The sequence below is a fragment of the Vidua macroura genome, chromosome 1, assembly GCF_024509145.1.
Source record: "Vidua macroura isolate BioBank_ID:100142 chromosome 1, ASM2450914v1, whole genome shotgun sequence".
Classification (NCBI taxonomy): domain Eukaryota; kingdom Metazoa; phylum Chordata; class Aves; order Passeriformes; family Viduidae; genus Vidua; species Vidua macroura.
The window spans coordinates 144777160-145065517 of NC_071571.1; the positions used below are offsets into that span (position 1 = coordinate 144777160).

The following is a 288358-nucleotide window of genomic DNA, read 5'->3' on the forward strand; positions in this document are numbered from 1 at the left end:
GCTTGGTCACTGCACAGTAAAGAAGTTCTTCCTTATTTTCATGTGGAACTTCCTGGGCATCAGTTTCTGCCCACTGCCTCTTGTCCTATCACTGGGCACCACTGAGCAGAGCCTGGTCCATCCTCTGACACCTCCCTACAGACACTGATGAGGTCCCCTCTCAGTTTTCTCTTTCTGAGGCTGAACAGGCCCAGCTCCCCCAGCCTTTCCTTGTGAGAGAGATGTTCCAGTCCCTGGACCCACTCCACGAGCTCCATGTCTGCCTTGTCCTGAGGAGGTCAGAACTGCAGGTGAAGTTGCACAGGTCTGAGTAGAGGGGCAGGATCACTTCCCTGACCTGCTGGCAGTGCTCCTCCTAATACACCCCAGGACACCACTGGCCTTGGCCCTCAGGGCACTGCTGGCCCATGAGCGGCTGCTCTCCCCCAGGTCCTTCTCCACAGAGCTGCTTTCCAGCAGGTCAGTCCCCAGCTGGGCTGGTGCCTGGGGTTGTTCCTCCCCAGGTACAGGACACTGCATTTGCCTTTGCTGAATTTCAGACAGTTCCTCTCCAACCTTCCAAGGTCCTTTGGAAGGGCTGTAATTTTTTCCCTTCAATCCCTTCCCTCCCAAAAGAGCTTTAATTTCTTCACCAACCTATGTAAGACTTGTTGCTATAAATTGTTTCCCTAAGAAGGAACATTATTTAGTATGCTGTGATTATTCAGATTTTACACAGTACAAATACCTATATCCATTAGGGTACACAGCAGTACAGAGCAAGGGGAGTTCATCTCTCCACCACTGGTGTGGAGAGAGCCCAATGTGCAGTAATTTCTGATGGCTGTATGAGGAGGCAGCATGGGTAGCCCAGACACAGGTTCTTCAGCAATGTCCACTAGGATCTATATGGATTGCACCAAGTTGCCCACCACAAACCCTGAGTAATAATTCTCAGGGAGAGGGAAGCAGCACAAAGTGGAGAGCAAGAACCCTAAAACAACCAGGCTTAAATCAGTGGCTTAGGCAACTGGTTACTGGTAATGAAACAGCAGAGTTTTCACTATATAAAATTTATAAATTTATTTTTTTGTAAAAATCCAAAGAGCACGAAGACATCTCACTCAAAATACTGGTAAATCAAACCACACTTAGAAAAATGAAAGCTGATTTTATTATCTTATCCACAGCCAATCATTTGACATGAACATGCATACGTAATTTTGCTACGCACACACCACAGTTTAACGTTCGTTATTAAAGGTTAAACATACAACATACATCCTTACAAAAATGAGTCAAAATGCAAACGTAACTTTTAAACAAAACAGTTTTTACTCATTTAAAAAAACTTTTGTGTTGGGTACCATTTTGTACAAACACAGTTAATTTAAACAAATCTGCTTTTAGTTTCCTTATGGCTGCACATGAAAATAAGCTGCAATAGAAAATGAAGTCATCAGGGATTTTTAAATAGCAGAAGTAGGCAGTCTTGCCATGCAGAAGAAGCAATATTAAATATTAGTTTTTCAAAAAAAGAAAAAAACCACAAGTTTAAAAATATTTAGTTCAAGTCACAAATCTTTCCCCAGTACAGAGAAATCCAAATGCAACGTATAATTAGCTGCCACTTAGGATGGCTATTCTGAAAAGTAGAAATACTTTCCAGAATTGATAATTTTCATTGATTTGGCACAGAAAAGAAGTCTGAGCTTACTTAGGTACAAGAAAGTGATTAAAAAAAGAGTAAACAGGAAGAGAGAAAATAAAAAGCAAGAATGAACGAGATAGTAGTTGCAATCACTAAAAAAAAAAAAATCTGTGCATCTCAGTCATTGCAGAATACTGTCTACAGCAGGTGCGAATTCCAGGTAATTGTTATTGCAACATGGATTTAATTTGCTTGGAGGTAGTCTCATCATTCAAATGCTTTGTTGTGTACCTAAACACAGAAATAAAGTCAAGGTGAACATAAATGCTATTGCACTTTAGCTTTCAAATGTGTAATTTCTTTGTTTATGGCTCAACCTGACTGTACTAGAGCAAAACCCTCAGCCATGGATCATCACCCACTCCATGGTCACCAAGAAGACAAGTCAGACATTCTGATCACAAAATTATATTGCCAACCAGAACTAGAATCTAGCAGCCTTGCACCAAGGGGAGCTCAAAACAAGCCCCAGCTGGACATTGGCTTTCACAGTAAGCTCACAGTACCACTTGTGACAGATAATTAATTATCCATCTGACTAACTCTGAGGGCCCTGCTCACAGGAAAAATCTTCAAATAAGACAGCTTGAGAAACTCTTCTTCAAAATTTCCAGTAACCAAACCTTCCTAGGATCCCTCAATGACAATGGATTTAATAACTTTTCAGCCTAATTTCCTGCTTAGTTAAGTGACTGTGCTGCTAAAACTGAAGAGCATATACATGTGCTTATTTCAGCTCCTTCTCCTTTCAAAATTCTCTAGGATAACAGCACATTTTTAAAATCACTATAAAAAACCTAGATATCTCTATTTTTAAAAGATATCCTCATTGCAAACTTTCTGTATAATTAATTTCCCTGATTTTTCTTCCTAACTAATCTAAAAGCAAATAAAACTTACTTTATAATTTAAATTTAACATGTTAAATTACCACTTCCATTGTTACCCACAACTGCAGTACTATTTACTTGTTCACTTGATAAATATATAATTACTTTTTAGTTTAGAAGTTAATAATACTGTAGATTTCAGCACTTTTTGGTAATTTATACTTTCAACAAACAAGCATCCAAAGGTTTTCTGAAATCCTGAGAAGTTATTGCACTTGGTATTCTGCCCATGTGAAAAAGCTGAACATGATTACAATACTCAGATGAATTTGAAATTACAAAGAGCTGATCTTCCTCCAAAATCCTGTACCACCTTCCATCTGTTTTTGAAACACATTATCAGTCTCTCGGGAAAACACAATGACTTCTCACTCCTTCAGAATCAAAGACTTAGATTTGGACTTAATTTCTCACAATGACATCTTGAATCTGTTTTCATCACACGAGCACACAGCAGCTCACCCCTGCATCTCTTCCTAACAATTCCAAACATGGTTTAGAAAAGATTTAAATTTCCTACCCAGAGAGTAATCAAATGTACAAAACCAGGACTGTTACAGCATCCATGCATGGAAAGGGTTAGAGCAGGGAAAGCACAGCTTGAGAGCATGGACTGGATTTATACCACTAACCACAAAGTTAATTGTGTAATTAACCAAAAGTTAATGTCACTGTTTAGTGCAGTGAGCACCTGAACTACACCTTCCATGTACTTTCATAGTGTCAGCAATGATGGGAAAAATGGGCTATTAGCAAAGACTGGTGATCATGGCAGCTACAATCACAATAAACTAGTCAGAAATAAATGCTAATGCAGCATTTTCCCTCTGGAAGCCCCTGGTTTTACTGATCACCATCTCAAAGACTAATCATGTTATGGAGTTCAGAGATGAACATGATTTTAGCATGGAAATAATCACATGAAGTTTCAAATTAGGCATGGATTTTTTAAATTTTAACTAATAATCTGAACCAACTTTGCAAAAGAGCCCACCTACAATACCACACTATTTAACTCCTTACCACATCATGATACAAAAAAATAAAGAGGGCAAATGAAATTAAAGCAGCTTCACTACAGATAAGGAAAACAAATCACAACTGCACAGTTTCAGACAAGACAAACTAAAGCTTCCATATTCCAAGCAAGCCCGTGAGTAAGAACACCCAGTTACAGTTATTTGTTACCAACGTAATGATACTTTTCCAAACAAGGACAAGAACACAGACTTCATCTGCCTATCACATTTTTGCACTGTTTGCCACTTTTCCCATGCTGGACGCCCACACAACAAACATGTGACTGACTATGGATACAGCTTTACAACCCAAATTAGCAGGTTTTGGTTTAATATACTGAACTATGAATTTTTCTTTAATTCTCCAATTAACATCGCAAATTCTTGTCTCATCTATTTTACAGCAGAGACTCATGCCTTTAGTTCTTTCTGAAAAGAAACAATTTCTAGTTACTTACCATGCCATACTGACTCATTCTTAACCTGCATGCATGGAAAAGGTTATCTTAGAATGAACAACTGCAAATTCATGATCTTGTTAAAACACAGAGGCTTCTTCACACATCCTCGTCTCAAGACACATTATAAGAAAAGCCTGCAATAATTACATTCACCTTTCCCCATAAGAGTCACTGAATACTTTGCTGTGAAGAAAATGCCCTGGACAATTCATGAAAACTCACATTAAAACATTAAAAAACCCCAAGAAACAAAAAGGAGTACCTGAGAGCATTTAGAAGGCCTTCTACACTGTTAGGAGGCTGGTCTTTAAGAACTTTGATGCATCCTTTCATCTAGGAGTTTAAAAAAATTACAGTTTTTTCCATGCTAATACCTTCTGAGTTTACAGGAATGTTTTATATTCAGTACGTAAAAGGTCAAAAATTAGTATTTTAAAATAGCAGCAGTGTAAAGACATTTTCTGGATATTAGGAAGGAATTAAGCTTTCAGTATTACATCTTTCTATTACAGACTGGCTTAGCTACTTAAAAAGCTGCATCAAGTGCATCCTCAGCAACTTTACTGATGACACCAAGCTGAGTGGTGAGGCTGACAGTCTGGAGGGGAGGGAAGGCATCCAGAGGGACCTGGACAGGCTGGAGAGGTAGGACCTGTGAACTTCATGAAGCTCAACAACTGCAAGTGCAAGGTCCTGCAACTCCATCCCAAGCACAAACACAGGCCTTGTTTGTATATCTCACTACTTAAATATATATTTTTGCTCACAGCTACGTGTTTAACACCAACCCAGTGTATACAATCTGCTACTAGAATCTGCAAGACACACAATTTAAATACTCAGGAGATTATTTAGCAACAGTAAACTTACATCAATTTTCGAAGTTTTGGCAAAAGCGCCCACTGGATGCACGTGGTCATAGAGTATGATGACACCCACCATTACCCTCAGACAGAATGATACTGTTTCCTCATTTGTAAACCTGCTTCTATATTCACTGGAATTTAAAAACACAGCTTATTATCTATGAAACACAAGGTAACAGCAAATACTAGTAACACCCAAATTAAGATTAAAGAGAAAAATTCTATTATAAATCCTCAGAGAAAAAACAAATCAACCCAACCAAATCCACCAACCCCAAACTTCTGAGAGTTTTCTTTATTCCTTTCAATAACCTGCCAAAAGTCAGATGATTGTTTAGAAAATTACTTGAAGATTAATAAAAAGTCTCAAACCTAAACCAATCCAGTTCTTTAATTAAAAAAAAAAATTAAAACAGTACATACTAACTTTATCTCCAGTGCTTCCTACACTTTTCCCTAATATTGTGATCTTCTAATACACATCTGAAATTCTGACTTAGAAAAAAAAAAAAGGGCAGGCGACTGGACAACCTTTAACTGCTTTTTTAATTGGAATAGTCCATTCCTCAGAAGAGTAAAAGTATAAATGCTTGAAGCTCTTAGTATACTCCAAAACAGATGTCCTGTGGTATTTGGACAGAAACTTATTTAAAAAGACATGGCTCATGCTCCAGTAATTTTACCAATAGAAAACTATTTAGAATACAGAAGAAACAGATTTAAAAAAAATAACCAAAGATTAGTGTGACTTTGGTCATACTCCCAGTGCTTCTTAAATAAACAGAAGACAACTAACTGCCTTAATGCCTAGAAGTTGTCTCTTAATTCCCCTGAGAAGAACACTGTCATTTTGTTGGAGGAATCAGCCAGGCCAGTCAGCAAGGACAAAACACCCAGAGCATTGCCCACAGCCCCTCTTTCAGGAGACCCTAGGCAATCGTGCTCAAATAGCCTATTTCTCTGAATAATACATGAGAAAACCACTTATAAAGAGTGCCAAGAGGTTGTCTAGCTTCCATAGCCATTCTATTTTTAAATATTAATATGTTCAGAAAAGTAGACCGCATGATTTCCATGGCTGGCAAAATGAAATAAGGTGGTTTCATGTCAGTGTAAACAACTAGGCTGGTAAAAAGGAAACATCACAGTTCCTAATTACTCCAATTATATTTCTTTCATGCATCAGAAGTCAGGTCTGAAACAGAGAGGTGACTCGCACCCAACCCAAGCAGTGTTGGTACTCACGGGGTTTCCAGCATGACCCTGCACACACTGGCCATGGTGCTTAAGCAATCTGTTGTATTCTCTATTGGTAAATTTTTATTCTGCAAAAGAAGGTGAACAGTTTCCACAATTCAATTACTGTGAAATATTATACTACAAAACCCAAGTCAAATCAGTTATCTGCTGGCATAGCAGTGTGGAGCAATTAAAACCATCAACACAACTATGGTAAATCAGGTAGTCTTGCAATGTTTTCTTTAAATGTTATCATACAGATTAGCAATTTACAGAGCAAAGGCTACCACATGGGTTTTGCCTGCTTGTTTGTAGCCAAGGAACTACACCCTTGACATGACTGATTTTTGGAAAGTTTTGAAGGAATCATCATCTAACCTGCTCCTTCAAAGACAAAAATTTCTATAGCCAAATATATTCATCTGCTGTAATAGCGAAACTTAAAATTGTGGCAGACAACCATAACAAATAAATATAAGATAAGACAGTTTTCTTAAGGCATTTCAAGCACAAAGCAGAACTCAGAGAAAAAAAAACATTAAAAGACAGATGTAACTTTGTATGTAATCATGTAATGTAAAATTATTTTCTACTAAGAAATAGTGAGCATTCTTTGTACATAAGCCAAAAATCATCACAGTTACCAGAAGGCAAGGGCAGTACTTGCAGGGATTGGATTTTACAACCAATATTTATTTAGGTAGTCAAGGATAAATAGGGATGATTTCAATCAACATGCTGAAATACTTTTCCAATTCAGGTTCCTTCTCCCTTTTGCAATAATGTAGTATACTTGACTTTACACAGTGTAACAAGAGTCTTGGGAAGGAGAAGAGGAAGCTACATTTCAATTCCATCCAAGCAGAGAGAATCAAGCTGTTTCCCTTTCAATTTTCTGAAATTTCTGCTCTAAACCACCACCACAGTGCAGGCAAAATACCTGTCCCAGCTTGAGGAAAGCCATCACTGCTGATATGACATTATCCATTAAATTTTGGGGATGCATACACCTGGCTGGCCTGGCTGGAGTCCCTAACTCTACAGCATCTGGGAAAGACACGTTATATTTTTTGAGGCTCCAAAGCCCAAGTTTTATTTCTAGATGCCAGATTAGGCATGGTCAAGGTTGTGTTGCCCATTATGTCTGTCCCTGCAGTGCTGTGAAGCACATTATCCGAGCCATAAATTTATACTCTTACCTCTGACACAAACTTTGTTGTGGCATCACTTAAGGTTTTCAACATTGGCGTCGCTTCAGCGTAAAATAAAGACATTCTGTTTGCCAACTCATTATTTACTTCATTTTCTCCCTCTGCCTAAAAAACAGAAGAAAGGGTTTAGTTGTTCTGTACATGGAGAAGAGAGGTGGTAGAAGAAGACTACATTTCATCTTATCCAAGGGTTACCTACTGGGACATTGTTAATCCTCATACGGCTCAGAGTTCTTCTATAGTAGCTGAAGTCATTCTGTATAGCAGGATTTGTCATCTACGTAGATATGGAAGTAAGACAGTTGGGACAAATTCAAAAGAAGTAAGGACAAGTCTTCATAAAATATAATACACCCAACAAGAAAATATTCAACTTCCTGAAGTGAAGCAAAAAGGCCTGTGACATGTTTGGAACTGGTAAGCACAACATAAAGCTTTCTGTTTCCCAGATTCAGAACAAGCTCTAGCAGGAATGAGAAAAGGAACAATCTCCTAAATACAAGTTGGAAATTAGTAGGCTGAAAAAAATTGCTTTGCTAATTTGACTCCAAGGATCAGACCAGCAAATTAATTATCATTTCAGCTTAGTTCTTTGTACATAGCAAGAAAATAGCTGGACTATGACTGCACACAAGCTGAAAGCAGAAGCATTATCCCAAGAGATATGCCGAATTTGGGTGAAGAAATATGATTAATGTGAGCTGAAATACAAGTGCCTAAAGCTAATATGATATTTCATCTGCTTTCCAGTTTAATCTAACTCTAGGTCACGAGAGCAAGCCAAGCATATTGGATATTTGAGTATCCACTGCACATTCTATTCCAGAACAGAACACAACCCAGATTGCTTCAGTAAACACACTTTTTTTTCCAGCCCTTCTGATTACAAGCTCTTACCTTGAGCTCATCAAATCGGAGTGTGAAGTGAAGAATTTCTGCAAACTGCTTAGCAAGAGCCTGCTCTCGCTCCAGGTGCTGTGTTGGGGAATACGGAGTGCTCGTCAGGGCTCCCAGCAGGCCCCGCAGTCCCGCCTCTGCAACCACACGAGAGGAGTTTGCAACACACAACTGCACCTGCTTCTTGGATCAGTATTGGCTGCTATTCTGCATGCTAGACTTTAAATACACAGCTGCCAAAATACATGGTGGTTAATAATAAAGGGACTTGATGAATTGCTAATCTATGTGTCAACTGCTGTCATATTTACATACAAATTGCTGTACAGACCAGGACTCATCAGCACTGACAGCCACAAAAAAGAACTTCTTGGAAAGTTCTACTCAAGCTTTGTCTGCAACATTTGTGTAGAACATATTTCAATAACCTGTGTTAGCAGACTTCAGCCTTCAGGAGAACACAGAATTCAAGAGGCACATAGCTGTAAGCAGAAGTCATACCTTATTTAAGATAAATTTATAATCCAGCTTCCTGTTCATCTTGAGAAAAATATCTCACCCATCTTAAAAAGCAGAACTTGCCTGCAACAAGTTTCCATGTTTTAAATACATTTTTTTTACAAACTATGCTAATAAACTTGATTAGAAGTGAGATAACAACAGAAAGCTGGTGAAAAACAAGTCTCATAGGTTTTATCAGCATAGCCATCACATCAGTGAGTTTCAGAAGAGGCATGAAGCACCATCTCAAGTATTGCATGTGTATGAACCAAGATCAGGCATTTCCACACGGCAAATTATTTCTGGTGTTTAGGGAGGAATAATACAGTCTCTTTTAAATAGTCTTGGTATCAGAAACACTGACAGAATTAATTCCTGATTATTTAGTTCATTAATTTCCAGTCAAACAGCTGGTTACTGCTTTCCTGAGTTACTAAAGGAGTAGAGGAAGAGTAACAAGGATGATCCCATTCTCTCTCCCCTCTCAGATACCCACTGAAGCAAGATTGCTGTCATCCAGTGTATGGAGGAATCTGTGCAATATGAGCTCTTTTCCACAAAGGAGTTGACCTAGATGTGATCACATCTGAATACGCCAAATATACTAATTAAGACAAAAAATCCCCAAGTTATCACCTTTCCACTTACCTAGTCTTTGAGAAAATTCATAGAATTTCTTTAGTTTGCCTACTAGTGGAACAACTGCACCCCATGCCTTCTCTTGCAGCTTCTCATCATTTGGATGCTGTATTGCCTTAAATTAGATAAAGAGAAAAGTATGCTTGGATTGGGAATAACTGATGCACTGCTGATAAAACAACCCCAAATAACAAAATACAAAAAACCAAAACACCTATGCAAGACAATTGTTTGAAGAGCTAATAATTAAAAATCTACCTACTAAGAAGTTTTCAGTTGAGAGACAAGCATGTACTAACCCATGTCTGTTCCAAAAAGGTCTAAAAATTTGTGTTGAAAGTAAGCATCCTGAACAGGAAAACAACTTGGAGAGAGTATAAAGAAATGGTTAAAAATCAAATTACTCAGATAAGAAAAATTACATAACCAGACCTAGTTAATTAAAATTAACAGCTTAACTGTGCTTACTCCAAGGAAAAAAAAAAAAATAGTGATCAAAGCCTCATCTTAATGTTGGTATCTATCACTAATTCCCAAATTTGCAAAGAAAAAAAATTGCTGTGAAATTCAGGCTAACTATTACAGCAGGAACATTTAAGTATAATCAACAACATAAAGCACCACCAGTACACAGCATATACCACAGCTTTGAAGGATATATTTATAGACTTTGTCTTCACAGTACACTTTCCAGACATATAATACCTTAAATTCAACCTCTCCAGTCAGCAACTGAAAATATACTAAGAAAACAGAAATAAAAATGCTCATAACTCTCCTGCAGCATTTTCACTGTCAACCTCTTGATTTCAAGAACTGTTTCAGTCAACTGTGGGCTGTGGCTTACAGCACACTCATCTCTGGTCCTAGAGAGTTTCCTTCTTGCCATGTCTACCTCCTTTCAGAGGAGTATCTCTCATTTCTCCATGGCATCTGCACACACACATTCCTGCCTGATCCTACAGCCTGTCCCTAGTGTAACACACTCCTTCCTTGAAGAACAAGTAAGGCATCATCCCTCCTAAGGGTTGTGTGTGACACAGTCACCCTTCTTAAACCTACCTTAGCGATTCCATGGAGAGAAAAACTCTCAAAGCTGAATGGCTTTGAGTATCTCAAATTGCTATGGAGTGAATAGAGACTCCTCCTATCTAATACTATTTTTTAAGAATATCTTACAGTGAGTAACTCCTTCCTTCATGAGCAAAGCAGCCCCCATTGCTGCATGTGAGGAAGAAAGAGGGTTGGGTGAATATTTATTCCACCCTTTATTAAACAAAGGAAAGATGGAGTGACATTCTGTACAGGAACTTTGCTTCTGTTCCAAACATCTACTTTAGTAAATAAAAGCCAATTAAAAGGGATTGAAAATGAGATGCTTTTTGTGTTTTACCAAACCAGGCTTCTCCAGTTACTATATAAGAGGATGTCAACATTACTCAGTATTGCACTGTAGTCACACCACAGTCTTTCCAAATTCACTATTAACTCAAGACGAGCTTATGTGGGAACACAAAAAAAAATCAGTATTAATAATACCCCAAAAACTCTGAGAAGCATAATTTGCTATTACATATGTGGATTAATATGATTGAAACAAGCAACATCTGTTTTGCTGTTAAAAAGAAACATTCCAGAGCAGAAATTCAAGACAGTGATTTTAAAAGACAACATGCTCTGCCAAAACAGCTTCTGCAAGCAAAGTTAAACCCCAGCAGTATTTGGTTAGGATCAGACAATGAACAACCACAGGCTGTGCACAATTGTAACGCTCTAGCTCACCTCTCGTATTTCATGGCCAGCTCCTCTATATGACTGCAAGTCTTCCAGTATTCCTTCTGCATCCTTTAACACTACATTCACCTGATTATAAATTTCCTTTTCAGATTCTGTAGGTTGGGCATCTAAACAGCAGAACATGTTAAATGTATATATATTTATTTTTAACAACAGCATGGAATTCAATAGGCACACCATCACCTACAGGACAAATTCTTCATGCAGCAACTCATCAAGAATTTTCATTCTCTGAAGAGCTACTACAATTTATAAGGAACTCCAAGAGACTAATTGTATTCATTTTAGTAGTCTCTTCATTTGCCATCCCAAAAATTCACCTGGATTCTATCTTCTTGACTTATTTAAAACAGAGTTCAGAGAAGAAATCCTGATGAGTTGTCTTTATCATATAATCTCACCTTGGGGTGCAGTAGAGGCTCACTGGAAGAAACTTAGATAATCACTCAAAAGACATGCTCACTGCAGATAGCAAAGGAGGTATCCATGTCTATTTTAATCTAGAAACACTGCATCAGATTACTTTCTATCTTGTCTGCCTCATCTTTAACTGCTTGGAAAAGGAGCCATATATTTTACTTCTAAATATATTTAATTCTTAAAACATATTCTTTACTGTACTCATCGCACAATCAGAGCTGAGAACAAAAAGATCTAGTGTGAGCTTGTGAAGGGCTTTTTCTTTTTTTGTCCCCTGTCTTTAAATGTCTGTTTTCCATTTTCTTCTAATTAGCTAAGGGCTTCCCAAAAGTATACTGGGTCATAATTTTAAAAAGCTACATGTACATTTTTAAAGCAATGTGATTCTGTAAAAAGAATGTTTTGAGAAGAATCAACAAAAGGTTTTAACCTTTAAAAACAATCACCTAGGACAAGTATCTCAGACATGGTTTACCTGAAATAAATTTTTTTCTTTTAAAATGCTGATGGAAGCTATAAGGTTAGTTCCTTTAAGACTCATTAAAAAAAAAAAAAAAAAAAAAAAAAAAGTTGTTAGTTACTAAAGCTCTTGTAAAAAAAAAAAAACACTTCTCTGTTAACATGGGCGAAATATGTTATGGAAGAAATATCACTGCATTTTAGTCCATTATTTCCAATGCCAAAAATGAGGGTATTAACAATAGATTATTTTTTATAGTGACAGACAGAAACTATCTAAGGACAATATATCCTCATGACTTTGTGCAGTTTGAAGAGTCTGGAAAATGTCTTTTTAGAAGTGCTTCCCACGGAAGTTAGGTACATCTTTACATATGAAACAAAACTCCCACAGTATCTTAGTGTTACACACTAGAAGAACACAAGAGAAAACGAAGTTTGTATTAGGAGAAAATAAATTTCATATACATTGCCTGTCTGGTTTTTGCGGTAATTTTTTCATAACACCTCTTATTTTCATAGTTTAGTGCATAAAGAATGGGCATTATTAGCAAATATGCCTATATATAGACCTTGCAACAGTTTAACTGGTATTTTGAGAAACATCAAGAATTAGCACAGGTTAAAAAGAACCTGGTCACTCCTTTGAAAATAAATAAATAAAAGAGCACCACATTGATTAGGCATCGAGTAAAAGTGGCCAGTGCTTTTCAGATCATCACAAAGGTCACATAATTTTGAAAGCTGCTGAAGACTGCTGTAAGAAATGAAGACAAAAAATGAGGGAAAAGAGCAGACAGGAAAGCACCAGCTGACTGGCAGCAGTTCATGCACAAACATGAAATGTTACAGTGAAATACAGACTAAGACGTGAAGCTCTGTAGCATTCCAGATTGTGCTGTTAAATAATGCAATCAAGACTTGTCACTTGGATAGTCTCACACTGAGAACATCTCCTGCCTATTTAATTTTTCATGCCATTTTTTTCTTTACCCTGTGTAGTAAGGAGAGTTCATTTTTCAAGACTGGGAGGGGCAGAGCAGAAGGGACCAAAAGAATTCCTGCTCCTCGTTTCAAAACCCACCAACAAGCAGAACAGCTGCAGTACTATGACCCTCCATGTTTAGAAATGAAAATCATCTCCTAGATACAAATTTAGTGGTTTTCACTGGACAGCTGGCTAGGCAAATCAACACCATCATCACCTCTCTTAGTGGAGGATGTAAACAGCCAACTACTGTATTTCATTTCCTTAAAATGTTCCAGGTAACTTAAACCAATAGTTGATATTTAATTTGTTGGGGTGGTGGGGTTTTTAGTTTGTTTCGATTATTACAAACTGCAAAACATCAATCTGTTTGAAAACCAAGTAGGTACTGAGTTATTTCTTTTAGTATGTATTTCATTTTTGGTCAATCTAGTCCTCTCCAATAAAAGACATCCATAAACCTGATTTGTCCCAACTCATTTCCTCTGCCATCTCTAAAAAAGAGGTCAAATTTAAAAAGCAAATTTAAATTATTTTATAATCCCTTCACAAAACATTTAAGATGTTATTAGAATAGGGTTAAAAGGCATGATATAAAAAATCTTCAGGGACTAATGCTGGCTGACACAGAGCAAAATTGATTTGTTTCCCAGTGCTGGTCAGGGCATTGTATTCTGGAAGCCCATCACAGGGAAAAAAGAGGGAGAGGTCCCTTTTCCTAGGCACTGTTTTCATCTTGAACAGATGGAGGCAGCATTCCCATACTATGGGAATAGCACCCCTCAGTATGTACCTGAGGGCTCAAGCTACAGGACCTTCACTTGAGAATCACCAATTGTGGAACTCCTTTTCCCCAAGGTGGAGTGCACAGAGCAGGAAAGGGAGTTGCACTTCTGGAGTTACTCTTGACAGCTAAGAAAAAGCAGGCAGCAGTGCCAGGCATCCAAACAGAAGGATGAAGGAGATATACAATTCCATGGATTTCCCTTCTCCCCAGTCCATTTAAGCTCCTGCTACAAGGTTACAACAAGGCTGTGCCTTGATCAGCAATGCTTTCCATAGAAAGAACAAATCCAGTAAGCACATCACAGCTCACCCAGATGTTCTGAGGTTTGATATTGTGGCCACAGGAGCTGAGCCCTGGTTATTCAGGGCAACTTTACTATTTTTAATGCAATAGTAAGAAAAGACTGAGGTTCTGCAAGTAAATTGGAGTCCATCTTTAAATTAATTTGTGTTTAATCACAATGTTACTGCACTAGATGCAATATAGAGTTCAGAACGCTCACACAGTAATGTATTAGAGACAGAAGAGGAGACTTGAAACAATATACAAACGCTGTTATGTGAACTGAATACTACAGAAGTGTGACAACATATTGCATGCGGGGAACACACACATTTAGTGACTATTAAAATAATATTTGGCTAGCCTACAGAACTAGTAGGGAGAGAAATTTGGGGTTAAAAGTTTATACTATACAGGAAACTATTTAAGCTGAGATTTTTCCCAGGGAAGAACACATCAAGTCATCTGAAACTGTCTGGGACAAAACCCACAAACAAGGGGGGAAAAATGCCAGACTGCTGGAGATGAAATAATTTATTCATCTCTGTTGGCATTACTATGGAGAATGCTGTCTCTGTGGCTCCTCTGAAACCTGGCCAAGTCCTCTGGAGATAATGCAAGATACTGTCAGTGCTAGCTTGATATCACCATCTCAAAGTACACTGTATTTTAGCTACTATTCAGATCAGAAAATTTGGAAAGGATTTGTAACTGTGACAGTAATGACACCAATGTAAAAGCTGAGCTGTAAGTTTCCCACATTTTAGGTGGCTGTTTTATGCAAACAATATTGACCTGTGCACTTTGCTCATGTTCTAATGGCACTGCACAAACTTTAAAAAGAACACTCAAGACAACTATTTGTTTCAAACAGGTAAGGTGAACGACCAAAGAAAGCATAAGCTTAACCAGTGCAGAGGCTAGGAAAAGCCTACAGCTCATCATATTTTTTACATAGATTCTGATAATCACACCAATCACTGGCATCTAGCACCAAGATAAACATCTGGCGGAAAAATAATGGTTAGAAGTCTAAAATTTGAAGTTTCTAGCACTACAAAGCTTTATGAACCTTAGGTTTTAGTTCTTTATGGTACTATGTAAGAAACATTGGAGCCTGCTCACATACATGGATTTAAGATAAAAAAAACCTCCAAACTGCCTATTATTGAGTCAGGCATAACACAGAATTGGCAAATTTGTTTTTAATACAGAGCTTACTTGTCCTTCCACACAAAACCACAACATTAAGTATCACAAGATTAAGTGCCAAGTCTTGAAGAAAGATCTTGGCTGTGTCAAAGCCAAGATCCTGTCAATGCAAGCTATCTGAAACAGAGGAGAAAGAAGCATGGATACACAGTATAGCAGCAGAAACAAATGCAGAACAGGGTCCAAAATGAACAAAGAACAGTCTAACAATTCAGCCATAATATAAGTCACCTAATTTGACTGCATATGAAAGCATTTAATGTCAGCAACCTGCTTACTCTCATGCCAAATCCTGTTCATGCTCAAAACATGCATTTTAAAACAAAACTGATAGCTAAAGAATCTGTATTTAGAAAGAAAAAATAAGCAATTTTTATTGCAATTTATTTTAGAACTATGCCTCTTCTATCTACCTAACGTGAATTTCATTTACTCCAATTAAATTTTCAATATTTGCAGATTAAGCTGGAGCTTCACAAGTCCAATGGCCTCATACATGATTTCTCCCACTTGACTAAATTTTACCTAATATGACAATATGCGAGATTGGTCTTGGCAAATTTTACTTTCTGATTTTTGAACACAGGCCTTGATAATCTTCCCTTTATGAATAATTTGTATGGCTAGCATCTTCCAATAACAATATATTCAGAAGAGACAAGTAATAAAAATTAACACAACAGGGTAAGAATTTAGAGAAGCTGTAACTTCAAGTGTCATTGAAGCAAAATCATATTTCTTCCAGCATTTGCTTCCATATTATAACTAATATAAAAAACTGCTACTGTTTCATCAAACAAATGAAAAGCAATTCAGGGGAAAAAAAGATTTAATGCACCTCAAATTATACATATCATAATACTTCATCAATTTTTTTTTTCATGTCATTCCATTGTACTCTATTACATGGTCAAAATGTACTTAAACATTAATCTTCTTATTTTATGCTTGCTGATGTACAGGTGGCTAAAGAAAGAGCACATCTCAAAATAAAGTAATTAAACATGCATAGCAGAAGCCAGCAACACTTACCTGCCATTCTTAGACTATACTGTATCATGCAACAAAAACCAAAAACAGAAATACTGACATATGTGAACCTTCTAGAACACCTGGCACTGATCAGACAAGCTACATGTCTCCTCTTTTCAAAATCAATTTCATCTCTATACACGTTGAGACTCCCTTTTAAGAAGGCATGAGGTTAAATTTCAGTGCCAGATCCAGTAAGGTTCACATAAACCTTTAACATGATGATGCCGGAGCTATGAATAGCTGTTGTGAGCCAGTCTGTGCACGCAGCATTATTAAGTCACATCAGAAGTGATGAGAATCAGGTTTCATTTTCAGTTCTTCCTTTAAGGAGCATGGGACAAAACTCACAAATTTGAGTAAGTCAGTTGCAACTTCAGTAAGTCTCCAAATAATTACAACTATTCTTAACATTTTGATTAAAAGTAGGCAAAATTTTGGTTTAAAAAACAAGAACCAAATCAGGTTTCAACAGTCAAATTTAATTTGAAAGCCCTTCCTGAAATAAAGATTTTACATTTTAGGACCTGAGGATATTTTAGAACAGGTTATTGCTTTCTACCAAAATTTGCTGAACAATTATCCATAGCTCAGGCATGCAAAGCAGTTAGAAGGATGGCAAAATGAAAACATACATTTAGTACAAGACAAATGCAGTCTACTGCAGGCAAAGAGTAATAGATATATAAAATCATCTTCTCACTTTCAAAATCAAGGAAAAAATTTGGCCCCTGCTCAAGGTCTGTGCATGTCAAAACTTTTAGAAGGTTCCCCATGTTAAGGTACCTGCCAAGACAAGAATGAGAGAAAAGAAAATTTTCTTTTTATAAGAAAGAACAGCCCAAATGTAGTTGATTGAAGCAGTGGGAAAAGAAGACCAGAGAGTTCCATCAGGTACAAACCCGTCCTTCAGGCTGGGTGAAGGGACATCCCCACCTTGAGGAGGCACAGCTGGTGACCCCAGCAGTGCAGCTTTCCTGTAAGAAGTGACCGTGTCACCAACATCCTCAGAGCTCCCCCTTTGGGAAAGGGGCAGAATCCAACCGAAGGCTTTGTCAGGGACTGTTCTGTCCCAGTACACCCTAGCACCAGTGTCCTGAGCAGGAGTACTGCCTTGAGGGCCAAGTACCAGACTTGAAAGCATTAGCCATGCTAGATTTTAACCTGATGGGACAACAGAAGGAAAGAGCTTTAATTTTGTCAGCCCTTATAATTGTGTCAGAAGGCCATCATAGAAAACCATATCATGATACATCATTTCAGTATGCAGAAAATGCTAACAGAGATATGCCACATATCTTTTATACAAGGTGTTTAAAACATCTGTGAAACTCAGACAGTTTCACTTCAGACTTTCGGATGCAAAAAAAAAAAAATCACATTAATGGCACGATGAATGACCAAAGCAGGATCAGGAATGATTTAGCACTCATTCTTGTGTATGAGAGGATCACAGTGAACAACTGCTCAGCACAGATTACTATGGCATACTGACAGAATTTTTCATTTCATGATCATTTGATTTGCAGGCAGATGGATGGACATCACTGACCACAGAGACCCAAAATGACTAAGCACATGGAAAGAAAATTTACACAGCAGCATGATGGTGGCTTGGCTACTACTGGAGGGGGGGAAAAAGGAAAAAAAAAAAGAACAGAAAAACCACATGCAACTCTTTCAAATTCCAATTTTGCAATTGAGTCCCCTGGCCTTCACTGCAGCAGGTATAAGCAACCCTACTGTTACCATTTGAAATGCACCAGCTGTGAAGGGCTGAGAGACTTACTTTCAAAATCCAAGAAAAAATGTGCTGCATTGTGGTCTATGTCCCTGGTTAGCACCTTAATGAGATTACCCATGCCAGCAAACCTAAAAATAAAAATGGCAAAATAATTTAGTTCCAATAACCATTTCCTATTTTAAGTACACGCCTGGGTCTCACTGGAGCAGGGCTCCCATTGCGTTTTGCACTCTGGATTCACTTCTGGTAGGGAGCATAACCTGTGCACTGTACAGTGCATTTCCACATCCCTTCTTCTTAGAGAGCAGCGATTGTTGAAAAACTGGAAAAGTTATAATCTTTGACAAAAACAAAGATGTGAATTACTGGCTCTTTTTCATCTCTGTTTAATACATATAAGGAACATGTGACCTATGATGACTGAGAAATTGTTTTGCGTAACTGCAGCACTCAGTGCCAGACAAACCCATTATTGTCTAGGACAAAAGGAACCTCAAATGGAACTGGTGTCATCATAGCACTTTTTTACTACCTCATTGTAATCCAAAACAGATTTCAGAAAGCCTCTCAGCAGTAGTCATCTGTGGCCAATGAACAGTTTTCCCATTAAATCATAGAGCTACAAGCAAAACAAAAGCTAGGCTTTTCCAAAACCAGGAGAAATATCAAGTTTCAACAGTTCTTCTTATGTTTGCTGTCACATCCCAGCTAAAAGAAATGAAAAGTGGAAGAAAAATTAAATAGTTGTTAGATGACTTGAGATCAGAGAAATTATCAAAACAGTTTCAAATGTTACCACAATTTCAGAAATCAATACCTGCAGGAGTATGAAAACTGCACTTCATAACAAAGCAGCCATTTCATTAACCTTCCCATGTTTATCAGAGGTTGAAAATATACCTACTAACCACTATTCTGAAATGCCAAGAGCTCACTAGAGTGCTGCTGCAAGACAAGCAAGACACACCCAAAAATCTCAACACAAACAATAAAAAAATCCCAATTTTCAAATTAGTCTAACTATACCAGCAAACAAGTATATGCTCTATTTTTTCCTGATTTTTTTCTTTTACTGAAGAATCATGTTTACCTGGAGGTAAGATAGTATGACACCAAGAATCATTATTAAGAGTCAAGGAAACTGAAACAATGAGAACTCAAAACAAATTATTTGGCAAAACAAATTTTCAGAACCTGTGCTGACAGAATTTCTTGGTCAAACTAAGAACAGCATACGATTTATTTTGTGGGATCTGCAAGATTCAGCAACCAGACAAAGCTTGAGAAGGAAGGGGCAATTAATCCCAAATTGCTGAAAATAACCCAAGTGTTTGCTCTAACAACTTCTACAGAATGACCAAATGACTGTTAAGAATCTAGACTTTTAGCGCTGTGACTTGGAGTGTAACCCAGGTGACCACAGGGGACTCTGCACACAGCATGTCATCAGGAGGTGTGCACTGGCTTTTTCATGTGTTCATTCTTGAAACTCAAGGAAATGCAAGACCTGCTTCCTAACAATGAACTTATTTCCTAGAAATTCAGATCAGACTTCTCAGCCTGTGAGAAGCATCTATTAAGTCAAGGAATTTTTAAATTAGGGTGTCCAGCTGAGACTCTTCTTGAAAACTAATCCATTAAAACATGGTTCTTCAAAGAGGCAGCTTTTCCAGGACTTCCTATCCCATAGCATGGCAAACTCTTTTAAAGCTACAACTGCACCGATGCTGTGTAAACACACAACAATAGAAAGCAGAGAAAATACTTTTTCATATCTCTCAAGTGTGTTCTGTAACACAGGACTGAATAAGCCACTTTGTATTTCAGAGTTTTCCAGATTATGAATGTTCTTCTTGTTGGGGAGCAGACAGAGGCATCCTTAAACAAATATTTTCAACAGGGCCAATAAAAAAACAGAAGTAAAAGCCGCATAACGGTGACCCAGTTTATAGATTCAGATTTAAAAACCAAACCTCAATCTCAGAACAGCATATTACATATTTCAATTCCAACATTAACATCAAGCAGCAAACACATGGCAGTGAATAGTGATAATGGCCTAAAGAGAATTCCTATACCTGCAGTTACTGCTGTGCTTCAGCTGCACCATCCCCTCCTCCAACAAAATATTCTCCATATCTCAAAAAAATGTCTCTGTGTAGATTTTGCCTTTGTTTTTTTTTTTTTTTTATATTAACCAGACTCCAAAGAGTTTACAGGCTTATACACATGGCTTAAATATTGGATAACATTACTTGTGAAGGTCAGAGAAGGGGCATGCTTATAGGGTTGAAATATTTTGAAGCTAGGTTCACAGAAGAGCATGAAGGCACTGCAGAACAGATTGTTTCACTGAGCACCTACCACCTCCTAATACGAGTAGGGAGTTGGGGACTTGGTTTTGCAATACAAATACCTTCATCCCTCGGGAAAGTTTGCCAGGAAGAATACATGGTTTCTTTTCCAGGAGTTAAGTTTAACTTTACTTAATAATAAAAGTTTTGGCACTACAATGGAACAGTCAATGTGATATTCAAGTATAAGATGCAACTGATCTAAAGGTAACATCTCAGTGAAGAGCCTCCCAGAGCAAAGGAAAGAAATTGATGATAATAGATTAATTCAACTATGATAGCAGCAAGATGACAAGATGTGCTATAGGAATGTATTTCAATTTACATGAACACAAAGCTGCTTAAACACTTTTTCATAAATAAGTTCACAACAAACTTCTCACTTTGTGTGTTCATTATACTGAAAAAATCTTGATAAATTTTAGTCACATCAGAGTTTTGCACACAAGACGTGCAATCATATTTGCTTTCTTAACATCAACACAGTCACTGTATATTCAAGTTTTATGGAGTGCATGGAAATCTAGCTGAAACTGGACTAACCCAGTATTTCTGAAATTTGAATCAAGAGGGACTGTAACATTTAATCAAGGATCTCAAGCATCCTCAAAACTGGAAAACCTCCTGTGGTTTAAGAACTGTAAAAACAACCATTTCTCTGAGCTGCAATCCAAAAAGACTTTAAGCCACGAAGAGCTTGAAAACTCAATTTAGATAGATATTGAGAAGATATAATTTCTCAAGCACTTTTTTGGAGGATGCTTTCTCTCAGCTTAGCATTCCAGGTAATGAATGCAAGAGCCGAAAGGTCAGAATCTACTCTTCTGGCAAAGCTAAGCACTTCCTTCTTGAGCTCTGAAATGACCTTTTAGAAACAAGGTCATGGTGCTCTCTGTGGAACTTCCCAGATTCATGGAAGCAGCTGCAGGTCAATATGCCACAGCGAAGGTTAGACGGCCATCACTTTTGTACATTGTTTTCCTTCAGAAAGCATAGGTGAGCAGCAGGAAGAGCTGACCTGTTGCACTCAGAGGGAACACTGCAGAGAGGAAAATGAAATCTGACCTTTGAGAAGGTGCTGTGTAAGCAGAATACCTGGACCAATCTAGAGTAAAGCAACCTAGCTCAGAGATGCAACAGGCCCCAGACAGATTAAAAAAAAAGATTTACCAGAGATTCTTGTTTTGTTCAAGATGGCCTATCATTTGCAATTTTCTGGGCCCAAAACATATGAAAGAACTAAACATATGAAAGACTAGAGCGCTACTGGATCTAATACTAAAGATGATGACAATTTACACATAGCATGAGAAGCTGTCTACAAATCCAGCTATTAACATTTAGCTTCAGTGACCTCTTCTGTTATTTGATGCCCTGTAAAAGCATCACCAGCAGGAAGATTTTGGTAGTTCTGTGAATTACCTTGGTAATTAACCACATAGTGGCATGCCCAGCCAGTATTAATTTACCAAGCTCTCTTACAGTTTCCTTGCAAGTCCACAACTTCATCTGAAGTAAGTAAAATTACTAATTTAGAAAGTCAGATGTGGCCCTAGTTAGGTAACCCTGACCCTGAGCTTCCATTGACAGTGAAGAACATCTCCCAGCATGCACTGCAGCCTTCTTGAGCACGTTGCCACATCAATCAGCTCTAGTTCAAGAAAGTCATAAGCCTGTATGAAGACCAAAGCCATCAGCAAGCCCTTCTGTTGATTTTGATGTCCTGTAGCTGGGGTTTGTTTTGGAGCTGAGTAGCTGATTCAGAGCACTGACTGGAGGTGACCTCTGGGGTGCTAAACCACCTTTTCATCCACAACTCTTCCAGCACAAATGGAAAAAAATGCACACTAAAGTTGTAATCCTTCCCAAGAAGAATTCTGCATATTGCAATCACTAACATCAAAATATTCACATGTCCAGCCTGAAGTAAACTTTAGGTCACTACCTATTTGCTTTTCCACAGCTTCAGAGCATCAACCTCTATCCAATTTTTATTTGGCATTCTCATTCAGGACACAGTACACTTCAAAACTTGCAAGCCAATTTCTCTCCCAGAGGTACTACTGATTTTAAAAATGTATAGTGCAGTGTCCAGAGGCAACTCATTAGGTAAACTAACAGCCTATGACTCAGTAAAAGCACACATTTAAGCCACTGAAGTTTCCTCCTGCCACAAATGTAACATCAGGAGATTACAGCAGAACAAAACCACTAGTTTCTGTCCAAAAACTGACTGCCCCTCTGAGGCTGCTCAGAATCCCTGCTGGCATGCTCTGCACTCCAGCACAATAAACTGAGCCACGTGGAGCAGGTTATGGGAAATGGGAGCACAAGCCAGGAACATGACTTAAACTTGACCTACTTTCAGAGGAAGACATATGGAATGCCACATTGGATTAGGATGATTTGGCCCATTACAGCCTTATGGGGTTGTATGATGCTGCGTGCAGGGTCCTGATCAGACAAGCGGAAAGCAAAGGCATATTTTCCAAACAAGCCTTGCACGCATGCCCTGCCTGTGGAAAACATCCCCGACACATTTCAGTGCCCCCCCGCCCCCAGGCTAAGCCCAGGGAAAATGGAATAGAAATACTCAATGCAAGTAAATTCATCTGAGCACCAAAGAAATTTCCCCTCTCACACCTGGGAAGAAAAACTGTATTAACAAAGATGTTGCTTTCTGGTGAACTTTCATTATAGGTAAACCACTACAAAGGTGTTCATAAGTGATATTTTCTATTTTTTTTTTGTCCTATTGTAAGAATAATACACTTTCAAACTAGTTTAAAAAAACAGTTAAATAAATAGATTAAAAAATTTGTTTGTGATCCCTGAAGAAAATCTGCTTTAAGAGAACATCAGCTTACCTTTTGGACATTTATAGACTATTCCCAGTACTAAAATACACAATATGAAAACTGTACTCCCTGAAAATCTCATATGTAGTTAAGCACAACACTATATGGAAAGCACATCTAATGAAGCCACAAAGATTTTGTTCCTGGGATTTGAGTTTTACATTTTCATTTTGTTATGAAAGTGTGGCATAAACCTCCAATTCAGAGATATTTTTGGCAAAATATTAAGTAAAAAACATGCACAGCAATAGAAGTGTAGCATTATAGTGGAATACCACCATGTTAGAACACTTGCAGTGTTACTACATAAACGAAACACTTACTGAATGTCTCCCTATACTGTTTTTCTAGAAGGATAATCCTATCAGCCCGTTTCAAGGCTTATTGAACAGTATCTAGCCATGAACAGGGAGAAGGAAAAAAAAAAAAAAGAGAAAAGCAAAAAATAAATGAGGCAGCGGATAGGTGTCTGCTCACATCAGCTGAATCCAAGGCAGCCCTTAGCAACACATGGCATCACAGCCTGGCAGCCTATGGGAGCCCGCGTGGCCTTCTCTGCCAATGAAGCAGCAAAGCTTCACAACCAGTGAGAGCATTTCTGCCCTCAGCCTGAAATGCTAGAGACTGCTGCAGAGATGGAAACAGGTCGGTGAAATGCACTGCAAGAATCACTCTATTCTGATGGTTGCAACATTCTCCCTGGATACAAACATGGTTTTGCCAGACTAATACATGTTTATTTCTCTTCCGAATAGTGCTTGAGCAGCAGAGATGTATTCTGACACAGTCTAATTTCATCTATTGATTTTAGTGCTTTTTTTAAAGTAATAAAGATCTGCCATGATACAAAATCCCAAAGTAATATCATACACACTAGAAAATAACTAATTAGACTCAATATTTAAAAAATAGTAGCTATCACTCATTATGACTATTAGATTTAGGAAGGAGAAGCTTGGTGCCATTAGCTTGAAGCAAGTTATATTTTGGACAAGCTGGTTTCATATTCAGGATTCATCATAGCTCTAGTAACATCATTAATATTAAAGGCAACAGCTCAAATTGTGTCACTTGTGTAAATCTGAATCAAACACATGAGTGACGTGCCAGAGCCACCCCCAGTTCTGCACAAAGCACACAGTTTTCCTTCATTGATGGACAAGTTTTTCAAGCAAGCATTAAGATTTCAGCCGTTTTTACAGACACTTTTGGGACAGAGCTCCCAGTCCAAACCCATGCCCAGACCTGCACACGGTTCTGCACTGCTGACACCCAGTGGCCACAAACCATGGACTGAAAACCAACCACAATAAGAGTAAAATATATGCAGGCTAAAAATTCCCCTCCAAATCCCCTAAAACAGCCTATATCACTGAATTACTGGAGCTTCAATCATTAGCATCTGAAAACAAATTATACAGTCAGATAGGAAATGTTTTGTACAGGAAAGTAAGTATTCAGACTACTGAAAAGCTGTTTGAAGCTGCCTCTGATGTCCATTCATTTGGCTAAACTGACTTTGATACAATAACCTGTTTTAGCTGAATTTTTTTTGGGTTTTTCTTTTTGGTTTTTTTTGGGATCACACATCATCAATAAAGTCTCCTTTAGAACAAAACTGAATTCAAAACTTGTCATATCAGGAGATGGAGGTCTGCCAGGGAAAACAGACTAGTGAATAGACCCACATTCCTCAAAACCAGAATTGTAAAGTATGGTCAGAGGAGTGTTTATTCAGTCCATTTTTTCTCTTAGAGGAAATCAAGGGAATGGCACTGAAGAACACACAGTTTCTTTAGAAGTAGTCTTAGAGCCTTGTTAATTTGGGAACATTTTAGTGGTACAGCTGACACTGAATAATGTATTTGACAGGGGCTACAATAAAATAACTAAGCATGCTTACACAAGTCTGGAATAAACCCAATTTGTCTGGAAGAATTACGCTTGTTTTTAAAACAGAACTTGTATTGAATAGGGCAGAGACTATGCTCCAGAATCTGCTCTGATTTACTCTTCAACAAGTAACTGCACAATTTTTCCAGGCATGAATCTGGGGTTAAAAAATAATTCATTACGTTTTCCTTTTTCAAAAGGACACAAGTCCAACATGCTTTAACTTAATTCTGCAAAATGCTCTTTTAAATTCCATTACATGGCAGCCATCGGGAAAACGCACCGCTTTCATTCACTTCAGGGACATTTCCACTGGAGGGCAATTCACACTCTGCTCTCTCCTTTAGCGCCGGAGACGCGCAGAGCCGCCTGCAGCGCGGCGGTTCCCCAGCAGAGGGCGCCGCCCTACCGCTGGATCTGCCGGGCCAGCGCGCCCGAGGGAGCCCAGCCCGGCAGCCGGACCGGAGCGGCCGCGTCCCGCCGCCCGAACACCGCTCCAGTGCTGCCATTATCCTGGGAACTCTGCCTGATTCGAGTCTGCCTTTTCTCAAAGGAAACTGGGGGCGTTTTCATCAGGTACATAAAGATAGAAAAAAATCCGTTTAGTAAGAGCTGTGGCAGATTTACACTTTTTATATTCTTTTAGACAAAAGCTGCTCACTCTATGAAAGATGCCATGCCTTTAGAACTGTGCTATACTACCACATCACTAAGAAAGTTTCATATTTCCAGGATGTCAGCCTATAATTTAAGAACCCTCAAGCTCTCATCTCCAAAAAAAACCAAACCCAACAATAATATGTATGGTAAAGTTCTTTTTCTGCCAATCACCTCTGTATAAAGAAAAAAAGCAAAACCCCAACCAAAAATAAAAGAAGTCCAAAAACCCCAAAACCAAATCTGCAAGTTTTATCTAAATGCTAAAAAAAGAAGTATATTTTCTGTTCCTAATTTCTTAACTAGTCCAGTTGATGTGCAAATGGTTTTCTTTCGGAGGAGCTGAGTTCCCATCTATCAGACTGCCACATGTGTCAGTATCAGATCTGGGTGAACCTGCACTGAGGATCCCACAGCCTTGGCAGTGCTGCCATCTAATGCACCGGGACAAGGAGTACAAGCACCCACATCGCTCTGCAACACTGAGGTAAAATGTTTTAGCATTTCAGTTCCAAAATGTTGCATTCCTTCAGTGCCTTGGCTTGCAATCTGCACTAACGATGTCATGACAAATTACCTCATCATCAAGCTGATGGATATAAATAGCCATTAACATATTCCACCTCAAGGGACTTCTACTGGAATGTCACAGTGCTAAACCACAAACCTTGTGTGTATGAACCTGACACTGACTGTCCATCTGAGAATTCACTTCAGTGACACAGCAACTCTGAAGTATCAAGGAGGAAAGGAAGGCCTGTGGCCTTCCAAATCATGGAGCTGGAAGGACAGGTTTCCATATTTCGGGACAGCTTTCTGATTATTCTGTGGACTTTCCTTTTTCTGAGACACCAGTCAGACAACAGTATGTTTGCAGGATAAAGAAGGCTAATGAAGCACATCAAGATGATGATGGTACAACAGAGGATGAGTAGCAGGATGATGCTCCTTCGCATCCCATCTGTTTTCAGAAACAGTAACAAATAGATAGGCGTTAGGCAGGGCAAAGGGATAAAATTGGTCTCTACACGGTTATTTATTTAAAGTTTCAAATGCAACTAATTTCAAGATCAAGGACCTACAGCCATTTTTGTTACATCCAGTTACTTCTTCAGATCCCCTCAAAAGATCACCAACTACTTTTACTGAACCTGGATAGTTTTTCTTGTTGGAAAGCAAGTGTTAAAAACCTCCCAACTAAATTAAAAAAAAAACCACCTGACCTGACTGGTCCAGATTTCTCTAGCTGTGCAAATATGATCATTTTTTATCCCATTTTCCATTTCTCCCATCATCTCAAATTTTATTTTAACCTTAAAATCAAGCTAAAGGTACCCAGTAAGGCTAAGATATTATAAGAAAATTAATTCTTATCTTCCTGTTGGAAATATGGAGAAACATTTGCTATTCTTCAGTGATATCATACACTGAAATCCATTAAGATCAGTAACAAATATACAGAATATCATGCAGAGTTATGATTTTCTGCAGTGGTCCATCTGTGAACTCTACAGGTCCAATTCATCTCATAAGAAGTTTGCAGCAGTTCCTGGAGAAAACCAGGTACACAGGCAGAATGGAAAGACATTAAGAATACTGAACACCTTTAATAATCACACGTGGCTCTAAAAAATACTCCATCTGAAAATACATACTACAAGAACCACAAATGCATGGTATCCCTGTTCCTACTATTCCTTAAGCAGCTGCTCACACAAAGGTTTAGGTTTTACTGAGTAAGGTTTTAACGTATTCAACAGCAAAATCTAGTTCAGTTTGTCCTGTTCTTTAAAACTTAACCAAACTTTTCCAGTCCTCAGTTCTTTACTTTACATGTTGCTTGGGTAGGGTTTGTCAGTCCCTCCCAACTCTGAACACTGGTGATTTCCTGATGGTTTATGATGCTGTCAAGCATCTGGCAGCTACCTTTGTCTTGGCATATCTGGTTAAGTTGAAAGCATCAGGAGTCTGACACCTCAGCTTCTGCTGAGTGGACACCACCACCTTGACTTATGAACATTCTCCTTTCAATACCTGAAACACTGTTGGTTCCAAGTTTTTTCAAAGAAAACAGAAGTTATTTGCCATGTGCTGTAGTCATTTGTTGGAGAGTATTCTCCCTGCAGGCAGTATCATTCCCAGCAATGCAATCCGAGTGCAACTAGGTTTTCTGGATGACTCTCACCTTCCTAAGCAGAAGCAACACTGCTCTAGTAGAGGAATAAGTGGAGGTTGTGGAAGGATGTGCAAAATCAAGGGCACAAATGCAGAGGGAAGAAAGATGATGATCCTGGAGCCTGGACTTGACTACATGGACCCATGGTCTGACTCACTTTAGTGACTTTTATAATGTTTAATTTGTAAATTAAATTGTAAATGCTGTAAATTAAAAGTCTGCACTAGTTCCAACTGCAGCTTTGACAATACCCTCAAGGACTTTGTAAGTAAAAGTTAAAGAAAAAAGGTACTACTGCTACTCCCACAGGGCCTGTGGAGGAGCCTGCACCAGAGCAGGTGGATGCCCAAAGGAGGCTGTGACCCTGTGGGAAGCCCATGGTGGACCCATGGGCCTCCTGGAAGGACCTGTGGCCCTGTGGGGGACCCACACTGGAGCAGCCTGTTCCTGCAGAGCTGCACCCCATGGAAGGGACCAACTGGAGCAATTTGTGAAGAACTGTAGCCCTTGGGAAGGACTCATGTTGGAAAAGTTTCTGGAGGACTGTGTCCTGTGGGAGGGACATCCCACACTGGAACAGGGAAGGGTTCCTCTCCCAGAGGAGGAAGCAGTAGCAGCAACCTGTGATGACCTGACTGTAACCCCCATTCCCCACCTCCCCTGACTGAGCAGGGAGGGGTGAGGTAAAGAACTGGGGATAAAGTTAAGCCTAGTAAGGAAGGAGGGGTGGGGGGAAGGTGCTCTAAATCAAATGGTAATAAATTCAACTAATTTTCCTAAGCTGCATCTGTTTTGCCCGTGACAGTGACTGCTGAAGGATCTCCCCCACCCTTATCTCAATCCATGAGCTTCTTGTTGTATTTTATCTCCCTTCTCCAACTCAGAAGGGAGTGACAAAGTGACTTTGGTGGGCACCTGGTATCTAGCCTGGATTAAACCTCAACACAAATCCATTTAACCAGCTCCCCAGAATTCAATGGCTTTTTGATGATTAATCAAAAACAGAAGAAAAATAAATCCTACCTCACGTTTGGTACCATTACCTTCCCAATGTGACAGAAGATTAATAGCTGTGCTGGCAAAGCACAGTAAACACGAAGTATAACACAGACACTCTATGCAGTAGCTTAGATGACAAACAGCTGGTTATAAAACTAAGAGCTAAAACCTTCACATGAGCATGTGCTACTTCTTCAGTCTCACAAGCTGGTTCAGAGTACTGTTTCTGGAATAAGAGATCTAGCTCAGCTACACAGTAGCTTTACTAAAAAGACAGAGAAAAACCAGCAAAACATTTCCTCCTCATTCAAATAGTTCAAGAAGTTGCACGGTCATCTAGGGTAAGTTCACACAAGTGGCCAAACCACTTTGTGTATAATGGAAATGCCTTTTTTGAAGTAATGAGACTTCACATCACTCTGGTGAAAAGTTTTCAAAATCAGCCTCGCCAGGCTCTGTGGTGAGGCCCTGTGGAAGCAAAAACCAAATCCCTGCAGCCTGGTTTAGCCTCTTTAAACAGAGAGACATAAATTCAGCCAGGGATCAGGACTCCCAGAGAACACCACAAATTTCAAAGAGTTCTTGAAGGAAAAGAGGGAAAACAAGTTCTGGAAGGGAAAATTACTAATATTGAAAGTGTCCCACTTTCTGTCTTTTAACATACTACAATATTGCTTATTTGTCAGCAGTTTTCAAGCAGGTTAAGTTTCAATTCTTACCTACAGCCAGTGCTGCACTCTGTTCTTGGCCCCCAGTCTGTTTTAAAAGAAAAAAAGAGATTATGGAAATTAATTTTTTTACACCAAAAGTCTTAAATGCGATGCAAGGTGACCTTGGAAAAGCAAACACACATCTGTTCCAGACATACTGTTCTTGTATATCTACTTCATAAACATGGTACTGGATCCATATGCCACTGGGACTTTAAGAAGTATGCCAAGAAAATGTAATTCAGACCTGTGTTTTATCTCTAAGCATACAAATAAATAGGGAATGCCATTATTTGGCAATGAGTGTGCTTCCAGAGAAGAATGCTGCCATATTAGACAATGCATAAACACACATATTCCAAAATAAATTTAATAACTAAAGAGTCAAAGCTGCAATAAAATACCAGTGGCAAACTGTTCCTCTTGCATTTCACATTGCTTTAACAAGAAAATCACACAAGATTCTAATCCAACCACACAAATGTCCATTTGAAAAAATTTAAGGCTTGCATGCTGACCTCCAGAGAAGGCATTTGCAAGTCACCACTGAGAACCATTTGCTTAACAAAGAAAACTAGTGTTCTTGGACAGCCTCAGTGTGCGGCACACATCATTACCACCATCCTAACATGGTGAAATAATTATGTTAATAGTACAGTTTAAAGGAGAAGATATGGAGTATTACAGTAACTCAAAGCTTCACAGGAAATAATAGTGTAACATTAGCCAGGGAAGGCTCTGCAGATATACAGCAGCACAGGCAAGAAGCAGAGTGGAGACTACAGTGAGAATGACTCTTCACAAACCAGAGAACTGAACATAAGCAAAAACATGACCATCAGACATAGTTCCAACTGTAGAAATTTAACTCTCCATTCTTTCCAGTGCATGCATCTCTCTCAAAGAAGCTTTCCCCTTGACCAGGCTTAAGTATGGGTAGCAGCTGCTTTTGCCTTTGCCCACTGACTTCAGCTTCCCCTTACTTTCTCAGAAATAAGCAACAGCCAGTACTTCAGGACAAAAACATGGTTAACAGCACTGTCTTTGTAGGAGCTGCTGCAATTGCCTAAAATGCACCCACTTTCATTAGGCATATTTTAAATATAGGGTTTTTTTTTCCCTTCTCATGACTTCACCCTGCTCAATTTGTGCTTTGAGACAGCACAACAGAAATAAAACTCTGGAAATTACTAGTCCCCTGCAGGTCAGGGCTGAACACAACTGGCATTGCAAAGAGAAACTGAAACCAAAGTGCGACCCTACACTACTGTAAGAAGCTAATTTCCTGACAAAGAGTGAAAGAAAAGTCAGATAGGACTGAGCTATAAACAAAAACAAGAATCCTAAATTCATTAGAATGAGCAGACTATAGAAATAAATTTGAAAAAGAAAGAAAAAAAGCCAACTGTAGCAGCTAGCTTAGGGACTTGGAAAAAATAATGTCCTCTAATGGTACTAATTCATTTCTATAGAAAAACACTTATTTCCAACTGATAGAATTATTAAGGAAAAAAAATGAGGTCAGGTCTTTCCATCTTTCTATACACAATGCTGCACACACAGAGAGCACTTACCACCTGCAAGAACAACGTGCTGATGCTCAGGTGACTTGTCCTGAAGGCTTCAATGAATGAGTGGAAGTTAATAATTAACAAAGCCTTCTAGGAGTCCTGTGGTAATGAAGGCAGGTGGAGAACAGCAAAGCCATAAGGCAGAAGGGAAGCAGCCAGGAAAGTTGAGAATTATAGGTCAGTTGGACTATCATCAATAACAGGCAGAGGGATGTTAGCACAGGAATCCATTAACTGGTTTCCTGTCTTTTAGTACCTATGAACAAGCCTTTGTGCAAAACAGCTCACACTGAGCACCGCTGATGCTGTCGCTTGGTTTATACTGGCAAGCTGATAGGTATTTGATTTTTTTGCATAGTGTGATTTCACATCACAGTACTTTAAATTTAGAGGTTAGCACTGAGCAATATAATAAAGAACTGCCTAAATTGACTTGATCTCTAATCAAGGAAAAACCCCAGCAAAGATGCATTAAAAATAGACAGATGTGAAATGATTGGTGTAATGGATTTTTTATAGAATTAATTTTTGCACTTTGGATACACCTTAATTTAGACTAAAGAGTTTCTAAATGAAGAACTCTTTCAGGCTCAACATGAACTATTTGGGTTTTCATGCTGGGATAGAGGATTTGCAAAACCTCTGAGCTTCCTTCTGACTTATCCTCAAGGTTTAGATCAGCAGATTATTATAGAAATACCACAAACAGGCACAAGATGAGACATGTAAACTATACAACTTAATAGGTAGTGAAAATTGAATAATTCAGACCCAGAATTTTTCAATTCCTTGTGATTCTGAGGTAGTCAGATATTTAATGTTACATTACAGTGAAAAAAAGTTCTGGGCAGGAAAATTAACTTTACTCAATAGGTTACAGCTTATGAAGTCAAACAGCAGAAAGATTAATGCATCCCATCTCAGGGATCTCATTAAGACACAAAACTCCTTCCCTTGAACTGCAGCCTAACTTCACCACAGCAGAAATAGGCCAAAGCATATGCCAATATCTCAGGCCAACTACAAGAGAAATTCAAAAAACTGTCACAACAGTTGAAGAACCAAAATGGAAAACTGTCCAGAGCCATCAGAGAGCGACAGTGAATCATCTAAAATGTAGCACAACAGAAACAAAACCAAGCATCGTTCAGTTTGTCAGAGCAAAAGCCTGTAGCTGACAAGTCAAATGGTACCCAGATGAAATAGATGCAGTAAGTAAACTTTCATCACAGATGCAGATGCAGTTTCATCATTGTGAATGATTGTGAATTAATCAGTTTTCATTGAGGTTTTTTTCTCCAGTTTCCTCATTGTGAATGATGAAAGTGGAGAAAAAAGCCTCTATGAAAACTGGCTAACCACTGAGTAAGCCCTGTGCTTTGGGCACCCACCTCATATTGAACTGATGCTGCTTAACTCAGCAATACGTGAAAAGAGATTTCACATGGGAACAGTGAACCACTAACTTCCAGTATGAAACCACTGTCTTCTGTCCAACTCTGGCGGAACTAATTAAGGAGCTTCTACACTCAGGCACAGACTTGTCAGTGGCTGTCAATCATGATTTCCTACAAGGATGATGATTTTTCAGGCTTTCCAACACTCAGGTTCTGAAAACACTGAGTGCTAAGAAATAACAATCAACAACTTTGCACCAAGAATCTAAATTACTTTTTGTCTACTCAACTGGTATCTCAGCTCATCAGGGAACTTCAGAAGGTATTAACTTCTAAAAGCTTACAATACTTACTAGCAAAAGCTTGCATGGGATTCATGTACTCTACATGAAATACTGGGCACCCAGACTAAAGCTGTTTTCAAAACAGAATAGACTGCTACTTTGACAGAGCAAATGTTTCAATTCCTAGTTTGCAGTTCAAGCTTGCACTAGGATTCCTCTTGGTAAGCATCACCAAACTGAAATCCATGTGAACCAGCTGTGGACTATGGCACAGATGTTCTCAGTTCATTCATCTTAATGGCCCTTGGATACAGAAGAGAACAGCATCTAGCTCAAAGACTACCTGCCCTGGCAATTTTTAGATGTTCCTGATCTCTTGGTTCAGTTTCAGACTTGAAATAGTTTGTGGAAACAGCTCTAGAAAACCTGTTACCCTTAGAAGCACACACTAAAACATAAAAACCAAGCCCAGTCCAAAACAGAACCGCAAATCAAATACATCCCACATCTTGTGGGTAATAAAAAGAGAAAACTCAGATATGTTTAGTAATAAAATTTGATTTTTATTTCAGTAACAATAACAGATGTCTAAGCTATAAAAAATAATTCATTGCCAAGATCGTGTTTCAAAGGGAGTTTCAGGGCATCTGCAGATGAACCCATGGTTCAATGCTAAAAGGATGTGAACTCTGGTGTTTAACATCAGTGATTGCAGACAAAGATTCTTCTATATCTGTATGGCAAATGTAGATGACACTAAGATTAGCAAAGCAGGCTACCACTACTGCAAAGTGACCTCAGTTCTTCACAAAGAGCAAATGTACTGGTTGCTTGCTATAAAACCATTTTTTTGACTTCTGATTGTAAAGCTTCAGCTCAAACCTTTCTTCTCCATTCATTTTCATTTATCTTGGTGAGGCAAAATTGCATCTTAGAAGCCCACATGTTATATTAAATCTTTCATTATCCTGTGTAATTTCTCAGTGCTGCCACAGTACCTACTATTACTTGCTACACTCAAACCCATGTTTTAAATTTGTAATTTAATGATAGAAATGGACTGTGAATGTATCAGAGGGTCTGTTCCATTATAATTTTTCAAGCTTATATCATTTTCCCTATTATACTTTCACAGGATACATTACCTCTAAGCTGTTACTGTTGCACAGCAGCTTCAATTCATATGACCTTAATTCCAGGGTTTATTTTTTTCAACACCTTTTGTAGTTTATGTATCACATTATATTGTTGTGGACTTGGCAGTGGTGGGTAATGGTTAGACATGATCTTGCATGCCTGTTCCAACCTAAAAGATTCCTTGAAAGCTTTCAGAAAAGTTTAGATGCTGCATTGTAGACCAATAGGAGGGACAAAAAGTTTTATACATACACTCCTTTCAACAACTTCAGAAAAGAAAAAGGAAAAACTAAAAGATACTTGAGAAGCTTGTATGGCAGAAGAGGATATTCACACCAAACTAGTATTCAGCATGAAAATTTATATTTTCATCCACTTACACATAATGGTTTCTTTCCACAACAAACCATTACTTTGGCTTAGTGGAAACAGTAAAATAAACTATCATAATCTTCATTTTTGCATCTCAAATCTCTACACAGAAAAAAACCCTGCAAGATGAACATCAACTACAAGGGATTTTTTTAACCAGATCAAAAAGTTAAATATTGCCAAATATTTAACTTATTGCCAAATAAACTTCTTCACTTATAGAAATAAGTATAATAGAAATAGTAAAATAGAAATAGTATAAATAGAAATAAGTTGAGACAAATAAATGTTGGGTAACCAGAAGATGAATAAGAAATTTAGTAAAGAAGAGATGAGACTTCTTTAGCTGTTTAATTTAGAGCTGTGTTTTAGTTTGTGTTTGGTTGCTTTTTTTGGTAGTGGAGTAGTGAGTAGAGCTGTGGTACTTTAGTCCAAGCGACACAGCTTCTGGTTTTACCTCAAAAAAAGGAAAAAAAAAAAAAAAATCTGCAAGAATTATTAAAGCAAGTTCTGTGTCTAATAGTCAATTACTCAAACAACTGAACTTTTTACTTTTGGTAACATTATCTCCTGTATTTCTTTTGAACTTTCATAAATCCAAACCCTGAAGTGATTTAGTACTGGATATAAAACACAAGCAGAATTTTTAAGAACTCTCTAGAATTCAGGTTTTCACTCCTTAAAAAAACTACTGAAATATTCCTAAGGTAGGAAGAGATATGGCATATCATTCCTACACCTTTAAATGCCATTGGCATTTGCTATCCATTGCATGTTTAACTTCCCCATGACTGTTTTGCCACAGTAGATGCTTCCTTTATTTTTATGCTGTTAACACCCAGTTGTGAAGTGTTCCTGAATACCACCCAAGTGATTCAACAGCTTATTTATCTAAGATATACAGATGATATAATTTATTAGGAATATGACAGAGTTTAACAGAGAGTTCTGGCTCAATATCATCAAAACAGAAATGAAACCATGTCCTGTCCCAGGAAGTTTTGCAGCAGTGTTCATCCACTTGCACAACACAAACAGTAAGACAAGGAAAGGTCAGCAGGGCTTTTCCGTTCACATTATTAGTGGTGTAGGAGCAGTTCTGAGCAATGCCAAGACCCACAGCCCTACTCCCTAATGCTTGAACAGAGGAGTCCTTATTCCTTATAATCTAGATTTCTACTCTGAGGGTAAAAAACAAACAAAAACCAAAGCAAAACACCAAAAACAAAAAAATACCCAAAAACAAACAAACAAACAAACAAAAAAACAACCAACAAAAAAAACACCCCCAAACACTTTCCTCAGGAAAAAACCCCAGCCACAGAAGAGTTACAGTCACTTACCACCTAAAATATCTTTTTCCTGGTTTTAGTCAGTTCTAACCATCAACTGTTCATCAACAGGATCAAAAATTGAGAGCTGAAGCCCTAGTTACACCTCTGATAAGTAAAACTCAAAGATGAACTTAGACCTAAGCTGATTATGCTACAGCTATGAAAGGTTCCCACACAGCATCTCTGCTGCTCAAAGACAATGGATGTGTTTATTTCAGATTGCTAAGAACACAGTTTAGATTTTTAAAAGCCTGAAAAGCCCTTCCTATGGACACCAGCAGTAGTAAGTTTTGTCACATGCTCAGGGCTGAGCAGTTTCTAGGTGACAGTCAAGCAGTTCACTTTAAGTCCTTCCCCCAGGGTCCCCAGGGCTGCCCCACTATGCAAACCTCAGCAGAGGCAGTTCCTTCCAGTTGTAACTCATCCACAAAAGGGGGCAGGACTTTCCAAAGGGTGACTCCATGAGAGCCTTGGGACAAGCAGCAGTTTCTGTCAAGGAGGACAGAAGAGCTCTGATCCTGTCAGAGGAACTGTCACAGAACACTGAGACTGTTGAAAGTGCCTCCAGCTTGTCCAGGAGCTCTGTGACCTCCACCTACACAAATATTTGCAATAACTGTTGCAGCTGCAATTAAAAAATAGAAGAGGACAGGGTATGAAGAAGCTTTTCCAATCAGCTTTACATTGCAGTAACACAGTTTTGAAATTATTCTGGTAAAAACATGGATGATTAGAATACTAAATGCAATTCTATCAATCATTAGCTGTCCAGGAAGGAAAAAATCTAACATGATATTTTAACCTGGGATCTCAAATGTTTATTGGGTAGCATGTGATGTGGAAAAACATACAAAAATTACAGAATACAGGGTAACAAACACGAGAGAGATAACATGGGAATGTCCAGGTTCAGCTCCTAGGGACTGTTGTGTGTATTCAACAGCTTTGTCCAACAGGCAGGAAAGTAAACCAAAGAACAGGAGCCATACAACAAGGTCTTAATTGCTGCATTGTAATTTAATGGCACTGAGTCTCAACAGCTGCACACTATTTCTTTTCAATAATTTCTCTAATTCCATGATGACCTAAAGGGAGACAAGCTGCATCAGAGGAAGTTCAGATGGGACATTTAGGAAAGCTTCTTCACTGAGGGAGTGTCTGGTCACTGGAACAGGCTCCCCAGGGAAGTGGTCATGGCACCAAGCCTGACAGAGCTCAAGAAGCATCTGGACAGCTCACTTAAGTCATATGATTCAGTGGTAGCGAGTCCTGTAAGGAGCAGAGAGCTGAACTTTAAGATCTGTGTGGGTTCTTTCCAACTTGAGACATTTTATGATTCTAAATAATAAAACTGCAGTTATGTAGTCAAGCAGTAAGATGAACATTAACAAGAACTAAAGGACTGTATGTCTATAGTTCAAGTGCTTAAAGAGTTAAAAAAAACCAACAACCTTCCCTCCACAAAACCTAGAATTACCCTTTAACAAGTATTTTAGAGTTCTTCTCTAAGTCAGGAAGTGAAATAAGCAACATCTGACATTAACCTAATGGAACAGACCACATAAAACTGAATATGAACCTCCAGTCACCTGTCTCAACAAGCACAGCTTTTCAGGTCAGATGTCTTTCTGATGAGAAAAGTTTACATATTTTGCTGCCATGTTTAAAAATGACTTTTCAAAAAGTCAAAACAACCCTTAAATTAATGCCTTTGATTTGAAGGCTCATTGGACAAACAGAAATAAACAGTTCATGTTGTCCTGAGCAACAATTTACAGGTAAAGAAAAATAGCCGCTTTACCTTCATAAACAAATCAGCATGGCTGAAGTCTCAAGCAGAGCACAGTTTACTAAATAAGCCTTTAAACCAAATTCAAAACTCACTTATTTTTAAACTATTCTATTAACTGTTGCAGCAGGACTACTACATGTAAAGGAAAGATATTCTGGAAGAGCTTAACACTGAATTCCACTTGATTACAGTAAAAAAATCTTGTCACTTATAATTTGCAGATTACTATGATCTTCATTCAAGGTTTAACTTATTTTACATCTACTGTGGGAAAAAAGACACCACATTATGTTTCCTCAGCATAGGCAGATTATTCACATTGATAATATATACTATTAAACTTTAAAGAACACAGCATTGCATAAAAGCTTCAAACACCTCAATCTATTCCTGTGCTATTGCAGTGAGGCACATTAAACAAGCCCCAAGATGAAAAATACAGCAACTAAGTACAAGACAGCTCAGTTCAGCCTAAAACAAGTCAGCTATTCCTCTTTTTTTGCCTTAGACACCACCATTAATGCAAAATAAATGCATGCTGGTAGAATATCACTATCATGATCAGAATTTCTACCACATTATCTTGAGTGTCAAAATCACAACAAGTACTTAACCTCCACGTACTAAGAGCCATTTACACAAACCCACTTTCACACGGATGAGAAATCAATTCAAGAGGCTCTGCTGAATTTACAGAAAATCCTACGACAATATATTCGGTTTCAGTTGTCAGAAAGGCAATTTTTCTTAACATATTTGCATTCTATACCATCACTGTGGCAGATTATTCTTTTACTCCTGATGTTCCCACATCACCCTGCTGTCGGTATCTGGTGGGCTTTGCACTGAAAGCTTTAAGAAGTATTTGTAATGTCACCACTTTCTGTGTTGGTTACATAGGTTTCCTCAAACAAACAAACAAACCCTTCTGAAAGCAGCCATTAAAAGCTACACATTTATAAAACCTATTTCCTTGTTTAATAGAGGAAACATTTAGCACTGAGCAAAACAAAACAGAACCTAGCTTTATATTTCTTGCAGCATGTTTGATTTCATACAAATTTTCCCACCAGCCAAAATCAAACAGAATTCTGTTAACACATGGAATAGGGCCTTACTCAAATACAGTATCTCTTCTGCATGAGATCCTTCACTTCAAACCTTTTTTAGGCACACAGGTACGAGGACAACAAATTTTCCTGCTCTTTTTAAGTTTAACACATATTAAGGGATTTGCACGAAGAGACTCACATTGTTACAGGAGAAGTTTTACAGATTCTTCACAGGAGGAAGCAAAACATTTAAAGATGTGTCAGCCAGACAAATGTTACTTTCATAAGAGCTATACAAGCCACAACAAAGAGCTCTAAAAATTAATATGAAAATGGCAGGTATGCATTTGCTTTCACTTTGTAAATGTAATACTGAAGGTGTTTTCATATTTATTAAAATTAGCATAAATGCAAAACCTGTTAATCCACCCACAATATCAAAGCAATATCAGTACTGGAACACAGACTTCACAACATGCTAATCAGTTTGTTCAAAACATCTCGCCATCATCACTACAGGGAAACAATTCTAAGTTGCATGGAAGGATTTTTAAATCTTCAAGCATGCAGACAAGTTCAAGCTGCATATAAGAGATAACACTACAATGAGAATGAATAATTATCAGAGATTATATGTGGAAGCAGAAGACAATTATCAAGATCTTTTCTGAACAACTGATACTCTGAAAAATAATTCCATACAAGTTAGCATAATGAAAAAAAACCAGCTAATACAAGAAAAATAGGGCAAACACTGAAATGTTACCCATCCTTCAGTGTCTGTGATAATGGACAGTTGAAATATCATAAGCAAAAGAAAATCACCACCTGGATAAAATGGGCATGCACATTCTACAACCATTTGGGCTAGTTTGCACCACATCAAGGACCAGCTGGGTTAGAATTTTTATCTTGGCACCAGTCATGCAAGACTCACACAGACACGCTCTGCCCCAAGGGATGGAGCACCCACATGTCACATTCTCTTTTCAGCACGGTCCCAGAGCTGGGGGCCTGTGCTGAGAACCTGGGTCAGGTCTAAAACACAGCAGAGCTCAGCAGGCTCTCAGCTCCTGTCGTCCCAAAGGAAAGTTACTGCTGGAAACAGCGAAACCAAGTTTGTGCAGCACTACCCCAAACTAAAAAAGACTTACTGATCCTAAAGGAAATACTGAATTAAGACAAATACTTTACCACAGCTGCACACAAAGAACTACTTCATAGAACTACCCAGTTTCACTCAGCATGACCATCCTGTTAAACTTCTCTGTCCAAGAGAGATGGGGAGATGATGGGCTGGAAAAGGAAGCCAAAGTAGGGAAAAAGAAGACTTCAATTCTAGACTAATGAGCTTTTCAGTCTTCTGTACAGGGCAAGCTATGCACCCAAATTTAGTGAAACAGGCATTACTTATTCACATCATACACAATCGGAGTAAGTCAAAGTATTATCCTAAAAGTTACTATCAGATAATGATAATGTGGTTCAAAACTTATGTTTGGCAGTACAGTGCATCTCAAACGGTGGCACACTACATGCCAGAGGCTTTTTCTCCTGTAAGCTGAAGGTCATACACTTTCAAACCCAGTATTTAGGAATGAGTCTCATATGTATTTTAGCTTCAGGAACTACAATTTTACAGGCAACAGAACTCTTGAAATTATCGCTCAGAAATAGCTGTACTATGAAAGTCATCTTTATATTAAAAAAAAAAAAAAGACTAAAAACGTCAAACTTTGTTTTTACTGTCATTCTGACAGTTGCACATTGCTGACTACTATAAGCTTTCAAAACTTTCCTATCATTAATGTAGGTGTGGCAGAGAAACCAAACCAAGTGTTTTAATATTCTCTGCAACAGCTACACAAAAGAACTTTATAAAGTTATCCTTGACTGCTTATAAAATTTAGGCAAATTAACTGGCAAGTGAAGATTAATAAAGCATCTGTAAATGCTTAAGTCATGAAAGCTTAATGTTTTCTTATTGGCTAGGATGTGCTTCTTTCCATGTTTGTCCTTTAACCCAGCCACATCACCCCATTTGGGCAAAGAACCTTCTCTTGACACAAGTTTAATGAGCCCTGCAGCTCAAGTGGCAGCAGTAAACAGAAAGGTGAGATCCAAGCTTTATGGAAGGTGTATAGTAAGGTATAATTACAGAGGAAAACTGCTATTTCATCTACAATATTAAGTATTTGAGAAGTGAGATGTAAATCTGGTACCCACTATCAATGTGCATATAATTTACCTATGTCAAGATATTCAAATGTCCTAAATTCTCAGGTTTCCTTGTGATTGCTATGTAATACTGTAGCTCAACATCTTCTTAACTTATGGGCTGGCAAACTGCTATTAAGTGGTCATAGCTCTTCACTGATGAGCCTATTATTGTTCTGTACCTAAAAGCAGCCTGCACATGACTTGGTGTGTCCGGGAATCACAAGATATCCTTAGTTTTATTATCATACATTATTCTCAGTGAATATTAGGCCTCAACAAACACCCATTGAATAATTACAAACATATTAATGGCAACTTCCAAAGCATCTGGACTTCTCTTAAGGCTTCCTTTTTTCTCTCTCCAGACTCTGAAGCAGTATATTTGAAGTTTCACTGTTTGCACTATCACACTTCAAATAATATTTATATAGAACACAGACACATTGTATTTGTCTCAGCTAAAAAGGCAAACAGACTGTGTCTAACATGTCATTACAGGAAAAAAAACCAGTCTTTTTTCTTCTACTGAGAGAGCAGGAATTCAATCAATTTGTATTCCAATTTAAATACCCACTTGCTATCCACTGCTACTGAGTCTTTTGTCTGGTGAGTTACAGACAGTTAGAAAGAAAAAAATATTGCATGAACTACTCGCTTTCAACAGATCAAAATACTTTGTACTCCTTGGCCTAAAATATTATGGAAAACAAAGAAATATTCTATAAGCAAAGAAACCCAAGCAAGTGTTTACCAGTTAGTAGTATCTTCTTGCAGTCTTAACAGAGAACTCCCTTCTTCAGATTCTTGATGCAGCAGCTCGTCCTCACAATCTGAAAGAACAGAAGAACCCCATTAAACATAAACAATACATGGTATTTCAATCACATAAACCAGTGCCAGGGGTAAATCAAAGTTAATCCTGCAGTGCCAAGGAACCTACAAAATCCTTTAGGAATGCAAATGAGACATGCTGATTTCAAAAACACTCGGTGATTTTATGGAAGTGACATTACAAGCAAACAGAGAAGCATCCTTACAAACTCTTCTGTGAGTCAGTAAGGCTATTAGCTAGCCATGATCACAAGCATCAGAAATAGAGCATTGCATCTCAGCATTACCGAGTTAAGTTACATATAGTTACAGCAGAAAAAATAGAGCATTACATCTCTGCATTACGGAGCCGAGTTACACATAATTGCAGCAGAAAAAAGTAGGTCTCAGTTCAAGCTTTATTTACAGTGCCACATATACTGCACACAGGGAAAAGCACTTCACTGCTACAGTTTTCATCAGTTAAAGAAAATGCCACCAGTCGAAGTTTTTACCTATCTGAACTTCTCTAGGATTATTAGGATTTTCTGCTTCAAAGCTAAGTTTCTGGATTAGAAAAATCAGTATTTGTATGGTCAGACAAAACAGCATTTCCTATGGAAATGCAGCACTGAGATTTCCATTGCAAGCACTTGGAAGGTATTCCAGCTCACTTGGAGTAGATTTATATAGCAAGCAGCCTACCTTTTTTTAGTACAGTAACTGGATTATGAACTCCCCAGAAATGGTACCTTTCTGTTGTGGTGAAAGGTTCATAAGTTTTTTCCCTTTGGGATTTTGTAGGCTGCTTCTCCTTCAAGGATTTCAACTAATTTAAATACTTGAGTGTTGTCACTTAAACTGTTTCCAGTAAAACCACTGCTGCTCCTGCTTCAGGTATTCCTGGCACCAGAATCCTTCTTTTTAGTATCTCACATCTCAAAGTTTCTTTTAAAGAGTGATCTTCCCATTTTGTCCTCCAGTTCTCTTTCTGCATCTTAAAGCAAAGTCAAGCATATTCTGCAACACGTCTGTTTTTAGCACAAACTTGGTTTAGAAATATAAAATCTGTCATGTCATTTCAAATCCAGCTGAAGAGGCGTGAAATATTCAGCGTTAATTTGTATTTAATCAGCTATCAGCAGTTCCTCTTACATCAGGTAACCCTGATTAATGGGCATTTAACAAAAATATGTTGCTTTGCAGTTAAATTTATAATCACAAACACCTTAACATTACTGATTTGTCCCAGCTTGGAGGGAAGAGGAAGAGTTATAAAGTATTGAGGCTGGGGAATGATTTTAGTCACCGTGAAAACTACCATCAAAAGATGCCACCCATTGCTTCCTGCCCTCTCTGCAAAGGAAAAACTTGCAACCTGAGGAGCACAGCTAGGAGAAAAGGAGGCAAGGACTCTGAGATACTATGCCAAATATAATGGCCAAATAAAACTAAGGGATCCTATTCACAGCTACATTGAAGCAATAATTGCAACAGAGAGGTGAAAAACAAAACAAAAGAAAATTAATATTAACTAATGATAACTTTTGCCAATTTGTGTTAAGGCAGTACCTAAGATAAGCAACTGCCTGTAACTGCCTGTCAAGTTAATGTGCTAGTGTTTTGGTTTTTTTTTTTTCCCTACAAATGTTGTAAGAAGCACTATTTCTCTTTTTTGCAGAAGGGGAAATCTAAAAAAACCCAAAACACATTCACTCCATTAATGCATAGGCTTTGTTTAAACAATTGTTCCACCGCCGTATTCGGTCCCATGGACCTCTTGCCAGACAACTGTATAGGTTAACAATTATCTTATAAACTGAATGGAAGCCATAAGATCCTTTCATTCATGCTGCTTGGCAAGAGCTGAGCAGAGCTGTTCTATCACTGCCTACAGTACATAAGAGGATTGAAAGTCTTGCTGCTTGAGTGATCATTTAAGAAACTCAACAAGTTCCTTCAATACACTCAATCAAAAACACTTCCTTCTACCCTGCAGTATGAAAAGCTTCTTACTCAGTACCAAAAATGGATTTTTTTTCAAGCATGATTGATCATTTCATTAAACAGAAAAATTGTTATATTTCCGCTGTTCCACTGTCAGGATGCATAGCATCACGTTGACAAATTCAAATGATTAAATCTCCTTGTAACTACTGAAATCACAAGCAGGATTTTGGTTTACTGAAAGGAATATCTAAGCTCACTGGAGACTCTTCTATCCTCTCCAGTCCTTCACTGCTCCTGCTCCTGGATGCTCAGCATTTCCTGTGCTGTAGTTCCTCCTCCCTGACAACCCATTCCTGCAGGTGAAAAAGGGAAGCCAGTGCCAGCAGCAATAGCTTTGGGGCAATTCTGGATGGGAGAATCCCACCTGGCAGTGGATAGAAGAGATGATGGAAGCATCCAGAGAAGCACTGGAAGCACATCACCTGCCAGCATGGGGCAAAGAATTAAGCCTGGTGTGACAGGAGGAACTGGAGAGGAAAGAGGCTGCTGCACAGGAGCACTGGGCAGTACTGCACACAGAAAGGACGGGGTGCTGAAGTGGGAGCACATGCAGAAAAAGCGGCAGATAACGTGGCCCCTTTAGAAGATCTCTACAGCTCTCAAGGCAACAATTCCTTATATATAATCTAGATTAATCCCATTCAGTTCATAAAACCTGTCAAGAGAGATTTCTTTTCTTTTTAAATAACTGATCCCCAAACTGTAATCTGTGGTATAAATAGCAGAGCTGAGAAAAAAACAAGTTAGCTGCCATCTTAGTTTACAGACAAGATTTGTTCACAAACTATTTTTTTTTAATTCAATAGACCTTTGTGGAGTAAATTAACACTGTTTCTTTGACAGGCTAATGAGAATAGCAGGTGAACAACAAAAGAATAAACTCATTCCCAGGAGATATCCTTGCCTGCCCTCCACACACTGTGTTGGCATAGCTTTGTAGGACGACGAATTCAAAAGAAGGAAGCAGACAATAAACCTACTTGTTCCTGCTAAATTAGGGACACTTCACCTCTTGATGTAAGCGACCATCCCTTACTTCATTAGTTTTGTCACTTAAGGGGAAGGTGGAATTAGCACAGCACCTGATTAAATCTTGTTCTCCATACAAAATTCATGCTCAAGAAAACTATTAACCATAAAGATGCAAAAAAGCCTTCTGTGAATCGCACAGTGTTTGCTTTTCCCTAGAGTACATGTTTCAGCAGGCAGAGGCACAGCAAATGCTTCTCAAGCCTCCAAGTTTCACACTCATTTGAGCTAGAGGAAGAAAACTTCTGAGAAATTTATTAATGGCTATGTCCTCAGGAGTAAAGGGTAAAGCCACTAACACAGGGCTTAATTAGTTTTACTGAGGGATTCAGGGTACTCCATTCAAGACAGTTTGCTGAAATACTGAGGCAAAACATGCAGTTATTGTCAGATATAGCAGTGTCCACATAGAACTTCAAGTTAAATAATTTTGCAGTCTTTGCCACCATTAAAGCAAGACTGACACTTACAGCCCAGAAAAGGCCCGTGTCAGAACTGGCTACATGTCTTCACAAGCAGGTAACAGGAATGACTCAGGGCTGAGATGTAGAGGTCAGTCTGTCCTTAAATTCTGTCCAAACCTTCAACTGCTGACCCAACAGCCCACACTCCAATTCTCTGCCTTGCTCCAGTCAGACAATGGCATCCCAAGGGCACTACTGAAGTGACCATCTGGGGTGGCCTGAGATGCCATTTCATTTCCTCTTTATTTGGTAATGTACACAGCATCTTCAAAAGCCCAGACAAATGTAGATTTCACAACTTAACATACAGGCTATTTCAACTCAAAAGCTTTGCCTGAATTCCATTTAGGAGTAATTCCACCTAGCCTGTATACCTAACACTGTTGTACAGACATGAACCACATTGCACACATCATCTTTGCCTGTGCTTGATGTTGCTTAGTCCAAAACAGAAAGCACAGGAGAGACAGTAATGTGGATTTAAGGTGATGTATCCTCCCTAACACAAATCACAACAGACTGCTAGACACAACAGCCCGTCCTAAGACATATCTGAAATGCAGAGTATACAAAATGAGCTGAAGAAAAAAATAAGCCATAAAGATCCATAAAGATAACTAAGTGTCAGAAGGCTTATGGTAGCTTACAAACAATTCTGGTGTCAGACTAAGACAGCACACACATTGAGCAGTCAAAATAACCCCTGCAGAGCTTCTGGCAGGCTACTCTTCATAGTAAATAGCTATGCAAAAAAGAGGCAGAAAGCAACACAATCAGTGTCCTACAAAAACAGGAAAACATAAAAATACTAGAATTCACTAATAGGTCCACAGCAAGAATTGAGAATTTTATACCCCACTAAAATGATACAGACTACTTTTCCCCCTATTGTAAAATGTAGGTGAACCCAGTGGGAAGAAATGATGATGTTTAACTTTAGTTTACAAGGCTGAATGATTTCTTTATTATAACTATGCTGTAATATATTAATATAGTATATAAAGGAAGATACTAAAATTACATACTTATTTTTCTAACTACTATATTTAACTAACTCAAAACTCGTGACCTTCTTTTGAGAGTCTAGACACCGGTGGATTTGATTGGCCATCAGGCTTAAACAATTCTCACCACAATCTAATTAAGCAATCACTCTAAGCAAACAATTCTCTAAACACATTCTACATAGGAAAAACAAGGAGCAGAAATAGGAATTGTTTTCTTTCTCTCTGTGCAACTCTACAAAAATTTTTGAGGAAAAAAAGAAATCTGCTTACCACATCCCCCTTATGAACATATTTTGCTAAAACTTTAATTTTCAGTTGAAAGAGGAAGTTCTCCTGTGATTTGAGGAATTGGTAGTCTTAGAACTATTCAAAAATCCCCAGTTATTTACTTCTGCACAGCTAAGTAAGCTGTCATTCCTTTATTTCCAGGACAGAAATGAAACCAAGTGTTTAAGATCAAATAATTACACTAAAACTCAATAGTTTGAGCTTCAACTGTACATCATGCAGTTAATAAAACTGATGCAAAGACACATTCCAAGGATAAAACTATTTGCCTCCAGAAACCTGTAGCTCTGCTTCTATGTAACACTGGAGCACTCTAGTGACACCCTGACTATTTTCAACACCAAAAGTATTCCTTTTCTTTCATTCATCAGAACAGCATGAGTTACAGACTTAAGCATGTTAGTCCTTACAGGTTTGAGCCGCAAAACCACTAACTATGGTTAAAAATGTACCTCCAGTATTTATTCATGTACTAGAAGCTAATTTTGTGAGTAAATTAGGATCATCCAGTTAACTAAGAGTTGTAAAGACAGAGATGGAAGACACACATAATCTTCCCTTGTCCCACAGCAAACATTTGGCAGAGGTTTAAAGTATTATCAGCCCAACACAATGTATTCTCTGAAGTGTAATTTACCAAACAGAACACTGACCAGCTTTTCCTCCAACAATTTCTCCAAAGTCATATAAAGGATTTCCAATTGTGAACACTTTCTCCTGTCTGCTGTATTGCAGCTTTCAAACACTGGATTTGGTATTTCAAGCTCAGTACTGTGGCACAATTTAGCAACTTCCCTTAAAAACACATGTTTTCAAAATAACTAAGTATTACAGAAGGACTGATTTTTAGTAGATGACTACCCTTATCACTTTTTGTTTTATTATTTATTAATTACAATTGGAAATAGTGTATGCTCCAATTCCAGTAGACTTTGCTCACACAGCAGCTAAACTGAAACTGCTAAATACTTATTCCATTTAGCCATATGATAAGCATATGCCTCTGTTTCAAAGACAAATGTGGAAGCAGTAAATATGCCAATCATTCGAATACTCTTATATTAGACAGGATTAAAGTTTAACTGTGAGCAGAGAAGAATACATTTGATGCCAGACTTGAAGTAACACGTTGAGTATTTCTCCAGTTCCCTTTTGAAATGGAACTACTCTTCTGAGAGTGACTCAAGTCCTTAGAGTGACTCAACTCAGAGATGAAGAGGCAGGACACCGATGACATGTTCTCCAGATTAGTAATGGAGCAGGTTTCCATAGCAGGGTGAAAAGGGCAAGTATGTACAGATAGACTGAGACAGGACTAATCTTTTCCTATTTCTAATGAGAGGATGTTCTTGATAAATACAAAGGAGGACAATTAATTTCTTATCATATAACTTATAGAAACTTGGTCAGAAGTGCAGAGTCCTTGCAGAAAGTCTGATAATTCTTATAATGAATGTCAGGAGCAGTTCTTTTGTCTTAAAACATTTTTGCCATACAGAGAAACAGGCACAAAACACAACCTGGAATATTTCTTCATTGTCAAGTACAGATGCTATGAATTTTTTGACCTCAGATCTCAGTTAGTGTATGTTTTCTCCGTGGATACACAACAGCCAGCCAAGGCACTGAATAACATTACAGAAACCAGGAATTAACACATGGACTGATTGTGAGATCAGTCCTGTTTCTTCTACTACCTACAGAAGCACAATGAAAGAAGATCCTCATGTGAGCAGAGCCAGTGGACCAGTTCTGCTTTCTAAGAGTTTTAACTGTTACAGTTATGAGCAAGCTACACAAACTCTTCAATAAGTTAAGACTTGTAATTATAGGATAGAAGTTGCATATCTTAACTGCAAGATCAGTTTAATTAAGATCTCCCTTGGAAAGAGATCTGTCCTAAGCAAAGACTAAACACAAAAGACTTTCCCACTCTATAAAAATTCCTTCTCAACAGGCTCTGTTGTGCTTAGTCATTCCTGGATACACACCTGAAGCCCCTATTCATAACATGTCCCAGATTCAGTGTCCTTCATATTCTTACTTAGAAAGTGTCCCAGCTTCAGCTGGGAGGGAGGCAAGAGCCTGCCTCTCAGGTACACAATCAATTCAAGACTCCTTAAATAGAGCGTAGAGTCAGGTGTCCCTTCTACTCATCACTATGCCAACAAGTCTGTAATTTAAAAATTCTGAAGGGTGAAGACAGCCTAGGAAAGATGCTACAAAGCCCTTGCTCTGGGCAGTTGGTCAATATATCCTTCCTCCCCTATTTTATTATCAGCTGGATTTAGACAAGCTTGTTATCTAGTCCACAGAGAGGCAGGCATTAGTTCCAGCTCTTAGTGATGTTTACAGTACCTAACTTTATCTGATGAGTAAATAGTTTAAGCTCTTAGCTTAAGCAGTCTGAATGATCTTTTTAGGATCCAATATTTATTAAAAAAAAAAAAATAAATTGCAAAGCTTATGTTTGAGACCTTGAGTAGAAAGTCTCACCCTGAGAAGGTTGTCTACCGACTCTCAGATTTTACATCTGCTTACCAAGACATTAAAGGCAACTGGACTCCTCTATTTCTGCACAGGAAATCTGATGAATTTTCAAGCCATTCTTACACTCCCACATCCTCTCATTTAAGAATGCACTGATCTCAGTGCACAAGATCTTTGTTCAAAGGATACTTGTAGATGCCATCATCTCCAGAGGCATTTTTCCAACTTTTAATGTACAATGCAAGTTACAATCTCAGTCAAAACAGGAGCACAACAATTTTTTTCTATATTACCCTGTATTTGGAGTAACAAAGGAAGCATTTAAGAACAGGTTTTTTCTGCTTAAGGAAAATTACAGACTCCAATGTTTAAATATTCACACACATGCTCTAGAGATTGCAGCAAGGCAGTTAATTTATGCTTTGAAATCAAACTTTACCCTGGAACAGAAGTCAAATAATAATAAGAAAACACCAAAAAAAACCCCACCAAAAAACCCCTAATTTTTTATTTAGAGATGTGTCACACTACAAAGCTTTTCTGCTCTTCTGAGGCTAGAAAGACTTACCTAAGACTAAGAGATTCTGGAGAAACACTTTCCATGAAGAAATACAGCTACAAAACCCAACTTAAATACACACATGAAGAAAAGCAAGTGTATTACACAAAACTGTGGAATCATGGCCAGCATAATTCTGGTAGACACAGAGTTGCTGTATTTAAGTAAAACTCCAACAACAAACATGCATAGGTAGCAGCTTCCCTTCATCCTATTACCACTAATTTCAGGCAAATGCTGGTACATTCAACAAGAATATCATCAGTACAAGCACTTCAAGCATCCTGAAAAAAGTCCTCGGACCACCAACTTCAAGAGTATCACTGAAAACCAGGGATAAATTGTACTAGTATGTGTAACCAGACTTGAAATTACAGTGCCTGGCTCCTACAATCTCCAAATTTGGATCAAGGACTCCATCAAACCATGTGATAAGAGAGCTGCTCTACAGGCAGAGCGTGCTTTAGGCTGCTCTTCCATGAGAAACCCACAGGGCCCTTTATTGCACCGTTCAACCGGAGCACAGGAGTGCCACACACGAGGTTAATGTTCAACCAAACAAAAGGCAGAGGCTCCTGAGCTCCTCAGAAACGCGGTTTTGGGAAGAGCGTGACAGGAATTGTGTGCTGGAAGCCCAGCACAAGCTTGGAGAGAGGTACAAAGGGAAGCGTGTGCACGCTCACCATCGAAGTGTAACTTCCAGCAAGGAGCTGGATCCATCACGTGGTGCTGCAGTACTCATCTGTCCAAGGACTATGATTCAGTGCCTACAGGGTATGTTGGATTTAGTACAGATGCAAAAATTAATTGCAAACCATATATGTGTCTGGCTGCTGACAGAAGAAGGCTACACACATACACAATTAGGAGCACTCAGAAAAGTTAAATCATCTGCTCTAACAGAACTGACTGAGCCTTGTTGGCCTCGCTCAGTGCAACTACAGAAAGCTCCCATATCTCTCTCAGAAGTAGTCTCAGAATAAGTAAAGCTAGTTAACTTTCACAATGTTTAGTTTGAGGGTCACCATGCCTAGCATGGGCTAAAACAAACATTACCTACTATGGAATTCTTTGTATTGCCATTCATGAACTCACACAATTTATCAGGGACATCTCATGTGGCAAAGACACTGCCAAAGAACTGGATGATTTATGGGTGTTCTTATAGCAGAAATCTCTTATAGAAGGACCTTTCCAACAACAGACATTTTCCAGCAATCTCTGAATACTGGAATGTGACAAAAACAAGAGAGAGGAAGTAAGAAGACTTACATAATGATAAATCTTGTTAATAAAGATATGTTATCACTGTGGCTGAACTAGAAAATTTCTTTTGCCTAATGGTGTTGTCATAAGCACCAAAGAAAGCTCACTAACAAAAGGAGGGCTAACTTCACAAAGAGCAGTGCAAAACCCCTTTGCATGAACAAGAGACTTCCAGTAGCTTCCTTGTCTTTAAATAAAAAATAATCTGGTTTTCAATAATTTAGTAACAAGACAAATATTAACTTATTCATTGCCGTATCATTCAAATCTAGAAATGGATGTTGGCCTTCTGGACCTCCATCTAATTTTTGTGCAAATTGTTATTTTCTTAAAAATACAAGTATCAGCAACAACAGTATTAAAAACAAAGCCACCAACAATGACTAAGATCTTCCAAGTTTGAAAGTACGAAAAGGTTTCACTTGGATGTATTTTCAGTTAATGTATCACTGCAGAGAAACTAAAGGAGTCCCATATCCTATTACTAACTTTGCTTCTATTGTATAAACATGTTTTATGAGGAGTCATTCAGCTACGGAAACTCAGTGCAGTTGCTGCAGTAACTAGAGAAGCATGCATTTGATCCCTGTTTTTTACTACGACTTCCTATTTGCTTCCAGGTAATTAACACTGCCATACCTCGGTTCCTTATCTTATCTTCCTTCATGATAAGGCCAAACATTCAATACTAAGAAGAGAAGGACTTTAGCCAGGTGTGTTGCCTTTGAATTCTGCTGCAGCAGGAGCTAGTAAGGGCAGCAATGGATAAAGGCAAAAAGCTTAGAAGAGGCTGTTCAGTGACTCTCCAGGCAGCCAGTGAAGATACTCTGCGTGAAGCACACATGCAGAATACCTCCAAAATCTCTGCACTACATCACGTTACACACAGAAGTTGCTGAAGCAGTACAGACTCCAAAAATCAGATACTGCATTCCTATCCAGCAAAGATATTAATGTTAAACTCTCATCCATCAGCCTCAAAAATAATGGAAAGTTAGTGTTTTACTGCTGAAAACTTGAGCTTCTTAAGCCTTTAAGTTAAGGCCCTACAGACAATAAGAAGTTAACTAATCATTTGAGACAGCCCAGTCTAATCCTGGACATAAACAGTAACTTCACTTCAAATATGCATGCTATAGTTCAAAAAAATCTTTTATTAAGACTATTTTCAATTATAAAATCATTCAAGCATTCCAAACTGCTGATCACAAAAATAATTAAAAAAAAAAAAAAAGGAAAAGATGCACATGTCAAACAACATGCTTGAGGGGAAAAAAGTTCCATCCAGATCAATCAACTGGCTACTGCTGGATTATCAGAGAGCAATGTCATAAGATGTCCTGTAGTTAGAACACACTTCTTAAAAAAACAATACTGAACCTACACTGGGACAATTTCCTAAGATGAAAAATGAGTGTAAATGTACAATTTGCATTTTAGTATGTGCATTTAATTTACAGAATAAGCTGCTCCCATGGAAGAAGCCTTCGAGCAAAAGAAATTTTGCTCAGACCATTAACAAGATCCACAAATTCTATCCTCTCTCATACAACAAGAGTCTATAACAAGTCTATAGAACAAGTGAAGAATAAACCACACCTGGAAATTAAAACTAGCTTTTTGTTTTGCTAGTCAGCCAGACTATCCTCCATGATCATGAACACCATGCTTATGACAAGACAGAGAAGCCATTAAGCAGTTCATGAGACCATGAAAAATGTTCTCAAGAACAAGGAAACAATGATAGTTCAGAAAGGTGGCATCTCTAACTCTGGTTCCGTGTCACATTCCTAACAGATAGCAGAGGGCATGAGCCGCTACACTTCCTCTACCTAGCTTGAAACCAGCAAATACAACATATCACAAGAGAAGATACAAAACCTGTAACTTCAGGCACACAGACCTTGCCTTAAAAGGTATCACATCCTGTTAATACCGGAATACAACAATAACAAGAACTAATTCACTGAGAAACCTCGTATTTGAGGCAGTTTCTGGAGCCTCATGTGCTGCCTTTGTGCGCACACATGGCACCACAAGAACAACATTTGGTAGGAAATTAAACTCTCTGGAAATGTCTTCCTTACCTTAAACTCTTGTACACACTAGCAAAATTTTGATTATCATAAGGAATTATCCAACAGTATTTTACAGACTTTTAGTGTCTTCCACCAAGCACTCTGCCTGGAGTGGGAAAGAGCTGCTTCAGCACTCACTTATGTCAAGGATCACTGTTCCAAAAAGGTACATTGGGGTAGTGCCAAGCCACTGAAGCAGATTTATTTCAGAAAACAGAGCTATAACTTTTCTACTAGACAATAAAAGCTACTGCTTAAAGGCAGTGATTCTCAACCTCCTTCCAACTGCAGCTCTTTCTACTTTTTGTCATAATAAGCCCTAACTCTGCCAGCCCAAAGGCAGAACACTGACTTTACTTCCTCTGAGATGCGTCACTGCAAGAGCAGGGGAACGGCAAACAAGATCATTCCTCAGCACACAAACTCAAGCAGAATTACATCACACACAGAGTGACATGGAAGTTCAAAAGATACCCAAGGTGAAAAGAATTCTACTTAAGACCAGGTAGGGACAAAAAAGAAGTGGGGGACAGAAAAAGAGACACAGCCAGAAACCAGCCCACAGATGGCTACACCCGTTCCATTCTACTCTTCAGAATGCTGCTGTTAATGGGAACTTTTCACTATAGTCACTGCACTCTGGGTTTCCACAAAGCTGCTGTCTTGCACCCACAAAAGAAGGACAGCTCTAGAATTTCTGGTTTAAATTAATATTTCATACCATCAATTTTATGACTGTCAAAGCTTTCCATTGCAAGTCCTAGTAAGTAAATAAAATGCTTAAAGACAGGATATACATTTCACATCTTAAACTACTATTTTTTACACTACTTCTGCTTACAATGGGAAAATATGTGAGGCAAAGAACCCTAAACATCATGCACTCTTTACATAAAAACTGCTCTAAATTACACTCAGCCACATCAGTACCCTTCCTAAGTTAACACAGAGAAACATGCTCTACAGAGAGCAACATAACAGTCTATAGTGTTTTAACCCAAATCTATTGTTACCTTTCATCAGAGCTTCACAAAAGTTTTCTTAACTATGAAATCTTCTGAAAGCTTGAGTATTAATACTGCTTTAATACATTCTATCACCTATGTGACTGTTCATGACTTTGGATCTGCCATCAAGCTGCCTGCTCCCTCACCCTCAACAGGCTTCTCTGTTGTGCAAGCATTGTTATCAGGCACATTCAAATCAGTAAAGCACTCAAGTGTTGCAACACAGTTTAAAGTCAACACCATAAACACCATTCCCAACATGCAAATTCATAGCTTTCAGCCTTCTCCTTAGTGTGCTGAAGAATAAAAAACTTACTTTTGGCCTGTTTACTCTTTAAAAATGCCTAGCTGGATATTGAATACAAAATGAGCACTTCTGAAATGACCGACTCTTAAGACTTTGCTTCCGCTTTCAAAAATTCTAACCAAGTCTACTTTTCCCTATTCATAGAATTGATACTCAGAAGCTAAAATTAAAGAGCAAGCTACTCCAGATCCACAGCTTAGTTAAGAAAGACAAAGAAAAAGGTCCTTCTCCTATTTGAGGAGAAGAGACCAGGCCAAATAGAAAAAGCCTGGGAGAAATCTCTGCATATGGAAGCAAGTCCCTGGGCAAATTATTCAAATATGAATAAACTTTGCACTTACCTGAAGGGAAAATGAAGAAGTATCTGCAGCTACCAGCCTTATTCTTATAAATCTCTTAACTCGCAACTACTCCAAACATTAATTTTTCCACCTGCAGTGTATCACTGTTAAGAGCAAGCAGGCTTTAAGCCTACCTCTGTTACTTGACTAAAAGGGGAAGTTAAGCAAATCCTAATATCTGTTCAGTCTAGATTAATGTACTGTTAAAGATTCTTTAATTTACACTGTCTCTAGATAGCTATAATTACAAAGAAGTGCAGAAGAGTATTTTTAATTGGCACAGAAGTCTTGGCAGTTTGTTCTTTTCCATGGCAGAAAAGAGATAAAAATCAAGGTATGCCATTACTGGATGCTTTCAGTGAGGAGATAGCATACAAACTGTTAAGGCAATTTTGTGGTACATATATGAACAGGCAAAGAAAAAGGATGAATTTAATAAATACCTCCTTGTAGGTGAAGGGAGTCTCCCATTATATTCTAAAGTACACGCAGAAGTAATATTAAACTGGCACAACTGTACAGAATTCAAAGACAGGCATCAGGGCAATCAATCTCATGTTACCCCTGAATCACTCTGACAGTGAAGATTACTTGAGACAAAGATTACAGGATTAAATTTATCTCCAAATTTTTATTTAAAGCATTTGTCTTCACAACTGTGATGGGAGGATATCCTACAAAAGGTATTTGCAAGACAGTAAGTGGCTTCTACCTTGAAGATCTGTTCTGTCAACACACCTGAAAATGCCCACTTCTTCTCTCAACAAAAATAAGGTCAGCTGGCCTGAAAAACCAGCTTTTTCTTTCTTTGAAAAAACATCTAAAAGCAGGAAGGATAGTAGAATTTCTTAGGACAGTTACAGACATAACGCATTCAGGTCCCCACAAGTAACTTGTCACTGACAACCATTTACTGAAATTGGATTAGTAAGAATTATTGTTACTTCTTTACAAGCCTGATACTGTCAGAGGAAAAGCCTTGAGATAGAAGGTTTTGAGACTAAAAACCACTGACATTGAAAATGGACATAATGAACTATAAACTCTCAACAGAACTAATACAGATTTATTTAAGCTTAGAAGGAGCAAGTGGACAGAGGTAGTGGTAGGAAGCAATATTAACCACTTTATCACCAGCCCCCATTATCTCCCAGGGGAGAAAGGAAGACATGTTTTTAATTGCTGTACTGCACAGAAAGGTAAGCTCTGAGAAAGCAGGAAATTAAAAAAAAAATATATAAAGATCAGGAGGGGGGAAGGCTGTCATGCCAGAAACACAGTTAAAGCCATGCTGTAAATGATGTAACTGGTTCCAAGAAAGCAGCTGTAGTTATGGGTTATGTAGCAGCCTGTCTTTACACCAAAGTCAAAATTCCATCAATGTCTGTGTTACAACAGAGGAGTTCTGCCTGTCAAGTACTTGCAGGATTTAATATCTGTATACACTTACACCTTTCCACCACCTAACCATTAAAAACAATCTCAACTTTCTTGTTTACAGATTAGAGTTAAAACTGTAACTTTTATCAACCACCTTTAATTCCAAAGGCATTGCCATTCACACCAATGCTTCAGCCTAACTCCAATCCCAAGCACACACAGCCCTTGACACAAAAAGCATGACAGTCAGTCAACATGCTACAGTTACATACTCAAACAGATTTCAGTTTTACTTTTCATGATTATTCAACACAATTCCTCCCAACTCCTAAGAATAAATCAAGGTTTCTTTCCCATTGACTTTACTCTTTGAAGACTACAACACCACAGAGACTGCCAGGTACTCAGAAATTCCCCACAGAACTCAGCTCTGTCACCATGAACACTTACATAGTGAGACTGTCTTATCTTCTGAGTTTACACACCAGAGATTTATTATCAGTTGAGTTTTAGTTTGGTTTCTCTTCTCTTTTTTCTAACCTTCATATCTATCTAACCTATCTATTTTCTAACCTATCTTTCATATAGTTGAGCCTAGACCTCCTACTTATCATCACTTCAAGCTGTATCATGGGAAGAAAAATACAGCCCATTCTCATGAGATAGTTTTATATGTGGATGTCTAAAGTAAGTTCTAACCAAGTGGTGCTTAATGGATACTGAGATAAAAAGAAGGAAAAAGTATTTTTTCCTTGTACAACATAGAAAACAGCAAAAAGAATTTGCTGATATTTGTAATTTTTTTTTTTTCATTTCCCCAGACACCTTTTGCAGGACTGTGCCAGTTAATTCAACAGTAGCCAGAAAAATGTGCTGCTGTGCAATTGGGACAGCCATAATTTTCTGCTCATCTTTACACACGTGCACAAAAAGCTGCTACTCAGCAATCAAAATCCATGTAAGTTAAAAAAAAGTCACATAAAAATACTGCCAAATTACTGTTTCAGTTACATGCACAATTTATATCAGTTTTATACTAAGATACAGTTTAGAGTTTGTGTTTCTTTGTGAATATGACACAACTACAAAGACTGTGATTCCTAATTTTATTTAAACAGAACAGTCTGTCAGCACTATCTGGGAGAACAGTACTTAACACAAATTTGCTGTGAGACAACAGGATAGTAAACCAAGGTCTTAAATAATGGCTACAGTGCAGAGACATGGCACATTTGGAACAGATTTCTGAAAGGATCAGAAGTACAGCATTGGTTTGAAAGAAATCTGATCCTGGAAGGATGTCCTGCTTAACTTCTTGGTAGAACTTATGTTTAACATGAAATGCAAATCAACAAAATCTTGGATCTTTAGGATATTCCACAACTGCCAGCATTACATATGCCTACAGTTTCCCAGGCTACTTTCCCTGGCAGCACAGAGAATATATAAAGCATAATGAGTATGAGTTAAACTCTAGCTTTCCTTGACAACATGCTATTGACTGCCTCTGATGGACTTCAGATTAGGCCAAACTGTTCATCATTTTTAGCTGCAGAAAAGTTCATTTCAAATCTCTCAGTTGAGAAGATTAAACTATGTGTTTATGCAACTACTGCTTCTTTCCTAATTGCAAAGGAGGGCAAAAGCTACACAACAGATCAAAATATTCACAAGTCCAAAAATTAACTTGCTTTAAGTTGTTTTTCTGATTCTGAACTACTCAACAGAACCAGAACAGACCAGAACTCAGACCATAAATGCATAATGCAAAATCAACACATATTACCAGATCAGAGAAACATCTCAAAACAGATTTTCCCAATGCATCACTTCTGCCAAGAAGCACAGAATCAGAATGGCTTGGGTTAGAACAGACTTTTAAATGTCATCTAGTCCAACACCCTATCATGGGCAGGAACATCTTCAACTCAATCAGCTTGTTCAGATCTGGCCCCAAATGCTACCAGGGATGGGGCATTTACTGCCTTTACTCCCTGGGCAACCTGTACTGGTGTTTCATTATTCCCATTGCAAAACATTTCTCCCTTAGTCCATATCTGGCATCTTCTAGTTTAAAACCATTGCCTCTTGTGCTAGTGCAACAAGCCCATGTTGAAAGTCTGGCCCCATCTGTCTCACAAGTTCTCTTTGGGTGCTGGAAGGTGCTCTAAGGTCTCCTCAGGGCCTTCTCTTCTCCAGGCTGAACAACCCCAGCTCTTTCCCCTGCCTTTAAAGAAAAAGTGTTTCATCCCTCTGGTTGTTTTTGTGGGCCTCTTCTGGACTCACTCCAACAGGTCCATGTCTTTGCCATGCTGAGGACTCCTGAGCTGGAGACAGTATTCCACATGAGGTCTCACAAGAACAGAGTAGAGGGACATAATCGCCTCCCTTGACCTGGTGGCCCTGCTGTTGGGGATGCAGCCCAGGACACTTGGCTCCGGGATGCAGGTGTACTTTGATGTCAAGCTTCTCATCCAGCAACACCCCCAAGTCTTTCTCCTCAGGGCTGCTTTGAACCCCTCCATCTCCCAACCTGCATTGATACCAGGGCTTGCCTGGACTCAGGCTCCAGACCTTGCATTTGTAATTGTTGAACCTCACACTGCTCTGGCCAGTAACATACTCAGCCACTGTGCTGCCCTCCACATCCAAGCTACTGGGAACCCAGCAGGAGACCTTCTACTGCCTGATGAGATGTACTGGATTCTTCTTGGTCAGCCAGGTCCAAGGAATGGTCCAAGGAATGTCCCCATAGGACTGGCTCTGGCAGAGGCATCCCCCACTAACTGCCTGGCTTGCTCTAACTGCCCAGAGCTGCTCACTGCTGGCTACAGCATCTCTGACACCTCCCACACTGACCTGACCCTCAAGCAATTCAATACCATGAGGACAGGACCCCAGGAGATGTGAGGGATGTAGAGACAGCCTTGTCACTGACCCAGCCTGGCAGCCGGAGAAGTGTGTGGGGGGGAAAGCATAAAACACCTTTCCAAAAGCACACAGGAAGTGCAGGGCTCCCTCAGTCAGGACTAGGGTGGGGGAATCAAACCCACAGCAGCAGTAAGGTGGAGCATGGGGGGCTGGAGGTGGGTAGGAAGCTGTGGTGTAGTGGGAAGTTGGTTGTGTTATATTATTTAAGTTTTTGCTGCACCTTTACTCTTCATTTTTTCATGTAGCATGTTGAACTACATGAAGGCTTATTATAAACATCAGAAAAAAAGCAAAGCCACCAAAATAGCTATAAAAAATCAGTTTACACAATACTTTAAATACAAACAGGAATCACTATAACTAAAAACCCTGAACTAATCTGGTAGCAGAAAAATCCCACTTTCATGCAGCAAATACCCATCAAGCTCCATTTCATGCAGATAAGGATCAACAATTCAGTTTTTATAGTATTCTCACAAAATAAAGAAAACACTACTGGCACGATAAAGTAACCACACAATAAACACAACACTATCTTTACACAGAATTGTACAATTCCATACTAAACAATACTAACAGGGTAAGTGCAGCTCTGTTTGAAAATTACATTAGCTGTTAATCAAGTATTTTCTTCCTACCCTTCTCTCCCCCCACTTTTAGCACTGTTAGCGTCATACAAACAAAAGAGGGAGAACTTGTTTCTTTTCCATTCAGCAGGTTAACCTGCTCCTCCTGCTGTACACAGTAGCAAAAAAAAAAACAAAAACCTCCAATTGAAGCTTAACCCAGTCACAAAATTTGGATTTGCAGAGCAGAAATGCCAACAAGGTGACTGATACCTGTATGCAGGTAATGAGGGGTTTGATTAGAGCCCCACATCAGCAGCTTTAGAAAATCACCTTCCACCCTGAAAAGTGATACATGAATAATCATTCAGCATCTTTTATAATGAAGACTACCACAGGAATGATATGAGATCCTCACTTAGGGCTATTTCAGAAACAGCTCTCGAGGTAAAGGATTTTGTATCTAGTGGTCTTTCATAACAAAAGGTGATTGGCTTCCCTCACTCTCTATTCTTCAGTCTCAAAAAAATCTTCACAGTCAGTATCACAACAGCACTACCACTAGCTTTAAATACATTGATTTTCATCACTGATACAAGAATAAGTACAGACATCTTCCTATTTTTACACAAGTTATAAACTCAAGCATTACTTAAATCTGAATATCCTCATTGTAATGTGATTTTTTCATGGAATATCCTTTCTTTGTCTCTAAGACAAGCCCTGAGTTTTCTCTTTAAATGTTAAAGGACTTTGACACTGAGCACAGACTATTACCCATTACAGTCACATGTAATAAATGCAAATGGGTGTTTTTTACAATGTATGAACAGTCAAAATGATTCACAGACGTGCTCACCTAGTCCAACAGCAGGTATTTAGGGAAATATCCCTGGGACCACTTCAGAGGTAATGCAGAGACTGCCTGAACTACAAGTTACCCCTGCACATTTGATATGAACATCTTCAGCCTCTCCAACCAATAGTGCCAGCAAGTGCCACAGTCCAGTCAGATACTTTATGAAGGGAGGGGGAAAAAACAGCCCGATTTATTTTACAGATATTGCCTGATAACTGGGTACCAACTTCCAGTATTGTGAAAAAAGGTTCCTGATTCTGTCAGCCAGTGCTATATCATTTATTTAATATACCTTTACCACATTGCCTTTCAATTTCCTTAAAATAAAGGTCTACGGTATTCAGTTTAGTAAACTACATTTACATTCTAAGATTTCCAATCACCTTACATGTTAGCTGGGTCTATAACCAGCTTTTACAAAAAGTAGATATATATGTTAGTTTGCTAGCCAAGAAACTAGGTCAACCTTTTACTGAAATCCATGCAGACTCAATCTCTGCAAACAAGCAGAAAAAGGCAGTGCTGGTATGGTAGGGTTTTGTTTGGTTCATTTGGACTCTTCAACCTTTATTAGAACAAGGCTGATCTACAGGAGCTTTAAGGAATTTCTTTAATTTATTCCAAATGCCCTGGACGACTGTACTTTTTTAAATGGCATCTGAACAGATCATTAATCCAACACTGAGCCCACAATGTTGCAGCTTTAACAAAGTTCATCTTCTGCCACCCATTCTCCTTTCATCTCTACTTCCCTGAAGGTCTCCCCTTTTTCACTTATCCTATAGCTCCAGTTGGAACGCAACAGATTAAAAGCAAGTATGTACTGCAGAAGTCCTGGATAAGTCATCAATCAGGTCTCAGCCATCTCCCAAAATTTTGTTTGTACTACCAAAGTACTGGGAATCGCCACTTGCCTCAGCTGCCACGAGAAACTGCTTGTATGGTTATGCCAGTCTCTCCCCTGGCTCAGAGGTACCACCAGTTATGATTTGTGCTGACTTTTTGAAGTTTTTGGTTTTTTTTTTCTTGATTTTTAACTTATTATAAAACTTTACTTCAGTACATTGTCCATCCCCCAGTCAGGGGAAAACAAAACCAGCTACAGTAACACCATGAAGAAGGTATCTTTCCTGGGACTGTGGACAATATTAGAAAAAGTGGAATAAAGAAAGACATCTTCTGTTCCTTAGCTAGCATACTATTTTTAGACAAAGAATACTACCATAAACCAAGAAGTTTAATATTTATGATTGCCACTTCAGTTTCTAAATTTGTATTGAATACAAATTTATTTTGGAACAACAGATGACAGGGATGATCATATTCAGACCTCTTAAGTGACAAAATGATTAAAGTATCTATAAAAATGGAGAACCAGTAGTATTATCATCCTCCTATCCACACTCCTCGTGTTTGCACACCAGTGTCAGCAAACCTGAATCCACCACCTCAAACTCTCCTCTCATACCAGCAAGGATACAAAGCATTTTGTTCCCACAACCAAAAAACATGGGGAATGAAGAATGGGATTTGATACTCCTGTGGACTGAAATTATTTGAATGAGAGGGTAGGTTACTTTTGTTGTAGTGACACACCAAGATGTCATTACATGCAGTGTCTTTTCCATACAGCCAGAACACTCACATTGCCGAGCTCTCCCTGCCTGTCATGCACAGTACAGCAGTTCTACACTTCTACAACAATACAGAGCCCTCTGCAAAGGTCTGCTGTAAGTTCAGAAGAGGAGAGCAGACTACATTTCATGTTTCCTTCCTTCTGCAAGGTTGAGTCACATCCTTAGGTCTCCTTTTAGAAAGCTAAAAACCATGGTAAAAGCAAAAAAAAAAAAAAAAAAACCAAACCTTTAACAGAAAATTCTTGCGTTCAGGGGAAGATACAGAACTGCCAAAGGCCACAGTTCAGTTTTTTGGCTCATCTTCTGCTGTGTCAGACAAGAGAACTGCACACCTTTTTTCCTCTTAGAAGCAAAACCTGATGCTCCTCACAGCCAGACAACTTTCTCAAAGGATTTCCAAGATAAATGAAAGGCGTTAACATTTATGAGTGAATAATACAGACAAATTCCTCATTTGGAATACAAATTACTCTATTTACTGCATAAAAAAAAAAAAAAAAAAAAAAAAAAAAAAAAAAAAAAAAAACCAAAACAACCAAACCCAACCACTCTCACATAGGAGAAAGCAGACAATTCAACTACCTATAAAGACAAAGCTTTTTTACACAGCAAGTTTAAAGGTATAAAATTAAGATCTATATTTATTTCCTTTGGTCTCTCTAGCACTTTAAATAAAATATTTTAAGCCATGACTGCCAGAGATTAAACAGTTCTTGCCTTACTTCCTCTGCTCTACCAACAGCAACACCACTGGGCTAACCTGGGTAAGTTCACTGGTTAAAACTACTACAAGCCCACAAGTTGTTTGTTTGAAGTCTGGACCCATTTCACAAGCCTGTTTTGTGTGGCCCAACCAGTACACAGGCTGGGGCAAGCAGAACTGTGAACTTAAGTAAGTCCAAGCTTTAGATGACTACTTCTATTTATGCAACAGACAACTACCGTTCTTTTCATCACACTGAAATAGATGGACCTTTTCAAATCACCTACCCTGCACACCTGTATGACAGAAAAATTAAGCAACTTGGATTAGAGCATCTCACTCAACAAAAAAAATTAAATCATATCTCTGCTCATCTAGTACAGCTGTTTCTACTGCATACTCCATCTACTGAATTATGAAAAAATTATTTGCATATCCCATAGTATTTAATATCATGTGTTTAAATATATGTTTTATATTGATGTATTATAAATAGTATGTTTACAAGTATTATGCTATAGAATATGCATTTCTATCCAAGCCTTCCAGTGAATCAGAAGCTAGTCCATGAGACAAATGCAAAAATAATAATTTTCTTATAAATATGATAAGCAGATAGAACAGATCCCCTATTACCAGGCAAACAGACTAGATAACACATTTCCATCCCTTCTGTTCTGGGTAGAGTCAGAGGTACAGATATTACTGTTTCAATCTTTATATGAGCTGTAGTTTTCTATAAACACAGGTTAGATAACATACATGTAAGTCAATAGTAAGAGTTGCAAGTCTCATTAAGATGGGATAGTTCTGGGGCTGAAACTTCACAAGTGTTTTCCAAAATAATTTCTTTGAAGTGTAGCTAGCTATGAAAACAACAATGCAGCATGTTTAAAAACCATGACCATACTATTTCTATTTAAAGATTAAATCAGTCCCACTTCATAAGGTACAGAGAGTCAACTACTTGTCACAGGTACTACAGGCAAAGAAAGAACTAATCACTAAGTTTCCAGGCTGAGGACAGGGCTCCTGTGTCAGAGACAAACTTTGCCTACAGGCTTCTTATTGTAAGCAACCTAGAAAATTTGGAGGAGGAAGGATATTGACTCCACCTGTCTAAGAAAAAAAAAAAAAAACCTTTTTCAAACTTGTTAAAGAAAAAAGACAAAAGCCAAGAGAGATTTTTAGAATTACTGCCATGTAACTGAGAAATGCATAAATGTATTCCACTGTAAAGTCTCAGACAGTAGATGCTGAATTTAGCTCTTCTCAAATGATATTAGAAAAGTTTGAAGTAATGACCTTGAAGATCAGTTTCACAGCAAAAGCAAGAATTTCTTTTTTTTTTTTTTTTTTTTTCCTGGAAGCATTGCTTTGGAAAAGGATAGTGTCTCATGGCTCCTCACAAAGAAGAAAAGTTTGCTTCTGCACTATAAACTTTACCCAGACCCAAAAGCAGTACTTGTCAGAAATGCAAACCAGACTACAGTCTGCCCCAATTACAAGTACTGAGAAACTCTGAGAACTAGCATAAAGGAAGAAAGAAAAAAAAAAAAAAAAGAAAGGAAGCCGTGTCCTATTCCACAAGCCATCCCCAATTCCAAATCACAGTTCAAAGAAAACCTCTCTAGACTCCTGGCCTGACTGGCCCCGAATTCACAACTGATAAACAGGTTCTCCATCAGGAGCAGGGGGCTTGGCACTAGGTGATCGTTACGGTCCTTGCCAACCCAAACCATTCTATGATTCTATGAAAAATTCAAATAACTTCCTTTTCAGGCAGTTCTAGCCTCAGCTTTGCAGAGATGATTACAAATATTAATCATGCTAAATGAAAGAAGCAGTAGGATAACAACCAGACCTACTGTACTACTCAATTAAACTCTACTAGTAGCTCTTTTTAGTTACTCTCAACTTTCTGGTCTAGGAGCATTCAGGGGAAGCATAAAGAAAAGTATGGCTGGTAAGAGCAAAAGAAAACACAAAGAATGCTCTCTATGTCAGCTATTTCCTGAAGCACAAGCAAGAAGAGCCTTTTATGTAAGTGCTGAATAAAAGATGATAAGGAAGGACAGAGCAGTGAGAGGGAAACTATCTGAGCAGACGTAAAACAAGAGCATGAACCCCACCTTCCAGTTACTTCTATTACAGCACTGCAGGCAGGACACAGCCTCCACATTTCCGCTACGAGCCAGTCCTGTAAGAGCAGCCTCAGCAATTCCTGCAGCAGAGCACAGCTGACAGCAGTAAGGCAGAGATGATGTTACACACAATAACCGCCTGATAAGAGAGAAAATACTTTTACGAGGTGCCCTCCTTCAGTGAAGGGCAGCAGATGAAGTGTGGAAATTCATACTCTGGGACTGCCTAAGGCAAGGGGAAAAAAATACCTTATATAAACCAGCTTTAAATCAAGAAAAAAATTACACACAAGCACTTCAAAGAATTAGGGTATTTATAAAGCCCTATGATGACTGCTCAGACATATCTAACAAGGCTTTCACTCATTGTCTTCAATTTTCTTCTGTCTCAGGACTTTCAAAAAGTTGTAGCATAAGATAGAACACTGTCCTTGAAAAGAGATACGCTCAAGTACCAACATAAAAGAGTCTTTCTCATGATTAAGTTATGAAGAAGTATCTTGAACTGTGAAATTAAATTTGTGCTCAATTACAACACATGACAAAAACAAAACACCAATCCTTTTGCAGAGAACAACATTTTACCAAGTAAATACATTTGGTTGAGGTTTTTTTGTTGGGCTTTTTCTTTTCAAACACTGATTCAGAAGCAGGAAATAGGCCATTCCTAAGCACAACAATTGTACTTTTCATTTCAAAGAAAGCATTTGACTTTCAACTTTTTCTTTTAACATGCTAAAATACTAAGACCAAAGATGACATGTTCTCTGAGGAAGTAAAAGCAATGTAACTGTGGAAGCTAAACACAAATTACTGGAACTTAGTATGTGATTTTTAGTTCCTTCACTGAAGCTATGGCATATACATCAAAACCACAAAATTATGCAGTACTGAACCATTCTGAGAGTGTTGCAAATCCAACACATTGTGAGAAATCGAACTTTATTGTACACAGCATTTTTTATTTCCTGGCAACTGTCAGCAAACAAAGTGCTCTAATGAGGGAGTGTGTGCATGCCTGTCCCCTGGCAGGGAGGACCTGCCCTCAAAAGATGGAACATGGGCATAAGCAAAGGCTGTATCACTTGTACACTAAAATAGGGACTTAAAAATCACTGAAGTATTTTCACCAGCAATTAAAATATTAGGTTCCTAAAAGTATATGTGGGTTCTACATAAGCTCAAATTTGCTGTAGATATAAACTGCCCTGCTTGAGTAGTGTCTTGAGACACAATCCAGCTGACTAGCTGCACAGTGTGCAGACAGACCAAGCACATGGGTACACGTGTGGTGTTACAGATTTATACACACATGGAGAGTAACCAAGATACAAACTATATCACTTTATTGCATTTCATCCTCTGGAGACAGATGGCTTTTGACTTGGTTTTTTTTTCATTAGGTTGGTTGCTTTTTTCCCTTTTTAAATAAAGTTTTATCCTGACTGTACTTCCTTTTCCTTTTAGTGCTGCTACTCCAGCTCTCTCCTGACTCACCCACACGTAGCTGTGCTTCAGCATGTTGCAGTTGGTGTTCTTTTATAAAGTGTCACTACAATTCTTCCTTGAACTGAAGGGATTTAAATTTAATAAATCCACCCACAGAGGTAAAGGTGGGCAGAGCTGACAGATCACATACTAAACACACAAAAAGCCTACATAAGGCCAGAAACAGCACCTGGGGCTCTAATTGTTTAAAATCTTTGTTTATGTGTCCTTTTCCAAATGAAAGTACCTCAGGTTTGAAGACCAATGTTTGTCACATTCCCAGTATCACATCAGAAGCCAGCTGTGCTTCTAAGAAACCCAGACTGACTCTTGAGATCAAAAGTACTCCCATGATCATTCCCTTCTCTAACTTAAGACTGAAGAGATTTGCTACCAATGAATGCCACACTTTCAAGAGAGAGCAAGTTTCCACTAAAATTATTCTATAGCAGAAGTATTTCTAGTCCTCCAAGCTGAAAAGCTGGTCAGCCAAATATTAACTGAACATAAGCCAACATAAGGAAAGGCAAAACACCACAGCTTTACCAGCAGAGGCTACTGCTCTTTCCTTTATCTAGGAATAAACACTTTTTCCTTTTTTTTTTAAACTATATAGTTTTCTAACCAGAATGAACTTAATTCTTCTTTAAAAAAGAAGCTTCCAAGAAAAACTGAGTGATGAGCATGATTCACAATAAAAATAAATTAAAAATATTTTAAAAACCCACACAAACAAACCATCAAAAACCCCAAGAGGGTAGCAAAAGCTTTTTTTACCACTCCTACTAAGAAGGAAGGAGAAGAAACAGCAGCTTTATACTTCTTACCTTGGTTGATACAGTTTCATTTCTATAAAGAAACTCAAGAAGCCACAAGGGTCTCCAAAACAGAAAGAACTTATGGGTGCAGTGGTGACAGCAGGACAGAACTGTCTGTCAAATTAAACCAATAACCTGAGCAATGTGGACAACTGAGAGACACCCACCTGAAGAGGAAAAAACAGCTCATCCCTCCTTCCCTCACCATGAAGCAGTGAAAGGAATTCATTGCCCACAATTCTGTTAATAAGGCTGCAACAGCACTTCAGTTTCTCCACAACACTTAAACACCAAGTAGGTGTCTTTTCACAACATGTGCCAGTTTGGCCCTAAAGCTGTGTGAATATAGCACAGAGAAGGAATGCATCAATACCAAATGCTTCAAGGAGATACTAACACCAGAGTACAAGTTCCCCAGAGTCACACAATGCCGGAATTAACACTTCCTCATTTCTCTGAGCAAGCAACATAGTTACAAAAGAAGAAGCTAGAAACAACTCTGCCATTCTGAATGGACATGTCCTGCTGCTGCAATGACCAGCACAACCTGGAGCACTGCCTTGCTCTCGGGATTCGATTAGGGCAGCTACATGCCCAAAGAGACTACAAACACAAGAAATAAGCAGGACTTTAGAATTCATTATTAAAAGGGAATCATAGTAAGAGGAAAGTAACAAGTTCTATGGGGATGTGGCTGCAACATGTAAAGCAGTCAAAAAAGTCAGGTTACAGTCATTTCTAACCATGCAAAACGAACTGAACTTCTCTATGCCTTCACGCATCGTGTAAAATAGGAAGCACACTACTTCCTCATCTCACTAGACCATTCTGATAATAAATAACTTTACAGAAAGCAGCACCACTGTCCATGAGGAAATTATCTGCTTCTCTGGAGCAATCTAGGAAGAGCATGGTCCAGTCTAAAGCAATGAAGACATACTGAAGAACACTGTGTTGACAGCACTAGACTTCATCCACTTAGGGGATGAAGCAAGGTACTAATGGAAGAAATGGCCTACAAATATGTATTCATGGCTGTTTGCTCTCTGCAACTTCTGGACTTTTGAGCACTGTTTTGCAGCCAAACAGTATAAATTCTTAACCAGGAGATGAGCCCAGACAATTCATCCTTGTAGTTACATAGCTTATGAGTAGAATCAGAACAATTTGCTCACAACACCAATTTTTACCACTCAGAGATACATATTAAGCTAAAGTGGTGAAGACACATTGGCTACTAACGGCAATGGACAAAACTGTATTTATTTCACTGTAGTCCCTTCCTCTAGTAGATCTAGTAGATTTTTTAACTCTACTTTTACCTTCGCAACTTCCTTGTCCAACAGACCTCTCTGCCTTCTTTACAAAATCCTAGCTTCTACCCCTTCTACTCTGCCTTTCTCTGCCCATCAGCTCTCTTTGACATATTTTCTTTGTCCAGCGAGTCCTCATTTTCTTTGATGTCCCCAAGATGCTGGGTGAGAGGCAGCATCATTCCTACACACTCCCTCAGTACTGACCACACAGCCAGAGAGCTTACAACCCAACCTCTCTCTGCTAGTTTATCATCAACCTGGGCCTAACTCAGTCCCAGATTCTAATTAATATTCTTCCCTGCTTTCAACCCAAAGCAAGTTGCTCCTCCTCCTAGTTAATTGCCATCTCTCCTCACCTCAGCTGTGCTCTTCATCCAAACCCATTTCTTCTTCCATGCTGCCTGCCTGGATACATGGTTATTAGAGCATGAGTTTTCATAGGACTGTAATGGGGTCAAACTGAGGCCCATTCTGGACTAGGGACAGGGAGAAAAGCAAAGCTAGAGGCATGAGCCCTGCAAAAACACTCTGCTCTAAAGCAGAGACACAGTAGAGTTATTTGAAGAGCTGTCAAATTTTAAGACTTCCATTACAACATCTGTTCCTAAGCTTCACTTTTGGCAGTTACTGAAGCAGTTTGACTGAAATTCCTTTGAAAACCTGACACAATATTATTATCAATATTATGTCACATTCAAAATATTAGGTCTTAATCAATAGTCTCTGACACTGCCATTTACTAGACTCTACTGCCAGTCACAACTACAGCGAGTTTCCTACCAGGACACAATTCTACCCCATGTCAATTCAGAAGCCAGAGTTACAGAATAATGGTGAGTTTCCCCATAAAAACTTTAAACACTGCTAGAACTATAAACTTCAGAAGAGATAAGAAAACAACTTGGGCTTTGTTGAAAGTTCTTGTAGGATTGCCCTCCAAACTTCAAGGTTGGAGATATCAACTAGATTATGCTATTCTGTTACTCCTGCTAAGGAATTAATTCTGAATTAATTAGTTCTGAAATCCGAGATGCAAAGGTAAGAACAGATAAAGCATTTACTATTTTAATGCTTAGGAGAACATGACTTTAGTCAGTTATAAATGGGAACAAGCAAAGTAGCCATAGCAAGAAATTTCAAAACCATCATTGCAATTCAATTGCCTGTTCAGCTGACAAATCCACATCTCCCCACACAGAAGCAGGAAATCTAAACTCTGAATCAATTAATTGCTTCCATAAGCAATCCTTACACAATGCTCTCTCTTGTATGTATGATCTTCATTTATGTAAAAGGTCAGCAATTTTATCTTTAAAATTAAGCCTCATGAAGTCTAGTGGTTACTTATTTCACTTCCACCTTTGAAGGAAACAGTTTCAAGTAAGTCTGTCTCAGCACATAAAAGCTGCAAATACAAGAAATGAACTGCCTTTTCATGCCCAGAATGCACTTTGCCTAAGAATTTTCACTATGCCTAAGAATTTTCACTTTCAAGGACACTAAACAGGAAGGTTCTGTTTAAACAACAACAAAAAAACAGACAAAAAAATAATAAAAAAAAAACACCCACAAGATAACAAAAAACTCTGCTATGATTGTATTTCTTATTAATTCTTACAGCTTTTTTTTTTCCCCCAGAATAACAGCGCAAGAATTCAGAAGACTGTCTGGTTTTTGTTGGGTTTTTTTTTTTTTTTTTTAATTCAGTAGAGGGTAAAACTGATTTGTACATCAGAGGCTGAAACAAACACCTCTGTTGTGCTACACAGAAAGGCAAGAAATCCATTTCCCTGAGGATGTTACCCTCAAGACTGCTGTAAAAAAAAGGAGAATGAGCCATCATCCAGTGCCACACCTGACGAGGAGAATACGCAATTAGATATAACTTTTGAAGTTATTCAACTGCTACAGCCACTAGACACAGAAACGGGGCTTTCCAGTCATCTAATTTACAACTAGGGCTCCTAGGAACTCATCTATTACCTTGTGTAGTACACCAGAAAAAGTTACTCACGCTAACACTCCATTTAATTTAATCATCTAGTAGTGAAGGAGAACCAGAATTGCCTCATGGCTGAATTTAAGAGTCTTTTGAACTACGCCTGTTAAACAGAATTTGCTCACAGAACTGCCTCCTGCTACCAGGGAACATTTAAGCCCTGTAGTCTGAAGTAAAAAGTGCTTTTAAAAATGTATCTAGGACAGTGTTCTGCTGCGCTTTCTTATATATAAAGTGATTACCAATATAATTTTCTTTTTTTTTTGCCTGGTGGACACCGATTTCAGGTAAAGCATTTGCTGATGGAATCAGCCTCCCAGATAAACATATTAACTGCCTACAGGATCAAGCTTTAGGTTTTGGTGTGGGTGGCAGACAGAAGGCCTGTTTTGCAAGGCATGCTATTCTTGTAGCTACAGCCACACCAAACTGAACACACTCAAATCTCACAAGCTAAGCTGTCCCAGACCCAGTCACACTATTTGCACAGGGACCACCTGGGAAATCCCAAGTGCTGCAGATATAAGCCAGAGACTCAGTCCAACAGTTAGTAATCAAGACCACAAACCATAGAGCATTTTCACTGAACAGGAGTAGAAGAATAAAAATATCTCCTCCCATACAAACATTATTACAGAAAACTAGTTTTATACACTTGAAGACTGTACATAAGTACAATCTCTATATTTCAGAGATATTTAGTCCCCAATTTTTCCTACAGTCCTAAAATGATTCCATGTAGTAGAAAAAAAAAAAAAAAAAAAGGCAGGTTTGGACAGTCAGATACCACTCCCCAAATGCAGCATCAGAACTTTAGATTAGTGCAAAGAAGGCAAACAACAGCCTTTCCCAAGACACACAAATTAGTCAATACTTGTTTACGTACTAGAATCAAAATTCTTTTTCTAGGTGCTAAAAAAACAGTCCTAAAGAACATTCAAAGATAATAAGTTTGGAACCAAAAATGCTTTTACGAATCAATTACATGAACAGCATGTAATTGATTGTCAGAGTTACATTGTCAGAGTTAACAAGAAATAAATTACTAAACATTTCATCAACATCACCATATTCAAGAGCAACAGTAAATGAAGAGGGCAGCATAACCAGACAACAAAGGTTGTAACAACAGATTTGAGTTCATAAACCACATAAACATACTGAGCAGTGTCAGCCCTTACCTCACAACCATGACTGTCCTACAATTATCCTGAAATTCAAATGATCATGAGTGAAAGGCCAAAGAATGAATCATTTTCCCTACACCTTTCAATCATGCTTTGCTTGTAACTAGTTTCACTGTTTCCACAGTGAAGGTATTCTCTGTTCATCAGGCTTTCACGTGACAGGGAGGACAAAATGCCATTTCTAAAAAGCAGAATGCAATTAAAAGCACAGGGGATGGGGAATACAGCAGAAAGTGCTGCAGCTAAAAATACTTTCAGCTTTACCTAGTCAATTCTAAAACTGCTCATTGTTTGTCATTAGTTTCTGTTAAGCTCTGCTGTTTATATGATTGCAATACATGTACCCCCAGTAAGCACTGGAACTGCAAATGTAAAACACTGCCTATGTAAGAGCCTATTACTCTCAGCAAATTTTAGACAGTTGGAAACACTCTGCCAGCTGCAGCAGCCAACTTGTGGCACTCGAGAGAACATTCCTGAATCACAGACGGGGGAAACTGAGGTGATTTTATAAGAGACCCTTAAGTCAAAGGCAATCAAGTAAGTCCCCGTCTTTGTAAACATGAAGAGAAATGCAGATTTCTTACATTGGGTAGAGGTGTTAAATTTTCCATGATAACAAGGACGAAAATACTGATAATGCTAAGTAAAGTTTATGTGGCCATAGAGTAATAACAAAGGAAAACTTAAGAGGTGTGCAAGAGGACCATCCATTTACTTAAAAGTGCTCTTGATATATATGCAAACAAATGGGAGTAGAAAAGACAGCAAATGGCACAAGTGGCCAACACTAACTGCTGGAAAATTATTTGAAATAATTCTTACCCTGCCTAACTGATGCATGTATTTCAGGTGCCACAGCTAGTAAGCAGTGCCAATGCTTCAGGGTCCAATCCAAGCAGAGTTGCCTTCATATCCCCAGTCCCGCCACTCTCATCACCTCTGAAGTTTTGTTGACAGACTGGAGGGATTCAGTTGGACCAAAATGACTACCAGGATGACTCTCTGCATCCTGGTTCTAAGCAAAGGAGTTGGCACTGACATTCAAGCCTTGTGTGGATTCAGCACATATATTCACATGAGCTGCATGCCTTGCCTGTAGCACATTTGCTTAACAGCTGATAATCCACGAGATGCAATTTGACAACACGCAAAATATTTCAGCTTTGAAGATGTATTTTCAAACATTTTTACGATGAATGTGTCTCATAAAATTGATTTGTAATGTACTTCAGGGTAGTTAACATTACGTTAAAGAACAGGAGTCATTCTTCTCAACTTATGCCCATCTACATCAACAACAGAAACTCTTGGTATCATTAATAAGAACAAGCAAAGGTGACAGCCTTGACTTACACTAGTGCCATCATTTCCTAAAAACCACCAACCAAATGAACTACAACAGCCACACACAAACCTGCTTTAAAAACAAATCTAACTCCTTGCACATAAGCTTTAATTTTGCCTGTCTCCACTATGTCAAGATATGCATTGGTTCCATCTATGCCCCCAGCTGGCAGGCAGGAACAAGAAAAAAGAGGACTGCAGGCTGTTTGTGCGTTTGTATTCTCCAAGATACACAGCGAGAGGAAAAAAATCTGCATTTATGTTCACCATGCCAAAGCAGCTGCAGAAATCCAAAGTGGCCCCTACATATGCTTTTCCAAATGACAGATACAATTTCTGTTACTGTATTACTCAATAATTCAGTAGTTTGCAATACAAATATTCCCCACCCTTCTGTCTCTTTAAAGTATTAATTCCAAGTGTTTAGTAAACACAGTTAGAGGTCTGGTGACAGACACCTTAAGGTGCCCCCATAAGTGTCTTTAAACTACTGCATTCAATTGATTTAACAATTAATTATTTTGGAAATATATATAACTACTGATAGACACAATAAAAAATTGATTCCTTTTTTCTCTTTATCAAGAGATTAATACTCACACAAAACCCAGATAAAGGTACAGGATAGTTGTGCATGCAAGAAAAGAACTGGCTGACACCAGGTTTCCACAGCCAATACAGGGAAGGTTTCACAGGAAGAGGCAGAGACTTTCAGAAGACAAACTCTTCTACAATCTGTCCCCTCAGGTGGCCCCAGCTAAACTGCAAACAAGGAAGAAAATCTAGAACACCTGATGACAAATGGAAGTTGTATAACAGATGGGATCAAATTCATTCCTTACTTTCATATAATCATGGTACTTCTTGACAAGGATATTTTAAAACAATCCTGGGATCACTTCTTTCCTCAGCCCCTGCTCTCAGACAGCTAATATATGCAATAACAAATCTGACAGTCTGACTGGGATAAAAAGCTATCTTCTCTCCTACTCAAAGCTTCTGTTTCAACAATAGAATACTCCCTGTATGCCAGGCAAGAAACAATCCAACTTAATGTAACAGCAGTATCTTATTCATGTGGTTTAGGATTTTGCTGTTAAGCTTGCCACACAGAACCAAAGACATATTCTGCAAAACAACACACCTTGCTGAACAAAGATTTTTGTAAGGGGGAAGCTTTTAAGTTTGAATCCATGTTCCATCCTTGACAACACTAATCTCAGGCTATTTACCGCCCAACACCCAAATCTGCCACAACCTATAACAGAAAATGCTGATTAACTAAAAGTTGTATTTAAAGTCCAAGCAGATCACAAAGAATGAAAATTCTATGTCAATGAGGGGAGAGAGAATTTGAGCAAAAGAGACTTTGCAATTTTTACCACTAGAAACAGTAATAAGGAAGAACCCAGATTATCAGATCAATCCAGAATATGTTTTACTAGTTTGAAGATTAACATACGTGCTAATGTACACTTGTATTTCCATATTATGTTACCAGAAACTCAGAATGACAGATTTTAACTGTTAGTAAGACTCCACTATCACAGCAGTATGACAGCTGTCACACTGTTGCAGACATTTGAATCCAGGATGCTGATGCTATGGAACAGACAGAGAATAAAAACTTCAAAAACCTTCATAACACACAGTCTCTTGATTTCTTCAGGGTCTCAAATGTTTCTGTGAAGAAACTTCTTGTATTTTTTTACCAAGTGAGATATGACACCAGATTAATAAGCAACAAAAAATTAAGTTGCAGGCGTCGTTATTGTTGAATTACATGGGAGAAAATTACAATGGAAATAAAGTTTGATTTTATCAGCTATATAATGAATAACACTCTCTTGCTACAGACCCCAAATTCACCTTAACCCTACCTGGAATTACAGCCCCAGCATCACAGCGCTGCACACAAACCTGCAGGATACACCCTAACCATGACAAATTTGCGATGATCCCTGTATTCTGCTTAACCCGCTGCATGTTCAGCCACACTCCGAAGGACTGCAGATGTCCCTTCAGGAGCTCTCCCCTCCCGTTATCCATTAACACTGCCACTCCATCCCACATCCCGCGGCACTACCTGCATCCCGGGGAGCCGCCCGCACTCGCACCGGGCGCAAACCAGACCCCGCGCCGGCGACGGGGGGAAGGAGCCGCCAGAGCGCCGGGGAAGCCCAGGGCAGGACGGCCGGTCCCCGGTGACCCGCGTGGTTCCCCGGCGAGGGAGCAGCGGCCGCCGCTTCCCCTGCGCCCCGGGGCCCCTCCTCGGCGTGCGGAGGGAAGCGGCGGCGGGACGGGAGAAGTTGCGAAGCGCTGAGGGAGCGGGGAGAGCAACAGCTGGAGCCGGGCGGGGAAACGCGGGCCCCGCGGGAACGGGGCGGGGGTCGCGCCGCCGGCGCCGAGGGAACGCGGGGGATGCAGCGGCGAGCGCCCCGCCCGGCCCCTCCCGCCCTCCTGGCACTCACCGAGCCGCCCCGCGCGCGGCGATGTGGGACCGGGATCCGGAGCGGGACCGGGATCGGGAGCGGAGCCGGAGCCGCCGCCTCCCCCGCTCGGCCGGAGCAGCGACGGAGCGGCGCGCGCGGGTGGCGGGAGCGCGCAGGGAGCGCGCGCGGGCGGCGGGAGCGCGCGCGGGGAGGGGGGAGCGGGGGGGGGGGGGGAGCGGCCGCACAGCACCGCGGGCACCGGCCGTGCGGGCGGGCGTGCGCTGACCCGGATGTACCGGGGGGGGGGGGACGCGGCCAGCAGCAGGTGACTGCGCAAGCGCGTCCGGCCGCCAGCGCACTGCGCATGCACCTGCTTCGACTCCCAGTGTCTCGGGCACGGGCGGGGGAGCGAAAGAGAGGCGGGCGGGCGAGGCGGCGAGTGGGGCAACCCCTTAAAGGCGCCGGCGTCTTCCCGCAGCCCCCCCGGAGCAGCTCCTTAACGCCACTGAGTCAGCGCTGCTGATCGGCCCTTGAGCCAGCTGCGTGCTTCTGGCGCTTTTTTTAAGGCCTGGATCGGGGGTTTGAAGTGTCTGCATTTGGAAAAGCCAGGTTGGGAAGGGAGATGGGGTGCTCCTTATCTGGGAAAAGCGGAGCTGCTGGGTTAAAGCCGTTCAGAAATGTCTTCCCAGGTGGATCAAAGCACAAATAAATAAATAATTATTTTAAAATTGTGGAAAGTTCCATCCCTCAGTGAGCACTGCCAGAACCCCATACCATTGCACTTTGGCTGTTCCTGGAATGCTTTCCACCTCCATCTCCGCAAAAACGCAAAAGACATGCAAAACGTGTTTAAAAATCACAAAAATCCCCACATGGGGTTATGGGGTTATTTACCCTGGGGAAAAGGAGCCTCAGGGGTACCTTATGGCTTTCTACAGCTCCCTGACAGGAGGCTGTAGCCAGGTGGGGGTCAGTCTCTTCTCCCAAGAGACAGGACAAGAGGAAATGGCCTCAAGTTGCACCAGGGAAGGTTTAGATATTAGGGAAAAAATTCCTCTTAGAAAGGATTGTCAAGCGTTGGAATAGGCTGCCCATAAAAATGGTGGAGTCACCATCACTGGAGGAGTTTAATATACATGTAAATATGGCACTTGGGGTTGTGGTTTAGTGGTGACTTTGCCATGGGTTTATGAATGGGCTCAATGATCTGAAAGGTCTTCTCCAGCATAAATGATTCTAAATGACTCCAAACACCAAAACACATTTTAAGAACATCCCATGGACTTAATTATGGGCTTTCTGTGCAGGGCCAGGATTTGGACTCAATCTTCCTTGTGGGTCTCTTCCAACTCAGCATATTCTGTGATTCTCTGATTTTATGAAGGTCTCGCCTACCGTATCACAACTCAGATTTTGGTATCTTCACACAGGGACAGAGCACACCCTGAACTGCTTCTCCTGCTGTGGATAAATTTGCCAAAGCAGAGAGATTGCACAAATACCTTGTTTCAGGGCTTGCTGCTTTAGTAAAATTCCACATAGACCTACTTAGAAAGAAAACAATTAAAAGTTCTTATGTTTTAGTTTTGCTTTTGTTTTGTTTTGTTTTGTTTTTCTTAAAGTAACCTGGAATCTAGACAATGCTTTTCTAAATTTTGCCATTAAGTCTCCCCTGGCCTTCCCACTGAGCTGTTCTTACACCAAGGGAAGTTCACAGGTCGTTCAGTGAGGCTGCACCGGGAGGGTTCAGAGACAGAGCAGGACAGCCAGGCAGTACAAAACCTGCACCCTCGAATAGTAAAACATTATCATTAGAGCTCTAATCAAAGGGTATTTCTCAATCTGAAAGAGACAAACCTCACAGTCCAACCACTTCTACTAGTTCCTCTTCAGAAGCCTGATAGCAGTTTGCTAAGTGCCAAATATTAGTGAATATCAGGTACACCCAAGCCCACTGAGAAAGCAAAAAAAATGGAAAATAGCTCAGAAATTTATTTATATGTCAATATATTTCTCTTTTTGTTATCATACCTACATATGTGTTGACTTAATCTGATAAACTTAGTTTGTCTTTAATTTATTAAAATTCAAGACATATGGATTGACTATAGTAACTTTAAAGTATTCTAGCTAAAAGAGTATCCTGGGATATGAAGGAAACCATTTGTGAATATAGTTAGCTGCAAAACCTGTTTGGTGAACTCAAAGGAAATCACCACACTTGAGTTTTGGTCCTTGGGTAGCAGTCAGGCAAGACCAGGGTTGGTGCACCACATACCTGCCCACTGCTCTCACCTAAGCAGGGAAAAGGGAGTGCTCAGACAACCTCTGGAGGCTCTGAGAGGTTGCAAACAGAGCAAACAGAGGAGATGTTGAAGAAGATATGAAGAAAGGTTTTCACAGACGTACCTTCAGCAAAATGACGGCAGTTCCAGCTCTGCCTGTGTGTGATTTGTGGAAGTGACTGAACAAATGCTTGACAGGGCTTTTCACTTCTGCCACAGAAAGGATTTTTTTGCAGTGGACACAAATTTTGAGGTGTGAATTGATGCACGCTCCTTCCTGAGATGAGGCAGGTTATCACCACATCCTCATCTTCTCTAAAGTCTACAGGGCTTTACAAGTCTGCTTGCAGGAGGTGATCCAGGTTCCATTGAACTGAATTCAAGGGAAGCAGGATTGTGCTCTGAGTTAATGTTGGACTCGTTACCGTTAGGGCTTAATAGAAACCAGGGGTCTCACCTGTCATGCTATAGAACTTTGTCCTTCTACACAGAACTAAAGAGCTACACACAACCAGCCTCAGGGATGAACAGTTGTTGTTGCTCATAACATTATAAAGCACTCAGGGCTTGGCAGGGTGGGGTTAGCCAAAGAAAATTTCCTACTGAAACCATGAGGTTTCAGCAGGTTTATCATAATATATAGTCTTTTGTGTTCTCCAAAATTGTAAGATACCTTTGATTTGGATCTCACATCTTTCACAAGTACAAGGATGCCCAGACGCTGAGCATCACTGATGCTTTAACAGCATTTGCACACTAAGACATCCTCATCCCACATAATAATTGAAGCATAAAAAATTTTTGAACACTGTGGAAAATGCTGCATGACTAAAAAACACAGCGATTTCCTATTAGTTCTGACTTCACTTTTAATTTCTTAATTGCTTCTTTTGAATGCAAAATTATTTTACCAGGCTATCACTGCAATAAATATTAGAACTCTTCCCAAAAAAAACAAGCCTCCAAAACAACAACAATAAAACATAATTAAAGACTCTATTTTTCAGTTAGTATCATAGAATAAAAGAGTGGTAACAGAACATAACTGTTCCTATGCTGCTAAATGCCTGAGGATTTTGTTAGTTGGTGCCAGGTAGGTATATCTGACAGGAAAGAAAACAGGTCAGAGCATTTTCATTAAGAAGGGATTAATAAGCTCTGAAGGTACTCTTGGATGTATATGTATTGCATATATGTGTGCATATACCAGTGACAAAAGATGACTTGACTTTATACATGGATGGCCAGATGGATAAATAAAGCCACAGGAGCAAAGCTGCCCTTAGGTGCCATGCACTGTTGGAATACTTGGGTTGCTTTTCAACCTAATGGTAGCCTAGGGGAGAGAGTCCAAAGGGAAGAAGAAGTGACCATCGCCCTGTGCCATGTGGACTCGGCAGGGACAACAGAGCGCCCTGACCACTGACAGCAGCCGCGTTTGTTCTGGGGGGGGAGAACAGCAACAGCTCTTCCATTACATGGATGAAAATAGAAAATAAACATCCTATGGATAAAGATTATTCTTTTAAAGAAATAGTTAAAGAGATGAAGTTTCTTATGGAAAATGTCAAGAATGGAAGAAATGCAGCTTTGCAAAGTTCCCTTGTTACACTGTTGTGGCTCATAGCACCTTTCAGTTCAGATAAAACTAACGTCGGGTTTTGCCCTCCCCTGCCCAGATTTCCCCACATTCTCAAGTGCCACGGTAGTAGACGAGAGAGTGCAGAGGCAGTCACATTTATACCACAGAGTCCTCTAGGGCTTTCATTTAGATAGTACAAATTCTCTGATATGAATGTCGCTCTTCAGAATATAAACAGTTGTAACAAAATGTGAATGATCTACATAAATTTCCAGAAATGCAGACAAAACAAAAAGCCAAGGTCAAATCACTTCATAAGGATCCCTGAAGTGCTTCCAGATACTGTCATGCCAAACAGTTAGAATGTTTTATACTTGCATGGAGACAGGCATTCACAATCTCAGAATGCCTTCCTCCCCCCCTCACAAAAAAAAAAGGTCATTTTGATATTTAGGTGGCAAGTGGGAAAACTGAGATGCTTCTGGAGTTCAATCTTTTTACCCTGACATACCTGGTGAAATCCTGTCATCTCCCCAGTCACTTCACATGACTAATTGCATCAGTCATCTCCTCTTCTGCCATTACAAAGTCCAAGATTATTTCAGAGTTTGCTCATCTGGTGATCCCGACAAATGATCAGCAGGCCCCTTCGTGTGGGGAGCCTCAGCTAAAACACACAGCATGCTCCCAACTAATGAACACTTCTTTAAGTCAAATATCACAAAAAGGTTCAGTGCCATGTCAGTTGGACCGTGATCAAGAATAATGAAGATTTTACAAAATAAAGCTCTTTTTTTTTCACATTTTCACATTTTGCTGCCTTACCTCAAAAATACAGCTCATCTATATGAGACAGGGAAGAAAAAGGAAGAAAGAGAAAATGTCAGGTGTTAAGCCTGCATTAGAAGAAGATTACAGACCAGTAGGCATAGAGGAAGGTGGAAAGAGGAACTGCAGCTATTTTAATCATGTTTTATCTCTACTGGAAAATAGAAGATAAATTAGAGTAGTAGACCTGCTACAGAATAGAGCAGAACACAGTATTAGACTCTGAGATCTTTAAGCTGCTTATAAAAGTTTGTGAAATACAGAATTTCTTCAGTGATCGCTGCATGGACTCCATTGCACTGACAAGTACTTTAAGTAGTTGCAGTGGTGAATCTATGCTGGTAGCAAACTGGCAAGGGAAGAGGCCTGCTAAGCAACTGAGATAATCCAGCATCACCAAGTTTAGGAGGTCATGGCCACAGACTGCGCTTCTGAACTTAACGGCACTCAGTGGAGGAAAAGCCCCAGATGCACCTGTGTCTGTGCTTGGGGAAGTGCTGTGATCACCTCAGCAGGTGCTGGGCCATCATCACCTTTGCTCGTTTGAGACATGTCTTTCTCCAGCAAAACGCCTAAATGTCACTGTAAACTCCTAAATACCACTGTATTTATTCACTCTGAGTAGCAGTCAGTGCCTTTAAGTGAGGGCTTCACCAGGTCAGAGGAGGCTGCAAATCGGGTGACCCAGAGTGGCAGAGTTTCACTTGACCTCCCATTAGCTCCAGTCAAGCCAGTTTATTAAACAAAGTAAACCCCCAGGATCACAGGAGGAAATAAAAATATATATATCTGAACTGGAACTTTCTCACAAACATTGTATTTTCTTTTTCTTCTCTTCCCCACAAAATTTTTCAGATCAGCAGCATAATAGTATTCCAGTTAATGGACAGAATCAATGTTTCAGAGAACAGGGAAGACAATGTCCCAGAGAGTTACACTGTCTCATGACTCTCTGGAAGAGAACCCAGCTTTTTGTTTTGGTTTGATTTGGGTTTTTTGACACAGTTGTGCTGCCCTGATGGGAACAAATATTCATTGATTTCATTGAGATTTCTGCCTACCTCAGGAGCATGAGACCGGTATTTTACTTTGATCACATCCTTTGTCATGATGTAATCATTGCAGGGTTTTTGTTTATTAGTGGGTTGTTTTTTGTTTGGTTGGTTGGTTTTTTTTTTCCCAAACTGCTTAATTTATTTGTTATTAGAAGCCCTCAGAACAGCATTTGGCTCATAAGTGATTTTTGGGCTGTGTCTAGGTGTTACCAAGGGACATTGTCAAGAGACCATTTCACTTTGCCTCAGCTGTTTCCTCTGCTACAGCTGTTCTTAGTTTCCTCTTCACATCACAAGGGCAGTTGCTATCTTCTGTGGCGGAAATAGGTAACTTAATGAAAGCACCTCAGGGAAGGGCTCTGCAGAGCATCAGTCTCGGGACGATTGCAAAATTCAGTGAGTAAGCATGGACTTCATGGAACAACAGGGTTAGGCACCTCTGAGCAAGAGACAAGCAAGGACAGCATCTTGCATCCCATAGGATGTGTTCCTTGAGCTCCAGTAGTGCAACCACGAGCTGAAGGTGGTTGCACTACCAACACAGGACTGAAGTGTCACTGTTGTCGCTGTTCTGCCCTTGCACCACTATTTCAGTTTGAAAGGACCTGATTGCTTGGTCCCATCTGAAAACTAGAATTCAATTTAGTAAATCAAAACCTCAACTGGTTCTGTAGCATTCACTTGAACTTCTATAAACCAAATTTATCTTTGTGTGTGATCTATGTGATATTGAGTACAAGGCTACTGAGTAATGAGAAAAAAAATAGACTATGATTTAGTTATTAGCTCACCAACTACATCTACCTCTTTAAAATTACACTGTTTTGATGCAGTCATCTGTTGCATACCTTTATACTACTGCCTTCTTGCAATGCTATCAATATGCTCCAAAGAGCAGCAGACATTAAAATCATTGTAGTGTATCAAATTGCTGAATGTGAAGAACTTTGAAGAAACCCTTTCCTCATCAATAGACACATTTACTTGTAGGTTCTCCCATGACCTCATATGCAGTGGGTTAGGTAACACTCTTTTCCTGTGGGATAGGAAATTCCCAGTCACCTATCACCTTCATGGTAGGCATGTTTGGATTATGAAGCAGAATCTTTGAGCACAATCATTTTAAGATGCCTGGGTAGCTCAAGGGACAGAAATAGAGTCCTTACTGGTCCCACAAGTACAAGTCCCTCTAGTTGCAAGGAAAAGTTTGCTAGCAGAGGAAATGGAAAGCCAGGACTTTCCTGTGCTGTAATCTGTGAGACACAGACTGGCTGCAGATGAACACTTCCATGAAACAAAGCATTTAGGCAGGCACTTAAACACTTCCTCTGCTGAGGAACTGTAACACTGCACACCAGACGTCTTTCTCTTCCTTTTTCCTGAGCAGGAATATGGCACCTAGGGCTAAATATAGCACCAGATACAGCTGTTTAATATTCAGTCAGCAAGAAAAGAGAGTAAAGCTGGTATTGCACATTGTAATTGCTTAAACTTATTCTGAGTTTTCCCAATTGATTAAAAGATAATATTTTTTATGTCCAGCTGATAAACCCCACGCATGAGCTGGGAAACATTCTGTGCCTGTTTATAGCAATCTGGATCCAGTCCCATCTGAGACATCTGGGTTCCTGGAGTCACAGCTTAGGTACCTATTATGTTAATGATCCGACTAGACAGCTTTTCCCCATGACCACACCGCCTCTGCAGGATTGCATCACAAACCAGCGGGACCTTTTAAATACATGCTCATATTCTCCTGATTCTCAATTATTCCTGTCTCAGGCAGTGAACAAGCTAAAAACCTGAAAGAAGCAAAATGGTCTTCTCTTGTGAGGCTGTAACTCTGAAGCTTAGACCTTATTTCTGAACTCAGACTTCTTGTATGACATTAAGCAAGAAAGCTACGAAGCCTGGCAGTGGTACCTCCCATTCTGAAAACTTTTAAGTGCCTGAACGATGCCATTAAACTTCAGTAATTTCATATGCAAAAAGCTAAATTGGAAATATCAGTACAATGCCTTAAAAAAACACTGGTGCAATTCCTGCTCTTAGCAGCTTACAGACTAAGCTGTAGGTGAGAGGAAAACACAAATGCTGAGATCCACTGTACACATTGGCTTTCTACAACTAATCCTAAACCAACAAACCTGGGCACAAAAGCTGGAGTAGCACAGTGTCTCTACTCTGTGTTATGCAGTGAAGCTGGTCACTCGGAGTAGTTTTCCAGCTTGCCTGTGAGCCCTTGGCCTGTGCCAGGTAGCCATTCTTCCTGTCCCAGGACACACAGCCTGCACTCCCCTGGAAATCAGGTTTGTGGTGCTGGACACCCAACAGCATGTGTATACTGCCCAGTCAACCTGCTTGGGTCATCTTCTGCCTATCTGGCAAGATGTAAGAGAGAGACTGGGGGAGCTGTAGTGGAAGCACTGGGAACATAAGCAGGGAATGAGGGAACTGGAAACAGGGAGGAGCCCAGAAGTTTTGCACTGAAAGAGATACAGTGGGAAATGCAGGGCACACAGAATGCAAATCAGGAGAAAATTACAATTCATTAGTTGCACTGTTCACAGGACTCTATTTTTCAATTATATTTTCTTCTCTTCTACAAAAAGACAAATGGTACCTGCTCCTTCATGCTCCCATTCTGTTGCCATTATTATTTTAATCTTAATCGTTTATCAGTTGAATTTTACTTTAAAAGGCGTGTAGGGGCAGATGTAGAGAATACAACATTTCTGTGGTTCGCTGAAAGAAGACCAGCTTAAGCAGCGATGTGAGAGGGCCTGGGGAACCATGTGAGAGCAAGGAGAGGCATAAGGGCAGTGAGCCAGTCATAAGTGTGCACGCTTCTAAATGGTTTTAATGGGGTCACTTCTGTCCTAAGGCACAGCACGCTGCTGCTCGGATGACAGACTCTGCCCCTGAGCTTGTGAAAGGTTTTGCAGCTGAGTGTGACAAGCTTGGGTTTAGTGCAGAGGGGGCTGCACTTAGGTCTTGAATGTGGCCAGATGGCAAAGAGGGGCACGTGTGCCTACTGGAAGACTGAATGGCTACCAAGAAATAAGGCAGACAGTAGGAGACCACGGTGCAGAAAAAGACCTCATGTCATATTGAGACTTGAACAAAGGTTTCAGATGAGGTGGATGGTTTGGGAAAGGCTGCAAAGGGACAACATTACAATATAATGGCTGTCAGTGAGAAGGAATGGCTGCAGGTTTATTCTGTGATAAACATTTAAATTGTTCAATGCAGAATGTTTTAAAACCTTCCTCATCAGTACAGCTAATTACCCAGTGATTCTGTTTTCTCTTTTCCATGTCATGTTCTTCTGTTGTTGCAGAGAAATAGAAAATATACTTTTAAATTAAGAAATTGTAGTTGGGTAGGCAATAAACAACATGGGGTGGTCCAAACACATAGCAGTTTAGAACTCTCCTCATTTAGAGCCTTTCTTACAAAAGTGTTTGTCCAATACTGTTCCCTCTACACTCCTGTCCATCCCTGCCATGAGAATATCGCAAGCAGATGTAGGAGGATTTTGTCAGAATTAATCACTGATCACCTTCTTGTAAGGGCTTTATTTTATTCTAAAAGGGAGTGAGGAAAAAGCACACACATACATATAACCACCCAGAGCTTTAGGATAAAAGAAGTAAAAATATTGGTCATATGAGCTTCTCCCTCAGAAAGAAAAAAAAATACAGGCATTTACTGATCAAAAAAGGGTATTTTTTTTAAATTTTTGTTTGTTTGTTTGCTTTCACTAATCTTTAAAAATGATTAATACATTGCTTGTGGGCTTCATGTTTCACTTTAATGCAGCATTAACCCTTGAAATTCATTAATTGACTTTATGTTGCATTAAATGCTGCAATCAATTCAGTCTCAATATTCTACACTTTTATCTCTGCTATAAAAAAAAGCTCTATTAGCTTTACTTGGCTCAAAACCAATACAGTGAACTACCCTTAATTATTAATAATCTGTTTCCCCTTCAATAAAACTTTTTGGACCTTTACTACAGTAGGATGATATATTTATTTGGTGTGTAGGGTTCAGAGCAATACAGTGCACTCTCTCTGGGAAAGAATCCAAAAATAACTATCTACTTGATATCAACCCAAGGGATTTCCTAAGGGAATGGGAGAATCATTTCAGGGCAGATCATCAGTGGTTTAGGGGAATTAGACAAATTTGTGTCTGGGGAACAGATGCCTCAGGGTTTGTAAATGTGTGAGAGAACCTTTCCCCTCTCGGTCACCAGTTCAGGTCCATCCAGCACAGCAGTGCCTGGAAGCTATTAAACATCTAATGAGCTTCTGGGGCCTCCTGAAGCAGGGAGTGGGATTCCTAACAGACACTTGCTAACATCTTGGAGCCGCTCCTACCCAAGCTGCAGCCTCAACAGCAATATATAGACACAGAAACTGGGAATAAGCATGATGGAGTGAAGAAAATTTCATCTGCTAAATGCAGTAAGCAGGCTGCTTCTGGGCTGGCAATCCAGCTTTCGATTTACTGCTGGCACTTTCTTGTTCTTTAAAAGAAAAAAATTATGTATTATAAAGCACTGTGTTATGTAACCTTTCCTCACAAATGCCATCAGAAGGGCCCAGAAGCCTTACAAACCCACACTTGCAATGTCTCAGGCCTTGGAGAAGATAAAGGAGTAAAGAAAGATTTGTTTTCATACTTAGAGGCCAGTTCTGGGAGTCCTGGGACTCTTGAACTGCTACATGCTGCACATCCAGCTTTTGGGCAGGTCTGCTAGGAGAAAGAGGAGACAAATGCTGAGCATTACAACCACAAACCACAGCTGTTGATGGGAATTGGCAGGAGACCAGGGAATGCCGGGAAGCATAGATGGCCTGCAGCAGAAGGTAGGGCTGAGCAGGGCTCTCTGGCACTTGAAGCTTCTTTATTCGTCTCCTGGTGCTTTTCCATCCTGGCATCTGGTTTCCGTGACAGCGCAAGGGAGGGACAGTATGGTGCAATTTTATGGTATGTTCTCCTGGGCTGTGTTGGCACTTCCTCGGGTAAGCATGCCTCACCTCAGGCTCAGCTTCGCTGGGCCCCTGGGTTCAGATTATTTGCAGTGCTTTAGTTTGCCAATAGCTCTGTCCAGTTGTCTCCATATTTCATTTGAGAAGGAGGGGGTCGAGATCTGCCAACTGTCCTCCTGCTCCCTCAGAACAGAGCCATGGTGAGGGCAGAGATGAACTGTGGCAAAGCCCTGTCCATCAGGAGAGCTGCCACCAGGAGAGCATGTGATGGGGCTCATAGCTCTGTGTTCCAGCTGGAGCCAGGCTTTGTGCCACAAGACCTTGGATGTACCCTGGTGCTCTCATTTCTTTGCACCCTTTTGAGGGGTCTCAGGGGTCTCTTTATCCGCTCATATGTTACATTACTAAACTGTACTCAAATTCAAGCACAGGCTTCTGAATAGTGCGGTAATTTAGGTTGCAAAGAGCATGCAAGTTTAAATGTCTGAAAAAGGAGGAGGAAAAAAAAAGAGAAAGGTTTCTGTAATGGGATCTGCTGCTTACCCGTTTTTGTTACCAGCATGTGCAAATCTTGCTATTCCAGTCCATTATATTCAACAATCTTATACTCAGTGGCAGGTGAAATGTCATACCTCGGGGTAAACTTTCACTGCAGTAGGCAGAGAATTTGTCCTTTAAACACCCTTAGTATTAATGGGACATTGATACAGCAATTTAAACTCCGAGAGATACAAATGTCTCATGCAGGACCATTTTCAAATGTGTTGACATGTTGATTCACAAAATAAGATACTTTTAGAAACAAATGCAAATTCATTTCATTCTAGATTTGAGGTCAACTGGATATTGGAAGAGAAATGTGCAATGAATGTTTAGTATGCTCATCAACTATCTTTTAATCTCTGTACACTCAAGGGATAAAAATGACATCAGAGAGAGTAAGGACAATTTCTAAAGTTCTCTGTATTAACTAGTGTACGTTCTCATGGTGCTGGAACCTAAATTCACCTACTGCACTTGCAATATTAGTGTCTAGGGCAAAAGGAGGCTCTGGAACAAGGGACCATATTTCAGTGACCTCTGAAAAGATGTCTTTCACACAATCTGATATGCTTTCTTCTCCACAGAGTTCTTATCCTGCTGAGATCCACTGGGGAAATTGTCAGTGCTTTATTGATGTCAGTGAAATTCACAGGATTGGAGCCAAACAAAATAGTGCAGGAAAGAAAACAAAACAAAGGAAAAACATACCAAGAGGGGGTAGCTTAATTTGTTCCCAGGCCAATGCTCTGCCTGCTCTTCCAGCTCAAAAACTATTCAGCACATATGAGAAGGATGATCTAAACAAATATTTAGAACACACCCACAACTGGATGACAGAGAGTGAGTAGGTCAAACCTTGAGGGAACACAGCAAAGCCTGAATGTTGGTTTGGGCTCTGCAGGCATCCTGCAGAAGAGGGTAAAGCAGATATAGAGCAACTTTGGAGGAAGACCAGCTTGGCAAGTTGTTGGGTCTGAATTGGGTGTGAGATACCACCACCTGCCCTTGGACCATGGCTTGGGGGACACTGCCATGGCTGCAGGCAGGGCACTGGGGGCAGAAACATGGCTCACTTCCCTCCTGTCCCCCTGGACTTGAGCAGGTGGTGCAGCTCCCATCAGAGGGGAGTGAAAGGGGATCTGCTCCCTGTGCTGAACCCAGCAGGCAGGGCCAGCAGAGGCTGGCTCTGATTTCCCTCAGAAGCAAGGATACCTCTAACTGCCCCCCAGAACTCTCCCAGCAGCAGGGCTGTGAGAGGCTGAGGCATGCTGGACACATGGGTAGTAGTGTGGGTGGGGTGTGTGCTATTATTCCACAGGGGATTTCACAGGAATCCCATGGCTCCTCTCGAGTGGACATGAGCATCCCCTGTTGCAGAAACCCCAGCTGGTGAATGTCACCTGACAGGGAACATGAGGACTCAGATCATCTCATGCATGAGGAACTAGGGGAGGAGAGCAAACGCAGGGGAAGTTCCTCACCAAAGTCCCCCTGCAGAGCAGCCTCTGCTCTTCCCCTTCCCCAGCAGGGCTGGTGCAGACAGGGTTGCAGTTCTGGGAGCCACTGCCCAGGGGAAGTTACACCAACTTGGGCACTGACAGAGAACACAACTTCCCTTGCAGACACTTGTATAGCAGTGCCCAACAGAGCTGAGAGGAAGAGGAAAAGCCCAGACACTGTGCAACATGTGAATAACTATATTCAAGTCTATGAAAACTTCCCAGGAACAGCTCCAAACATGTGCAGCACTGGGCAATATGCTGATAGGACATGATCTGTTTGGTGGCCTTGGATCAGATGGTCCTCTCCGAGGGCTCTGGATAAGTGCTCCAGCCTGCCAGCGGGCTCAGCGGGCACTCAAGGTTGTCAGGATCAATCCTTTTCTACGTGCTCACTTGAACGTAGTATTGTCCTTCTGGGCCCCTACTCTCCTTTCTTGCTTCCTCAAAATGACTGGCGTCTGCAGGAGTCTGTGGGAGAAAGAATTTACTGCTCCTGTGCCAGCTATGTGATCTCCTGGGAGCCCTGTGCAAAAGCACAAGTGACACAGTCCCCACACAGGTGGCCTTTTCCCACAGAACAAGAGTTCTGAGTACATCCACCAAGTGCTTCCCACATCCGGTAGTTTAGTTTTTAAAAAGAAGATGGCAGACCAAACAGAACCTCAACACGTTTAAAAGATCTTTTGTTTTTTGGTATGAACAGCAACTTCAGGTCCTGGGCGCATTTATATCTCAATGCATAAATGTATTTTAGAGGTGTTGTGATTCATGTCATGTCCAGGCATACAGGGGATAGCAGCAGATCTAGAATGGGTGCAAGTGGACCTAAAGCAGGTTTTGCTCGTAAATGCAATTATAGTAACACCAGTAACCAGGATGTATCAGCTGTGGATCCTTGGCACAAGAAGTCCTGGTATAAGATTTGGAGGCACTCCTAAAACCAACTTGGAGGCACTCCTAAAACCATCTCCTTTCAAGGCAGTAATCCTGGAAAAGAAACATGGTCCCAGTCCTTAAATAGAGATGGGAGTGGCTTCTTCATTCACATTTGAGGGATTGCTGTAGGCCATTGCCAGTGATATCTGTGATACTCAGAGTGCACTAACAAGAGAACACTAACATGTACAGTAAATATTTCTTAATGCTTCATTGTAAGCACGGTGCCTGACAGACCCACTAAAGCACAGAAGATGGTATTTAGTCATCAGCAAGTCCTTCAGTGAGAGTTAGGATTCACAGGCAGGAGCATCTGCTCTCCTCAGTTCTGGGATTGCCAGAAGAGTCCTGGGAATCAGGCTCCTAGTTTTTATCTATGAGTTTTGTTGACTGATCCAGACAAACCACCATGGAAGCCCAAATCATCCCTAGAGCTTGCAGACCACAGAGGTGCTCCCCATCACACTCTGTCCCTGTGTCTCTGTCAGGACACGGAGTTGGTGGAACATAAATCATCCATCATGTAACTGCCCTGATGCCAGCAGCTGTCCACTGCCAGCAGCACACTGCTGGATTAGGCCTGCAGACACAGCTTCCAGTTGTCCTTCCATGGGATAGTTCAGAGGAGGTGCAACCCAGGGAAACAAGCCAACTCCAGGTCTTCTGTGGCTTTTCCCATTTGGGGATGGTCCCTGTCCCTTGCCTGAAGCAGCCTGGGCACTTCACAAGCCTCCACTACAACCCCTGCCAGAGGTTTCTGGGCAGCAACGTGCCTGATGCAGTCCAGCCCTCCCTGGTTTTGCACTGTGCATGCTCTGGTTGGGAGCATGGTGCAAGGAGTGTGAATCCAGCCCTGCCACCCAGGGTGAAGCTCAGCAGCCACCCCTGGCCACTGAGAGCCAAACCAGAGCCCTCTCTGATGCTGTTATGAGAGGGAGGTCACCAGTTTCACTGCACTGGAGCAACACCAGCCCTTTGAGTAAACTTTTCAAAGCTGCACTAAGGCATTGTTTAATTTTGATTTCCAAGTAATTTCTGATTCCTCTGGATATGCTAGGGGTGGAAGAACATTCACTCCCAGGAGTTAGACTAAGGCAGTGGGCACAGGGCCTAGCATGGCAGTTCCCAGGGAAGATGGGGGAGAGGTGAAGGCTCTTGCTGTTCTCCCTCCCTCAAACACATCACCCCACCAGTCTGCTGCACACTTTAGCTTGCACCAATAAACCTGTTTGTATGGGTCATGCTGCAAATGAAAACGACACCAGGGTGTGAGATAAAAAATAGTCTGCAAAGAACCAAACCACCCGAGAGTTATTCTAGTGAGGTAAATAATTCAGCAACTGGTTTTTACTGCAGCCCTGTTAACAGAAACACAATTACAGAAGAGGAAAGTAAACCACATCTGGGAAGAGAAAACAAGTGTCTTGGGGGCTCCTATCTCACTGAGGAAATGGTGGGTGGATTTGGGCCCCAGCATGGGACTCAGGCCACATCCAGGGCTCTGAAAACAAGTGACCTTAGCATGATGCATCCAAAGCTGCACTCACAGCAGTTGAGCAAAGAAATGAAAGGAGTGTGGTAAAAATGCTCTGGCTGTTACTAACACTTCACAGTGCTGAAAGCAGCACTCAGTATTGGCACAAGGTTAGTGGTATGTGCACAGTTTTCTGCTAACTGGTTACTGAGCCCTGCAGGGAAGCGAAGCTGCAAGGACAGGAGTGGGACAAGGCGAAGGAAGTGTGAGCTGCAAACCTCTGCTTGCCTTGCTCAGCATCAGATGAATGTTAATTCTCTGCTGGTTTGCACAGACACAAACAGGCCTGTTCCTACTAATTTTGGCCCTTACCTAATTTAAAACTACAGACATGTTATTTTCATCATGTTATTTTTTTCCTCTTTTTAACAGGTTGTTAGCTGCCAGATGCACTCCTTGTGGTTGAGAAATTGGTGCTGTCCAAGGGGAGGTGAAAAACCTTTTGTTAAAAATAAAAGGCAGACAGAACAAAATTGCACATTAAACCTTGGAGCTATCACAAGTGCCACCTCAGCTGCCTGTGCTTTGTTGAGGGCCTCTGGCTGGCTGCACTGTGGTCTGGAGATGCACCTTCCTCAAACCTCAGAGGTGCCAGCCCAGCATGCCCGGCTGTCTCCCAGCCGTGCACACACAGAGGTTGTGCTGTGCCCCATCATGAGCACACACATAAAACCACCTGCACTCTCTACCTTCACTCCCTGCACCCATACACCCACCCTGCTTACATGCCTGTCATCCAGCTGCCCAAAAATACACCTGCACCCAGACCTCCTCTCCCTGCCACTGCACTTTTCCCCTTACATGGGCAAGCACCTTCTCCTCCCTCTGCTCCTCCCCTCACACCTGGATCTGTCGCCCATCTCCCGCAGAGGTGAATGGTAGATGAAGTGCTGAGGTAGATGAAGTGCTGAGCCTGCCCGCAGTGGGAGGCAACCCTGTGCTAGAAATGGGTGTGAAAAAGTGGTGAAATGAGGAAACATTTGTGAGAGGAAGTGAGTGGGTGGAGGGAAAAGTCTGGAGTGAACAAAAATCAACAAATAACACATTGAAACCTGAGCTCTGAGTGCTCAGGGTGGGAAAAAGTACACCAAAAAAAAAAAAAACCAAAAAAAAACCAAAAAAACAAACAAACAAAAAAAAACAAAAACACAAAAAAAAAAAAAAAAAAAAAAAAAAAAAAAAAAAAACAAAAAAAAAAAAACACAAATTACTAAATTACTACCGGAATGCAAGTATTCTATGCTAACATACACCTAATGTATGCTAGGGAACAAAGCACTGAAAATAAAGAGAAGGCTCAAAATAAAGAAGATGTCTTAAAATCTAATGCCTTAACAGCAGTACAGGTAGCTCCAGTGAGGGCGAGAGAGGCAGCAGATCATGCACATGTATCTTACAGGATCTAGGTTACTGGATCTCAAAGTCTAAATGGATTGATGGTCTCACTAACCAGACATGGATTTTAGCAGTTGCCAACAGACTGCCTGCCCCTGTAAATTTTAATTTAGTACTTTCAAGTAAAGCATTTGAAGGATAATATTAAAAAAAAAAAAAAATCAAACAGCTATTTCTAGAACAAAATGGAAGCCCAGCTCTGTTGTTTCTGATACAGCAGTAGTTTCTTAGTTAAGATTTTTCCCTGACAGATGCAGCAGTGCAGGGACCTAGGAGTACAGTTCCCAGTTTTTCAGCCTATTACATGTGCATTCCTGACCTGTAAACCTTTCCTTCCTTCTCTAGTCTTGCAGAGCAAGATTGACAGTGCTCTGTTTTCAGCAATACACCAAAAAAGATCTTGTTTTTTCTCCTTAAAGGACAACATACTTGGCCCAAAGGGGCTGTACCAGAAGCCAGCCAGTTTTGCCCTGTGAGAATCAGCCCACGCAGCCACAGCTCCCACTGGTGAGAAGTTATTCAAACAAGTCCCTCCCTCTAACCACTCACCCAGTGAGTTGGTTTCATCCAAGCTGCTGCCATGGTCATAGAAAATGAACAGACAGGTAAACAGCTATTATGGCATGCACAGAAAACTGTCCAGTTTTGGTTGCATCTCATTCCTTCCCACGTTTCAAACCAGCCTGTTCCACAGAGATCCTCCAAAGAGGTTCCCTTCACACGTAGTAAGACTGCCCATTCATTTCCATATTTAAAAGAATAACAAAAGTGACCTGAGAGTTGTATTATTCCCAGATTTGTCAGTGGAGGAGCCCAAATGTACTCACTCGGCCTGACACTGCTCCTCTGGGGCTACAGCGAGCGAGCACTCTTGGAAAGCCGGCAGTGCATCCGTGCCATGCGTTACGATGATTCCTACTGACAGGTTCTTCATGGTATCACAACAAATTAGGTCACAGATTAGATTTTCATAGCACAGATTACAACTTGTGTCTACATCTTTTTCTTAAATAGAGAGGGTTGTGGCCAGGAGATTTGACCTCGAGATTGGGAACAAGGCAGATGCTTGGGATTGTGGGGGGGGGGGTCCTGTTTCTCAGTTGAGACAAAGACTGTCTTAGCGAGACTCAGATACACTGCCTATTTTTCTGCTGTAGTCAGAAGACTTGGGTTTTTTTCCCTTTCTATCCAGCAAGCCTTTGAGAAATGAGTTTGTCCACTAGATACCCTGGGATAGATCAATCATAGAGCATTGTTTCAAAACAGATAGTAAACCCACCTCTAGAAAAAAATTTTAGGAAAAATAAATTTTTATGATAGAAAAGCAGCTTGCACCACCTGAAAAACTGCTGGGAATGGAAACCAAAGCTACCTATTAGACTTATCCCACCTATTTCCATAAGGTCATGTATATACTCTGTTTGAGCATATCTAGTACAGAAAGACCTCAAGGGAATAAATTCATGTGTGTATTTGTTTTCAAATATACCCAGCAAAGACAGTAATAGAAGTCAAGCACCCAAAAAAAAAAAAAAATTCCAAGCTATATCAAGCTCCACACAGAGCAGCACAGAACAAAGGTTTCCAACAGCTGAGTAACTGCAGACACTGTGCAAAGTGCTTCCTACCCACTGCGAGATACAGCCCTGTTGCAGATTTGAAAACCAGCTCCGGCAATTGTGTTCCAGCAGACTGTCAGGGCTGTGTTCTGCTCCCAACCACCTCCTCCCTCAGAGCTGAGCTGCTGCAGGGGAGAGAAGGCTCCTGGGAGCTAGCGAGCTGGATTCAGCTCCCTGTGGAACCATGCAGGTCTGCATGGGGGCAGTGATTCAGCTGATAAGCAGGCTCGCAGCCATGATAAGCACTAAATGAAAACCTAAACCAGATGATCAGGAGGACGGGTCTTGGACTGAACTAACCTCAGAGACAAGTCTTTCTAAGTCAGGGTAGAGAGAGCAATGCAGGAATGACCTTCAGCTTACAGAAGCAGTCCTGATACCACAATGGAATCACCTTTGTGCTTGGGTAGCCCTGAGACCGACACTGGCTCTCTATGAAGCCTCTGGAGCATGTACTTACTCAACCACAGCGGGTCTGCTTATACCTGCTGGCAGACCAAACTCTAGTCCCTAGTCAAGCCCCTGAGGCTGTCTGCAGCCAGAGGACACAGCCTGTCTTCCTGTTCCCAGAGCAGCAAGAGGAGCACATGAGGCTGTGCCTGTGCCCTATCTGCAGGTTTAGACAAGCTGGTGCTCAGCACCCTCCCCTCGGCCCCACACCAGCCCAGCTGCCAGCACTGCTGGCCTGAATCATCGCCTGTGCCTCCAGCTCTGAAACAATCTCACACGTCACTTCAGCAGTTTTCACAGGAAATATGCTTTTACTTTCAAAATACTCTGGGCCTTGCTCTCCTCTAACAAGAACAGGAAGTATCTCAAATACCAGTCTTTATTTTTGTGAGCCCCTGTGTATCCTCTGATACCTTTGAGTACAAAGAAATAAATAGCAGTTGAGAGTGGCTGCGCCCTTCCATGCTCAGAGGCAGCATTAACATTTTTTAACTCCCCTCAGTGCATCAGTCTCTCCCAGTGCTCTTGCTGGGCACACTCACATTTAGAGGCACGGAGTGAGGCCTAATCATTTTTTCCTCAAGCCTGAGCTGTACTGTGCTGTGCTGATTATTGAAAATCCATCGCACATGCTCTTTGCTGAGCCGTCTGAACTATTGATCTCAGTTAGAGAAAAGGATGCTCTGGACTTTATTGGAATTGTCTTTAAAAGTTCTGTTGGTACAACTGTTCTACTGGATGCTGAGTGCTTCCTAGTCTCCCTGCAGAGCACTGCCTCAGACCTGCTCTGAAGCTCCTTCATGCCAGGGGCTCCTGCTGAGCCATGGAGGAAACTGCATCACTGACCCTGGGAAAGCAAGCGGTGACAACTGTCAGAGAATGCACTGATGAGGCCTCTGGCCTGAGCAGTGCTCCCAGAGAGCAAGAACGAGCAGCAGGTAGGGACTGCTGTCTGTAACTGCAGCTGGAGAGCATCCTGCAGCCTGGACAGGCACAGGCTGAGCAGGGAACCCAGGAGGAGCCGTGCAGCAAATGCTGCCTCTCTCTAAGGCAAGATGACCCTGAGCAGAGCCAAGCACTGAAATGACCCAGGGTGTCTGTGTGCACCCAAGAGAGTCCTTCAGAGCACATGTAGGCACCATGAACACTCCCCAACTCCTCATAGCATCAGTTCTGTCCTCTCCAACATTAAACAGGCAGCAGCCATTGCCAACCTCGTTTTCAGTCAAGCTCTGAAATGAAGAAGATATTAAACTTCCACCAAAATCCCACATCTCTTCAAAGCACTTCTTAGTCTGGGGTGCAGATGCAGGGTTTTGTTTGTTTGAATTTAAAAAAAAGGGCATTTCTATTGTTTTAATCACATACCTAACAAAACAATGAATAAGCATCATCCTTCATGGCTTTTTGGGTCTTAAATTAAAGAATGCACACATTTTTACGTAAATTAAAAATGGTTATTAGAATTCATTTTTAAATGGCAGAAGGGTAACTCTGCTCCAAACCACAGAGACAGGTAATCTTCACTGTTTAGGGGCTGCTCTGTGCTATTCTGTTTCAGCACTAACCCTTTTGAAACTCTACAGCTTGCTCAAGAGAGGGGTATTTTTCACACAGAGTCATGATCACAACCACACCACCGTTCCTGCCCAGATGAGGAAGTACCAGATCCCCCAAAGCAGAAGTGCTCACCCTCTCACCAGCCAGTCCAGCACATTTCTGCCAGCTGGGCTGAACTTTTAGGCACAAGATTTGCATGAACGAGGACGAATAATAAGTCTTCGGCCTGGCACCCAGCATCTGCACAAAAGGCCTCCATCTAACACGGTCACTGCTGCTGCCAGCCCAGGACGGCCCACACACAGCACCCACGGCACCCAGGACCAAGCCATGGCTTCCTCCCGAGGCCGGCCAGCCCAGCGTGCTGCTGCTCGGCTTCAACCCGGCAGTGACTGGAGATGGTGTGGGTTGGTGTGAGGGCTGTCACACCGCTCGCTGGATCTGCCACGTCCGTGCCCGGGCCCAGGGCACAAAGGACCTCCCGTGCCCGGCCTGTCACCCCCTCACAGCCAGGAGCGGATCCGCCTCGGCCCCTCTCGGCCCGGGCGGCCTCGCAGTCCCCGTGCCCCGGGGGAAGCAGAGCTCGGCCAGAGCTACCTCCGGCCGCCCTGGTGCTCTCTCCGCGTCCCCACAGACCACCCGGCGCCGCGGGAGCCGGCCGGGAAGGCGCGGGGCTGCCCGGGCAGTGCTGAGCATCCTCTGCGGGGGCTGCGCCTTCCCGCCCGGGGATGGGGGACAGCGGGGCGGGAGCTGCCCCGGGTCCTTCCCGGTTCCTCTCCGCCCCGCGGCTCCCCACGGGCGCCCACCACACGGCTCCGTTCAGGCTCCTCCCGGCTCCTTAGGCGATCCCCATCTCCCTCTCGCTCCCGCTGAGCCGCCCCTCGCCGCTGCCTCCGCGCCCCGCTCCGCCCGCCCGGGGGCCGCGGGCAGCCCTTACCTGGGCACGGGGCGCAGCCTCGTCCCTCCGGCTGCCGGCGGCGTCACGGCCGCAGGTTGTGGCTGCGGGCGGCGGTGCCGCATCGATATAAAAGGAAGCGGCGCGGGGGGAGGGAGAGGCGGCCCCGGCACCTTCGCCGCGCCCGGCTCCGATCCCCGGGCCCCTCACAAGCTCCCTCCCCGCCACCCCCGGGACAGCGGCTGCGGCTGCCCTGGGCAGCCCCCGCGGGCCTGCGGCACTCGCGGGGTGCTCACCCCGCCGGGCCGGGGGTAAAGGATGGGGGCCAGGTCAAAGCCTTCGCATCAACCCCCACATCCATCCCGGGGGGCCAGGAGAGACCCTTCGTGATGAGCCAGATACGGCCCTGCCCTCACGGGCTGCTCTGAGCAAGCACGCACGAAGCGCACACAGCACAGCAGAGCACGGGCGAGGCTCTGCAGCCACATGCCGGAGCACCTTGCAGGCTTCAAATATGTGCAACAAAACCCAGTCATCTTCACCAGTCTCTGGCTGCAGGCTCTGCTGGAGCTGCCCTGGCCCTAGCAGCATCTGGGGCTGCAGGGAAGGAGGGACATCCTGGGACAGGGCTGTTGGCAGCTCCAAATGCAGGTGTTGGTCCCTGCTATGGTCAAGGCCTGGTTATCCAGCCTGGCAGCCAAGCCACTTCAGTGAGACATTGTCTGTTAGACTAGCTTTGGAGGATCAAAGAAAAAACTCATCAAGGCCTAATTTCTCCTTCAAGCTCCAAGAGCTCCTTCCATCTCTAGAGCTACACACAGAGTCCAGATAAGTTGTAACATCTCTGAGGCACCTTGTTCTGTTTCTTCTTCATCTTCTCCATCCTGTTGACAGCTGATGACATCTTGGTTGCAGGAGGAGTGAGGGTCCCCCCAGTACATGGCCTCTCCATCTGCTCCTCAGGAAGCTCTCCCTCCAGCAACAGATGCTGTTGTTCTCCTGCACCATCAATCCCTTTCAGGAAGGGACAGGGATTAGGTGTGAGTAACACATCTTAAGATAATTTCTCTAAATGGCACTCTGCTTCCCAGGTTTACTCTCAGTCACTGGTGGGAGGCTGTGATGCTTCAGTTCACTCTGCAGCCCCCAAGGCCCAGGTCTTACCACAATGGCTATAAGTTTTGTCTTTTGCCCAAAGCAGATGGAGACCTGGGCAGCAGTGAGGCTGGGGTGCAGAGAAGTGCTGTAGGTATTGGGACCCCTGTGCAGAAGTACTTCATTTGGTGCCTTTGTTTACATTCCACCAGGCAAGCAGCTAAAGCTGGGGATCATGGACAGAGCAGGCACCTGCTCCACAGACAGAGGGAAGCGATGAGCCCTGGTAGTCCCCATCTAAATAAACATTACCAGGGGTTACATTTTGCATGAAAAACATTTAGATGGAACACTGCCATGGGCAAATGACAGGAACAAGTCCTGCTCTCAAGGGTTTTAAAGTAGAGAGGGATTTTCCACCTCCAAATTTCTTGGGTTTTCTGTTTTGTTTTGTTGGGTTTTTTTGGGTTTGTTTTGTTTGTTTTTTTTTTTTTTCCTCTCAAATTTCTCTACATCCCAGCAGGGAAGGGGGAACAGAAGGAGCTTTTCTGCTGGAACCAGCAGCATCTCATCCAGACAGACCTGGCTGGGAACATAAGTGCCAAGTTAAAGGATCATCTGTCCCTAAGCAAGGTGACTGTCCCAGATCTGCTCCAAGGAGGAAGTGGGAGTGCCAGAACCACATCTAAGGGTGGGTCTGGGTCCTGTGTGAGGCTACAGCCAGAGATTGCTCTGGCAGGGCAGCAGCACCTCCTTGCTTACAGCCAAATGTGGAGGAACAGGCCCTGCTGCTCCTTCCCAGGGCCCAGCAATTACAGCAGCTACTTGCATAATGCTGACCAGATGGTCTCACTGGCCTGCTGCCCTCCCACCCCAAGTGTTGTTTACTAAGATCTTGATGCTTCTCCTGGTCAAGGAACCTTCATTTCACAGGAGTTTGCATTACCTTGACCTCTCAGGTGAGTATATGGCCAGCCCAGAGGCAGTGCTCACAGGAGAGCTGCTGACTCCTTATGACTGATCTTCACATCAACAATGGAGTAATTTACACTTTTTCAAAGGTGTCCCAGGTGTCCACCAAGCTGTGGTTTGTGATGGCTTCCATCCCCTGCTCTTCTCACATCTCTACCTTGTAGCACATGTAGAGCTCAGATTTGTTTCTATACTCTGCCAAAGTCTTGGAATTCCCTATCTTCCAGCATCACTTGGTGTCAGTTCACTTCAGATGAAGATGTTTCCTGCTCTCCAGATGTCCAGACTGCCAAACTTCCCTTTTAAGCAGCTCTGTGCACCCTATCAAGGCAGGTTTAGCACTTGTTCTCCTGTTTCTTTCTGCAAAGCTTGACCCAGTTCCTGTAGGGAGGACAGAGTAAGGAGTATCCTGGATCACAAATCTGCCTTTCATCCCCACACTTCTATCCAGAAAGGTCAGAATTACTGCAGTGGTCCTGAAATTGCTCCACAAGGCTTTCTCTTTTTTCCAGCTCCTGGGTGGGTTTCCACACAATAAAAAAGTCTCAGCTGAACTGAGAGCATGTGGCTGGCTGCAGCTCTCTTACTGGTCAGCTGCCTGGGGCTCTTGCTTTCCTGCCTACAGTTGTTAAAGTAGGGCTACAGCTCTGAATTCAAACCCTACAGTGAATAAAGGGAAGGCATTTGGATATGTAGATCTCGAGCCAAGGATGGGAATAGATGCCAAATAGACAAGTGATTACAGGCAGTAGAACCTTTACTTATTTGAAAAAAAGTCTGCTTTGTCTTTGAGGTGTCTAAAGCAGCAAGTGGCCACTGGTGTCAGCTCATTAAGGAAATCTGCAGGCTCCAACAGAAAACCACAATAAACCCCTGCTTAATCACCAAACAGCTGTTGACCTCTTCTGTGCACATTCAGCTCAAGGTGCCTTGTCTTTCCTTCAGTCTGAAGTTCAGGAGCACATTTCAGTCCTTTCTGATATGTAAGTTTTTGAATTTTATTTAAAGACTAAGAACCCCATCTCAGAGGAACTATTGACACCTACTGTAGCTGGAATGTGAGAGCAGAGAGAGATGAAAAACATTACCAAAATAGGTTTAAGAGCAACTTAAGCTTGTAAGTTTGCAGGCAGAGGTAGTAAGTTATTCCTGGAGCATTCCCTGAGAAAAAGACTGGAAAAAATCAATTAGTTATCAAAGAACAAAGCCTAATGCTACTGTTTTGAAGTGAACAAAGTTAAATACAAGAAACAACCTCTAATACAGCCATTCTAGAGCAGTTGTGTTTGACTGCCCAGGGTTGATTCATACTCTCAATGGGACTGCAAGAGAGAAATCAGATTCATAATTTCTGGTGGTAGCTGAGGCACAAAAATATCTTCAAGCCTTGGGGGAAAAAAAAAAAAAAACCAAAAAAAAAAAAACAAAAAAAAAAAACCAAAAAAAAACCACATGGAAATGGACCTAGTCCCGCACAGCTTTTCAGAGAAGAGCAAAAAGCACAAGGGGAAGGGATTTTTCTGATCAGACACTACAAGAACCGAGGTCAAACTGGTAGGAACAGCATTAATAGAGTCAGCACTGGATTTAAAGTTCCAGGTAAGCTGGAAAACATTCTTTAGGTGGTGCAGAAAATGACCGATCAGCTTCCCCTCTGCTCTGACAGCTTAGCAGATGTGACAGCTGTCACAAACTTTCCTCCCTGCCCCCACCATTACAAAAGGACTGGAGCAGACATCCGCCTTGCTGCAGCCGGGAGGATCTGTTCTGTAATTTACAGAGGAACAAGGCAGAGCCTGTACCATGACACACTATCGGTTTTACTGTTCCCGAGCAGCAGCTGACCAGAACCAGCCAAGACGTGCAGGTTTTGTGCCCGCTGCAGTCGGGGGAGGGCGGGGGTGTCAGCTTAAGCACGAGTTGACAAACAGCACTTAGCTTATCTCAAGAAGAAACCCGAGCACTCCCTCAGCAGATGACAGAGCTGTAAATCTTGTTATGTATAGCCCTAAAAGTATCATTAAGACAATTTAGAATAGTTAGTTTGTATTAGATAAGGAAAATGTTGTCTTGCAGCTATGCAGAGGAAAGCATCTTACAGCTGTGTGTGCAATTTGCATCCACCTGTAAAGCCTCCAGCTGTTTCAGAAGGGATAAAGGGTCTAATAAAAGCATCCCTGAGAGCCTTAAATTCTTAAGGTAAGAAGCTCTCTGTAAGAATGTAAGGCCTGAAGCTGAACTTTATTTACTTATGGACATTTGCTCCTCCGTCTAGTTCTGGTTTCATAGCACAGAAGGGTTCCCAGTCCAGAGTGTGAGTGGCATGAAACTATGTAACAATGTGGGGCATGGGAAAATTAAGTTGTTTTCTATTCATACTCAGGTGAATTATCACATAGAACTAGAGAGTTCTGGGGAGGGGAAGCATCTGAAACCAAATCAGATTTATATGGCTGAACTGTTTGTTTTCTGTTGTGCAGTGGGGAGCTATTTTGAGTTTCATTCTTTGGTATTTAATATTTGCACTACTTTCACAGGTGTAGACTGCCAATTTTCTGTTTAACTATGAGCTTAAGGTTTGCCAGGGGAAGAGTAAGGAGACTGAAAATTTGAACAACAAGGGAGTTCTCTGGGCATGCATTTGTCTTGTTCTCTGCTGCTCCAAACAGTATATGAGATATCCACCTCAATTTTGACTTAGGAAAAGAAATCAATACATGTCACTGAAGAACACATAATACAAGTTGGACAGAGAACGGAGGCTCTTGGAATCAATGTCTCTCTGAAAGCTGTTATCTGAAATATTGTGACACAGTAGAAACTGAGAAAGAGCATAGTATTTAACCAGACTGATTCTCCTGCCCCATATCCATATTTACCCCCTCCAGCCCCGCCATGTTGAGCCTATGTAGATTTAAAAGCTCCAAACAAAGCAAGCAGGATGTTCTGTGATGGTGGGACATCACACCAGTGCCACAATCCAGTCTGAAGAAGCTCTCACCACAGCAGTCTCCTGAGCCCTGTGCTGTGGCAGCTACTATTCTTGATACAAACCAGATCTGATAGCTCCACACTCCAGCTTTTCCTCTGGCTAAAGGCTGTTCTCGTTGCTTTCTAGCAATTTCAAGTGACTTGTTCATTTTGGAGCAGCTTTGACAGGAATGGATCTTAAATGAGAAACATCCAAGAACTGAGTCAGGGATGGGGGAAAGATAACCTCTGCAAGCTGGGTCAGGACTGAAATTCTCAGCAACGAAGTCACTCCATCCAGGAAAGATTAGTACTGCTCTAGTTGGTGTGAGAGCTGCTGTCAGGCTGGGAGATCCTGCCCACAGACAGAGTTTGTGAACGGTTCCTTCAGCCCCACGGGCTGCTGTGGAAACAACACAGAGGGGGCTGGGAGCCCACAGAGCCTGCTGAGGCCAGAGAGAAAGCAATCGAAACTCATGGACAAAACAAATGGTTTGATGCTAACTTTAGTAAGTAAAGTTTTCCAGATAAAGGCAATTGCATCCATATTTAACAGCTGTTAAAGAGATACACATTTAATTGCATTATATAACGAATGCTTGATATTCAAAACATTTCAAATGTCTTAGTTCTACCTGTTTGGAATCCAGACTTTCTCCCTAGAAGATATTCCGGTTGACAAAAAGGGCCTCGTTCAGATATCTGGGATCAACTGAATACATTTATTTAAAAGCAATTTTAAATATTAAAAAAGTAGAAATTAACACATACAGTACTCAAAAACTGTCACATTAAATACATGTGAATAGACATGTGTACTGATGTTTTACCTTAACATTCAATGAGAAGTCAAGATTTTAACTAGTGGCATGACCAGATCTGATTTCTGTACATGTTGATGTACTATGTAATAAAAAAATAAATAGCAACTGTTGTTCAACAGTAAATAAGACATCATCTGCAGAGCAAACTTCCCCCTCTGGGGGCACCTTCCCCTACCCCTCCCCCCAACCCTTTATCAGCTAATTTTCCATAAAGATTTAGACTTTCCAAATACTATGTCATATACAAAATTGCAGACAGCGGCTCATTGAGTTCAAATATAATACTGTACTTAAACTCAATCAATATCATACATTTTCAGATTTCTTATGACCCACAATAAGCCAGAATAAACAGAACTATTGTTCCTTATGGAACTAATTTAATTTTATAAAATGCATATGTATACTATTTTAAAGAGCGTAGAAAAGAATAGACATTTGACTCTACATAATTTTACATGCCTAGGTTTTCTTTATATGATTTGCATTTATCAGTTTATTTCAAGATCACTTAAAAATACAATTGACCACAAAAGTGAATAGGTTTTGTTCTTTAATGCAACTTAAAACATTGTAGTAATGGATAAAATGGAATGCTAAATAAATGTTAAACCTGACTTCCTTTCCATAAAAACAGAATAAGAAAAGTCTGAAATACTGGAGCTGGTAATACTGAAGATTAAATGCCAGCAGGCCCTCTCACTCATTGCATATTTTTTTGGAATTAATTTTTTAAAATAAATGATAAAATCATTAATAGTTGATAAATATTTTGCTTTTTTTTTTCATGTGGGATTTAGACAAATATTTGTTTCTAAGTTAACCACAAACAGAATTAAATATTCACTGACTACAGTCCTGTAAAACTGTATTAGAAATGAAAGTCCTCAGAAAGTCTGAGATATGATTTTATGAAATGAAAATCTTTCCATGCAGCCAAGACAATCTGCTTTGAAATAGCAGCACTAGGTACTGAAGCCAAAATAACATTTAAAGCAAGTAATACAAAACTATATATGAAAGTTATGGAACCTGCTACAGACAAACCATGGGAAAAACATAACTGCACGATGTTTCAAAGGATTAAAAATTATGTTGAAAGTGACACAGGAAATTAAAGTTTCCAGTAATACATTGAAGTGTTTTCTGGCAATGTAACTTTATACCAACTTTCAAGAAACCTCAGGTCAAATGCAGCCTTCCAAAGATTTTCTTAAAAATTAGTTTTTTGTGACCATATGTCTGTTACTTCGTGCTTTGGGTTACAACCATTACACATTATAGCTTGGTGAACTCCATGAAAACCAGCCTTATCCTTGTGATCTGAGACCTATCATTACCAGCCTGATCAAATGCATGAGAGGTCATCTTAGCTTCCACTTTTTAGAGCATTAAAAATAATTTAAATTTATCCTTATATCACCACTTTAAAAAATTATTTTAGGTAACTAACTTTTAGCAAGGTTGAAGACAGAGGAAAAATAATCCACAAAATCATTTTTCAAAGAGCCAATTTAGCTATAAACAAATACTGCTGCAAGCTCACATTAACCTGAATAGCAATTAAGTTAAAATGTTCTTTTCCTCAAATGTAGCTATATGACTACAGTACTACTTTTGTACAAAGGCAGGTTTCAAGTAAGCGTCTAAATGCATGCACAATGTCAACAGTTAACATTTGCTAGAAGTCCTTGGTTACTAAGAATTCAGTGAAAGAAACCAGCAAATTTCACACATATCTACTAAAGAACAACATGACTAATTTTCATTAAAGTAAGTTTTTCAAATGAAATAAATTTGTAACTTTTTATAGTGAGGTAATATCACAGGGGAACTGCAATCACAGTTTGGCATAGGTCCACATAATATAAACATGAAATGCTGTATGCACACTGTAAAACATTACTGTTATCTGTAAAGTCAGTGAATATTTGTCTTCATAATTACACTTAACTGAGCACTATATTAAATAAATATCGAAGTGGGTTTCATAGCTGTAAACTGCATACACTTATGAACTGCAGACTGATCTTTAAATTGTCCAAAACCATTCATTCATTCTAACTTTCTGCTAATTGTATATTGAGAATACCAGGTTATTAGGAACAGTCATTTCTGTACAGTTACGTGGGTGACAGAGACCACCTATGTTGGAAAGCTGGCAGTCCACACGTGTGGGACAGCAAGGACAGAGATGGAAGTGCTAAATGCCCAGGATGGCTTCAACAAACCCGATAAGGCGTGCCAGGTTCCAAGGCTACCATAATACTGGCAAAGGCAGAATAACACAGTATATTTACAATACATATAATTCAACCTCATGAGGTGAAACTTAAATGAATTCTTAATTTGTAACAGCAGCTATATTTACAATTGTGCACAGGATTACAGGGAGGCAGCAGCGTTCGCTTTTGCTAAAAAGCCCGTCTTGCATGAAGAATGTGCAATGCTCAAGTTTAGGATTTGTTTGTTTTGACTAGTCTGACAGAATGTGCACAAAGGACACTGGAAAGACCCCTTTCCTCTCTGGCTGTCCTTCGATGTGGCCAATCTGCAACACAGGAGAAGAAGGTACATATATACATATACATGTGCATTGTACACACAGACTGCATTCATTCAAACGCAGCAGAACTGCTCACAGAGCCTCTACCACGTCTGGACAGTCTGAAGCAGACATTAGTTAACACTTGAATTTGTGTAAAGGAACAAAATGAAATTGCACAAGCATGTTATAAATAAGACAATAATGAAGCCAATTAAATCTATAGAGAACAAAACTCAATTTTTTTTAGGAAACTTACAAACATCACTGAATTTCAAGATTTCATCAAAACAGAAGTTTCTTCTGTCTGATAGGCATATTTTCAGTAATATCTCTGCAAACCACTTATCTTAGTTTAGTGAATAAATCCTGAACGTCTCACTGAAGGGTATTGTCTGCTATATTTGTAAAGTTACTTACGATAATCTGCATGTTTCACTAAAGGTGATAAAAGCCCAGCTGTTTTCTCATTGAATTAGCATGATACCTAATGATTTAGGTGCATACTAGTGTTTATAACAAATCACAGTGTGGTCTGATTAAGTTTCCTTCAGCTACAACTACCTACATCTTTTGCATAATGGTTATTTATAAAGAACTAGCTAATAAACATATTCAAAAAGATTAAAAAAGAATGGAATATTTTATATGAACTTTCCATGCTTAAAATCCATAATTAGAAACAGCTGTTGAATAGCACTGGAGCAGCAGCCATGACTGACCACATAACCATCTTCTCACCCTGCTACAGTGCTGCTCACTACTTTCAGAATAATGGTTTACCTTCCTTCCTCTTCCACAAGCTTACAAAATGGGAAGGGGAAACATATAGGGCTGGCCATTTCCTCTTGGAGAGCCAAAGTTTTGAAGCATATGAGTCAACAGCCCTTGTTTCCCTTCTCAGAAACACTCAGACTGAGGTGCTTCATGGAACTTGCTGGCCATGTCCCCAAGAGGCTTAAAAAGCCACTTCAGAAAACAGATAGAGCAGGGAATGCAGCAGTAATCAGGGACTAGGTGATATGCGCAACAGAGACGCTTTTCACTGGGCACTGCTCTTTTGATATCAGCTTTTCAGTTGAAAATCTTCCACACTTAAATGATGAGTGAGAGGAAAACATAGCTGGAAACAAAACAGCAAAGGTTGTGCTGCACTTAGATTAGGATATCACAGGTAGCATTGCAGTTAGAATTTGTTTTAGTCAAATGAATCTGTCTCCTTATCCCCAGTAATAATTCTTTGGCAGGGAAATATGATGTAGATGGGCTTTAGGGACATGAGCTGTAAGAAAGGCTGGAGCCTTCACATGGGATTGAGAAAAACCTGGTGTTAGCACTTGAACAATATGCACTCCATAATAGGGGGAGTATGGTATGAAACAGAGACATAAGAGGGAAGAAAGGAAACAAAATGTTATCTGCCTCTCATTTAAGAAGAAAATCACCAGCTTATAGCATCAATTGTAAACTATTTTTTAGATTTTCAGCAACCTCTGCGGGTATAACAACATTTGGATGAACTGAAGATAGTTACACATCTCATTTTCATGGACAGTATAGGTTTGTTACATGGAGTAAGAATCACCACTTCTTTACTTAATGATAGGCTGTGTGCATTACAGAGAGGGACAGGTGTAAATATGTGCTGTACGAGTCAGCAATAAAGCTGAACCTAGTGCAGCTGGTTCTAACAGATTCTCCCTCCCAGATAAAAGGGGTTTTCTCAAATGGAAGTTTAATGGCTGTTAACTCAGGCAAAAAGAAACCGAACAAAAATCAAAGCAAAACAAAAACAAATCCCACCACCTACAAACAAAATAAAAATAAATATAAATCCTCCATATTTGGAAAAAGAGGCTTTCCTATAGAAATCATAAAGAAGTTATGTAGAACTGTAAAAGGGAAAGATACATACCCACCACTCTTGGTCCTCTTCACCAGTTACAATAATTACTTCTCCTTCAACAAATGTGAGTTCATCGTCATTATCTGCCTGACAGTCATAAATGGTCTTCACTCGCCTAACTTTGTTTTTCCCCTAAAAACAGAATGAAGTTTGAGATGAAGGACATGAGAAACAGAGAAAAAATATATATTATATGAATTTTGCCTTTTGGTTGTGGGGTTGTTTTTTCTTTTTTTTTTTTTTTTACAACAAAGTGAAGACTATCAATTACTTTCCTTGCAACTGGGAATATAGAAATCCAAAAACTCTGCTTCAATAAGGATATTAAAAAAATAAAATAAAAAGTTACCTACACAGGTGTAGGTTTTTTGCCTTAAGATTTGGAACTCCAAGCAGAACGTAATGTGTAGTGCTTAATATGTAGTCCTTAAGAGGGCTTAAGTAACCTCTGTTTCCTCTGGTGAAGAAAGTTTAACTAATGTCTTTACCTTGCTCTAGTCTGCAAACACCTTCTTTCTCCTTTAATACATGCTTCATCAATAAACCTACCATGAACAGAAAATTAAGTCCAGTCTCCTCTAAATGTTCCAAGAGAGGTAAGGACTGAGAAAAATGCTGCATTGGAATCCCAGTATTCCTTACAGTTTTGGTTTTGGATCTAGTGCAAAAACACAGGATTCTTTGATTTCAAATCTGCTTACAGGACTGAAAATTATTTTTTTAGAGATTTTTTCCATCTAAACGTTAGCAATTACTTACTAAAATTACCTTTATGTCAGATGGCAGTACTATTTTCTGACGATAATTCACACTAGATATTCTCACAGCTCTACCATTCTGAGTCCAAGTATTTTCTAGGTCATACTTTGCTGCATAGTGCTAATTCATATGAAAAAAGTCTCAGCCATGGACTCCTCCCCAAACACATGTTTCTTATGGCAGGGAAGATGACTTAAATTATATCTAAATAGAGTAAGTAAGCAATATTCACAACAAAACACTCTTGCTACTTTATATTCTTGTATTTTCATACCCACACCTCTTCAAAACCTACAGTTACTTCTTTTAACAGAAGTAATCAGATAACAAGAATGCAAAAACCCAAGAACAGAAGGAGATGAGAAGCAGAAGGGCTATGAAGGGAAAAGTCAGCAGGTTTAGAGGAATTTGAGCCAAAACTAACTTCACAGAGGAAATTTCCTAGGGAGTCTTCTCTTTGCTGTTACCTACCCACTTGAAATTCCTCCATGTTTTGGCAAAAAAAAAAATCCCCGCAGCTCAATAGCAGAACAGATACACTCAAAAAAGCACTCCCACTAAACTTAAGGTACAGAAAAATAATAATTACAGGGGGATTTAAGGGAGAAAGCAGTTAACACAACATAAAACTAAAAAAAACCCAAAAACCCATACCCAAGACAAATGAAGAGAACTGCCGGAAGATCATATGAGATCAAGGGTTTTTTCTACAGCAAAGGTTTGCTGCAGTGAGAAGTCACTTCAAAGAATGCTTCCTCTTTTCTTAAAAATATATTCATATAATTTAAACAAAAATTTCATCTAGCACTAGGGACTGGAATTCAATAGGAATGGGTGCTTGGGGACAGTCTCAGCTTTCAGCTCCAGAGAACCTTTACAAACCAAGAGTGCTCCCTCCCAATCAATCCTCCAGTGATGAAGGGAAGCAACTACTTCTGCAAGGTAAAAATTGTCTTGTTCAATAAAAGGAATAAAGAAATTCACATTCCTCTAAACCTAGAAAACTGTATGGAACTCAGCTTGTAAAAGCACATGAGAAATGATGGTAATTACTCTGGTTTCATCAGATTTTAGCATTTTATTCCTTTCACAGAGAGCAGCAAAAAGCAGCATTCAAGCTCAAGGTCTATTTAATCAGGTATAAAAAAGAATGGATATGTAGTGAGCACATATGTTCCAGAACATATTTTGTTCATGTTCCAGAACAGTTTGTGGCATTGTTGTGTGAAGAAATGGAAACAATTCCAGGAAATGTAATCTGTGACTAAAAAACAAATACCCACCACCGACTGATTCCCTGTACCCAACAAATGCTTATTAACAAGAGATTTTATGCTTAAAACTGAACAGTAATGAGATGTTGTGATCATTAATAATCCAACCATGCTCTTATTTACATTCAACACTTTTTTTTTTTTTCTTTAAAAGTGAGTATTTTGTCTCCTTTATAGAAACCACCACACACACACAAAAGAACGTTCAAGTGCTCAGTGTGATTTCAGGAGCACTCAGTGCAAGTTTTGTTTCTCTAGAAATATCCTTTCAAATCTTTATAAATTGTCAGCACTGGAATTTTTAAATTACATTTCTGAACAATTAATTTTCTAAAACTACCAATAAAAAAACCCCTATGCTTCTCTGTTTAGTGGCTAAATAGTCAAGCCCAAGAGAGAGGTGCCCATGAGTACTGCGGCTGCTGGCATGGGTCTCACTGCTCACTGGGATGAAGCACTTCACCAGCCAGGGGATGAAAATGGAGACAAGATACATTCCACAGGATTTCTTGCACGTTATCACTCGAGCAAAAAAGTTTGCACAGAACACGAAGAGATACAAGTGTGCATGCAAAGATGTGCAAAAACCTGGTGATACATACATACATATATATATATATGTTTACTGGGAAGATATAGAATAGCTTCTATCACTGCACAACAGTGGACTATTTAATTTTCTGCACATATGAAAATGCCTGAGTTTAGAGAGCAAAGAACCTTTCCTCAGATTTTTTGTGTATACAGTAGGGTGACAGTTAAAAAAAAGCCAAAAGTAACCAAACTAAACAGGTAATCCATTATTTGCTTTCTTTTCTTCTTTAATAAAGTGGCAAGTAGCTGAGAATGACCAGCATCATTTGTCTGCTTATATTTAAAAGTACATAAGTAAACAAACATCTTTTGATCTGATCCCTGTAATTTTTAAATTCCAGAATACTCAGGAAGCCCAAGCAACAACTCTGTTGTCCTCAGTTGAGACAGGAGCTTACAGGCAAGTCCATGCCAGAAGCCAAGCAGAATGATGGCTCCACAGGGCTCTTCCTCACACAAGCACAAGGCAGAAACTCACCCTCTGCTTTCACTATTTCACTAGGATGAAGTCTCATTTCATTTTTACATAAGTGTTTTGCATAGCCAATTTGGCAAACAAAGCCATCTCCCTTTTGATGTATTCTTCACGATGAAAATCTTAAGAGAGCTCTGGAGTTCCATCGTTATCTCAATCTACATATGCATTAAGAATCCTCTGTTGGAAATTGTACTGGTCAGAAAGATGAACAGCAAGATAAATTGGGGGCTGGAATCAAGTTAAAGTTCCAGATCTACTACTACACACCATGCAGCAATGTCAATTTTACCACTTCATCAATACATCTGAACCTACACCTCAACCATTAAGTACATCAACATTAAATACTCACAACAGGGACATTTACTATTTTTTCACAGTTGACTTTACTTTAAATTTTGCATCTACCAACAACAGGTGCTAACATCCCTTCTTAAAGCTTACTAAGTAAAATATGTAAATATTCTACCAATCCAAGGCACACAGACCCATGAGCAAAGGCAACAGAGAAAACCATCAATTCATTCAGAGTTGTGATTGGCATAGATATAATAAATACATAAATCCCAATAAATCTAAATACATTGTCATGCTTCCAAGGTTATTGTTTTATGTTGCAAGTATTTCTTTGAGTATGCAGGAGGCCTTGAAAACCCCCAGCATTTGCTGAAGTTGCTTTAGGGCACAAAAAGAGCCCCTCATTCCCCACCCCAGCCCATAGCTTTATGTTGCCTTGAGTGCATAGCTCAAGGGTGCACAGAAAGTCCTACAGTAACTTCAAAGCCTTCCATGGATGCTTCCAAGGAGCTGGAGTAATACCTACCATATTTATTTTCCTGGGAAGTGGCACAGGGGTTTCTGGCAGGGTGTGTGTTATGTCATTAGACTCTTCAGATGCTTGCCTTTGGACGGTATCTCTGGATTGTACGTTTGGAGAAAGATCTATGGAGTGAGATTTTTGATTTGCCTCTGAGGGCTGAGGCTTTGGTGCTGCTTCTCCACCTTGAGTTTTAGCCAACAGCTCTCCTAGCTGAGGTTTTGGAGGAAGGTCCTTCACTTGTGGCTTTGGAGGTAAGTCTCCAAGCTGTGGTTTTGGTGGCAGGTCTCCTAGCTGAGGCTTTGGGGGCAGTTCTCCAGGCTTTGGGGGTAAATCTCCCACTTGAGGTTTCTGAGTTAATTCCAGAGGCAGAGGCTTTGGGGGCAAGTCTCCAGGCTGTGGTTTCTGTGGTATATCAATGGACAGTGAGGGCTTCTGAAACATTTCCATGTGCTGATGGGATTTATCTATTGAAAGATGATGACTGGTTTCTATTTTTCTTAGTGCCACTAAAATAAAAAAGCAAAATTATGTTTTTCACAATCTTAATATTTTAATATTAAAGAAGTTAGGCATATATAAAAACTGCAGTTGGTCAATGACCAACATGGTCACTGAGCCCCATAACTGCCCATAAGTCTTCCTAGTCTATGACAAAAGCAAGATAATACAACTTTACATAACCCTTGTTCACTTAATTGCTCCTCCTGGAGGCCAGCAGTGCTCATTCCAACAGCTATTACATGTCAATTCACAGACTGTTTACTTCAAATGAAATAAAGTGAATCACTTTTTGGACCTAAACCAAAAAGTATAAAATATAATGAAAGACTTTGCAAAACCACCTATAGATCAATTGACATGACTGTAACAAAATGTCTTTTTAATGACAATTAATTGAATTGTTGAATTCTATACAAAACACCACCTGACTCTCAGGATTAGTACCTGTCAAATCTTTCAGAAGAGAGAGAGTGAGCACATATATCTATCTATGCACTGTATAGAACATACTGTACCATAGACATTCACACTAAAACTAAGAAAAAATGTATTATTGTATATATTTACAATTTAGTAAAGATGGTAAGTTTTAAAATGTGTATTTTGAAGATTTCACTGAAGGAAATTGAAACTAGATTTTCATATAGCTCTTTTTCCCAGTGTCATCTATTGATTTTACTGCTAAGCTCCCTAAGAAAACTCAACTGAAATCTACCTCAAAAAACAAAACCATTAGTACACACAAAAAATCCCCAACCCACAACCTGCTAAATCAAATAGCCCTAATGTTAAAACAGCTGAAGGGGAACAAGAGAGGAAAAAATTTACAACTTGTGATTAAAGCAACACATTTCAACACATTTTATCTAGAAGGAACAATTTCCTATTGTGTTCAGCACTGCTTTAGTATAATCAGCCAAAAAAGTGGCCTCTCTCCCTTTGGATATCACCCACTTCAATAACACTTCCATTATATATTTATGGTTAATTATACAAAAATAAAAAAAAACAAAAAACAAAACAAAACAAAAAAAAAACCAAAAAAAACCCAAAAAAAACCAAACAAAAAAAAAAAAAAAAAAAAACAAACCACAAAACCCCCCCAAAAAAACCAAAACTAAACCATTAAAAAAAAAACCCACCACCAAAAAAAAAAAAAAAAAAAAATCCAAAAAAAAACCAAAAAAAAAGAGCCTTACCAACAAAACACCCCAAAGCAAACCCATTTGAATAGTTTCCATGAAAGAAATGGTATAATTACTATCAGATGTCTCGTTTTAAAAAAATGTCTGTGTTGATCCCTGTATATGGCTGTGCCCTTGGCTGACCATGCAGCAAATGCACACACACTGATCATCCACAGGGGTTTGAGATGTAAGTAAATTATATGAAAAACCCTGATAGCAGCCCTTATCAAAGTGCTTTGATTTGGCCCTTAGATTTTCACCTAAATCATTTTAAATCAAGGAAGTGTTGACTTCCTTCACAGTGTCACCCTAATGGTGTCTCTTTCAAAAGATAACATGGCAGAATAATTGTAATTTAACAAAGTTAAAAATTAACATTTGCTTTTTATGTTAAAAAATGTTTTGCACTCTCAGTTTCAGACAGCTGGCTTAAGAATTTTGGACAAGCAGCATTTCCTGATCTTCAGGCTCTATTGTGATCATCCACTCATACAGATATAATGTATTTTTGATGGATTCTGTAATCAGACAGAATAGTGAAGTAGGTCTACTTTATAGTCAACTGCTGCAACAACTCAAAAACAAAAAACCTGCAGTGTGAGTTTAAAGAGACTAGGAAAGAACATTTCTAAAGGAAAGGTGTTCCTTGGGATGATGGTCTCAGCAAGCTTTTCACTGATATATAAATCAGCATGTAACAGCATCCAATTCTTTCCCAAGTAGTTGCACTGACCACAACCCTGATTGCCAGAACATGGCACAGATACAGTTTGCTCCAAGCTATCAAGAAATGGGACTTGGAGATATTAGGAAAAAAAAAATACCAACAAGAGTGGTCAAGGACAGAAACAGAAGCCCAGAGAAGTTCTCCATGGAGATAGTCAAAATGTGACTGGACATGGCCTTGAGCAACCTGCTCTCATGGCAGAAAGCTGGCCCTGGTCCAAGTGCTGGACTGCACCACAAGACCTCCTGAGGTCTCTTCCAGCTTCAATTAGTTCATGATTTATTTTTTTCCTCCCTACGTGTATTTTTTTCAGTTTAATAAAAGCCTTCCCCATTTTCCAAAATCCTTTCAGTTTTGTGATACTTTCATGGTTTGTGGCATTTTAGAAATGAAATTTCTGCTGAAAAGATCCATATACTTAAAACAAGTATTTACTTTCACCCACATTTAAAAGATGCCATTATGAGAATAGGCACAGAGATCTCTTACCTTTCTGAGGTAGTTTGGGAAGAACTCTAGGGCCAAGTGCAGTCTTTGCAGTCCCAGTGCTAAATCAAGAGATGTGAATGATTAGTGCATACAACTGTCATAAAACAGATTCATTTCTCATTTCCCCCCTTTATATATTCATAAATAAAAAATCCCAAAAGAAATCCACATTTATTTTGCCCCTTTTGTATAATCACTTTGTCTGTGGATAAATCCCAAAACTCAAAGCATTGTTTAGAATTGATTGGGGTTTTTTTTCAGAGGAAAAAGACATACAAACCCAACACAGCTTCAATGCTATGGAGCAGATATATTCTATGAACTATGGTACATGCAAAACGTACTCTGAAAATAGGTAAAGCTGAAAGACCAACTCTGTGGGCAGATCCTGAACCTTAAGAAAAATTTGTTCTTCAAAATAATTTTACTGAAACATACAAAACATAATCTGTGCTTTATGTCACTGAAGTTTTCCAGGACTGAGCCTATGCCTTGTAGCCTCCTGTACATGTATGGTATTGTATCACACATTCTCTGCTGCAGGAGGAGACAAGGTCTCTGCTACTCCCAGGAAATACTGATGATTGTGGGAAAACAACAAGCTTTACTCTGTCAACCTGTATTACACATATGTTAGCTATTCCCATCAAAGTTTTTCCTCTAAAACCCCACCAAAGTCACTTTTATAGAAAAGGAATGTGGAAGAAGAGAAGAAAGCAAATTGATTTAAGGCATAAAAATCTAACAATACATAAAAAACAGCATCAGCTCAAAATAATAACTCAAAAAACAAGAAAAAGAAGAAAAATGAGTGAGAAAGCTGCCAGTGTATGTTCAACAGAGCAGAGACTCTTCTGCATCAACTGCCTTGATCCTGGTATTGCTCGTCTCTGCAGCCAATGTTTCAAAATGAGCATGATGAAACACTTTTAATTTCCAGCTGTTTTTCAAATAACAAAAATACATCATGTCATGAAGGCTGAAAGAACAGCCAAGCTCAATCTTGATTCAATAAATCATAGAATCATAGAATATCCTGAATTAGAAGGGGCCCATGAAGATCAGCAAAGCCCAGCTCCTACCTCGGCCTCTCTCTAAAGCCATGGGGTACAAGGGGTACAAGGACCACACTTTTACCCTTGTCTAACAAGAATCTAGGATGGGCCCAGCTCTCTGTGCTGTGGAACACTAACACTTTTCCCCTGAATGCCCAGTGCCAGCCAGGATTCAGCAAACATGGGAAGCCACTTGTGCTACCACCAACAGGTCCCCTCCCTGTCCTGACAAGGCAGATCACAGTCTGGGGATGTCCAGACCTTCCTTTTCTGCTGTGCCCTGTCTGAGGTTACACATCCATCCCCAGCCACACACTGTTGGTCAAGCAAGGCTGTGTGCCTGAGGCAGGTACTTATGCTCTGAACCTCAGGACTTTGGAATCACAGCACAGACAGAGTAGCAAACTCTAAGTGACAGCAATGTATGCCTGTCCTTACTGCTCCAGCTATTGAAAAAAACACTTGTAATGTACAGAGCTGATGAACTATGAGCTAAAAGCAGTTTGTGTTACTGCAGATTGTGTGGCAGCACAGGGGCCTGACAGAGTGGAAAACAGCTAAACTGGAAGACTGAGATGAACTCTCTCTCTTACAGAGCCATCTTCGATACCAGCCTGTACCGAGAGTGACTGCTGCTCCAGGCAGGACACTTCACACTGAAGCAGATAAAATGAAATGCCAGGAGACATGAAAATAAAACTTTTGTCCTGCTGGACTATGGTCTGAGGCAGCATTCCCCAGCTGGGAGAGCACTTCTGTAGGAGCAGCAGAGAGATTCGGGCACAAGGCATTCTGTCCATCCCACTCAAAGGATGGATTGTCCATGGACAGCGAGGAACAAAGCGTAGGAGGCTCAGTGCAGCCAAAGTATTTGTATGCTGGTAGGGCATGCAGAAAACTAACAAGAAACATAGCTAGGATTTTATTTCCTATGAAAGGCTTTTCTTTTCTAATATACAAATTAGTTATATTTATTTAAATTTTCATCTTTGCCTTCATATATGCAGATTTTACCTTGACTGCTGAGACATCCCCTCAAACTTGTTTGCAGCCTTAGTTGAAGGTGGGCCCAAATCATTACCTGAGGTGAAAAAAGGACAATTAAAAACAACAAAAAAAAATCATTAGGATAACTGAAATATAATCAGCAGAGGGTGCAATTTAAAGCAAAACATGTATTCCTCTATGCATCTTCTATATAACATATCTAAACGATAATTTATACATTTGTTTTTATTAATAATTTGAAAAAGCAGGAGGGACCAAAATAATCCAAGATGACCTTTCATATAACACATTTTAAAACAACTCACTGGAAGCTCTCATCTCCTGGCAAGGGAAGATTGAATGACATTGCTGTAGGGCATTTGTTTTGAAATAGTGTTTCAATTTTCTCTGCATAGAAGGAGATACAGCAGGCCAGTATCAGATACATTTTTCACTGATGTTTACATTTTGCACTCTGAGGCACATCTTTTTAAAACCACCATGAATGTGATTTTATTCACAAAACATTAAATTTCTAAGGATTGGTATTTTATCCTATGCAAAGAAGAGCCTTTACTGGTTTTAGTGACTAAGTTTGTATGTTCCCATAATCTGCACTTTAGCCATTGGGAAAGAAAAGCTCCTGGGTATACAGAATTCTGTCAAAAGGCAGCAAAATCCAAACCCAAGTGCTCTGGACTCCTTCAGCAGAAAGCTTCTGTTCATTAGCAATCACCATTTTCAAGGTATATTGACACCAACTCTTTTGGTTTAGTGCCTTTTCATTCCTTTTGCCTTTCCCTTTACAGCACGTCAATCTCAGAACCAGATTCAACAACCTTTAGTAAATTTTGTCATTGAAATAGATGCAAAATGACATTTAATGATCCAAGAACACAAAATACTTCTCATTCAAAAGAATGACACATTTTTCTAAATACCATTCTTGGCACATTGATGTCTAAATGAAACAGCAGAAAAGGCTCATGCTGTTCCATGCTAAAAATATGTTTGTGTTTAAAAGTGGTGCAAAAAAGGAACTAAGGTAAAACAGCAAACATGTAGATCCTATGGATAAAGGAAGGAAAAATATCCCATGGTTGCTATGGAAATACAAAATAATCTAAATGACATTTTTAGAACATCTTTGAATAGTAACTCAATTTGCTTAGACATAAGCTAAGGATTGCTCTGCTTGAAACTTCAATTAATGCACAGATTAGAAGACAAATGCTGAAATTCCACATAGCAAGAAATATAACAACACAGAAGAAAGCTTCCGAAAGGAAAAGCAGTGAACATCTGACAATATCCTTAAGCAAAAAACACAAAGGCAGATAGAAGAAACTCCCTCTTCTATAAAAACAAAATTTAATACTTGCTTAAAAATCCAAATGGACTTTGAAACAAGCTTTTGTACAGATCTAAGCTAAGAAAAATGGGGAGAAGAGGCCCCTCTTCCATCCACTGAAGTTTAGCTTGCCCTGAAAAGCAGTGAAGAGACAGGAAAAGCCATGTTCTTCTCTGGCCCTGCTCCGACAAGCTGCATTACTACTACAGGCTTCTACATCTTCAACTGCACAATTGCACCCTTCCCATATTTTCTTCCTTTATCTGTTGCCTAATGACACCTGCTTAGCATCTAATCCTATCACACCTTTCATCCTAACAGTGCTACATTATACAGTATTCTCATATATGGTACTTTAGGTGCTGTTTTGGACTTAAATATTTGGGACTTTTTACTCATTTAAAGTCCAAGCTCTTCAAAATGTCTGAACTACCTCTGAAAAAGTACAGGGCTGTTGGACTCCACAACATAGGAAACATTTTTTTTCCATATCCCAGACCTCTGAGAAGTAGAAAACTGAAAAGATTCCTTTATTTTTATTCCTTGAGAAAAAGTCTTTGTTTTTCATTGGACTCTATACTTTTATTCATGTTGAATCCTAGATTAAATCACACATGAGTACTCCATGATTTACTAAATTTAACTCAATTTGCTGAAAAAAAGGGTGCTTTTAGTCTAGCAATTTTTTTTTATTTTAGGCTAGTAATTGTGTGTTTGGACCAGAATAGAGAGAGGATTCTCTTAAAATAAAAGTAATGTATGGATGATACACCTATGTAAGCACTGGATTCCAGTTTAAAAATTTACAGATTCATGGAAATCCTGCCAGCAAAACTAAAATCACAGAAAATTACATGTGCCTGAGATTTATAGCTACCAAGAGAATGTGACTGCACAGAGCAATGTTTATTCAAAAGAGGAAGAATCTGAGTAGTCTGAAAAATAGTTTCCAAAAAGCATCTGTCAGAAAGGTATCCTGGTAAAAATAAAAATTGAAATGCACTCTTTCTGTGTAACTTCTGCTGGTAGCAGGATGCAAACCTATCAGTCTTTGTGTATGTACAGACAACATCACAAAAACCAAATACATCTTAAGACAACACATTCCCACCAGCGAGGCATGAACACTTTCCAGGAGAGGCGTGGCCCAGAGCCCAAGGAAAGAAGCTCCTGTGGCAGTCGGGAGACCTGCACAGACACAGTGGCTCTGGGGGCCCCAAAGCTGCACCCCTGGTTCCTGAGCTGGGCACAGCAGCAGCAGCAGGAGGGGCAGAGGCAGAGGCGAGAGCAGGGGCTGAGGGGCTGGGTGAGGGCAGAGCCTGGGCAGCTAGGGCAGAGCCAGGGAGGCAGTGGAGGGGATTGGACTGGACCCCAGGGCAGCGTGGAGGATTTTCAGCTTTCTCAAGTGAGGCTCGGCTGAGGCAGCCTGGAGGCAGTGACAGGAGCTAGAAGTGCTGATTTATCTGAGCTGACATGACATCAAGCTGCAATCATTGGAAAGCAAGCACCAGGTAAAGAGAAACCAAAGATCATATATCAGCCATCATCAAGGTTTTCCCCTGCCCTTTTGTTTTGCATTTCAAAACTCACCCCAAGGAATTGGGCCCTTATTCTGGGGTCCATGAGGTAGTGGGCTTGGTGGGTCAGAGAGGGTTCTTTTGTGTCCTGGGGGTGGGGGAGGTGGTCTCTTCTTGGAAAGAGTGGAGCTGCCACTAGAGGTTTGAGTGCTTAGAGGGAGGGTTGAAGGTGGGCCTGCAAAATAACAAACAACCTTCTTACAAATACATGTGCATAAACGTCAAAGCAGCACTGAAAAATTCACAGTCAGACCCACAGTGAAGTGCAGCAAAAGACTAAAATAAAAAGACAAGCCATGCCAAAACACTGTTTAGATCAAACGACACATCCATCACATTTTTAACCATCTCAGCTGTGGGAATATAAGCAACTTGACAATAGAATGACATGTGTACTTATGTTTAAAAAATACAGGATTAATCATGCCAAGATTTCTAATTTTAGGCATTGTTTAAAAAAAAGCATCATGAAATATTAAAATTAAGTAATATTTAGCACATGGGATTAAAATTGCTGTTAATTTATATTAGAATGAAAGCACATTCTATATGCTCTAATATGTGTTGAGGTTTTTTAGCCCTCCAGACCATCTCATACAAATTTTGTTAATAAACTGGAAGGCATGAGGAAAGAAATAAAAATATGCCTACAAATTTTTCTTTCACTTTCAAAATAGGATTTTTAGCTTGACATTTTCTCTAATTCTTTTTTCTGTAGATCAAATACATCAAACTATGCATTCCAAAAGCAATGCCAATCATTGTACATAGTATGAATAAAATAAACATCAGAGAAGTCCTTTCTGGGACTGAGATTAGATATTTCATAGTAGCATTGCTTATAAGAGCCTATGCACTCACCCCTACCCTTAAATACTTTTATTTCCCTCTGATTTAATGCTGGCACAAATATTATTCAACACAATGCATGCTTTACACATTATGGGAACAGATAAAGCTTGAAAGACAAAATAACCCAGCGGGAAGACAGGAGATGTTCCTAATCAGCTTCAGCATTGACCTTCACAAACGTCTCTACCAAGAAGCTCAAGGAAGCAGAGGCGGGTGCAGCCGGCAGCGAGGGGACGACTGCTGGAGTCAGCTGCCACCACTGCCCTAAGAAATGACTTGTAACACTTTCTGCAGTGGCTCTGCATTAGGCCAGAACAGCTCCAGGGGGTTTATTGTTGGTGTGGTTTTTGTTAGTTTGTGGGTTTGTTTGTTTTGTCTTGTTTTAATCTAACCAACAACTCAGACTTCACCGCAGTCTTCACTCACAGTAAGTTTTACACATCAGACAGCTTTGCCATCAGTCCAGATAAATGCAGAAAATTGACATAAAACTTTAAAAGCAAAGTCTATTTATATCTGAAATTTCAAGTCTGTTGTCAGTATATTTTTTAGCACTGTAGAACCAACTTGCCTATTTTTGAAAAGCTACCTTATTTGAACAGTATTTGAGACAAAACCTTCATTTAGTTACTTGACATCTATCTTACCATGCAGCATGCAAAACTAGAGCTGCCTTCTTCAAAAATATTTATGAATATTCTCTATAGGTAGCCTGGAAACAATCAATACCTGCACTCCTTCCCAAATTATTATATATTATGGAAATATTGAAATCAGTGAGAAATAATATTTGTTAAAATGCCTTAGGTGAAACATTTAACAGTGACAAAAGTAACTTCAATGATTCTATAAGCATGAATCTGTTTGTCAGATATTTTCAGTAGGTACTTTCTCTTTCTTATAAAGAGAAAATAAAAATTTAATAGAACTGCCCCTAATGAGTCAGTAATTCAATCTATTCTCTTCCAGATTCAATCCTGGAAGCCCTTCTGCTGTGCAGGATAATCTCTCAACCACAAGCTCAACAGAGATTTTGGGCCTGGCTTAATCAATTGGCTACTTTTGTAAATCAAATTATATATTTTGCAACTGTTTCTCTCAATTTACTTCCAAGTTCACAAAACCATTAATTGACAACAAGTCAAATGCCAGTGCATTTAATGATTGTTACCAAGTTTGCATCCACACACTTTAATTTCTTCCTTGAGCTTAAGTAAGCAAGATAACTTAAACTGTGCCTTGAGATGTTTCTGAAAGTAAAACCAACTTTTCTCATTCTAAATTTTGATTGATGATCCCTTAAACTCCTGCAAGTTACCAATTCTTTCTTTTAGAAATACTAATCAAAAGTTGTTTTGATTTGTGATGTAACGCGAATGTATCTAGGAATGGCAAGGGGGCAGGAACAGTCAATATCCCCTGTTAACAGTAAGGTAATTCTTACAGCACGCGGCGATCGCAGCCGGGCTGTCCCGGCAGCGTTTGTCCCTTGTCCCTTGTCCCCTGTCCCTGCACTCGGCTCTGGAGCTTCCCGCTCCCGGCGCCGCAGTCCGCGTGTCCCACCGCCCCCTGGCGGCGGCGGCGCGCACTGCACCGCGCCCCACCGCGCCCGCACCCACCGCGCGCAAACCACCCAAAACTGGCTCAGAGCGGAAAAAAAGGGGAGGAAAGGCATTGAAATACTACTGTGCGCTTATTGCAAAAATTCAACTTCGCACATGAAGTGAAATTAGTAATTTTAATTGCCAATAAGAGGAAGAAATCTTCTCTACAAAAATAAACTGTAGTAGAATTTAAAAAACCCTTTCAATTAGGTTATATGTCATGTTTTAGATTTCACATTAGTTATACACATCCAAATATTACTGAGGAGTTGCAAAAAATACCTTCACATCTTTTAGAAGTTCCCATGGCATACAAAAGTGACAGGGAAAAGGTGTTTAAGGTATTACATATCATACTTTCAGACTCGAAGCATTTGTTTCTTTATTAAACTGACAGAAGGAATAAATATAAATACAAAAGTCATACACTAATGATTACATGGCTGAAATACAAAAATAACTTACAGTCAAATAAAAACAAAATAAAGGAAAACTTCAAAACATCATTTCAGAAAGATGTATAAAATTACATCATGCTTTGAATAAAGAAAACATAAGGAAAGTGCTTGAATCAAAATCATTTTATGTAAACAAGTGGTGAAATAATACAAGACCTGATGATGTATGAACTGTCTGTATAATTAGTAAAAAATACACTGTATCATAGAATCACTTAGGCTGAGAAAGACCTTTGAGATCATTGAGTGGGACACTGCCAAGTCCTCCCCTAAACCACATCTCTGCTCCTGTGCCTTTGGGATTTCCTTCTTGAGGAATGTCCTGGATTCCTTTTAGTCTCCCAGGGGACTCTTGTCAGCCAGGCTCCTAAACAGGCCAAAGTCTGTCCCCTGGAGGTCCAAGGTGATCTCCCCCCGCTTACTTGTCCAAGAATTCATGATTCCCTGTGCCCCATTCAGCCTACATCACCCTCAAGTCCTTCTCTCTCCATAAGCAGCAGGTCCAGCAGGTGCCTTCCCTTGCTGGCTCCCTCACCAGCCCAGTAAGAAAGTTCTCTTCCACTCACTCCAGACACATCCTGGACATTCCTGCCCCATGAGAACAAGGGCCAGCAATTGTGAGACTTCTCCCAGCTGCTTACAGGGTATCTCATCTGCCTCTCCATCCTGGGTGGGTGGTCTCTAACAGAGTCCCACCAGGACATCTGCCTGTTGGCCTTTCTCTTTTTCCTACCACCAAACACTCGACCCTACTGCCACCATCATCCAGCTCAGACACTCAAAACAGTCCCTAACCTACAGGGCTGCCCCACTGCCTCTCCCTCCTTGCCTGTCCCTTCTGAAGGGTTTACAGCCATCCATTAAGCACTCCAGTTGTGTGAGTCACTCCAGAACGATGGCAGCTGTAGTTTCCCTGCTGCTTCCAGCCCCTCCTGTTTGTTGCCCGTGCTGTGTGAAGGGGTGTAGATGCTCTTCAGTTGGGATATTGATCCTGACACCTTTTTTGGTGGAGGAAATCAGGAGAAGTCCTAATTTCTACAAGATTCTTTGGAGGCTTTTCCATGCCTTATGTCTTAGCTGTCACAGGGCTCTCCGTTTCCCTGCTGCATTGAGTCACGAGTCCAAAGGCCCTCACTGGCACACACACTCTCTCAAACACATGTGCTTCCCCCGGGGTTACCTTGAGCAAGCCTGGTTTTGTCCCTTTCCCCTTTATAACCTAGTTTAAAGCTCTTTCAGTGTGCCCTGATAACTCAGTGGCAGATACCATTGCTCCCTGCTCAGGCTGGCAGAGTTACAGCCCCTTCCTGCATGCCATTCCATGCAAATTCCCATCCAAACTGCCCCACCATGCTCTGCTCACTTGCATTGTTCGTGGTGCTCTCCAAGGGTTCTTTTACACACCTCTGGGCTGGGCCCTGTTGCCCCCGGCCCTGGCCCATGTCCCCTCAGCTTTCTCACTGCCCTGAGGCTCCCCTGGCTGAGGAAACCCTCCTGTGCTGGGACCAGGGCTGCTCACCTTGACTGCACATGGCTGTGTATACACACACATATATACACATAAATGTGTGTGTAAAACCAACAGCTCAAAACAATTCCTGTTGATATTCTTAATTATACAAGGCTAGGCTAGATATCTTTAAGCAACAATCAGAGCAGTTACTAGATCGAAGGTATTTTGTGATTTTAACCAGGCAGCAACTGAGCCAGCCATTTCCTATCCAATAGATGTCTTATTCATAATTTCTCACTTGGCTGAGAAGTTCACATTTTGTAAAGGACATTTTTCTAACACAAGCAAAAAACCAAAAACCAAAAAGAAAACCCCCAAAAACTTGACCTAGAAGAAATTTTTCCTTTTGCTTCTGTCAGACTTTCTTTTCCTCAGTTACTGGGAAGCAAATGCTTACATCACTAACTGTTGTCATGTTTTATCTCTTTTTTGTATTACCAAGATCAGGCTTTCATGTGTAAATAGATCGAATCATCTCAAAATTATTGCACTAAGGTAAATAACTGGATAAGATGTGCAATTAGTAGTACATTGGCCTTTAGGGTTTGTGCAGTTAGTGTAATAACAATTCATTTGTGAAACCATGCAAAGCTGTTGCCACTCAATCAAGAAATGGTGGATTTAGAGTGTAAAAACTTCACATGTGTAATTTTTTTTTTTTTACCACTTAATGAGACATAGGGGGAAGACACAGAATTCCTGCTAATGGTAGAATGGACACTGCAAAGGAAAGTAACTTATATTAAAAATAGTATTTTCATTAACATGTGTTGCTATCCTTATTTTTAAATTTCTTATGAGTGACTTATTGCATAGATATTACTAAAAGCCTTTTCAGTTTGTCCTACTTAATATAATTTATTTTCAATACTGAAAATAAGAGCATAATTATCAAGACAAAATGATTGTGATCACTCTGAATAAAAAAGCTAAGAATATGCATTGATTCAATATTAGTATTTGAAATACATTAGATAATTAATGCTTTAAAAAAGGTTCAATTTGAAGAGAAAAAGATAAAAGTTATACTAAAGAATTTTGTAGTTTGGGTTGATTTAGAAATAGAAGAGCCCATGAAACCAGCAGTCGTCAGATAGTCTTCCCTTCCTATTATGGTATTAAAAAATACAAAGTCTTAGTGGAATAAGTAGCATTATTTAATCACAATGTGCAACACATTTATAAGAACATTAAAACAAAGTTTCCAAGTATATGCAAGAGAAGTATAGAATCCTGACAGCATTCAGAAGAAACAGGATGACCTCAAAGGCTGAGGTAATGGAAATGAGAATAAATATATTTGTGCTATAAATTAAGAACTTCAATTGCAAGTGAGTAGAGACTGTGTAATGCCTGCTATGCCACAGTATGATAAAATCAGGAGAAAAAAAAAAAAAACCTAGGACCAAAGGATTCTTTGATGTGGCATTTCCAGCAGAAACAGCAAATTTTACTGCTGTCCCGACACTTCCAGCCAGTTGTATTTCAGAAATCTGATTTAAACAGCAAAGGTACAGAGAAGAGTTAGTGTGATGAAAGGATAACTTGAACCCCAGGAGAATGAAAATATTCTTCAATCAGATAAGGTAAAATACCCTTGGTTTCTTTAGTGTAACACCCCAGACATGGAGACCTGTACGATTTCCATCCAGGCAGTGCCTTGACAGCCACCAGCCACAGAAACACCACCAAAGCCAAAGGGCAATGTTGGTACATGCACAAAGTAATTTAGTGAACCTAAGAAGATTCCTAATCCTGTGTGCAAGGCAGTCAGACAACTTCTAGAAGTTACTAGTAAATTCAAATAAACTAATTTGGTTAAAAATTGAGATTGAGTCTGATCTAGTGAAGGAGCAGATGATGTGACTGTGTCGGCAGTAACAGTGGACTGGAACCACAAAGGAAGTGTCTTTGGGTTTAGGTACTTCATGTCAGAGCTGGGACAGAGTGTAAACTATGCAACCTTGTAGGTGTTGAAGATCCAAACTTCATGATATAGAACTTATCCCTCTGACCTCCATGTTCATCTAGGATAAACAGGCAGAACCACTAAAATCAATTAGCATTCAGATGAAGTGAAGGAAACCTGGATTAGACTGCCTAACACTCCTCCAAAGCTAGTTAGGAACATTACCCCCACACTTTGCAATGAAGGTTTTGCAAAATTTTATTTACCTACTGAGGCAAGTCATGCAACTACTTTATTTTTTTCTTGCAAAGTTTTTTGTAAAACAATAGACAGAAGACCTGCTAGATGTCTGGAGCCATAATGCAGGTATAAGTTGAAAAGAGCAATAAAAAAGATGATTTTGAGAATCAAAATCATTATTAAAAATTATAATAATATATATTATAATATATTAATATATATAATAATATATATAATATATAATATATATAATATATAATATATATTATATAATATATTATATATTATATATTATATATATAAAATATATAAAATATATATAATATATATTATATATATATTATATTATATTTATACATAATATATATTATATATATTATATATTTTATATATATATATATATATATATATATATATATATATATAATAAATTATAGGCTAAAGATTTGACTGAAAACACAAGTAAATGGACCCTGAATAAGCTTAGATAGACTACTGAAAAAGGCACAGAGTGGTTGGCTCAGGCAACCACTGCACTCCTTCTGTACTTTTCATTCTGTTAGGATTAACTAAATCCTAATAGCAGAGATAGCAGCAAGTAAGATGTATCCACAAATGAGACAGTATGGAGTAAAATACATTAAGGTTCCAGCATTTTTACAAATATTTTGAAAAGTTATCAAATCAAAAATCTGGACATGAGTTATAATGATGTGTGGAGAAATTTAAAACCTCCCCATATCTCCTCCTCCAACTATTGTACCTATAAAATTATTTTTAGCCAGCATGTCCACTGAAAACCATGAGCAAGAGTGATGTGCCTTATGTAAATCACTTTAAACTTCCCTCCTCTCCCCAACACAAGTTCGGTGGATGGCTTCCCGACCACTGCGGCCCCTCAGGAACACCACAGAACTCTGCTACCCAGAACTTCACTGGGCAATGAAACAGAGGGCTACAAGGAAGGGGTTTTATTAAAAATAAAACAAGTTTTGGAAAGACAGTTTCATCTGCATGTCCCAAAGGATGAAAACTTATGAAACTTAAAATTTGTCAACCTCCTTCTAAAATGCAGATCCGCCTGCTATCCATTCCCTGCAGACTCTATGTCCTAGCAGAGGCTCATGGTATCTGCCAGGGCCTCACAGCAGCACAGGGACAAAGATCAGGTTGTTTTCTGACAGAAGGTAAGCTTAAATTTAAATACAGATTCAGTGCTTTTGTTACTCTTGCTGTTTAGGGAGCTTAGTGAAAAAAGTAACACTGTGTTTTCATATAATCTTAAACACAAGATATTCAAATGAACTTTCTAAACAAAAACACACATCTGACAACTAAGGTTGTGTAAACTTCAATGTAAGGGATATACTCTATTACTCCAAAAGAGGAGAAAAATTCTACAGGTTTATGTTTTCCTACACAAAGAAAATTGACTGTTTCAAAATTCAGATGTGTCAACAGTGTCTTATGGAAGTGGAGAGTCTCTGCCTCATTTTCTTTTAAATAATCTGAGAGCTGGAAGAGGGGAGATAACAAGGAGCAGGACAGTTTAAAATGAACTGTAAGTGCATCTGAAAATAATGCATCTACAGCAACCTTTCCACACTGATGATTTGTCCTATGCATTTGTCACTTTTTCCCCCAACTTTTAACACAGGCATGTAAACAACAGAAGTTTCTAATTTCACAGTATTGAGTGGATATCAACCAAAGCTCCACTCCAGCATCACTCACAGACTGTAGAATTTCAGCATGTTTGAAGCAGAGAAGCATAGTGACTTTAACGTAACAGCAGTTCCATTCAACCTCTCTGACTTACCCTGTGAATCTGATGTTTTCCACTCTGATGAAGCTGTTAATGTTACATTAGAAGGCAATTTTATGATATCATAATATTATTTCATTGTGATATAAATAAGGATTTCTTTGCATAACCTCTGAAATGAAAACACATGAAAACTCAATGCCTCAATTCTTTCTGAGTAGCTTTGGTGTTGTGTTGATTCCTCAGTTTAGGAACAGCTAGGAAAATGCCTAACATTTCAGAAATCAAAATACATATGAACATAAATATTACTCTTCCTGGAGAAAAAGACAATTTTCTAGGTAAGTCTGTATGAGAGCTCCACTATATACTGACAAAGAAAGAAATTTCATTAAAATCTGCTGACAGCTGACAACATACTAAGCAGTGTGTACAGATACCAGACACAACCTCATTAACCTTCTTCAGGAAATGGGATGCATGATTAATTTCCAAGTCTTGCAACTTCATGACAAAAAAGAAGTTATCCTAGGTCACAAAGGAACATCTAAGCCAGTACATTGTGTTTTCAATGAACAATCCATAGCAGACTGTGAGAGAGAGCATGTAAAAGGGATGGGAGAGTGGAAGGAAAAAGTAGAATCTTATAATGCCAACAATCAGGTTGACACAGTAAAGTTACAAGGAATACAACTGAGTCCCCAGGGAAACATGGATTACAAAATCTCATGTGAAAAATGCAAACCCTGGCAAAATCGCTTTGCCTCATAATGGGAAACAAACCTGTTTAAAAGAGAGCCAAGTGATCCATTTGAAAGTTGCCAGTACATGACAAAGACTGATGGAACAGTAGTGCTTAAGCACAGCATCTGAACCATGATGCCCCCACGGTCCTGTCCCTTTTACTCTTTCACACATTGGTGAGAGCATTTCTGCATTTTTCCTAAACAAAGTCAATTACCAGGTCACAAATGAAGTAGTGCTAACAAAAGGGAGCATCAGCATAACTGCTGAAGTGTACAATTATACTGTAACCCCCATCACAACTAAAGATTTCTCTAACAAGTGTACTGTAAAAACACAATTTATCAATTTCTAAATTAAACACGTAAAAAGGAATGAAAGATTTCTTTGTCCTAAAAAGTAGATCTGCACAAATTATAATACAGCAAAGAGTTTTGTTCCATAAATATATCCTCTAAACTCGAAGATATCTAGGTCAAACCATCACAATTCACTGCAGCTGTTAAATCTCGAAAAATTAAGTGACTTTAATTTAGCAGAGTATTAGTTTATTCCTCACCCATTCATGTTCAGTGTTATGAATGAGTCTATTACAAATTGCCCCCCAGGTCTTTTAAGTTTAGAACATGCATTGTACCACACTACTGCATCAATAAGAAGAACACTCTGAAACATTGCAATGTCCTTGGTTAAAGGAAGGGCAACAGTGTTAAAATCACTGCTTGCAAGTGTAGTTTAGAGAGAGACTTACCTTTGCCAGCATTTCTAGGAGGAAGAGGAGGAGCATCAGATGTTGGAGAGGTGGGTGAGTCTGTGCTTGCAGAAGCAAAGATCTGGTTGGTAAAGGCTCCGTAGGAGAGTCTTTGCTTGTCTCTGGGAGTGCTAAATGAAGGGTGAGTCAGTTTGTCTTGGGGAGAAATGCTTGAGGAGTGACAAAAGCTTTGGGGTCTTGGAGATCTTTCCTTTTTTATAGGACTAGGCTGTGAATAAAACAAGATACAGTTGTCTTAACACTAATTATAGTCAGTATGTTTGGAAAATAGCATACCAGAACATAATTTAGTGAATGTGAGCCTAGTTTTTTTCTTTGTTCGACAAATAAACACCCATTCCTCCCTTTTTCAGCAATTCAACCTGAAAGGTCCTCTCTTCTAAATGAAAATTAAGATGGTACCATCAACAAATCATCATGAACACAAAATTAGATTTAATGTTAAAGCAGGAAATAAATACTAATAATATACTAAATAAAATGCCAATAAAAGCCTGGCAAGTTTTAGAATGTAAGAGTAATTTTCAGGGAATAGAGAATGTTACTGAGACTAGACAATTATCCTCAAGTATAAAATATATTACCCCACTGATGCCTAGTAAAAATGAACAAACACTTCTGACAGATCAGATTTATTTGGTCCCTGAACTAGCAATATAATCCATGATACAGCTCTTTTTAAATGCATCTAATTGCTCTTTGAAGAAATTTTACACATTAGTTTTTGCCTGCTGTATGTTAATGGGTGCATATGGAGCACGATCTGTTTCCCTGCAGCTCTGGTTCAGGTTATTATCTTCAGCACAGCATCCCTCATCCTCCAGAGGCTCCTCACACAGATGATTATTTTGTTCTCTACTGTCCTTGAGGACATGCAAATTACTTTGGTTTCTGAATTTTTCAGTCCCAAGTGTCACAGAAAATGAGAAGTTGTCCACATTTCTTTCTGCAGCACTCATATGAAATAGGAGAGGTGTATTTGCATTTATTGCAGAAATAGAGCACACAGTAATTAACTGACTTACTAAAGTAGGACACTGAGGTTAATTTTTCACATGCTCTAGGATGGCAATTATTCTATGCCCTCAAGTTTTGCCTTTCCATTACTTCTAGTTTTTTTTTTTTTTTTAAAAAAAACAAGAATAAATAGCATAGCATGGTTTGTGAATAATAGAGTTTTTTATTCAATAACTAGGTTTTTAATTAATTTATGGAAAAAATTAAGTATGTAAGGTTTGGATTTCCTCCAGTTAAAATTTAACAGCCCAGAATTCTGAAGAGGATAAAGCAACAAAGTAGTCTGGATTTGCTGATTTATATTATACTGTATGTTCTGTCAAAGTTGAACTTCTGAAACAGCCCATAATAACTAGGTTGACAAAGTATATTCAGAAAGCGCTTAGGCAGTCTTTAAAACAGCCCTCAGAATTAAGTTTCTTTCCCCCCAAAATATCTGTGAGAAAATGAAAGGCTGAAGTGGGTCTCTAACTACCGTTTATTTCCAGGGAGCAGAGATGTTGACTGTTTTGGTGCAAAGCTGTACCAGTGATTCACACTCACCTTATCGTCCAAGTCATCGTCACTCTCATCAATTTCTTCCTGCCGAAGATTCCATTCATACTCCACATGCACATGTGGGTTTAGCTTTCCTGCCTTGGCTTGAGAAAGCTGAAAGAAATAAAAAGTCTTGTTAAAATACTTGCTGTTCTTTTGGTATTAATTAAGTTAGTTTTGTAATGGCAAGAAATAAACGAATTTTTAGAAGTCTAAAATTATTCCATATTGAAAAAAGAACAAAGCAATTTCAGGGTGATCACACAAACATCCTTCATTTATTTGAGGTACAGAAAAACAGCTAAAAGGAAAAAAGGAAAGATTTTCTCAAAATGGGCAGAAGTCACCATGTTTGAAAAGCATTTGAAAAGATGACATGAAGAGAAGGTATATGTACAAAAGCAGAATTTATCTGCAGCCCTCCTTTCCAAAAAGGAAAGGCAAAACCTATTTATAAATTTTGGTACATAAAGCTGCTGCTCCATCAAAATCACAATCCTTGTACTCAAATCAAATGAAAAGATATTTACTCTTTATTTAGATATTTTGTCTCTCTCTCTCCCTGGATAAGGCCAATATGTCTTAAACAGGGAAATTCCTCGACTTTGCCAGCCCAAATAATGTATTTCACATTCTTTAAAAAAAGCTACCTCAATGATCAGCAAAAAACCTAATAGACCAGTTTATGGTTATTCTGAGGAGATAAATTCTCCTTTTCAATGCCTAGATCTTCCATCATTATTTAGTCCTTCACATCCTTTATTATGTAGTCTACTTGATAGCAGTTGATTCAGGAGTGCCTTTAACCATCTTCCTGAAATAAAATTTGGAATAAAGACAGTATTTCCAATCTGTTATGTAATTATTCATGAACCCACTTGAGCTGAAACTGAATTTAATTACACAATTAAGACTCCAGTTATGCAACAGAAATGAGTTTAGTACAGCTAAATTTCACAATGCAAACACCTAGTTATTTATCTTGTACTTTTTTACTGCCTACGGCAAATAGTGTGCTCATTCATGTTTCTTTTTCACTCTTAACTCGTTGCTGGTTTGGAAAAAAATGCAGAAATAATTTTCCTCTTCAAAAATTAAAAAAAAAAAAAAGAAGAAGAGAGAAGGCATAAATGCTCTATGAGAGTTAAGTGAAATAATCAGTGAGGTATTCTTGGAATTTGGATCACTATAACTAAACTATTAACTGCTAGATAAGCTCACTGATAACATCCATTTGACTGTTTGTGCTGTAACACAGCCAGTTGGTCTGCATTAATGGCAGATGTAACTTTTTAAAACTATAAAGAAAAAAGCAATCTATCCCAATTGTGTGCTGCACAGGTGATCTGCTTGATCTAGCTGACAGAATACTCAAACCATTGGAAACAGCACCTACTTACACAGTAGACATGGCATTAACTGAGAAGTCAGTCCCACTTATCAACCACACAAAAATGCTGACTTACATCCCCAGAAATATGGGAATTTTTTTAATTTCTGAAGGACAAGGTCTTTTGATTATTCAATAATTAATTAATGACAAGAACTTTCAATTGTCACAGGAAAGGTATTAAAATTACCAGCTGCAGAGCAAAAGTAGATATCCTCATATCATCAAAATTAGGAAAAAGAAGAAATAGAAATAAGTGGGAAATGTTTTGTAAATTCTCCTGGTTTTGTCTTGAATGTGAAACTGCCACAATGCTTAGACTTCTTAATACCTTGACAGTAATTAAATTCACTTGCCTAGTAAATGCATGTCGGTGGCACCTTAGAGGGCCAAGAACAAACAAGCTGGTTAGTCTGATGTAAAATCCTTATTCCTGGCTAAATGCTTCAGAGGAGTACCTGGGAAAATCCTTAACACTTATTTCTTGAACATCAATAATATTTTTGAGTGGCGTCTGCTAACATCCCTCACACATTCTCAAAATTCCAGGAGGTTTTTGCTTTGATCGTGTTCAGTAGAGGGACAAAGTCCCACAGAAGCTGGTGTTCTACAGCTTTTGATACACCAACTTCCAGACATTACACTTAAGCTTCTTCCTCCTTTCAGGAGAATAAATTGTTTCAATTCTCCTTATAAAAAGACTTTCACCATCTCTGAACTATCTGTCCTGTTAAATAATCTGAAAAAAGCCATAGCAGGAAAGCAAAGATCCTGACCTAAAAGGTATTGACAGTTTTAATAATACAGGGGTTGTTTAGTACTCCTGATATAAAAGCCTTTAAGAAGAACTTTTGAGGTGATGAAGCCCAAATCTCCTTGAGTGATGTATTCATTGACACATCTGACCCTCCAGTACTTAAGGTCTTCAAATACACTGGTTAAAATAACTAGTACTGCCACTAGAAGATAGATCTTTTTATTAAACTGTTACAAAGAAAATTACTGCTGTGTTTTAGGTAAGAAAATAATCACCTGTGGTAGGGCCTTCAGATCAACACATCGCACACCATTGTGTGCAATGCAATGGTAATGATATATTAAATATATCACATATTTAAAGAAGCAAACATTCCCCCTTGCCTTTGCCCCCAGGCTTGGTTCTTACCAGTTCCTCACACTGAACAGCTTTCAGTCTTTTTGCTGTGTCCAGAGCTGTCTCTCCAGCTTGGTTTACTACAAAATTAACAATAAAAAAAGAGCAATTCTTTGAGATGCCTTAAGAAACAATTTATTGAATTTCACTACCTGTAGCACAGTAACTTCTAAAAGTCAAAAACATCTGTTTACTCTATAGCAGCTGCAGCTCTTTAAGATTCCACTGTAAGTGCTCATGCATTTCATGTATCATCAGGTTCCTTCTGAACAGCAGCATCTGCTGCAACAGTTCCCAAATCCCTCCTAACCATCCTAGCAGTGAATACAAAGAAATGTAGTCACCTCAATCTCCACTCAATGCCTTTGCCAATAAAACTCTTACCTGAATAAGCAGGAGAAGCAAGCAGGCAGGGTAAAACAGCTCAAAAAAGAAAACAAATTCTAAGACTTAAAAAAAAAAAAGGTAAATGTTGATCAAAGCAGATTTTACTTTGATTAATTTGTAGAGGCTTGAAGCTTTAATTTGAAGACATTTGAACAAGAATAAATTTAAAACTTTCTAGCTTTGTCTTTATCAAAGCTATAAAATGGTTTACAATTTAAAGTAACACCTGGTAAGAAAGAAGGTGATATCTGAGGCTGATGGGATGTCCTCAGGTACAGCATCTAATGGAATCCTTCCTAGATGCTCAGCAAGTCTTAGTAAGCAAAAATAACTCCCACATCTGATGTGGATAAACTCTAGGTAAAATGTACTCTCACAGTACATCAGTAAATGCAATGGAGCTGGAACAGAGAATACTCCACAGCACATCCAGATTGTTAAGTATTCCTGTGATTAGGAACTGAAAATTATCAAACTGAGATCTATAATGTCAGTGTGAAATATTACACGGAGAATGCCAGTTAGGAATCCTAGAATTTACAAAGCAGTCCTCTAGAAAGGCCTGTGACTTTGAAAGAATTCAAATCCCTAGAAGAAGGATTTACTTATGGAAAGATCTATCAGAGATGGTTCAATATGAAAAAAAATCAATATATAGTACTTCTTATGTGCAGTTACCACCCAGATAGCTTAAGGACTACATAAATTCCAAACTTTCAACATCTGATTTTTCAAGGTCTATGTGAGATCACTCAAGCTCCTATGTGAGATCACTCAAAAAAACCAACAAAAAGAGCACAACACCCTCTTTCCCACAAAAAAACCCCAAAAAAACAAAAAAAAAACCCCAAAAAAACCAAAACAAAACAAAAAAAAAACCAAAAAACCCAAGGCACCAAAAAGGTGTGAACACTCCTCTGGCATCTACCTAGGAGAAAGTTCAATGGAAGGGCCAATAAAGGACTTTAACTTGTTCAGATAGCTTTCCCATTATTACTACCAAAAATTGTCACATTAAATTCTCTGACTTATGATAATGTTGGAACATATTCTAAAAGTCTATAAAAAGGCAAAGGAAACCAGTGACTTCTGCCACTAAACTATGAACTTCAGTTTATACAACAATTCTTTACCAGGCAGTGGAGGAAAGTAATGGTGATGAAGAAAAAGGGAGAAATAAAATCCAGTTTGCATCAGTTAAAAAACTCTCCTATACCACTAACTGACTAAATGTAAATGTTTTATAGGCATGCTGATCACACTTCTGGGCCTAACAAGATGGATTCATGGGATACTTTCCTAACTCAGGAAAAACAGGATCAGCTTTCTCATCTGCCTTTCAGCTTCTCTTTGCACCTACCTGTGTGTGAGATAGGTGTAACACTTGCTGTACCTGTATCAGTTCATTTGTCGTAATGGCATACCAAAAGTTTAATTGAAAATAGCATCTCTGTTTGCTCACAGTTAGAATAATCTCTTGTTCTCTGGATGACCTCCCTTCCCTAATCAGTGGCAGTGTTGGCTGGGGTGAGCTGGATGAAACCACAGCACCAGCTGCCATTGACATCAACAGAAGACTTAAGTGCTGTGTACATAAAGCTCATGTACCTAAGAGTGGAATTAAACATTTGAAGCATTATAAAATACAAGTTCTAGAATAAACAATAAACCTAAATTCCAGGCAGTTTAAAATGGGTCAGAAACAGAACTCTGAACTCTGCTTAGGGTTTGCCATTAGTACTTCATATTAGAAATTTTTGTCACTATTATCTTCTAAGAATTCAATTTCTTAACTGAATGTGTCCTTTAGGCTTGTTGTGATAAGGTCTTCATCTTTCTACCACAGTTTTGTTTTAGAAGTTTACTTACCACAGAGAAACAAACAAAAGTGGCTAAAATAATGGGAAGAAATTTTAGGAAATTTGTATTTCTTGGGTTTAAATAATGAACTCACCTACATCAATAGTTGGCTTCCCCCTCAAAAGCAATTTCAAACACTCAGGCTTATTATATATACTGCAGTAGTGTAGAACTGTATTACCCAATGCTGTTTGTTTGTCCAGGTTTCCACTAAAAAAAAAAAAAAAAAACCAAAAAAACAAACAATCAAGAAGAGTATAGTAGCCGTGGTATTCATTTCAGATCCAGCATTCGTACAAATAAAAACTTTACTGGACAAATATGAAGTAAGACAAAAAAAAATTAAATCAAACATTACTTTCAAAGACTATGAAGAATTCTTCCAAGGACACTGGAAATACCTGAGCTGTGATTTGAAAGGACTGAAAATCTACAGATGTTCATTCAAAAAACTAAAGATGTGAAACTCAGAGACTTAGACCTCTCTAAGTTCATGCCAGTTGCCACTTCACTGTAATTATTTATTCAAACATGCTAAATTAGCCCAATAGAAATATCTGAATAATTCTGATACAGTTCAAATAGGTTAATAAATCCCATGCAGTCAGGGAGCTTTAAGAGGGCAGCAGTGAGAATGAACAAAAGAGGTATAAGAAGGATTGTAAGGACAACACATCAAGTTAGGAAAAACCAGATGTAAAAAGAGGCTCACAGAGCTTTTGAAAAACTGTACTTCCTTCAGTTTTCAACTTCTAAGCCCAGGTTTTTAAAAAACTGTTACTGACATTTTGGGAACAATAAAATATGTTTCATAAACCAGAAAAGCAAAGTTCAGGAGATGACAGCTTTTCCCAGTGTTACCCATATTGGACAGTAAGAACCCACAGGATTGTAAAGATGTTCCTAAAATTAAGACTGCCACAAAAAACCACAAAGCAGACAGAAACACACACAAGGTTATAGCTGTCTGAAGAAACTACAAAGCTTCATAACTAAAAAAAATAATTTTAAATAATCATCCAAAAAAAAAAAATCCTTTAATAATGCTGAAAATAGTAATTTGGGCTTCTAAAACATTTTTCAAATTATGATCTCAAACAGCTTGAAACTATTGGAATGTTATTTTTCATTTGCTACTTTAATAACACTCTCCTATAATCAGCACTCACACTTTTCATTACTATTTTTTACTTCTATGAACATGTCCCTTGACAACAAAGAACAATTCAGCCAATAAACTAGATGTTGAAAATTACTAATTAAGCAGTTTATGCTCTCAGTAGCTTTAATACAGTTTATTAAATTCTGGAACACCTTTTTCAAAGTCAATCTAGCATCTGTTCATAATTTTCTGAGAAAGATCCTTGTTTTCTACTCTTACAGTTCCTTTGCATGTGTTCTGTATTTGGAACATTTACCTGCCATCCCTCCTGTACCTGAACTATTTGTTTGCATGGCTTCATGTGCTCTAAATCAATGTTCTCTCATGCACTGCAGACTTTTTCCTTTCATCCTATTTTTATGTAACTGCTTTCAATGTTTTTAATCTACACATCTTTCCCTCTCTCTACTGATCAGGAACACAAAGGTCAACTCAAAGGTATTAAACTATTCTCTTTTGAAACATATCGAAGGAGCAAGATTATAAGTGATGAGCAAATACTGTCCAAGGCACTGCCAGGATAACTCTGAACATCCACAACTGTCATGTACAATTTAATGAAAAGCTAGCAATCCATACCAGTTTTGTACAAGGAAGTCAACCAGATGGAGAGAGGTTTGGTCAGCAGTCCGGACTGCTAAATGAAGTGCTGTTTCACCTGGCTCCTAAACACATGTAAAGAGAAGTTAGATTTCTGTCTTATTTCTGCAAAGCTTGTATATATCAGACCTATGAGATACATCTCATTCACTCTTTACAAGTCTCTCAAAAGAAAAATATTAGGAAATTATGATGAAAATTATTACTGTCTTTTTTATCTCTGAAAGACACCATGTGCTTCAAAGGAAATGGCAATACACTTCCCAAGATCTCAGCTTTTCTAAAACAAATTTTCACTTTTCCCAGCTGGATGGAAAAATCCTGAGGAGCCTTTAACCATTTTAGCTACCAGTAACTGAAAGGGATCCTGTCAAGGAATACTGAGTATGTTTGCAGTATTTGTTGCTTTACAATAGGCTTGTGAGCACCAAGCAAAGTCACAACATTATTTCCTACAAAAACAGCATCACAAAAATCACAGTCCTATATACATTAAAACTCTTATAGATTTGCAGTGAAGGTCATGTAGACCAACCTCTCCGCCCAAGCCAGGCCACTGAGGACCAGCTTTTGGAATATCTCCAAGGACAGAGACTCCATATTCCTGGGCAACCTGTGCCAGTGTTTGCTCATTCTCCCAACACAAAAAGGTTTCCTGATGTTCAGAGGGCACCTCCTGTGCCCCAGTCTGTGCCATTGCCTCTTGTCCCATCACTGGGCACCACTGGCCTCCATCTTCTTTCCATCTTCCCTGCAGGTATTTCCATACAATGATGAGATGCCCCTGAGCCTCCTCACAGCTGAACAGTCCCAGATGTTGGAGCCTTTCCAGGTGCTCCAGACTCTCAGACACGTTGTGGCCCTTCACTGCATTCTCTCCAGCATGTCCAAGTACTCATGTTGTGAGAAGCCCAGACCTGGGCACAGCACTGCACCTGTGGCCTCATCAGTGCTGAGTGGAGGGAAGGATCACTGCCCATCATATGCTGGCAATGTGTCCCCAATGCCTGGAATGCCACTGTCACCTCTGCCACAATGGCACCCTGCTGGCCCAGGTTCACCTTGGTCACCATCAGGACCCCCAGGTCTCTTTAGGCAGAGCTGGGTGGTTCCCAGCACAAAGTCAGTGCCTGGGGAGTTTCCCCCATAGACAGGGTTTCTCCTTGTCTAACTTGAATTGAATCATACTTTATTTTCTATACATATCATATGCATTAGTGCATTGAAACAGAAATGCTGTTTATTTCCATTTAAAAGTTACACGAGAAGTTAATCTAAATTTAGATTTCATTAACTCCTATTGATCATAAAGGACAATTTAAAAAGCATATTACAGTATATATACTTAGAATTAAAGTCCTAATTAAAAATATTATTTTATTAAACATCAGAGAATTTACTCTAATAGTGAAGAGGAGAATACTGCTATAAATGTCCTAACTGCAAACTACATTTCAACTGGTGCTCGTACCTTTCTAGATATTACAGCCTGTAATAGCTGGGAAGACTGAGGAGCTAATTCTGTGAAAACTGCACTGGATGACAAATACAGAAAGCTGGCCTTGCAGTCAGAGAATCTGTAATGTGTTTCCATGATAAGCACTCTCTGATAGCTCAAATGCTGAGACTATACTGAACTTATCCCTTTCACTGAACACAGACAGGCACTGGGTCCTTTGCCAGCTTAGCTATTTTCACACAACTTGTTGAAAACATTCTCTGACATGTCTCCAGGTTGGGTGAAAACATTGCTGAGCAAGTGGTTAGATGGCATCCATTATCTATTATCAATAAAAACAGATTACTTTGCTCATGATTAACATTTATCCATGAATAAGTGAGGTTAACCTGGACTGACTTTTCCAAAAAACTGTTACTGATTTCAGAAGGAAGATCAAGTACTCAAAACTTGATACACAAACACACACAGAAGAATCTTCCAGGTTCCAGTACAAAATTGTACTTCTGTAAATGTCTCATCAGGAGCTGTGAAGTCATCAGATTTATTCTTTCCTTGTCTACAGTAAACAGAGACTTGCAGACATTCAGTAATGTGTTCCTTCAGCCACTATTTTAAAAGCAGGCCTGATACTGTTTGTGGTACCAGGTGACCCTGAGCTGTCAAGTCTGTTCTTTGGGGCTTTTCTAAAAGAGACACACTGCAGAACAGGTGCTTTTCAACACACTGTAGTGGCACCAAAACAGTGTATGATATCACTATTGCATTTCACACTCCTTTAGACCAATTGATGACAAAAGATAAAGAAAGTGTTCCTTTTCCCTCCCCACAAGGATGCAACATTAAGGAAAGGAAGAAAAAAATCATCATTTTCATCTGTTATTTCTTTTGTTTTATCATCTAAAGTAGCAGCCCCAGATCCTGGGCATTTTACAAATACACATGATTTAAAATAGTAATTGTTTACCTGATAAGCTTACCTGTCCAGGCTCCAGCAGTGGCTCCATTAGCTCTACCCCCTCTGCATAGACTTGAATTAGTGCAAGTAAATCCCTGGATTTGACAGCCTCAAGTAATTCACTCAGTTTAGCTGCTGCAGATGCACAAGTCTTCCTAGAGAACTTATGATCTACATATTTAGCAGTGATAAATTCTTTACGTGCAGTCCTGTGGGGTGTGAAAATAGAGCTTGCTTTAGAAATTTTTAGAAAAATAGGTCAATGATTATAATTTTAAATCACCTTGTCTAACTTGGAAGCTGAGAAGGGAAGAAGAGAACTATCTGATAACAAGTGTGTTATTATTGTTATACTGCATGTCTTTCTTGCAAACAAGCCCCAGATATGGAACATTGTCAATTTTTCCTGTCTTCTTGTTATATATAAAAATTACTCTGACTGTGGAGACTAAGACCAAAGAAATAGCAGAGCTAGTGCCATTTAGTCCACTGTGTTTATCATCTGAGGGTTTACTACATAACTCAAAACCATTCAAGAGTCAAATAATGCACCTTGAAACCCAAACTAAGAGTTTTCTACACAGGGAAGCTGAGGTAGCTAAAATGTGACTATATATGACTGGAGACTGAACTTCTAAGAAGTTCCACAGTGGGAATAAAAACCTCCAGTCCAGCCATCCATGCTTTCCCCTGGCTTGGTTACTGTTTAAAACACTTTACATCACAGATATATTCTGCAGAAAACTTAGAGAGTTTAAAGATTCAGTACTTACATATCACTTGATGGACTGGGTTTAGGTGAAGGACTAGGTAAATTCCCTTCCATAATATCATTAAAACTAGTATTTCCTACATTCTTGGCCAGCTGCAATAAGAGAAAGATAAATGAAGGTGAGGACTTTTGGGGTCTAACAGCAACCTAACACCAGGACTATTAATGTGCATTTTCCACACTATTAATACAATATGCAAAAAACAGGACTGAAAAATTAAAGCCCAATGCTTACACACAGATAGAGAGCAACTAAAAAGAAAGAAAATACTTCTCTTATGCCAGAATTGTACAATAGACTTCACAGTCACAGAATTATTTGCATTTCAAGACAATCTACTTCCAACATGAAACCAGAATGAGGAACCAGCAGCATGAACAGTGAAATGGTGCTGGTACACTGATTAGGAAGCTGCTTTGGGAATAAAGCTCAGTCCTAAATCCAGATCTGCCTTACAGTTTCTTTTTGACTTGCTTATATTTTTCCTTTGGTTTTTTTTTTTTTTTTTTTTGGGGTAGTCTCACATCTGATTCCTTTCATAACTTCAATATTACATTATTTCATCCATCAAATTAAGATTCCTACAGTATTTTTCTTTTAGAATTAGCAACAGTCATTCTCCCTTGCCAAGTCAAATTAGCTTCATATTTTAAATCACATGAGCTTTTAGATTGCCATGATTTTGGGTCAAGATCAGCTATTGAGAGCAAAATTCTGATGGCACCAATTACAATGGATGTCAAGAGCATCAATAATATATAATAATATATAACTGTGCACCTGTAAAATAGCTACAGAAATATGAAGAAGAAATTGTGCAAAAACACATGCCTTGAAAAAGATTAACGGTAACTTGTACATTTTGATATATGTCAACATTTGACTAAAAAAAAACCAATATGAATTAAAGAAACTTACCAAGAGTTCAGATGTTCCTAATTTGTCTAATTCCAAAGACTGGATTCGAGAAATATGGACACCCATTTCTCTGTGTATTCCAGAACACTCAATGCAGGTTAAAATGCCCAAATTAGTCGATAGCCATGTTGGATCTGCACAATTGCAAAACAAAGTATTTAATCAAAGTCCAAGAAAAGGTTTGGAATGGTGGTAAGAGATGTATTCTGAAATGATTCCTTATTTAATGTTTCAAACAATGAAAATAAACTAAGAACATTCTGCACTGTTCTCCAAACTCTAGTGCAAATTTAACCACAAATTGCTATCAATGGAATGTAGTTTTTCATATTTAGGAACAGACCCAAAGGCACTGAATTTAGACTTATTCATTCATACTGAATGAACATATTGCAATACATTTCATATTTGCTTTCTGTATAAATTACTTCCTGTTTTTAAAAGTAACAGATCTCCTAAATTTGACAACCTCTGAAGTTTTAAAATTTACTTTTTAAACTTTAAATAGTCCTTCATAAAAGATTAATCATAGTGCTTTCCAGTATGTAAAACAGCAGCATGTTGTAGAAAATTTGAGGAATGCTGGCTAGACCAGGAAAAAAAAAAAGCACTTAAAAAATGCTGTCATGGAGGAGATCTGCATGTAACATTAGAATAGATTTTATAATACGAATGCTACATAAGAAGCATGACCAGTTTTTAAGGAAAAGAAAAAGCTTCAGACATACTTTGTGCACAAATTAATCACTTCCTTGACTTTAAATAGTAACTGCTGAAGCATTAAGCCAAGAGTTTTAAAGCAGCAAGCTGGAGTACAGAGGTGAAGCTTAAAACTTTACTACAAATTAAAAAAAGAATGAGAACTGTAATCTGAAGTTTCTATAGCTTTACATAATGAAATAATGGAATGAACCGATTACAGGATTTGACATAATTATATTCCAGTTTGTAATTTTATCTAGCTATTTCAAATTTGGATCAGTTCTACATCAGTAAGCATCTGCAAGATACATACAATCTACGCAATTCCAAATGAGCATCACCTTCTTGAAGTGTCCCTTTGATGAGAAAGCTGCAGCAGCTGCCAGCTCCCACACCAGCTCAGTCGTACTGTGACCTGCTGCCCCTTCTCAAGCTCTGAGTGCCACATAACTGACCTGTAACTCTGTACTTCTGAAGATATTATCTGATAGGATTTCAACTCTGGGTCTCATTCTTTGCACAAGACTACTTATTCCACCTCTGAAAACGACGCTGCAATTCCAGTGGTCTCATGCCAAGATAAAGCCTCAGAGCAAGATCCTGGCCAGGTCAATTTTTTCCACAATCATTGTCTAAATATTACTCACTTCTACTTAGTAGCATGCACAGGATCAGTGATGCCAAGCAACTTCCATTCAAGTGCAACAAGCATCTAGACACAGTGCAACAAGAACAGTTCAAACTCCAGAGGGGCTTGAACTGCTGGAAGTAAGCACAGACAACACACAAAAATATTTTAGTGAATTAAACGGAACTAACGTAGGAAAGTCATATTTGTTCTTTTAAAAACAGGTTGAAGACTGAGAAACATCACTTAGAAAATTAGTTTGCACTCTACAAACACTTCTTTGAAGAAATTACTATGCTCCCAACAAGAAGCTGATGACATGAACAAATGGAGATACCTGGTGAGCCACAATCACAACAGACTTCATTTCCGGGTAATCTCTGTATGTCATCAATAATGGCTTTTGTCAGATCCTCTAAACTGTTTTCACCTGTGCTCTGCTCTCCACGGAATGCCATATTTAATGCTTCTTCTTTGCTGTTAGTCAATACTGATATCCATCTAGCACAAGAAAAAGACCTTAATGAAGATCTGCATTTGCAAATACATGTTGATCTATAAACTGTAGAAATCTTGCCAGGAACAAAATATTAGTGGGACTAAAGGGAAGGACTGTGTTGTGGGAGAGAATAAGGAGGGGGAAAAGTGAGAGACAAAAAGGAAAGATTTGAGAAAAGATAAGTAAGAGTGAGAAGAGAGAAATAGTCTTAATTTTAACATCCCTTTGGTGAACAATTTTAAAGCCAAGTTCTCAGGTTTCTCAAATAAGCAGAAGTTGTGGAAGAGAAAAGGGCAATTAAGCTCCTGTAAATTTAACTGCTTTAAAAGGTGCCCAAAATCTTCCTAAAGTCTCCTTCCTGGAGAAAATGATAACCCCTACTTTCTCCAGTGTGCATCTTTCTCTTCACAGAGGAAACAGCAAGCACTCTGGTGCATGTGTTGAGGTCTAGCTGCCTTTTAAATGCAGGTCTCTGTGCACTAATCAGAGTCAGACTGGAAAGCCCACATTAATGACAACTGCCATGGCAACCAAGGGGGGAAGGATGACAGGACAGTAACGATACCAATAGCCAACACAAAACTTTAGGAGCAACAGTTGAGTGCAACAAAACAAGACTCTTTAATGGTATCTTAGGCAATGTTTCCTCCCCTCCCAATCCCTCTGCAAGTTGTTGTTTACATATAATGTTTTAATTAAAAGCAAACAAAACCTCTTCTCAGCGGCTGCTGTGCTCCAAGGGGAAGTAAAGAGGGGAAAGCAGTTCCACTAAGGACCACGCACATTGCAGATGCAGTGTTGCCAATTTAGAAAAAAGAGCAAGTTAAAAAGAAATCCTCACAGGTAAAGTGATTTTAGATCTACTGCAAATATTTTCTTTTTTTTTAATTCAGAAATGTTGTAAATTGGCAGTGTGCTCAATGCATTTCATGTTTAAAATATTCTGCAATCGTCCGTCTTCTGAAATATGCAGAAATGGTTATGGTCATCTAAACAACAAAGAGAACTTCAGATTGAAATTCATAATTTCTCACTGAAATAACAATGAAAAGATTAGCTTTAAAGGATTTCAGAGGGAAATTTATGTGTGTAATCTTAGAACACAGATTCAGAGCCTGAGCTAATATATGGGCATTCCATATTATATATTTCATGCACATATTTTTTTTAATTTTTATGTGCATAAAATAATCTAGGAAATAGTGCTTAAAATGCTTTCAAAATTTTGAAAAATCAACCTAAGAACAAAAGAGAAATTGAAAGTCTTGAGCACAAATTTGCTCCAAAGTTTACATGCTGAAAACAATGAAAGTGCATTAATCTTTCTCATTACATGAGAAGAACCCACACTAGAGGGCATTGTTCTGCACTTTTAATGATGAAATTCAATGTTTTTAAAAAATAAGAGGCAATGGTGTCTTGTTTCTAATATTATAACAATGTTTGGTTAAATACACAGAGTAAAATAATAATTCAACTCAGACAAACAACATTTATTCTGACATTTGTTGGTAATTTCTTTTAGAGTTACAACTCAATTAGTTTGTTAAAAAGGCAGAATTTGAATAAAACTCAACTAAGCAGTAACAATTAAAAAATTATTAGATGCAATTACAACAAACACAACACAACTGAGCCAGCTGTTAGTTTGATACAGACTTCCTCATTACGAGTACCTAAGCTGTCAGAGCAATCATTATTTTGGTTGTGTTTGCTCAGGGAGAAGGAACCCCCTGTCCAGGACGGTCACTGGGGCACCTGTGAGTGAGAGCAAGAGGCACCACAGTGGCAGCTCTTCCCTCACAAGGACAAGGACAAGGACAGACATCTCTCAATGACTGGTGCTGCTCATCAAGAAGTGCCCAGTTGGTCACCAGGCCTTCCTGGCAGGCTGCACACTCAAAAACTCAGTAAATATGGAATGGTAATTAAATGTTAATAGTTTATAAAATTCATTCTAACTGCTCTTCTTCTCTTTTTCTTATCTGCATTAGTCTTTTTTGTTCTTCCTTTATTAAAAAAGAAAAAAAGTATTTGCTCTCTTTCACAATACTGCCAGTGCCAATGAATAGTCAAAAACCTTCTCGTAATACTTTGTAATGTTCTTTCAAATACTTTAAAAAATAATCAAGTCTCACAGAATTGCTTTGTTTACTTGTTTTAGGACAAGAGGAAATGACCTCAAGTTGTCCCAGCAGACATTTAGATTGAATATTAGGAGAAAAATTCTTCACAAAATGGGTTTTTAAGCACTGCAACAGGCTCCCTGGGGAAGTGTTTGGGCCACCATCCTTGGAGGGCTCTAAAAGATGTGTGGACGGGGTACCTGGGGACATGGTTTAGTTGTGGGCTTGGCAGTGTTTGATTAATGGTTGGACTCAAAGACATTAAAGGTCTTTTCCAACCTAAACTAGTCTACAACACTATTTTAGCTAACACAATAAATAGGTGCTCCAGTCATCTGTTAACCTTGTTTGTTTGAATATCAGCAATTTCTTATCATCCTTGAAGGCATTTTGCTTGCTGGAGGTTCACAGTTTTGAAGAAACAAGGCTCAACCGAAATCTGGCATCCTAGGTGCCTCTTCAGGAAACAGGTGTTTGTTAATCTTTCATGGACCAGATTTCACTCACATTTCTCTTATTTTGCTTCAGTATTTTCAAGTCAATAAAAAACCCTTCCCCAAGAATAAGAACCAGTCTAATAGTTTTGGGGTTTTTTTTCATTTTGCAGTAAAAATTTAACTGTCTCTTCTGAGAATCGCTATTGCGCCACTGCTGTTCCCAGGCAAATGCATAATCAGAACAAGAATTGTATAATATTTTTCAAATATTGATATATAACTCTTTTTGTATGGAAGAAGCATCAGATAGTATCAAGGCCTTCAAACTCAGTCTTTCCAAGGTGAAAAATGTCTGAGGACTGCTGTTAAAAACTAGAAACAGATGTCTGTTTCTTCATAGAAAACTTCCTAAATCTAGCTTTGTTTATAATTCAGGCATTTCCATGAATTATATCATATCCAGGTAAGGATATGCTCTTAACCTTGAAAAACAGGCTAGAAAAGAGCCCAAAAAGTCATCACCAGAGTATGTTTGGCCTATCCACAATTATAAAAAAAAAAAAAACAAAAACAAAAACTGAAGGCAACCATTATTGTATTTGTCAAAAAAAAAATCAGGCTACTTTTCCTATATTCTACACATAAATATATGTACATACAGAACCATACTACCCATATGCCACTTCCCCCTGTATTTTGTCTACTAGAGAAACTAATTGAGAACCTAAGGACTGTCAATCAGTAATTAAAGGCCAAACAGCTGCCTGGATAAAAATCAAGACAGTTTGAGGAGCTACTTATGGAAGCAGTGTAAAACAATTACAAGGAAAATGTATGCAAGACCAGTTAAACTAGAATAAATACATCTTGCTTTTTTCTCTATTTAGATATGAATCTATAAGGAAGGTGATTTGAAAATCTATTTACACATTTTCAATTGGTTCACAAAGTAAAAGGGACAAAACAGAGGCAGCACTAAAGCTGTGTGGACAAAACACAAGAGGAAAGGATCAAGAGAGATCACACCTATACCAGTCAGGAGGAAACTGAAACAAGAGGATGACTAACTGAGGAGTTACATCAAGTAGTTCCTTCAGAACATCCTTAAATACTAAGGTTGGAAGTCCACAGGGTGCTATTCCCATGGCACCTTAGATAATAAAGCTTTTTAGAGCTGCATAAGAAAAACAGTACATTTGGTTGTATTGTAGTTTCTCATCAGCATGATTACTACACTCATTCTGGTTCCTCAAAGGGGGCAGAGGGAGGTGCTGAACTCCTCTCTCTGGTGAGCAGAAACAGGACATGAGGAAATGGAACATAGCTGCATCAGGGGAAGTTCAGATGGGACACCAGGAAAAGGTTCTTCACTGAGAGGGTGGCTAGCCACTGGACAGGCTCCCCAGGGAAATGGCCAGGAACCCTGTGTGTGTTAAAGGAGCATCGGACAATACCCTTAGTCACATGATTTAGTTGTAGGCAGTCATGGGAGGAGGAGGGAGTTGGACTCAATGATCCTTAAGGGTCCCTTCCAACTTGAGATATTCTAGGGTTCTCTATGCCAAAGCAAGTAATTTTCTCAACCACTTGACTTTAGAGTGATAGACAAAATTTCAGTGCTTCTAATAGGAAACAAAACCAGCCTGGAATTTCAAAACAGTTCAACAGGCAGCCTGCTAAACTAAATTTATCTGCCTCTCAGAAGAAGGATACTACTAATTTATTCTTCCCCTACCCCCAAACAAACCACTTCACCTGTTAAACTAACTAATACAGTAAAAATTAATTTATGGCAGAGGACCAAAAATGTATGAATCATAAGAAATAACAGTATTTTCTTCTTGACTAAGAAAATTACAGGAATAATTAAGTTCCAGGATGAATGCAGTAATCATGACTAGCAAGTCAGCTTTGCACTGTAAGAGTCAACATAAAGCTATGGAAGCCCAGAAGGAAATACCTGCACAACAAAGAATTCTCCAGCCCTTTTATTTCACCCATGACTACCAAATTTGAGCTGTCAATGCCACTGCCACCCAACACTACCAAACAAGTGAAACACCCTACAAACGTCCCCTTGACTTTTAAAATACACATGGAGCAACACAGTCTTCCACTAGAATGTGGATATTGAAGGAAAGAATGAGGCAGCCTTTGCTGTCCTCTTCAGTAGTAACTTTATTCCTTGCACTTTTGAGTCCTGAGCTTTAGACAGTGACAGCATGCACAACACACATCTGGTGACACAGGAGGAAAAACCAGTGGTACATGGTTCTCAGGAAATAATTCTGATGCAGTAGGAAGAAAGATTGTTTAAAAGGAAATAATCTAATTGGAAACATGCATTAATGAAGCAAGTTCCTGTATTCTGAAGTACACAAATCTCAGAGATGTGCTCTGCCATTTATTGCTAGGCCTACAGAAAAAAAAATGCCTGTAGATATTTTCTGTGTCATATGGAGATCTTTTACCTATTTATTATGTTTACTTTCAAGGAAAAGGTAGGATTAAGAGGAAGAGAAGTAACTGCAGAACAGGGTTGACAGGGAAGATTTGAGAACAATTCAAAAATATTTCATTTGAAACCTAATAATCTGATCTACAATATCATCCCAAGCACTTCACACAAACCAGGTACTGGCAGGATAAACAATCTAAATGGGGTTTTGGTTAGTTGGGTTTGGTTTAGTTTTAGTTTTAATGTTATTAGGCTTTAAAAGAGCTCTGTAGTGTGACACAAAATAGTTTACATTTACAGATTCATAACAGCAGAAAAAAAGAGACAGTAGGCACTACTTGTGCATTAGCTGAGAAAATGATTTCCACATGTTGTGTGATTTTATACATCTCTATTGGCAAAATAAACTTGAAAAAATGGAAACATTCTTACGCTACGTATTCCTGTTCATCTTCTGCTTGAAAGTGGTATGTTCTGTTATCTGAAATAAAGAAATACATCTTTTCATTTGGCACATGATGAAAGTTAATGTGTCTACATATTTGGCACTAAAACCTATTTGGCAGCTAAAGCTTTGAACGACAATTTCTCTTGAAAGACATTATTAATCCTTTATTCATAGCTATAGAAAACAAGTCAAAAAAAATGAAAAAAGGAAGATGAAACTGGAAGTTTTCACAACATTTTTATGTATTTTAAAAGTCTTAAGTTTTGAAATAATTAAGAAAAAATAAATACATAGATAAAGTTTTACCCTTTCAGAAGTCAAAACTGAAACATAATTAGAAGAGGGGAAAATTATTTTTTTTTCCTTTTATATAGTTTTTCCCTCCACTTGAGCCAAGAAAATTGTTTTACTAACCAACAGATGAAGACACGAAGAGGCTAGTATCTCCCACAATCAAAAGTTTCCTAGGCTGTCTTTTTCAATATAGAATGTTGGAACTGTTTGTTGGTTAATACTCCATATGTAAAGTCTGAAAACACTAAGTTGACTCTGAAAACACTAAGTCGACTCATCAAAAGAGTTTTTAAAACCAGACTGGATACAAATACCTGCTGTACAAGACCAAAATGGCAAGAAGGGGAACCACAGGAGCTTTAATGCTGAGAAGAAAAAGCACTACCAATTTTCAAAGAGAAATATATTTTAATGTAGGATAAGAGAGAAAGAAATTGTGTCTCCTTGTCTTCGCCATTCCCTCAAATAGCAGTCAAAAAGCAGAACAATGACCGAAAAGCAGGATAAAGCCAAAGGTCTTTCCCCTTTCCTGGTTGACACAGATAACACATGTTCAACAAAGCTGTTAACATCTCTCTGAACTTAGGAAGCAGCACATATGCTACATTTCATGGCTTGTCACAAACAAACAGTATTTATGTCACATCTACACAGAGAAAGGTTCTATATCCGTTTGCTCATCATGAGAAAGAGAGGCTCTGAACATTCATGAGACACTGTGTGTCTCTGGATACAGACCTAAACTCTGAGCTCTAGCCTTGTGTTCTACTCAAAGCATCTTGCAATGACATTATCAGAAATCCCACATAATACAAGATTGTACTAAAGCTGCTACATACGTGATATTAGATCAAAGGACTTTTTATCTTCAGCATTTGGCTTCACCTGGCAGGTCAGTAAATTCAGTTTAGCTGGTTGCCTGTTGGACTAAAAAGAAAATTTATTTTATTTTAAAAATGTATTAATTTAAGATTATTTTCCCTTTCTGGGGAATGGGCATCTATGATATTACTTTAAACTTGGACATGCACACATATCCACCCTCAAAAAGCTGGAGACCAGCATCACTTGGTCTGATGTGGTCTCTCAAAACAGACACATGGCTAAATCTAAACAAAATTAAAATCTTCATGGTCTCACTTTATTTAAAAGGGATGAAAAGAAAAAAAAGTTTAAATTTACAATATGCTAATATTAAAATAATTTTTAATTGCATTTCATCAACAATGGCAAAACTAGAATGCAGTTTTTCATTACAGCATGCCCATATTACAAGTTTCCTCCCATTTTAAATAAATCAAGTATATAATCCTAAAACTTTAAAATGGAAGTGGAAAGCTGAAGATCTGGAGTTTCAGAACTCAGGATAAATATTCTGTGTTGTAATTAAGTCACTTAATACATGATAATTAAACGTATCTTTGAGGAATTTGGGGTTTATACCATTAGTAAGCTTTAGAAATTAAGGGTTGTCGGTGGAATTTGGGGCGAAGGTGGAAAAGAGGTGAGAAAATGGGACAGTCTCCTTTAGCAAGAGCAACTCTTGTGCTTGTTTCCAACAAGTTCATGTTGCACCCCCAACAAGGCAGTTTTAGCACTGCCTCCCCCATGACCACCTTGGCGCTACCTCATGACTGAGCATTCCTAGGAAAATCCTTCCGATATATGCCTGATTCCAAGAACTCACTGCAAACAAAACTTCCCAGCATTTCAAACTTTTAATTGAAAGCACTCAAAATACTAAACACATTGACTCATCTGTCAGACTCTAACCTAATATCAAATACTTCCCAAATTCCCAAATTACCTGGCTCACATATATACCATGATAATCCTTATAAGCAAATCCATCTGAAGTATTAATTGATAAGTCTGTTCAATACATTTGCCATTTTCTTATTAAACTACTAATGAATTCATTTCATAAACTACAGTTTCACAAAACTTCAACAGTCAGAAGCTGATGTAACACCCTTTTTGCAATAGCACATTAGCAGCAACAGATTCACCAGGAAAGGATGATGCTATTTATTATTTTCATATAAAGGTATAAAATTAACTTACCGTTGCATGTGAGATGGTAAGAATTCCATTTTTAACAGTGCACTTCCTTCTTTGCCACACTTTCCTTAACCTATATTAGAATATCATATCAATTTTAGTAGGTAGATTTGACTTCAAAACACATAAATATCATTATCATTTTGAGATGATTAGCTTTAAAGAACAAAGAGATGCAGTCAAAATTTTACTAAATGCTCGATCAAAAGAAACTTGGAGATTTGTGACAAATCTTAATCATCTTTTAGAGACAGTTATGAAGACAATAGCTTTCTTTTAACTATGACTACTTCTTTATGCGTGCTTGCCATGCTTTTCATATTTACTACATTAAATTCAGTTCTGTGTTCAGGCTTAAACTTTGGAACTCACAAGTACTTGTGGCATGTGAATTAGGAGAATATGCCTGAAGCAACCACAGTAGAAAGCTGTTATAATTAGAGCCTGAACATAGCAGTAGATTTCACTATTATGTGCCACCAGAACATACCCATCACTCTTCTTTAAAAGATAACCTTTCTTCTCACTGCCATATTCCTTATTTCCCTGAAGCTGATGCATACTGTACCCTCCTTGCCTGCTCTGTGAATCCTGAAAAAGGGAAACACAACATTAACATTCCCCTAATATACACAATAAACATTCCTAACTTTTAAGCCTATTTTATTTTTTCTTCCCTACAACATCACAAATTCATAAAGATTAAAAAATATATATAGCATGCATATATATATTTAAACACATACATAAAGGAAGACAAATTATAATAGTCACTTTTTTTTTCAAATAAAAAATATGTATAATTCATGAGTTTTAGTGAATCAAGTCAGCTGAAATAACTTTTGGCCTGATCTAGTGAAACAAGTGAAATGGATTAACTTGTTACAAGCACATCAGAAAAAAAAATCCCCCAAATTCATTAAAACATTGACTTACTCTCCTAGACTTCGATCACGAAAGGCAAAAGCAATAGAGGAAAGAGAAAGCAAATAATTTAAAACAAGAATTATTATTAATTTAAAAAAAAAAAAACAGGTTCCTTGAACATAAATTTTATAGCCCCCATTGTTAAAACAATATTTCCCCTTTCTAAAGACACTAATAGAGAGAAGGCAAGAACTACTTTTTAGGCATGCTGGTGTTTTGTCTCATCCAGTAACAAAATATCATAACAAAATTCCAGGCAACCTGGCATATATGACGTTGGCTTCACAAAACAACTAAGATGACTGCGGGACAAAGTTTTAATGCATCTTCCAATCTTTTTAATCTTTAAATTGCCTAAAATTATAGTTAAATTGTATCTTCCACCACAGGAGCTAATTCTGAATTTCCACTGAAAAAGATCAGGTCCAAAGTTAACTTTTAATTTTTGCAAGTGTATGAAAAAAGCTATAATAAAGGGCACATCAATTTTTTTTAAATATAACTATGGAATAATAATCTGCAAAACATCTGACAACATCCCACCAAAAAAAAAAAAAATTGAAAAGAATGGGAAGTTCAATTACTCCCTTCTCAACAACCTTTCCTTTCTAAAGCAGAGTTTCACAACCAATATATATTGAAGATTACTCCCTCTTGGTTTATCCAGAGCACTTGCAATTGATTTTCATTTTGTAAGAAGTTTGCCACAGAGTTGAGAGAAGCGCTTTGGTAAAACTGGCAGTTGTGGCTGGAAGCAGCACAGAGGCTCATGCAAGCTGGGTGCTGCCAGCAGTGCTCACACCACCACAATCAGCAGCTTGTTTGTTAAAAGTAAATTTCAAATCCCCATGGGAATTAGGGAATTAATCCTGCTGGTATTAGCATAGGAAAGAACATAATGAGATATAGTTCTTGTTGCAAGTAGCACATGAGATGACGATTTGGAGAAATAAATCAAAATGTAAAGAAATAACTGACGAAACAGACACAAAACATGATTCCAAAAATTAGCTACATTCAACTTAATGCTGTTAAGTTACATTTGCAGCAATAATTAATAGACAAAAATAGGGAACAGAAGCCTGTATTAAAGGCTCAGTTTCTTTTAAAATTGAAGCTTCTTAGGATATGAGCATTTTGCAACATACAAAATCAGATGATTTACACAATTAAAAGTGCACTAGCATTCATTAAAATACTTTTTCAAAAAGCCATAAACCATAATAATTTTCCAAAATTAGATCATTCTTGCACAAGGTAACAGAATCTGCCCCAGCTTGACATGAGGACAGCACAACAGTGGCCACAAGAGACACTGCCTGTAGGAGAGCCAATGCACATGGTGCTTCCTGCAGTGAAGCTGCAGCACAGCCCAGGATTCAAACACAGTCAAGATGTGCTTCTCCAGGAACCAGGTAATTGCAGTGATTACAGTAATATCTTTTTCACTGATGAAAGGACAAGTATGCCACAAAAATGTATAAGGTTATTACAGATGCCCATAATGCAAAATAAACACCTTGAACAAGCACAACAGTGAAACAGGACTTGCATTATAAGACCTCAAAAATGTCTCACTTCTCTCATAGCAGCACTAAAGAGGTTAAAGGTGGAAGAATTTACAATACGGACAGGAGTCACTAGTTTCAATTTCTTTCTCTCAATCAAAAAAAACTTTTAACTATCAACAAGTAGGGCCTCAACTTTATTATTTAAAACTGCTTCCCTGCCAAAGCAATGTTTTGTAAGAATACTTCTGATTCTTTTACAAATCCACTGGAGAAAATCCCACTCATTTAATGTTCTTCAATAATTCCATTAATCCATCAATTTTCCATCAATGAGATTATAGTGCATTAATATAAGTGGGAAAATGTATACTTAATCATAATCCACCAGACCATCTGTCACAATAATAAAGCCCAGCTTCATATACTTGAAGATTTAGATACACACAGTGATGGAGGCTGACTGGTGAAAACTCAGGCCACATCAGGCTTTGCTGTCTCTTAACCAAGGAGTAATGAATGCTGACATGCTGCTTCAGGAGTAAACACTGAATACCTAAGTAACACATTGTTTTATCAAGCTCCTCAATTTCTGCCAGCATCATTACACTCTAATTCATGTAATGACTGAAAGTCCTCATGTTGTATTTTGAGAGAGAAACTTGAACATCAGTGTGATCAAATGCTTATTTTATCAAAAAAAAAAAAAAAAAGCAGATTCTTTCACTGCAGCACTTCTCTCTCTCCTGTGATTTGCCTGGATATCTGAGAATCGCAGTACTGCTACTTTTCCTTCTAAGACACAACTTCAATTCTCTTCAAAACAATGACTTTATTTTTTACATTTATAACTTTATATATATATATTATGCATATATACACACACAGAGTTTTTCAAGAGTCCTAGAATTTGTCCAGACTGTAATTACAGTCAGAACAGTTGCACAGTTTATTTTGGTGATGCCTGTGAAGCTTCTTTATTTCAACATGTATTCAAGTTTCAAAATTTGACTTCATATTTAAATTTGACTTTACTTATATATTTTAGATGAGGTTTTTTTACTATATATTTTTTTACTACACATCCAGGAAATAGGTAACCAAAAATCAAAACATTATATTTCAATTGTTACTCTGCCTCATAATAATCTATGAGCAATTTTGAAACTTGACTTGTATGGACTGTACCATATGCAGCCATGAATGCACAATACATTGTCAAGAACATCCACCCATTTGTCCTACTTTATTTCCAAGAACTGGCTGACTGTCAAGAAGCATGAACTCAACAACATATGCAGCATCCAGGAGAGAAGGAGAAGTTTTTCTTTGCTTCCCAAATAATCAGCTTGTGGAAGAAAAGATACATGAGAGGAGAGCAAGTCTTGTTACTCCGTGTGTTGGGAATCAATTCCCGATGAAGAATGAGCAGGAATTATGTTCAGAGTGATTTAGGTAATAGGGAGATGACAAATGTAATGCCTGTATGGAAAGCTCTGTAACTGTTATGGAAGAGATCTGTTAAGTCCATATGCACATTGGAGATGGAAGGGAAAAAATATCAAACTGAGAATCAGGAAAGACTGTAAGGTATGAGGTAAGGGAAAACTGAGCACTAGAAACAGCTGGCGGCTTTTAAATTGGGATCTACAAAGGTGCTCTGTGGTACTCCTGTCAGCATTTGTGCCATGAAAGAAATTTAAAAAAACATGTACAGTGTGTTGTAAGGCTGTGTTGTCCTTCAGAATGGTGGGATTAGAGATGCAGGAAGAGGAACAGCCTCCAGGTCAAGGTTTGTCTGCTATATGATGTACACATACGTTATATTAGCATATGTAAGCAAGCATCCAAAAGGAAAGAAAAAAACCCACTCTGAGGAATTACTCATCCATCATTCCTTATTAACTGATTACACATTAGTTAATTTACTAACTTAAAACCACACATCTACACACAGTGGCCATGATCACAATGGGCTATCTATAAAATTATGTGACAGCCCATGAAAACACTTTCATTAGTTACTAAAGTCCTATTTTTCAAAAGTTTCAGAAGAATTCCAGGAAATTAAGGATTTTTTAGCTTCACAGCACAGGAGGGACATTAATGAAAACTACTTTGAAGAGTATATTTATTATCACATACACTGCAAAATCAGAGCAGCTTTTGAACAGAAAGGTTGTGTACAAAAATTTCCTGGAGTTTCCTGGAAGAATTAGTAAGTAAATGATGACTGATGCAGCGTACCTGGACTTCCAATGGACACTTATTTTTCATTATGAAAGGGAAAGAATTACACTGTCACAGGACTAGAGGAAAAGTACTCAGGTGAGATAACAGGTTAAAAGCATGAAACAGCCAAATGAGTTTCACAGAAAGCTGCACCAGCACATATGGTGTCTAACACAAACAATATGGAAAAGGGTGAACAGTAAACTGTCAAATTTTGTTAGATGCTATTAAATTATTCAGGATACTCAAGAAAGGCTGACTGAAGAATTTCTCAGGAACTCAACAATAGCAAGTAGCTTGACACCAAACAACAGGTGAAGATCAGCATAAAAAAATGCCAAGGGATGCAGAGGGTAAGAATAAGATACTATGATATCAGCTCACCATGAAGATTCAGAAACAGGATGATATGGTTATAGCTTTACTGATGATCAAACTTACACACCTCCTCTGGCCAAAAGGCAATATGTAAGGTTTTATATGGAAAAATAAAAAAAAAAAGAAAAAAAAAACCCAAAAAAGTATCTAGTGAGGCTATAATAAATTCACACACACACTCAGATCCTGAACAGGGTATGCAGATCTAAAAGTTCAAAACAAATAAAAGCAGAAAGATTTTTCCACACAACATGCAGCCATGGTGGGAAAGGCACAGCTGTAACATAAGCTGATGATTTACACTTCTTCAAAAAGCAACTGCACAAATTCAAAGACTTCCAAGCCAGTCAAGCTACTAATGGGGGTGTATTCTGGGGAAATATCAGTGTTTATTGCCTTGCATTTTACACTCAACACCCACTATAAACTGGCATCAAAAACTTGGCTGACTCAGTGACCTGGGTGTGAATTTTCTTATGTATATGTGACATTAGCAATACTGTTGATCATATGTTTGGATGATCATATATATTCAGCAGAATGGCATCTGTCTAATGATTAGCTATAATTCATATTTAATAATAGACACCTGGTAAATATGAATGCCTTACACACCTACAAGAAAATGAACAGAGACTGGAGGATAGCAGAGCACAAGATGGAAGTGTGCATCCCTTCTCTTCATTTTTCCCTGAACAATCATTCCTTATCATTGTCAAGGACAGAATGCTGGGGTAGATGAAGCATTTATCTGGCCCATTACAACTCTTCTTACAGTACATAACGAAAGTACATAAAAAAGAGAATAATTTATCTTTGTATATAAAATGGAAGCAGAAAATTAATGTAAAAGCATTGTTGATATGTAGTTGAACATTGTAAATATTAGTTTTGCCATGATGTTGAAAGTCCAATTCTTTTGAGCCAATAACTACACAAATTTAACATTCATTAAACCAATTTCTGAACATAAAATTCACAAATTTACATTATCTCCAAGAATAACATGTCTAATTTATTTACCTCCTTCTGATCAAGCTGCAGAGAAGATTTTATCAGATCTCTAAGAGCTGTAAGTTGTTTCTTTTCTTCATCTTGTGTCTGCTTTATCTATAGAAAGAGATTGCCATTATATGCTTGCTGGATGCAACTTTAAAATTAAAGTTTTATTTGTTTCAATATACTATTTTAGCTCTATTACTTTGTGTTTTTCTAACAGCTGAGCTTATTTTCATGGACCAGTCCATTCTTATGTCTTCACCTTCTATGCATTTACTGCTTGAAAAGCAAGTTAAAATGAATGTACAACTCGACATACACTGCTTGTTCTATTACATTGATATGGTTTACTAATATCATATTAATCTCATATCTAATGCAACTAAATTATCCTCTGAAATATTAAAATAACTCAAATGAATTTGACAGATTACTTAAGGAATGAAAATGCAGTTTAATTTAGCAATAAATTACAATAGCAAATGGGATTACTGTATTTCTGATTATAGAATACAAAAACACTTGGGTGACAAGTGATCTTTGATTCCATATTATTACTTTTCTTCAATAAACATCACAAATGAATTAATTTTAAAACCTTGGTGCTATCATTAAGTAGTTTGGCTTTAAAAAGTGAAAATGGTACTAAAATTAATATTAATAATAGAAGCTGATTCCAATATTAACACGTAAAAGTAATTTTACCTTAATGTATGATTGAATTAATAGTAGAATGAAAGCAACTTTTCCTAATAGCTCTAAAAATTGCATATGAAGTTTAAAAGTCAAGATGTCTTTTCTTCACCTAGCTATGTTCAGTTTCAAGTATGACATTTTTCATTTATAAGATTCAAATGAAATATAGATCCTTGTAGTTATATTTAAAATGTACCTATATAAACAAAATATCTTCCTTTTCAGATATAAAACTACTTGTAAGTAAACTTACATTATATAAGTCAGCAGCCAACTTTTCAATATATTGTTTAAGTTTATCAGCTGTTTTCAAGCCATCTTGGAAGAAACTGGAACGAAAAATACCTTTGATTTATCAGGAATGTATCAAGTTCACAACACAAGTTGAGTGTCTTGTGTAGAAAAATAGCAAAACGAAAAAAAAACATATCCAGCTTTTTCCATGTTCAAAACTGAACAAAATAATTAAAAAAGTAAAACCTCCAACAAAAAAACCCTTCCTAGTAGTTTAGAATATTTTTCAACAGTGGAGATACACCACTGTAACTTTAACAAAGACCAAATTAGAGCGAATATAGCCAACATGTTTCTCCTACAGTAATTTCTAAAATCTTTTTTCTGTATTTAACTTAAGTTCTTGTGTGTTTGCCTTTGTGGTTCTAATGATGCCAAGGTTGTATCCCACCACTTTCACCTCAAGGAAATCCAAAGAAATTACTGGTGTTCACAGTGGTTTTAAAATAAAATTAAGTTTTGTATTCAATGTGCAAGGTTTTGCTTTGGCCTCTTTCTCCATCACTGCCCCCCAAACTCTCTCACACACTCTCTCCTGGAAGTCTACAGCCTCAGAAGAGGAAGATTGGCACAACACAGTCATGAAAAAAGCCTGATACATTCAAACAACGGGAAACAAAATATTGTGCAAAAAACAAAAATGTAGCTAAAGCTTAAAGCATTGCAACACTTACTTGCATTGTGCATGGTAATATTTAATAAGGTTCTGCAGAAGGTCCACACCCTTTTTTGTCTTGATTTCATTAACCTTAATAAGATACTGTGTAGAAAATGGACAACATATTGATAATCATGTATCACAAACTTCAACAGTTTTCAAACAATAAAACATCATTTACTCAATGAATTAAACTCTGTATTTAACTTGGGTGCTGAGCCATAAAACACCAGTCCACCACTGCTAAACTAAATTTAAAACAGGTAACAATTTATCTGGCCACTCCATAAAATCTAAACACCTCAAAACATAAAGCAAATTCAAGAAAAAAGTTTTATCCTTTACAATTGTCTAAAGATTTCCCTTTTTTAATGCTACTGTAGACATTACTGAAATATTCTGACAGTACAAACTCTGTGCAATTTAAAGTAATCTCCACTACAATGTTATAAAAAAGAACTATTAATATAAAAAATCAGCTTTATGGAATGAAATGTATCACTAACATTTATCACTTTATTAGAAATTTTCAAAATTTCAGAAAGCATATTGGAAGAAAAATATCAAAATATTGCTAAACTATAAACCTGATAAAATAAAAAATATTTCCACATTGTATTTTCAGCCCAAGAACCTTCCCACAATAATTTAAAAACAAGGAAAAGGAATAAAACAAAAAGAAGCCAAGTTTTGTACAAGAGTTGCTAATATAATTATCTTTATATTGCTGGACTGTGTCACACTAAAACAATTTCCTCCCTCCACCCCCATTAAACAACAAAGAAGATTTCACCACCTTCAAGAAAGACCCACAAAGTCTGTTAATAACAAGTTCTGGTGTTGCAATTAAAACTGAAATTTGTTTCTTACTTCACACATCTGTAGCTGAAATAGCCGCCTCTCCTTCTCCATTTCCTCTGCTATCTCAGCTCCTGTTATCTCAGTTCTTATCATCCCGTGCTGCTTTGCATGTTCTCTCTTCTCCTTTTCAATCTTTGTGCTGAAATTTTAATTAGAAAACATTTTAGAGAATTCCTTCCACTAAAATGTGCTCTAGCATTATTTAGGGAAAAAGTAAAAATTAAGACATATCAAAGAAGACATTCTGAAGATTAGCTTCTCTACCAAAGCCTGTATATTTTAAGTGTCCAGAAGCTATTGAGCCATGAAATTGCCCTTCCTTCAATTCTGTTCTTTAGATTGTGTGTTACTTGGGGAAAACAATAAATAATTATATCTTAATAATAACAATACTAATAATGCAAATAATACTGCTAATAATAATTCATTTAAAAAATTCCAACACCACAAAAAACAAAGCCAAGTGGAAGACAAATACTTACAATTTGGTTTCATAATCTTTCCAGGCTTTGTCAAAAGGCTTTTTGAGGTCCTTAGGAAACAGAAAATTGTCTTAGAATATTTTTAAACTTTTTCTTTGTAGTTATCATGTAATAAATAGCAACAAAAATACTATTTTCTTCAAAACTTCTCAGAAAGAGTTGGAAAAAAATATTGGGTTTGAATCTTGTAAAGTATTGCTTTCCTGTGCACACTAAACCAGCAATTTACAATGAAATTGTCAAGATTTCATTGCAGTCATGCCAATTTTGTACTTTGTACTAAATACAGATTATTAATAAATGCCAACATAAGAAATACTCTCATGAGTGAAAGGAAAAGAGTCACTAGACAGATGAACATGAAACAAAAAATTAGTTTGCAACACTTACCCCTTTCACACCTTTTAAGTCTCCTTTTAAGAGAGAATCCAAAGTGAAAATAACATTGTGGCTTAAACCCTGGAGCTGAAAACAAAAACATTATATTCAAAAGGATTTATTATGATCTTATCAAACTACTGCCAACAATTCTTTGAACTTCACTAATCAAGTTGCAACCACCTCACATTTCTAAGTTCATAGTAAATTCAAGTCTGGGAAGAATTAATAAACATTTACTTGCATGAGACATACAAACATTATAACTAACATTTACTTCAGGTGACAAACACAGAATTTTACAACTAGCATGTAAGCAAAGTTCTGAAAGCACTTCAAGGCAATATTCACCCTCATGAAGCAAACATTTGGGTACACATTTGGCTACAGCCTCCTGAGTAAGAAGGACCTGCTGTGCCACAGGCAGGGAACACACAAAGCACGTGTTAACTCAACCATGAACAGAAGGAGCAAACAGAGGCACCAGCTCTTTGAAAATTCCCACCTTTTTGGGAACACTGCTCCTTTCCTTGTTCATTGTGTAAATCTGACATCCCCTTAAACTCTCATGAGTTTAAATTTCACCCCACTAAATTCATGCCTGTTTGATTATCGACAAGAATATCAAAACAACCACTCAAACAGGTCCAGTGTTCCACTCAAACTCCTCATATATTCTAAAGACACTGTAGCCTTTTTTTTTCCTTTTTCTAGGTGTATCCATTAAGGAGGAGCAACTCAAGCCATTAATTTTTGGCTTGAAATGACTGAACAGTAGCCAGTGAGTATGTCAGCTATAGAAAAAACAAAAAAAACCCAAAGCTAAATAGCAGTGTATTACTCCAATACAGTAAGGATTTGTAATCATTTATTACATCACTGAAGACTTGATAAAACAGAAGCCCAAATGAACTGGAAACAATCTGATAAAGCAAAATAGTCTCACATATAGAACAAAATAAAGGGAAAAAACCCCTTAACACATGGAAACACATATGAGAATTTAGTGAGGGCTGTGAACAAAAGATAATTTGCCTGCAAAGATTAGCTGAAGACATTTACAGGAAAGAGAGGTAGAGAAAAACAGGCTTTAAACACTTGGAAAAAGGCAAGAATCATGGAAATTTTCAAAAGAACTAATCTGCAACTGCTACAAATGTTCTGCCAAAACCTCGTCTAGATCAATGTAAAGATATTGATACATTCATTTTCATATACTCAGGTCTTTATACACCTTTTAAATGCACTATTATAATGAATTACTGCATAAAGAATGAAACCTGAAATGGCCAAGGACGTAGAAGTAAAAAAACAGAGAAATTGAATCTGGTGGGACACTCAAGAGTTTGCTAAAAGCATAGACCAGGGTTGGCAATGGCCAATCCCAGTGTTTTACCTTTATAAAACCTTACTGAAGGGTCATTGTGTGTCCTTCTTATAAGATAATCTTAATAACAATGATTCAACAACTTAACAATTATATTCATAAATTTTAAGTTTCAGACATTATATTTAATGATAACATCAACAGTTAATAGTAAAAACTGCACAGCCACTTATTTAACCTTGTTAAAATGATTAATGGACGTGCTTTTATTCTTGCCCTTGTATGCTGAGCAATAATTTCAAAATTATGCTTTCCAAAAGTTGTGTGTGTAATAAAAGTTATTATGCTTTTACTTCATAGTAATTGAATATCACTCTAAAAGTAGTCACTCCATAACTGATGAAGAAGAAAGTTATTTTGTACCCTCCTTCTCGTGAAATACCCATATTATCACAATTCCTATGAAAATTTTAAAGAATCATAATTGAAGTTCAAAGATGGAACAAATGGATCCCAATATGTGAAGCATTTTTTTCATTGTCTACTGCGTAGCTCCAGCCCTTATTCGTCTTTATGTCTTTGAAGACCATTCATTATTTTATTGTACCTTTATTAAGTAAGGCATCAACAATCTGTTCTAGGTAAAAGAAAAAAAAAAACCCTAAACCAATTATCCTGCCATTCATCTTAATAACTCCTGGCATTTTTCCAATTAATTTTATCAACATAAGGCACAGTACCTACTCTGGGGCTTTTTCAGTGACATAACAGAGTCCTTCTGTCAACTGCTTTTTCAGTGGACCTCAACTTCTATTTTGATATAAACATCTTTTTTTTTTTTCACTGTAATCTTATTAAACAGAATGATGCTTAAGAACAACAAAGCAGAATTTTCTATCTCAGGGAGAAAAAATAAGAAAAAAATGGTTTAAAATGCTGAGGCAATTGTAAAATAAGTTTGTTGTCTATGTGAAACTGCTGAATGAAGTAAATTAGTGAACACCCTATTTTGAATCCTGTTAACAAGAATTTGGGTAGATAATGCTTCATAATCTAGCTGAAAGAGTATAATGTTGTTTTGAATAAGTGTGGCTTCTTAAATCAAAAGTGGTTTTTTCCACTTGAATAGCACCATTTAAAATAAATAAATCCTGACATCTTTGCTAGTTGAAATAAGTTTAAAATTTCTGTGGATGCCCTGCTAGGAATGACAAAGTCCAGAAAGCTTCCAAAAAACTTGAGTTCTAGTCCCAAACTGTCCTTAAACTGCACTTTAATTCATAGTTTAAAATACTTACTTTTAATTGTGTGCTAAATTTAAATTAAAGGTGAAATTAATCCAGAATGACAGAAGTCTCTACAGAGGAAAGTACAAGACTCAGTTTTGGGCAACTGTCAAAGCCAGGGAACTTTGCTACAGTGACCTTTGGTGTGATCTACAGCAGTTACAGTTGTTTTGGGGACTAGAGGAAGACAAGTCTGTAATATCACTTGTACTTCACACACCAAAAAAGATTGGAAATTTGCCCAACTGTAAGAAAAATGTAAAACTGAAGCTATGACTTTCTGAATATAATACCTACAAAGCCCATGAAAAATGATTTCACAAGAAATGTGGCTTCATTACTTTCAGTGTTCAAAGATATTTGCTATGACTGTAGTTTTGTTATGCAGCTTTCAGAAATAAAAGGCCTAAGGCAAACTTAAACTGAGACAAACCTTTAAACCACCTTCAAAAACCTGGCATTTAAGCAAGGGATGCTTTATATATCACAGGGAGAGTGGAACATTCACACCATTTAAACGTGCTCAAATTGTTATTTTTTCTCCAAAAAGTGAATGTTTCTCCTTTTGTGGTAAAACAAAACAGCCATAACTAATGATATTTTATTTTTAATAAGAAAGACTTCAAGTTAAGGGATGATTTAAAATTAAGGTCCATGAGGTATATATCACCATCAATCACTTGTGAATGATGACTCAAGGGATGTCTCAACATTTATATTTACCTTCTTAATTGCCATTTAACAATCAAACACAGAGTGTGTCATAACACCCTTTAGAGATCCTCTCTGAAGAGACTGTTGATTTTGTTTTGGAAAAAAACTGAAAGCATATTAAAAATTATCCTTAGTCATTGTGATCATGCTGTTCTTGTATTATACTTTATTTTGAAACAAGTTAAAAGCTAAGAAAGTTTGAAACTCCTCACCAGGTTCTTCAACAGGGTTGATAATTCTTTAGTAAGTGTGGAAAATTTTACAAAAGCTGTGCCAAGATCTGGATTATCCCGACTTAAAAAATTACTTCCGAATTTATCTAGTACTTGTGCATAGTTTTCTTCATTTTGAACGTGATCTGCAAAGAAAAATCAAAAATCAGTTTTTTTGTAGCCAGTCAATTATAATTTTAAGCTTATTACAACTTAATAACTAACTAATAAATAGTACTTTGAGAAAAGCAACAAGTCAACACATTTACTGAAAATTATTTTAAAATTAAAAGGAACTATTTAGCAATAGTCATATATATGCTTTTTAAATCAGCAAGCTGAAATTTGTAATACAGAGATGAAGAAAACTCTGTAGCTATTGACAGAGTAATAAGATCAATACATCAGTGAAACCATATAAGATTGTTTTGTAAACAACATTGCAATTTTTAGCTGCCCACTACAGGAACTTTCATGCATACACAAACTTTTCTTTTGAAATGTTAGACATTTTTACAGAACAAAAAAGTCAAAAGTATCAGACATAAAAGTAAGGAGACCAAGTCTGAATCTGACTTTAAGTTCAAAAGAAGAAACATCTTACAAAGGTTCCCTTTTTGCCTGTTTTGTACACTGAGTTATCCCAGATAATAGAATGTGTATTGGCATGCACCCAAAGACTCTTTCCAATGTATTTAATAGCAAACTGCACATAGAGAGAGGTCAGAACCAAGACAATGCAGCTGAAGCTAGTGAAAGTGGGAAAAATCCCTGACTCAATAATGAATTAGAAACTGTTGTATCTGAAATGTCTTTCCTGCTTCTATTTAATTTCCTTTCTGGCATGTGTTTGCATAATTTTTGTTACTTCCATTTTAGTATCTTTAAATAGAAAATTTACCTCTACAGCCCTTTGGGAAAAGCTTTATCACCGTTATCTCTCTTAGACGATATTATTAGTATTAATTAAATCAATATTTCAGTTTAATGAATTGCCTAGGCTTACTGTGTGGGCTTTTTTCTGCAAACTACAAACACAAAACCACAGAGCTACAGCACAAGTTCTGTGCAATGAAAGGGAGGAAGGGAAAAAGAGAATAGCTGCCAGGAGGTACTATGGAATTTTCCCCCAAATTCTCCAAGATTGTTTTTTATTCAAGTTCTGATATTGCCCGAGAACATCTGAATTACAAGATATGACTCAAAAGATAGAAGAAAAGAAAAAGACATAAGTTTCAAACAATTTCTCATGACCAATGTCTCATGAATAATGTCTCACAATGCACAAATGTATTTGGACTTTAACAAACAGCTGCTGAAGAGTTAAACACTTAACTCTTAAGAGTTAAACTCTTAACTCTCTTATTGCAGATACTCAAACAGTGCACCAAAGCTCCAACAAAAAAATGTCAAAACCTGTTAAAAAAAGAGTACAGTCCTTATTTACCAATACCAAGCCCCAAAGCTCACACATCACACCAGTCACATTCTAAAAATCAAACATTAATACTGAGGTTTTCAAGAGGCCAAGTATTTAATCATATGCTAATACAGAGTTGTAATTCAAGCCATATGTTTTCTTAAAAAACTGTTCCAAAAGCATACAGTTTTAATCAAATAACTTAGCACTGAACTCAAGGAAACCACTACATAACAATAAAACATGCATTTTGTTTTGATGTAAAAGCTTTTACACAAATATACACAGAGGACTTTATCTGTGAAGGAGCTTTAGCTTAAATCCTGAGTGTGTAAAGCTCAAGCATAGCATATCCAGCTGTGCTGAAGGAAAAGGAAGGAGAATGGAAGGTTAGAAAGAGCCCTGCTAGATCATGGAATCCCTGTCCTTGCTTTTTCCACCACAGTATTTCCCAGCATTTTGATTTTAAGCACTGTGGTGTTTCATGGAGTATTTTTAAAAAATATTTCATTAGGAGAGTGAAAAAGAGCTGAAGAAGTTTGTTTCCTTTATCTGTAGAAGGGCAAAAGAAATTCCCAGTCAGAAAGAGGAAGCAGGAAATAGATCATTGTTCTAGAACAATACAGAGGAAATTCTCAAGAATCCCAGACTACAAATCACCTAAATCTAGAAATTAAGTTTTGATGGTGAAGTAAAAGGAATGCTCCTGTATTTACTTCTGTAATTGCCACACAAAGGCACACAAAATGCAAATACTCTGTAAGAATAAGAAATTTTCAATTTCTACACAAGTATCAATGTAAATCTTGCAAAAGGAGATTAAATATTTTCTTTTGAAGAGGTAAGGCAATTCCCTACTTGACCGTAAATGCACATAGCTGAAAAATTAAATCTGCAATGTAGCCTATGCTAAAATGTGGAATGTGAAACCTGACATGTTTAGAGCAAAGAGCATTCTTTAATCTCACTGTAGGTGCCTCATACACTCAGAAAATACTTCTTAGTGTCATAACAGAACGTCCTTTGCATACAGAAAGCTGTAATAGGCACGACAATATTTATTTCCTTAGATACAAGGTCTCATACAAGACTTTAATAACCCTAAGAGTGAGACAGGATCACAGCAGAGTGACAGCAGTACATACAGGGAATAAGATTTGTCTTCCAGAACTGAATCATGTCTTTTCAATATGGTAAGCAATGCTCAGCACTGTGATGAAAATAGAACTTCCCCAGCCAAACATCCTGCTCCTTCAGCAGCTCCCTGAGGCGTGCCAGAATCATAGAAAACTGAGGAAGGGCTCTGCACCCACCGATGAACGCAGCTCCCTTCAAAGGGGCCTGACACATCGTTCCCTTCCCAGTGGGACCTGGCAAGGCCACCAGCACCTGAGCCCATGCTGAGAACGCCACCAGAGTGTGGCAGATGTGATACAGAGCAGCATTCTGGCCTGGATACAGCAGTGGCATTTTCTGAGCTGAAGCTGTGCATCTCCTCCACAACCCACACCTTTAATTCTGGGCAACGTTCAGCACAGAATTTACCTTTGGCTTAAGAAAACCCTCACAGCTCCCAGTGCACAATAATTCTGTGGCATCCCTTATGTCTGAGCTCTAACATGTATTTTGAGGAAATGTTAAGAGGAAATAACAGGAATGCCTCTGGATATGCAGATCCAAGCAGCTTAGGAAGGAGTGGCAGCCATGGCAGCTTTGCAGCAGCCCTTTGCTGCACAGCAGCTCTTCCAGAAGCAGGGAGCACAGAGCTCTGAAGGACTCCCAGAGCTGAATCCCACCTTGCACTGCATTCCTAGGCAGCCACCTGCAGTTGTCCATGCCTAAGGTGACCCTATGGGAAACTTTTCTCAGAATGAACAGAAAATACCTAAATGAGACTCCCAGAATTTGTACTCTTTAACTAGAACCCACAGCATTCATTAAATATTATGTTTATTTCCCACTCAAAAATTATCAGAATTTTAGCATATGCCTCTGAGCCTGGTGAGATTTCTGGCTACTTGTGCATATTAAGTGAGGGTACAGAAGTACAAGTACTGTGGTGAGAGATTAAAGAATAGCCTTTATATGCTGGACCTATAAAACACATCACTGAAATTAAAGGTTTAAAATTGCCTTCCTCTACAACACTTTTGTTCAAATATATTATCCTGAAAACACTGAAGAACACAAGCACAAAAAAATTAAATACTTTACACAAGAAAAACACTACTTTTGTCATTGATTATGCCCAAACAAACCCGAAGAATGTCTAAATTAATGAGAATTAATTCTGCATATGTGGTTAAGTTAACAAAAATAAAAATCATATTTCAGAATTTTGATCAACTTTAAACTATTTTTAAGTTTCTTCTAAAACAGCTTTGTTCCATGGATAGCCAGATGAAAAATAACCAAGGTCAGAGCCAAGATGCATTTATGAATGAAAGATGACTCAGAAAGGCTTTAGAAAAGCCAGAAAGCTGGAAACGTTAAAAAGGATGGCAGAAATTATTTGAAATAAAAAAACACCCTTTCTCATTTCATTCTTCACAAAGCTGAAATATAATGAAAAAATAATAGAAAAACATTATTTGACCACCATACAATTGTCTGAACTTGATAACAATAATGCCTTCTGGAATGAGATTGTTCAAGGGAAAAGTAATAAAAGCCTTTTTCCATATTTCAGAGCAAGAAACATCTCACTGAATCTGCAAGGTTTTCTAGATCAAGTAGTACAAGAGCACTGAGAGATAACCGAGCCCAAAAAAGTTAATTACTTCTTGTTGCATCTCTGTTCATCACTGACATGCTTGAAGAAGTTCTTATGGAAGAATTTTCTTTCTCCTCTGCTTCAGAGGATTTATACCAAATCTAACAGTCGAGGTCTTAAAATCTGGTAACATGAGCAATGGCAAGTTGCTTAGAGCCATGTACAAAAGAATAAAATAGGCAAACTGCACAGTTGCAAGGTGAAGCCTCTTATTTATACCAGCCTTAACACTACAGGAAGAAAGAAAAGCAAATATAACAGCTATTTTTAGTGAGCTCCAGAGAGAACTGAAAATTCAAGTATGCACCAGCAGCAATATTGCTTATATATTCCCCAGGCTATTTGTAGGAACTACAGTGCAGAACAGAATTGGTGGACATGTGGATGAATACAAAATGCTCAACAAGAAAGGTTTCATGTAAGAAAATTTTACATAAAAAAACTCCCACCTCCAGGACATTAACAAGCATATAGGGAAAGGAAGTCCACATTAAATTATTGATTTTCCAAGAAGTTCCCTCGCTCACAAAAACACTGAAAGGAACTAAGCAGACAAAGATGGATGAGCCTCACAAGGAGGAAAGGCCAGCCAAAAAAATATGTGGAAGAAAGGAAAGAAAGAAAGAAATGTTAATTTTCGCACCAGAGAGAGGTCACCAGTGAACCAGAAGTCTCTACATACACCCACTAATTGTGCAGTCTACAGCAAGAGGCTCCCACCAGAGCAGTTCCCAGGTTAGAGGAATCTCATGTTTAATGGCCAATGCATGGATGTGTGCACTAGAGGCAGCACAACACATGAGGGAAAACACTCCTAACTTGAAGGAATTTATTGCATTACTAGACATTACAAGGAAAGGTTCTGGAGTTCTATCACCTTGACATTCAGTACCAAGCAAAACAAAGCTGCACAACAGAAATTATGAAGAAACACAGTATGCAATAAAGAAATATCAAAATATTGCCATAGTGGACTTAAAGCCTTAATATTGTGTGCAGTTCCTGTCCCTGTTGCTCAAAATTCACTCTTCCTCTTTTCTATTTTAGATAAGGAAGTATATGCTTCCATTTTGGAAAAAGAAAGAGAAAGTGAGTATGATTAAATGTGATGGTTTCTGTAAAAAAAAAAAAAAAAAAAAAAAAAAAAAAAAAAGGAACAACAACAAAAACCCTCAAAATGCCCTAGAGCTGCTGAGTTCAAAAGATATATAAGTTTCACATTATTACTGTGAGTAATAATAGAAACAACTCAAACATATTTTAAAGGGATAGAACGGTCCACAGAACAAAGTTTGGATTCACCCTCTAAAAACTCCTCTGACTCTACTCTAGCAAGCTTTGGCATTTCAAAGTCTCTTACAAACTTTCATGCCCAGAACATGCAGAGTTCCCTCAATTTCATATCATATGAGTCATTTTGGTGGGTTTGAGGCCAATGCTGTGAGACATGGGCAGGGACACTCTCCTTCTCAAGTGACTTAAGATCTGAAGAAATGCACTGGAAAACTTTGCACAGGAGAATTTAACTAGATTAATTTAGCAAGAGTGAATGATAAAGATTTACATTAATTCAAATTCCTTGGACAAAATAAGTTGCAGAAGCCCATTAAGAAGTATCAAACATCACGGTATCATTTCTGAATCATGGTAATTCCTGGCCTTCATGTCAGTGTGAGCTGAGAAAGTGCTAAACAAAGTACTTAAAATACACTCCATCTTTGAACCATTTTTCTTCTTCCTCAAGCATCTGCTGTTGAACACTGTGGGAGACCATGTGGACTGCTGACCCATCTCAGTACCTTTGGTCTTGTACGGATTTTATGCTTTTATTTCTCCATTGTGTAAACTCTTTTGATTATATTTGGGAGTTATCCCAGGGAAATAATGAAAAAGAGCTATTGAAAAATCTACAGCAAAAATAATTGTGCCTCTACTGCTGTAACAATTCAATCCAAATATTAGAGGAAAGGAAGTCAGAACAGATTCTCCATTAAGTTCAGCACCCCTGCCATAAGAAGGGGTCCTGGGTACAGATCATGCCAGAAGAGAGCAAGCCAGACAGGGAGCAAGTGGTGAAAAGGAAGTGTCTATTTGTGTGTCTCACTGGATTCCATAAACAGTCCTTTCTTATGCAACACTTTCAGAAATAAAAATAGGGAATGGACATTTCTAAGAGTTTTCTATACTCTTGTATTGGTATGTTTTCATTTCCACAGGAGTAGCTCTAACTGTAAATATGACAAATGGGTGAGGGAAGCACAGGAAGAGCAGAAAGTATTTGGGTGATGTTAAAGCTCTTTGTAACAGACCAGAGACCCTTGTGGTTGATAATTCAGCACTGAAGAGGAACAAACCAACACACCACAAGGTTCAGCCTTCCTGAAGAATTCTGTATGAGATACTGCTGTGTCACTATTCACTGTGTCACTGTCACTATTCAAAAGTTACTCAGGAAAGAAAAAAGAAATAACAAAAAAAAAAAAAACCCAAACAAAAAAAAAACAACAAAACAAAACAAAAAAAATAAAACAAAACAAAAAAAGACCCAAACTAACCAAAAACAAACAACCACCAACCAAACACCAAAACAACACTCAACCCACACAAAACAAAACAAACCTTCCAAAAAATAAAACCCCCAAAGAAACAAAAAAAACCCCACCAAATAAATCATTAAAAAAAAAAAAAACAAAAAAAAAAAAAACCTGAAGAAACAAAAAAAAAGAACCCTCAAAGAAGCAAAAAACACCCAAAAACCCAAAACCACTACAACCCAAAAAAACCTACCTATGGCTTTTGGTAGAGTATGAATTGAATAACTCTTTATCACCAGTTCAGCTGGAGTTCTCAAAGGAGATTATGAAGCACGGGAGTACTAAAAAACCTTCTCTTACTCTAGTAAATTAAATATGGTCTTAACTTCCAGCAAGCAATTAAATTTGTAAAACAAAATTCCAATTTTGGGTTCTCAAAATGTAGTTAGAGACTCTCTTTTGAAATATAAAAATAGCCACATAATACTTTCCTGAACTGATAAACCCCAATTCCTTTTACAGCTGTTTCTGGAATGCTTTACTTAAATATCAACGAAATCCATTTTCATCACTGAAGCACAAGAATATAGCTGGTTCAGCAATTTTCCTTGTACAAACAGACAAAATGAGCTTGAGTTTTGATTCACTTCACATTTATTTTTATAAGGTTTCACATGTGTAACATGTTTTTGGTCTTGGCTTTACTAATCCCAGTTTATCAGTCACTGCATGAACTGCCTCCTGCACACAGCTTTTCATTGTAGCAGAGCCTATGACAGCAGCATTCTGAAGAGGGAGCCAGAGGATTATGCATAAAGCTTTCTTGAGCCAAAAGAATTTCTACTAACTTGTAACTTTGAAACAAGGCTTGATAAAAAAAAATATAAAATGTTAAAAAGAAAATTAGAAATCAGCTACCTATCTCTGCTCCTTTTTAAGTGCAGAGCACCCAATCAAAGCCATTAATTCACCTTCTACCACTTTTATTCAATGCAACTAATTCATCATATAGTACTGCCTTACTTACAGGCCTTGACAACAATATTATTTTTATCACAAGATTTAAATGATAGCTATTTATATTATAGTTTCAAAACAGGCTGAAATACCTTTAACATGTTCTGCACTTTTCATCAGTTTTGAAACTTAGTTTTCACAGCTCTGTTTAAGTAAGTACTCTCAAATAGAAAAGCTTATTGGAGCATCTGAATACTTCTAAAAGCATAAAACTAAATACACTTGCATAAAATACTATTCTCACTTTATATCAGGCTTCACAGTCTACTGGGAAACATTTATCAACAACTGAAATTACAGCTAATTAAAGCATGGTGCTAGCAAACCAACCAGTGATTGGCAAATGAGAATAGTTAATCTCCAAGATATTAAAAATTCCAGACACTTCCATAAACACAGAAACTAAGAGCACTCAAAAGTAGCTCTGTATATGGAAAATATTTGCTAAACTGATTATTATTATTGTTAGGAAATTGGAACTGGGATTTTCTAAAATCATGTATTTACAGCCAGAAGATTATTGGCAAGTGCGTAGCTATGTTACCCTATCTGCCTTTGGCACAGTTTTTAGAACTTTAGAGAAGAAGAGGTAGAAGCATTAGAGTTGTGGCATTTTTAAAACTAAATCTGTATATTGATGTGTTTGATCACGATTTGTTACTGCACTCAAACTGATTATCCATTCATATTCTAACCAAATAACCTCCCATCAAAGTAACTACTATAGTCCCAGTAAAACATCAACAGTGTCTTCAAGCAAGCAAAACAATTATATACTATTTTAGGCAAGAAGGGAAATACATAATTTTGATTTTAGGTAAGAAGAGAAACACATTATGAAGGGAGAGCACATGTTGACAAAACAAACCCAGATATTTCTTTTTATTTACTTTTTAACCAAGTTTTAAATCTTCACTTATAAGTGCTTTCTAAAAATTCAGTTGAGAACATTTTTTATCATTTTTCTAGTTAAAGGTAAATGCTTGAAATATTATGACAGCAGGAAAATTTATCCATGGGATTCTCCTGGAGGCCATTGAGAAGGAATATGAGGGTAAAATAACTGGAGAGCATATTAATCTGATGTATAATCAGAAGAAAAGAAAGAAAATTCTTAAATGCAAGCAACTCCTAAACAGATATGCATTTCTTATGCTATACATTTCAATAGGATGAATTGCAAGACATCTCAAACTTGAAATTAAATGCTATGGTTCTTGTGTAAAATTGAAAACAATGTCTTACCTTGCCCCGAACTATATATTGCTTTCACAGATTTTTTCACCTTCTGTAGTGCAGTTCTGTCTTGATCCAATGCCTACAATAGCAAGAAGTAAACAAACTTTAAATATTTACTTCATTGATTGCCAGAACATACTTTAACAACTAAAAATAAACCCACAAAATAAGTAGTTTCACAGGCTGGAAAAAGCTTCAGGTACAACTGATTCAGCCTGTGGGAAGGTCTGGGGTCATTCAACTCCTCCAGGATGAATTAAAGAGCTGAACTAAAAATGCTCTGACAACAGAGTAGAACAGTACTGACAGCTCTAGAAGAAAAACACTTTAGTTTTGCAAAGGACAAAGAGTTTATTCAATTGTATTACATTTTGGAAAAAAACCCAAAACAAGAAATAGCAGATGCTTCTACACTAGCCCTACATTTTCTACTACAACTAAATTGCTTGTTAACATCTGTGGTTCTCCCACAGTAATAGTGTTTATAGACACAGACCATCACACTAACCCCTTGCACCAAATTCTACAACATAACTCTAAAAGTAAGAAAAGTAGTAAATCAAAATAAAGAAATAATAACTGATTTTGTGCAACATAATGTGACTGAAGGAGTAACCATCATCATCATCAAATATGCATTTTCAAGATTACAGCTTTAAGAATTTCAAATTTTCTGCAATAGTTCCAAACTCTAGTATAAAGCGTTATTAAGCAATGATGAATTGAGGATTAGATTTCCAATCATACACAGAAATGTTTAAACAGCTTGCTATATTTTTTCCCCATTTAGATCACAGGCAATTTCCCATCACCTAGGTAATGTTAGATCAGTGTTTGCAGTATGGCAAGCAGTATGGCAGTGTTTGCCATATTATAGTCACTTTCAAATCACAGGAGATTAGCGAACTTGTACTCAGAACCACTGTAAGGACACAGCAGCACAGCTGACCATGGGACCTGGTAGAGAACACATCATTCACACTGCAGAGATCCTTGCACAGCCCTGTTATCCAAAAAGTTTGAACTCTGGAGCTCTGAAGACTGGCAGAACAAAGCACAATGTCAGCTATTCCTACTTCACAGAGGGACATCACCAGCAACACTGAGTGAAAACACCCCATAAGCAGAGCTTTCACTGCCAAAACTGAGATGGTTTCGGCAGTGAAAGCCTTAGAAAACCTCACATCACCTTCCAATACCTGGAAAACGGGGTCTGCAAGACAGCTGGAGAGGGAGTTTTTACAAGGCCATAGAGTGATAGGAGAAGGGTAAATGGTCTGAAACTGAGAGTAGGTTGAAATTAGATATTAGGTGGAGATTCTTTACTGTGAGGGTCGTGAGGGACTGGCACAGGTTACCCAGAGAAGTTGTGGTTACTCCACCCCTAGAAGTGTTCAAGGCCAGGCTGGACGAGGCTTTGAGCAACCTGCTCTACTGGAAGGTGCCTCTGCCCATGGCAGGGGCGTAGGAACTAGATGATATTCAGTTTTCCTTCCAACCCACGCCATTCTATGATTCTGTAATTGAAGAATATTCCACTGAGCATTAAGAAGCTCCAGAAAACCACATCAGGAGCCCCAGGTCAACAATAGCATTAAGCACTGGAGACAGGTAAATGTGAGGGTTCTGCTCATTGCTAAGTTTCAAACACGGAGTGTTCCTGTGTGTGAACACTCACAGTAGGAATCCATACAGAGAGAAACCAATTAATATAGAATGGTTCTGTTTTGAGTAGCCCAATTTTAACCACGCAAAATGTTATAGATGAACAATACATGATAATCTGTAACAAAATAAAATAGAATGTTTCTGTTCCTTAACTGGAAACAACCATTTTCTCAAATCATACAACCACTCCTGTGGCAGCTAAAACTAGAACGTTTGGAACCACAAAAGCTGTAAAAATGCCTTCTGAGGCTATTTATCTCTGGGTTTTTTTCTCCATTTACAGCAGAACAATGGATTAAAACATTAAGTACTGCAAACATCATTACTTCTTTTGCTCCCCACTAAAATAGTGGGTTTGACTTGACTTACATCTTGCCAGGAAAAGTTACCATTTTTAAATGTAATAAAATATTGGGAACTCAGTGTTCCTTTCCAAGACAGTGCACAGCAAGTGCTTCTCTTTGATCCCTCTGCAAATGCTGTCAAAAGCTTTTGCTCCTGCCTGCTACGCCAAGCAGTTGCTCTCATACATTTCTACTGAAGTTCTCCCCATCTTCAATGACCAGAAAAAAATAATGACTCACTTGTCTACTCAGAGTTTGAACACAGGATAAGAATTTGAAACCAGTATTTTGAAAGAAAGACAATGGTTAACATTGATGAGATTGAGAGATAAAATATTGTGCTAAGGTCTAGTATTGAAGTAAATTGGACACTCAGGAGAAAGAAACAAATACAAAAACCCCAGGAAACTTTTTCCTGAAGTTATCAATCTAAAAGACTATGACAAGCAGACTAGAAAAATTTTCCAAATTGGATTTGATATTGAATTAGATGTAATCACTAATGTGAGAGCAGGAGGAAAGGGAACATTCATTATTTTAAAAGAGGAATCACTGAGTAAAGCAATATACAAGGATGACATCCACAGCCTGAAGGAGCCAATGATCTAAGTGAAAATGACATCACAGACCAATTTTGTATTTTTATATTTGCAAATACAATTTTTACATGAACTACTTCTTCATAGTCCAAAACTATAAATAAAACACACTTACATACCAAGTACACAAAACCTGTTATCTAGGGTTGCTTAGGTGCTTTTGGGTGTTGAGGTTTTTTGGTTGCTTGTTTTTGTTTTGTTTATTTTATATAACTGGAGACTGCTTGTTTCCAAATATATTACATTTCTCTTAGATGTCTTTTCCTTATACTTTTTAGCTGCACTGTGTTGCAAAGGAATTAAGTTGCACTCAATGTTCAATTCAATTATTATTTCAGAGTAATATTACCTTCTCAGCATGTTAGACAGGAACAGTCTTGCTTTCCCTAGTTAGGTGAACACAAGCTTTTGCAGTATCCATTAATTTTCATTTTGAGTATTTTACTTTAACAGCCTATTGTAGAAGACACAAAATCTGATCTTCCATTAAAAGTGGCATACATTTATATTATTGAAAATTGCAGCGTCTTAGAGAGCCAAGGGCTTTCTGTGACAATCTCTGGGTATTCAGTGGCACTCCTTCCTACCTACTGAAGTCTTCCTTACCACCACCCACTCCTGGCAAATGCTTCGTTCTTCATTTCCATGATACCATCTTGCAGGAGGCTTTTATAAGTTCCACAGAAGAACATTTTCTTACCCTCTCATGCATTTTGGAAAGATGAATCATTTAAAGGTACCTACACCACAGATTCACTACCTTATTAGCTGAACAAAGCTTTATTCTGGAAAATGCTCATTCTGGAGGCAAGCTCAAAATAAAGCAAAATCAGTTTTCACAAAAAAAAAAAAAAAAAGGAGAACTGAAGGGGAAAAAATGAGAAAGAACACCAAACAACTACCATATTTAATCTGCTTAAATAAAATGAAGCAAGGAATGCCCCTTGCTCCTCATTCTCAGCACATTCTCTGGCTTTGTTGCAGTTTCAGGTTGCTGCATTCACTTATATTGAAGCTTATGCTCAAGAAGAAAATCTCCTGATTGTACAACATCAGCTCTTCTAACTAATCAGTGTAGAATTCCCCACCTAGTTACTCCAGATATAATTTCTCCTTTCTGCTAAAATATGGCTGCTTTGAACCTAGCCTGCCATTTCAAGCCACCAACCTGGTTCAAGTCTGCATTGCTGAAGAAAGTAGTGTCTCTGCTCCCTCACCCCAGAGCACTCCTGTAGGCTACACCATGACCCAGCTCAGGAGCTGCTGTGCTGCCAATAGTCCCATGAAAACTCCTTTTTAGCCCACCTTCCATCGGTGCAGTACACACTGACAGACATTTGCACTTAGAGCTACCATTTTACACTCAGAGAAGGCACCTTCTGCCTCCTAAGATGTGCATTCACAGGTAGTTATTCATACCAGTGAATGGAAAATTTGTCCACCTGAAGATATAAAAGCAAATTAATTTTAGGCTGGAGACAAGGTGAGTTCTCCCAATGGATCATTTCATTCATGTAGATCACTGCATAGCTGCACTTCTACCAGCCTGCCACAGTACACAGATCAGGCCCAGGTCAGAAGAGGTATATGCTGACATTCCCTAACCCACACCAGTCCTCTCTGCTACACATTTTCCATTGCTGTTCACACTGACAGACACTGCTTTGCTTCTCCTCAACCCTCAAGAGCCTGATCTCTTCTCAGTGAAAGGTATTTCTATTCTGGGACCATGCTCCGTTTTAACAGTCTCTAAATTTTAAACCAGAAATTATACTACAGTACAGTGTGGAAAGTGGTAGATTCTGGTTTGCCATCTGTCTCTGAGGTGGTAAAAACTGGCAGGTTCACATTTAGATAAACCATTAATTGTTTTTTTAAAACCTTGTATCTTTGTATTCTGTATAGATAGGTATATATTTATGGGCATGTATGTGCATAAAAACTTACATTAGAGTGTATTAGCAAGTGCCCCTGCTCATGGCAGGGAGGTTGGAACTAGATGAACTCTAAGGTCCCTTGCAATCCAAACCATTCTGTGATTCTATATTTGTTCTGACGTGTTTGTACACAGAAGTCTACATACTATAAACCATACTTATGAATATTTGAGGTGCTTATTGCTAATATACATGAAAATAATGGTTTTAAAAACTCATAAACCTTTATTTCTCTATTAACACAAAACTACTGTCCAGAAACCAACCACAAAAGTGCTTTGCACACATATTAAATTTAGCTTTTCTAGAAATCAGCACCAAGCCAGAGGCATACATTTGCACAAAGGATGCTACTGCCCATTGAGCCCACTAGAGTACTAAAACATCAAAGGGAATGATCCTTTTGTGTACCTCTCAAACCTTTACAATTTGAAGAGGGGTAAAAAACCCCACTAATTTCTGTTTCAGCCTAACAATAACAAAAAAAAAAGTGGCTCAAGACATCGACTATCACATTAATATGTCAGTATATATTATGGAATATTATTAATCCCCAAGTAGATTATTATCCAAAGGAGATGCATTTTCCAACTGGAACAAACCACTCATGCTTGTATCAGAGGAAGTTTAGAAATTCACACCATTTGTAGAAGGTTTGCCCTAAAAGATGCCATATCCTACCAGAACCTGCCCACAAAAATAATATACCAGAGAAGAAATATTTTAAACCATTACAACATTTTGCACAAGACAAACCCATGACAAAACCTTGAATGCAATTATAGCACACACAATCTATGTACTCATCACAAAAACTCCTCCCTCCATATATTTTAAGAAATTATTTTTTTATATTAAAAAAGTAATCTATGTGAAATATAAAAATATTTAAGGTTATACACACAAATGGGTGTAATGAATGCTTGGTAGTCATATGCCTGTATTGTCAGACACAAGAATAATTATTTCATGAAACACACATGAATGATTTATCGGCTTCAAGGGACTAAAAGTAGTAAATCTTTCACTTACCAATTTACACACTTCTCTAACCTTGGCACAGAAGTTACTGCTGGCTATACTATAAAACATGTTTGCCCTCTGCTCAAGTCCCATTTACAGGGCCCATGGACTGAAGTAGAGTAATAGCACCTTACAAAGTTATGGCTGTGCAGCAGCAGTATCAGCTTTCCTCACAATAAAGTCCAGACTTTATTGGATATACAATAAACACAGACTAGACAGCTAGTAAGTTATTGCATGCCACTGAAATTGCAACTACACAAACCCCTATAATTGCCACAGTGAAATAGAACCAAAAGAGAAGATTAGCATCAAGTGTTGGTCTCCTGTAGTTCACTCACTCAGAAATGAGCAGGCTTCCAAACCCACTTAATTCTGAACACAGAAGTGATTCAAACCACCCTTTCTGTCCTTCCCTCTCCATTCAATTTATACTGTTCCTGCCAGTCACCAGAATGAAAATTGTTTCCAACTGTTGATCCCAGCAGATGTCTACATGACAAAAATAGGGATGTTCAAGTGTTAAGAGTTTTCTAGAGACCTCTTTGCGTAAAAGGTAGATATACAAAGGTCCAGCTTGAACTTGTTCTGAATTACTTAAGAAAACCCCAAAGGTTCCCAATGAGAAGAAGCAAACCAAAACAACACATCAACAAGCACTTATCACTGTAATAACTGATGCCATTATCATTTCATACACCATTTCCCAGCTGCTCCAAGAAGACCAATCAAACAACATTATTTTTAAAACCTTGTCTTTTATCTGAAGATGTCAAGCTTCAAATGTTTTAAGCACAACCTAATGAAAAAAAAGCATTCAGTGATCAAACTGAGTAAATACTTTTTCCCAAAAGTATTTTTTCAGGTAATGTCAAAATTTAACATAGATTCCCATCAGTTGAACTTTCCTCACATCTGCTCTTAGCTACATGGTCTGATGCAATGCAACAGCCTCTCCAAACTCCACATATGTGACAAAAATCACCAACCTCCAGTGCTGTAAAGGTCACAATAGATGAGCCAGCTCATTTGTGTGGGCTCTTAAAAGAACTACAAAAGTGTTAGCCACTTAATTATTCTCCAAGTATTACTCAAATGGAAGCACAGTCAATATTGCTTCTTAAAGCACAGTATTACTAATTGTAATTTGTTTGACAACTGGATCCTTCTTTGCAACCAGACTTTTACCCAGCAGCCTTTTCTGCAAGAGCAAGAATGTAGACACTAGTCAATATCTATGTATGATCACTTCTGCATAAAATGAAGTTAACATCACATTTTTTCTAATTACCATGGTGTGGATGTTGGATTTTGTGCACATTCTGACACACCTGGGAAAGCTTAACAATATTTTGGGCAATTTCTTCCTTTTAGTTCTCAGTTGAGTTACATCAATACTCCTGAGTCTAACTTATTTTGTGTATAAGGTACATTTAGAGATATCTGAAAAATAAGCCAAGAGATTTGTTTCCAGGAATATTGATGACATTGATCAGATTTATTCTCTAATTTTTGTTGTGTAGGAGATGCTGAAAAGCCCACAATTAGCGACAGCACTTGAAACCATCCAGTGACAGTTTCCCCCACAGACTCTAAACCAGTTTCACTGGGTAGAAACTAATCTTGGTGATAAATACCAGTGAATCAGAGAATGGTTTGGGTTGGAAAACATAATCTAGCTCCAATGCACCTGACATGGGAAGGGACACCTTTCACTAGAGCAAGTTGCTCAAAGCCCCATCCAACCTGGCATTGAAACCTTCTAGGGATAGGGCATCCACAGCTTTTCTGGACACAATGGGGCATCCATAACTACTTAGTGACAATATTCTTATCTTAACACTGGCAATAACACACCTTGAGCTAGCTACAGCTGCTGGAACAGCTACATCCACTACATACAAACCCACTTTCTCAATCAGCAGTAGTGAAGCTGAATAGTGCAGAAACCTAGAACGGTAAAACCAGCGAAAACACCTCCCCAGTTTAAATGTCACTGCAGCACAACTTTACCTATTTCTTACTCCAGCTACTGAATAAACACATTAGCATGACTGTTGGATAAAATACAGCTACAGCTCAGAAACCAGCACAGCCAGGCTCCCAGCTCCTGAAGATGCCACTGTCCCCGATTCCCAGGTTGCATACATGGCTTTTGCCAGCATTAAGGCTGCATAGCACTAGCAAGTGGCTGCAAGGAACATCACCCAAGAATCTGTCTACATCACAAATGCTCCTGTGTTTAAAAATAACAAGTGCTGCTGCACTCTACTTTTTAGTGAGTCATGGCATATCATCAGTCTTTCTTCCTGTGACTTGATTCTTCTTGTCCACATCAGCAATCTATTAAGTATGGTTTTAAAAGCACAAAGGGAATGATGCTAAACTAATAAAAGCCTATTCTCTCCCTGCATTCTTGCAAACCTTTCCTTATATTTTTTACAAAAGCCAGAGGAAATACATTGATTTGGGTGTGAGTACAGGCTACCAAATACTACCCTACAAAATTACTTTTTTTTTTCCCCAGCAAAATTTGTTGAAGTTTCTTGTTGTTTAAAACACCCAAGACATTACGAAGTGACATTTTCATTTAACAAAAATCTAACCTGAAAAGGTTATGTGCAAGAGACATGCCTAAACACTAACAGACCCCAAAACAATAGAACAAGATTATTTATTTTTGAGAACAACCAAACAATAAACTCATCAGAAGACAGTGAATATTTGAGGCAAGGTCTTTCAAAAGGAAACAAAGTGAGGAGAAGATGACATACAAACAACATAAACACAACCACAATACATCAATAGATGTGCTAACAGATACAGGATTATTAATAATGTAATTCTTGGCAACTTGAACTGGAAAAAAGTACAGGAGTCTCTATAAAATTGCTCCCCTCACTATACCAGACTGTAAATTTCACTAACAGTAGAGCTCTTCAGTTACACACCAGAGTTAAATACTACAAAATATTTTTGTCCCCTTCTTGACTCTTTTCCTTCTTTTTTTGAAGCCACAAAATATTTTGTAGCAGGCTCTGCATTTAAGCTGTTATCCCAGTAACTCACAAGCATTTTCTACTCAGGGAGGGAAGATGCACTTGATCAGGATTAGTTATTCTTACTGGCAGCAAAACTCTTCAAATACTGTACACAGTTTCTGTGAATACTACAAAAGTCAAAAGTGACACTGAGGAATAAATGAAGCCTCTCCATGGTGTTGCAGGCACACAGCACACTCACATCACATATCTCCATAAACTCCAACCCTGAGTGGCACTGTTGGGACCTTCTACCAGCCATTACTACTACTATTAGAAATCCTCTTAAGAAAAAAAAAAAAATGCCCTGGCTAAGGTGAGGGAACAGGCATGATCTCTTACTTGAGAACACAAACAACTCATGCTCCTTCTCCTCCTAACTCCTGAAGAAGTATTTAAATGCATACATTGATGGATGACTGCAATATTCCATTTCAGAATTATTCCATTCAGAGAAAAAAGTGAGTATATTAATGCATTGTTTCATGCAAAAGAAATTAAAAATTGTGTCTATTATTTTCAGACTGCAGTTTTCAAGGGTTTCATGAGGTTAATTTAAAAAAATAGGATTTCCAGTATAATACAGACCTTGAAGACTACTACAACATTATGGGACCCTGTTACAGCCCAGTTTTGTTTTGCTTATGGAGACTGCAATGATGGCAGACTTAGTGAGATTTCATCTTACATCATGTTAAACCTTCAACCACCACCACTTATGAAATTCAGAGCTACATTCACGTAACCAGCTAAGAGAGTCTATCACCTTACAAGCAATCTTCATTACAGGGTATAACACAGAATGACACCATGGGATAATAACAGAAAGAAGAATAAAAACACATCTAGAACCAATCTATAAAATTAGCATACATTCAATTTTTTTGCTGTTTTTAAGGTAAATTTAAAAATGGAAATCAGAATTTTTTCTATATATAGTAGGAGTTGTGTTTTTAATCTAATTCTAATTCTGCTTAGCCTGTGACTAGAGCTTTACAAAATGCATAAGTGAGGGGATTGGAGACACCCCTTAAAAAGAAAAATAAATTGACAAGAGTATAATTTAGATGTGAAGCATTAATTTTTTAATTTCCATGTCATATTCCTTAATATAAATATATTCTCTGCACATATATAATTTAGTGTGAAAATTATAGAAAAGGAAACACAATAATCAGGATAGTCAAGTCCAGTATTTTAATAAAAGCCTTATCTCAAAGCTTCTATTTTCTTCTACATTGCCTTTCAATCAACATGCAAAAATAGCATAAATGCACAGTAGAAAATGAAGATGTATATCTCATCTTCATTGTGGTACAGAAAACCTACAGACCTCTAAAAGCTATATAGGCTGAAGAGTACCAAGCCACAGATATGTGTGTAACACATATGATTTAATTATATATATGTTTAATTACCAGAATAATTCTATATACAATTTAAAACCAGAATAAAATCTGCTTCTTCAATATACAAGTAAAAAAAGTGAAATGAGAAGGGATATCAAAACTAAAGCAAAGATCTGTGTTTGGTTATACTCTGCAGGGTTTGTTTTGGGGATGCTGGCACACATTATGACCACTTGCAAACTGGTTATGCATAGAAAAGAATTTCTGACTCATGTACAAGTGTATAAGTGACAGCAATCAATCAAGGGTGCAAGAAGAGATATTTCAACACCACTGAAATCCTACAGTGTAAAAATAACCTTAAATTACCCAAATTGTGTGTATGACCTGACAAAGTCATTGGGACAACACAGAATTTACAACTTTCCTTTCCATACCAAGGACACTTTAAATACAGTGCTGATTTTAAAGGTATTGTTTTAAAACCACAGTGAAATTTAGAAGAATTTGACAGCAATTTTCAGCATTTTAGAAAACATTATGAGTACTTTGCAAGCAAACTGCTACTTACTTCTCAGCAATTTTTAACCTAGTATTGTATTATTCAAAAATAGCCCCATGCTATTTCTCTTTTATTACTATATTAGAGAACAGATGCCCTTGGAGAATATTCTATATTTTTTTTTAATAATATCACGCTTCAGACATAATTCATAGCCAAGATCCTAAACATAGCTAAATTACACTAGCAACAATTTTCTTTAAAATACTCAGGCAAAAATCATTCACATTCCACAGATTCAAAAGCAAAAGTTAGTCAAAGAACACAACTTCCCCATACACGCAGAACTTGAAGGAAAGGTTCACATTCAGTAGAGGTAGAGAAGACCACACACAATCATCCTTCTCTTCCTCAAGCATAAACCACTTTTGCTAACACTTGTACTAGACACCCACAATGAATATAAAATAATTGTGCAATGAAATCTGCTGCGTTTATTTTGGTTTGTTTTATCTAAACAGCAGTCTAAGTAAAGAAGGCTGAGAGGTGGGGCTGCACAGCCTGGAAAAGAGAAAGCTCTGTGGTGACCTTATAGCACCTTCCAGTACCTAAAGGAGCTGCAAGAGACCAGGACTGGGACTTTTTATAAGGGTATGGAATGATAAGGACAAGGGGGAATGGCTCTAAACTGAAGGAGGGTAGATTTAGTTTGGATGTTAGGAAGAAATTCTTTACTGTGAGTGTGGTGAGGCACTGGATCAGACTGCCCAGAGAGGTTATGGGTGCTCCATCTCTGGGAGTCTTCAAGGCCAGGTTGCATGGGGCTTTGAGCAACCTGGTTTAGTGGAAGGTGTCCCTGTCCAGAGCAGGGAGTTGGAACTGGATGATCTTTAAGGTTTCCTCCAACTCAAATCATTCTATGATTCTGTGATGAGGATGTATGTCACTTCAAAAGAACACAGGTTGGCAATATCCTTCTCTAAAATAAGGAATATAATTTATGTTTCAGAATGGAGAAAGGAATGTGGGAAAGCAAATGAAAACCAGGATTGCTACCACAGGGTAACAAGAGTGCATGGACATGTTTGATTCTTACCATGTAGTTTTTTCATACTTGTATAATATGGAATTAGAACATGTAGGTTACATTTAAACATAGGACAAAGTAATGCCATAATCTGAAATCCATCCAAAAGAACAGTAATTACATAATGAAGTATATTTAATCAGAAACCATGTTATTCATATTTTAGTCTAATGTTTTTCTTTCTTTTAACTACACATTCCCCTCAAAGCACAAAATTAAGACTAATACTAAACCCCATTAGATTACAGCATTTATGTGGTAGTTACCTTGTTTCGCAAAAACGATTTATTCATGTCAGCCCACTCTAAATATTGTATTAGCTAAATCTAATGGATGCAGCTAGTGCTTAAATAAAATTAACCTCAGTCAACATTTGTCAACATTAGTCTTAAAGACAATCAAGAGGTTTCCACAATCAAGGAATAATTTTACATAAAAACTAGACAAAATAAGATACTAGAAAAATAATATATTAACAGGCTGCAGTATTTTAAAATTAAGTAACAGCACAGTAGCTCTCACAAAGGTGCAAAGAAGTTGTGAACACAACAGAAACTTCTGAATTTATGCTACAGTGTATGCTATAGCTTGTTCACTTGACAAACACCTTCAAACTTTGATGCTATGTGACATGACACAATGTTATCACCAATACATATAGTACCATTTCATGATCATTTATAGTGAGACAGACACTTTCTTCATTTTTACATTTCTGCAGCTTCCTTATAGTATTTTTGATAAAAATTTAATACCTCCAAATGCAATTTAATTCATTGGAGGCATATGAATGAAAATGGATTGTTCTCCTTTTCCTTAGGAAGTAACAACTGTTTCAAGTATCAAAAAATACAATAGATGTCTTACAATATACACCAAATGTATGTGTATGGTTAAAAGATTCACTTTGGAACACAAAATGATATATAGAAAAATTGGTGAGCAATACAACAAAAATTTGGACAGGAAAGATGAAATTGTTAAGCAAATGAAGGTTGAAATCAATAACATTCCACATTCCAGCAGGTATTTTATGACTGAAAGCAACAGGACAACAGGAGTACCTGCAGGTTTTAGTGGAAAGCTACAGCAGTCAGTAGCTTCACAACTCCTGAAAAATATGGTTTTCCTGTTTCTCCTCTTCCAACCACTCATTCCCATTACCCTCTTTGTACCAGCACACTAGTGATCACAAAGTCAAGGAATTAGATCAGACTAAAATTGCCTTTTTTTTGTGGGTTCTGACCATTGCAAATGAGGATGCACAACTGCATACATGGTGGCTGTAACGCCTTCCAAGGATGCACAAACTTGCACACACAGATTAGTGTGTTCTTCTGGCCAAGAAGGCCAAAGTTATCCTGGGGTGCATCAGGAAGAGCATTGCCAGCAGGTTGAGGGAGGTGATTCTGCCCCTCTGCTCAGACCTGGCAAGGCCTCACCAGGAGTGATGTCCTCAGCTCTGGGCTCCTCAGTACAAGGCAGACCCTCCTGAACTGAGTCCAGTGGAGGAAAAAAAATATAAAGGGACTGGAGAATCTCTCTCATGAGGAAAGGCTGAGGAAGCTGGGCCTGTTCAGCCTTGAAAAGAGGTGGCAGAGAAGGCACCTCATCAATGTCTGTCAGTATCTAAGGGGAGGTGTCAAAAGATGAACCAGGCTCTGCTCATTGGTGCCCAGCAACAGGACAAGAGGCAATGGGCAGAAACTGATGTCCAGGAAGTTCTACCTGAAAATGAGGAAGAACTTCTTTACTGTGCAGTGACCAAGCACCAGTACAGATTGCCCAGAGAGGGTGTGGAGTCTCCCTTCACTTCTGGACCAGTCCTGTGCCATGTGCTCTGGGATGATGCTGCTTGAGCAGGGACATTGGACCAGATGACCCATTGTGGTCCCTTCCAGCCTTACCCACTGTGGGACTCCATGAAGATTGCCATGTGACCTGAGAAGACAGATTACATTTCATACTTCAACTACATTAGGATCCATTCCATCTGAGCTGCATTCCTTGCAATCCACCTACTTTTGATCTGTGAAGATACACTTTGAGACCGCAAAACTAGAATGCTTAGAAAACAACTCTGTCAGAAGGCAGAAATATCCATGCACAGAGGCTAAATTCCATTTTCTCCTTCAACAAGCAGGGGTGACTTTGTCTCCAGATTTCCTGTTTAAATCTTATATTGCTTCCCTTGATTTTAAAATGGTTCTATCCTTCAGAAACTCAGTCAACTATTTAAATTACAGTAACTCACTGCTGTTCCTTATGCCATTTCTCTTGATCTTCACAAGTACATAAACCATGGCTGAAGAATGGTCTGAAGTTTTACGTTTGCAGCTACAGAGTTACTGCACTTGACAATCTCAATGGAGCAAAATCTGAAAAGCACTTTATGTAACTTCCAGTGTTCTATATTATTAACTGTCTAGTAAGCTGGTTTAAATACCTCCTGCTGTTTTTATAAGGCCATTTATCCACTACACCAGACATCACTCCAAGCAGACAGTGCTTCCGCTCAGCACACTTCTTGCTCAGAAAAAGGTGGTATTTAATAAGGGGGAATTTAGTTCTGGAGGCCAGATGCTGGCCTCAACAGAGGACTAAACAGAAAGAAAACACTAAGGGGTGAAACAGAAGTTGTGGAAAATTGACAGTAGCTTTTCTAGAAATACTTCACCTTGAATTTTCTTTCACAGAGCAGCTCCTTCAAAAGTCTCACCTATTCCTCCTTCTTACCCAAGACAGAAAGTACAGCGCTTCAGATCTCTGCAGAGCAGTCACAGCAGGCACAAGGTCCATCTTTGGAGAGGAGCACATGGAACACAGAGAGCCAAGCACCCTGCCTGGCCTCACAGGCCTATAAAAATCCCAAACGGCAAAGTGGGGTAGATATTCAACGGCTGAACACAGTCTGTTCCAACATAAAGGGCAGAGGACTTTAAACAAACCAGAAAAAAAGAAGAAGGAAAAGTATAGTGCTTTGCACCACATAGGGTAAGCTGTGGAACTCCTTGTGAATTTGAAAATTATACATATTTTGAAAAATATAAGATAAAATGGGTAAAGTCATGGAAGAAAAATTCAGTACAGCCTCTAAATATAAATTTAACACATTTGTTCTTCCATACCCTGAGCTACATGTTACTGGAGATGGGGAGGTCATACTGGAGAAGGTAGCTCTACAACTCTGCCCTTTACTGCCCTTATCCTCTACTGCTGGTAACGTCAGAAAAGCTCCTAGGTTCTTATCAACTACCCCATCACAGCTGTTCTTCCCCTCACTAATGGCATTTCTGTTATGTAAGCTGTAACAAGAAGGAATTCACCAGTACATAACCATATATGCACAATACCAAGCATAGACAAACCTCTGTAAAAAAATTGGAAAAAAAGCCCACAAAAGTTCTGCAGAAAATTAGGACAATTTTTCCTCTTCAGATCTGAGAATCAGATATCATTGCAAATGCCCCAAAAGCTATTTACACATAGAAGGGGGAAGATTTTCTGAAAGGTCTGACAGTAACTAAGTAGCAAGGAATTAACTGAACAATTATGATCACCACACCAATGAAACATTTCATACATTTTGGTTTTTAAATGTACATACGCCTTAGACATTATTCCCATTCTACAAATCAAATTGATGTGCTCCACCCAAAATCAAATGAATAAACTCAAAGCAAAAGATGTAATTCATTCAAATTTCTGTTGCATATTTTACAGTACGTTTTAAACTAAAAAGAGAACAGAACCTGATTGCTTCATGTATAGATTGGAGAATGTTTTATAGTCATAGAAAAAGAAGAGCGTGATTTATTGCCAGTCTTTACAAGGACAGCTGTCATACTGTAACTTTTACCCTATACACACCAAGAGTGAAAGTTAATTAACTTCTTTATATGACTCAAGGACATCCAGTCTTTATGCAGTGAATGGCAAGTTACTAAACTAATGCATTAAACTGAAACACTAAGAGTAGGAAGTTTTCCCAGAAAGCCATTTTGTCTTAATAAAATCCATAATCCTTTACAGAAAAATGAACTGATTGTATTGTTAAGTTAGCTCCTAGCTAACTTAACATTAAGATTAACATTTTTAATATAGATTTTTTTTTATATACATATACTTTCTTGGAAAGTATCTTGGTACGTCAGACACTCGAGAAACCTACCATGGTAAATTCAGCATTTTACTGCAATGAGAATGAGTAATGTTGCATTTGAGAAGTACCTACCCTGACCCAGAATGTTTTGACAAACAAATACACAAAAAAAACTTTTTGTGAACATCTACCAGGCAAAACTCAATAAAATTCCAGTTTGTATCATCACAGGTTTGGATTAAATTGAGGGTAGGGAAAACAGAAATTGTAAAAGACGTGGTCGCGATGCTACCTCTAAATCAGAAGGTCTTGGTTTAATCACAAGAGCTTTTATGCAACTCCAGCTGAAAATATCCCTGTTCAAAAACCTGTGGAACTGCATACCAAGAGAAATATCACTGCAAACTGCTTCTACACTCTTTCCATAAGCATCCATTTCTCACCTTGGTTAGAGACAGCTATGGGCTAAGCAAGCAAAGGTACTTACATCCCCATGACCATAAATCTTTCCTTGTGAATTCACAAGAGAATATTGTAGGGTTCTATTTTTGTATTGGCTTATTACAAGTTACCAGCATGCAGCTAGAACAGAGTAAATCCTACACCTGGCAACTGCAGTCTTTCAAAGCTTTCATGAACGTCGCATTGTTTGCCTGCCTGCAAGCCAGTAGCGCACAGAATGCTAAGGGCTGTATCCGAGCAGGGCTGAAGGCAGGACACAAATAGAACAGAGCAGTAGAAAAGGAAGCTGTGTGCAATGATGCAAAAAAATCCTATTGCTGATTTGTATTCTGCCTGAATACGAGGAAGAAAGTAAGAAAACCTCCAGTTCTTTCACATGAGGAATATAAATAGAAGATTCAGTAAAGAACTACTTTTCTAAGCACTCACATTTGGAACATGTTCAAATTCTAGTTATATACTGAATAATCATAAAGGCAACACTTGTTAATCACAAAATTGGAGAGTTCCAGAATTTAGAAACAGACTGATTTAATGCCAATGTTACATACAGTTTGTATAATATACAAAATAGAAATCATAGTTAAAGTCATATAATACAGAAGGTGATGGCAACTACAGCTAACCAGCTCCCATGGTGGATGTGACTGTATGGTACATTTCACAATAGTTATAAAAAGATGAAAGGCAGAGATTGAGGACCATAAACAAAAGATTATTTTACAGACATTCAACTGACAAAGTCATAAGCACTGTGGGAATAATACAAACAGAAGAAAAAGAAGCAGCACAGTGGAAAAGCATTTAAATACACACCATAATAAGGAAGGATGAACTTGAACTGATTTGCAATCCTGAATCTTTTCAAGAAGTATATGTGACTTGCAGCTGCCTCATCAGGATGGTGCACAAAAACAAAGTCCCTTAGAGAACATCAGAAAGAAGGGAACTCCTCCTAGGTGAAGCTTTGCTATTGTTTAAAGGAGGAAAAGCAAACAACCAACCATCCCACATATTTGTGCTGCTCCATGAAATAGAAAACATATCTATAGCCACAAGTAGAGCCCAGTAGTAGGATAGGATCTGTGAAACAAAACTTATCCACGTAACATGCATTTCAAAAGCAGGTTTACTCCAGACCAGATCTAAACTGCTCTGTGCACTGAATGCTCAGTAATACCTGAGAGTGCATCCTCCAGTTTATTTTCATACAAAAGTAACCCAGTTTTGTCTTCTATAAAGCTGGTCCATGATATATCATGTTAGATATATCCAGAGTCTACCTTGTACCATTTTTAGCCACACCCATAAGACAGCAGAGGAAAAACACAATCATACACAGGAACTCCTTCAAATGGCTCATGTGTTGCTCATGTGTAGCTCAGTAAAGGTGAGGTTCCACGTTCCTGTTCTGGCCAGGACAAAGGTTGAGTGTGTACTTCCAGCAGACAGAGAGAACACAAAGGGCTCCTCATGCTGGGCTCCACTACAGCTGCCATGTACAAAAGTCCATCACTGCAGTGTGATATGCCTTGTGCACAGACACCACACAGAAACCCTCAACCAGGCCTGAGATCTTATCGTGTCTGCAGGAGCTGGCTTGGACCTGTGAGTGCCTCAACCAGCCAACTGGCAGATTTCTGTTCTCTGTCCCTCCCAGATCCCAGATTTATGGCTGCTTCAACACCTGGCTCCAAGCCTCTGAGCCACTCTCCAGGCCAATACCAGCCCTATTGTTGGTGCACACTGACACCTCCACACAGGGCACACTCTCCAGCTGACTGGACACCAAAGTGCAGGGGCCCCTAACACCCAATGGCCCCACTTCAGTCAGGACTGTGGGCTGACACTGGCAGTCAATACTCCATATATACAAATGTATTTAGAAGAGAGTCCCCTCACCCAGAAATGCACGACTAGCCCCTTTATTCCCCCATTCTGACTCTCCTATGCTTCTTCTGCTCCAAATCACCTCAAATCCTCATTTACAGAATCATAGACCCTGCCTTTTGCCCTTCCTCTAAACATTCCATAACACATCCTGAAGAATTTATGGATGGTCTTCCCCTCCATCCCATAATAAGTCTCATGGAAATGATCACCTTCCTGTGGCAGACCTGGGAAGAACCAGGTCAGAATGCTCCATTTCCTCATCTGTCACCATTTCACAGAGTCCCTTTGTGGTTTTAGAGATGAGCCTTTTACCACACAGCCTAATTTATCCCCTGGCTTTCAGAGTAAAGCTAGAGAGGACTGCACCTCTCTAGATTGTACACCTTGTATCTCAGATACTCAAGGAGTTAAGGAGATGTCATTTGGAACAGGCTGTCCAGGGAACTGGTGGGGTCACCATCCCTGAAAGTGTTCAAAAAACATGTGGAGGTAGCACTTGAGGACATAGTTTAGTGGTGAACATGGTTGTGTACTGGGTTGCCAGTTGGACTTGATGACCTTAGTGGCCTTTTATACCATACAAAAAAAAAAAAAAAAGGTTATTTTTAAATAAAGATCTATTTGAAAGTTTGTAGATCATCACAAACTTGATAGGATGTACATGCCATTCCCTATCTCCTTAAAAAAATGAAGAAAATAAATTAATTTCTATAGCAATAAGGGCTTGACCAATTAATGACAACTACCCCATAGATAATATAATCTAAAAATGAAAAAGAAAAAAAAGTTACATCATAGCAAAGGCAGGAGTATTCCTACATATACTACCAAAGTTCCCAAACAGAAGCCAAGCTCCTTTGGGGTAAGAACTCTGCAAGTGTCAGACAAAGTCTTTGATCTGATAGAGGCAACACATGAAAGAAAATGAAAATGTTTTCCTACACAGAGGAGGAGTACAAGACAGCACTTGCTAGCATGACAGAGAGCACTCTTTTCAAGTTTCTACTGACAGCAAGAAAGAGATATATGTAACATTTGAGCACATTCATAGGGAGTCCCTTGCAAGGATAAGAGGCAACATGAAGCCAAAGAAGTTTCCTTTAAGTCTACATGCAAAAGAACACAGAAGGCCAGAGCCAAGTATGGACAAATGTGGAAGACAGCAAGAGACAACAGGTAAAAAGTGGAAAGCTGTAAGGTTACTCCTCCCTAAGAAGTAAAAGCAAAGCTGAAGGTGCACATACAAGCACAGCTATTTTAAAGGAAATCAAAGCACACATTTCTCAGCAGAACTGTTCAAGATAACATAGATCCTTCATTTGTATCCCAGAGATCAGTGAATTTGTCAAGGACTGGATTAAATAACCTTTAAAAAACCCCCAAAACTACATAAAACCCACTGCAAAACCAGAAAATCTCACCCGTACCAAGTTCAGGCCTTGGCAAGACCAACAAGCTCCAAGAAGCTGCATTACATGCACCTCTGAAAGCATTCTGGTTTCCCAAAAGCTGCCTTGCTGTGTGCTGTTAAAAATAAATTCCCTTTTGGTTACATTTGCTTCAACTTACTGACTTGAAAAATCTACAGCCATCTCATGTTACACCCCGTCCTTTTCTCTGCCTGCTGTTAAAAGTTCGCTGGGCTCCTCTTTTTTTCTGAATCCTTACTTTGTTTATCTAAGCTCACCCATCCTATGCCCAGTCTTTCTTCCACCTAGTCTTTTCCTCCTCCCACTTTCACTTGGAGAATTCCATGGGTTTTTTCTCAATTCTCCATTTTTCCCATTGTCTCTTTCTGTCTGTCACTCGATCTGTGCCTTGCAAACAGCTTGCAAACCACATTTATCTGCAGCTGAGAGCTCAAGAAAACTTCACATTCTTCCAAAAAACTTCATGAATTCCACTACCTACCCAAAAACTAACAGACAAGTGACACATTTTAACATGTTTTTTCAGCAGATAACTGAAAACCAACCAAAGAACATATAATATACTCACAGTCTAACAAAACAATTGAGTGAATTCATAGATTAACTGATCACTAATTAATGATATAATACAAACCTAAAAACCACACTGTTACAAACAAAGAAAGGAATTGTTCCCAAGGTTCTACTATAGGCAATACTAATTAAATGGAAGGAAAAAATGCAGAAACAGATTTTTCAAATTTTATTCCAGAAATGGTTTCCCAGTAGACAACCCAAGCTCTGCTGCTGTACCTTCCACATGCACTCCTGCATGAGGCACAGCAGAATGTGCAGCCCAGGGCTGGAAGAGAGGCAGGACTGCCCTGCTCAGGTTCATGCAGAGACAGCACCTTCAGTTGCTCGCCAGGCCTGGCCCTGCAGGAACAGACGCTACAGAAACTTTGCCTGTGAAACTATGAAAAACAATGACCTGGGTTTTGGCCTGTAATTATGAGTTCCACAAACAAACAGTTTGCACTTACACATTTCATACTGCTAATAGTTAAATAAGACTTCTTTGAACAAGTAAGACATTTAAATTCCAAAGATTTTTTTCAGATTGTTTGTTACATTACATAGAGTAATGTTTGTTACTACCTTGAGGTGCCTTCACTTAACAACATGGTAAAAATTCATGGTCACTTGGGTAATAACACGTTTACCTGATGCAACAAATGCATGCATGCTCTTACATATGGGACTTTAAAATTAAAAAAACAAACATCACACAGCAATTAGTAGCATCTTAGCTCTTCTTCTTAATTGTTCTCTGAGTTTAAGAACTAAACCATTTATACCAGCCTTTAACTTTATAAATTCAGTATCCTAGCCAAAATAAAGTACTATTCCTATAACAAAGTGGCAATGACTTCAACTGAGCTCACAGAATTCAGAGAATCCTCAGTCTTATAAGAAAGCAAGCATTTTCCATGATACATGAAGCAGTATCTTCTGAATCCTACAAGTGTAATTTAAAATTAAGTGTGGTATCACAAACTCCTGGGGTTAGGCTGAGTGTTAGATTACAATGTGTGTATCGGATGTTTTGAGAATCTTTGGGAAAAATAAAACCTCAGTTATATTCCAAGCTTTGTGAAACTGAAAGAAAAAGCATTCTTAACCAATTAGCTGGAAGTAATCAACTACTTTAAAAAGGATATTCCAAAGATTCACTCATAGCTACCATACATTATTCTTCTGGCAATGATTTCTGAAATTCATAGCTAAAAGCCAATTAACTTGTGCATCTCAGAGTGTCACAGCTGAGTGATACAACAGCTAATCTAAAACCCCAAAAGCAAAGATTGTCCCCCTAGTTTTCACAAGGCAAAACTCAATGCTGGTTCAACTGTTGCAATGAACCCAAATACCTCTCTGCTTGGTAAGAGAACAGCTGATATAAAATTGACACTTCAAATTAAAACAGACTCTTACCAAAACACTTTGAATTTCAGAAAGATTGCAGTGGAAGACACAGTACATGGCATGCTGCATTTTTGACCAAGGAAACTTACACAAACCCTTTATTCAAATGCCAGGCCATCAAAAACATACAACTATTTGAAATCAACTTCTTCCCTTAATGTCTTATAGAACACAGATGTCTTGGCAAGGTTGGCACAAATAAAAACCTCCAAGCTATTCAACCAGCTGCTTTGATTTTGTTATGCCTGAACAGTTGCATGCTCAGCTGAGACCTCTATTCTGTTTATGCCTTGAGTCAGTATAAAGCTTTTTGCTCTTTATTAGCAGAAGCAGCAGTTTTAAAATTATTTCTTGTGACACAAGGAAACAAAATAACCTCTGCAGAAATAACTCACCAATATTAATAAAAATAAAACCAAGTCTTGAAAAATCAGTAAGTTATTGCCAACGTATGAATGTCTATAGAGCATACAATGTAAGTTGGGTTGTTTTGTTTTACAAATCTTAAGATATATAACAAATATACAGCATCTTAACAAATAAAATGAAACTGAACTATTAATAGATACTCCCGTGTTTGCTCCCAGCCTAGAACAAACCCAGAGTAGCTTAGACCATGTTTTTACAAGTTTCTATTAACAGCACTGTGCAATTGTTGCAGTTACCTAATTTACAGGCCTTCACTGCATCTGTACCATACATTACCAAGGAGTATTACAACCAGAAAATACACTTTCCAAATCATCCAGCAGTTTCCAAGCAACTCACTTGTCAGGAGAAGCACTGTTTTCAAAATGTACCTAGAGAGAGACTAAAACATATCTGTACCTTAAAGGTATCTTTATGGCCTCCAAAGATGAAACATAATTGCCAGCTTGCAGCCCAATCGATCTAAACTGCTGCTGGAAAGGAATGAAAAACAAGCTGTCCATGATTTTGCTTTGCCTGTAAATAGTATCCTCTGAGCTATCTCGAGCTCTCAAAAGAATAACACATCTGTGTGGTCTTAACAGCACCTAAGTCATCACTGGTGTAGTTACTGTACCACTGAACTAAGAATAGAAACTTTTCACTTAACACTGGAATCAGTAAACATAAGTGAGTAATTTTAACAAGTCTTGCTACAATTCATTCATCACAAATCACAGCAAATAGGGACTATTCGCAATAATATGTTTATTAGTATACAATTTAACTATTTCCACCGATATGTGTAACATTATACATTAACAGTGCCTTTAGAGTAGGAGTACTCTTGAATGAGCTATTCTTTTTCAAAGCTGATTATTTTATTACAGTTGTGGTAAGAACAACTGAATACACCTTATTCTGACAGAAGAAGAACAATTACACATAAAAGTAATGGGGTTTTCAGTTTGTTTTTCTCAAATATTCATTTGACTCCCTGTTTACACTTGATAAGCAGGTATGGGTTACTGCCTACTGTTATTATAAGGAAAAAAGTTGGAGGCCAGTTACCACAAAAACTGCAGACCTCATTTTGGCTACACAAAATTCAATGCCTGTAATGATACATACTTATCCCATTCAGTACACTGTATAAAATATCATTGCTGGTGTATAAAGTCACAGTCTGTGCCATCAAAAAAAAAAAAAAAAAAAAAAAAGGTAACTCAGATTCTGCAGAATAACATCCTTAGCAAGTCACAAAAAGGGACAGAAAATTTTATTTTACCACACTCTCAGGCAAGCACATTCATTAATCAGCCTATCAAATGCAACATGCTAGTCTGCAATACACCTTGACCCATATTTTCAGCTGCAAGAAAGAAAGAAAAAATTGAAGAAAATTTTAAGTCTAGACCTCTCCCTCTTTTCCACCCATGGCTTCAAGGATAAGATTAGTCATACACACAAACACTGCATCAAAGCTGGTTGTGCTTTCTACCAGGTGCAGCAGGAGGTATGATGAAAGAAAGAATTCAGGACAGGCAGTTCTCCAGCTGACTCAATGAGAGAGAGGGGAGAGGGAGGGGAGAAAAGCTATAAGTGAAGTCAGATCAACTTGATTAAACATCATTCTCCCATTTTTTTTCCTACTTCATTCAGAAACATTTGCACTGTGTGTTACCATTCACAAAGTCATGATGAATGTTTTAAATTTGCACTCTATTTTACCATGGTTGGAGTTGATTGTGATTTTAAGGTAACAAAATAGTGCTGAATTCTTAATTCTACCATGTAGCAAGTTATAAAGACAGGTGTGCCACCAAACACCCCAGCTGCCTATTACATCCTTTTGGTTATTCAAGGGGTTATCAGAAGCACAAGTTCCCACTTCAGCTGGATGATCCAAGCAGTGAAGTGGACAGGTTAAGAAACTCAGAAACTGTGCTTACACAAATTGAGGATTTTCTGCAGCTTGAATTCCCAGAGGGTTTTTGACCCAATATAAATACCATCACGTGATGTGTATCAGAAATTCCTGTACATACTCAGCAATCTGGACATCAGCACCCACTTATTATATCCATTCTGCAAAATCTACAAGGGATGCACAGAAACTTCTAAAAGCACTGCATACACTTCCAGACCAACTCTACTCAAAGTTTGGTTCCCCAAAAATTGTCAAAATTGCTACCCATGCAATAACTCTGAAAAACTGATTTAAATGTCCTTTAAGTGCATTAAGTAACAGTCAAACTAGATCTTGGCAAATACTTTCAGGCAATTTCACATTAGAGAGTATTATGCAAAGCATTGCACTATCAGCACTGTGTGCTGATGTCAGGCATGTTTTGATCAACCTTTCACCGCTCCATTCTCTAATCCACAGCCATACTTGACAACTGTTGTTACCACAACTTGGATAAGGACATTCTCAAATTCAACATTAAAACAACTTCTCTGCTAAGTGGATGTGTTATTTAGTACATTTGGTTTATGCAGCAAGGTTTTGGTAGCTGTGGGCAGAGCAATAAAGACAAGTTGCAAGGGGGCCCCTGTGAGAAGACACCACAAGCTGGCTTCATATTGGACAGAGCCAGCTCTTATTCCAAGAAGCACCCAATATATTTGGCAACATTTTTTTTAGTTTCAGTGGCTGCAATTTGCTTTTGATCTTAGGAGTAATTTTTAAAATTAATTTACAATTCCATGTATCATTTAATTCACCATTCATTCAACCCTATCATGCAAGTTGTAACTTTCATGAATTAGATAAAGCTTTTCAGATATGTTTCTCACAATACCGATTAGTGAAATGGTGAAACAATCAGTAAATGCTATTCACTACAAAACAGAAGAAGTACACATCTCAAAGGCTAGTGAGAATACCCAGAAGGTTGCAGGTTGTCTCCTCCGACTTCTCTTAGGCAACCTGCAACATCTCGGTGGTATCCCTGGCTGAAAGCAGCAACAGGGCTCAGCTGCCACAGTGGTGCCCTGTGACCTGTTCAGGCCAGCCTGGGTCATAACACGATTACAGAGACAGGAATCCGGCTTATTCATCAGCCCTCAAAGAGCAATCCTCCTATCAATCTCTCAGAGTAACCTTGGTACAGGCATCTACTCGGCTCCTGGCCTTAAGCTGAAACCCGGTAGCTTCCTACACAAACCACGCAGACGTTTCATTACTGTTGTCACAATACTCTGACCTTCCGTGCAAGTTCCTTTCTTTATTTCAGTTTCTCTTAATCTGATTAGTAAACACCCGTGACACCTGGCTGTAGTACCAGCTCACCCACATGACTTCAGACAGAAGTTTACAACGTGAGGAGCACAGAGAACTAAATGTATTGAGACTGAGGAAACAAAGTAAAAACAGGAGTGGAGAGAACTAAAAGTATTGAGACTGAGGAAACAAAGTAAAAACAGTTTCCGTTTGCTGTAATGACTCGCAGGACATAACTACTCGTTCTCTTTCTAAGCAGTATTTTAGTTTAAATATGACACCAAATGTAAAGATCTTCTAATTTTATAAAGTCAGCTCTTAAGGTTGTGAAGTGTTTCCATTGGACTTAAAAAAAATTATCTAAAATTATCTGAAAAACAAACAATGAAATATTCAGAACATAAACAGAAAATAAAATTAGCGTACAATTTACTGTCTATCATTAGAAAAACATAAAAAGCAAGCACAAAGCACGACATTAAGACTAATATTTTAAGTACTGACTTTAATGACCACATGGGGATAACCTATCTATTATATGCAACTTTAGTACTGACACGCTGTGAAAAAAAAATTACAGTCCTTTGTAAAAAACAAACAAAACAAAAAATCCCACTAATACAAAGAAAAAAAAAAAACCAAACCCACATCTTCTCAATTTTCTCTTGTGTTAAATTTAATCCCACAGAAGTCAGATAACCAAATTTTCTAAAGTCTAGGAGGTAGTCTGGGAAAGAAAAGCTAAATAAGAAACATCAACAGTTACAGGAGGAAGTATGAAACAGTACAACTTTGGTTTGCACAGGAAACTAAAAAAAGTAAAGTAAACATTACCTGGCACAGAACTACTCCCTAATGAACATCAAAGATCCCAAAAAACCCCACACTCTGGGTACCTTCAGGCCTCAAACAAATTCCTAGTTCAATCTAATGATACATTTTGCCATCCTGTAAAGAAAAAAAAGAAACTAGATAGAGCCACATGCTGAAGATAATACAAAAGACTATTCCTCCACCCTGCCTGAAGAACTTCATCTCCTTTTTCATCCCTTTTTCTTTTCACAGAACTTTTTCATTTTGCCTTCCCAGTGCAATCCCAGTTGTGAGGCAGATGCCTTTGCCTTGTTGGTATCTTTTTCACATTTAAAAACTGTCAGCCAAAACATCCAGCTCAGTAAACAAATATTCTCCTAAAAAGGAACCACAAATGGCCAATCAACAGGAACAAAAGTAAGGAGAGGTAGGTAATTAATTCTTCAGCAGCAAGAGCCAAAAGCCACTTGAGGCAAGAGCCACTGCTATGGCACAGTCCAGTGCTGCTTGCTCCCTGCTCCAGGCACACAAGCCTGACGAGAACAGGAGGCTGGGGAGGAAGGGTGGTAGCAAACACCACTCCTGCTGCACATGCAACTACCCCCGGTTAAAGGGGACCTGTGTAACACCACAGGCTCACCTGCCTGTTGATATAAGGACGTGTATTGAAACAAAGAACAAAGAAACTGCTTGGTTAACAAGTTAAGCCTGGAGGACCTACACCCTTTACTGCTGCTATGCTGCACAGGTGATCAAAAGAAAGCCGAGAAAAAACCAAGCCGAAAGGCAACGTGAAAAAAACAAAGTTATCCTTTGCTTTGGCCAACAGTGCAACTAAAAGTGTCTGGCTACATATTTTTAAATCCCAAATTGATCATCTTCACTTGAAGACTGGTTATCTCACCTTTCTCCCTAATCAATCCTATTCAAGAGTAGAGCAGAGAGGCAGAACTTCCCACTAGCAGTGCCACCTGCACAATCATGTCACAATTTCTCTTGCAGCGCATGCAAGAAAGTTTCCATTTCCTGTGCAGGCACTCGTGTGGTTAATGCAGCTCCAGCAGGCTCTGCCCCACAGCAATGCACTGACACAAGGACAGCAGAAGGGGACAAAATCTTCTCTGTAAAGACACATTAGTAACATTGTAAAGAATAAATATTTTTAATTTAACTAAGCGAGAGAAAAAACTGTAACACTGTGAACCTTACCCCTGATTCTACTAAATGAATTAGCCCAGTTTTAAGTACCTGTCCATGTTTTTGAAGTAAGCATCTGCCCAATTCTCAGATGACAACTTCAGACTAGGGTATTCTAATGCAAGTGCTGCCTCATTTTTCACACAGAAAGAAAGAAGTCTTCTGACATTTTGAACATCACCTCAGTGGACAAGGACAAAGCATGGAAAATATGTTCAGCAATCCCACTTGAATTTATATGCTCATGGCTCCAGTGTACTTCTAAAGTAAAATTCTTCCATAAGCATTCCAGTCTTGGCCATATTTTTAGCAAAGGTCAGCTGGCTAAAAGGGTCTTTTTTTCCTGAAAATGTACAAATATTTGCATTATTAACCTAAGCATATTTGAAAGCACAAAAACTTTTGGAAAGTACACTAAAATTATATTTAATGTGAGATGGTCTCCTGGTGAAACAGTATAAATACTTACTTGTATTAAATTACTAATCACATATAATTCTCAGTATTACAGTTTTTCAACAAGGTATGTTGGAAGATCTTTTCTCATTCTCCAACACACAACTTCAGACCTTTGATTATAATGTTTTAAGTAATTGTACCTAAGAAAATCAATGTCTGACATTTAAAAAACAGAGCTTTTCAGAATGACCACAATGACAAAAGAGCCTGTAAATGACATTACTAAAAGAAGACATCCTCCAAAAAGATGAAGTCATGGGCAAATAAAGAAATCATAGAAGCACTCTGCCAACTGAATGTAAAAATCACCAACCAGAAGATCTGCAGTAACAATTTTTCCAAATGCCTACAAACCAATATATTTTTCAAACACATCGAAAGCAAAAATCATGTCTTAATTCAGCTGTGAACCTCTTCTCTCATTCCTGCACCTCAAAATGACAAAGAAACTGACAAACATGGGGAGAGGGAGAATAAAAATAACCCAAACGATGAGTTTTGTGAAGAGATACCTCAGGATCCAAGTCATTTAATATACTACATCTGCTTTTTGGTGGACAAATAGGTTTGTTACAACCTATTTGACATAGTCTAATTGAATTTTCAACAAGATCTACCAATGTTCAACATCAAAGGTGCTTGATAAAAAAACAACTGACATGAGATGAAGAAAAGCTATTCTTCCAGAGCAGCAACTGTTTAGAATTAAAGGAAATAGGAATTAACTTCAAAATGTCCATTTTGCCATTCAAGAGAAGTCATCAGGAATCAGTTCTGCCATCTGCGCTGCTCAACACATCCTACACAGTCTTGAAATAATGTGGTTGGTAAAGTGACAAAGTTCATTGATTATGTAAGATGTTCAAGAAAGAAAAATGAAAACTAGATGTGGAGAGGTCATGTAACTCCACAAATTCTAACTACCCTTTAAGAAAGCACATGAAAAATATATATGTAAAGGCATAAAGCAATGCACATAAAAAACCATTTTTGAAAATTTACATATATAATGTGAGTCTCTGAATCAACCACAACCAGGGTAGACAAAATACATGCTGCGGTTTTAAGAGTTTTCTTGAACTATCCTTTAATATTTAGGAGCTACCAGGATATCAAACCACTGAGGACAGAGTAAAAGCAGCAGAAAAGACATTATTATACCAAGATAGAAGTTCATAGTACATCTGTATTTTGTTCTTTGTATCTCAAAAAGTTAAAAGAGGGATATAAGAAGGCAACTAGGTTGACCTCAAGTATAGAAATGCTTCCTAAGGGGGTGGGATTAAATATGTGTATGCTAATGTTCTTCAAGCTCAAAAAGAAATGATTGATGTAAAGCAGGAGAGGTCTACAGTCTGTAAGAACAGAGGAACTAAACACAGAATGATTAATTTTTTTCTCGTACTATTAAAATGCCAAATTAAATCATAAGTAAGCAAGTTTAATCAAAAACTCTGCTTTTTATCTTAAACACCACACAGGTAAGATGTGAAATTTATGTTTTCATAGATGCTAGCAAATTCTAATTAATGAGAAGGATATTCAAAACATCTGTGCGTTTAATAGTTTATCATCTCCAGCTCAGAAAATTTCTGAGCAGCAGATTGTTGAAATAGTATCATGGTTAAGTTTTCCTGTTAATGTTCTCCCCAAGACAAATGTTATTGATCAGTGACTGTTAAAGAGGAGGATACAGGTTTAGGAGAACTTGTGGTTTGACTCAATGTGGTGGTAGTTTCTGGAGAAAAATTTGACAACCTAGACAAGTTTTGAGAATATCTTGAGCAAGTAAACTTTTTACTGTTTCAATCACAGCGCACTTCTCCACCCACAATGTGTGTTTCAATTCCTAACCATTCACTTTTCTCATTATTGTGTTCACATAAGCCAGGGAGTCTCAGAAGCTCTACGTTAATGCAGCTACAAAAATGGATAACAGGATAGAATTAATAGCAGGATAACTAGGACAGAACCAGTACATTTTAGAGAGACAGACACTGTCTTTCAGAAAAAACTACCCACAAAAACAAAATCGACCAACTTGTGAATAATAAATTTATTTCTGCAAAATAAAAGCAGCTTTTATAGAAAAGATTGTTATCTAAGTCTTCTGGAGGTCTTGCTACAAGCACTGAAGCAGTTCAGAGTCATCCACACAGACTTGATATCAACCACCTTTAGGCCTGTCAAGAAGGGACAAGATATACAAGATAAAACAGAAGTATGGAAAGTTGGGTGGAAAGTACCATCCAAATGTTCTGCTCAAAGTCTGAGAAGAAATTAATAAAATTTCTTTATAAAATACTGCTCAATTTAATGCTAAGTTTAATGCTGCTGAAGCTTTTAAACATCACTTTACCTTTCCTCAGCTCAAAGTTTTCTGACTCTAACATTTTGGAGCAGTAACATGATGCTTCAACTCATTAAGTACTAAACTATACCTGGTCCCTAGCAGATCCTGGAACATGATCATAAACTTTCATTATCTACCTTTGGCTCTATACTTCATCACATGGCTCACACAATTTTTTGGAAAGCAATATCCAAGACAGCACAACTCATTACATCCATCTATCATATGCAGTTGAGGAGCACATCTATTATCCTGCTATATGCATTTTCATTTTTCTACATAAACTATCTCTTCAACCAACATATTGTTGTATTCTATTTTGTTAATTCCATTATTAATAAAAACAGGAAAAAATGCTTTAAAACTGCACACAAAGTATGAAGTAGGGCTTCTTCAAACTCAGTTAAAAGCTTCCTAAGAACGGTCAAAATTGTTCTAAAGATTAAGCCACAAAATAAAAGCCCAATACAAACAAACCTATGGATTACAGGAAGCCTGTTTGAGAAAACAATGCAGTCAAATAAACCAAAGCTTATGAACCAGTTGAAGATCTTCCTTCTCACTAGGAGGACATTGGAAATAGAAGCCTTTGAGTGTCCCTTCCAACTCCAACCATGCTATGATTCTACACCACCCTAAATTTACCAGCTGTCTTTAAGTTTCAGGAGAGAAATGACATGCCTGGGTCAACTCTATGCATCAGCTGAATTCAAATTAAATGCCCATATATGAAGAAAGAGCACTGGTTGTCTGTATCCTGCATGTGCATTGCTTAGTGAGCCAGAAAACCACAGCACAGACACAGAAAAGCAGCAGCTCCATTCAGTTTTATACTGAGGTGTGTGTACATTTTTTGTATTGATGTGTGTGAATATACCCTGACACACAGAGGGTAAAAAGTAAGGTTAGTACAGAACACAGAAGCCCATGTTGCAGGAGTTGCAGGCTCCATTCACATCTTAATTGTTACCACATGTAAGACACATCCCTAAATGACCATCTGTCTCTACAGACTTCCATTTTAATTTATCCCAGCCCATCCTCCCAAAAGGCTGAGTGGTGCTCAGTGAACTGCTTTTTAAAACATTTTCAGTCTACTTTCACTATAAACTTCTAGGCTTGTATATTTTTCCTTCTCATTAAAACTACGTGCTACTCAAATCCTGCATTGAAAACAGAAATTTAAAATTTTCTTTTGCCATTTTATGAGACTCTACTATAACTCAGAATTTTTCAATATGAATTAATTTACCTGGGGCCCTGTCAAAAACAGTAAGATGACCTATCAGAGTTAAGATCTTCCATTAAGGTTAAGTGTCCAGTACACCAGTGTTTTGTAAAGTTTTCTATGGTTAATTAATACATTCAGTTGCCTTCCCATGGAGGCCTCAGTATTCTCTTCATTCAGCTAGGCTACTCAACTTCAAGGCAAGTTCTCAGAAATTAAGAAATTCCAATTACTGATCATGTGGAAAACACACTACATGATTTTTTTATTACCTCAGAAAAATTCATTAACTAGACAGGAACAAACCCACTTCTCTAGCATTCAACTGACAAAGAGATATAAACTTATTTTTCTTGCAATTGCTTTCATAGACAGGAAACAACACTAAAAAGACTTTCAGCATGTCTAAGCAATAGTTAAGAATTCACACAACCAAACCCTAGTATTTTATACATTTAACTCATCTACAACTGTTTTGAGAGTGATCTAATCTTTATTTAAAAACTCTCAATCGTTGTCAAGCTTTAACTACATTTGTAAATTCTTCCAGCAGAAGCACCATAAACTCCCCAAATGGTGGAATTATTCAGCAGGTTGGTAGTCCAGTCCATAATGACTGGGAAGTCCTTCAAGCACTGCACTTCTCTCACTGACATACAGGAATCACTAACACCACATAGGCTGTTTCTTGCACCTAATAACATTCAATACAGGTGCATCTACTTACTTTTAAAGCCTCAGGCCAAGCTCCAGCTCTACTTAACGAGGAACAAAGTTCAGGTTTTCTTCCTCTACCACAAGATTATAGGTTTGTTTCAAATTAGAGAGTCATATAGCAACTTGATGAGAGAATGATACTCCAAAACATCCTTTTGAGTAAGTCTAAAGCACAGCCTTCTGGTTTAACTTTTGGCACATAGACAAAGGTCCAGGTGCGTGTTTACAACGGTCAAAATCACTCTATCAGACAAGAGGCATCCATCCAGATATCTTTGTACACATTGTACATGTGCTTTCAGCATACTTCAACTACAAGCAAAATGTCATCACTCCTCCCAATAGTTTCCTAGTTTGAGTCATGGACCAATCAGTGATTTCATACTAATGCCCAAGTCTGTAATTGTTTCCCAGGTTTATAATATGAACTATGCTCTGCACCAGCTACATTGTATTAACTCCTCATTTCCCTTTGCTTTTCTCACAGAGAACACACAGGGAGTGTTTTAAAGAAACAGCTGTATTGCTATAAGAACAATCACACTATACTATGCTCACTCTAAGACAAATGAGACAGTTTTAATAAGTACTTGTCAATTTTATTGATGAGTTATCTAATGGCATACACTCATCTGGACCCAATGAAGTAGCACCATTACTTGTAGGAACAAGTTATATGTAATGAAGCAATTGAGATCATGACAGAAAAAAATAAGGCAGGACAGCTCTTTATTGTTACCATCGAAAGGCAGCAATAGAGAACAAAAAGTAAAGCAAATCAAATCGAAAATGAATACACAGGGAGAAAATTGCTTTGTATGCAACCAGGTTTGCCCTTCCACACAAACATTAAAGCTAAGGAAAAATATCCATGATTTTTAAATTCAAAGAGACACGAATTGCTTTCATATTTACAATATGAACAATATTCACTGATTCATTTTAAAGGAAGCTGCTTTGCTGCAACATGTTGCCTAATTAAATAGGATGAGAAAAACAGGAAGCTGTACTAAACTATACATGAGTTCAGCAAATACAGCAGGCTTTGCTGAAGTAAAGCAACACCATTACAGTTGTTTTAACCACAGAAAAAAAAATTGAAAAACCTGTCCTAGACATGGTGGAAAAAAAGCAAGCAAGGAAGCATATGGAGCACTTCAAATGAAATGGGGAGACAGGGAAGGGCAGGAAGTGAATCTGAGGGTTTAAGTCAGCAGCAAAGAGCTTCATTAAACCTGCAAACTGTCAGCAAAGAAAAAATGGCATTTCTTCTCATGTTTTCTCTGCCATTTTAAAGAAGGTCTCCTTCCAAGCACTTCCTGTGAAAGCTTGGCTACAAAACTGCCACCAGAGGATTATAAACATTTTCAAAAAGAAGGGTTTAGAGAGATCTAGAATCTCTTTCCTTATAACTGTACTAGTGAGCAGACAATATTTGGACACTTGGGCTTCTGCAAGTGACCCCACCCCAAAAGACTTTACTTCTCTGTATACTTGAATCACAGCACCTAAAGAATACCACCATTCTTTCCAAATCTGTGAGCAGACAGTTCTGTTATCATAACAGTGAAAAATAATATAAGTAGGTCTTCACATCAAAGAGTCTCTTTAAGCTTCTTTCATCCCTCCCCAAAAGAGGCTAGAGGTGAGGGAAGAAAAATTACAACCAAAGGGGCAACAAAAAAAATCCCCACCACAAAATATCCCCTAAAAATTATACCACTTTAAGTGCTGCAGCCATGACAATATACTAGAAAACTAAAAATATATATCCATCTGCCTTGCAAAAGAGGCAAAATTGTATTGTTTTGCCCAAGTAACTTTTCCCAAATCAAATAATAAAAGCTTGATTTTGGCAAAGTCTCATATGAAGAACAATTTGCAAAAGAAATCAAAGCATCATTAATAAGGTTTGGAAAATGTAGTGTGTGAGACCAGTTTTACAGTAAAAACAAACAGCTTTGTCAAAACATTTAAGGCAGCTTCATTCAACTTTCTATTTCTAGTTAGTTATAACTTCTTGTCTCCTATAAACTCATTGTCTGTTTTAATACATTTCAACTTCATGACTAACACAGATAATATAAATACTTTTCCAAGGTAAGAGATTGGATTGGACAACAGACATTGTCAGGATATCCCACTTGAATTGTCATAGCATCATCACTCTTCATTTAACAATTTTCCTCATAATCTTGACACTTAGTGAGGCAAGAAAAATACAAAGCCAAAACACAACCAACAACATCCATGTATCTTAAATTTAAGCTACTTCCTTAAAAATTTTTATTTGAAAGTCATCCATTTCTGCTGATTTCACAAACACCATCACCATTATATGTTACATTATTAAGAACACAGGGGTGGACCATCAAGGTCCTGTCATGGTCCTTACTTACAACATGGCACAGCTGACACAATTTTCACACTCTGTTATACTCATCCTGACATCATTCAACTTTATTAAAATTCAACAGTTTCATAAACTAACTATTAACAAACAGTTTTTGAAGGCTGTAAACAGGCACTCTGTCATCATTGAACAAAAGCGTCCTAAGTTGCTTTTAACATCACCATTACATTTTTCTAACAGCTGTCTTCATTTCCTTACTACACACTGCACAGAACAGCTCATTGTGTGGTACTTTCAAGCCTATGACATTGACATGTAGAAGTATTAATTAAAAATGATTTTGCTTGTTTTGCATGAGCATTGTCTTCGTGTAGTTTGATTGTCATATGTTTTTTATGTGACTTGACTCCTGTAAGGCCTAGGACCTGGTCACACACAACATCCTTGTCATTCATTAGAGAGATACAGGTTTGATGGATACAGGTTGGATGACAAGGAATTGGCTCGATGACCACATCCAAAGTGTTTAAATCAATGGCTCAACTTCCTGCACCTGGGTCCTGGCAACTCCCTATATCAGAAGGCTGGGGGATGAATGGACTGAGAGAAGCAGTGTCAAGAAGGCCTTGAGGATTCTGGTGGTCAAAAAAAAAAAAAAAAGTCAGACATGAGCCAGCAATGTTCAGTTGCCAATTGTACCCTTGGCTGTACAAAGAAGAATGTGGCCAGCAGGTTGAAGGAGGTGAGGCCCCATCTGGAGTGCTGTGTCCAGCTCTGGGTCTCCAGCATAAGAGGAACATGGACCTGCTGGAGCAAGTCCAGAGGAGGGTCACAAACATGATCAGGGGGCTGGAGCACCTCTCCTATGAAAGGAGTCTGAGGGCACTGGGGTTGTTAAGTCTGGAGAAGAGAAGGCCCCAGGGCAACCCTATAGCACTGTCCAGTACCTAAAGGAGGCTACAACAGAGCTGGAAAGAGATTTAACAAGAGCATGTAGTGATAAGACAACAGGGAATGGCTTCAAACTGAAATATAGTAGGTTTAGATTAGCCATTAGGAAAAAATTCCCCATATTCCATGATTTAAGAAAATGGGGTTTTTAAAACCTAACCGAAATAGGATATCTAAATCCTAGTGCAGTCCCATAACAAGAGACAACTCTCCCAACAAACAAAACCTGCTATATGTTATTCTTTCCTGCCTCCCCTGCCCCCAGTAAGTTTTTCTGAAGTGCTATGGAAAAGATTAAGTTTTGTATTAAGGACACTTTTTCAGGTGTATTTCCCTCTTTAGTCCAAAATTCTTGCTTTGAGAATCAAAAAAAATCAAAAGATAATTTACCCGGAAAGTAAAGTATATTACAAGAAGAAAGGAAATTAGCATAATAAATTCAAGGAGGGAGCTCTAGAACTGAAAATTCAAATCACTTTCCTAAAAAGAAAAGTTAATAATAAAAATTAACCCAGCAGAGACATAGTTCTGCTGTACTATAGTTATAACTTTACAGAATAAATTAGCTGACTAGAAGTACAGATTGGTCATTTAAAAAGAATTATATAATTTTCCAACATTCAATAACTATTCACACTATTCCTAAAAATCATATAAAGCCCCAAATTTGATAAGCTTTCTCAACTGCACCTTTGCAGAAGTGTGAGTAGTATCCCATTTCCTCTATTAAAGCAGTCTTCCACTGAATGAAAAAGAAAAATCAATTTTGCTTAAACCGGTTTTATTAGGTTTAAATGCACTGTTTTTCCAAGAATAAGCTTACTGTAAACTCCTACCTGAAAACAGAAAAACACATTCATGAAAGTAAACAACTACTTTACCCTGCCTCCTTATGTTCTAAAAGATTAAATAATGCAGTCCAAACAATTTTAAGGAGCCTACTTCTACAGTCAAGTGGAGTTTTCAATGTCTCTGTGGACAAGAGGTTTCACATTCTCTCTGAGCACTTGTTCATCAGACTCATGGTTCAAAACAAACAAGCCCCCAAAATAATAATAAAAAACCACAAATATACCCCCTCAAAACCTCCTCAAAAGTAATCAGAATTTCGACTCTATCAGTTTTCTCTCTTTACATATACTACATACTTGGAGAAATCAATATGACCTTCCCTTAGTCTCTTGTCTAAGGCTGAAGAAGTCTAGTTTTCCCTCATTAAGTGATGTGCTCTAGGCCCTTAATCATCTTGGTGATCCTCAACAGGACTTGTGGCAGTCTGTAATTTCTTTCATGTATTGGTGAACACCAAACACAGTACTTTAGATGTGGTCTTACAGTTCCTGACAGAGGGGAAGAACCACTATTTTCTGGCTGCAACTTTACTAACACAGTCCAGTATGTGGCTGGCCTTTGTCACTGTGAACCCACACTCAACAGCTCATCCACCTGAGTCCAAGGTTCTTCCTTAGAAAACAGTCTTCTGGCCAGCCTGTACTGCTGCACATGGCAACTCCATCCATCCCTGGAGCAGGATGTCATATTTCTCTTCAATGAGTCACACAAGGCTCCTCCTGTATCAGGCCCTTCTCCAGGTCCCACTGAAGGGTGACTGCTGCCAGCACATTGAACAACTTGGTATCATCCAAATAAACTTGATGGGCTCACACTCAAGCCCACCATCCACACAATTAAAAGATACCAAATAGTTCTAATCCCAAAACTGATCCTGGACGGCATTGGTGCCACTGATGCCTGCTGGACTTTGCTCACTGATCCCACCCTCTGGGCTTGGCAACCCAGTCCACGTCCCACCCACCCTGCAGATCCCTTACCTGGTCCATCTCTCAGCAGCTTGGACAGAAGGCTCCCAGAGCACACCATGTCTAAGGTCTGACAGTCCTACAGACTTTAGTTTAGCAGAAAGTTACCTTCAGCACCATATTGATTTTTAGCTCTTAACCAAGAGAAAACCAAGAAACTAAAAGACTGTACTGGCATTGTAAGTTTATATTTCTGCATCAGAAAGAGTTTTATATTTCTTCGTTTAAGAAATGTAACAAGAAGGATAAAACAAGAAAGAGGTGGCTATTTAAAAGACAGAAAAAGCATACACTTTCCAGCTTAATCATAGCAACAGCACAACTTCAGGCCTCTTTCACCACTGACTAAAAGAGACAAGAAGGCCACATGCACATCTATGTGTGTAAAGGGGGAAATGGAATCCTTACAGCATTTTGGTGCTTTTTCACATGATAAATAAAGGAAATGGTTTCCATAATCACCACAATCAAGCCCACTGTACTCCAAAATCTTACTTGTCACAATGTTTATACAAAACCTCAGCATTAGCCCACTGATAGCGATATTTACAACCCGTAACATATAGATACAGATAAATAACACAGAGCAACACCCTCTCTTTAGAAATATAAAATAACTGTTTGTTGCACTTATCAGCAGGGAGTGGACTTCCAGCTGCACTCCCTCAGGAAAGGAAACTCATGCTATTTTCTCAGGGATTTTCCTTGGTACTCATCAATAAACTTTAGACCTCTTGGCCAGTATCAAACAAACCTGGCTGAACAGTCTCTAAGAGAAGTACCAAAATATACTACTAACTGGACTCTGAGAAGTTTCCCATGAGATATAAAACCACTATTAGTTGAGAGTCCTTTTTTTTAGAACATGCTTATATTGCCTACCTTTGCACTTGAAACAATACTGATAATTAGCGTTCTAGGCTTGATTCCACCTAATGGTTTTATTGCAAGGCTCTATTCCATTCAAAATGAGATGCTATGATCTTTCTTACAATTATGCTATGTAAATTTGCTTCACATCTGCTGTTTAAAATTATTAACAACCACCTTTATTCATATTGTTACAAATCACAAAGACAGTTATGAAAATTGAGTTTTACTCTTCATATTAAGAAACATACTGGAAATTAAATCAACCAATCTCATTCCGTTCTGAATCATTCATGTGCAGTCTTTCAGTGACACCCTGCTGAAATACAAACATGGCTTTGTGGGTGGTTTTCCCCTCTCTCTTTTCTTCAAAGTACTTTTTTATTGCTTTTTAACTATGGAAGGTGTCTCCACAGGACTCCACCCAAAACATTAAACTCAACTTTAAGTCGTGTCACTTTAAGTGTCTGCCCTCCATCAGGGCCAAGTTCCCATGACTACATGGTACACACTCTGTCAGGGTTTATCTGCACAGCATACTGAAAAGAGTGCACCAAAGAGCACTTTCACAGCTTCCTAACTGATGAGTAAACATGAAGAAGCCTGTTGGGAGTTCAAAACAAGAAGCAGTACTTCTCAAAAAAAACATATGAGGTACCAAATGCAGTAAGTACTTTCAAAAATATGCCTAAAATGAATACAAATTCTCAAAAGCCAAAGCTAATTCATCTGCCATGACTGAAACTTTGAACTACCAGCGAGCGTTTCTTATTTTTCCTCACATCAGTCACATTTAAGCAAAAGGAGATTGTCTGCTTATTACAGACAAATGCTTTGACTGCTATCAAATGAAGGGTAAAACTGATTACACACTAAATGAATAAATACTGTAGCATGCAAATATAAAAGCATCCTCAGCTGCATTTTAAATACAATACACTGCTGTCAACTCCATCTGTATCACATTTTCAGTATTGTGATCTGGAGTCTCCCATGTGCTCTCACTGTGGCCTCTGTATTTCAGAATGCTCACATGCCCATCTTTACATCTCTGTTGCAATTTGTCATTCAATGCAAAAGCAGCAACAATTATCCTGAGTTTTATTAACTACACAAATAATTTTTTCTTATCCATTATTTTTAGGACGGTTTGCTATCAAAAGCATATTTCTTCAAAAACTGAAGATTGCTCATGGTCTGTTACATAAAAAAACAGCTCTGAAGTGCTGTTAGAAGCAAGACTGCTTCTAACTGCCATAAGTAATCATTTACAAGGTTAGGAAAAGCTGTGTTTAAGCCTAGTGCTGCTGGAGTTCCCTGGATTCACTTCTTAAAAATAAAAATATATTTTAATAAAAAAATGGAGAAATACAATGAATAGGATGTTACAATTCATTTGTTGTGATTATATAGAAGCGATGCTTCAAAAGAAATTAAGTGATATAAATTTTTTCTATTCTTTCTTTCTCTTGACACGCACACAAAATAGATCCTACCCATTATCACAGCCCAGGCTAATGAACAAAGTCTGTGCATAATACCAGCAAAAGATGATCCAGAATGGAAATGCTCCCATTCTCATGCATGATTTTACCTGCCTCCCTTGATTTTGATACTCTTTCACTGGAAAAGGATCTTGTGGTGGAAAAGTGTATGAAATCACCACAGAAGATCTGATGTTATAGCAGTTTCAGTACTACACAAGTTTCAACAAAATTATAAGGAGGAAAAATGCTGTCCCCTCATCCTCATACCAAAAGTCCTTCCTCACAGTAGAATAAGAAATAAATGCATAAACTGAAGCCTAAAGGGAAAGCTACATATGTGAAAATGTGAAAATGATTCATATACAACACATTTTGAAAGAAAAAAATTTAAAAAGGCAAAACAAAAAAAGTAACAACCCCATACTTTCCCCTTTCCCATCTCTAATCTTAGAGATTTATCCAGGACATGAAGAACAACATGAGAAACCTTCTCCTTTCAAGCTATGTTAGATTACAGCAAACTTGCACCGAGAACAACAAAATGTGTATGAGGCTGAGCAGGAGCCAGACAATCATTCTTTCACTGATGTATATACACACATCTGTTATAGGACCAGCCTTGACTGACAGACTGCTGTGCTCAGGCAGATCAGCACAGTGAGAAACAAAATGAGCAACAATAACTGCAGGAATAGTGTTGGTTTGTTTTTTTTTTTTCTTTTAATTAAAAACGAAAACATAACAAAACCAAAACCTGAAAGCAAAATGCAAACATATCTGCAGCCAATCTAATTGTCAGAAAGCACATTCTGAATTTTCAGCTTCTCACTCAAGTGCAAAAGAGAGAAAGAAATAACATTAATCATTAAAGACGTTCAAGTATTACAGAAGTACAACAGAAAAACAGGCATTAAACTGCAAAGTCAGCATCATCTCAACTGAAGTTATTCTTTATTTTATCATCAGCTTCTAGCTGTCCCTTCATATTTACCAGCCCGACTAAAGAGAATTTAAATATTTAAGCTTAATCTCTGTCTCCAGAGAGTCCTGCACAACATCTGCTACTTTAAGAGAAAGACTCAGAACTGCCTGGTCATGATAACTGAGCTATCCCTTGAGTGCAAAGATGTCCTTTCAGCTGGAGCTGGGACACAGCAGAATGATAATCAAGACAGTCTTGTGGTGATCCCACATGTGCACTACTTATTCTCAGAACAGATGTCATCATTCTCTAAAAATTCCAACTAGCTCACAAAGTAATATTAACTCAATGATTAAAATCAACTTTTCAAAATCTATTTGAGTAATACAAATCATGAAGCTTCTGTGGATATAAAAGCATGTCTGGTCAAAACAAAGCAGAGGCTGTATTTTAAGAGATTGTATCAGTGATCTGTCTGTATTTACCACTTAAGCTTTTTACTTTAAAAAAATAATTAGTCATCCATTTACATATGCAATAATTCCCTCTTCATATGATCATTACAGAGTCATATAATGGTTTGGGTCAGAAGAGACCTTAAAGAGCATCAAGTTCCACTCCCTGCCATGGGCAGGGACACCTTCTACTAGACCACATTGCTCAAGGTCCCATCCACACTGGCCTGGAACACTTCCAGGGATGGGGCATCCACAGCTCCTCTGGGCAGCCTGTTCCAGTGTCTCACCACTCTCACAGTGAAGAATTTCTTCCCTATATCTAATTCAGTTTAAAGCCATTCCCCCTTGTTCTGACACTCCATAGCCTTGTAAAATGTCCCTCTCCAATTCTCTTGTCACCACCTTTAGGCCCTGGGAGGCTACTCTAAGGTCTCCCCAGAGCCTTCTCTTCTACAAGCTGAAAGCTTCAAATCTCTCAGCCTTTCTAAAGAGGAAGGGTGTTGCATTATAAAAGACATCTCCCACCTGCATGCAGAAATATGTTAAAAATATCTTTTTTGCATTAATGTAAGATTATGCTGAAGAAATCAACAGAAAGGAATACAGATTGCAAACTCTCTCCAACTCGACCTGTAGTACAATATAATGGTTGTTTCTCTCTCTATGTGCTTGAGAAAAAGCCTATTATTTTAGCAATAGAATGAACTTTAAAATGTGTGTTTACTTGGAGGCAATTACATAACACTCATGCTCTAAAAAAATATTATAAAACAATCTTGCAGCTTTTGGCAATTACGGTTAAAGATGCCTAAGCCTGGCTAGAAATATGGCAGGGTCTTTTCTTTTTAATCTGGTGTGACCGGATGACAAAAATCTAAGCTTGGTCATTTAAAAGGAAAAAAAAAAAAAACTTGCACATTTTCTTAAGTAGTTTTAAACAATGTAGCATGAAACCTTTCTATTCAATAAACTGCTATAGAGTAGCATGTTCTTACTACTGTCTTTGATTAATATTATGACAGATTAAAATAAAGTTTGGGTGGAGGATTTTTTTTGTTTTGTTTTGTCTTTTGTTTTTTACTAAGTTGAGAACAGAGAAGTCCTTTGGAGAAGCACTTCCATGGTTCTCATTTTGTGAGGTATGCCTTTGTGTTTTGCTGGGCCTTCCACTAAAAACTTATTGAATGCAAACTCATCAGAATCAGTAAACACGTCTGCTCTGATTTTTCAGTTGAAACTTGTTCCAAATTTGCATCTAACTGCATCCAAACACTCCACTGAAAATGATTTTAATAGGAAAAGAGCGGTAACTAGGAGATAATATGTAGCAATTCACCCAGCTGAACAGACTGCCCCTCTACTGACGGACAAGCAAGTGAGAAAATCAGCAAATGAGTCCATCACCTATTATTATTTCAGAATACTTGTTAGTTGTGATGCAGGAACAGTAAGTTCACAATTTTTTAATAGCTTCAGGGAACTAGGTAAAGGCATCCACACAAAACCATTTCTTTTTCGTCACATTCTTTATGAAAAGGTGTTTCTTATCTAGCCACTGATCTGAGCTACAGCAGGAATTACACCAGACTCAGAGGCTGGGAAACAGAGCTAACTAACTTTCATTAAATCTGTTTCATTTCCCTCCCATTTCTGTTCAGAAAATAGTTCCAATTTGCAACATTGCTTAGAATAAAGAAAATAATTAGTTAATCCACAAACTAGTCACTGAGGTAGGTGCAGGTTGTGCTGAATTAAATTAACTGTAAAATAACGACCTAAGACACTTCAGGCAGCAGCGCCATAACAGCACAGAGTCTGACAGTGTCTGCAAAAGCCCAGAGAGAGCTCCAGCCCAGATGCAACATTCAGTAAAAATTAAACAGCTGCAAGGATGGAATCATCCCCTTTGCCTTAACACAGCAGGCTCAACACTGAAGTTCAGGAGCTGCTTGAGGAGTTCTTAGGTCATTCACAACACATTAACAACAGCAGCAGGAGATACAGAACACCCACTTCAACCATTCATTTTAATCCCGTGTTTCGCAGAACTCACTGCTTTAGGTAAGCAGGTGTATAGAAACCAACCCAGCTTGAAAGCAGCAGCAGCAAAACTCTGTCTTCACTGTAATTGTAGCTTGCATGCACAAAGACTCCAAAGGAGCCTTCCACAAGCCACATCCTGACTGTATTTCCCCATGCAAATTAATAAATATAGATTTGGGAGAGTTGCAGATTTTTTGCACATGCAACAGTAGAGCTTGTTTAAATCTTGTTTCCCACCAAATAAAGCTTTTGTGTATTTACAGATAATAAAAAAATAATGCAAAACAAGTCCAATTTAAACTGCAATCAGTTCAAATAGGGCACATAAAACAGTTACACAAACAAAAGAAATTCAACAAGAGCAACACAACCAACAGAAGTACCCACCATTCTTTATTCCCCTGATTTATTGTCAAATCTGACATAAAAACTTCTAAGATACACACAGTCCACACAAATAGTGCAGAACACCGTGTATTTATCTTCCATATTTTGTTTCTCTTTGGACAGGCATTATCACATTCAGCCTGCACTGATGTATCTCCCAAACCATGAAAGCATTACACTGTATTCTTACCCTAGAATTAAGTCACCACTGATGACAAAACATATATTTTTATTTAACTCTATATGCATGCTGTCAAGTGTACTAACAAGTATATCAATGACTGTACCTATTCCAGATAGTTAAGAACAGGGGGCAGCAATTCTGTCAAACACTAACCTAACAGGTTGATTTTTGAGAAATCTATCAGCAGCCATGGCTTAGTTACAAGAGAAAAGAAAAACCAAACCAGTTACAGTTATGGAAAAGTTACAGATGTTAATTAGGTTACACAATAAAAATAAAATACATAATTCTAAATGTGAACTTACAATCACTCTAGTCAGTTGCCGCAGACAATTGCACTGTTACAGTTTTGAATATAGACAGTGTTTCTAATAAAACTTCAGCTGATCTGAATCCTGTGGAATTATATTCCCATACCCAAGACTATCAAGCAAATACCATAATTAAATAATTAATACTCTTTCCTTGCATACCAAATGCTTTGCTCATGCCAACACATTCAGCAGAACTAAAAGACTCTATTAAAGCCATCTCCTAGATAGGCACGGGCTCCTGAAGAATCGACAAATACTTGATGAACTAAGTGTATAATCCAAAACAACAACTAACTGCACCCCTGCAACAATAGCAAAAATCTGCCTTCTTTCAGCATCATTATGCTTGTACCTTCAAGCAAGCACAGGGCAAGAGAAGAGCTGTACACTGTCTTGTTTTAAAGTCATTTGGAAGACATTTCTTCATAACCACTGACCTAGTCAATAGGAAATCACTCTGAAACCTCAAATAGGAAGCAGTGGACTGATATTCCTTGGAAACCAGCTCTGGAAGTTTACCCATTTTCATGCTCCTATTTCTTGACAGCAGAGCAGGGTGAACATTTAAATGACGCTCATAACAAGCATGAAAAAACCCCAGCACTGAGGCTTCAAGGTTGAAGTGCTGGGACCGTATAATCTCTTCTGCTGCATTATTTTGCTCCTCTTCTTCCACCAATTCTGTTTTCATATTATTTCCCTCACTCCACATTCATCTCTTCATCCTTACCTCATTTCTTAAACCAAGTCTCCCTTGGCAGATTCCTGCAGTCAGAGTTCTGCGCTTACTTGATGTAACGAGTGGCTGGGGAAAACCTCTACTAACGCTCCCAAACAAAAATCACCCTTCATCTTCCCTCTAAAAATCCCCAACATTCACACATTTTTTTCTACTGCAACAACTGACAACACTGAAAACACCAAGAAGTACCACAGCAACATTTAAGTTCAGACAACTGCTTTACGCACTAATCTCTGAGACGCCAGAGCAGGAAAGCTTTCTGTAACTAGCTCAACACAAGGGCAAAGTCCCACAATTAAAAGACCAGATTACATGCATACCAACGCCTCTGGCTCCTGTGGATTTGGGCGGGTGGTGCTGACCCGTCCCTGATGCTCTCTCAAAGGCACATAAAAAAAAAAAAAAAAAAAAAAAAAAAAAAAAAAAAAAAAAAAAAAAAAAAAAAAAACCAGGGGATAGGATGTGGGGTGTGGACGATTTACCTCTTCCAGCAGTGTGACCGTGTTCCTGCAGTTCTGCAAGCGGGTGGTGAAGCTGGAGGTGGTCGGGGAGTTGTAATCCTCTGTGGTCTCGGCGATGAACTCCGACACGGTGATCTGGTCCGGCATGATCCTGCCCCACCGGTAAAGCCCAGGAGAAGCCAGGCACACAGATCCGGAGAGAGAAGAAGCCAAGTTTCGAGGGAAAAAAAATAAGAAAACGAAAAAAAAAACGAAAAAAAAAAAACAAAAAAAAAAAAAAACAAAAAAAAAAACAACAGAGGGAAGATGTTAACAGCCAGCAGAGACCCGCAGCATCAAAGCACCGGAGCCGCAGAGGGAGGCTGAGGCTTCGCCCTCTACATCCAGCCTCTGCCCGGCCGCCCCCTCCTCCTCCGGGCAGGAGGTGAAGGGGGAGAGGCCCCCGCACGGCGCCCCTCGCTCGGCCCCGCCGGTGGGGAGCGCTCCCGCGGTCGCCTCCGAGCAGCCCAGCTCGGCCCCGCCGCGGCGCTGCGGGGAGGGCGGCGGGAGGGGAGCGGCGACCGCGCCGGGCTCAGCCTCTTTCCCCACCCGCGCCGACCCCCCCACGCCCCCCGCCCCGGCCGCTGCTCCCGCCCGCGTCGAGCACTGACTTGTGCGGGCTCGGGCTGCGCCCCCCGGGCGGGGGAGGCGGGGCCGGGCCGGGCGCGGCGGGGCCGCGGGGCCGCGCTGACGGGCACCGCTGACGGGCACGCGCCGCCCGCCGCCGCTACGCGCGACAACGAGGAAGCGGCTCCGCGCAGGCGCGGCCGGCGCTCCCCTCCCCCGGCCCCGCGGTTTCTGAGGGGGAGAGGCTCCCACTCTTTCGTTTTCTTATCATTAAAAAGGGCTTTTTGGTGGAAGCTGACAAGGTCGGGAGGTGCTGGGCTGCAGTGCTGTCCCTAAGCGCGAGAATGAGCTTCCCGTGCCTTCTGGCAGCGGGGAGGGACCCTGTCCGGCTCAGGCTGCGGGTCCGCTCCCCCTCCAGGGAACCCCCAGGGCGAGTCGGAGGGTCTCTTACTTCCTTTTTTTCCCTTCCTTAAGTCCGTCACAGCCGGTCGGAGCCCCATCCGCCGGTGATGTAGAGCCGAGGATTCGTGCAGCCACCGCTGAGGGAGCCACCCCGCTCGGCAGTCTTGACTGCATAGGTTTTTACGCTCTTTAGACTTAGTTAATTTTTAAGAAGTCCTGCTATTTAGAGAAGCCCTTGAAGCTGCTACTGCTGATTTTGCGTTACTAGTTCTGTGCCTGAGCCTTTCCAGAGCAGAGCTGTCTCAGTGCTGCCGTGGCCGGTTCGCACAGCCCAGCGCGGTGCCTCAGAGCAGCGCTGGCCCGAGACCTGAACCGCGGGTTCACAGCCCTGTGTCTGCTCACAGGCAATATTTCTGAATAGTTAACATGTCCTCTATCCATTGTTGTATCATGTAACTCAGGGAACTGACACACAGACAGACTTTTTTTTTTTTTTTTAAGCTTAGGTTTGGGGTCCCATATGTTCATTTCTAAAGAAGGCTAAGTCTCAGGAGGCTCAAGTAATTGTGGTCATCTGCTGCATCAGTGTGATTTATTTAGCCATACTGTGTGATTTCCTCCTCCTTATATTTGGGATTCTCTTCACAGAAGCTGGGCCATTCAGGAATGGTAAATATTCTCAAATCTGAACAATTGAGAATGAGTGATATTATATGGCTGTATCCATTTCAAAGGATTTTGTGTTCACTGTATAAGCACCTACCGCATTACAGTGTGGTTAGACTTGTACATAGTTTTTTATGTGATTCTAACAAAATGCCTGTGCAACTCAAAAATAGTTTACAGTATCAACTACAAACTGCAATGCCTGAGTAAGGATAAAAAGGAGATACCTGATTTTAGTATACCCATAAAAAACTTATTTCTGTGCAGTTCTGTCAGCAAAAATATGACCAATACTGCTGAGCAGTGGTCCTGCCTGAACATGTTTCTGTGATTTCATCGCCTTAGTAGAAGCCCTCCATATGGCCATGTGATTGCTGCTGCTGCTGCTTCACGTGATCCAGATTTCTGGCACAAAGGCTCTGAGCTCGTACAGATGATTGTTAAACGTCATGAGACTCTGAAAGGTAGAGTAGGCAAGAGGAGGAGGAAGCCAAGAAAAGAACTGTGTGGGAGTTACAGTGAAAAATGGATTTGGGAAAAAAAAAAATGAAGCACTGAAGAAGCAACGGGAGAGGTAGGAAGAAAATCAGTTGATGATCGTGTTCAAAAGAGCAGTGGAGGAGGAAGAGAGACCAAGAAGATAAAAATGGCTGGTGGCATCAAAAGCAGTATGGAAAGGAGAGTAAAGAACTGGCTGGGGGGTTGGGCCAGGGAAGAGCCGCTCGTAACATCCAAAAGAGCTGTTTTGGCCTAGCCTGCTTGGAAACTGGATGGGTGAGGGATATGGCCCAAGGGCCAAGCAGGGTCTCTGTGGTCATCCCCTGTAATTTCCTGCTGAACATCAATCATGGGCTGTCATACAGCTGTTCCTGGTGGTCCAAAGGTCAGCCACAGTGTTCACATTAGGAAGATTCCTGATCCCTCACTGGCAGATTTCAAGTGAGGATAAATCCATCACACTGGTGGATGGTTTAATTAATTGGGTACTCTCACTGTTAGGGTTGAATTGTTCTTCTTCAGGCTGAAGTTATTGAGCTTGACCATTAATCTCTGGATTGTAAAATAACCTCATCTGTTATCCCATACAAATCCCCCCAGAAACTGAACATATTGTTAAAGACATCATTTCTTTGATACTATTTTGTGAAAATTTAAACTACAGAGTTAAAGAGCATATTCAACTAAAAAAGGGAGCAGACAGGCCAGGGAAACTGTAGCAGTGAAGAGTGACAGAAGTGAAGGCAGAGCAGAGTAAATGCAACTAAGCTTTTGTGATTCCTCATCAGGGAAAAAAGTTGTCTTCTAAAAAAACATATTAAATGTATAAGAAATAGAATGAATACAGAAAAATACTGGTAATTAAAGAGAATGGCACAAGGCCTAAAAATGAAAAAGGAAGATCATAGTTGCCTTTTGGTCTGTTTTTGACACTTCTGAAATTGTTTACTCTGCCAGAGAGAATACAGTGCTCTGTTTTCCTTTCAGCATTTCCGCTTCCCCTATTCAAATGTTAGTGAAGAAATTAGCCCTATAGGCATGACCCTTTTAGACTTGGATTATTTTCATTTAAACTCACTAGAAACAAGATCAGTTAATTAATGTGATGTTAATAAAAATATACTAGCTGCCTATAAAAATGTGCTAATATTTAAACTAGTCAAATTATGTAAGTATTTCAAATAGCATTCAGTGAATTTTAGATTTAACCATGTTTCCTGTTTTGAATTGTGATCAGTATCTGAGATTCAATTCTAAATTTGTAAGATGCACCTCTCTATAAATTGTCACTGACTGAAATCACTGTTTCACTTCACAAATGTCAAAGAATAATCATCAGAGTGTGAAAGTTATATTTCACAGTGTCTGCTGTAACGCTGTCTTAGTCTGTGCTAGATCCTGGGTGAGGCTGTGCCACAGCCTTCTCATTGAAGGTTTGCCAATGAAGTTATGCTTATCGCAATCCTCTTGGTATTCTGAAGTGAAAAACATCTTGTCCATCCTGGACAAGGTAATGCCAGTGAGGATCATGCAAGCAGCACTGGAAGTCACTTACTCCTTACTGCTGATGCATTGCAGTCAAGGAAGTTGTGCTGTCTTGCCATCCCACCCAGTGATTCAGTCTAGAAATCCACTTGATTCCCTGGCTTTTATTGTGATTGAAAACAGAAGAGTAAATTATAGAAGGCTAAGGAACATTGCAATGACTACCAACACAGGTGTTGAGCAATGATAGTATTCTTCATTTTATAGTATTTTGGACAGCTTATTTTTAGATTGAGGTCATCAGTTCATTCACAGGAGCTGAGCAGGAGTGAACAGGTGATGATGTTGTCATCACTGTGAACTTTGCAGCATGACCAGTATGTGCCAGAGGTGAAAAGCTATATGGCACTTGCACAGCTCTTCACATCATCAATGCAATTAACTATTGAAACCACACAGCAATGAGGTAGAGAACAGCAAGATTGTTTCCACTACAGATAAGGAGCCAGATAGATGAGCTTGTGGCCCTGCTGTGTTTGTGGCTGTCTAGCTTGAGTCATGCAAAGTCAGCTCTTCAGGGTATCAACACCTCATCTAGGCTGAAGCTGGTGGTGAATCTCCTGTGGGATGTGATTATGCTGCCTACAGATAGCAGCCCCAGGACCACCCTGAGGTCACACTTCCCTGCTGCATAGGAAGCAAACTCACAGATGCGAATTCAGGTGTGGTTGCTGCTTTTGGAAACAAGCTTGACCCGAGTCCCTGGCTGAGCACCAGTGTGTTGTCAAGCATGCTCAGACAAGCTGCCTCCAGGGCCATTTGCAACCTCTCAGTGTGGCATTGAAGTGAGTTGTTAGCTGGAGAAGGAAATCACTGCACACATCGGTTCAGTGCAGCGACTCCTGTTTAGTGCAGGTGTAGTTATGGCAGGATCTCACATGTTAAATTCAGGGGGTTTTGATTCTCAAGTATGAACATGATGATGCCTTTTTGCAAATACAGGTTTACAACTACACTCATTTCTTGACTTGCAAGGTTTCCATCTTGACTATTACTGCAGATAAAAGTGCTGATTTTATAGTATGACAGACAGTAATGTTTAATTAAAACATCAAATCATTGAAATGCACATGCTTTTCTTAGTAAGCTATATAGTTGTTCTTTTTATGCTCCTTAGCATCTCCACAAACATGGAGAGTATCACCAGCTCAACAGCAAATAGCAACAGAAGTAGTGTGCTAAAATGCATGAGGAAAATATCCTTAGGATATGTTTCTCTACTATACTGCTATCCTGAATACATTTGTAGTTTGATGTTAGACTCATCCATTTCAACTAAACACAGCAGTAAGGAGTACTTCCCATCCTCTTTCTGATCCTAACTATCTTTATGAGATCATTGTATGACAACAGACATCCATGGCATTTAATACCTCAGAAAGCTGATTTGAGGTTCCCTGAAAAAACATCTATATGGTAAGTTGCCGTTCCTACATTTTTATAGTTTTACTTTCAGATAACTTCTAAAAAAATTAATGGGAAAGGCTTATTTAAATTTATGGCCATAATATTAGAATATCCACAAATATTTCTGAATATCAGCTCTTTTCATATGAGTTGGATGCTGGGCTTAGGGCATAAAAGAAGCTTCAAATTAACAAGAATCTCAGCAGGATGAATTATGCTTTTGGTTTTGGAATATCTCACGTGCTAAAACTCAGTAAACATTTTTTTTTCTTAATGGAACTCTCAGTTTTGTTTTGCAAAGTAAAACCACCCCATTTATGTAAGGACAAGTAACATGATCACTTTGTACTTCAGCAGGAAATGTTTAGTCAGGAGGCGTTTCACCTCCAGGAGCTGTGTCCTCTCAGAGGATGGTTGGACAGCTGACAGCCTTGCACGAAATGTAACAACTACATATTTTGACCTGCAGCATGCTTGCATGTTTAAGATCACATAAGTGCATGATGTACTCACAGGAAAAGGCAAAGTCTATTTTAAACACTGAAGCCTACATCACACATTGTGACTGGTGCTAATTTGCTTGAAGGGAATGTACATGGTAAACTGCAGAGTGTTTCTACTTGAGGAAGAAGGCTGTTGGCTTTGACATTTGCAAACAAACCTTTGAAATTATTATGTTACTGGGACTGAATAATCAGGTAACTTTCAAGTAAAAGAAAACTTCTTGCTTATTTCACACTGTTGAACATGAAGAAGACCAAAATCCAGGTCCAGCAAACATGCTGATTGCAATTCCGTGTTTTTTATGGGACAGTATCTGCTAATGTGGCTTATGAACTTCATTAGCTGTGTCAAGAATTTGTGCTGCTGCTGTGACTGTGTTGAATGCAAGAATCAGCTGATTTCAATTTTAATACTGGCATCTCCCATCATTTGTCTTCATCTCATATTTAAAATGAGATAGCAAATGTCTCAAAACTACATGTTATTTTAAAAACCTCTTAGCACTTACAATAGTGGCTTAAACAGAAGGTTCTTTTTGCTTTCTTTTAATATTAAAATGAGAGCAAAAAGAGAGCCCATTGTCTTCTCGTTATAAATGGCATTTTAGTAGCATTAAGATCTTGTGGTTTTAACACTATGTGGACAAAATGAAAAAAGATTAAATCAGACCCACAGAAATATTTTGCTGAATTATATATTTTGCATCTTATTTTTGTGAATGTCCTGGGCAAATAGTTTGGCTGAATGATAAAGAAGCTCAAATAACCATCTCAAAGGACAGCTGAAAATAACAGTACTGAAAATGAAGTGCAGCATTGAGTTACACAAGATTAAGCTGACTAATCTGCTGATTCAGTTTTGCCTTTGTTTTTTTGGTTTTGTCATGCAAGATCAAGTGTCTAGCAGACAAACACATAATGGCATTCCAGGCTCCCAGTAACAACAACAAGCCATGGGCTGTTCCCCTGCCACCTTTGCATTCTCCAAAGAGAAAACAGCAAAATGCTCACCTGCAGCAAGAGACAGCAGGCTCAGGATAGATATACTCTTTTTCTTGTTACAGGTATGCTGAATTTGGTAATTCTATTTCACAGATGTTTTTTGTTAGAGATGATCATTTAAGAAACCTTACTTCAGTTCATAGGAAGTGCAAAAATGCATATGAAGGGTCTGGAGGGAAGCCATACAAGGAGCAGCTGAGGTCACTTGGGTTGTTCAGCCAGGAGAGGGAGAGACTGAGGGGAGACCTCATTGTGATCTCCAACATCCTCACAAGGCAAAGAGGAGGGGCAGACACTGATCTCTTCTTTCTGGTGCCCAGAGACTTGACCCAAGGGAATGGCTGGAACTTGTGTGAGAGGAGGTTTAGGTTGGATATTTGGAAAAGGTTTTTCCCCCAGAGGGTGGTTGGGCACTGGAACAGGCTCCCCAGAGAAGTTGTCACAGCCCCAAGCCTGACAGAATTCAAAAAGCACTTGGACAATGCTTTCAGGCACATGGGATTCTTGGACATGGTCCTGTGCAAAAACAGGAGTTGAAAGGAGTGACATTATGGTCCCTTCCAGCTCAGGATATTTTATGATTCTATGATTCTGTGTGTCAGGAAACAACAGATTCAAACACAGCTCTTGCAACATCTACAGAATATAAAAGCACAGCAGTATATTCTTCTATATGGGCTGGTTTTTGGACAGTTCAAAGATATCAAACTCTTTTGAGTGCTGATGGACAAGAAAACTGTCAGTGGAACCACTCACAGGTTTGATGTTAACCCTTAACCAGGTGAAAATAGGACCCTGCTCATTACTTACAGAGGTGGTCAGGCAAGAACTGCCAGCCCTGAGGGAGGTGGTGTTCCAGCAGTACCCACCATCACTGCACTGCTGAGGCTGAGGAGCATCTCAGGGAAACCTGGGCACGGTTGTCCTTGCATTCCTGACACTGAGCAAATCTTTGAAGGATTGTTGGGAAGGGCACTGCAGACATGTTGGCAGAAGAGCAGGCTGTTCCAGTGGGATTGCAAAGGACAAGATGAAGGCAATATGTCATGAAGGGATACTCTGATTGAAATGAGAGAAATAAGAGTCCTTCCAAAGAAGGAGTCATAGTAGCTGAATGCTTTTTTTTTTTTCTTTTTTTTTTTTTTAATATGAGAAATAGCAATGACTAAAATCAGAGTGTGATACTGCAGAAATGAACATGTTGCTGGGCAGCTGGCATAGCAGGCTCTCCAAAATAAAAAGAGAATGAAATAAAGATTCAACCCACATTGCAAACATTTCAATATTTTCTCTTTCCCTCTGGAAACGATATGGCTGTGTCATTACCAGGCACATCTCTGGTTCTAGTGAAGCTGCTAAATGTATGCTGATGGCAACATGCAGTGTTTTGTCTGCAGTAAAAATGAAGGTTCAGACCAAATGAACCTGTGAAGCAGTTGGAGAATGAAATAAAGGCTCTGTAGACCTGGGATCGTGTCCTTGAGCTGCCACTCATGACTCTGACATGGCAACTGATCTCTGTGTGCATCATTTCTCGATCTGTGGAATGCAGACAATTACATTTATTTTTCTAGGTGAAAGAACACTGGGCTTTTTCAGCTGAATACTGCTGTATCAGAACTAAGTATTTTTTATATATATTTTATTGTAAGAGTTTAAAAAAGTAGCTGAGGGATGAGGCTGACTCTCAGTCCAAACAATTTTGTTAGCACTTTTTCTGACAGACAAAAAGGTTTGGCAGGTAAATGAAAGGGTTCTTTCTACTAGTTGTAATGCTGTAAAAATATAAATCAGAAAGATCTGGGTTTGTGAGGGACTCCTCCCTCTATATTATAGTTTTATTAGCATTACTTTGTGGAAAAAGAGGGACTAAGACCTCCATGATAATAAACAGAAGTCATTAGCAAGCTTTGCTAAAACACAGTTTGCAGATGTGAATGTGTATGGGCCTACTAAGTTAAGTACTAGCTTATAGTGTTGTCTCTGCATACTTTATTTCTCATAATTTTCTAAATAGCATCTCATTAGAGAAAGGCTGGAAATAAATCTGCAGATGTTGGATGTTATAAAAAAAGGTCCTTGCAGCCACTGAACATGTTAGCACATCTGTGTTTCCCTTATATAAGCTACTGTTTTCAAGGATGCATCACTTGGCCAGACTCTAGACTTGAAAGTAGCATAAGAAATTTTCAATTCAGGAGTGATGCCTTTTGGGTTTGACTATGTTTATTTTGTTTGCATATTTGTTTTTTTTATTAAGGAAATCAGAATGTTTAATGATACATAAGATCTGAAATAATTTGAAGTATGTCTTCTTTATGCTCAAGCAAAATTACTCATATTTAAAATTATGGTTTGTGGGTTTTATTAATGTAGATGTTTGAATGTTGCAGTCATAAGGTTCTGGTAAAACCCAGGATGACAGATAACTATATGGAAGTTTCTGGAAACTAGTCTTGCTGTGTGTACCAAATTTCTGTTGGGCCAGTGTTCACATGGTGCTAAATGAAATTTAGCAGTGCAGAATTTCAGTCTAGAGGTCCATCACAGCAGCTCCCTTTGCTGATTACTCATTTGCTTCTACTTTTAACCACTGAATTTGAGCTTGCAGGATCCTAAGTTAACTGGTGCTCTATTGACTACTGTAGAGGGTGACCATCTGCTCATCTGTTCTGCCTCTAAGGATTTTTTTTAAAGCAATGCTGATCTCAGAAAATTTGAAAGGGCGGCAGGAAAGATGTCAAAAATCTTCAGCTCCTAGAAGTTTTGCGAGAAAATAAAAATGAGCAGGGGAAAAAAATGTTTCTTGTTCCTATGTATAGGAAAGGCTCACTGTCACTTTGTTCTTTGTCAAGTTGATCAGTGTGAGAGAAAGATCCCCTAAGTGTCCCAGTCATGGGAAGAGTTTCAGTGATGGTTTGCACCTCCTCAGGAGCTTCATCAAGACACAGATCTGTAGGAAATTTTGTTTCATTAACTTCAGGGATGTTAGCACTACTTATTTTCTTGTTGGTGGTTGTGATTTCCTTCAAGGAAATCTAGGAGCAGTAGGACATAAAAATGGAAGTGCCATTTCAAAATCAAATAGGAATGTCCAGCTTAATAGCACTATATTTTTTAAAATATGACTGTTTGACTTCTGAACTCTTGCTTATTTAAGACCTCGTGGACTCAAAAAGGAAAAGTATGTGCAGCCATGTGACAAAGCAAATGCTCCAAAGGAGGATTTATTCAGTTTTGAGAAGATCAGCAGCAGTGATTCACCCTCTTGGCTGGTCTGGAGTGCAATATGGTGAACTGATTCCCCCAGGGAGGAAGAAAGGATGAAAGTCCCACACTGCTCTGTGGTCACACAGGGAGCAGTGACTTGTGCCAGTGTAGCTCCAGCCCTTGCATCCAGTACAAAGAAAACTTCAGCCTTAACCATCATTATTGTTGTTGTAGGGGATTCAAGTCAGGCAATCCAAATGTAGCTTTTAGTGGTTCAGTGAAAGAGAATGAAAACTTTAAAGCAAGAGAACTCGCCATCCAGAGACTGAATAAGCAAAAAGCATATTTAGACAACTGTGTGCTATTCAGCACTTTACATCATGCAAAGAAGAGAGTCCCTCCTCTTTCCAAGCCCCCACACAAATCTTGCTATAGATTTTTCAGGCTGATCTGAGAAATCTGTTGTTTTCAAAGTTAAAACAACATCAGTTACCAGATCTAGATGAGTTGAAAAGAGTTACAGTGTCCTTTGTATACCCTGCCCTCCTCATCTAGCTTTGAAAGCAAACTATGTAATAAATATTACTGTTTGTTCCAATAATTGCTCAGGTGGTCAATGCTTTGTAAGGATTTACTGATTTATTGGGACTTTTGATTCTTGAAAGGCAACAGTTAGACTTTTTCTGAGGAACACCCACTGTAGTAAATTCTGAAGTGGCATTAAGCAGAAAAAACCCTACTGGCAGGTATTAGAATTGATAAAACATCTGGTCTGCTTTTTACTCCTTAAACTAGTTATTTATATTTATGTCTTTTGTCTTTCTTACCGATTCCATAGTGAATCTCTTGAAGAAAAACTTGAAAGCCTGGATGCTGAAGATCTCATGTCTCATCTGTCACAACCAGAAACCTACCTAGAAGAGGAGAAAAGATCGAGTAAGTAAAACTGACCAAAGCTATGGGACTGACAAAGTTGCTTATTTAAACAGTCAATTTGAAACAATGTGTCTTAATTCTTCAGTGGTGGAAATTTATCTTCCATTATTTGATTGCTGCATTTGGCATTTGTGAGTTTCACTGTGGTAAACAGTTCCATTAGAAATTCCCTGATAAATAACACCTTGTTAAAAATTGCTAGAGGAGAGCTTCATTTAGCTGGCTGGGAAAACTCTCTGTCTAACTCAATGTGGCAACTACTCAGTCAGCTGCACTGAGTGCAGTGCTGGTAAGGTCTTGCTTGTCCAAGCTGTCTGACACTTCAGAAGACCCTGATTTCTGACATAACTTCAGTCTAACCATTCAAGCTGAAAATTTCAATGTCAGGTGTATGCACCAGACTGATCTTTTTTGGAAGATGGAGATAAGATCTGAAGGATAAAGAGACTGGGAACAAGAAGTGTTCTGACAGGACATAATCCTGCATGTGGGAGAGGGCAGGAGGGTGTGGGGAGACAGTCATGGCAGGATATGGACAAGTGGTCTCACAATTTTTCATCAGTTTTTTCTGCCACTATATTGCATATTCTTTCCAGTTTAAGATTGTGTTGCTGTGGGGAAAGGAAGGTGCTAGACATGCTGCAGAGCCCTGAGCAGGTGAGTAGGGCTGGCACATAGCTTTAAATTTGGGACATTCTGGGCTGACCTTCATGTTTGGTCCAAAGGTACAAGCTGGAAAAAGATTAGCAGGGGCTTGAGGCCAAATATGGGTGCTGAGAAGGAGAGTACTACACAGAAGCCATTGCCATGAGATGGTAAATCAGGGAGGCTGGGACAAGCCCCAGTGAGTCAGAGAGATGTGGACTGCATGAGCTGGCACATGGGAGAGGTGACAAGGACCCATAAGGATAAGATCAAACAGAGGGGCCCAGGCAACGGGGGAGTGGGGAAGAGGCCATCCCCAGATTACACTCTTTGATTAACCAGTCTGCCCATTTTCATTCGAGCACATCACTTTATTCCTTGATTCCATGAGGAAAAACACAAGTCCTTCTCTATGAGTATTTTTTTTAACCTTCTGCCTAAGAGAAGCTTTGTTATGCCTTTTGACCTATTTCCCCCGAGACTGCTGTAGTTTGTTTATGGGGTTTGTCCTGTTTGTTTTGTGTTTCCAGATATGTCATGTGGGTCTGGAGGTTTTCCAACCCTTAACATTAAAAATAACATAGAATAATCCCTGTCTCCAAGACATATGAGATCCAATTAAAAATTGCAACATACAAGTTTTTTGATAGTATGATCTCTTTTCCCTTCTGTTTCTGAGCCTTTAGGATACTTTCAAGTGATGTTGTTAAGAGCTCTTTTATTATTAAGAGGGTTAGACATCTTTTTTTACCAGCAGACTTCAGATTTTTACCTGCTGTCTGGAAAAGATCTGAGATTTTACCAGGTATGCCACCAGCTTGGTAGCACAGGAGGAGAAATGGCTATGGGCTCTGCTCATAAGGAGGAGATGTGTCCTTTGATTTGAAGGCCAAGAGGAGGAGTATCTGCCTCAAATCAAGAATATTTTGCTTGAATATTGAGTTACATGCAGGAAAAAGTTGTTAGAAGGCAGTCCTGGCACTGCACTGTGTTTTTGTGGATTGGGAAAGGCATCTCCTGGCAGACAACTGAGTACCACCATCTTACAACAAACCCATAGCCACTGGCAACCCTGGAGATGACTCAACCCATGATGATGTCTGCTGGTTCTTTAATTTTACAGCACACCTCTTCCTTTTAATTATATTATTCATCTCTGTAGGGAAAAAAGTCACCATCATCATAGGTTTATGTTATTCAAATCAAAGCAAGAAATAAAAAATATATAATGGCTCATTATTTTCTAAATTGGATGCTGACCTAAGTTTACAAGTAACTATGATTGACATTGGACTAAATTTTAAATGGATGGCAATTTATTTTTCATAAGTCTAAAAAGTGACACAATCTCTTTATGTCTGCTATAATAAACTACTGAATATTATTTAATTGCTCATTTGCTATAAGTGGCATTATGAGCATTTTTGGTTACATCTCGTTGGTTATAGAATGATTATGTTCCCGTTCTACGTCTCCTACTCATTTTGGGGCCTATTGATACAAGAGTCATCAGCAAATAAATAAAATAGCAAAGAAATACAGAAAAATATTTATAAAGAAATCAAGTTGGTTGAAGTTATCATCACTGAGTGATGAGAAACAATACTGAGAAGGAAACATATGTGGCTCTCCTAGAGAGGAATGGTGGCCTAGTGATGAAAGTGCTCATGTGAGTTCAACACTGACTCAGTGACCTTGAACAATTTATTAGGGCATCATTCAGATGGCAAATTCCTCAAGCCATATACCCATTAGTGTCATTTATCTGGGTAAAGAGTATTTTGAGGCTAAATACAGCTTTTCTGAAACCCTTGACCTGATGACAGTAGTAGAATTTGGGCTGTGTCAAGATGGCATTTTGACTCTTCATCTCACCCCCTCAAAAAAACAAAACCAATGCTCCCCAATTGTCCTTGGCAATGTGGAGGTAACATTACCAGATTTGTGGAAAATCCTTATATATGACAGTATGTGAGTGGGAGCAGGGAGTGGATATGAAATATAAAAGCCCAGAACATATAGAGAACAATGAAAATTGGAGAAATATGATTGCCTTTCACACAGGAACACCTACACCTGAAAAGAGAAAGTCAAGTGGGGCTTAAACAAGGAGGGGGCCTAACTGAGAACAGGGTGACATTAATGGCAGCTGGGTGAGAATTCGACATGATACAGTAATACAATAGCAGATTCTATTAGTCCTTAGATGAGGAAAACATTTGTTCTTGTGCCTAGTTATAAATACATACAATTATATTGGATTAATTGGTAGAATCTAAGTGCTTGACTAATCCTAATGCTTAACTAATAAGTATAATGAGTTCAATCCCTTTATTTTTAAGGTTTTAGAACAGGGTAAATGTTGTGGAAAGCTAATGGATTCTCAGGAAGAGAATATAAAAATTGCCAATGTATATATCAAGAATTAATAATCAAGAAAAAAATATGCAGGGATTTTGCAGAGGAGAGGAAAATATCAGGAAATATTTTTTACATGCTTTAGTTACCTGCATTTGATATTGCTTAAACTCTGTGTGATTTCATGCGTAAGTAATTTAATGACCGATTTTATCTTGCTTTTTGTTTTAGAGGACTTTTTTTTCTTTCATAATAGACTATATGACCTGAGTAGCAATAATATAAATCCATATTTTTTCATGTCTAATGACTATTTTAGGGCAAATACTAGCCAGCCAATTTTCTCATATTCCTGAACTAGGGTTAGCCTAATTAGAAAAACTCAAACAAGCAAAAGTTAATATTGTTTCTACAGTCACTGATACAATAACAATAGTAGTTGTGCACCACCATGCTGAAAATCAACTCCTTTTATGTCCAAACAATAGTGTGAATCACAGAAATCTGACCTTGATATACAAATGTGATCATGTAGTAATTATAGCTCTTGTGCTTTCTGTATAAACAGACTACTTCATCTGGAAATGCTGTAGGGTACTTCTTCATTCTGCAATTTGCAGCTAATGACTGAGCAGAAAGCTTTTATATCCCAAAAAGCTTTAAAATAAAGCAGGTAGAAAAATCTTATTTCCCATAAATGAAAAAAATAAGCTGGTTATTTGAACAGCAGTGAATCAAATAATTGTTCTGTCTATGTTCTGTTGAAAAGCAGATATCACGTATTTAAAGATTGTCCTCAAAATCACATTTTGCAAACGTTATTAAAGACACTTTCATGGTCAAAATATGGAACTAAATTACTCAGTCCAAGTGGTAACTGACATGTTCTTTAACAAATGTGAGGTTAATAAAAATATCTTTCATTTCATGCCAAAATCTGCTTGTTCTGTTTGTGTCTGTGTTGGTATCATCCAAACAGGATGTGACAAACGTATGTTCTTTGGCTTTGCCCTAATCCATGATTTGGATAACACTATTAAGATGTGGTCTAACAAACTTCAGGGAAGCAAATCTGAGGATATTTGTCTGTGGACTTGATTTTAGTATTACCTAAGCAATAGATGCTCCACCCTGACCTCATGAATTAGCATTATGTGTTTTCAGTGCTTCCATAAAAATATATGGTCAAAGTATTAGCATGCTTATAGACATAGGCTGAATCCTGAAAGAAAACAATTGTGGGAAACTAACCCACCACAGAGCCCAGGAGTGACCCTGAAGGGCTCAGTGACATCCTCTTGATGATGAGTCCCCACTTATGAGGGTTTCCAAGAATGTCAACTGCTCAGGTTTTAATCTATTCAATCAATACAGTGGTGACTTTGGAGATTTCTAATTTCTTAATCAAATTTTTGTTTAATTCCACAAGTGCTACCAAAGTTCATAAGTAATACATAAGTAGTATAGATTTTTCTTTTCCCCAGGAAAATTTAAAACCTGAAAAAATATCAAGATAGCTTTCTTGAAATAAAATGTATTTTCCTTAATTCCATCCTGATTGGTATGTAATGAATAATGAAAAAGTAATAAATTGTATTATTTTTCTCTGATTCTTTATAAATAATACCTGGAATTAACAATTCCAGTGTTTTGCACTGGATTGATGTCAAGTTGAGAGGGTTATTAATCCTCAGGTCATTACACCAAACTTTTAAATATATTGGCAAAGTATGAAATTTCTTCTATTCATCTTGAAATACCCTCGTGTTTGAATATGTATGGAAAATCAACTTAAAAATTCAGACCTTTTCTTGCATGGTGCTTTTAGAAATAGCAACTGATTTAAAAAGAATCTAGTTTTAGGAGATGGTTATTACTGTTAGAATGGAAATTAGTTCTCTGTCTCATGTGATATAATTGTCATATGGTTATGAAATTATCATGGATGGGCTGTGCAGGTGCTATAGAACAGTGGTTTGGAATTCATGCTGCAAAACATAATTCTAAGACTGAACAGTTTTTTACTGTAGGATTTTTTAGCACATTGCCAAAGAGGGCCAGTGGGCTCAAGGGTACTTGTTTGTTCATTTTCTGCAGTCTCGTTCAGAGGTGAGTTTTCTTTAAGACTCAGATGACAAAGATTTGTGTAAGTATTTTGACTGAACGGCTTTCTAGTCTTTGCAGCCTGTGTTTTATTATTTGTCTAAGGGCTTCAGGATGGTGGCATTGTGAGTTAAATCTCCCTGTATCCATTTAAGAGTGACCTTTTTATCACTTCCAACTATATCCATCAGCTGTTTCTTGGGCTCAGGGAAGAATTTTCATTTTGTGGTGGCAGCACCTAATCAGTGTCTGCTACCCAGCTTCAGACCTCTGCAGGGCTTTCACTGATCTTGTCGAGGGTATTTTTTTATATTTGATGACAAGGTTGCCATTTGCAGTCGAAGATTTTGAGTTACTTATAATCCATTTCTGAAAACTGTGAGGGGCTAATAACACACAAGAGTGCTTCCCACCTTCCCTGTATGATTAGTCACTGCCTAATTATTTACTTAGTAAAAAGTTTATAGCAAAACTGTTGGCTGTATTGAAGATCAATCAACTGTCTGAGTTTTTAGAAAGGAGTCATTATTAAAATTAGAAACTAAACCTAGTACATCTGTGTTAAGGATCAAATCGTCTCTGCACAAAAAGCTGGGTGCATTTGAACCTTTGATGTCCTTCCTACAGCAGCTTTTCTACCCTGAGTTGGTAGCACTCAGGCAAAGCAAGCACCACACCTCCTACTTCCAGCCTTCATCGATTCATCAAGCACCCATGAGGTCATGCATTGTCCTGGTGTCTGAACACCTCACAGAAGTTAATATATTTGATATATATTTGTAGGATGGCTACAGCAGACTGAAGACAAGACCATCAGGCTCCAGTTTGTGACAGCCCCACTTTTCTTGATACAGCTCTGTCCTTCACAGTGCCGTGTTTGTCATTTCTTCCTCTTTGACATGCACCAAGCGGTACCACTCTTCTACTTAACAGCCCTGTGAAAATGTAATTTATTTTGGCTCAGTAATACCTCTAGCCATCCTGTCCTTCATCAGAGTGCAGAACTATCAAAGTGTCTGTAGAGAATTTCCCAAAATACAAGGCATATAGAAACCTCAGTATAGGCATAGAAAGATGTTCCTAAATATTCTCTTCAGGTCTGTATCTACCCATACAGTGAGTCATGCCCAGATCCATGAGCATGGGTATTTATGTCTTTGAAATCATGTGTCCTATCTACACAGAAAAATGAGATAAATTCAAAAGTTAGTGACAGAACAGAATCTTTACAACTTAACCCAAACTCAGTACATGTAAATGGGAGTCTTTACCTCTGCTTAAGTGAGCTCTGACTCAACTTTTAGACTGTAAAAGTGGGATGTATCTGACAAAGTGTCTTTGCCTTGGCTGTTCACTCTAGACTCCTTTCATCGTGACTGATGATATGGTCAACATAGACAACTGAAATTAGGTTGCATCTCACCTCATCCTACAAAAGTAGAAGTTTAAAACAGATATAATAGAGTAGATGTCTATAAAATCAGATGAATCACAGGCTAAACTGCTTCTTTCATCCTACTGTCTAAAAGAGAGAGTAGGGTGCTGATTCCAGACGTGAAGACCTGCTCCAAAGATGCAAAGATGCAGGGCCTTCTTATTTCTGCCTGAACCATACCATGGGCAGGCATAAGACTGTACCTGTAATTCTACAGTCAGGAAGAGACATTAGGAGGAAGAAAACAAATGAAAAACAGCTCAACCTTTCAATGGAAAACAACAAAAAAAAAAGTTGGTGCATTGTCATGGATGCTGACATATTTTCCAGTGGCAATCTAAAGGGAAGTTGTACTGATCTTTCAGAATTTGTTTGATAGAAGTAACACAAAAAACCCACAATAAAATTATATGTTGTAATGTAAGTTTTTGTTTTTTTTTACCAAAATCTGAAAAATAACCTATTTTTTCTGTTTCATTTGTATCAGTTTCCTGCTCAACCTCATGTAACACTACTTGGGCTGCCTGTCTTGGTAACAGCATGAATTTATACCAAGACAGAAGTAAGCAAATCATACAGTTTTCAAGAAGGTGGGAAAGTATTGAGACTGAGTGTCTCCAGGCCTTGAGGGCAGGTAAAAACGTGAAATAAATAACACATTGTATTTTCTAAATAGCTCCTGTTATTTAATAAAGTGCTTAATAAAAAATGAATATTACCAGTGCATTAATTAGTTAAACTGGCTGATGAGTTCCTAATATCTCTGCAAATGACAGTAAGATGAGTATTTTGGATGCACTCAGATCGGGTTAGCTCATATTATAAAAAGGACAGATGTGCATGGTGGATATATGAAGGTTTCTTCTGCCCTTCTGCAGCTGTGGAGCTGATCTGCTTGCTTCATGAATATTTACTTACTTACTTACCAAAAGAGAGAGAGAGAGAGAGAGAGAGAGAAGGAAGGAAAGAAGGAAAGAAGGAAAGAAGGAAAGAAGGAAAGAAGGAAAGAAAGAAGGAAGGAAAGAAGGAAAGAAGAAAGAAAGAAAGAAAGAAAGAAAGAAAGAAAGAAAGAAAGAAAGAAAGAAAGAAAGAAAGAAAGAAAGAAAGAAAGAAAGAAAGAAAGAAAGAAAGAAAGAAAGAAAGAAAGAAAGAAAGAAAGAAAGAAAGAAAGAAAGAAAGAAAGAAAGAAAGAAAGAAAGAAAGAGAAAGAAAAAGAAAGCTATTTCAAGGGCAATTATCTAAATGAGCTGGAGAAACCTGGGATGATTAAGTCCCCAATCTCTGGAGAATTTGCTCTGAGGTCTTTGATGAATTTTAAAATGGTATTACATTCTAGATTTTAATAACATAACCTTTCTCCTCTTCTTCTGGCTCTAGGCAACTGTTGTTAAGTCCATTTTTCACTAAAGCCTAAGAAGGATGAGTGAATAAGGCCAAGTCTCTAACCACAGCACTGCAGATCTGCTGGGCTGCAGGGAGCAGGCGAGAAGGGCGGTGTGTTCATTACCTTCGACATCGCGCCTGCCGAGGAGGGCCTTTGATCTGTCCTGCTACAGGTCTGTTTCACTTTGAGTTCAGCAAATTAATTGAAGGGGAAAGAGTTTTCAGTATCTCTAGCACAATCAGTGACAATTTATGCAGCTTTGGTTTCCTTCATCTGATATATTAATGAACCAAGTCTGGGTCTTGACAAAACAAGCGACATCTCTGATTAGAAAAACCACCAGCACCAGCGGGAAATGTTGGTCCCCATCACTGGTTTACAGTTTTAAGTTGGTTTCTTCAGTGAGCTGTTCTTGAAGTGTAAATGTTTTGCTGCTTGTGGTTGGAGTCACAAGCAAATCTGGCAGTGAAATACCAAATCGAGGGTAGATTTAGAGGGCCTTAGTCCCTGGGGAAATTCAAAAGCCTGAGTCAGAGCCCATATGTGTCTTCAGCCAATATTTGAAGGGCTGGACACTTAAAACTGGGATTATAGGAGAAGACACAGTAAGAAGGAGGCACCTAAACCACCTAAGAGGAAACATGAGAGGTGCAGCTGGGCTTTGAGCAGAGCCTTAGGGAACTGAGGGATATCAGTCTTTGCAGCAGACCTGTAATCATGAATCTACCCCTGAACGTGGGAACTGAAATCAGCCCTCCTTATCTTGTAAAAGTGCAATGCTCCTGTAACACTTGAGAAGTTTGTGGCATTGTGTAGCAGGAAGGTTCTGTGTTCATTCCCCTCCCCTGCCTGAATGGGACCAGAATTTCCAGCCAGTGCCTATCCTCTACCACAAGACCCTGACATCACTCTGCAAGGCCTAGAAATTGTTAATAGTTGCAAAACAATCAAGTTAAATCTTCCTTTGTGAAAAACAAAACCAACACCACAGAGCCCTGTGAATATATCTCAGATTTTTTCCGGGGAACATCTGATCCAATTTAATTCAGTAGGTCCCTTTCCAGCCATTAATCTCCAGCCAAATTTTGTTTTTCATTTTATTGAACATCATGATTTACTGCACAGCTCTCTGTTCATTATTACTTAGAGAAGCAGTTGTTCAGATTCTTTTTCTCTTGATCTCCTGATCAAGAAAATAGTGTGCAGATGTGAACAGAAATAAGAATATTACTCCTGTAAGAGAACTCTTACCCAATTAAACATATTGTCTGTGAGGGAAGTTATGATCTTGCAAATAGTTTCTGCTTCCAAGAAAGACTTAACAGCACAAATGAGGCCAACTTTCCTTACATTGGGTCTACTGTTTGCTGCAAAAACAGTGTTGTAACTGACACAATTAATATTGCAAAAATATCCTGGGTGGGATTAAAAATGGTGAAGTCCCACATATATATCCTTCAGTACTTAGAAGAACCTGATCTGCCCAGCACGTTCCAGAATGAACCTGCTTCCTTTCTGGGAAAAAAAAAAATCTTGTTTGTTTCTGTCATGCACAAGAAACGACAAAGCAGAAACATATTTTCTCGTGATAACTACTGTTGAAATCAGAGGATGTTGTCAGTGTTCACACAGATGCTGCCTGGTCGCTGTGGTGATCCTCCTCCCTTGCATTCCATCTGTGGGAACCAGACCAGAGCCTGCTGCAGTTTGCTTCTGGAGTGGGAGCTGGCTGGTACTGCTCAGCTCTGGTGTTCATGGCCACCACTCATCTCCTGCTAAACCTGCTAAACTCATATATGTGGCAGATGGCTGGAGGTGCTAAGGAGCAAATGCACAAACCTGTTCTTTCTGGGCATCCCCGTTTCATCTAAGTTCGCATTCTGAAGGGAGCCTAGTGTCTTTCCACAAGACTCAAATTGACTTATCTTAACAGCCTGGCCCACCTGATGATTTCTATTTAGAACAGGCCTTGAATTGCAAAAACAAATGTTCTGCAGCTCAGAGCAGAGTTACATTGAGAGGAAGCACTGAACTCTTATCCAGCAAAACCCTTACTAGATTAAAATAATCAACCTCAGTTACAAAAGGGCATTTAAATAATCTAATCCAATCTATCTAGTTTGTTATGAGCTAAAGTTCTGAATTCTAGGCAAATTTTGAAAATTACTAATTAAGATTTTACCTTCAATGATCAGCTTTAGTAAACAGGGTCCTCTCAAAACATTGCCACTGTACCAGCAGCCAGCTCTAGTAGGGAAGCAATACTAATGCCAGCACATTATCTGCAGGAAACACTTCTTGCATTAACATGGTGCTTTAATGGCTTGGGATATTGCAAGGAGAGAGACTTTAATTCCTGGGACAAAAAACAACAGGTGTCTTTCACTGAACTGTCATTGCTCTACATTAGCACACACAGGTTTGCATGAACACCAAGAGGATTTGGGAACTCTGAAACCCCTTATGGGCAGCCTGGAGGGGCAAATGCTGTGGAAGCTTTTCTCCTGGGTTGCAGTGAGCACATCATTACACTCCTATGGAAATTCTCTTTTGCCTTTTGGCCTCACAGTAGTTGTGGCTTTTCCCTTTGGGAGGAGGTAGTTAGAGGTTTCAAACAGTATTTTTTTTTTTTCTTCTAGTAATCTGCCTATTTTTACAAAATGTGTAGGAGTTCTTGAGACCTCTGTTCCTCCATCTGTCTTGGTTGAGGGGGCTCAAAGTCTTGAAGAGACACATACACACACAATGGAATTGCCTCAGCTCCACTTGTAGACAGGCTATAGATACTGCAGAGTTCTCAGTGACACATTATTTAAACCCTATTTAAATAATATGAATTCCTGTGATATAAGTTACTTTTTTCCCCTAGAATGTAAATAATCACCACATGGATAAGGTTCCCTTAAATGGTAAGGTGTCTTTCAGCACCAGCATCATGGAAAAGTGTTGTCTAAGATTCCTTGTTTTCCTTAGGGTCAGGCTAAACCTGGTGTTACTGACTGGGGTCATGTTCCTTCTTGTGCCTCATCTGTCTAGTGGTGTAAATCTATGGTAGGACTTTATTGTAAGTCTAACCCTCTTGCTCAAGCTGTAGCTATTGGAGGGCTTTGCTTAGGACACTGCTGATGTGACTCACAGGACACAGGTCTGTTGCAGATCCCAGACTTGAGAAATAGATACATATGTCAGTCACTTGTGGCTCTTTGGGAAACCAAAGTGTCTTAATATGGGCAGAAGTAGAGTCAGAAATGATCCTTGAGGGAAGGATGTTTCTCACTGAAGAGGAATGATGCAGCCAGGCTGTCTTCTGTGCTGGAAGGCAACGGTGGGAACAAAGCAAAGGAGTTTATGAACTACCCTGTGCAGACATGTATATACCACCCTATAGGGGAAACAGCCTAATTACTGCTCTGAGCTTCCAAGGAACTCCGAGAAGAAAAGTATAAATCTCAACCATCAAGAGACTTCTGTAATTCAGACCAGGTGTCAGGTAGGCTGTTGTACGGCTCCAGCACAACATGACTTACAATCACCTTTTTATCCTTGTTCCTCTGCTACTGACGCCCTTTAAGTCTAATATTCTCAATAGCAAGGAAATTTGTTTCCACTGAGCCAAATCCCATTTGTCTAGGTAGTGAGAATAAATACCAGCTGTAGATCATCTTGGATACTAGATTTTAACCCCATCCTGGTCAATATGGAAATATGATAGATCATTCTATACTACAGCTTAAAAAACTCAGAAAACAAAAATGACAAAGTTTAAATGACCTATGAGATCTGGGATTCTGGCTAAGACCTATCTTACCATTAATTAAATCTGGAATCAGATTCATTTAGGACACATGTGACATCAGAATGTACCCTGCTGATTGATAATAATTGAAAAGCTCTATACTCAATGTAGAATTATGGTACCCGTTTGTTTTAAATACCTTAATTTTTTTAAAATACCTTCAGAAATTATTCTACCAAGGTAGAGATCCTCTCTGCTCATGAATATAGATAACTACTGAATTGTAGGAATTTCTGATCCTGACAAGCTTTGCTAAGTACTCAGCTACTAATTATGAACAGGAATAAAAGGACACCTGCTGAAATAATTATCAAAGGATGTGTGACTACAACCTTCCCCTTATCAGAAGCATGGAGCCAGTATCCTACATCAGCAAAGAATGCAGTCTTAGACATTTTATGACAAATATGCTGTTATGTAAATAATTACACCAATAGGCATTTTAATTTGTGTGACTACTTAACTGCTTGAATTTTAATGCAGAAGGAAAGTAGCAATATAGTTCCATGCTAAATTACATGAATAAAGGACTGGAGTTACATGGTGCTGGCACAGATCTTATTTACTCACAAATAAATCTGGAATATTTCCACTACTAGATCAGGTAGGAAACTAGGATTGTACTCTCACTGTTGGTAATGATTTAATAACTGTAAATACAGGACGAAATTCCTTCCATGACTTTGCCTACTCATTTTTATCTAACAATCTCTTGTACCTATAAGAGCCTTTTTTGAATGGATGCCTAAAATGTGTATTGGTTTAAGTAGGAAAAAACCTACAGAGCATGTTGCAAATATCTGCAGGACAAGTACATCCTAAGCACAAGCTCTGAAAATCCTCCAGATAAGATCCTGGAATGCTGGGACCATTATCTGTGGAAATACCACTACATGTCCTCCCTGTTCAACTCTTGTACCTTTCATGCACCTTCAGCCACAAGATCCTGAAGTGTTGGCTCAGATGGTTTTATGTTCCTATGTAGATTCATAGCACTGTGCTAAAGGCTTGGTGTTAGGCTGAATCCAGATACTGTTAGTCTTGCCTTAGTGCCTGAAATGTTGCCGCAGGTGCCGAGCCGGGTGATAATTAGCATTGACTCCATGATTGCAGAAGGCTGATCAATTGCTTTTTTATCATACTCTTATACTATATTATACTATACTTATTAAGAAACCCAGTAATCCTTACAGTCAGTCCAATACCGCTTTGACCTAATTGGTCAATCAATCCAAACACCATCCAGTGTCCAATTAAGAAATCACCCTTTGGTAAACAAATCTCCATGACACATTCCACATGTGTGCAACAGCAGGTGCAACAAGTGGAGATAAGAATTATATCTCATTCTTTCTCTGATCTTCTCACAGCCTTCCCGAGGAAAATGCCTGGGAAAGTCTGTGCCTGCTCTCTGTGGCCAGAGAGCTGCTGTCACACCTGAAATGTCCTGTTGCCTCTCTGGCTCACAGGTCTGGCCAGGACAAAATTGCTCTCTATGCACTTGGCCAGCTGCTATAAAAAGGACATGATGCTGTACCAGGCTTGGCAGGAGACATCTCCGTCTCCTTGCCCCAGTAGTTCTGAGGAGCACATCAACTGTGCGCTCTGCATTTCCCACACACAAGCTTCCTTCTGACTGTTGCAGACATGAACAAAAGGAAAGTGGGAGCCAGCCATGCTGGTCTGGGTAGTGCCATGCAGTGACTTGCCCATCATAATTCAGAGACAGAAGGTGGCAATGCCAGGGATGTTGTTCAGCCACTAAGAGCTGATTTATTTTCTCCTTGGACTGGAAAACAGATATGGAAGGAATGTGTGGGGTTGCAAGTCCTTCCAGGACCTGGGGGCATAGCTCAATTTCTAATTGGAAACTAGTGCTATCCCTGTGCCTCCAGGCTACAGCTTCTGTCACTGTAGCCATGAGACAAGACTTGGCAAGGCCTTATTTACCCGTTCTCCAAATGAGTTAAACTTTTCAACCTTTAAGGCCACACTCCAAAAGCCATTTGCTTTCCTAGATCAAGTGCCATTCTGACAATTGTACAGATACAGTATTTTTACCTGCTGTGAAGGTAAAAATAGAAGTGAGGCTTGTAGTTGGGTGAAGAAAATTAGTTGCACTTGTTATTTTTCACAATGAACACATAGGAGCATGTCTATGTGTAGCCAAGGAGAGGCTTTCCTAACCATGGACTGAGGATGCACTGGATCAGATGGCAATCAAAAGCCCATGGCCTTAGGGAGTGACAAATTACTTGCAGAATGTCTCACAGACATCTTCTCCCATGGGGAAATGTTGCAGTCTTCAATTTTATTGGCTTCTTTAAGCCTCAGACTCTTCTGGATGTTGTCATAGCCCCATAGCTCTGGGATAACAAGCGCTGAGGCACCATGCAGGTGTTAGGGTCTTTACCCCTTCAAGCACAGCTGCTCATCTTGTTTTGCACACCTCCTTTCTCCATTCTTTCCTCTCTGTCCAACAAATTCAGGTTTGAGGGACGGAAGAACTCTAATGAGGCATTTTACCACCCCAAGCAGGTTGTTCCTTGCCATGCCCTGCAGAGCCTGGCTCTCCAGTCCCACACTACCTGCCTCACCCCTTCCTGCAGGGATCATGCAGCAGTCTCAGGCACTCTCAGCTTCACAGCTAAAATATAAATAAAGTGGTGTGCCAAAAGACTATTCCCCTCATTGCCACCCCTTTTCTCTCTGTTTTGTTTCCTGTCAAGTGTTTTGCTCTGACACACCAAGTAAAGACACAAAACTTGGGGTGGGAACATCTGGCTCTGGCTGTAGAGCGTTGTCAAGAAGAGAAGTTCCTAGATATAAAATCAGCTTTTTCTCCCCTGTTCATGGGACCTTGCTGTGGGATGTTTAGGGCTTCCTGCCGCAGCCCCCCGGGTGGCCAGCAGCCCCCAGCCAGGACTTCGCTCTCTCCAACACAATTACAGTCTGCAAATGTTTAAAGGCAGTTTCTTTTGAGCGAGCCACATGCTTCAAATTGTTATGCGGTTAACCACTGAGAACAAACCCCCACACAAATACCTAAGGATCAACTTGCTCAAGCCAGGGTGGTAGCAGTGGGGGCACAATAGGAGAGGGGAGACTTCCTCATTTTGCTTTTGATGAGAAGAAAATAGAGTTATCTTTTGACTTTCCCAAAGTGCCAGCAGCTGCCGTATCACGGTGCGTATCACGGTGCGTATCACGGTGCGTGCTGGGTGATGCCATTTGCACATTTGTTTGCTGATGAAAGGAGCCTTGTTCAGCAGCCGTGGCCATACACACCATGGGCCACATCCTCTGCTGGTGTAAATCAGCTCCTCTGGTGAATAGGAACTGAAAATGCAACCCCCTCTCCCTGTGTGATGTGCAAGTGCCAAGCTGGGGGAAGATTTCTGTGCTTTGACATTGCCCTATCCCTTGTCCCTTAACTCTTATAAAAGCTGAATACTTTTCTGCTGACTCACAGAGACAGATGGATTTTGTTAACTCCAGTCGAGATAGAGGAAGATGTACTAAAAGCATCACTTGGCAGGGCTGAACCCAGCTTTGGGGTTCAGGGGGGGACTGAGTAAGGAGCTTCACATCTCACCCTGTTCAGCATGGATGGAGCTTGGCTCCTGGGTGCCACATGGGAGGAGTGATGTGTGGTCTAGCCTGAGCCTGCTGTTAATCAGTGTCTGAAATAATGACCCAGGCTGTCATTCCATCCCCCCCTCTTTGTGCCCTCTCTGGAGCTCTGCAGCTCCCCAAAGCCCAAGAAAGAGAATTGGAGCCAACAGCAATAGAAAGGAAACACCCCAAAAGAAGCACAGAAATCAAATCCCCTTAGTAACTGCATTGCATCTGCTTAAATCTTCTTAAGTTACAGAGGATTTTAGTGAAGTAAATTAACTTCCCTTTGCTTGTGTTTCCTTGTATTTTTGAAGACTATGAAACTGTTGAGGAGGAAAGTGTCTTACAAACTAATAGAGAGAGTTTCCAGTCATGACTGGCATAGCTGTTCATGTAGTGCTCTTAAAAGTAGACCCAAGTGGAGATAATTATTTTGCCATGGACCACCTTTAAGATCCATCTTAACTTTATTTTGATTTCTAAAATGGCCGATTAAGGGCTCACATGGCTAGGATAGTTGAGGGGAAAGATGTAATCCAAGCGTGATATGCTTTCTCAGGTGTGAAACAAAATTGAATTCTTTGCTTTTTGAGGAAAACTGTGTGAAAAGGAAGGGTTAAATTTTTTTTTATGTGGGGAATGTTTTCAGTGAAAGTGCTTTAGTTCCTCTGGTCCATTTATCATCTGAGCAGTGAAACATCACTCTGCTTATGAAGTTAGCTCTGCAGGACTCTGTACCTGTCAAAATTGTTTATCCATACTTGCCAACTACAGCAAGAAAGGCAGGAGGACTGGTAGTCATGATGGTGAGTGAGTTGGACACATGGAGTGAGGGCGCATGAGTTGAACCTCCTCACTGATGCAGAAAAAGAAAATGAATGAGGGAAAGAACATTAAAGCATTAAGTGTCTAATCTTAGAGAGTTTAATGGTGCAGTTTGTTACAAAAAAAAAGAAGAATTAGGAGAATTTCTTCATGGGTAACTGAGTAGGTAGGTATTGATGGCCAGTTAGTCCTCATGATGCTGAAGGTTCAGGAGTAAATGCCAGCAGAAGCAGCTACTGGGGTACACTGGCACACTGACATTATTGACCATGGGATTGGGATATATTGCACTTAGACAATTGAAAATTAATATGATAATCACTTATTAAGGAATTATCAAGGAACTACTGAGTGCTTAGTATTGTTATATGAAAATATATAAAAAATTCTCAGTCTAAATCCAACAGAGCCTTAATCCTATGTGAGGGCTATTAGGAAAAAAAAAAAAAAAAGAGAGGGGGACGGGCAGAGAATTCAGGTTTATAAAAAGAAACCCGTACACAATGAGCTGAAGGTTGTGCTTCTGCACTTCCTGCTCTGGGTGTGAGCAGAAGAGGAAATACCAAAATACCACCAGAAAAACTATTCCCACAGCATTCCCAACCTGGCTGAAACCAGAGCAGTTCTGACAGCCCTACAAAAAGGGGGCAAAAATCCCACAGCTGACCCAGTCTCAAGGATCTTGCTCATAGGAAGGCCAACAAAATTTCCAAATCTAGGATATTTGGGTAGACCTTGATGAGCCTTTATACTTCTCCTGACTCCTCATCTGTATTTTCTGCAGTTCATAGATCACTGATGACATTTGACTCTTCTGCCAGCTTTGAGAGGAGCACATTTCTACTACAGTCAGTTTGATCACATCCATGACCACAGATCATCAAATTGCATGGTAACTGCAGGGCAGGGCACCATGGTCCAGTCTAACTCAGGTGAGGGGTTCCTTGGGCCCCCTTTCATTTTTTTGATAGTCAACCCACTAGAATGAGAGTGCATCCTACACACACAGCAAGAACTGACCTTTCAATGCATAAAATGCCACCAGTTTCAGTGTTGCCCCATGTCAATAATTAAAACTAAATTCCTGGAGGTTCCCAGGCAGACAAGACATTGGACTGGCTCCTCCAGAAAACATTCCACTTTTAGCAAAGAAAACCTTGAAGATGAGCAGCAGGATCATGTTCAAAGGGTTGTACAGATAGCTGGCACACCAGGCAGTTAGTTTAAAACCTCAAATCTGAAAGCTTTGTAAAGAACTGGGAAAATGTCTCTTTTCCTTTATTGGTATAAGAAGGAAAGTATTCTGTCCTACTAAATCCCCCCAAAATTTAAATATCAGTCTCTTGTTTGACATGCAGTGCTGTACACTAGAATTCAGGACTTGTTCAATAGTCTAAGAAAAACAGTAAAATTACTATTAAAAAGTAAAATTACTATAAAAGGCTGATTTTCCTATAGATGTTTCCTTACATCTAAGAAAATCCTGAAACAAGTTTTTCCCCTACAATTAGAGAATCAAATCCCTGGACTGGCTCCAATGAGCAGCTTAGGAATGTTCAGCACAACCACAGCCTCCAGCCATGGGACAGAGCAAAAGTTGCAACACTGATGATGTTTTATCTTCCACAACTTATTCCAGCAACACTTCCATGGATGCCAATAATGAAATCTGTTTCAGAGGCCTGAAAGGAAGATTTTTTTCTTTTCAAATTCTGAGTCACTGATTTTGAGACTGGTCAACTCATTGCTTTTGTGACTGCAGTTTAACTAAAACGACCTAAGGCTGATAATGTTATCATGAACTCTAACATCCAAAAACGAAGCTAAAACCTTAGCTAAGCCCCATGTCTGAATGCAGCTTTCCAGTTCATTCAGAGCAGCATAGCACTCAGCATTTTCCCTCCAACAACAGAAAGCCCCTTTCTGGCCTCCCAGAACTGCTGCATGGAATACACTGTTGCTCCTACTGCAAACTTATTTAAGAGACAATAGGGCAAATAGTTGGCAGACGGATTCTTCTTAAAACTTAAATCTAGATCCACAATAAAATGTAAAATGCCAAGGAAACATGCAAAGATAATCAGAAAATGCTAATTTTTAAAATTAATTTTTGCTGAGAGTGAGACATTACAATTTACAATATTGGCCCCATTCTGCAAGTCCTTTTTTACATGAGCTCTTTTTAAAGTCACTGAGGTTGTTTATGTGAAGTTTCTTACATGAGAAAGGACTCAGAGTATCTGGCCTTACACATTTTGCTACAAAGTTTACCTAGACATTATCTGGGCTGTGGAGCAGTGTGTGTATTTTCAGGATCGAAAAATAGACTTCAGTTTTTTTTTTTTTTTTTTGGAAAAAGTTCTGACTTCAGCTTCACCCATCTGCTTTTCGCAGTTTGCTCCGCAGCCACATTGAATGGACGGGCTCAGCCTTTGTCCCTGTCTCTGAGCTGCTCCTCGCCAGCCACTCTCAGCCCCCACGCGTTGTAACTCACCAGGATGTGTGCAGTCTGAATTCCCATTCCAGATTTGGTCCTCAAGCCTAAGGCCATTATTCCATCTCAGATTAAAACATACTCTCCCATGGGCAGCTGAAAAAGAGCATGTTTCTTCAGGTTTTCTTGCCACAAAATGATAAAATAAAATTAAATAAAATAATAATAATAATAAAAAGGAAATCCAATGTACGGCAATCCTCAGAGTTGTGGAGTCTAAGAGTGTTGATTAGCATCCATAAATGTTCTGACCGGTGAGGAGACACAGGCACTACAACTCGAAAGAGAGCAGGAAGGAAAACCTACCATGTGAGCAAAGTTAAAAAAAAAAAAGGGGGGGGGGTGGGGTGGGGGGAAGAGAGAGAGAGAAAAAGGTCTGCTCAGTGGACAGCACTTGGGCTGATAGCAGGGATTTCAGGAAATCCAAACACTCAGACAGGAAATCTGAACACTGGATAAACATGCCATAATCTCCACAGATACAGTTAACATGCAGCGTCCCTGTTAACCCATTGCCTGCCCATGGCTGAGCCTGAAATCAGATCTGCGATATGAGGCGCCTGGAAACACGAGCTGCCCGCGGGGCTCCACAGCCTGAGCGCTCCGAAGTCTGAGCAGCAGCCCTGCATTCAGCCCTGCCCTCGCCTTTTTTTAACTCCATTGATTTCTACATAGTGCTGCTTTAGTGGAAAGGTGCATAATTTTCCTCCTCTGAGAAGGAGATGCACCCTGAGCCCTGCAGCAACCTGCCCAAACTCCTATGTGTCACTGACTGTGGATACCTGGTAGTCCTGAGGTAGTTTTTCCTATTCTTTTTCCACTTCTCCTTTGCTGTAACACAAGATTTGTATGGCTGTGTAGGGGCTATTTCCCATATATTGTGGGATATTTGATGGTTTATTCCAGGCTGGTGCAGTGGGGACCCCCTGCTTTCTCCCCTAGAAATTGTAGGGACAGGCTACTTAAAGCAACAGGGGAATTTGGAGACTCCCTTTATGCCATTTTGTCAAGGAATCTAGTTCCATGGCAGAGGGACTGGAACTAGATAACCTTTAAGGACCCTTCCAGCCCAAACTATCCTATGATTCTATGAATTCTGGAACAAACTCTGCAGTCCCTAGCAAAATTAAGATGAAGCCTGTTTAGTTGGTTATTTTCAGAATATACATTTTGCTCTTTGTGTCTTGTGGTTCACTTGTCATCATAAAAATATCATTTTTAGACTTATTTATTTATTTCTTTTATATGATCTATCTTGGTTACATGATTAATGTAAAGCTCTTAGCTAGTTACAAAGGCAAGGAGAAGCAATAATATTGCACAGAGCTGACCCCTTGCCCCCATAGATGTAATTAACAAAGTGAAGTTTGCATATGAGTTGCCAAATTTAAATTCATAGTATTACAAGCACACACACACACACACACACACACACACACACACACACTTAAAACTCTGTATGTTTGCAGAATGGGGACTTCACTGTATTTTCTGGAGCAGGACAATTCCAGGCTTCTCTGCTTTCCTAAGGCAAGGGCCCACTTCCAAACATGTTTCCTCCCTCTGAAAATTGACTTTTTGGGACAGTCCTGCCTAAAGCATGTTAGAAAGAAAACATCATGTCTTTAGATTTTTGATTCTCCTAAGACTTCATAGAAATTTAAAAAAAAGGATAAAAATTTGAATTGAATTTCACTTGCTGGCGGAAGTAATTAGACACAGAGGTAATATCCACTGACTGGTGCCCTTGCTTAAGGCATTGGCAATTATCTCATCTGAAATGGTCCTAATGTGAGTCCCACATGCAATATTAACCTGTATCATTACATGAAGTCTCCTGGTAGGAACAAAACAGGAGCACTATAGGAAAAGGCTTCCTTCAACACCTTCTACCACTTGCAGTGTGTTTCTGCTTATTATTTCAAAGACAGAAGCTCTGGCAAACCAGCATTGGTTGCAGCATTCCCTGGAAGTGGCCAGGCTTGGACATAATGCCTGGACTATGGAGTTAGGTTGTGTTAGCTGAAGGGAGCCTGGCAGCAGAACTGGGGTGGAAAATGGGGCTTTAGGGACATCCCTTCATCAGGAACTCTCATCTGGTCTCCAGCCTAATTCTGACTCAAAAAATATCTTTCAAGTTGTGTCCTCAAGTTCCCAGTCATTGCCCTACTACTTTTTGGAAAGCATGAGGCTGGTGATGGGGGTCAGTCCCTGTGAGCGTGGTTGGAGCACTGGTGGCTGCATCTGTGCAGAGAGCTGGTAGAACAAACACTTGATTTTAGAGGCATGAAGTCACCTGCCTTGCCTAGCACGTGCTGCATGAAACAAGGACCAAATGGTTGCTTGATGATGTCAGGAAGGAACTGGTGGAAAACCAGGGAAAAATTAAAACATGTCAGGGTTTAACATTTTTTATTTTATTTTCTTGTTCCATGTGCTTTGCCAGTGAGCTATTTCAGTTATTCACTTTTATTTCCATAGAAGTCCTTCTGTTGTCATAGTATTTTTCACCTTCTCTTTTCTTGTATTTTCCCCTCAGTGCCACTCTTTCCAGTAGAAAAAGGAAAGCAAAAAATAGAGAAAAGGTATAAAGTGCAGCCTTTTCAGTATAAGTGGACAGAAATTAAAAAAAAAAATAGAGAAAATAGGCATAAAACTTCAAAATATGCATTTTGACCAAAAAAAAGCCTTTTAAGATAGAGAGACTTTTCATTTGAAAATGTTCAAGCAGCTCTAGGAAAAAAAAATGGATCTGGGGGAAGTGGGATATAATTTATTACCACTAACATCTGCTGTAAATCAGTTAGGTGTAGGCAAACATTCCCTACCAGGGCATAGTTAGGTCAAGGTGAGAGGGGATAAAGCAATAATTAAAAAGACTAGTGTCCTCCAGCTACCTTCAGTAGGCTGTAAGCAGGAGAACAAGTGCTTTCTGCAAAACTGGGGCTCTGTCTAGAAAAATTTCAAAGGAGTGGGGGGGAATAATTTATATTCAATGGAAAACTATCAGTTTATAACACATTTCCAACAATTTACAGAAAGAACCACCAAAAAAAATATACATTCCTGTTTTTCCAGTTAAAAAATAAGGACAAAAAAAGGTTGTGCTTATTGGGAAAAGTTTAATTTTATAGACATTTGTGTTGAAAAACTCTACAAAAAGATGTTATTGCCCGTCTTGGTAAAAAGGGAGAACAGAGACAGAATGGTAGGCAAAATAATGAAGCTGACAATAATAAATTTTACAGAAACATTCCAGCAGAAATAGGGTAGAAAGAAATTTTCAAACTCAGGCAAGCAAAGTTATCAAAGCTAAAGAGTGGATAAAGACTCCTGGAAGGACACAGCAGCTGCAAAAAATCCCCCATCTCCTTAGGAAAAAAATAGGCCACTGGCCTTACTCAGTACAGATGTGAAGATGCTTGATGTACCCGCAGCAGCTGAACTTTCTGATCACTTGCTCACTCTATCCCCAGAATGAAGCTTTGTGTATTCCTAGAGCTGGTAACAAAATTGTCACTTCTTCCATAAAGAACTCTCTGGCTATTGAATTAAGACAAGTCAGTTCATTAAAGATTAAAAGGGTTTAGATATGCATGTGAAAGATAAAGCACATGAAATAATTATTGAGATCATGAACAAAATGCTCAAGAAAATTATCATCAACATATGAGGCCCCAAGCTCTGTTACTTTTCATGTTTCGATTACGAGCCCTATCATGATAATAATTAGGATTTTTTTTTCATTACAGATTGGAAAGAAAGATCAGTTCTTTACCACCGTACTTATTGGATTTAGAGAAGATTTCAACAGAATAAATAAAACATTTGGAGAAATAAATTGCAGGTCCCAGTTTTGTCATTCTATGCCTTTCAGTCACCTGGAGGCTTTACATCCTTGAAAAAAATGACAACATATTGACATGAAACTAATGTACTTTCCCTTTAGAGCATGGCCAGCCCTGTGTCTCAGCCATCCCAGACCTTTCTCTCTCTAGCTACCAGGAACTGGATGCCAGAGAAATACTGTGACACGCTAAGCCACATTCCCTAATCACACTGTGACTCTATCTGGATTTACTACAGCATATACTAAAACTTTGCAAGCATTAGAGAAAATGAGTAGAAAACACGGTCCAAAGGGATTTCATAAACACTGACACAACTTACCATAAGCTATAAACACAATTTTTCTTGAAAACTTCAGTAATTAACTTGTTTAGAGACCTCTTGCTGCACTACAAAACATATCTCTTTGTGCACTGGCTTTCAATTTTAACATTTCCTTGGAGATCCCTACCACTTTTATTACTAGTCCCGCTCCTTCCTAAATGAGCAGCCAAGGAGGTTTACTTTTGAGGTCAACATCCCTGCTGGCAATGTTGCACTAGGAAAAGCACCAAGCCCCCTCCATCCAGCAAACCACATGCTCTTGCATTACACAAGAAGCATTGTCACTTTCTCCACTTTTCATTCAGTGAAATACAGCAGAAGCTGTGTTCTAACAGGTTTAACAACATGTTTGTACATTTATTAAGCAAATAGCACCTCTTGACATTATGAAAAGGTCCAGGCATTAGAAACTGCCTTGACAAGAAGCACTTGACCCTAGTGGTACCTATAGGCTGCACTAATAAAGGAGGCATGTTTCATTTTCAACTGATTTTAGTTTTCTTTCTTGAAATAAGAAAAAACCCCAAACCCTGAAGCATTTCCTTTTTTGCCTCTCCTTCATTGTTCCTTGCTACAATGGCAGAAATGGGGAGTATTTTCATAGTCTTTTTTTCCCCCTATTTTCTTTCCAATGTGGCATGTGAAGGGAGGAAACCAAAGACATGTACAAACAATTGTTTTACTGGCTCTGCTCAAAAAATGCTGTATATAAATATACAGTAAAGGGTACTAAAGAAAGCAGATGTCACGTAGAGAGGTCCCCATAGTGTCAGAGTAACTGCTGGCTTCATCTTTTCCCAAAGATATGTGGACAGTCCAGACAATATTGAGAGACAACTAGAAGTTGAATTATGCACCACAGACCCAAGTTGCAATAAAAATGTTATGTGTAGAGACCCGCTCTACATCCTTCTCTATAGGTTTCCAGGATGTCAGTTGTGCTGAAACGGCTGAGCTGGAAGGACCCCTTGGACATGTGAGCATCACAACAGGCTTATTCTCCAATTGCTACTAATGTTTTCCTTGGATTCCTTTTAAAAAATGGTTGAAAAAGTCAATGTGGTGCCACTGGTTTGTTACAGAAAACTTAAATGACAAACAGAAGTCAAGAATTCCAGACATTAACAAACAGTATGACAAACCTCAGTTGATCACCAGATTTGTTTAGCAATTAGAGGATTTTTTTTTAAAAAGAGACGTAAGCTTCTCGTGATCTGGGTCTTTGGAAGTCATATGAGCAATTATTTTAAGCTATTTTTACAAATGAAGACTAAATGTGTAAGTAAAAATTAGTGCTATATTCCTTGTCAATCCCTTATTACAAGGAGCTGAATATTTGAAAGTATGGATGGGTGCCATGAGACTTGTCATAGACATGTGAGAGTCAACACTGTTATAAATGCTGCAAGCATCACATGCCCTAAGCACTGAATATTTGGATGCAGCATAGGCTGTGAGCATGAGTTGTTAGCCTGGAGAGCTTTAGAGTGGTCCAGAAAATTAAAGGCCATTGGGAAAATAATATTGTTTCTAATTGTATTCACAACTTTTGGAAATAGGTGATGGTCATCATGGAAACATGCCTACAAAGAGAAAGATAAACTCAAATCCATGTTTTTTTCCATGACTGTAATTGATTAGGAGTTTAGATTTTTATGCTTATGCATATGCATGTGTGGATGTCGTCAAAATCCAAACCCTAGAATGCTGATGAGGAAACAGGACTGAGAAGCAAAGCCAAAGGGTAAAATTGAAGTCTGCTGTGTTATGGCCGCAATGTATGTAGATGAGAAGGAGACGGCCCAGCAAAAGGTTGGGGTTGCAACAGAAAGATGACTTTTACAGGGAGAAAACCAAGACAGTGTGGGTGTTGGGGTGGCCTCTGTTAGACCTAGTGAGTCAGAAAGTGCTGTATCCCATGCTCAGAAGGGCTGCAGTGCCTGTCCTCTGCTACCAATGCACATGGGACCAGCACCAGAGAGGTTTGTGGGAAGAAACAGTGATAAGAGACTCACTATTGTCACAGAGACTGCAGCACTTCCCCAAAAAAGGAATGGGCTCTGCAGATATCTCATTTCCATATTTCTCCTCATCACATCACTGTTCTGGCTTACACTCTGGTTATAGGCTTCTCTTTGGGAAAAGCTCCTTCATCTCTTGTGGGAGGTGGTGGCTGCCTTCATCCCACTCTCACTTGCTGTGAATCTCTCTGCGAGTGTTCACCAGTTGAAACACTCATCCTGGCTCAGCCAGGATCTCTCATTTATGCTCTGACATGTTATCATTGGAGATTTCAAATACAGCATCTGAGGTCTGCAAACCACATCCATGGAGGAAGATCATGCAATACCATGCATTAATTAATCCCCTTTCTGAATTGCTCTTCTTGGGCTAAATATCTTGCATTCCCACCTTGTAATTTCAGCACACACCTCCTCACCAGCTTTGTACTTCAAAAGGAGGTACCCATATTCCCTGATGTTCAGGGCAACCACAAAGTAGTGTTCGTGTGGTTCTTTTCATGCAAACAAGGGATCATGACTTTTCCTCTCGTGGAGGTCAGATGAGGGATCTGCTAGTCAATCTTTGGTTACACAGTGACTAAAGGCCAGAGGTTTATAACCTATTCCAAACACCTTAACACTTTCTGAGCAGCCTTGCTGAGTGTAGTCTGGGGCCCAAACTACACTCAGCGCAAGTGACTTGCCCCTCCTGATCTTTATCTAGTCCCAGGTGGCAGATTAAATTGTTAATGAAGTTTCATTAAGCAGGTTCATGGATAATGCCAAGTTCAAGCTCTTATGCTGGCCTTGGTCAAATCACCCAAACTTCACTCAAATACAAGGGCACAGCCAAACTGCTGTCTAGCTGTGTTTTGTCTTAATCCCAGCCTGAAGCAGGATGAAAGGGTGTGCAGTAACCCTCCTCCACTCCACTCAAACATTGCCCTGTACCTTCTACTTAGACAAGACACAGCCTGGGTCTCTCTGGCTACACCTCTTACCTTGATGAACTGTGCGTCAGGTTGGAGTCCATTTTCTTGTTAGGTGTTTTTTGTTGGCTATGTTGGTACTGTCTGTCAATTTCCAGCTCTGTGCCTGAATTTTTTCTGTGTGGTGAGTCCATAGCCTTTCTCAGACTGAATCCTGAGTGAAATTGTCTATTTGTCTCAATTGTCAATGTCTAATTGATGCAGATGATTAATAGAATAGGATATTCCAGTTGGAAGAGACCTAAAATGTTCATCTAGTCCAACTGCCTGACCACTTCAGGGCTGACCAAGCATGTTAAGGGTATGGCATTATACCTCTTAAACACTGACAGGCTTGGAGTGTTGACCACCCCTCTTGGAAGATTTTTCCACTATTTTGACACCCTCTGCAGCATGTTGAAAGAAGGGCAAAGCAGCCTGGGGTAGGTCTAGAGCACAAGTCCTATGAGGAGCAGTTGAGGGAGCTGGAGGTATTTAACCTGGAGAAAAGGAGGCTCAGGAGAGATATTATTGCTCTCTACAACTGAAAGGAGGTTATGCAGAGGTGGGGGTCAGTCCCTTCTCCCTGGTAACAGGTGACAGGAGCTGGGGAAATGGCCTCAGCTTGCACCAGCTGAGGTTTAGATTGGACACTGGAAAAAAATATCCACAGAAAAAAAGGTGCTTAAGCATTGGAACAGGTTTCCAAGGGAAGTGGTCGAGTCACCATTACTAGAGGTATTCAAAAAAACATGTAAATGTGGCACTTAGTGTTAGTAGTAGTTTACCATACTTTAATGGTAACTTGGAAGTGTTGGGTTAATGGTTGGGCTTGAAGACCTTAAAAGTCTTTTCCAACCTAAAATGACTCTGTGATTCCATTAAATGTTTTATAATATCAAATCTAAACCTCCCCTGGTACAGCTTTAACCCATTCCCATGTCATAGCAATAAATCCCAGGAAGAAGAGCTCAGCACTTCTATCTCCCCCTCCCCTCTTCAGGAAGCTGTTGGAGAGCACGAGGTCACCCCTCAGCCTCTGCTTTTCCAAACCAGACAAGCCCAGAGCCCACAGCTGCTCCTCACAGGACATGACTTCTAGCCCTCTCACTGGCTTTTTGCCCTCCTCAGGAAACATTTAAGGACCTTCAGATCCCTCTTCAGTGGTGGGTCCCAGAAATGTGCAAAAAGTCAAATACAAACTTGAGGCCTAAGCCAATACAGAGGTAAAAACATCTATCTGTCTCAATTCTCCATGTACAAATGGTCATAATCACAATGTATGACCTTACAAGACATTACTTGGACACAGGTTGCACAGATGCTCCAGGAATGGGATTTGTAAGGCCTAAGCATGAATTTTAAGGATGGGATGCTGCCTCATATTTCTGCCATTGTGGCTCTAGTGGTCAAGTTGGATTCTTTGCTGTATAAGAAACTAGAGAAAATGTCATGCAAGGCAGACTGGATTACATCAGTTTCCCCTGTCTTGCTTCAAGACTTCATATACATTCAATAGGAAAGCTTGGTTTTCTCACTTAAAATGTACAAGAAGTTTAGAAGAAACCAATATTCTTGTCTGGGGGAGCTCCCAATCAAATGAGTTCTAAAATAAGCCTGAAATAAAGAGCCACTGCTGTTAGCTGCATGAAAAATGAGAGGAATATTAACTTCTGTGGGAGGAGGAGCAGTACCTTAAAAAAAATGTTGCTATTGAACGCAAAGCTGGTATGGAAAGCTCAAGTAATTGGAAACACATGTTCCTGGCTGCAGGAGTACAGCACATAAACTACAGAAGAAAAATAATAATAGAAAGGACACAGAATATTTGAAAATATAGCAAGGGAAGTCAACATTTTACAACTTGTTAATAGTGACTACACCTGAAATATTGTTTCACCATTAACCTTAAAAACACAAATGTATCTGTTGACTTCCTGTCAACTTTAAAATAAAATAGAGATCTCAGGCATGTTGGATGATAGTATTACATAAGAAGAATATTTTAGTAAACTATCTGAACAAAGATGACTCATAATGATACAGATGAATATTTTATTTTAAACACGAAATGTTGTGAATTACTTAGCACCTAAAAATAACACGCCCCCTCTTAACTTTCAATGAACTGTGTTGACGTTGCAGGAGTTTCTAACTTTTTCAGTACAGCAAATCATCCATCTTTTGTAGTCTGTTAACAGAAATATCTCTTTTCAGGCCAATGCTTCAAACCCAAAGCACACATAAACCCCCTCACACCCACACTCCCTTTGGTTTGCAGCTTTTTGTTCCGCCTCTCTCCCTTCCTGGGTAGTAAAAGCCACAGGAGGAAGGAAGGCTGTGAAATCTGCACAGGAAAATTAAAATTCAATGCATACTGTAAAATATACCATAACCATACTGTAAGAGAGTGTAGATCAGTCACTTAAAGCTGCGTAGGCAGGGCTGTGGCAGAGCTGCCTCTTCCCCATCTTTGGTCCCTTAAGTTTCTTCCCATCCCTGTTGGATATGTGAATATGTAGTTTTCACTTCTTGACTGATCCCTGATTCACCCTCCATCTCTTCTCAGCTGGGGTGAGTTTGGCAGTTCTCAGATGTCTGTGCACTGACCCAGCTGCAGTCTAGATCAGCCCTGGTCAGCTCGGGGCTGACATATCCTATGTAGCAAGGGTGTCTCAGGCAATTTTGGTCATGGAAACCTAGATCATTCTTACACCCTGTGCTCTTCAAAATCATCATAAATGACTTTAATGCAGAACTGGAAGGGATACTAAGCAAGTTTGCAGATGATACAAAATTGGAAGGAGCCATTGACTCCCTTCAAGGGCAGGGAGGCCCTGCAGAGAGACCTCAACAAATCAGAGGACTGGGCAATCACCAACCATAGGAAGTTCAACAAGGGAAAGTTCTGGATTCTGCACCTGGGATGGGGCAATCCTGAATGTGTGTATAGACTGGGGAATGAGAGGCTGGAAAGCAGCACCACAGAAAGGAACCTGGGGGGTCCTGGTCTGTGGACAACTGAACATGAGCCAGCAGTGCCCTGGCAGCCAGGAGGGCCAACCCTGTCCTGGGGGACATCAGGGGCAGCATGGTGAGCCAGGCAAAGGAGGGGATTGTCTCGCTCTACTCTGCACTGGGGCAGCCTCACCTGCAGTCCTGTGTGCAGTTTTGCATGACACAATGTAAGACATTAAACTGTTAGGGAGTGTCCAAAGGAGGGCAATAAAGATGATGAAGGGCTTTGAGGGGAACCATGTGAGGAATGGCTGAGACCACTTGGTCTGTTCAGCCTGCAGAAAAGGAAACTGAGGGAGGACCTCATTCCCTGTGAGGGGAAGGAGAGGGGCAGACACTGATCTCTGTGGTGACCCATGACAGGGCCTGAGGAAATGGCCTGAAGCTGTGTCAGAGGAGGCTTAGGGGAGGTTTAGTTTAGATATTAGAAAGAGTTTCTTCAGCCAGAGGCAGAGGGTGGTTGGGGACTGGAACAAGCTCCCCAGGAAAGCGGTCACAGCCCCAAGCCTTATAGAATTCAAGTGCTCTCAGGCACATGATATGGCTCTTGGGAATGGTCCTGTGCAGGGCCAGGAGTTGGACTCCCTGATCCTTGTGGGTCTCCAACTCAGCTTTTTCTGTGATTCTGTGGTATATATTGGCTTTCGAAGATGTGAAAGTATATGTCTGTTTGAAAAGCCATATTCAAACTGTCAAATTTCAAGCCACTTTCAAATTTCAAGTTCTTCTAATGGAGGAGTGAAGTTTCACATACAAGGCCTCCACAGTGCTGTAATGTGGAGGGTGGGGGGAGGAGGTGGAAAAGGAGCTTTCCCTGCAAATTCATCATCTTGGATGACTCAAGCCTTTAAAGTTCCAGAAAGAAATAATTATTTAAAATAGATCAGCCAGAGACAGACAGCTAAGGTAGAAGTAGTGGCAGAAATAGCTACAGCATAGTGAACTAAATTTCTCAGGGGTTTCATATGGCTGAGGTTATTTCAGTAATCAATGGTGCTTCTTGCAAAAGCTTGTAATCCAAAAGCCCTGAAGTCAATAGGAAACTTTCCCTCAGTTTTTAGGTCTTCAGGTCAGACTTCTGAATTGTTCAGTGCTGTACCTATTCATAGAGAATACAACACACATGGTGCATCGAAAGCCAATTCTAACACTGCATCTCAAGATTGGCATATCATTTCACACATTTCATTTCCTCCCTTTGCCAATGTCTCTTGGCTTCTGATCATGATGGACCATCTTAAATGTGTGGTTTAATGGTTTTTCTTCTTCTAGATGCCAGGTAAATTATCTCATCTGTGAAAAAAAAAGGAAGGGATCCTTCAGAGGACAGACAGAAATAGATGTTGTATGCTATGAGATCTTGAAAAGCCAGCACAATAACCAGAGTATATTATTTCAGTAAGAGTAGAAACTTATTCCCACACCTACAGGTGTTTTCCAGCTTTTCTGTGATGAGCTCCACATCTCAATAAAGAAATTGCCTCATGGGCACTTATCCTCCAAATCATTGTGTAACATCCATGTGGCAATTTACATTACATGGAAAATCGTACTGAAAAAGCATTTGTGCCTCTTTTTAAGAGGTCTTTAGAGGAATATGGGTATTGACCTTCCTGTAAAAGTTGACCATGGTTTCTGCTTTTGCTGTTTATCTCATCTCTTCTCCTGCCCTTGGCTCTGTTCCTTTCCAATGAAGTCCAGGGTGCAAGTCAGCATACTGCAGGCACAGTGAGCTCACCACCATGCTGTGGACCACAGCTGAGGAATCTCCATCTCAGTCCCTTTCTAGGGTGAAGTTTCACTGTGACATGCAAAATGCTAATAGGATCACAGATTTTATTTAAAAGCAAAATAAAAGAAAGGCAAATCAACACCCACAGTGATTACTTCAGAGAGAGCTTTACGGCCAAGGATAACACCTCTCCCTGATGCATTCTGCTGTATTTTTCCAGGGTTATTTGCCTTGCTTTTGCAGAAACAACAGGATGGCACTGGGACCTGAACTCTGACTCTGCTATTTCTGCTGTTCTTGGATGCTGATGCTGCTCTTTCACAACAGCTGAATTAGATCCAGATGGACATGTAAGTTATCTTTTCTCTAAAGAAGAAACATAACTAAACCCCTGACACTTTTATATAGTTGAGAAGTTGATTCTGTCATTTCTTGGCATGATAGATTATAGACTATTAACGTAGTCTAATTGCTTATGGAAATACCAGATTGTTTCTTGTTAAAGTAACAGCTTACAATCCATTCCCATTCATTTTAAATACATGATTTCCATCAGTTTCACATAAAGAATGTGCAAAGAAAAAGATTTTTTTAATTAGACTTGTAGAGATGAGCATGTTTGAAATTTCAAAATGGAAAGGTAGAGTTGACATTACATACAACTGCCAAAAAAAGTATTTCAATACATGGAATAGTATATAACTTTTTTGAACATTATTCCCTTCTTACAGCAAAGGCAAATCTTAAAAGACTGGTCTGTTCTAAAAGGCTTCTGTAGGACCTGTCTGATATCTGCTCATATCAGGCCATGGAGGAAAACCAGGGATAAGAAAATAATATGACAGTGATTAAAGGTAGAAATACACATAGTAGCATCAGGAAATTCCTTTTAGGTTGTACCTATCTCAGATTTCCAGTTACTTAATGTCATCTTTTGTTTTCAGATTTTTAATATTTGTTTATATTTAAGAGATGATTTTTTTTGAACCAGTCAAAACATGTGTGTACCGTAAAGCAAAAACAGAAAACTGAATCACTGGGGTGCGAGCCAGTCAAATATCTGATATTTGGGGCACTCTAATTTAGAGGACTTTAAATTTCATAATAATAATTAATAATATTAGGAGGGGTCATCTTAGTGTTCTTGACCTAAGAAATATGGTGACAACTGCCATAGAATAAGATTGCAGAAAACAGGAAAAAGGAAGGAAGCCATGGGTAGCCTTCACTTCAGATAACCTATGACTTAAGCAACTGATTCCTTGTCTGAGCTTTTCCTTTCGAGGAGCTCCTGATGCTCAAGAGAGGGTGTGACACAATGCATCAGATGATGTCAATGTTAATTCCAGAGCTCTGGAGGAGATTGGCCAACATCCAAGAATCAGGAGCCTCTCAAACATGCCACATGCTGATAGCAAGATTGCAGTGGTGAAATATTCCTCTTACGTCCATAGGCAGGATGTAATATGTGCATTACTCATATAAGGTACTGCACAACATTTACAGCTTTTCCCTGAGCTCACTGCTAGAGCTGAAGCCTTGGAGTGGATTAAAGGGAACATTTGAATGTAGTGAAATCTTGAGTTGTTCCAATGTCAGTGAAAGCTAGGGAGCCACTTTGCTCTAGTCAAGCATGCTGAGCAGTGTCTGATTTTAATACAAACCAAAGTTCTCCTCAGCATGAGTGAAGGTTGCAGTGCTGTTTCTTCACATCATGCTCATTCTCCAGGGGTGTATGGGTCATCTGTTGTGTGTACAGAGACATTGTCCCTCACCCATCAGGGCTCCAGCAGCTGCTCCTTGGTGTTCAGAAATGCAACCAAGGCCACAAGGCAGCAGGAGCCCATGCTGGGAGGGTGAACCAGAAAGCTGGAATTACAGCACTTGGATCTTGGCCAGAAACACCAGGGTGAAAAAACGAACCCTCCAAATGAGCTACTGAGACCTTATGTGGCGGTGACCAGCAGGATGTTTGTTTTCCATCTCCTCCATGGGACTTCACATACAGCCACAGTTTCCCATCTTGAAGCTGTGCTGGGACTTTTGTTCAGGACTGACTCAGAGGAAATGGTGCCACTCAATGGTGGCACTCATTCAATGGTGAATCACTGTGTGATTTCCCCCAGTTTGGGGGTTTTCCTTAGAGACTTAATAGCTCATTCTGCAGCCTTTCTTCCCAATGGCTGGATGGGTGGAAGAGCAGGAGCTGTGGAATGGCAGCACAAAGAGCATGGGCACTGCAGGCAGGGTGCTCCTGAGCCTGCTTATTGCCCCAGGCCTGCTCCAGCAAACCAATACACATATGCTTAACTCTACACTTCTGAGGCATAATCCCATTAATTTAAATGGGATTACTCATGGGCTTAAATTCCTGCAGGATCAGCAGTGAGGTCTGTTGCTGCAGCTGCTGGGTACAGTACAATTAGTGGTGTAACAAGAGTTTTGCTCATTCTATACCCAAGGGCTGCCCTGCTGAACATCAGCACTGCTCATAGCCTCAAGCTTGAAAAATGAGCCCTTCTTCAATTCAAAGTCTCCTGGGTTTTTGCTTGCTTCATCTTCCTTTACCTGCAAACAAGTCTTTCCTAAATTGAGTTCTCCTATGGTTTCTGCCTTTTCTTCATTGTCCCCAGGCTGAATGAAGGATTTTTGTCTCTAGCACTGCCTGTGGATCAGTGGATCACCTTAACTGCCTTGATCAGTACAGTACAGTGAAACACACACAAGCACACACCCACCCGCCCCTGCTTATCTTCTTTAAACAAGCATATTTCCTCCTACTTAACATCTTTCTGCTAATCTCCACCATCCTTCTAGAGCAGGCTGCCTCTGAAGAAAAATAGCTTCTCTACTTGCCCTCAGGTCATTTTTGTCATTGTATCCTACTGTCAGCCCAGGGGTAAATCCATTTTCTGCAAGAGAAAAGTTAGTTAAAGCTGAGGATGAAAATATGAAGTGAAAGTACTTCCCCCCTCCCCCTTGCTTTTTTATATGGATGAATATTGTATTTTGTATGTGGTAGCTGCTTTTCTATCTGAAATCATCTGGCCACTTAAATGAATCAGTAAGGCTGTGAAGTTGGTGACTTTATTTTAACAAATAGCTTAATGAATTAATTAATCAATAGCTTGCTTTTAAAGGCTCATGCACGATGTTAGTACATATAAGTCTAACACATAGAATCAGGAGAGGCAGTCTCTGAAGGAAAGTGAACTGCTTTTGTTTAACTGAATGTATTTTAACATTTTGGGCTTAGAAAAAAAAAAATAATTCTCCCACTGGAGACCTTTTATGCCAAGTTTGAGCCTGGAGCAACTTTTTATGGCTCAGTTGCAGTAACCCCTTGAATATGGGGGTTTATAATGGAAAGTCTGACAAGCTCTCAGCTAAAGCACTTCTAACAGATGTTTCTGTAATGAAAGGGCTGTGCAGAACAGGCAACAGAGAGCAAACTGTATCTTGTATTTTGCAAAGATTACGAATGATTGTGCACGATTTATGTAGCAATGGTGGCTTTAACCTAAAGTGGCATGCTCACACCAGGATGTGCCCCATGTGTGTGCACACATTAACAGCAGAGTGTTTCTCTAACAGAACCAGCTGTTGAATGTAGCTTTTGTATAGATTTTAAAATACAAGTCACTTTGCTCTTCTGAACAGTGATTTGGTAGTGATGGTGGTGACAGGTATGCTTTCATTCAGAGTGCCCTGAAGATGGATGATCAGTACTCCATTAAACTGGTCTGAGAAGAAAGCAAATTTTCTATGGCTCAGGGGAATTGATTTGACACTTTGGGACTTTCTTCTCTACACTGTGTCATCTCCAGTAGTCATAGTCATGGCAGAATGGATCTCCTGGTCTCCTCCAAGGGGTTGATAGGTGCAAGCTGAGTGCTCGGGGTGTGCTGTGCTGCTCTGTCCCCATCTGGTTTCTGGGCCCTGGGGACAGAGTAGTTTTGAGCAGATTGGGAGACTCTGGGGATGAAACTGGGCAGAGAATCAGGAAGTTGTGTCCTCACAGCACATTCTAACCTCAGAGACCCAGATGTCTTGGCCCTCAGTCACTGGAATGTTGAAGTCTGTCTTAAAACAGAATTATTAAGAAAAAAAAAAAAAAAAGCTCAAAACTCCCTAGAAAATGAGGCTTTATATCTGGAAATGTTACCAGAGGGTATTTTGGGTTTTGTTCTAATCTCCCTGTCAGTGCTCATTAAGTGGAGCGCAGAGTCACTGGACCATCATCTGACGGTGTGTTTGATGGTGCTGTGGAGACCTTGAGAGGCAGATGCAAGGCTTGCAGAGCCTTCCTAGGCAGGATGCAAATGGCATTTTTATGTCACACACACATTGATTTGTTCCAAATGCCTTCTTTTTTATGATCATGTTTTGCCAGTCTGAATTCCTTTTGGGTGAGCAGCAGCGACAATGTGTAATTAACGTTCTCCTGGTTAATGCTCTGTTAATGTGCTGTACCCAGAAAAATGTGGTCTCTGGGGCTGTATTCATCACTGCCTTGCAGGTAGTTTGGAGTAAGTGTGTTCCCTATATGAAAACTTCACTTTTCTCTATCAGTGCAAGGAGCAGAGGCATCTGTTAGTACTAAATGACTGAGATGAAACTGCTTACAGCATTCTTCAAGTGACAGCAGAGGGGAAAAAAACCCTGGACTGACTTTATCAATTTGAATTTGATACAGCATGTTATTTTTAGAGCTTAGTTAACATGAAAGCATGTGGGTTCAGGAGTGCATGCTGGGCTCCTCCCTGCCATTACATTTAGTACTGCAGTGGGCCTGAAAGGATTCTAGCTGCCCATTGTGACAAAGCCACTCTACCCTTTCAGGGCAGCTTGTGGCATCAGTGCATTATTCTCTAAGCTAAATTGCCCACTTGTAAGTGTCTGGACAAGTGATTTTACCTTCTCAGTTATCTGCTCCATGGAAATGGTTTGGCTACTCTTCCATTTTCCTGACTTTCTGTCTTTGCTTTTTGTTTGTCATGGTCCTTCTTCCCAAAAGCAGCCTTTGATGCATCAGAGCTGAAAGGGTGCTCCTGCTTCCACAGGCTCCTGAGGAGAGCACAGCCTGCACTGGAGCAGGAGCTTCCTCGTCTCCTGACTGTCCCTTGGCAATGGATTCTCTAGTTATGAGAAGCCCAACATTTTCACCAGCCTACCCTTATCTTCTGTTCTGAACCTATCAAGAAGCAACAGATAGCTTTTCTCTGAGTGAACCCAATAAATTTGTCATAATGGATTACAATAGGGGAAAGTTTTGTTTATCTTATGGAAGGACAAATAAGACTGTTATAACCGTAAGCAGAGAGGAAAGCAAAACTGGAGCAGTGCAGTGCAGAAGAGGTCTCCAGAGAGCATTTCCTCCAGCTTACCCTACATCAGTCACTACATCAGTGGCTTAAAGGGATAAACATTTTATGCCTTCTTTTGCCTATGCCACAGCCATCTCATCTGTTGGTAAATTTGGGCCTGTGCTACTCTATCCTTAGCAGACTCCTAATAATCCTCCTCTGGAGAACCTGTTTTTATTTTTAAAGGAATTAGATTTGGGGGGCGATAAGCTGTAATCAAAAGTTCACTGCTCAGACTTAGGAACTGCTGATCTCTGATGTGCCTGCCAAAGCTGACTTTGGGCAAGGCACAGACATTCACATTTCAGTTGCCAAAAAAAACCAATGTCTTTTTTGGACTGAAACTTTCAGTAGCTCTGTTTCCATAACTGAAGATGCAAATAGCCAAATTTAAGCCCACAAAAATATTATCATTAAAATACATTGATGCTATATATGTTATTTTAATGGGAAAGACTTGACAGCATACTGTACTTATTCTTAAGCGACTGATAGTTGCATCCACCCCAACTGGTCAAATCTGTGACCTATGACAGTGAGTGATTTTCACTACTTACATATGAATATTATATATTTGTTTCCCCCAGTGCAATGCATTTCCCCACACTCAGTATTTTAACCTCCTCTTCCATTGTCTGGCTTCTTGTCAGAAGGCTGTGGAGGTTACCAGAGGAACCTGAGTGAACGCATTCATTTGCTGACCATTTGAAATGCTGGATGTCTCCCTGTTATTTATACCTTCCTTTCACTGAGGCTCATATATGAACAGTAAATTAGCTGAGAGTGCACAGTGACATAATCTGAAACTTTAAATTTATGTGTGCATATATAAGAACCTCCATAAAAATGTATGAGGGTATTGCAGGAGTTGAGGGTGGTTTGCTGCACTTGTTCTGTACGAAGGGAATCTAAGGTGTAGAGTGGTAGGGAATGAAACCTCTTAGTGCCCAACCTTTTAGAGTATGAGTGATAATGATAGATTTTAATCATCAGCAGCATCTTGCTTTTGACAGCATTCGCTTCAACAATTTATTGTGTTGATGCAGTTCATGGTAGCAAAGTGGCTATGAAAAATGAGGAGCAAGGGTTAATTTCTGGCTGCCTTTAAGCTGATGGCAGAACTCCCAATGACTTCAAAGGGTGAAGATCTCACCTCAGGTTTCAGCTGGTGTACGTTGACATTCCTTCATATACTTCAATAAAATCAATGAAGCCCTCATGATTTATTGCAAGTGAAAATCCAGCCCTAAGGCTATTAAGGACTGTAATGTATAAAGCTATAATTATGGAACCATAATTCCATCAAGAGCTTCTGGCAATATCATGGACCAGAGTTAAGTGAATTGTACAAATAAATGTAATGGTCTTGCAGTGCAGTGGAAATACCTCTCTCTCTCTAGCTAGGACTATTAGCACAAAGATATTAAAATATATTTTATCCAATCACAGCAATAATTGGAAAAGAATTATTAGCTGCAGATGTGAGATTTCCAGGGCACTGAATTGAAACATGCATTTTGTGGAGGGTTCCCTGCACTGCTGTGATAACTCAAAGCCTAAAATCTCCTCTTGAATTTTATGTTATTTATCATTATCAATCAGCTTTGATAGTATGGCTCAAATTTCAATGCTGGATGAATCCAGATAGCACATAGGTGTTTGGCCTTGTTTAACACAGCAATGTAAGGATGAGAGGTAATGGCCTCCAGTAACACCAGGAGAGATTGAATTAGATATTAGTAAGAAACTTTTCACAGAGAGGGTTGTAAAGCATTGGAACAGACTGCTGATGGAAGTGGTGAAGTCACCATCCCTGGAAGTGTTCAAAAGGTGTGGATATGGCACTTAAGGACATGATTTAATCATGAACATGTCAGTGGTTCTAGGTTGATGGTTGAACCTGATGATCTTAAATGTCTTTTCCAAACTTAATGATTCATTGTTCTAAAGGAACAGCTATGTGTGCCTGATAATGTGCCTGAATGGCAGGAGTGGATGGAGCCCTACCCAAGGAAGAAGGCTCTGTAGATGTTTGGGATGGAGGAGCATAGATTGGGTAGGATGAAATTGATAATGTACTCTTCTACCTCTTTTTAGCCCTCTTTCTCCATTCTATTTATAAATCTGTACCTGGATAATTAGTCTCCCAATTAGACAAAGGCATATACAAATACTGAGTCATCCTGTTCTTGCATATACAAACTGGGTATATAAAGATGTATGTGCACCAGTGGGTCTTCCTTCATTTAAAAATCAAATCTCTGCTGGTCTCTCTGCAGCCTTTTGGGTCTCTGAAGCTTCAAGGAAACCCAGATGTAATTAATCTTCACTTGGAAGATGTACCTGAATCACAGCCCTGAGTCTCAAACAGTCTGGGGCTTGAGGGAACACATGGATCAAGATTCAGTTTGGACTAGATGTGATAATTCTGAGGATACAGCTGTCTCTTGACTAGGAAAAGCACACTTTTTGTAAGTTATTCTCTTAAAATCAAGGCAGATAGAGGAAGAAACGAAAAAAAGAATAAAGAAACTTTGGAAAAGTGAAAAGCTTTGAGCAAGTTATTTTCCTCTTCTCATTTGCTCATGTAACAGGATTTTTCAAATAACATACTCAGCTCTTGGGCATGAGATATCACTCACAGCTCCAGGTATTTGTTGAAAAGCGACTTCAGATTCAAACCTCCCTTGTGCCACAGTAAACTTTATTTTGTCTGTATTTGCTCAGTTGAAACTGTAAAGAAAATAAATGACAGATTTCCTCTGTGGAAAAGTCCTGCAGAATTTAACATTGGTGAAAGAAATCATGAGTATCTTCAAGGACAGGGAACTGTAGAAAAAATCAGAACTACCCCCTGAAATTCAGCAGATTTCCTGTCTATTCTACAGCATTTTATATGCAATTTCCTCTTAGAATTAAAATTATTAAAAAGCCCCAAAATAGGCATTAACAAGGATGGAATTTCCTATTAAGTTGTGAAAGACTTTTCCATAGGGAATGTGGCAGGTTAACTGCAGCATCTGAAAATTTTGGAACTGGCATGTGGTGGACCGAGTGGCAGTGAGAACATCTGCCCTGGAAGGTCTGCAGCAGCATCCCTCAGTGCAACCCCTGTTCCATTTTCTGCAAATGAAACAACCCCAGCCAGGCTCTGATTCAACAATGCTATGCTGTTCACCATAGCATCAAATCAGGGTCTGGAAAATCTCAGTTCTGAGTCTTGTTGAAGTCACTGAAAATGAGGCACATAGTGGAAGTAAATTACTCATTTATGCAATGCTTTGCTGTGCCAGGTTTAGACCTGATCCTAAAATCTAAGTGCAGATTTTTCTGCCTTCTCTGGGCTCCAGGGCAGGTGCTACAACAGCATCTCCCCCACACTAGGATACATAACAGGTTATTCCACCCACTGGGTTTCTCACAGGATGCAGAAGAAGTGAGTGTAGCCTGAGGCTGAAGACATATGCACAAGTGAGATAAAGATCATATATGGGAATTTGAAGTGAGACTGTCCTAGTTTATACAGCTGAAGATCTAATCCTGCCTCTCTAATAAAACAGTTAATCTTCAAAATCTTCTCGATAGACTGTGCAAAAGGAGCTCAAAACTGGCAATTAGCTCAGTTTTTAAAATACTCCAGGCATACATTTTAAATATCTGCACATAATTCTGGGGAAGTGATTCATAGCGATGCAGGGGAACCTGAGGACGCCTCAGAATAAATTGGACAGCTGATAGCATACATCAGTTCCTCTTAGGAACAGAAACCAAATTTTTATTGAATCCTCAGATAAGGAAGTGTTATGGTTTAACCTTAGACAGCAACTAAGCTGCTCACTCACTCCCCCCACCCCTAGTGGGATGGGGAGGAGAATGAGAAAAAGATAAAATTTGTGGGTTGTGATAAGAGCAGTTTAATAATCAAAGTAAAATAAAAAAAAAATAGTAATGAGAGGAGAGATAACAAAAAGAGGGAGAGGAATAAAACCCAAGAAAGACAAGTGATGCATGGTACAGTTGTTCACCACCCACTGACCAATGCCCAGGCCATCCTTGAGCAGTGATCAGCCCTCTTTCAGCCAGCTCCCTCCAGTTTATGCTCTGAGCCTGACAATCCAGGGTGTGGAATATCCTTTGGCCAGTCCAGGTCACCTCTGCTGGCTGTGTTTCCTCCTGGCTTCTGGTGCACCTGCTCACTGGCAGAGCCCAGGACACTGAGAAGCCCTTGACTCAGGGAAAGCCCTGCTCAGCACCAGCCAGAACATCAGCATATTATCAAAGTTATCCTCATACTGAATCTGAAACACAGTGCTGCACCAGCTACTAAGAAGAAAATGACTCTATCCTGATGAAACTGGGACAGGAAACCTCTTCTTTATATGGAAATCTTATCGGACCTGAGTGGGATCACATGCTTTAGTACTGAGTCATCACCAAGTTTCTCTTACCCCCATATACATTGCTGTATATGTTGCCACACACTGTACAGTGCTGAAATATGGTTCGTTTACTTGGCTGCTATGTGTCTTCTGATTTACTAAATTGTGATGAAGCATATGGATGTTTAATTGAAATATATATAACTTTAATAAAGCTCTAAATAAGTCTAAGGTGCAGACTCCAGATACAAATTTTAATGTTTAGAATAGTCTGTTTTCTAGTATAAGAAGCAATGTGTATTGTTTGTGGGTCAGCTTTGCTCTGGCTTGCTGTTCAGGCTGTTCACAGGTCCCATGTGTGGCGAGCCCAAAGGCAGTGGAGAAGTGGGTGGTGTGAAAGGGGACAGCATGGCCATCAGCACTGGTGGTGTGGAAGGGGACGGCGAGGCCATCAGCACCACCATGGGCACATCCTCTCGCTGGCAGTGCTGCAGGATCCCAGGCACTGTTCCAGCATCCTGGTGGGGCTGACTGGAAACACCTGCAGCACCCAGCTCTATCCTTCCTGGCGTGTAGGAAGCCAGGCTGGGCAGGGAGCTGGGAGAGCAGCAGTGCTGTGGGATGCAGGTGGATGCTCAGCAGATGGGCAGGCGTGCACCGGGAACCCCACAGCCGCTGGCTGCAGCAGATGTGGCGGATGTGAACTTGCTGAATAGACTCATGCTCAGATTAGTAATGGCTTCAGCTCAAGCAGACATTGCTTTTCCCAGAACACCAGCCCTAAAAAATTCTCCCACACCATTTGCATTTTGGAATAGCCCTTTGAAGTCCTCTATTAACCTGAAGATACTGAAAACATCGAATCTCTATTTTGACTGATAAATTAAATACTGCTAGGAGATTTTCCATTTCAAAAGCACTGGAACTTGTCTGCACTGTTAGAAAAGTCTCCTGTGCAGTTCAGGAAGCAGCATGGGTCAGCCACCTCTCCCAGCAGGAAACTTGGAAGACATTACACTGTTCTGGAGAGCAAAAAAGCTCAGAAGTACAGCTGCAGGCTATTCTAAGCTGGTTGGCCTCAGTGACAGAGAAGGGGCCTGGGCATGTTTAATTTGTTACCAGAGGTGCAGCTGCTGTGTCCCCTGGAGCACTGTATGTAGTGAGGAGACATGGCAGGGTACTGCTTGCAGGTGGGCATAAGGAGCACCCCCACCACAGGGCTAGTGGGGATTGGAGACTTCATCCAACCTCACAGGAGCTTCCCTATCACCCACACACGATATCCCATCCTGCAGCCTCTGTCTTGAAGTGGGAGGGAGGACCCAAAAGAGGGCCCATTTTAGTGTAAAGGCACAAAACACCCTCCCTGCAATGGTTTCAGTCAGTGTCACTAAATGAACCTGCGAGGGGACCAGCCACAAGGGCAGAATAAGCATCTCTTCAATGAGAGAGCTAATGTGAGGATCCACGCTGTGCTTCGGGGCAGAAGCTGGGACATGAGGTCTGGCAGGCAATGCCACAGCCACAGGGTGAGCAGCTCATCCCAGCACTGTGAAAACCTGGGCTTTCTGCTGGTTCAGACCTCGTGGGAGTGCTGGGGTTTAGCCAGCCCCAATTGGGCAGGGACCAAAGATTGAACAATGCCACCCACGCCTGTTTGCAAGCTCAGGCTGCATCACTTGTTTGGTTTTTGTTTCTGCTTTTGGAGGATTATTGAGGATTTGTCATGGAGAGCAGTGCAGGTCTCTCCTGAACTGTCTGGATATGCACCAGCCGACACAAACTGTCTCTCTTGAGCTTTTCAGGTCACTGCACAGCCCCAGCAGAGCAAGATGGAGACTTTCCCATTGCCAGGCAGCTCTGCATGAGGGGCTGAGTGCTCCCAAGTGGTGCCCACACTTGCCTCCCTTATGAGTGGGAGCTCCTGCCTTTTCCCACCACTCCCCATCTCCTCTTACACCTTCCCTGTCCTCCCCCTTCAAGACTGTGCTCCATTGCAGTAGCTGTCTGTGAGCAACCCAAAGAAAGACTATGTTTTTAATTAGGGTTTGATACTAATTGCCTTCAATGAGGCTATTTTCACACCACAGCTGACCAAAGCCAGAAGACATTAAGTCTGTCTCCCTAATAAATCACTCCTCCTGCTCCCCAGGGTTGGAGATGAAGAGTGAATAGGCAGTGTACACAGCACCGGCCTAATTGTCTCCTAAAATATGCAGGCAACTCCCACAGCAGTGAACAGAAAGGCTCGTGTGCATCTGAGGGGGCCTTGTGTTATTATTGATGCTCTCACACTAAGGGGGCCATTGCTGCCTCCCCCATCCCTCCACAGCTCTGGCAGGAGTGTTTTCATGTCTGCCAGCCAGGAGGATGAGCTGGAAACAGATGAAGAGGAGGGGGGTATCTTTTTAAAGCCAGACAAAAGAAATCTCAGCCCTCCTTTTGCCTACTTCCAGTCCTAAAACAAAGGCTGGGTATAAATCTTCCATTTTCACTGACTGGCCAGGTTTGGAGAGAGAGATGCCAGCTAGAGATCTCTGACACAAAAAATCAAAAGGCTTCTGTGGATAAACACTGGTTTGGCACTACAGCCTGACAAATCCTTCCCTAATCCCTATGAAACCTCCCAAACCAGGCAGAGAAACACCCAGGGAAAGTCAGGTGCTCTGAATTCATCCACCACCATCACTGCATGTAGCCCTACTCCACTGGGAGCTCCCAGTTTCCCCCTTCCATATCTCCAATCCCCAGAAGCCCTATTTTGCCCTCAAAATCCTGTCTGAACAGAGCCACACAACTCTTTGAGTCTCTGCTCCTGCAAGACATTGCCTGGCCTTGGCTGTTGTATTTTGTACCAACAGGGGAGACTTGATTCCTTGTTAAATAAGAGACATCAGAAAAATAGGGCAAGGAAGAACTCCAAAGTGCTGTCTGGTCTCTCTCTGTCACTGCTGGTTAACATCAGTGGGAGCCTCCCTGCTCCTGGCAGAACTATGCCCAGTGCCACTGAGGCAATGTCCCTCTGAGCCGAGCTGAGTGAACACTTTTCCTTTTGGCAGCTCATGCAGGGTGCTCCCTATTTTGTGATAAACGTATTTTTCATCTCTGAGTGCATGTGACAATTTAGAGAGGCTGAGGGCCAGATCCCCACCTGGTATGAGTTGGCAGAGCTCTGAGGAACACAGCAGAGCTCTACCAGTTTAGATCAGATGAAATGCTGACTGTAGTCCTGAAATCCCCACAAACTCTTTGAGCCAGTGCTGTTCCAGACTTTGCTGGGGTATCTATAAGAATTGCTTATTCCAGGGTCCCTGAGGAGGAAAAGTACTTTAGGTGTTTAACAGCACAGCTGATGTGATGCTTCACCTTGGAGCAGGAACTGGATTAAGGCAGGGAAATCAAGAACACTTCTTTTCCCAATCCTCCCATTTACAATGGAAAAATAAACCTCCTTATTAAACAGATGAAGGTTAAACACACACACACAGAGACACCCAGTAAAGAGAAATATTGAAAGTACCTTTACATTGTCAAAATAGTGGGGTTGGGTTTCTGATTCTCTTATTTCACAACACTGCAGAGGATTTTAAAGGGATTGATGGCCCTGCAAGGCAGAGGCAGTGCCACTATTTTCTCTGGAAAGTACCTCACTGGCTGTTGGTTCTTGCTACCAGAAAAAAATAACAAAAAACTGAAGGGATAAGACAAATATGCTCCTTCAAGAGTTTCTAATAAAATTGTAACGTTGAGCAAGGCTGCCAATACGTTCCATGTCCCGATGCACTGCAGCAGAAGGGAAGAATTTAACATGCTTTGAAAATGCCAATTGCCTGTTGCCAAAGATGCATATGATCCCACTGCCAGCGGGGTAGGTGGCAGGGATTAAGATGTTAGAGGAGACGTCATCCTTCCTAGGCAATGTTAATTTCACTGAAGAAGACAATATGAAGACAGTCCTGTTTCTTGTGAGAAAGAGTCCTTTTTCCCTCAGATTCTTTTTTCACTCTGAATTCTTGATGGTGGCAAAACTACTTTTACAGAAGCCCTTTTTGCTCCCTAGCATATTTTTATGTTTACAGCAACTAGAATGTAGGTATTTTTCCATCTACAAAAGGGATTTCTGTGGCCCCTATTTCCTGAGAACATTTCCTGCTTCTCTACTCTCACATGGGAGGTTGGGACAGATACAAGAGCCATCATATTGCGAGGGGGATGTGGCCCAAGGTCATGCCCAAGGCATGAGTCAAAAGAACAAACAGATCTTGTGAGTCCAGGGCTGGTATCCTCACCTTCCACTTTTCTGTAAGCAAGGTGTCCATGTAGGAGTGATGAAAGCCAATGTGTCTTCATTTCCTGGCTGTGCTGCTGTATCCCAGGTATGTGTCATTGCCATATTTTGTGGTTGGAATCAAACTGAGCTTGTATTTCTGGTCTTCTGTAGTGTCTCCAGATGATCTTGCTCTTTCCTTCCAAAGCTTTTTTCACCTTGTGGGTCTCCCTGGTATGTTTGGTAGAGGCTGGGTGCAAATTTGATTCCTGGTCTGGTCAGTCCAGACTCCAGAGGCCTTTTTGTTATCCATTCCCCAGTTCAGAGGTTTTAAGCATATGTCTACATCCCTCCCTATTGGGGTGAGCATTAAGTACACTCTTGACCTGAAACATGTGATTAGAAGCCATATTTCAGTGGGAGTTACGCATATGCTTAAATTCTGTTCTGAGCTGATACTTTCTTGAACTGGAGCCTACATTTTTTTTGTATGATCCATCTTTGCTCTTCTACATACCTTTACTGCAAATTATTCTGCAATACATGTATGGCTCAGCAAGCGTATTGCTCTGGGGCTTTTCCACAAAAAGCCCATTTGATACATCACATACGTAACCTCTTGAACAAAGGAGTTAACTTTACAGGATCAATTTACAAGCAGGGGCCAAAGCTTTTGGATGGAAACTAGCTATCATGTGGTACGCAGTTGAAAGAGCAAACAGCTTATTCATTATCATAGCATTGGACTCAGAAACAAAACACAGATGGCAGAAAGAGTCTGTCTAGATTTCCAAACATATTGCCTGTCCCCTCACTGGAGCATGTTTATTTAAACCCTCTCTGTGGATGCAGCCAGTTAGACTTAACTCCCAATTTCCTCACATTAGGAGTTTCGACCTGGGTCCTACTGCTCCCACTGTGCTCTCTGCTGTGCACAGGGAGCTCCTACCAAAGTGAGCAGGAACTGCACTTCTGTACAGCTTTGACAGCAGCCCTCAGCTGGGAATCAAGCCCTGGGCACTTTTATCAGTGTAGGACATTTGTGCAAGAGCACATGCCACTCATCAGATCCACAAACCCCCCAGATTTGTTCAAAACTCTTTGAAGAACAGTCCCATACCTCTTACTTTACCTGCTCAGTATTCTGCCTTTTTTTTCACCCTTTTTTAATAATTCTCATGTCTAGGCACCCAGATGTGCTCATTTCACTTTCAACATAATGGATGCAGAGGCCATTAAAATGATGGCATAAGTCTGTTAGTGCTTGGCCATGGAAACTTAACCCCTGTCGGCAAATGCTTGATCACAGAAATGGTCTCATCAATCTGTCACTGCTGTCTGCAAGTCCTTGCTCTGCAAAGTGCACGTGGGCTAATCCTGCAGGATCTGATCCAAAATTTACTGAAGCGAGTGGGAGTTCTTCTACCAATTTATTGGATTTGGCACCATGACTTTAAGGGGGGGAAAAAAAGCATTGTAAGAATGAATTCAACTGCTTTAGGCAGACACTATTTATAATGTAAAATGACATCATCAGAACCCTCAAAATTTAATTCAGCAGGACACCTACAATTTTTTACATGTCCACCTACAGCAGTATCAATCGGAAATACAAACCCAGAAATAAAGTGGTTTCAGTGAGTTATTTTCCAGTTTTTTGAAGTTGGATTTAGGGAGATTTCGATCTATTTCCTTTGCCATGTCTCCAGTTCTGTGTAACTGATTGGTACTGCTGTGTGGGACCTGTGGCTTGTCCTCAGGTATTGAGCCCTGCGTTTGTGGCTCTGCTGTGATTCACTGATGTCACGGCTACAGCCAGGCTGCAATAAGGAGGGAGCCACAGCTGGGTGAAGTGAACACATGAGTAGCAGGGAAGGAATGACAAAAATAGGGGAAACATGTTTTACATCAAGAGCAGCCATCTGGGCCCTCTGCCTGTCCAGTGGGAGTGGGCTGTAAGTGGGACAGTACATGGTCTCCTGGCTCCCTTACTAATTACAGGGGAATTCGTCCCTTTGGGAATTCCCAGTTTAGACTCACAGTCTCAGCACAGCCCACAGCACTGAGAAAAGCCAGCTTTGGACTTCCTAGTCTAAAGGGCTTGACTCCTGAGTCAGGCCTTTTGGCAACACATAGGCTAGTGAGCTAAACGGGGCCAGAGCACTGGCTGGAGGTCCTCTCTATAATTATTAATGCCTCAAAGGTTTTGACCATCCCAACCACTGTTGCCACAGATTCTGTGGCACAGCTGGGAAGACAGCAGGGGCCAGCGGGTAGCAAACATGAAGCTGTTCTGGTTTGAGGGTGCAGAGTTCAATGGTGAGAGATGCATCACTTCACTTGCCCTTAAGAAGATGCAAAGTGTCCTGACTTGTTTTGTTTACCAATACAAGGTTTTCCTTTAGGTTTTTCCTTTTGCCCAAGCATAATTTTTTACATCTAGGCTACATGACTAACTGATATGGTGGGATCTGCCTTGTCCATCCATGCACATTAGCAGGAGCATCCCTGAGCAAGGAGACGATGCCAAAGCGATGTGCTGATCCCTTTGACCATGCCACCCTCCTCATGCTGTGATTATCACCTACCTGCAGAGTCAAAGCCCTGGCAAAGTTCCTGCTCATAATGAAGTCCATCACTCAGGCAGACAGTTTGCCTGGTAACACAGACCTGGGTAGGAAACGGGCTTTCTGCTCTGGCATTGCAGGCAATAGGCATGAATTAGCTGGTTGGGCTTTGCTTCCAGTAACGGAGCTTGGGATCATCATTAGCAGATGGAAACTGACTTGAGATGCATCTTTGCATTTCTCTTGAATGCCAGATGAATATTCATCCATAACTATAGCTTGTTCTGTTTTGGGATTTTTCTCCCACAGAACACAAACAAGAATCTCTGCAGAGATTTTGGCACAAAGCCTACATACATCTTGCTCTGGGCCAAGTGATGAGCAGGAACATAAATGTGCTCACACAGGTCAGTTCACAGCATGCATGAGAGCATCCTTGCTGCACACTGTGGGCAGAAAGCCTCTTTTCTTAAAAGTAGTCATAACTAAAGGAATTACCCATCCTTTCTTCCTGTAAAACTTCAGGAGGTAGGCACCTACTCCTCTTAAATACCTTAAATTTACCTTTGAAAATCCCAGCCATAGTACTCAGGAGCCCCACTTTGAGCACCACTTGTAGCAGCCTGAGTGGTGGTGAAGGGTCCAATCTCCCAGGACTGGAGGCATCATCAAAAGCAAAATAATAGCAGTAGTTGTGCTAAAATGCATATGGACATGTGGTGCAGAGACACACTGGGTGCTCTGCATGAAGGGCAGCCTTGCCTTGGAATCTCTGAAATGCTACAGAAAGTAATGGGGGAGGGAAGCAGGAAACCACCTTGGAAGCCAAGACTTTTGTGGCCAAGAATGGAAGAAGTGCTTTGGGTCCTGTGCAGGTGAGGATTTGCTGTGACAGGCTCATGAAGTCAATGTTTGTGCTCAGGGCTGTGAGCTGTGCACAGGAAGGGAGGCTGTCTGTGTATTCAGCAGCTGTGTGGGATGCTGACCCCAAGATTTAACAGCAGCAGAGCCCCAGTCATCTTTCTCTGGATGGATGTGGTCTTGTGACTTGGTATTTCTGAGCACTGAGAGCTCCGGAACTGCCTAATGCCCTTTTTCCTTGTCCTCTGCCCTGCCCTGGTGGAGACCTCTCTATCTGCCAAGGTCTGCTTGTGCCAGTGCAGAGAAATAAACACAGCCTGAGCAGGCTGTTGTAGTTTCTTATTTGCTTGCCTATATATTCAGAAACTATCAATATGTTCTGAGCAAATCAACATGGCTTTAATGATTGGGAAGGAAAAGAAACAAACTCCGGTCATTAAGTGCTAATCACACAGTTACTATATTGCATAGTCAGACCTGGCAATGAAATACCCATCTCACTGCCTGCAAAGAGATCACTGAATCAATTTTTTGCATTAACATTTCATTCCTTCCCATACTAGACATTTGTTCAGCTTGTTTATACTCACGCCACATGGCCACAAGCTGTGTAGTTAGTAATGAATGAGGGGAGACATTTATCTTTGGAAACTTAGGCCAAGCCAAAAAGTTGATCGCTTGTTTTTGTAGAAGAATAACACATGTGAGATTTACTCAGATAAATCCCACCAGTGGTAATGGGATTGCCTATGTTAATTGCCCACATAATAAATTCCTGTAACAGCAGTGAGGGTTTTACAGTCTGCAGCGGGTTTTTAGCATTCCATTACTGATGATGCCAGCAATGCAGGGAAGTAAAGAGTCATGGTGTCCTAATCACAGGCAGGTCTGAGAGCTGGGTTCAGCCTCTTGGACACCAGCTCCTAAGTGCACCTTCTGCCAGTCTCTAAGCTCAGGTGTAGCTGGACTGCCACATCCCTGCCCTAGCACCTCAGTCCCTCCTGGAATTAGGGTCCCTTCACAAACATACCAAAATGACAAGTTTTTTAGCAGTTCCCTCCTCCTCTTCCTCCTCTTCCCAAACCACAGCCATGCTTAAACCCACCACTGAGGCAGCTGCTTCCAGGGGTGGCAAAGAGCATTCTGCTGTGGTTGCTGAAGCATGCTAACCTTCACCACTTTTTTTCCCCTCCTTGTTTTGCTATATTTGGTCAGTCCAGAACAACCAGTGCCCTTGGAAGGTGATGGCATGCACGAGCAGATGTGTGGCATGTGTGTGCCCTGTCCCATTGCAGATTTTGGCAATTTTGTGTGTACACAGGCTGGGCTTCTGCTACCTCCCACTTCCCTTTCTCCTACATTTACAGTAGCAACTCCCAGAACTCTTTTTCTCTTCTTATCCAGTTCAGTTTCCTTGTTTACTTCTCTAGTCCCATCCCATGCAAAAGGCAACTGCAGTTGCCAGTTTGTAAGCAAAAGGAGCTCAGTACATGTCAAAGTCTGAAACTTAGAAAACGGGTTATGCAATTTTCCCTGCCTAAGCTGCTTAAACCTTATGAGAACAAAACATTCCAGTAACTTTTTTTTGGAATAAAACCCTGTGTTTGAGAGAGAGCAGAACAAGCCATTTGCATGCACAGCCCTAGTGCTATCTCCAGGCTGGGTATTTTGCTGGAGTATGGTGGAACTGAGGTCACCAGAGCCGGTGTGTGTAGAGGCACACATTTCTCCTCTTCTTACAGCTTAGAGTGGCTAATTTAAAATTTAATTTCCTGAAAGTCGCCATTCTCACAAACACAACCAGGTGCCCATTCTACGATAAATCTATTTATATCTCCAGCCTGAGTAAAATGAATCTACCACGCTAAAATTTATCAGGGAAAGTGGATCTAATACTCACGTGGACATGATCCTTTGCTGCTGGAAAGCTCTTACACATAGAAACATTAACAAGATTTACAAAATCCATCTGTTTGCAACACCAGCATCTCGGAGTGCAGTCCATGCATTCAGACTGTAAGTCACAGCAGGTGCACAAACTGTGGCTGACTCACCCAGCATACAGAGAGCCTAGTGCTGCTCCTTGTTTCCTCTCTCTGACAAAGAGCACATTTTTATTCACAGAATCATTGAGAAAAGCTGATTCGAATTTGCCAAGTCAGAAAATTCAGAGCTCAAATTATTGGAATCAGTGGATGCAATAGGGAAATTTGGAAAGTTGAAGTACAGCAACAAAATGCAAAGCATTTCCACTGGCATTCCCAGAGCCCCCTAGGGCTGAGGAGCTCTAAGCTACTTATAGATATTAATGAATTAAAGCTACAGCACTCCTGAGTGCTGGGTAATTTTATTATCCGTTCTGCTAAGAGGAAAACTGAAACACAGAGAGAGAAACTGGCTGAGCTGTGGTTTGTTGGCTCAGCTGCTGGAGGAGGAGGCTTTGGGATTTCGATGCAAACCACATGGGGGTGGCATTAGAAGAAAAGCTCTTGCCTCTTCCGGCAAGCAGGACTGGTGTCTAGTGAGCAGTTCTTCTCATGGACATAAATGCAACATATTCTGTTTTGCAAATCTACCAGAGGTCTTCTCTCTCCTGTCTTGCTGGGGTTCCCAAAAGATCACAGTGGGAGAGCAGGTGAGGCAAGTTCACTCAGTATGGGCTCCTCAGAGAGGGAGTAAGGAGGGAGGACCTGATAAGCTGGCATTTACTTGGGTTTAATTTTGGTATGGGATAAAAAGACTCTTTCCATATATTGAGTATTCTTAAACTGACCATGGAATTGACTTTGCAAATACAAGTGTGAAAAGCTTGTGGCTTCCAAGGCAGTTTTGTTTTGCTGTTCTTTCTGAGCAGTCTGCCCTTTCCACTGTTGTTTCTGCCATCCAGGTGGTTTTCATGTCAGATTTTGAACAGGTGGCCCACCCATGCCAGCCTCCATAAAGGGGAGAAAACCCCATTGGTTCATGAAATTAAATAATGGAAAAGCTAATTCCAAATAATTAGGAAAATATGAAAACAGACCAAATCTGGTCAGCTGGGAAGCATGTTACAATTTCCCCAATTCTTTGGTGTCTTTGATTTAAATGGAAATCTGGTGATTGGCTTCATTCAGGGAAACCCCAAACCCTGGGGTGGATGTCAGTGGTCTCATGGACCAGCTATATTGCAGCATGTGGGAATGGAAATAGTCCCCTCTTTTTTGACATCTACACCTGGGCTTATCAGGTGGCCTCCCTGCATTGCCACTGGGGAGATATCAGCCCTCCAAGTTCCCCTAGATCTGCTGCCTGCTCCAAGGTGGGCAGATTATTGCCCCCAAGTGCTGGTTCCTCTCATTTCATTGCTAGAGGAGACTCGGTGGTGGTCTGGGATGCACTTCTCGGTATTTTATTTACCTTCATGCACTCAGATGACTCCAACCCTTCCTTTCTAGATAAGTGCCTGGCTAAACCATGGGCAAAGTTTTAATGTACTGCTGGCAGTACTGCTGGGGAGATGTGGCTCCCTGTGACTGCTGCTCACATGAGGGCTGCAGGGAGGCAGCTGGGGCTTGGCAGAGCTGTTCAGCTGAGTCTGACTTAGTGACTAGCAGGATATAAACAGCAAGGACACAAAGCTCGGAAATTCATTTACCTTCTCTCAAATGCTTTTTGCAGGTCACTAAGATGTTTGCAGTGTTAATGTGGCCTGACAGATCCCACACTAATAGCAGTTTCCTGGATGCTGTCCTGGATTTGCTGTCTTCTTGCAAACACTAACACACCACATCACCCTGTCTGTATTTCCAAGGCCTCTTCATGATAATCTCAGTGATAATATTATAGATTTGTAGAAGTTGTCTGTAGCAGGGTTTTTTATTACTTCAGTGCTTGCTTGTTTTTCTGATGTGTTTCTGCTGTTTTCTTCTGGCTGTACTTCCTTTTTTTTTTTTTTTTTTTTTTCCTCCTCCTTATTCTGGGAAAGAGATCTGTGAAGGTGAGTCATGTGTCACACACATGGGGAAGGATCTTACTTCTGTTTTCCTGTCAGGAGGCTTGAGTCAAGAAGGACTTTTTGTCTGGAAATGTTTCATCACAAGCAGAGCTATGTCAGTGAGTTTTCAATGGAGAGGCTGCTGAAGCAAGAGCAAATCCTTCAATTGCCACCTGAAATGGGCTGGAAAAGGCACACTGCATGGGTAGTAGCAGTGGCAAAATATGAGGAATCTTTGGCACAACTGGCAGCCAGTCTGCTTCTCCATCTTTTGGAGTCACAGTACAGTAGTTGGGGTCCTCTAGCTCACATTCTTTTAAGAACTGGTGTTCTGGACCTGTTTAACATCCATGCCATGACAAGACATGCTGCTCGTGCGCGGTCTGGTCCAGTGGGTGGGATGCTGCAGTCTGATGCCACAGTGAAGAAAAGTAGAAGAGTGTGAAACGAATGTGTTTTCTTTCTGGCCATGCCAGGGTGTGCAGCCTAATGGAAACACCACTGGCAACTTTCCTGCTCTCAGCATGATCCGGCTTCTCCTTCAAGGTGACAGGAGGTGGTTTCTGGGGCTGAAGATGGTAGAGATGGATTCTCAGTGCTGCCCTGTGTCTGTGCAGGATGGGCCCAGTTCCTAAATGGTCTCAGGATGGTCTCTCATCAGGGGAGAGGCAGGTGCCCTTGGCAGGGGAAACAGCTCTGCCTGGTCTGTGCCCTGTGGGACATAACTTGAAGAAGTTGAGTTTCATCTCACTGTGGGTCCTGTGGTGCTTTACATGCTGAATGTACTTTTCTGATTAAACAGGTGAAACATGAAACCCAAACAGAGAATTTGTGAAAGCCTCTTCATTTTCTATTGCTCTTTAGTAGATGCAAATTAGTTCTTTTGGGAGGGCACCTCGCCTCAGTTCTCAGCAGATGATTTCCCAGGGACAGGGAGGAGAGAGATGCAAATTAAAGGTCTGTAGAACTTTTTCCCAGCTGATAGCACTGTCTGCCGCTGCACCCACATGAAAACAGCTCTGCCTCAGTGTCCTCTCCTCACCAGAGTGCCTGGAAGTACCACAGACCCCTACGATGCTAAACAACCTCTGAGGCCTTGCCCACATCTCAGGGAAACTTGACCTAGTTTCTCCATCAAAACATCTCCATTACCAACTTACCTAAGCAGCACATCACAGTAAGCGTTTTTCTTTTTTTTTTTTTTTCTCCACTGAATTATTATTATTTTTTTTTAATGTGGCTGGAAAACAGATTCTTATTTGAATTTGATTTATTCTTAGCTGACCTAAATATTTTGCTTTTCTCTTCTGTTGGGTGCAGTGTTTTTTACTGCAGGCTCATGGCAACATTACAGAGATCTGGGGGAGACAGGTTTCTGGATGTGTGAATGCAATGAGAAGTGATTGGATATTTTGGAATATGATAATAATAACTGCTGTGAGGTTTCTGTGAAGTTGGACTACGCAGTTGATATTTATGTTATATGAATTGATATTTATGTTATATGTTGTGATTAAGGTGTCCAGTATAATTTAAGGATTGATTGCAGTGAGATTAGAGGAGGAGAAAATATGCTTTCTGAATACAGGGCACAGTCCAGTGGAATAGGTTCATATATGCAACGTGATTTTTTTTTTTTAAATGCTTGGTTTAGGAATTTGGTTTCTTTAAAAATGTCATGCTTTGATACTGAAGTCCAGCTTCACAATTTGGTATTTTCTGATGATGTCCCAGGCCTGGGAAGTGCAGAGCAATGAAGACAGCAAGGGCTATCTCTATAGAGTATTTTACCTCCCTATTGTCCTGGACTTTATTTCAAGCAAAGAAATTTAGAAGTGGCCTGCAAAGGGAGGGGCAAAAGAGGCAGCCTGGACCTCTACTTACTGAGGGGACAGGGACTCATATTTGTATTTCAGTGGGACTTCAGAAAGCTCAGCATTGACATGGTCACCCTAGCTGTGATGGCCTGAGGGTGATGTGATGCAGCCCTAACGTTTTCTCTGTGCCTTTACCCCAGCTGAAGCACACCCACGATGCTGCCCAGTCACCCTGGGGCTGGGAGCAGAGGTTTGGCTGTAGCAATGCTGCTCTCCTGATTCCTGTTATAAATGCTCCTGCTGGAAAAATCTTGTCTTTTGAGGGTAAAGTAGGAAGTGTTTTTATTACACCAAGGTAATTTCACTTTGCCAATAGAGATGCCAGTCTAAGAGGACCAGAGCAGCAAAACAGCCCTGGGGCAGAGGTAACCCAAGCCCTGATTCTCTTACAGCAAGATGCATTGCAGTAGCCTGCTGAGGACACTGACAGATGTTGAATGTGATTGCAATGAACACAGAGTATTGCTCAACCTTGGTGAATTTTCCTTCATGTTCAGCATGGTTTATTTTGGATGTTACTGCTGCCAGGAAGAGCTGCAGTGGGGCTGGAAGGTTTCCAGGCAGATGTAGGGCATTTTCCACCAGCATTTTGCTTATCTGCTGCAGCACATGGTGTCAGACATGGCTTCTCAGGTCTATGTTTCTGCAGTTTGGTTATAGAGAACAACATCAGCAGCTATTTGATGAAATATTTGATTTTCAGATGAAAACTATGGCTGAGGCAATGAGTGATGGATTGTTTTTCCCTCTGTGTGTGTGATAAGTCTCCCCAAGGCCGGCTGGCCACACTTCACAGCACAGCAGAGAGACCTTCCCTCATTCACAAAGTCATCCAGTTTTCCAAGTTATTCTTGAGCTTTCCCAAGCTCAAGTGCTTTCTGTTTGTCTTTTAAGGCAGGAAGACTTGCCAGTTCCCCACATGTATGTGCTTACATGAGCACAGAGGAAACTATTTAATACTCACATGCATTATATTAAACATCTGCCCAACTTCAGCAAAACAGGAGTCAGACCAAAATGTAGATCATTGTTTTTAATCAAAGGAATACCAGTCTTGCCAGTTGTGGTGTATGTTTTTCCAAATAAACTAAAACAGTGTCCGCAGCTGAATATGGTCTTGTGCAATATCATCACTTGTTTTTGCATGCCCATGAATGGCAAGGTGCAGACTGGTGTAAAACAGAAGACATGAAGAGTTTTCATCGTGAAAACAGAATGAACTGGAAGGAAAATGAGCTCAAGCTGTTTTCTGTACTGTTTACTGCAGGAGTAGCCAGCTCATGGATCAAGAGATGTTTCTCCCAGCAAAGACAAAGAAAACTTATGGTCTGTCTCCCTTATGATCACTGTGGTCATATCATACTGACAGCTAATGGGACAAAATATAGAGACAAGCTGAAGGTGGAAGGTGCAGTTGTGGTCCCGGAGAGGATTGCTATCCTCTTCTTGCACAGATAAGAGCACCACAAACTAAGAAATGTACAGAGTGTAGTGCAAACAAGGGAGGCACAGACTCTCAGAAAAGTGTGTGAAGCTGAGCTGATCAGAGCTTTACCTCAAACCAAGAGAAGAGCCAGGAAACACCACTGAGGTAAGACCAAGTCTCCACCATGAAGTGTCATATTCTAGTAGTGTCACTGTCTGTCCCTTGATGTTTAAGTACCACAGCATTTCTAAAACTTTTCTACTTGGAGACTCCAAAGGTTGCTCTGACTCTGGGTATGATATCTATAAGTCATTCTGGAGATTGCATCTCCACATGTAATTTCTCTCCCAGCACCAAGGGTGGATGTGCAACTCCTTCCATGTGACCCTTCCTGCTCCTGTTTGACATCTCCATCCACAGGCAACATCTGACATCTGGAATTTACTGTGAGAGTAAAAAAAAATTCTCATAGCATATCACCTCCAAGAAGGTAGCTGCAGTTGTTCTCTTTCCTGTTTGATGTTAGGGTTTTGCTAAATGAAGAGGAAAGGAAGGACAATAGGGTCAAGGAGGCTGCTCCTTCTCCCCAAGCACTGTGACCCACACGTTGAGCTGCTTTAAAGCAGCTCTTCCCATCACAGAGCAGATGGCTCCTGGAAGAAGGAGTATGTTTAGAGGAACTGTAGATACTACTGTGCTATAAAAAAACTTCCCTTATAAATGACTTATTTTAGTGCTGGCTGTGGATAAACATCTTATTTTAATCATCGACTGCTTTGGCAGCAGCAGCAGCACCCACCGCTGCCACTCCAGGTCTTGATCTGACATCATAAACCCACTAAATATTTCCTCTCCTGGGTGGTTTTGATTAAATAACCTCACAGCTTGAGAATGATGCACTTAATTCACATGTAGCAGGGTTTATGATGTCAATATGATAATCTGGTTATTATAATCTTTTTTTTTTTCAAAGCTAGTAACCATGAAGGCAGCACAGGCAGGCCTGGCCACAGCAATTTCAAAGGCAGAGGATGGGACATCCTTGTTCAGGCAGGAGCTAAATACTTACAGGTGGCCTCTCTCAACCAGAAGGGTCATAACTCCTCTGGTTCTCCACACCTTCTCTGCAGGTCTATTTCAGTGATCATCCTTTGCATTTTGCATACATCTGTGAAAGCCATTCAGTGGATTAAAAAAGAGAACTGTCTCATTTAGTGAAGAGAATGTCATTAAACAATGGAATTTTGGAGGGATTTGTTCAATGTTTGGCTCAGGTGATGGACAGGGGGATCCCCAGACTGGAAATTTAGACTCTCCCAGGACCAAGTGATTCTTCACCCAGGGTTTAAATGCTGCTGTGTTCTCTGAGATAACACCACCAGGGAAATGCTGTTGCCACACCAGTACACTGTCAGTGAAGGAGTGACCTGGACTTGCTCAAAGGCAGAACAAAATTGGCTTATAAGAGACCTGTCTGTTGTCATTGATGCAGAAGTTCATGGAGTTTTCTATTTTCCTATTATTTTCTGTATCTTCATCATTCTGTGGCAGCCCAAACATCAGGTTTGCTGCACCAGTACTCCTATGCTCAAATTCTAGGATGGATGACCCTTCTCTTCACCTACCTTCAGTTTTATTTACAAGCTGAGAAGTCAGTATAAAAAGATTTTAATTTGTGTTCAGAGCCTGGAGGAAGATTTTGAAATGAGTTGCATACATGGGTCTCTCTGTAGTAACTTATTCATTGTCCAGTACAGAGCAGCATTTAGCCTTAGGTTGTGTGTGTTCCCATTTTATGGCAATAAAAGAGGCAGCAGTGTGAAAAGCTCTTAAGAGCTCTTCAGAGCAAATGCTTCATAATTTTAGGCCATGACAAAATAAAAGTCACTAAAAAAATTCAGAATGCACAATCCATAGCCCAGAACTCAGCAGCTGCCAAACACTAAGAATAAACATCTCCTGAAGCAGCAGCAGGCTGCTGGATCTGAATGATGATATAAACCTATTTAGTTTAACTGCAAATATTGCTCAATATAGTTGTTCCTATTGTTTTTTTTTTCCACTACATTCATTGTCGTAATAGTTAATCATCTTGTTATTTGCCTAAATTTTTCTTTCAAATGTACTTCTCTTAAAATCACAGTACATTTCTGATACTGGTTTTGGAGGCAGTGATTATTGTTCATCAGTTGGTGGGCCTGTGGGAGTCTCAGGAGACTTAACAGGACCAAGTGCAAGGTGCTGTATCCCCAGTCTCGACACAGTCTGGGAGATGAACATATCAAGAGCAGCCCTTTCAAAATGGACTTAGGTGTGCTGGTGGAAGAAGTGCTGGAATGACTTGGCAAAGTGCTCTCACAGCCTAGAAAGCCAAACATGTCCTGGGCTGCATCCAAAGCCCTGTGGGCAGCAGGGGAGGGAGGGGATTCAGCTCCTCTACTCTGATAGGACCCCACCTAAGTCCTGCACCCAGTTCTGGGGTTCTCAACACAGGAAGGACTTTGATCTCTTGGAGAGAGCCCAGAGGAGGCCACCAAGGTGATTAGAGGGATAGAGCACCTCCCCTGTGAGGAGATGCTGGGAGAATTTGGATTCTTTGGTTTGGGAAAGAGAAGGCCTCAGAGTGGCATAATTGTGACATTCCAAGGGAAGGGAAGGGAAGGGGAGACAGGCTACAGGAAAGATGAGGAGAAAATTTTTATAAGGTCATGTAGGATAGGATAACTGGTAATGGCTTCAAACTGAAGGAGGTAGCTTTATATCAGATGTTAGGAAGAAATTCCTTAAAATGAGGGTGTTGAGGTACTGGAAGAGGTTGCCCAGACAAGCTGTGGATACTCCATCCCTGGAAGTGTTCAAGGCCAGGTTGAACAGATCTCTGAGCAACTTGGTTGAGTGGGAGGTGTCCCTGCCTATGGCAGGGGTTTGGAGCTAAGTGATCTCTAAGGTCCGTTCTAACACAAACTGTTCTATGATTCTCTGAATTCTATGACTTTTTCAGAAAGTAAAATTATGAATCCAGAAGGACATCCTTCTTTGTTTTCAGACCTGGAGTAGATCTGTGCATCTCAGGAGTATGTTATATCTTTTTCAGGTTTAATTCTTGACAAACACTTAAACTATGGAAACTGTGTAGGAGAAATAGATCCATCATGCTTATGTGCTGAACATACAAGGGGGGAAAGTATGGCAGGAGTATCTCTTTTGCCCAGATAAGCATGTACATGTTGCTGTAAGAAACCACACTAATGTTGATACTTCAGGCACCTTTACAGCATGTGCATAAATACATAATTGCTTCTAAAGAATGTAAGAAATCAAAACCTGAAAAATTTTCTAAGGAAAATGTAAATAGAATGAAATTCAGTTCTGCAAACAAACACAAACCAAGCTCCAACACTTGAACAAATGTATTTCTTGAGAGGTAATGTGCAGTACTACAGTTAAAGACCAGGCCATCTTTCTTATGGACATTGGACAGAGTTAAGGATATGCAGTTAAGCTTTTTTTAATTGCAGACCTAAGGCAGTTATTTTTAATTATCCAGATTACTAGCTTATCATTTATAAATGAATTAAGTATTTTAGTTCTCCTGATTTTACACCACCTACTCACAGAGATTTCTTGCTCTCACATATCTGCATGGACTTCTTGTAACAAATAAAAAAATATGATGTTAGAACTCAAGTCAAGAGATGCTGCAGCCATAAGTGACAGCTCTTTGAAATTCTTGACGGAGCATGTTAAGTGGAAACAAAGCATGTCAATAAAATGCTGGAGCTCATCTGGAACGATGTTGCTGTCAAAGAGTCATTTTCCTGTTACATTTTTGTTTCTCCCATGCCTTGAGTCTGGTGCATGATCTAAGTTTCTGCACCTCAAGGGCATGAGGGTTAGGGGAAATGGCAAGGAAAGTGACCAGCATAGCTTAGGGATTGGAGAAGCTGCTGTATGAGAAGGAACTAGAAAAGCTGAGTCTCTTCTGGCTGAAGACAAAGCTGAAGGGCGAATATGATGGGGACTGAGCCTCGAGGAGGTGCTGGGTTGTGACTGCAGAGCAGCTACTGACCACACCCCCCAACACCAGAACTGCCTGACACCCACTGAAACCAGCAGAGGATCTTTTAAAAGCACAAAAAAGAAACAATTGCTTTCGTGGGGTGTCCCAAACTTCTGACACTGCTGCTAGAGGAGACTGTGAAACAGGCCACGAGCAGCACCCAGAGGGAACTTGAACATCTCTGTTCTGATGTTGGTGCTGAGGGAATGTGTGGGAAATTAACTACAAATAGTATCTGGGCCTCTGTATTCTCTCAAAATAGCATCTCTGACTGTCACTGGTGGAATAGATGGATGATGGATCTAACACAGCAGGGCATTTCTAATGAGCTTATGCTCTTATGCAGAGATGGCTTATTTATTTTGACTTCTGAAGAAAACCAGGGAAATTTTCAGCTAAATGGAGACAATATCGGGGAGAATTTCAGGCAGATTTGAAATAAAAGCTTAGTACTGAAAAAATCAGGCATCTGTAAAAATCTTGTTACCTCCTAATAAACATTCTACATAAAATGCATTTCATTTTTAATTGTAGAACCACAGAGTAACTGGGGTTGTCAGAGACCTTTGGAGGTCTCTCAAAGCAGGGTCAGCTTCAAAGTTAGATCAAGCTGCCCATTATCCCTCTGCAGTACACCTCTGAGAAGTCTGGCTCTATCTTGTCTGTAATGCTCCTTTTAGGAACATAATAATTCAGTGAGCTGTGTAAAAGTGATGTGAATTTTTTCCATGTGTATTTCAGCAATGAGCTATAACCTTGCATTAATACATGTGTCCTGTGTGTGGATATATTTTCTATGAGTTCTCTTTTCCCATCTCTCTTCCCTGTGGGATGGTCTCTTCCCTGTGGATGGCATAAGTGTTGAGTGAATAACTAAATTCCTTGGAAAATGCATGCACCATCATACAGGAAATTCCTATGGTAACATAAAGGGGAACCTCAGTTCTCACAACTGCTTCCTCTTTTCTCCCAGACTTCTGCAAAAAAGGTGGTGAGAAAACAAAGCCTGATTCTGATTTGCTCTGTGCTTTCCTCCTCCTTGTGCTGGAAATGGTGATCAGTGTGCCCGAGCTGGTTCATAACATACGTAGGAGGCAATA

The 288358-nt window shown here is 39.5% G+C and overlaps 2 protein-coding genes across 8 annotated transcripts; both read right to left on the reverse strand.

Annotated features, from left to right (window-relative positions):
* Positions 1 to 1047: 1047 nt before the first annotated feature.
* On the reverse strand, positions 1048 to 96720 carry CYRIB (CYFIP related Rac1 interactor B). 5 transcript variants are annotated; one of them, XM_053988006.1, is made up of 13 exons: positions 96633 to 96720; positions 41692 to 41770; positions 29791 to 29827; positions 17094 to 17176; positions 11196 to 11317; positions 9423 to 9528; positions 8274 to 8410; positions 7576 to 7653; positions 7365 to 7481; positions 6172 to 6251; positions 4931 to 5057; positions 4323 to 4393; positions 1048 to 1921 (listed from the first exon to the last, which is right to left on the reverse strand). In XM_053988006.1, exons 4-13 carry the CDS (start codon positions 17164 to 17166, stop codon positions 1858 to 1860), a joined length of 975 nt encoding a protein of 324 aa, XP_053843981.1. In that variant the 5' UTR covers positions 17167 to 17176; positions 29791 to 29827; positions 41692 to 41770; positions 96633 to 96720; the 3' UTR covers positions 1048 to 1857. The 5 variants fall into 5 exon arrangements, with proteins under 5 accessions (XP_053843981.1, XP_053843972.1, XP_053843965.1 ...); XM_053987997.1 differs by lacking the exons at positions 17094 to 17176; positions 96633 to 96720 and adding exons at positions 18180 to 18262; positions 75443 to 75584; XM_053987990.1 differs by lacking the exon at positions 96633 to 96720 and adding an exon at positions 75443 to 75583.
* Positions 96721 to 102117: 5397 nt separating this feature from the next.
* On the reverse strand, positions 102118 to 227918 carry ASAP1 (ArfGAP with SH3 domain, ankyrin repeat and PH domain 1). 3 transcript variants are annotated; one of them, XM_053971483.1, is made up of 29 exons: positions 227822 to 227918; positions 217177 to 217306; positions 172367 to 172439; positions 163378 to 163523; positions 159851 to 159925; positions 159461 to 159510; positions 158988 to 159117; positions 158134 to 158219; positions 157419 to 157494; positions 156494 to 156580; positions 150916 to 151016; positions 150429 to 150498; positions 149204 to 149291; positions 148055 to 148103; positions 142440 to 142603; positions 140773 to 140906; positions 139855 to 139946; positions 139104 to 139290; positions 136644 to 136729; positions 134997 to 135112; positions 132668 to 132735; positions 130119 to 130226; positions 128538 to 128766; positions 118715 to 118876; positions 115801 to 115867; positions 113732 to 113790; positions 110831 to 111333; positions 106912 to 107034; positions 102118 to 105002 (listed from the first exon to the last, which is right to left on the reverse strand). In XM_053971483.1, exons 1-29 carry the CDS (start codon positions 227878 to 227880, stop codon positions 104928 to 104930), a joined length of 3393 nt encoding a protein of 1130 aa, XP_053827458.1. In that variant the 5' UTR covers positions 227881 to 227918; the 3' UTR covers positions 102118 to 104927. The 3 variants fall into 3 exon arrangements, with proteins under 3 accessions (XP_053827458.1, XP_053827466.1, XP_053827475.1); XM_053971491.1 differs by lacking the exon at positions 227822 to 227918 and adding an exon at positions 217806 to 217857; XM_053971500.1 differs by lacking the exon at positions 118715 to 118876.
* Positions 227919 to 288358: the final 60440 nt, after the last annotated feature.

Coding starts and splice junctions, on each gene's coding strand:
- CYRIB (XM_053988006.1), bottom strand. CDS start 17,166: ATGGGGAACCTTCTAAAAGTTTTGACATGCACAGACCTTGAGCAGGGG. Junction 11,318..17,093: donor TTTTTTCCTTGATTTTGAAA/GTGAGAAGATGA, acceptor TCTGCTGTTTAG/ATGCCCAACCTACAGAATCT. Junction 7,654..8,273: donor TCCGATTTGATGAGCTCAAG/GTAAGAGCTTGT, acceptor ATATCTACGTAG/ATGACAAATCCTGCTATACA.
- ASAP1 (XM_053971483.1), bottom strand. CDS start 227,880: ATGAGATCTTCAGCATCCAGGCTTTCAAGTTTTTCTTCAAGAGATTCA. Junction 142,604..148,054: donor GATGAACAGGAATACGTAGC/GTAAGAATGTTT, acceptor TTCTTGTGCTAG/ATGGATATCAGTATTGACTA. Junction 115,868..118,714: donor TAAGGGCCCAATTCCTTGGG/GTGAGTTTTGAA, acceptor TTTTCACCTCAG/GTAATGATTTGGGCCCACCT.